General features: G+C 40.8%; 6 protein-coding genes and 1 long non-coding RNA gene across 15 annotated transcripts; 4 read left to right on the forward strand and 3 right to left on the reverse strand.

The window, feature by feature from the left end:
- The first annotated feature begins 25,760 nt into the window (after positions 1 to 25,760).
- On the forward strand, positions 25,761 to 42,426 carry LOC145429466 (uncharacterized). Its single transcript, XR_013909705.1, has 3 exons — positions 25,761 to 25,838; positions 40,086 to 40,281; positions 42,313 to 42,426. It is a non-coding gene; the product is annotated as an uncharacterized LOC145429466 (long non-coding RNA).
- Positions 38,441 to 51,581, reverse strand: dkk2 (dickkopf WNT signaling pathway inhibitor 2). Its single transcript, XM_026171223.2, has 4 exons — positions 50,558 to 51,581; positions 42,311 to 42,461; positions 41,631 to 41,768; positions 38,441 to 40,421 (listed from the first exon to the last, which is right to left on the reverse strand). The coding sequence occupies exons 1-4, from the start codon at positions 50,741 to 50,743 to the stop codon at positions 40,171 to 40,173; spliced, it is 726 nt and encodes a 241-aa protein (XP_026027008.1). The 5' UTR covers positions 50,744 to 51,581; the 3' UTR covers positions 38,441 to 40,170.
- Positions 51,582 to 84,032: 32,451 nt separating this feature from the next.
- On the reverse strand, positions 84,033 to 106,151 carry papss1 (3'-phosphoadenosine 5'-phosphosulfate synthase 1). Of its 2 annotated transcripts, none has more exons than XM_026171224.2 (12): positions 105,878 to 106,151; positions 101,713 to 101,827; positions 101,379 to 101,614; positions 101,040 to 101,178; positions 99,540 to 99,658; positions 98,980 to 99,093; positions 98,746 to 98,857; positions 96,715 to 96,920; positions 92,761 to 92,896; positions 92,081 to 92,349; positions 89,162 to 89,391; positions 84,033 to 85,032 (listed from the first exon to the last, which is right to left on the reverse strand). In XM_026171224.2, the coding sequence occupies exons 1-12, from the start codon at positions 105,935 to 105,937 to the stop codon at positions 84,894 to 84,896; spliced, it is 1,875 nt and encodes a 624-aa protein (XP_026027009.1). In that variant the 5' UTR covers positions 105,938 to 106,151; the 3' UTR covers positions 84,033 to 84,893. The 2 variants fall into 2 exon arrangements, with proteins under 2 accessions (XP_026027009.1, XP_080159094.1); XM_080302968.1 differs by lacking the exon at positions 105,878 to 106,151 and adding an exon at positions 101,912 to 102,052.
- A 451-nt stretch (positions 106,152 to 106,602) lies between these two features.
- On the forward strand, positions 106,603 to 118,313 carry sgms2a (sphingomyelin synthase 2a). 2 transcript variants are annotated; one of them, XM_026171225.2, is made up of 6 exons: positions 106,603 to 106,772; positions 112,574 to 113,077; positions 113,726 to 113,843; positions 115,569 to 115,722; positions 116,733 to 116,899; positions 117,589 to 118,313. In XM_026171225.2, the coding sequence occupies exons 2-6, from the start codon at positions 112,629 to 112,631 to the stop codon at positions 117,772 to 117,774; spliced, it is 1,074 nt and encodes a 357-aa protein (XP_026027010.1). In that variant the 5' UTR covers positions 106,603 to 106,772; positions 112,574 to 112,628; the 3' UTR covers positions 117,775 to 118,313. The 2 variants fall into 2 exon arrangements, with proteins under 2 accessions (XP_026027010.1, XP_026027011.1); XM_026171226.2 differs by having other exon boundaries at positions 106,629 to 106,768.
- Positions 118,314 to 119,449: 1,136 nt separating this feature from the next.
- cyp2u1 (cytochrome P450, family 2, subfamily U, polypeptide 1) lies at positions 119,450 to 123,371 on the forward strand. Its single transcript, XM_026171227.2, has 5 exons — positions 119,450 to 119,990; positions 120,679 to 121,329; positions 121,821 to 121,982; positions 122,137 to 122,304; positions 122,386 to 123,371. The coding sequence occupies exons 1-5, from the start codon at positions 119,594 to 119,596 to the stop codon at positions 122,583 to 122,585; spliced, it is 1,578 nt and encodes a 525-aa protein (XP_026027012.1). The 5' UTR covers positions 119,450 to 119,593; the 3' UTR covers positions 122,586 to 123,371.
- Positions 123,372 to 124,981: 1,610 nt separating this feature from the next.
- On the forward strand, positions 124,982 to 134,239 carry hadh (hydroxyacyl-CoA dehydrogenase). Of its 2 annotated transcripts, XM_026171229.2 has the most exons (8): positions 124,987 to 125,216; positions 125,968 to 126,096; positions 126,194 to 126,351; positions 127,831 to 127,957; positions 128,368 to 128,457; positions 133,558 to 133,630; positions 133,730 to 133,846; positions 133,947 to 134,239. In XM_026171229.2, the coding sequence occupies exons 1-8, from the start codon at positions 125,100 to 125,102 to the stop codon at positions 134,063 to 134,065; spliced, it is 930 nt and encodes a 309-aa protein (XP_026027014.1). In that variant the 5' UTR covers positions 124,987 to 125,099; the 3' UTR covers positions 134,066 to 134,239. The 2 variants fall into 2 exon arrangements, with proteins under 2 accessions (XP_026027013.1, XP_026027014.1); XM_026171228.1 differs by having other exon boundaries at positions 124,982 to 125,216; positions 133,558 to 133,846.
- Positions 134,240 to 146,294: 12,055 nt separating this feature from the next.
- Positions 146,295 to 189,199, reverse strand: lef1 (lymphoid enhancer-binding factor 1). Of its 6 annotated transcripts, none has more exons than XM_026171233.2 (11): positions 187,937 to 189,199; positions 185,913 to 185,979; positions 184,617 to 184,744; positions 164,845 to 164,977; positions 161,886 to 161,976; positions 160,649 to 160,768; positions 159,708 to 159,870; positions 158,743 to 158,850; positions 156,869 to 156,917; positions 156,235 to 156,276; positions 146,660 to 147,981 (listed from the first exon to the last, which is right to left on the reverse strand). In XM_026171233.2, exons 1-10 carry the CDS (start codon positions 188,126 to 188,128, stop codon positions 156,242 to 156,244), a joined length of 1,086 nt encoding a protein of 361 aa, XP_026027018.1. In that variant the 5' UTR covers positions 188,129 to 189,199; the 3' UTR covers positions 146,660 to 147,981; positions 156,235 to 156,241. The 6 variants fall into 6 exon arrangements, with proteins under 6 accessions (XP_026027017.1, XP_026027016.1, XP_026027015.1 ...); XM_026171235.2 differs by having other exon boundaries at positions 147,756 to 147,981; positions 156,869 to 156,908; XM_026171234.2 differs by having other exon boundaries at positions 147,756 to 147,981; positions 156,869 to 156,911.
- Positions 189,200 to 234,523: the final 45,324 nt, after the last annotated feature.

The following is a 234,523-nucleotide window of genomic DNA, read 5'->3' on the forward strand; positions in this document are numbered from 1 at the left end:
TCTTCCCAAAAGAAACAGAGCTCTGCATCAGAGCCTTTAATGTTACATCAACAGTAATTAAGGCCATCCACACTACAGAAACATCTGTCATGTTTTTAATGCAGGCCACCACAGTCTGAGTCCTATTCTCAAGCACTCCAGAAAGTATGTGCTCAATTTCAAGCACAATTTTCCGAGGTTTGTTTTGCTCTATGGTTAGTGAGTTGTGATGGAGTCAAGAATTAAAAACCAACAACAACTGGATACCAGTGGTTATTTTCTTTTTTTCATAACAATGAATCAAACAGAGACGGCATGATTCACACTGAACCTACGGCAAGATATTACATAGCTTAGCTCTAGCTAACAAACTTATTCTGTGGAGGGATGTTTGTAGTTCAGTTAGTTTATCTGCTGATTGTTAAGGGATAATTTTCATCTGTTGCCAGAGGCCAAAAAAGTCACCTGAACTTAAAATAAAATGACATTTAATTATAACAAGGAAAGCGACTGGGATCAACAGCAACTCAGCCATGAAGTGCACAGAGGTTGAGGACTTATCCGGAGTCAGTTGCTACAGACCTTCGAAATTCACGTGGCCGTCAGATTACCTCAAGAACAGTGGCCGAGCCGCTGCACCCAAGCCTTAAATCACCAAGCGCAATGGTGATGTAATGCTATAAAGCATGCTGCCACTGGACTCTCGACCAGTGGTCCTGGTGATCTTATCAGAAATGATGAATGCAGAAAAGTACCATCAGATTTTGGCCCACCATGCAATGTCACCCCGAAAATATCTGAGTAGCAGCGGCTTAATTTTTCAACATAACAATGATCCCACTGCCAATGCAGTAAAAGCATCCTGCATAGAAAAACACAGTGGAACACCGCCAGACATGGATTGTCCTCCACAGAGCACGCACCTCAACGTTAATGAAGCAGTGTGGGATCGTAATGACAGAGAACAGAACAAAAGGCAGCCAAGATCCAAAGAAAAGCTTTGAATGTCCTTTAAGAAGACTGGAGAATATACCCTATTTTCCTGGGAAATGAAATAAGCAGGATTCTTGCACAGGATTTTAGAGTGTAATCTGCCCAGCAGGTAAATCTGCAAATTTTACCACAGTATGAGTGGTACCTCACAGCATATAGACTTTAATGGCTGTTCCTCGATGCTTCACATTTTCTTTTTTGAGATCCAGAACATATATTTTTGTTGAAGCAAACATCTCAGCTATTAGACAGTGTGGCATGGCGGTCATATGCTTATAAATGGCTTTGCTTGTCATATTCAGAACCCTTGTATGGCTCAAGTAAAATAACTGTTTGGAAATCCTCAAGGAGAAAAACCTGTCATTTGGGTTTAGGTGACATAGACAGCTCTACAAAGTGACCCCTGCTAAAATGTACACTCACTTAAACCACAGTGTTCTATTTGGGTTTTGTGCAGCCGCAAGGAGTGTTGCAATCTGAAGGAAAACTCTCTCCGTGTTTGTTTTCAGGCACATGTTTGCACATTTCCTGACAAAATCTTCACCTTCTTCATGAAACAGTTTATTTATTCCAACAGATTATCGTGTGTCTCTCATATCTCATTATTAGAGTTTACCAGATTGTTCTGTGTTGAGTGCATTTGGTTAACCAAAGCCTGGATAAGCAGGAATAAGAGGGGAGCGCTGTGTAGTTATAACTGTTGATATCAGAAATAGTTGGCTCACCAACTGAAAATACTTTGTGATACCTTAGCAGTAGATGTTGATGTTTTATTCTTTATCTTCCAATGTCCTCAACCTGACCTGTGCAAAGAAAAAGAATTCTTCCTGCACCTTCAGAAATCACTGAATACACACAAATAACTTTTTGATGTGGTTATGTTAAACTCATTTATGTGAACAGACAGATAACAATAACTATTCGTGCCAATCTGATGTAATTTTTCTCTAAACTTTGTGGTTCTAAGCTTCACAAAGAGGTTCTCTACATCATAAGACAACAGGGCCATGAGGAAGATATTTCTCATTTCTGTGGCCAAGTATTTATTATTTCACCAAAGTGTCAAATTGTTACAGGTCTTTACAGAGGAATGCAAACCTTTTGGGATAAAAATCATGATTTGCTTTTGACGTGTGATTTGTATTTATATATGATTCAATCGAAAAGGCGCTGTGTGTTTCTTGATTACTTCAAGACCCTTTGGGTGTGTTTGGTGTTCTGTCAAGTTGATAAATGTGAGTGTGAGAGTGTGTGTGTATTTTAACAGCACTTTTTACGAGCCTTACTTGCAAAACTGATGTGTTCGCTGATGATCCAATTTATTGTTTGTGTGGCAAAACACTTTTTCCCATGCATTCTTGAACTGCTTGATCAACAGTTGCCTCGTGTCTACAGCATAGAGCAAGTCTATAACAGGAATCAACTTAGTAAGAAAAAAAATCACTATCGTACAGTAGCTGCTTACTGTAGCCTTGCTCGATCTTACCCGCATAATATATTTAGAACAAACTGCTTATGCTTATGTAACTGTCTAGACTCTAGATGATGGCACTGGGGCAACAGGCACAGTTTGCCATGAAGAAGGTGGCCAGGCCTTTAGAGAGGGAGGGACGCTGTAGTTACATCCCTGTCTACTCCAGTCTGCATGCTAGCTGCTTTCCAATGTGTAAGTAAATTGGAAAGCAATTTGTAAGCATGTAAACATAGAACAAAAAATAACCTGCTGGCTGAATGAGGCATGCTGTATAAAGTGCAGCATGCGTCATTCAGGCAGTAGAAAAGGGCTATTTAAGAATTAGTCCAGATTTCTGGCCCTGCTCGCCTACAGAGAAAACGAAAGTACAAGTACACCCTGACTGCTTCCACAGGAAATAACAGGCTAACTAGTGACCTGTTGTTGATAATTGTATGCACTCATCCAACTGATCATCAGCAAGTCTGAGCACCTCTATAAAAGCAGAGCTTTTGGCATTTTGCAGCTCTTGGACAATAATCCCACAATAATGAAACAATGTCCCCAAGGTCAGACAATGCAGTGCTCAGAAGAATAACCCAAGAGTTACTGCTCAGACTCTACATCCCTCCATTAGCATGCTGAATATTACATTTCATGACAGTACAATTATAAAAAGAGTGCGTTTCCAGGTGTTTCCTTCTTCTGACTGAAAAAGAACATGGCAGCACAGCTTAGGTTTGCAAAGATGCATGTGAAAGAAAACCACAAGACTTCTGGAACAATGTCCTTTGGAAAGACGAGATGAAACTAGACGTCTAGCCATTATTGTGCAGCATCACATTTGAAAAAAATCAACATATAATCACACAACACCTCATAGCAGGTGCTAAATATGGTGTTGGAGGGGTTGTTCTGAAACCAAGGGAGCTGAGTATAAAAAGTATTCTAGAGTCAAATGTCAGGCCTTATGTCTGTGTCACGGTCCTGGGTCTTATGACCCAGTGTTTTGAGTTTCAGTTCTTTTGATGTTCATAGTGTATGTTTAAGCTTATCAGGTTTCCTAAGTTTATTTGTTATCATGCCTAAGTGTTTCTAGTTCTTATTATTTCCCCCTCGTGTTCCAACTATGTTAAATCTCCCTTGCCCTTCGTGTGTTTCATGTCTGTTGTCTTATGTTGTTATGTCTGCCTCTCATGTTCCTGTTTCATTTTGGAGAGATCTCGTGTTTTTATATTATGGATTATGTTTTGAGTCCTTTGTGGTACTGTTTCGTGTTTCCCTAGATCTCAGTTATGGTTATCTTAGGTTTTGCTCTTTGGCTTCGTCATATGGCTTCCCTGTGTTCCATGTTATGTCCACTGTGATGGTTTTGTACCATATTTCAGGTTCCTATATTCTGTCTCCCCAGTTGCTGTTAAGTTTGCATGTTTAGAATTCAGTCAGTGTGTTTCCTGTTTTACTTTGAAGGTCCATGTCTCATGTGAGTGTTTCTAGTTTTGCTTCCCTTGCCTCGTCCTGCTTTATTACCCTCAGCTGTTCCTCCATGTGTTCCCACTTCCCCTAATCACCTCCTGTGTATTTAAGTCCTCTGTTTTCAGTGTGTGATTGTCAGGTCGTCTGTTGTCCACGCCATGTTTCCGATGCCATGCCATGCTTCCAATTTCCTTGTCTAGGTTTTTCTTATTGTTTGTTTAGATTCCCCAGTTTAGGTTTGTGTTAATTTTGCTTCAGTTTGCCTTGCCCTTTGTTTGTACCTTTTCTACCAGCCATATTAAACGGCTCGCCTTTGTTAACATTTAAAGTTCTGTTCCCTGTTCCTTGGAGTCTGCGTTTTGGGTCCTTTTCTCAATTCATACAGTCTGCCCTCGCCAGACTGTGACAGTCTGCTAGCTAAAGCTTGGCTCAAATTGGGTCATCCAGCAGGACAGTGGTCGTAAGCACAGCTGCATATCTTTAAAAGAAAAGAATCAAGGTGTTGCAATGATCCTATAATTGAAATGTGGAGGGACTTTAAAAGAGCTGCCCACAACACTGACATTGCATCTCACTAACCATTGTTGATGACATTAACAATGGCCATCAACATTTCCAAACAGCTGATTTATGTATTACCTCCAGAGGTTGTAAAAGTAAAAATTTTAAGTAAACTAATGTAAAAACTTGTAGATTTGGGTAAAAAGGAAAGTACAAGGGCAGTTATATTTTCTTGCTGATTTAACCTGTGCTTCTTTTATGCCTTTCTTTTTTTTGTTGTTAATGTTTTGTGGAAATTGTTTGAAACCAGGTTTATATGTGAAAGAAGTTCATGTATATCTATATCTTATATAGAAGTAGCAAGTGTGATCGGGGAGACACATGTGAAGCCAACGTTCAGTTCACAGTCATTACATTCTTCCCTCTGGGAGACCCATCATCAGAGTGACCCCTGACAACCCTGACTAAAGAAATGTTTCTCCAAACTGATTAAGGAAGTTTTGAGCGATCGTATTTTGCCTATATTTGGAAGAATTTTGCCGATGGAGCCTTTGCTCTATGACTGTCACACACTTAAGCCTCTGAATATTCATATCTTCTTTTCTTCTTCATCCTTCCGCACTACATCACAGTTTAAGTAGTATTTACATAATGGCAAGTAAAATGGGACCAGTCAGAATGTGGTTCAGATCAGGGATAAACAAAACCTACAAATTAAAATAATCAACAGCTTTTTCTTCTTCTTCTTTTTTCTCAATAATGACAATAGATAGGCAGAACTGTGTTTTGAGTGGAAAATACTTGTGAGTGTGCTGAGGGAAAGACAAACCTCCATGGACATATTTTGGCTGCAGTTGAAAGAGCAGCTTTTGCATGCTCCTCAGTGTGTGGTTTCATGCTTCACTAAGGTTCACAACGAACAAAATTATCCAAGCTTCTCTTTCAACTGGAGGAAATCTATTATCCATATGATGGGCCCCGCTGGACATTTTAAAGTACTGATTACGTATATGAAAACATGTCTGCATCTGACATGAGTGAAGGGATTTTTTGGTAGAGAGCCGGTGTTCCCAGACCATTTCGGTTGTCGTTTTTGCCCAAGCTCCTGCGCTCCTGTCTCTTCACTTGTCACACAAGTGCTGCGACTCTACTGTCATGAGACTTAAACTCATCAGTCAACACTAAAATCAATGCAGAAATTACAAAAGTAGCGCACAGTAATTCAAAACGTGGATCCAAAGATAACAGCTGGAGGCCGTAGCATCAGCTTGGCTAACGCTGTCTGACAAGTCCGACTAAAAGGAAGAAAGTGATACCAGTTATTCTGTGGACACATGCAACTGATGAACACAACGCAGAAAATTCAAATGGTTAAAAAAATATATCGGTTATTAAAAAAACATGAATGCAAATGAGACATAAGAAACGCTGCTGTGATTTAAGACTTCATTCTCTACCTTGGAAAAACCAGTTGGCAAAATACAATCTCTACTGAATGGTCCATTTAGTAGCTGTTTTGGACCACTGAGTCATATCAGATGATCTTCAGCAAGCTAATCTGCCTGTTTTCATAAAGTGTAGATGTTGTGATAAAGATAGCATGTAACAAAATAGTCAAATCTCTGAAGTCCGCAGAGTTTTCAACTGGAGCTTGCAGTCTTCATCTCATGTGTGGAGCTGTTATTACCAAATGGAAGCCCCACGTTTAGAGTAGATCAAGCTTTTAGTCAAAAGCCAGTAAATTAATCTTCAGGACTGCTGCTAATGGTCAAATAATAAAGGCCCATTCCTAAATAAACATGGCGACTGGAGAAAGATGAATCAAATGCAAGTAAACTGAGTATTTTATTTCTCATCAGTGTCATTTTACTTGATTAAAAGTACAAAAAGCATGAGCGTCAAAATGCATCAATTGGCAAAGGAACTAGAGTACAGTTATAAACCATAATCTCACCCTAACCTGCAAAGTAAAAGAAACTGAAGTTATGAGATAAAAGAAAAGGAGAGTTTTTAATATATTGGATAAATATCCATCTGTCCGTCCATTCTCTTGTGCTTTAGGGTTTAGGGTTGTGGTTGGACTGAGGCCTATCCTGCTGTCGCAGGACAAGACTTGTAATTATAAGACTCATAAACAATAAATTGTAATACTTCTAATACTTGGTTGTGATAAAAAGACGACAATAAAAGAGTGTATTCTGACGTCCAGACTTTGTCTGGTGGATCTGCGTCCATGTTAAATTGTTGCTCACATGTCTTCTCAGGATGTTTATTGTGGCTTCTTCTATGGCCTACATATAAGACTACATAATTACACCTCTGCAAAATGCACTGTTACACCTGTTCTTTACCTGCTGGCAGAGGTGGGACCAAGTCATTGTTTTGCAAGTCTCAAGTAAGTCTCAAGTCTTTATCCTCAAGTCTCAAGTCAAGTCTCAAGTAATGTCAGGCAAGTCAGAGTCGAGTCTCAAGTCACTGGTGTAAAAGTCCGAGTCAAGTCACAAGTCTGAAATTTTGAATTTCAAGTCCTTTCGAAAAAAAAGTATGTTGCAGTTATGCTAAATGTAAATATTAGACCATGTAATTTTTAAATCTGTGTTTTTCTCAACACATGACAAAATAATGAACTTAGAAAATATACACAAATTGTGAAATTGCACCTCTTTAAAATGCAGCTCAATTAAACCTAGCTCCAAGAATAATTTTCACCGACAGTTCTGAGATAAGCTGCATGTTATTCTTGGATGCGGTTGTAGGACCGGTGTTGTGCCAAAAAGTGATTGTCTGCCAAAAACTGATTTCCGGTATTTGCCAAAAAGCGATTGCTCATATTTAAAGTGCTATAAGTAACTTGCTGGGCTATAATATGTTAAACATATGTCAAATGCATCCCTTATGGATGACATAAAGTCATCTTGAGCCACAAACAACATTCGTGTAGCAAGATACAAGCCGCAATCAGTTTTTGGCAGCGACTTTTATATAACCTTTATTTATGCAGTAAAAAAAATCTCATTAACATTAAAAATGTATTTTGTAAGAGTAAGTTGCCCAACAGGACAGCAGAAATGGCAGCAAATATTACAATAGTTCTGTAAAAATATTTTAAGTGGGGATAAAGGACCGGATTGGTTATAATGTAAGTACACGTTGTAAAGATACTTAAAAAACAGATAATTTTTTAATTCTTTATGTAACCCCTTTGTATCCCCTGTTCACCGAAGTCTATTTACGAACATACGTAAAGATATTACACATAAAAAATACACAGAAACACTGGAAATCACTTTTTGGCAGACAATCACTTTTTGGCACAACACCGGCTTTAAAATCGCATGACAAAAATATCACACACATTAAAAAAACACTGCATCACCAACGTAGCCTGGACAACATTTGCTAGTTAGATGAAGTCAGCTATCTCATCTTAGCATATTTATATGCATATTTATAATTATACGGTTCTTGTGAGTGCATACACTCGTGAAGTTTAGTAACTTCCGGTCACTGCAACAAGCCCAGGTACAGTTTACCGACGGATGGGTACAGGACCTTGAAATGCACCGTGTAGAAAGTAAAGACCATCGTATGTATCATAAGTTTACCAGTCTCACAAATCGTCGTCATAAATACACAATCGTTAACCGTTTATTAATATAACCTTTGAGCTTAACGGTAATTAATTAGTAGTGGAAATAATTTCTGGTACCCATCACAGAAATGTAGCAGTGACAATAATACTGTATGCTGTAATCGTACTGGACAATTAGTGATACAAAACAACTGTTTTATTCTGTGAATAAAAGTATATGTTTTTGTCAATGTACCATAATAACAGAAGCGAAACGCAATATTGTGTCAGGACAATTCACTATTTATGCACAATAAATAAAGGAGCATAGCGCGACAATTTCTGTTCAGCGCCAGACTTGCTTGTAACCTATATCACCAATTATGTTATGAAAATGACGTATTAACTACTAAAAAACACTGACCTTTGTGTAAATGCTTGGAGCAGACTAACCTGTGAGCTGGAGTGTTCTGGGACGTTATATTTGATCTTTGAATGGCTGCAATCCAGTCGCATCTTTGTTACTTCGGAAACATGGCTCGAACAATTTCTCTTCAACGACGTAATCCGATAACAACCGATCTCTTTACCCGTCGGCTTCCCGTGGCTGTCATGCGACCGGCTATTGTAGTTAATAATACAACAGCTTCTTGACATTTTTGTGTTTCTTTGCTGTGTGACTGATTTCAATTGAAAGCCTGCGTGCGCTAGTACCGCTTGCCACGAGTTCCCAGAATCCTTTGCGGTTCTACCCGTGAATGACGTCACATTTTCAATCTCTATATAATATGCATGTTAAATTTTATATTTGGGGTAAAATATCAAGTCTTTTCAAGTAAACCGGTTCAAGTCCAATTCAAGTCCCAGGTCATTGGTGTAAAAGTCCAAGTCAAGTCACAAGTCTTAGAACATTTTTTCAAGTCAAGTCTAAAGTCATAAAATTAATGACTCGAGTCTGACTCGAGTCCAAGTCATGTGACTCGAGTCCACACCTCTGCCTGCTGCTACAATCCAATGACTCCTACATACAAGGTTGTGCTTGTGCTTAGACATCCGAAAACAAAGCGAAGACTTAAGGACATTATGTCATCGGACATATTAGTCACAGTATACAACAGTAACAAGAAAAATCACTGAACAAGTAAATGTATTGTACTTCCGAGACACCTTGAGAGTTGCTTTGCTGACCACAGGAGGGCAGAGCCCCACCACAAAAAATTGCCACCCTCACTGCACAAAGAATAGGCTTTGTGCGCTTCACTGAACAAATAAATGTGCCTGATTGAGCTGACCTTTTAGTATGGTAAATTGCCTTTTTTTTTTTTGCTCTGTTGACATTTAAGCCGATTTGAAGTGGTATAAGGAAAGTCCTGCTCATGTGGAATCATTCATTCCTGCTGCAAAGTGTAAGAGGATGTAGCGGAGGAGGAAGTATTATATGACTGTATAATTACCTTTCTGAACAAAATGCTTTGTTTGTGCTTATCTGATCCATTTGTGATACTGATCCATACAGGGCTGGTACATCTAGCCATCCATTTCTTATCAGTGAGCTAAGTGATGAAAGAATATTAGGAACAGAAATTTGAGTTTAAAAAAATCGAAGTAAATAAGGATGTGGTTAGCTTTGCTAATTACTGGACCTGATGCCAAAGAATGAAAAAGGAAAAGGCTGCTGAGACATGTGTTTTGAGTTGCAACCTTCATGGCTATTCCCTCACTTGTCTTAGGAGATGGCTGAGAAACAACCCAACTGAAAACATTTTGTTAGGGCTATATGTGTTAGCGCTGACCTGTAACATCACACACAGAAGAGCACTCGCGGCAGCAACATCAAAACCGAGCTCGAGGTTTTGATGCCGTCTCGATGACCTCATTCGTCTTTCAGCAGTCAGCTGGCCCGCAGAGACACTACGACATGCCAGAGGAGATAAGACAATTGACAGAAAGCGTCTCCAGTGAGACTCCAGCGGAGCTTCACCTCCTTTTCAAACAGCTTGGGCTTGTCTTCATTTTCCTTTACACTTACTGAGTCAGTCTGAGTGTGTCTTTAGACCTCTTGGAGGAGAGAGAGGAGGGGAGTTCCCAGGGGGGAACTTTTGAGGTGAGGACCATAATTAGAATCAAACAAGGACACCACTGTCCCCCTGCATCCACAAGTGAAACCCAAGATAACAAGGAGGGGAAATGTGAATGGGAGCTTTTTTGGACAAATTAAGACTTGAAGTTGAGACCCTTACCTGTTTTGGTTTATGGCTTCTTGCCTGTTAAAGGCTGATTTGTATGCCAGTGTTCCTGGGCTTGACGGCAGATGACAGTCAGAAGTGTAGGGTAAGCGTAATTTGATACCTGGCAAATCAGTGAACACAGTTGTTTGATTTACAGAGTGAGAGTTGGACAAGGGGCTCTTGTTTCGCTGTGGTTGTTGTGTTATAAAGTATTATTATTCAGAGGATGAGATCGGTTTACCTTTCTAAGCACTGTCAAGTCCAACTCACATGAAAGCAGATGGCACGTAGCTGCAGTCAATTACCATATGGACAAGTGATATTGCGATATTAATGAAAGGCACCATGTAATCCCACGTTGTCTTGAATAACATGCGGTACGCTGAGCAGAGCAGCTGTTTTAGGTATAAACAATGAAGACAGGCATTGGCGGTGCCCACAGTCCTTACTGCATTCGCCACATTGGATATAATGTTCTTGTTTCAATGCTTGTTGAGTTCGCTTATTTACCCGTAGCATTTTGGGGAAAACCCCTCATTTACTGACGAGAGAGGAAGTGCTGATGCGGGCTTTTGACATCCTGGTGCTGAATCACTAAATAGCCACATGTGCGCACAATCAAACTGCAAACTAAACTAAGAACAGGCTGAGCAGTTCCGCTGTAAATTTTTGACACTGGGAATATGACATCGATTCATAGTGCCAGGCAGAATTATCAGTTGAATAACCCATCTGGCTATTCAGCATCAGTGTTATTGATGCTATCATGCCGTTGATCTATTCAGATGTGGAGCAGGTGACTGCATTTTGCACATCATTGCCTCTAACTCTGTGTAGTGTAGGAGCCAAATATAAATAAACTTGGAATGCCAGAGAATTTGTGTCACTCCAGTAACACAACATCAGATGGTGGAAAAAGTAAGAGGTATGACTTCAGCGTCTCCTATTAGTCAAACCAAAGTCTGAACTCCAGAGCCCTCCAATCACACCTGAAGCATGGAGTTGACTCATCCCTTTATGTGTGTGTGTCTGTCTGAGCTGCCTCAGCAGCCAAGAGGTGCATGGTGGGCTTTGATGACATCCCTGAGTGGAAAATCAGCTATGACTGTGCCTGAATCGTGCTCAATTGAGAAGCAACACTCATTTTAAAAGAATTGCTGGCTGTTAAACAGTCATTTAATCCCTAATATGGATTTTAATGCACTGTAGCAGGATTACAGATGTTTTTCTTAATGCTACTCCAATGGATGGTCCAGACATATCTTAACAAGCATTTAGTTAAAATTATGTGCCTGTATTTGGGATAAAGAATACAAACTTTGGTTTTTCCTGTAATATCACTACAAGTCTTACTTTTTGGGGGGTATTTAGTGCGATGTTTTGACTGCTGTTCTTGCCAGGGTATCTCCTGCCTTCAGCCATGTCAACTGTAATAGGCTTCAAACCTCTTATTTAAGAATAAATGCTTAAGAAAACTGATAAATATATGAAATGTTTTGTGTAAATACTCATGGCTTCTTGATATAGTGCCACAATCATGGCAGCAGTCGCCTCAAGGCACTAAAGTAAAGTAGAGACACTACATTAATACAGAAAAAACCTCAGCAATCATATGACTGCCTTTACGAATGGCTGGGCACGAGGGGAGAAAGACAGGACAAAAGACACACATACCGTATATCTTGCATAATATATGGACAAATGTTGCACTGCACTGCATAATATCTGAATTCAGATGTTTTTACTCCCATTCCCACAGGTAAATAAAATGGGTAATTCTCAAGGTCTGACTTAATTTGAGCGTAGTGCTGTAATAGGACACCACTGCAACAGGTCAGCTCATGAAATTTCTTCCCTCTTAGATATTCCACAATTAGCTCTAAGTGGTATTATTGCAAAGTGGTACAGCAAACTACAGGAACTCAGACAAAAAGTAAAAGCCTACATAAATTATAGAGGAGGTCTCAGAGTGTTGAGGTGCACAGAATAAAAGTTGCAAACGGTCTGCTGATTCAGTAACTGCAGTTCCAAACCTCCTCTGCCATTAACATCAGCACAAAAAGGAGCCAGGAGCTTCAAGTCATAGTTTTCCATAGCCAAGGAACGTGTAGGTGTAACATGTAGCTGGCTAGTTATTTCTGTCCATTTAGGGTCTTCATAAGTTATCGTATGTTCTGGGCATTAAGCTCAGAGCACCATTGAGCCCAAGTTCATCTTTAAAAAGTTGATAGCACTGCTATAGACTTACTCTTTTTCTCCTCATAGAGAGGCCTGCCAAAGTGGCATACATAACTAGCACAGCACCTCAGCCACCTTCACAGCCCAAGTGCAATGATGTAATGTGAGTGTGTGATGTAATGATAAATCTTGAGGCCAGAGTACAACAGTGACCTTCAGTTTAAGACCTGTCGATCAATGATGCCTTATCATGCAGTAGTTGATTGAGAGATATGCTCGGTGTCACGTAGGAGTATAAAGCCTGTCTTTCCTCTGATCTTATCAAACGGAAGGCCTCAGATTATGTTACAGGAGTAAACAACAAAAAAGTCACAGAGATAAATGGAGCTCTATGCTGGCTGATTCCTCCATATAGTGATAAAGACATGAAAATCATTTCCCCCAGTAAACATGCTAGCAAGACCTTCTTCTTTCAGATGTAGATTAGTCATGCTTACAGAATAATTTCAGCATCAAATACACCACAAAGTTGTGGCTAATATGTCTGGAAGCTTTTTCTTTTGAACTTTTTAAAAAATAAATAAATCAGAATATCTACAGGAAGACTTTGAGTTCACTTTAAAGGAAATTACTCACATATAATCTGACTTTTTCTTGTGTGAACAAATGTTTGGGATTATGACACTTAAAAACTGAGCTGTCCAACGTGCTGAATTTCATGACAAAAGTATTACCAAAAAAATTAATCACTCTTTTTGGGTTTTCAGAATTTTCATCTTTTTAAAAATGTTATATTTAGTATATTCAAACATAGTACTATCTCTATATTATTCACCTGTGAGGGGATGTGTTTGTGTGCATAGACCAGCTGTTGGTTGTCTAAGAAGAAAAGATTGCATGGGAATTTAACCTTTTTTTTTTTCATAGTGGAACGCTGAAGGAAGAGTCACATCAAGCCCGTCCCATGGAGACGCTTAGATAAACACACAGCTAAAAGAGAGGGGGAGTCAGGTTTCACCATGAGGTACTCGTAAGAGAAAGGAGAAGCAAAAAGCATTGTGAAAGTATTGTAGTTGCTCTATTTTCCATCCCCCGTCATCCCCCCACCCCATTGCAGACCGGACATCTACAATTTTCAGAAACAAACACGAAGCAGCTCAAGCCTCGAAACAATGGCCTGGAGACCCGATATAATAATGTGAGTTGGTCGTAGGACTCACTTCTGACTTGAAGAGACAGTTAACTGAAGGGACTTATGGAAGGGACATATGGCCAAGTGTATCATTAGTATCAGTGAGCCACCTCCAACTACTGTCATTACTTACCATCACCCATTTCACCTCAGGCTGGCTAAATCAGTGTTTGAATCAACAAGGAGCCTTGCTTTGCAACACTTTAACATCTGGGCTCTGATTTATTATTATTATTATTTTTTATGATGACAGCCAAGTAACTGCCTCATAAAATAAAACAAAAAAACTTGTATTTTTTTCGAGAATCATCTCTAGTGTTGATAAATCATAAGTGGGAATCAAGAAGTCTAATGGTTTTGATTTGTCTCCACCTCACAGTTAATATGAAAGGCTTGTGAAAACATCAGGATCCAAAATAAAATTCCCCCCTCTGAATCACCAACTAATATTTGGAAACTACCAATAGCTGCAGTCAAATAATTTTGGTGGTCCTGACATGTATGCTTTCTCCTTTTGAACCTCAAAACCATCCAGGTTGTCATTAAAGATTTATTTCTTTCATATCATACACCAGAGATGTTTGGATAGCGACTGTAATATTTCTGGAAAGCAAATAAGAGTCCAAAAAGAATCTAAGCACTTAGTTCAAATGCAGATTTAAAGGGTGTAGTACCACAGTTTTAATGGAGATTTGGTTTAGTTTTGAGTGCAACTGCTGAGGGTCAGTACTTTAACATGCTAGTCTGATCTTCACTGAATTGACGAGCCTGATTTGCGACTGCAGATGGGAATTGTTTCAGTTAAGATGTGTTAATTTGATCTTAAATGGAGATTTGGACGTGGAAAGTGGAAAAATAAAGAATAAAAAGAGCAGCCAATGAAAAGAAAACAAACAAAAAGCTTTGATGACTGCCAACGGTGACAAATGAGTGTGATTTACCAGAGCAAGATTTCTCTTTCATTTTAAGACTAAAACAGCCAAGACAGTTGTTGTACACTGGAGTATTTTAACTTAAAACAAACAGAAATTCATTAAAAATGAAGGCTAATTATTAAACCTCATATGGCTTTTTTTCAAGGTGCTCTGAAAAGGATATCTGAACACATCTACAGTATAATCTTTCAATGCTCGAGTCAAGACTAATCGAGTCTGTCATTTATTCTGTTCCAAAGGAAAAGAAAGCAATCATCTGGCGTGGTTATGTGCAGGTACAGTTACTAGAGAAAAAAGAAAAGACCGAAGCTCATCAATAATATGCAGGGAACCATGTATTTGAAAAGCACTGAAAAACATCTTTCTCTCTTTCTTTTTTCCCCCTTTTTTTGCCCAAAGAAAATACAGAAGTACTCCATCATAAAAAGGTTCAGGTCTCATTACTCATTGTCAGTGGGTACTAATGTTAAATCTGTCGATCTCTTTAATGTAACATGTAAGGCAGATTCCTTTTTTTTTTTTTTTTTTGCCTGTCCCGTTTGGCTCTTTTGCCATCAGAATTATTGTCTAAAGGCGAAGAAAGATGCCCAACGGATTTACTTTACCAAATGGACCATCCCGGCCTTGCCGTAATGGTCTATTTGATTCACCTTTTATTGTTTATTTTATTTATTTTTTTTAATTGGTAGATACGGGACAGACTTGAATGAGGAAAAGAAAAGGGAGAAAGGAAGAGGGAAAGAAAAACAGCGGGGAAGAGGCACGGGGATAAAGGGCAAAAAAACAAAAACCAACTAAATAAGCAGACAAAAAAAACATATATCAATCACCTGGATCACCTGTTGAGAAAGAAAAAAGAAAACAAGCAGAAGAAAACGAGAGCAATAGAATAAACAACATCACGATGATCTATGGGAATATAACAGTAAATACTAAATATTAAACATTATTGTGCAGCATGTAAGATCGACAGCGCACAGTGTGCTTTGAGGTAGGAGCCAAAAAGGGTGTAGTTTGTGTGTGTGATCACCCGTGTGTACACCTGTGAGCTTGGACACGTTTGTTTTTTTAAAAGGTTCCTTCATGTAATGATCTGCTAGAGGGTGTGGGGGGGCCACAGCCCCGTCCACCAGGGCATGAAGCAGGTATGGAGGAGATCAAAACTCCAGACATCCAGAGGCCCCCAGAGCACAAGAGACCAAGGAAGACCAACAGAGGGGCAGCCGCGCCACTGTCCCAGAAAGAGCTGGCGAGAGCCCCAGATGAGGGCTCACTCAGCAGCCGCAGAGCAGAAGCCAGGGGGGGAGTTGCAGTGACGTGCCTGTGAGCTCCGCCGGCAGCCAGCTGCGTCAGAGTGACCGAGCCCCAGGCCGAGAGGCCGAGGGCACCCCACCCCCGAAGTGGCCCGAGTGATCCCCAGGCTCCAGGCCCCGATAAGCAGCCACCGAGGAGTGAGCCGGTGTGTACCTGGATGCCCATCCCCAGACACAAAGAACCACCAACACACCAATGTCTGAGGGCGTCCGCCACTGGCAGGGGAAGTGGTGGGGGGAGATCGGCCTCCATATCTTGGAGGGCCTGAGATGTCCCCAGAGAGGTGGCGACTGATACCCAACCTGACATATAGACACAGAAATACAGGCACACACAGATACAAACATCCATCCCCACCCTCATGCTCTCATATGCACTTACTCCACACTCAACCAACGTGGAGACAGACATAAAGAGACGCTGTACACACGATCACACTCCCCAAGCGTACTCTAAGAACCGGGTCCAAATGACTTGCAACTTGCTCTGGTCACCATGAATAATAAAAATGAAGGAATTTTATTTTATTTTCGGGGTGGGAGGATGGATTATTAAAAGATGGTCCAATATTGAGTGAGAATGCTATAACTGACTGGAAAACAGATGCAATGTAATCCCGATTCCCCACAAACTTGGGACACTGTGCAAAATATAAATAAAAAACACAATGCAATGATCTGCAAATCTCATAAACCCATATTTTATTCACAAAAGAAAATGGAAAGCATATCAGATGTTTGAACTGATACATTTTATTAATTTCCAGACTTTGTCATCTCATCTCATCATCTACAGTACATATTAAAATCAAAAGAATCTGGAGAAATCTCTGTATCCAAGAGACAAAGCCAAAAACGAATGCTGGAAATCTTTGGGACCTCAGGGCATTATAAACAGGGATGATTCTGTCATGTCAACACAGTTTTGCCAACACCAGTGTCTTCTTTGGGCCAACACTCAACTAAAATGGACTCTGGCAAAAGTGGAAAACTGTTCTGTGTTCATCACAACTTGAAATTATTTTGGGAAAACACAGACGCCGCATTCTCAGGAGTAAAGAGGAGGGAGGCCATCCAGCATGTTATCAGGTCTCAGTTTAAAAGCCTGAATCTCTGATGGTACCGGGGCGCATCAACCATCAGGTTGGTGGTTTTTACATTTGGAAAGACTCTATCAATGCTAAAAAAGACTATAGAGGTTTTAGAGCAATATTGGGTTCCATCCAGTCAAAGTCTTTTAAAGGTAAGGCCTTAAATATCTCAAAATGACAATGCTAAACCACATACTGCATCTATTATGACAGCATGGCTTTGTAGTAGAGGATAAACTACAGAGGGCCCAATTCTAATCTGGCCCACTGAACGGCTTTGGAAAGTATGCAGAAAGGCATAAATGTTTGACTTTTAAATGCATTCTCACAAACGGTACACCTTCTCCTACTGATAAAGAGGTCCCCCACATCTATTCACACTATGCTAATAACCTAACTGATAATCAGTTTAGCGTCTACAATACAAAAGTGTCAGGTTTTTCTTTACAATGTGTTCACTGTAAAATAAATAATAAAAATAGAACATTTTCTTAGAATTAAAAACGATCTCTAATATAATAATTACAGGACAGTCTGGGCTATGTAGAACCAGAATTGTACATATAATTTATTTCTTGTTCTTTGGGCTTAGTCCTTAATCCCAAAGAGACGTGTTGACAGATCCTACTATAGAATAACTTCGATGTACAGCTGAAATTGCACTTTGCATCTTCACACTGACAGAAACTATATTTTTACTTGTCCGGCCCACTTAAGACCAAAGTGGGTTGTATGTGTTTCCAAGTGTAAATGGAGCTCGACATCGCTGTTGTCTGTGTGATCAACTGGCCTGCTTGTAGTCCACACCATTTACCAAACGAAATAATTTAGTGCATCATTAAACAAAAAATACAACAAAGAAAATCCAGGACTGTTGAGCAGCTAGAATCCTGTATCGGACAAAAATGGGACAACATTGATCTCCAGAAAGTCCAGTAGCTGGTCTCTTCAGTTCCCAGATGTTTACATTTACATTTTATAAAACATCCCAAAGTTTTTGGCCATCCCAAGGTTAACCCTATATCTTTGTCACACTCAGTTTCCATCTTCAATCTGACACTGCAGACGCTCCATTTTACTCGACTGATTTCCATGAATCAAACATCGTTGCATGTTTTAACAGAAAGAAGATACCAATTTGAGTCAAAGCTACTTAGAGCTAAATTAACATCATTTTAAGTTAACACTGATGCATAGCCATACCAGCATACTGATTTTGTCGGGTTTTTAGGTGGATAGTCAAAAACACATCTGTTTTCCATTTGTCAGTCAATAATTATGCTGATGTATATCATCTGATGTGATGAAAACAAGCAAACACTGGCTATTAGATATATCTCTGTTGAGCTTGAGAATGCATACAGTATTGTTATTCCTACCCACATTGCTGATTGGCTAATTGGTCCTTCCACATGATTCACTAGACAGATGTTTAACATGTTTAACAATGTTAGCCCAATCAGACAACTTGGTGGAGTCGAAAGTTACAGAGGCCTGCAGCCAGACAAAGGGTTATCCCTACTTTGACATGGAGTTATCGTTCCATGGGGTTACACTGCAGCTGTTGTGTGTTGCCTAAAACCTTTTTTTTTGGTTACTGTTAATACTTTGATCCGAAAATAGGAAAAATAGAGCCAAGTATAAATACCCCAGTATAAATACTGGGATTTTCATCAATCATAGTGTACCACTGACTTTATTAGATATGTTACTTCATCCTGTAAAATATCTCGAGGGAAAGAAAGTTGTTAATTTGTTATGACAGGGTAGGATATAGTTTCTGATAAAAGATTAGTAAGCCTGCCAAAGAGTACATTTCTGCAGCAGGACAAATCCTTCTTAGTCGACTGTGCCGGGTAAACAGAACAGTGTTATTCCTGGTTCTGTACCACATGGTACCCCATAATACTTCTGAACAGGCCAGTTGTTATAGTGAAATACAAAAAGATGGGTTTCAGAAAAAGTGCATGAAAGCAGAACATCACATCATAAATGAAACCTAAACACTCTCAACATCCTTTGTCTGTGCAACTTCTCAACTATATCAGGCAACCAAGTGTGCTGAGGCCAGACAATGGATTTCTTCAGGGAGACGCACTTCAGAAAAATATAAATCACTGCAGACTGACACATGCCATTACCCTAGTTTTTGATATATGATGACATTTGGTTTCAACCCATGCTAGTAGAAAGCCAAAGAAGAAATACACAGCACAGTAGAGAGTATTGGAGCAGATAACAAATATTTCATGGTGCCTCTGGTACAGTTGTGTGTGGAATACCTGTTATGCCATTAATCTTGGTGCCACGTCACCTTTGATGGTTAATTTTTTTTTTCAAATTTACTGAAAAAAAGACATTGTGGAGCTGATAAATAAAAACCTAATGTTATGTAATGTTACCTAAAAATAGAACATTTTAGGTAAAGTTTTCCACAAGTGAGCTCGCCCACACAGGACCTCACTCCATATTAGTTATGGTAAATGAATCTGGGTGGCGGCAGTTAATCAAGGAGTGAGAGGGACTTCACCTCCAGTGTCTGTGAGAAAACCTCCCAGCGAGCTGTTGATAAATGACGGGTTGGCAGCCAGTTTTGCGGTTCGGTGTGCGCGTGTGTTTTTGTGCACGTGTTTGTGTGAATGAGAGAGAAGGGGAACAGGGCAGGCTGCTTCACGGTGCGCACATGGGCACTGCTGTAAAAGGAAATTAGAGGCCAATGTAAAGCTGTGGGCTCAGCCAGGGGTCCTGTGTCTCCATGTGTGTGTGTGTGTGTTGTCTATTCAAGTGGAGGAATGGGTGGGAAGCGGGAGCTGTCTTTTTAAATGGCTGGAGAGAGGAAGGATGTCTCCAGCCTGGACTCTGGCGTCCCTTTGTTGTTCGTGAAAACAAAACAAAAAGAGAGGAGGACAAGGGGAGAAAGGGAGGGAAGAAAAAAGAGCATGAGGGAACGGAAGAGAGAGGGAGGGATAGAGGGAGGGAGAGGGAAAGCAGAAAGTTAGAGCCAGTCACTGACAACAATGAAGTCTGCTCTGTGACAGAGACATGATGTCACATTAGTGGAGTCCCTGGTGTGGGGGTGGGTGATGAACGGGCTGGGTGGGGCCATACCTCTATCCTCCCTCTCCCCTGGTGTGTCTGTCCTTTTTTTTTTTTAGTGAATGAACCTTGGGAAGCATAATGGGCCAGGCTCACAGCTCCACTTCCGACACTCGTCATTTGAAACAGTGAGATTTCCAGGTCGTTCATTCATGCCCTGGTCCCTACTGAGCACTGCTTAGAGAGAGTGATGGAAGCCCGGTAAGGGATCGCCCTCATGGGAATGCCTGTGTGTTTGTGTGTATGTGTGTGTATGTGTGTGTGTGTGTATGTTGGGGGTAGCAGAAAAATTGCAGGTGGAAAGAAGTAGAGGAGCCATATGTTTTTTTTAAAACACACTCCAATATAAATGGTTGTGCATCACATTCACTTCACCCACGTCGGGTTCATGGCCTTGTCTGGCATTTGCACTTTTTCATGTGAACATGCAGCTTGCGTTTGGATCACACATGTGGTCCTTGTGACTGCATTCCCTGACACCGTGGTGGGTATGAACCTCAAATGATTGCCATATGCAACACTGGAATATTTTCTATGTTTAGTGAGTTTTCATTTATGATCACAGGCTTTAATTGCTTCTCTCATTAGTTATTTCACACAGCAGAAGAAATTATTTGTAAACTTACAAAACTGTTTTAGTCAGTATATGGACAAGTAATCCCTATGAGCCAAAAGCAAGACTGCTGCAGTTTTCTTTTTCCTGGTTTAAGTATAGAAGCTCCATCAACCTGCTGTTCAAACCTTCTGTTTGGGAGGAGCAGCCAGTCAGAAGAAAGTTGATTTAAAGTGAGCTTGACACTTTGTGTCAGAGTGGATGAACAGAGGAGCTGCATCAAGATCCAGGAAGGATAAATAAAGGTTATTTCACACTGTGAACTAAGCAGAGCATTGGAATAACATATGGTGCAGTGAAAAAAACAATGACCCTTAGCTTTGTCTAATATTAATCAGAGTAAATACAAAATATCGTTTTTAACTTCTAGTTTAATTTATTTAGAGAAAAAGCTGAACCTACCTGGCCCTCTGTAAAGGTAATTGCTTCTCATGTTAAATCATGAATTCACTGTCATTAGCCACATTGTTGAATTCAGTTTCTTTAGCCACACAAAAATATTATCTACTACTATACTACTACTATAAAAAGTACTGTCTGACCTGCTCAATCAACAAATGACCAATAAAGTGAAATAAGTTAAACTGTCTCAAAAAGCACATCATGACAGGATGCAAAGAAACAGCTGAGAGTCAGTGACATCTACCAGTCTGGAAAGGATTAAAAGACCGTTTCTAAGGCTTTGGGACTCCAGTGAACCATGTTATCAATTATCCACAAAACTTGGAACATTGGCGAGCCTTCCCAGGAATGGCCAGCTTACCAAAATTACTCCAATAGTGCATCAATGACTCATCCAGGAGGTCACAATAGAACCCAGAACTACATCTACAGGCCTCACTTGTCTCAGTTAAGGTCAGAGTTCATGATTCAACAGTAATAAAGAGACTGGGCAAGGCTGGCATCCATGGCGGGGCTGAATAACTCAAAAAAACAAAATCAAGGTTTTGGGGGGTGCATTCAAAGTCCGGACTTAAATCTGATTGAGATGCTTTGGAATGACCTTAAACAGGTCTTTCCTGCTCAAAAACGGGTCAAATACTTTTTCACATCATTGTAAGTCTACTTTAAACACGATACAGCTTCAAGTCACTCACAAATCACATGATTTCATGTTTTAAAAACCAGTTAAATAACCCTACTCATCCCCACTGGTCACATTAGGTGATTTTTTTTTCCTGCAACATTTACTTTCACATTAAATTTGAAATGTATAATTCACACATTAAGTATTTATTATTTCATTAAAGTTCCCCGTATTCATGTGAATGTTCTTACCCTTTTGGCCTTCCATTTCCTTCTCTCCAAACAACCACAGCTTGATGCTATTTTACAACAAACTTCTCAGCTCAGCCTGATTAGTGACACTGAAGAAAATTTTAATTAAATCCAAACACATCCACTGCTTGTGTAGAAACACCTGGGTGGCCCACCATGTAAAGGAAAAAAAATAGCTGGCAAGAGTATTGTTCTATTAATACATGATCAGGAACAAGTGAGGATTTGAATCTCCCTGTAGTACATGAAGAATTTGGGAAAGCCAGGAAGAAAGTGTGCAAAAGAACCCACTGGGAGCCAAACCACCCATTAAGCAACCTTCAGTAAATGCAGCGCAGTCTTGGCTGCTGTGGACAACCTTTTGTGAGCTAATCAGCATTCACATCTGCCCCATCCAATATGTGAAACAGAAATGACCCCAGGGAAGCTTACATTTCTGCTTTACAGCATAACCAAAAAAGTAATGTCAACAGTGTGCTCAATTAGATGTACACGACGTGAAGATGTTTACCAAAGGCCAGGGCATCTCATGGAGTAAATAAATAGCTTGTAAGTAGGGAGTCTGCATGTATCTCATTGTCTTGATTGGTTGCAGAGTCCGTTGGCTCCTGCCTGCTGCAGAGCTGTAGAATATAATCAGAACTGGTAGGGGTGGTAGTATTCCACTATGTTCAAAACTGAGTGTGGAGGGTGTGGGGATCAAAGATTGATAGTTATAGGCTTAGAATAACAGAAAGACAGATGGACAGAGAACCAGGAGTTTAAGGACAGAAGGACAGTTAAATAAAGAAAGGACCTGTGAATCCACCATGGGAAGGTCGCAGTAATTGTTGGAGTTTATTATCTAGCTAAAGGAAATTGTACCCTTTGCCACCCAGGAGCACTCAATAGTAACTATCAAGTTAAACTGCCAAAGTGAAACACTGTGACAAAGCATCTTTTTTAGAGATGAGGGATGACAGTGAGATGGGGATGGGGTGGGGGTTAAAGCTTGTCCCCTGGGAGTAGGAGGGGCAGTATCACCATTTGGAGCTGTTGAAAGGAGCACAATGATGCCTAGTATCAGATTTGCCTGTTTGACAAATGGATCTCCTGCTGTGATCGTGGCAAGTCCAAGAGCTCTTATCTGTTGACAACATCATAGGATGGAGATAAATATTAAGCATCTTATTAAATGCATTGCAAACATGTAAGCAAATATATTTTTTAAACAACATAATAAATGACACAAAAAATACTTTGTATCAGGTTTTATAATATTGCTGCCCAAGTCACTGGACTGAAAACACAAAAAAAAGGAACAATGAATCACTGAAACATAACAAAAGACACCTAACTCAAAGGATGAACCAGTGCTGTGTTTACATATAACAGAAAACTCAGCAAAGAACCAATTTTATATTCTATCTTTATTTTACAAGATGGTATATTTGTAATTTTTTAAATCATTAAAATACAGGAGAAATTATTTGATGGACAAAAAACTAATCATTTGGAAACCAACAATCATATGATAATAATAAATGGAGGAGATTAGGAGAGGTAAAACAGCGAGTGCCAACAGCCATCTGTAAAACATGGTGGAGGCTCTGTCATGATTTGGGGCTGAGTTGGAGATCTAGTCAAAACTGACAGAAAGTACTGTCAGATTTTGATTCACCATGCAACACATCTGGAAAACAACTGATTGGCAATAACTTCATTTTCCAGCATGACAATGATTCCAAACTCAGTGCCAGTGCAGTAAAAAAATCATACCTGGACAGAAAAACACACAATGAAACACTGGCAGTCATGGACTGATACCCCAGTGCCAGGACCTCAACATCACTGAATCACTCTGGGATCATCTCGAAAGAAAATGGAAAAAAAGGAAGCCAACATCCAAAGAAGTGCTTTGAATATCCTTCAAGAAGCCTGAACAACTATTCCTGAAGACTGCTTCAGTAATTGGGTGCAGTTATCTCCCATTTTTCAACCAAAATATAAAGAATCAAGGGATGACTTAAGATTTTGCACAACACCATCTACTAAAGCCAGAGAGTTCCACCTTAGTGGTTCGTGAAGTACTATTTTGGGTCGAGATCGGGATGTGTCTGCATCCACCTGTGTATCAAATTTGCCACATCCCAAATAATACAAAATTTTAATCCTTAATAAAAAAACTTTTATTTTCACAGGCTGTGCACAGCTGAAAGCAGAAATCTGAGATGGAAGCTGTTTTTCTTTTTTAAAACCATGGTTTGAGAAACTGCTGTTCTTTGGCACTTCTATGTTGGTTTTATCTTTTTACGCTCTAAAGGTTACAGCTTTGCTGTATAGTGGAGCTACCATATATACTGTCCACTCATCTGTGGCAATGTTGATTGAGCAACAAAGTAATGGCAGCCACATCTTAATGACTCCCCACTGCTGTTGATTCCAAAAGGACCTTGGTAAAATAAACTCCGGTAGTGTTTGTTTGCAGTCAGTGTTACATTCAGTGTCCAAAAGAGTGGAAACACAAAAACAGAGCGCTGTCACCACCTGCAAATTAATGACTCACAGCATTGACTGAAGCTGTCTTTTTGTGCATTTGGCAGATTTAGAAACGCTGCAAACATAAAGCTGGTTATTTGTGGGCTAAAAAGATGTATATAGTTTGTTTTTTTAAACAGCCTTGAAAATATAAGCGCATGAAGGGTTTTGTGAAAATTATAATTATGTAAAATAAAAGCAGCACAATGAAGTACACATTGTGTTTTTTTATGTTTAAGTTTAAGGAAGTGAAAAGAAACACACCCAGACACTAAGTGAGTGATTTAAGGAGGTGAGCATTGACAAATGACAAGTGTTTCTGCGCGTGACTACAAGATAACCCCTCACCACACACAGGCACGTATTTTCTTACCTAATAATTAACCAGTTTTGACACATCTGCCCACGAAGTCCGTATGGACCTCACCTTTTTACAAAAATCCAGCCTTTGAACTGAGAAACTGCTATCCTCGACTTACTCTCACCAATAAAACCACACACAAATCTTCAATCCAGGCCTTGTAAATCAGAGTGAGCGCTGATCAAAGCAGGCCTGTGAATCTTACATGACATATCCTGCATTCCTTGCTAAACACATTCACATGCTGCCCTCAAAAGCATAGCACTTGTTTGTTGAGCCTTTATTCATTTTGAGCGTTGTTTTTTTGTTTTGTTTTGTTTTTTCGGAGCTGGATTCATCTGACTACTCTCATGAGTTGCATCGCAAAACAGCACGAAGCTCGTTCGAGACATAAACAGGAAAACTGGTGACTCATCTGTGAGTTTAAGACCCAGTGTGCATGTGTGTGTGTTTTTATTTTTAACTACTGCTTACTGAGGCATCAAGTATAACAGACAAAGTTAACAGACAAGTAAACAAAGCTTTTTTCAATTCGTTTCAAGCGGTTGAGGCATTTCCTCATTGATAGCGTACAATAAATCACAGACCTGAGTTCCCTGATGGAGGTGTATGTGAGATTGCAAATGTCGGCTGAAGTAGGATGGGTTGGACTACTAACACTCTAATGTATAATAAGTGTGAAAATGAATCCACCTACATAACCCTGGCACAAGTTGTAGTCAAGTGCATTCAAAGTGACCGAGTATCTCTTGGTTAAGATGCAGACTACCTGCGATTTTACGCTACATGCTCAAAGGAGCAACAACGTGCAGACATGATTCTCCTCAAACTACCTGGAGTTGACGCGGGAAAGCAGCTTAATTCTGTTTGAAAATCCGAGATACACTACATGGGAAAAAGTACTGAGCACCTCTTAATCATTCAGTTCAGCTGTTCTCAGGCCTATGGCCACAGGTGTATAAAATCAAGCACTTATCCACGTGACATTTGTGACTGACTTAGTTTGAGCACGGTACTGTAATGGGATGAAACTTCTTCAGTCTTGGATATTTCACGAGCAGCTGTAAGTGGTATTATTGCAATGTGGGAGTATTTAGTAACTACAGCAACTTACACACAATGTGACAGACCATGCAAAACTACATAGCAAGGTCACTGAGTGCTGAGGCACATAGCATGTAAAATTGGCCAACGCTATGCTAATTAAATAAGTGCAGTGTGGACTTGTTTGTTATTTAGGAAGGATTCATCATTATTTAGTACTCTAGTTTCATTCTGCAAGTGTTTATAGACGTTTGTCATAGATATTAGATTTATTTTATTCTAGCTCCCCTATCTTTGTGCATCTTACTGTTAAGTGACTCAATTGCTAGTTAGTTCCTGTTTTATTTTGGTAGTCATTCGTCTCCTGTGTCTTGTTTCCAGTTTTACTTCCTTTGTTATTGTCTTAATTCGTTTCAGCTGTGCCTTGTTATCTGCCTTGTTGTCCCTGATTTCCTCCTGTGTCTATTTTAAGCCTCATTTTGGCTTAATTGCTTATGGAGTCATACTGTGTCCCCATCTGCCCTTCCATGTGCTTTCCCTGTGTTTCAGTTTGGATTTATGGGCTTAGTTATTTGTTGCTTTGGTTTCTTGCTGCATTTTATTAATGAAAGTTATTCTTTGTTCATTGAGTCTAACTCAGTAGTCTGCGTTTCGATCACTTTACAACCCAACATTAAGGTCAGCTAGAAATCTGTGTGCCGGAGCACTTGACATGGATTTCCATTGCAGCAGATGTATTGCGTAAGCGATCCAGTACTCACATAGGGTAATTCAGAACTAGAGATTTACTCTTGTTTCCACTTCCTCTTATGGCTTCATTTATGTTGCATACAACTAGTAACCCTCCAGTCTGTCTGCACAGCATACACTATACTGTCCACACTAAATAAAGAGAGGCTGCCTTCAGGAAATACACTGATATGCACTGATATATATTTTTTGAAAACCGATTAATCTTTCACTGTTACAATTTCAAACATTTATCTAATTTAAATGTGTAAATTTGTAGGCCACTAACATGTTTCAAGTGGTTTTCCATGTTCGTTATTTCCTGTCCCCAGAGTCTACACTACAATTTATTCAGTGCTCTTGTACAGGGTGGGCCATTTATATGGAAACATGGGAATGGTTGGTGATATTAAAGTCCTGTTTGTGGCACATTAGTATATGTGAGGGGGCAAACTCCTCAAGATGGGTGGTGACCGTGGTGGCCATTTAGAAGTCGGCCATCTTGGATACAACTTTTGTGTTTTCAATAGGAAGAGGGCCATGTGACACACACATCAAACTTATTGGTAATGTCACAAGCAAAACAATGGTGTGCTTGGTTTCAACGTAACTTTATTCTTTCATGGGTTATTTGCAAGTTTCTGACCACTTATAAAATGTGTTCAATGTGGTGCCCATTGTGTTGGATTGTCAATGCAACCCTCTTCTCCCACTCTTCACACACTGATAGCAACACCGCAGGAGAAATGCCAGCACAGACATCCAGTATCCGTAGTTTCAGGTGCTGCCCATCTCGTATCTTCACACCATAGACAATTGCCTTCAGATGACCCCAAAGATAAAAGTCTAAGGGGGTCAGATCGAGAGACCTTGGGGGCCATTCAACTGGCCCACGACGACCAATCCACTTTCCAGGAAACTGTTCATCTAGGAATACTCGGACCTGGCACCCATAATGTGGTGGTGCACATTCTTGCTGGAAAAACTCAGGGAACGTGCCAGCTTCAGTGCATAAAGAGGGAAACACATCATCATGTAGCAATTTCAAATATCCAGTGGCCTTGATGTTTCCATTGATGAAGAATGGACCCACTATCGTTGTACCCCATATACCACACCAAACCATCACTTTTGTTGTTCCAACAGTCTTGGAGGGATCCATCCAATGTGGGTTAGTGTCAGACCAATAGCGGTGGGGTTTTTTTTTGTTAACTTCACCATTCACGTTAAAGTTTGCCTCATCACTGAACAAAATCTTCTGCATGAACTGAGGGTCCTGTTTCAATTTTTGTTTTGCCCATTCTGCAAATTCTGTGCGCCGATCTGGGTCATCCTCGTTGAGATGCTGCAGTAGCTGGAGTTTGTAAGGGTGCCATTTGTGAGTAGCTAATATCCACCGAAGGGATGTTTGACTAATGCCACTCTCCAGTGACATGCGGCGAGTGCTACGCTGTGGGCTCTTGCTGAATGAAGCTAGGACAGCCACTGATGTTTCTTCATTAGTGACAGTTTTCTTGCGTCCACATTTTGGCAAATCCAACACTGAACCAGTTTCACGAAACTTAGCAAGCAGTTTGCTAACTGTAGCATGGGAGATGGGTGGACTCGCAGGGTGTCTTGCATTGAAATCTGCTGCAATGACCCGGTTACTGCATTCACCAGATATCAACACAATTTCGATCCGCTCCTCACATCTTAACCTCTTCAACATGTCAATGGCTGTGAACAAAGAGAAACTTGTAAATAACTCATGAAAGAATAAAGTTACGTTGAAACCAAGCACACCATTGTTTTGCTTGTGACATTACCAATAAGTTTGATGTGTCACATGGCCCTCTTCCTATTGAAAAAACAAAAAAACACAAAAGTTGTATCCAAGATGGCCGACTTCTAAATGGCCACCATGGTCACCACCCATCTTGAGGAGTTTGCCCCCTCACACATACTAATGTGCCACAAACAGGACTTTAATATCAACAACCATTCCCATTTTATTACGGTGTATCCATATAAATGGCCCACCCTGTAGACTTAAAATGCTGATGTGTCTTTACTACCATTTCACTGTTTGAAGAGTTCTGCAGTGATGGACAGGCAGAGAGAGAAACCTGTAATATTGCATAAAGCATACCAATATTTCTATTAAGATAACTACTTAGCTTTTAAAATGAAACTAGTATGTCACTGGTTATAGACACTGGTTGACAATAGACTTAATCAACTTAGAGTTTCTACTGATAATGCGTCTTCACTCACGCATACACACACACAGGTCTCACACTGGCCTACATCACACATGACTTTCTGCAAGTGTCAAGTCTCAGCTGGTTGCAATACTTAGGCCAGCATATGAGGTAAAGGCAGTGTAATAGCATGGGCATGTTACACTGAGGAATGCAAAAGAGTTGGATTGTGCTGTGCAGTACAGATGGAGGGTGACCTGAAACACAGTGCAACAGCAACTGTACTGAGAATGCCTTTCACTTACGGAAAGAACAAGACAAACATGTAACAGCTGAAAACAGCTGCAATGAAGGCCTGCAAAGATGAAACGGGATGAAACCCATTCTTTAATGCCCATGAGTTGGACACATCAAGCCATGCAAGGACCATGCAAAGAATGCTTGTACATTTTCTTTAACACTATATTATGAGATTCTATGTTTCAAACACTTAAAACCTCATTGTGTTTTACTTACAGTGGGAGCTTTTTGATGTTCTATGTTTCATGCAAAATTTAGTCACGTAACTATTTATACATATAACTATTTGTGGAAGCATTTCAATCAGCATATTAGAAAAATGAGCACCTTATCATTTTTTCACAGCCCATGACGAAAAACAAATTATATGCACACACACACACACACACACACACACACATAATATGGGCTGGGGTCGTTGCTAGATTTGTGTTAGCATGCAGTCTGCAAGATGCTTGCAAAGGACCAATGTTGCATTAGCAGTTGTCTCTGTCCTTGACGCACTTTGCCGTCACGCTCTTTTCATTTTGCACAATTTAAGTATCACCACTAGACAAATCCACCATTTTCCTCCTTCCATCACACAAATGGAAATCAGCTCGTTATATCTTTCAAATGATTATCTGATCCATTAGTTATTTTTGGTATCAGAGTATCAAAGGGGTTTTTTTTGACACTAGAAAAAAAACAAACATGTTCTAAGAGTTTTATTATTGAAAGGTACTGTAAGGATCTGATCTGGTGACATCACTAGATAAGAGGCTGATAAAAGAAATTATATATAAATATCATAGGTGTTTTAGACTTATGATGTTTATATATGTCAGCACTTGTTTTGAATGGTTCAGGATTACGTAAAACAGTAGATAGTATGTTAAATTATCTGTTGTTGTCTTTTTGAAAGAAATGCCAATTTAACACCATGTCTGACATGCAGTAAATCACCTCTCTAGTAAACATGACCTTAGTGTGATAAGAACGATGGCAGGTTTTTTGCTTGTTAGGTTAAAAAAAAAAAAATCTTTGTTGTGACATGAAATTGCAACCCAAAGGAGTCATGCACATGTTGGGCTTGAAAACAACAGCTGGCGAGCTAGTGCAGGTGGTCTAACGTTGTATCTAAATCAAGCTTTTTTTGTATTTGCTGAATCTGTCCATATATTTTTCAAGGTTCCAAATTAAAGAACTATGAATACTTATTTAATTTGACTATATTATACATGCTGTTTCCTAAAAGTAAAATCAATGTGTATACCAGCAACTAATTTCCTTGAGGATTCTCATAAATTTTAACACCATGAAGTCTGGCTGAGGCAAAGCTTGAGGAAGCCAAAACAGATGTTTTAAGATTTAAAAAGTGAGAAAAGAGCCATGACCCCAAAGTGTGTTGGAAATCAGCCTCAAACAGGTGTAAATGGGTTTATTATGATGATGAAAATGCTGTTAAGAGATGCATGGTATGTATTAGAAACAAATTCCTTTCATCTGTGCTAAGGTGCTGCCGAATATACAGCACAGAGCATCTACAGTTACACAACTAATGACCTGTAATGCAACTATTAGTGGATAAACAACATGAAAATACAGGTGAATACACATGAACGACAAGATACACATATACTGTACCATGGTAAATGCACATAAGGTTAAACACATTTTTAATGCATATAGATATCACCCACTGCTCATAATATCTGTAGGCTGTTATGCAGATGTGAAGCCTTGGAAAGCAGAAATACTTCAAGCACATGGTGTCTGATTCATAACTCGAGTATGAAGTAATTGGATCTAATATTTGAATGCTGTGCTTAATGTCCTGATGAAGAGTCCATCAGAAGACATTATTTTCCCTTGATTTGAACTATGATTTTGCTCCACTGTATGAAAATCTGAACCAGAAAGTATAAAAAAACAGGAATCAGTAAATACAAATGCTGAAGGTTTGGGACGTTAGCCAGCAATCCAACCTGTCAATGACTGGAGATGCCTCTTTTTTATCTTCTATAGCTGACTGTAATTTATTTTTATAGCATGAACTCACAGCATAACTCATCTTTAGTACTTTAATCCGACAATGTTATACTTGGGATTCTCTTCGCTTAAGTGTTTGGTGATCATAGAAAGGAAAAAAACAGAAACGTTTTATTGTAAGAAACCTCCAGAGGTAGGCTGGCAGAGAGCGGTCATCTGCAAAACAAAAGCAGAGAGAAGTAAAATGAGCAGCGATAAACCACAAACAGACAACAAGTAGACAACAAGTATTCCCGGATACACACAGGTGGCACATAAAAATGTAAAGACATATTAAAAGCTTTCAGCTTTGAAGTTGGGTAATAAAAATGTCAATGATGACAACAAAATTAAGTCAGATCAGGTTGAGATTTAGTCATAAAAGAGGTCTGGCAATTAGCGCTTTAATGTGAAAGTTTTCCAAACAACATGAGACAAATAACACAGCTTCAAAGATGTTAAATTGTCTGTGACCAAATTCCAAAATTATTTGGTAAGCGTGGAGATTTATGAGAAGACATGTCAAACACATGGACTCACGTACACAAACTATCAAAAGGGCCGTGGCGGCCAGCGGCCAAGAGTATATACGCACACATTGGTCTCGGATTAACTGACATTTAACCTGAAATGTCACAATTGTAAAGCAATGCTTATGTATTGTAGAGCTGAGAGTGTTTCTCCCATGTGTTTTCCTTATTATTATCTATCTGTCTATTTGTCATGATTTTGTAATGTCAGAATTATTTTGGAAACCTGATGCATAACTGACAATGAGATGTGGGAATATTCACACACTGAGAACGGAGCAGATTATAGTTCAGGTGGAAACATCTTGTATCATTTTGTTTTATTTATGTGTTTATTTTTTGCATTTTTTTTTAATTCTCCTGTTTTTTGTCAGACTGGTTTTTAAAAGAACAATTTTTCTCTTTAAAACATTTGAATGAAACATGTAAATCTAACAACGTTTTTTTAAATATGAAAGGAAAAAGCAGTGAGACTAAAGTGGTGACTGTATATCAAATCTGCCAGTAAATAACTTAAAAGGATATATTCTTTTAAATTCATAAAAGACAGAAAAGCTCCGAGAGAGAGGAGGGAAAGGTGTGCAGTAAAACACTTATAGGTATTTCAGTTCTTTTTAACATTGTTGGAAAGTTCTTGTCAGCGATTTTAAAATGCTGAGAATCTGAAGCACATACACAGGTTAATGTGAATATACTGTTGTGGATGAAAAGCAGCCATAATTTGACTTGTCTTGACACAGATTCTATTTACAACACGTTGTATAGTGCCTCCCTGGCTCATTGGGCTGCTGTTACATGCACTGTGGTATTTCCATTAAGGACCAATGCAACTGTTTAATAACAGCACAGATATAGAGAGCTGACAAAAAGCAGCGGTTGAACAGGCAGGGGGCCCAGAGTTGGCAGGGACATTTCATCTGTTTGAATAACCTATGATGTAAAAAATATTCTTTTCTTGGACCATACACTGTTGCACAAGAAAGTCATGGAAAATAATAAATGTGAACCTTGCTATTATGTCAAAATAGAAATTTTGCCAGTTCAAACGATCGCTTCAGTGGCCACAGACTGCAGATTTAAGAAGATAAGAACACAATAATCAGCCTCCAGGCTTAGATATTACAATACGTCTGATTTAGTGCTGGCTGTGTGCACACATGGCTGCATGTGTGCATTCGTAGCAGTCCTTAGTATCCACTCTCTTAAAAAAAATAGCAGGTCATGACCCAAAACACAGTGTGAGCTTTAAGGGAATCCAGTTATCCATGCTAGAAATAACTACAAAGTAACTATCCTAATTTGCTCAAGTACTGTGAGTGTCATATCACCAAAAAGTAAATGCATTTCATCGTAACTCAACATTTCATGACCTGTCATATTTATCTTGTGGCCTTTCTGGAGCAGTAGCAAATGTTAAGTTGGCAACCAGTGGACTAAACTAACCAACTGCATAAAGTAGTGAAAACTTACCCCACCACCACCTCCACCTACAACAGTAAATTATCTTCACACCACTACTGACATAAATAAAATGAATGTGAGTGATACATCCCAGAAGGACAACATTATTTCAGAAAAAGTAACGACTTTCCTACTTTAAGTGCACTAATGTAACACTTTCTGCTCAGATTATTGCGCTTTTACTCAACTAAAGGATCACAGTTTTTCTTCCACCACTGGAATACAGATGTGGCTATCTCATTAACGCAACCTGTACCACCACCGCTTTTGCATTCAGATGGAGTGTGTCTAAAATGTATTTTACTGCATATGCTGCCTACTATTCCCTGCATACTATTAAAGCTTTAATCAACTTCTAATTGCAGGATTTAAGTTAATTCCTTAACTTCTGGTCTCGTGCAGACTGGAATAAAAGAGAACTCACAATAAGACCCAGTGACACAAAGGGTTTTTTAGTGGTTCAACCTGGTTTTCTGGGAATTTTTCCCTTAGCTGACAACATATTTGTTTTCATGGTGAGGATATGCAAATGATAAAAGACCAAGACAGAGACAGAAGAGACAAATAAAAATCACTGGAGCATCGTCATTTTTTTTTCAGCTCCATGTAAGTGTGATGCAGAAGGCTGTGTGATCAAGTCATGAGGTCTGCTTGCTTGAGAAGACTTTATTTCTCTGCCACAGAGAATGATATGAGCCATACCAACCCAAATTACATTTGTGATTTACATGGTGCAAACACGGGCACAAAATCAAAGCCTTCCACTGAATCATTTAGCATATTTTTTCTAGCTGCCAACCTTATGGGTAGTCAAACCTGTCTGCGTAAACGCCTTCATTTGTAATTTTTGCTGACACACACTGGAAAGTGCAGACCCAGTGACAGTCACTCTCTCATTAGCAGGTTTTTGGAGACTCCAGAGCCTGTGGGTGGCCTGGAACTGGAGAAAAGAGCTTTCGTTTTGCATCTACCTCTTCTTTCCATGGAGATTTGAAGTCTCAAGTCACCCTGAATTTACCCTTTCCAGCGTCTGTAGAGATTTTCTTTGCTGTTTATATTTTCAAAAAATGTATCCAGTATTTCAGCAAACAGAAACCTTATCCAAACAAAGGCAAAGGTAGGGCTGAGTTATTACATTCCATCAAAAGCACATGTGGAAAAAAAGGGACTGGACACTCGCTATATTGAAAGCACAAACTTTGGAAAGGGCGATGCACAGGGTTGGTGCTGAATACGCTGCTGCTTTTTACTTTCAAGAAATGTGAGAAAATGAGTTGCGGTGTGTGTTACCATCTTAAATTGAAAAATGTAGTCAAATATCCATAAAAATGGGCACATATTATGGAAAGGTTTTTAGTTTTTTTAAGCTAAAGTTTAAATAATTTTTATTGTTATTATAAGAATAATACTGAAAGTTATAACAGCAGAAGAAGACAGCAAGAATACCTTTGAGATTCTACACTTTTTTTTTACTTCAAAAAAATATGCATAGTGAACATCTGGTTAACACATTTACATAACTGGTCACTCCCAAATGTTTCCACAGCTAATGACTGAGGGAAAAACTGTACATGACTGAATATTATTTATTAATTTTCAAAGAAGACTAATAAAGTTCAGCAGCTAATTTACAATTACGCACACGGACCAGATGTTTATGAATTTTTACTGAATAAATATGAGAAGAAGCGTTTATCTTGGATTGAGGACTGCATTTTAGTGTAAATGGATACTGACAGTAGTACTGGGAAATTTACTGCACAACACTTGTAAATCACAAATAATATTGTAGTTGATATATTGCAGCACAACTTTCATAGGGCCACGTGAACCTAACATCTGGTTCAAACTGTCTGTAACAACTTGAACAAAACCCTCCAACTAGTTTGCATGGGATTATTGTTAAGACAGTTTTCAACACCTCTGACATCAGGCTTTTTAACATTTTTGTAAGTCATTTTGAAAAATGAAAAAAGTCCCCTGGCTAGTAAGTAGAAGTGCATTTTAGACTTAATGAGGCATACGGAAAAGAACAATAGCTCCAAAATGATGCTGCTGCATTTGAAGTTTTGCAAAGTCTACATCTCCTGTTAGAGATGATGGAAAAAACATGTTGCTTGGGAACGGTCAAAAAGGATTGTACAATTATGTTCTCGAAATTGTGAGTATTGTTTCAAAGTAGCCTCTTAAAGAGCTTTCATCACATGTTGGCACTTTGAAGTGGTAAAAACAGTGATCGCATCTAGAAATGTCAGTATTATTTTCTATATCTCTTTTTAACCCTTGTGTACACAGAACATGCTATAAAGATGTTGGCTTGATGTAATCAAACATATGCTGCGCATTTTTACTGTATTTCTTTGAGCATATCAAAGACTTTTGTCTAGAGTTAACATCTGCAAAGCATCAGCCTATAATGGCTTTTAAGAAGTCTTATTTGTACTTCTGAAAAAAGCACAGTGGTGCTTGTACAGGACAGGTTTTACTCATAAAAGACAACTGTAGTCACTTTCATAGCACGTTCACAGAAAGTCTTCCTAACACGCTATCCCATCATGTCAGAAAGTAAGTACACCCTGTGATACAATAGTTTTTAGAACCACCTTTAACTTCAATAACTAGTTTATCAGTCTTTCAGTTTGTTATGGAGGAATTTTGACCAATTCTTCATTTTATAACATTGCTTCACTTCACTGAGGTTTGTGGGCATTTATTTATTCATTCATTTCACTCAGACTGTGGTTTTGACTTTGACCAGGTCATTGCAACACCTTGATTCTTTGTTTTTCAGCCATTCTGTTGTAGATTTGCTGCTGTGATTTGGATCACTATTGCACAGCCTTAATTCAACCAAGCTTTATATATCAAATGGCCTCACATTTGACTCTAGAAACCTTTTGAATACAGAAGAGCTCATGATCAAGACAATGACTGCAAGGTGCCCAGATCTTGTGGCTACAAAACAAGCCCAAATTATGACCTCTCCACCACAATGGTTGACAGTTGGTATAAGGTGTTTGTGCTGATATGCTTTGTTTTGCTTTCACCAAACATGGCGCTGTGCATTATGGTCAAACATCTCAACTTTGGTTTTGTTCGCCCACAGGATATTGTTCCAGAAGTCTTGTGGTTTGGTCAGAAGCAACTATTGCAAACTAAAGTTGTTCTGCTACATTACTTTTAGGGAGAAGAGAATTCTTGCCGGCAACCCATTCCAGATCTTTTTATTGTTTTTAACGGATGGATGTATAGATGGTATTGAATAGGTCTGACCTTTCAATTTATTTACATACAATTCAAGTGTATTTATATAGCACCAGATCACAAAGACAGTCATCTTAAATCCCTTTGTAAGGTTAAAAAAACAAAAACAAAAAACCCCTAAAATAATACAGAGAAACCCCCAACAATCAAAAGACCCGCTTTGAGCAAACACTGGGGGACAGTGGGAAGGAAAAACTTCCTTTTAACAGGATGCAACCTCTGGCAGAACCAAGGCTCAAGGAGAGGCAGCTGCCATCTGCTGTGACCTGTTGGGGGTGAAGGGAGGAAGACAGGACAAAGACATGCCGAGGAAGACAGCCAGAAATTAATAATAACTATTGATTAAACCAAGTGGTGTATAAAACATACAGAGTGAAAACAGGTAAAGGAAGAAGAAATACTCTGTGCATCATGGCAAACCCCCAGCAGCCTAGACCTAATGCAGTATAATTAGGGGACTGTTTAGTTAGGGGCCAATCCAGCTCCTAACTATATGCTTTCTCAAAAAGGAAAGTGTTAAGACTAATCTTGAAAATAGAGAGGGTGTCTGTCTCACAAATCCAAACTGTCAGTACGCAGCATTTAGGACAAAGTGATAATAGTCCAGCTTATAAGTAATAAATGTGTGAACCAGTTTTTCAGAGTTACTTTGAGACAGGATATTTCTCATTTTAGAGATGTTGTGCAAATGCAAGAAAGCAGTCCTACATATTCTTTTTAACTTGTATCCTGGTCAAGAAAGACTCCAAGATTCCCTACAGTGTTCGTGTGGGGAATCTGGTAATGCCATTTAAAGTAAGTATCTGGTTGGACATCACATTTCTAAGATTTTAGGGTCAAATACATCTTCAGTTTCATCTAAATTTTTAAGCCAGAAATTAGAGGTCATCCAGGTTTTTATGTCTTTAAGACATTCCTGCTGTTTAACTAATTGATGAGTGTCGTCTGGCTTCATTGATAGATGCGACTAGGTATGGTCTGCATAGCAGTAAAATGCTATGCTATGTTTTTGAAAGTTAATGCCCAAGGGAAGCATGTGTAATGTAAACAGATTTGGTCCTAGTATGGAACCCTGTGGAACTCCATAAGTACCTTAGTGTATGAAGACGACTCTCCATTTACATGAACAAACTGGAGTCTGTTAGATATCATTTAAACTACTGGAGCGCAGCACCTTTAATTCCTGGAGTATGCTCTAAGAATTAAAGCTACTTCTCATCAGCTGGGATTTCCTCTCCTAAGAAAGCCATGACATTGTATTTGCTGTTCTGAATGCTACAAGCTAGCAAAATGCCAAAACATATGAATTCATAGAGGTGTCCAAACTTGCTGATGATCAATTAATAAAGATCAATTAATAAAGTACATTTGATTATCAGCTGTCGTTATTTTTTGTTTCTTTGTTTTTAAGATGACTGCAAGTCCTGTGAAAACTTTCTTTTTCAGATAACTGTAAATAAACTTTTTTCATATTGAAAATATTTTTAAAGCCTTAAATATAGTCTTCTAATTCAATGAAAACGTTGTAAAGAAATATATCATCTTACTGTAAAGCTGTAACAGTTTAGCAAGAAATTTCTGCAACTGTGTTTTGGTTATGTTCTAGTTTTGCACCAATAAATAATTTTCCTTTTTTAATTTCCTAGATTAGTTTTTATTTTCGGTATATCTTGGTAGTCACTATTAAATTGATAAGACTTAAAACTTATTTTTTTTGTTTGCATTTGTAATAGGTTGGTTTCAAATTATATAAGAGGTGACGACATGCCAAAACTCACCCCATCCAAAGATTGCTATCAGTGTAACAAAGCAAACATTTCAAAGGTTTATGCATGAAGATATTTGAAAGACCATTTATTTAACACACATATAACTTTGCTTTTATTTATAACAAATAAAATAATGTCCACACCTTTAATATCTAAAGTAAGATTTTCAGGGGCAAAGCCTGAATAAATTTGAGGGTCATGTCAGGAAGTGCATTCAGCATCTTTGCCAGATCAAATATCCGTTGGCTGTCCCAACCCCTCAGGGAAAGGGTTTTTTTTTAGCTATCAAAATGCATTATACGGTGTTTAATTTCCTGTTGTCATTGTAAGAATTCAGCATAAGAAGCAACACGATAAGCAAAAACAAGGCCCGTGTACTAGGAATACAAAATACATTCTTTTATTAATTCATCTTTGTAAATACATGAAACAGATCAATGCAGTGAATTCACAGAAACATCATTTCGTTGGATGCAAATCTTGAAACCATTTACACACAATTTACACAACACATTTTGGATTTTGATGCTCCCTATTTTAGGAACCATCCTTTTGATGCATTCAGTTTGTGATATCAGTCCATGCTATCTAAGCCTTTACCCCTTATCTACACCCACAACTTTAATCGATTTCAGTCTATCCAACTGTGCTTGTTTCTTCTGACATTACTCTTCTCACCTAGATCATTTTGCTATAACTTTTAGGATTCCTTTGTTATTATATGTACATGATATACATTGGTTCTTAAATACATTTGCTTTGCTTCCAGTCTATTTACAATATTAGAGCTTATTGGTATTTTAATGGTTACAAAATATATGTACTTGATGCTCTAAAAAATGTCTTAAAGCGAAAGGAGGCAAATGTTATATTGATTTGTAGGTAATGAGTGGTTATTTAAAGCACTGACACCAGGGGAGAAAAAGCATTGCTTCACATCCATTACACCATAAAACTCAATATTTCATCAAAAGAAAGTATCCAGTCGTATTTTAAAAGCAGAAAACTAAAGAGGGCTGTGTGCCATCAACAAGCCATTCGTTTTAACTGCAGTTCTCTTTAAAAACATCAGATTTGTGGAGCATTTTGCTTTCTAAAGGGAAAAATTGCGATTCCAACATATCCCTGAATCCCGTTTGTATGATTTGAAAAGCAGAACCATTCCGGTATTGAAACCACCAAGTCTGCAGCAAAGGACTACCTCAGTGCAAACAGTTTTAACCCGCACAGTTGTATCACAATAGATTACAGCTGTATCCTACATCAAACAAGATTCCCACAATGAATACAATACTTTATCTCTCTTCTTGTGGCTAAAAATAGGGTGACAAGCGAATGCCCCGACGAAACTCATCATTCCAAAGCAAATGTTCTTTGGTGTAAGAGGCACACACACACATCAGGGAATGTATATTTGTTCTTTGGACATTGTTGCTGGTTATAAATGCTTTGCGTAGCAAAAGCTGGGTTCGATCTTAAAATAAGTACTAAAGTTGGCAAACAGACAGTATAACATGCCAAAATTCTGATCCTATGAGTGTCACATGCGACATTATTTAAAGCTAACTGACTTCAGAGTTTGGTAGAGCATGTACTATTCAGTAAAAATATGGCTTTTGTGTTAATAGTCCTTCGGCTTCGAATATCATAAGCTGGAGGTTTAAGGAAAGACTGCTATGACTGTTGCTGCTATCTACAAAAAGTCCACACCTATCACAGCATCAGCTGACAAACTCTGCGGTTCCCTGATATTCACAAGAATGTGTAAAATGTTGGTTTTTCTTTGGGGGGGGATAGCATCCTATAAGCTCACTAATCTCTCAAAACCGTGAGTGTGTTTGTGTGTGTTTGTGTGTGTGCGTGTGTGTGAGGGTGCGTGGTTGTTATGTGGGGTGCAGGGATGGACCACTCACAGAGAACACATTAAAGCATTCCCATTTGCCCTCCGTTTGCAGAATAGCGAGCCTGAAGCCGCATCTGTTCTGTCTCTTGTCAGTCTCTGTCTTTTCCTTCTTTTCAGTACCGCCACAACCCATCCTTAAAAAAAAAAATCCCCTCACACATGGAGACGGAGGCCTTTAAGCCGACAACAGCTGCCTTCTGCTTCAGATCTTCTGGCACATGTGGAGTCTGGACTTGGACGAAGAGGTGGCGTCTTTCCACACCTTGCAGGAGAGGCCCTTGGCACAGTCACAGCGCTGGAAGAGTTCCAAGCCGTGAGTGCCTTTCTTCCTCTGCTTGGTGCACACTTCTCCCTGCCTCAGCACCGGTTTGCAGATTTTTGTCCAGAAATGGCGGGCGCAGCAGTAGCCGTCCGAGCAATCGGAAGAACGCAAGCATGGGTCACCCTCGTGACCTAGAGGAAGAAAGCAATAAAAATATATGACCAGTGATAAACCGACAAACAATAAAATGCAAACTTTGCATTAAACTGGCATATTTGCACTTGGAAAAACATAAACCAAAAAAAAAGCATGTTCACATATTAATGTTTAATACTGTTTTTAAATTGCAGGTCAACAGCGAAAAGCAGCCATGTTTTGCTAATTAAACAAAAGATATCAACAGCTGACTGATTCTATATAATAATAATTTCCATATGTCTAAATATGCTTTTTTTTAAACGCTCTTTCATAGGCTGTCCTAATTTTTTCACATGACTCTGTATATATCTAACACACTTGCCTGACTGAATCTTTATAAATCAACAATCACTAGAATTGAAACACTTTTACTTGCAGGCCTGTGACACAGCTTACCAGAAGCCGCATTATCATCCAATCCAGTCATCCTGTTTCCCTGACAAACCCCACTTTGCTGACTAGTTATTCCATTATTCCATCAGTGTGATGGACTGCTAAGTCAGACTGTTTTCCACTGGTTTAACATCACTGAGTTTCTGGGTTGAGTTTATTCAAGTGGCAACCTGCACCAGCCTATTATAATGTAATAATGTGTAAGGAGAGCGGGTGAGTCAAGTACAAGTAAAACCAAATGGCCTCATTTATGGCAGATTTAAGTAGTGCTCTTATTTCCACGATCATTTTAGCATTGGAGCCTTGAGGGCGTATTTATAGTGTAGTAATTTAAGTGTCTTATTAAACAGATTACTATATTGATAGTCCATTACTTGGCTTAAATCAGGTGACATGACTGCTAAGAACAGGTCTCTGTGAGTTATTTGCCTTAATTATGCCAAAGTTGCATTTTGTGGATAAAACTGGTGTATCATGGAAGGTGTCCTATCAATGAGACTGTTTGTATGGATTTAAGTAAGTGCAGAAACAGCAAAGGCATTGTGTTTTTTCTTTCCTTCTGGGATCTCCACGCTTAGATTGAGACACAGACACATGGGCAGAGGGGAAATGAGGGGCATATTTTGGTGCACTGCAATACCCATGAGTACTTTAGGGGTTTCTTAAAGTTGACAAGAAAACAATTCAGCCAGACCAGGATAGGAAAGGGACAGAGCAAATCTAACATTAGAGGGAAAGTAATGATGATAAAAGATAATGTCTTGATATCACTCGGTTCATACTGGACATGCTTTGCTGTCAGATCTCACCTTTTAGAGAATGCTTGGCCTGTCCCTTTCCATTCTTCCCACCCTTCCAGCCGTGGTCTTTGGAGGAGAGCTTGATATGTTCATCTAATGGTGAGATGTGAGGCGAGATCACGCTCTCAGAGATGGGGACACAAATGACTGTAAAAACAGGAGAAACATATATAGTTAACGAAAACGCCAATGCTGCTTAGTTTTTCAGGAAAACATGGCACAGACTGTTAAAGCTGAGCACATTAGCCTCTGTGAAAGGTCTCTTAAATGGATGCTTTCAGTGCATAATGCAAAGAACTCCTATATGTGTTAGTGAGCTATGTTGATTTTAAACAAAGAGCAGTTTCAGCGCAGCCTCTGCACACATTCACGCTATTCACACTAAAACATGTGACCACTGATTCTTAACCTCTGGGCCTCAATTGAATACAGTTCAGCTATAGTTCAGGGTTCTGTCTGAAAGCATGTGTTCAACATTATTTAAATAGATTGGCTCTATAACTAAGACCCGCCTTTTCAAGAACATTTGAATAAAACCAGAAATCGAATTTTCACGATAGTGCCCTGCAGTCATAACGTAATTGAAACTGAAATGCGCTACAATCATGCACGTGTGTGTGTGTGTGTGTGTGTGTGTGTGTGTGTGTGTGTGTGTGTGTGTGTGTGTGTGTGTGTGTGTGTATTCGTACAGTTACTGCAGCGGTTGCCAGGGCAGCACATAGCATCTCGATGACAGCGCTTCTTCCTCCTGCGACAGGTGAGGCAACGAGAAGGAGCCTGTTGAGGGCTGTGGCAGTAGCTGCCCACGCTGCACTCCTTGTCATTGCTGCAAGGGTACACCTGGATAGAGAGAGAAGATGTTATGTCCAAATATCTGTCTACCCAGTTTATGAAAGAACCTGTTATGTTGCGTGACTTCCTGGCAGCAGAATTTTGAATGATTGCCGTGGACAGCCCGATCTAAAAACCATGCCTCACATAACTTCCATTGGTGAGGCGACGTGTTTAATTGAAATGCTCCCTGGTGCAGTTTGAGCTATGCTGATGCCAGTTCAGTTGCAGGTTAAATACCCACTTACTTCAGTTATGTTAAAAGCACATTAAAAGTGCTCGCAAGTTCTTAAAACACATTTTATGAAAAAATAAACAGAAAATGCTGCCTTTTGTTATTTGACTTTGATGTATTTGCCTAAGTGACATCAAGCAATATAAAGCACATGCACATATGGCTGCAGTGTAAACACAATTCCCTTAATTGCATCTGCAGGGTCGTTATTTTCTTCTTTAGAAAGGCGCACATCAGGCCAGAGTCAGAGAGTACCCATTGGGCATGCGGTTCCCTTGGCAACACTGATCCTGTCAGCATCCGAACTCATTTTATACCTCTTTTTACTGGGCCACTGGAACATCTTGAGATGGTAAACTAATCTGTTATCTCCACCCTTTATTTTTAATTTAACATGGCATATATTTTCTTGTAAAGATTTTGTGTCTCCCACATGTCATCACCCTCTGAATGTCTACAGAGTGCTGTGGTGCACATGGCATCACTGTTTAAAAGCGTTAAAGCTGATAGTTTTTTGCTCAAAGTATTGCGATACCTTTCCTATACCTTTCCAAAAGTCACGGCTGCAGCAAGCTAAAACAGTCAAGCCAAATGAATTTCACGTTACATCCAGGGGTCTTTGCAGAGACCCCTGATAACAAGAACACCTGATCCACCCCTGCAAAGGTGGTAGGTCTGTTCTTTCTAATCTGCAGCTGGGTCTTCAATTACTTTGCAAAATTATTGATTTAAGCTGTTCAACAAAGTTTCGTTTGGACCAAATACAGGACCTAGGAAAGAGCGAACTGAAGCCCAGGAGTTGTGTTTATTCGCTGTGTTACAGCTTCTTGCTAATGTACATGCCAGTGTCTGGTTGGTAGGTAAGCCTCTTGCATATTTTCCACCCTCTCATGAGCTAATCAGCAGCATTTCCCATTGCTAGTCACCTCAGAGTTGAGATTAGTTTAACATGTCACCCACCCACTTTGTGTCGCTTATTTCTCTGGTTCCTCCAGTTGTTAATTCAACTTTCTGAATAAAGAATTCTAGCTGGATTTTGATTGAAATACAGCAAATTCATATTTCTGAAAAGTAAGTTTAAAAACATGTGTTATTGTTTTGCAAGCCGAAGCTAAATTCCGCTCAATTTCTTTGTAATTACTGGGTGGCCCAAAAGACCCAAAACCTTAGCAAATTAACCCAAGAGTATCCAAGTAAATGGCTAGATACCAGTGGGGGTATGTGGTGAAACATATTGTTCAGTTTGTTGTTTGTAGATTGTTTGTTTTGGGTGAAATTACTACAGGCTGCGGTCCTTCTATACCAAGTTTAAGGGGAAAATATGCTGTAGGGATTAACTCGTCTATTACTGAATGTTTCTTTTTTTTTATTTTTCCGTGGGCAAACAATACAGCTATTAAAATGACCAAACCAAGGCAAACCACTTCAGTTTCTCTCAGTATTCCCTAACTGTTCACAGGCTTAATGGGGCTACATTTCGGTAGCCAATCACGCTCCTTTACAGTTCATTTGCCTTTGTTTTTGCTTTAGCATTTCTTGTTTTTACACCAAAAGCCTGAGAAATATTATGTAGCCAAGTACACAAGAGCTTTTACGTCTTTTCCCTAATGAAGGGACCACACAAAGAAGGCATAAAACTAACTATCCGTAGCAGTGAGAAGTGCAATTAAACCCAAGCTCAGTCTTCTGATAACAAGCGTGTACACCGACATGAGACTCTCTTTATTGGAACCACTGTCTTGATATAATTCCATACACATGCAAGTCCCATTGTCATTAGACTTGGAGCAGGAGCAAAGGAGTTTGGTGCAAATTGTAACACAAATCAAAGAACTTTGCTGACAAATGGAATAATGTCACGAATTTGAGCCGAACTCATCAACGCAGGGGGACATTTTAAACAGCTGCAGGAAAGGCTCACATCCACATCTGAGGGGACGCGCGCGCACACACACACACACACACACACACACACACACACACACACACACACACACACACACACACACACACGAAAAAGAAAGTTCAGGTCACTGTGTTTCTGCACATCATTCTTTTATTTCCAACCATTCGGTTTAATTTGGAGGATAAGCTAAGATATGAAGTGGACCACATATTTGCACAACAGAACACCTATTCACGCATAACACCAAAGCTAAGATCAAATGGAATCTACTATTAATCACGTTCGCTGAAGACTGACATAAGCACACGATGTTTTGGTGGCGCTCCGCTGCCAACACAACATCCACATTTCCCTGGCACTGCATTGACAGATTTGATTTATTTGGTTTACCACTGACAAACATGGAAGAGTCAACATGTGAGTGAACATAAAAGAGGTTTAAATCAGAGTAAAATCATTACAGCCGCAGTAAATATAACAAACTCCTTTTGGGGGTATGAAGGTCAGTACAGAGAGGTCTACCATCCCCAAAAGAGCGGGCGCCGTTCCAGACGTCGATGTACACCACATGTTTAAATCAGCTATCGACAATATCAATATTTCAGCACATTAAAAGTTGTTACTCATGTGCTTTAGCTTCAGAAAGTGAACAAGATTAGACTTGCTGGAGGTTTGCCATGCTGACTTTCTCAGACTGGAAACACATGGATGCAATGATGTAGCCGTAGAAAAATGAGCTGAAATATTCAGCTGAACGCTCATCTATCATTATGACAGATTCCCATAATGCAAATGATTAACATTGCTGATGAAAGCAACAAATCCTTGGTGCTTTATGGATTCCCAAAATTTCTTAATTACTACAAGGTTAAGAACTGCTGTCAGGATGTGGAGAGGTCATATTTGTGCGTAAGCAGGAGGAAACGCTGAAAATTTCACCTCATCGATTGTTAAGATACGAACCCGCCCTGTCAGCACTTCTGAAGCTCATTAATAAACACAGTATGGACTTTTCCCAGCTCCCAGTCTTTGTACTAAGCCGAACTAATAACCTCCTGGCTTCACCTCTCTATTTAACGCACATTAAGTCGGCATTGATTCCTCAAAACAAACAACCCCAAACTGTTCCTCCCAGGTTTTTACAAACTACTGCTGTTATAATGAGAAATAAACTTTCCCGCTCAACTGTGGAGTTCAGTTTCTCTGCTAGCTCCTCTTTTAAAGAAATACGGACATTGCCGTGGACTCTCAAGAAAAGAATTTGCTGGAAATGTGGACTGAACAGAAGTTCAAGTTTTCTTTTTCTCTCCTGACAAGAAAAAAATTCTGGTTATCTAAAGAAGACAAATGGATCCAGACGTGCAGCAGTACTTCATACTACCTGCATTCAAACCTATCTGTCTTTCTGAGCTAGCAGGTTTGCATCGATCACAGTACACGGGGCACTGTGGGAATGGGGCTCACCTCTTCCATCATGTCTCAAACTGCAAGACAATCCTTTGAAACCCAATGATACGAGGCCGGCCCCCTAAATCACAGCTGATAAACTTGCCTTATCTTGTCATGTTTTAAAACGCCTCTTTTGCAACATCTGAGGGACAGGGTTTCATTTTGGGATGCATCTTATTAATCTCAAATCGCTTTTTTTCCCCTGTTGCTCCCTTATTTTTCCTTAGACAGCCTAGCAACATAAAAGAAGAGCCTTGGATCCTGCATAGGAAGTGGGTTGAGCACTCTGTACTGTGCAGCCTCTCATGGTATGCTGGTGAGACGATAAAGGAAGAGACAGACGGAGGGCAATAAGGGAAGCCCCCGGCCCTGTCTCGTGTTGCTCTCGTGCTGGTAAAGCTCTACGGCTTTGAAGAGGAACCTTAAATGTGCGGGAGCAACAATCTCCAAGGGATTTACTGCAGGATATACAGGGCTTTGAACCCTCTCTGCCAGTCTTTGGATCCCCTATTTACCTCTCTACAGTCATTCCAAAGTGCTGATATAATTCAACGGAAGAGCCCGGTAATGCATAAAAAAAAATAACACCAAGAATGTCTCCTCTCCTCTATGTCTAGAACCTAGGCAGAACCAAGAACCAGTATGAACGCTGGAAAACAGCAGTGGAACAACATAACAGAAGGGTAATTTAAGCCCTTAGACTCCAGCTCTTTATGATCAACTGACAAAAAAGCAAAAAAAAACCCTCAAAGGTAATGTGAGAGAATAACAGACAAGAGGTTGGATGGGCCAACAAAATAATGGGCCAACATCAGCTGACAGGTTTGTTTGTTTTTTGTTTGTTTTTGTTTTTGTTTTTTTTAATAAAATTGCTACAATTGTTCCCCCAGACTTGTGTTTTTATTCTTGTGATCTGGATGATGAAGCTCAAACTTGCCAAAAACTGTATATTAGAAAAAAAGAAGTGAATTGAATTCTTCATCTACTTTGAACATTTTCTAAGATCAGATCAGATAGCACATGAGGGCATGGAGAAATGATGTATTTTATTGCTTCATTTGGAGCACTTGTAAACCTCACTGCTGAATGGAACGGTGATATTGACCTCCAATGCAAACACTAATAAAACATAAGGCAGAACTGCAGTCTGCTGCAAATGGCAAAGATCACCTTTATGAACCATGACATTAGTGAAGTCTCTCTTTTTCATGTAACTATTGACTATAACATCCCTCTGCCACCCAAATCATTTTTAGCATCTTTTACAGTTTTTAAACACACTAAGTTAAAGAAATTAGCGTTATTTCCTTCCACTTATTTTGCCTGGAACAAAAAAAAAAGTTGCAACAAAGCTAAAGCACTGTCTTAGGCATCCGCCCTCTTTGCTTTTTGTGCTCCTTCAGAGCTCCAGCTCATAACCTGAGGCAGTGAATGGTGTTAATGAGTGGCAGCGGCCTTAAAGAGTCAAACAAACGATGTCACTGAATAAACAAACTTCATTTGCCCTGAAAGCACAGACGGCCGCTATCAGATAACATAGGGAAGACTGCACACAAGTCACTCATACAAACCATGTCCTCAGACACAACTCGGCCTCTTTCATCACTCAAAACACATGTGTTTATAACCATATCCCTTTGAGCAGTAGGATCCAGAGTCTCTAAAAACTAGGCCTTCCTTAAGTTAAGTATACATTCCGAGTTGATCTTAGTCATTGCACCCATAGCAAGGCTCACAGTCACTGTACGCGAGCGGTGTCTTCAAAGGCTATCGGGGGAAAGCGAAAAAGTGCTCGATAGTAATCTGGGAGGTATGCTGCTTTAAAAGGTGTAATCTTGTGAAATAAGAGGTGCACAGGGTCTCTTCTCTCATTAACAAGTCGAGTTACAGTTAAGGTGGTCTCCACACAAGAACCCTAATGGTTCCGGCTCAAGGGCCTCATGGTACCCGAGGGACCCACATGCTGGAAAACCAGCAGAACTGAAGACTAAAACACACATAAGCAGTCACATCTTTTCTCTCTTTCTCAGCTCATTAGGATTCTTGAACAATCATTTTTGGCTCGGGGAGAAAGGCTACATTTTAATAGAGAGAGTCTCAGGAGATTGCTTGTTAAAAGTAAACCCTCTGGTGAATTCAATAAAGCAACTAGTTAAGGCCGACTGACCGGCTGCCGTTTTACAGGCACGTTATGCACGAATGCCGCCAGAGTGTTGGTTCCCTTGTGGGTTCAGAGGTTACAGTGGTGAGCGCTGCCTGCCCGTGCTATCCATTTCTGTTGGTTCCCTTCCAAGAAGCCCAGAGTGCCACCCACGAACACTGGCTGTCAAGGTCTTGGAGGTTTTGGCTTTGTCGGTTTTACTCCAGTCAGGCTGACGTGTAAGGGACGAGACAAAAGGAAAACACTCAGCTGTTTGCCCCGTCTGTACACGCAGGAATTCCTAACGCCTTTCCTGGTTTGTGCGTGATTAATGTCACCCTTATCATCAACCTTTGTCAGCAGCTACAGGAAATCAAAGCACATTACGTTATCAAATGCTTCCTTTAACCCAAAAGCTTTGACCAACATTTCTTATATCCATCATCTGATGGGTACAAAACTAAATTACACCCTGGTTTCCTGCTACAGCCACTCATTGTATTCCAGTAATCTTCTACAAAGTGATGTAAAACCAACGTTTGGGGAGATTCCTGGTAATTTTCAGAATAATTGTTAACCTTGAGTGAGTTTCAGATCCCCAAACAGCTGTATTAAACTATGTAAAAGTGAACTGAAGTACTAAAGAAAAACTGCATTTTAAAATAAAAATGGATACAGTGGTAAATTGTTCAGATTGTCTTTCACATAACTTTCACAAACACTAATTTGCTAACTATCCTCACCAGTTGTGGCAAACTCAGCAGTATTACAATGCATTCATAACACAACAGCGCCAAAGTCTCCTCCTAAAACTGACGCCAAAAGAAAACTTGAGCCGACACATGCCCTTTTCCCCAATCTTCACCCGAGTGCTAAACTGACATATGAAAGTAGAGAGGCACCTCAAAGATGGAAATATAGGGGATGCCAAAAGCCTCAATAATGGAGATTTTGTGTGTGTGTGTGTGTGTGTGTGTGTGAGTGTGTGTGTGTGTGTGTGTGTGTGTGTGTGTGTGTGTGTGTGTGTGTGTGTGTGTGTGTGTGTGTGTGTGTGTAATTGTGCAAGCTAAGGTACAGATATTGCAGATTTACCCCAAAAAACTTGCAAAAACTGCATCCTGTTGTTCTCTTCTAAATTAATTGTGCAGGACATTTTTACTGAAACACAAACAAGACTTTGATTTATTACACTATATAATACAGCTATTTACAGATAGCCACTGCATGATGAGAGGCAGAAGGACAGTGCAGCTCACTCACTATCGTCGAGCCACAAGTCTTCGCCAAGGCCGAGCTGCGGCTGTTTCTTTACCACTCTGGAAAACCTCATAAATGATATTAGCCATCCTGGTTTGGACCCACCACACCATGACATTATACTTTTGTAACAGTGTGGTGGTTTCTGCACACACATATTGTTTTCCCTCAGTCCAATCTTCCAAACCATTGCAAAGGCATGAAAGTAAGCAGGCGCTCAAAATTGTGGTCTGGCACTGCAGCTTTTCCATAATTCTTCTGTATCAGCTCGATGCCTCCTTTTTCAAAACTAAGCATTTCACTGATATGCAAGACGATCAAAAAAAGGCAAGGTGTACAGGCCAAATGCAAACGAAGCAGGTGAGACCACTGGGGGGAGGGGTGTCCTGGAGATGTGGCAGTGCCATCTACTGCTCGCACACTATCTGCTATGCTTATTTTATACATACACGCCTGCCTTCCAAGCTGATTTAAACATCCACCTCTCAGGAATTATTATTTGTTGGATTGTGAATTTTCCTGGCCAATCCACAGGTTTAGATGTTCACAGTTTTTTTTAATCTCATATTTGCTCTCACAAGCACTCTCTACAGAAATGCGGCACTTTGTTGAAACAGTGGGGATCGATACCCCTTTGAATGGGTATAAAGTGGTTGGTAAGAGTGGCCCCACAGAATCTCATAATCCCAGCAAGCGCCTGGACCGCTTTAATGACACGCGGATCCAGACAGAAAATTACCCCAAGTGTTAACTTTTTCTCACTTTTCTGACGGCATTAATGATTTACTGTGGAAGTGTGCTGCACCCGACTGTGGCGTCAGGTTTGAAAGGCAATTAGGATTTATGAGGGGTCCAATCCTCCCAATTTCCAATAACGATCCACACATGACGCAGCTTTCTGAAGGTGTATATTACTATTTTACCCTTTAATTGTGCAAAGGAAAATGTTTCCCACTCAGCAATCATAAATTGGAAAAGGGGAACTCGTGGAAGAAAAGTTTTTGCTATTACGATTGTTTTTGTTGCATTTCATAAACTGTCTTCTTAGTAATACAGGGCAAAAAGTGCTCTGACATCTCCGCTGATATTTTCTCAGACAGTGAAATAACTGAAGTTACCTGGATGTTGTGTTTCTTGGTGACTGTTGCAGATCGGTTGGTTGCCGGTGTCGGTATTTCTTCCAACTGACCGGGTTTGATGGAATTCGCCTTCGGGCGCGCCTCTGATACCTGGGATGTCCCAGTCCTGAGCGCAGTGACGAGAAACACTACAACACAATATCTATTCCAAGCAGAGACGACCATCCTCAAAAAATACTGAAATATATGGAAAAAGGAAAAAAATAATTTAGTAGAAAAGAAAAGAAAAATAAGTTTCTCAATGAGACGTGTGCGCCCTGGCAGTGTCCATGCGTCACGCTTGTCAGACTGCAGTACACACAGTGGTGATGATGATGATGATGCCAAGTTTCTGGTCCTGAAAAGGTCAAATAATTTAAAGGACTGCCATTGAAGATTCTTTTAAAAGCAACGACACAAACAAACACGGGGAGCCAGGTGCACGAGTAAAAAAAATTATTTTTTTTGTATGAACCTAAACTGTTAAAATGCCGATGCTCTGAGGGTCAGACAGAAACTTGACAAGAGGTCTCCACTGTGCCTCAGTCTGGCTGCGAGTGAGCGCTTAGTCCTGTAGCCGGCTGTTTTATGATCTCGGATACTTTCTTTTTATAGGATTCTAATGAGTTTGCTTCCTCCGCCCCTATTCACAACTGACAAAGAATGAAACTGATCTGTGCGCTGCGCTGCTGCTCTCGCATTGTCGTCTGGACACCGGCACCAGGAGCTCCGTTGGGAAAAAGCTATAAAATTATACACTGTGTATTTTAACTGAGCACTTAACCCTTTTTTACTGCGATCACGCAAAGGAAACGGGAAGGGAAAAAGTCACTTTGGCGAGTCCAAAAAAGAAGGAGAAAAAGGCTTTCTTTTGGAAGTGAGGTGGAACGCTTTACTTTAAAAAGAGAATTAATTTATCTGTCTGGGGGAAAAAATTGCACCTGTGCTTAAAATTTAAAAACTACCCCGCCTAATGTTAAAGAGAGAGAAAAAAAAGCAGTTTAGGGTTAACCAGCATTCCGGAATAACGTAGAATTTAAAAATAAAATCTGATAACTATTGTTTTCTCCCTGGGAAAGACATCCCTCATGATGCAAGGGATGACGACGGTGATAAGGTTACTGATGCAAGAATTATAGAGGCTCCTTTGTTGTTACGAGTCTTGCATGGGGATAAATTATATTCATGTTGGTTAGATAATGTATTTCTTGGTACAATGGCTTCTTTCAGTTTTAGGCAGGTAGAGCAGACGTGAATAATTCACTCAGGGAGTGATTCATTGTAGTGATTTCGGTGATGTATTGCTCTTATTGTGCGCACTTTACATGCATAAAATAATGTGATGTGCTTGGTCATGATCATTGATTATAGCGTTAAACATGATAACTTTCCGATGTGAACCACGTGCATGTAAATCAAACACAAAATTAAAAGAAGAAAAAAATAGCTGCCAGCAATCAAAATCATTTGCACACAATAGCTCACCTAATACTACTTTAGTCTTCACACAAGCTGGAAGCTTCTATTGAAGGCTGGAAGCCTGGCTGGGCAGGGATGAAACCAGAATACTGGTAAAGGCTTCTGACCTCAAAAGCGATCCATCACAGCCTCCAATTCAAAGTGTCAAGTTCTTTTGTCAGAGACAATGGGCGACCAACTGAACTGGGGAGTGGGAGGAAGTATTGGACTTGTCTGATGTAACTGTAGATGCGGAGGTGATACTATTTTAGCCTCTGTTGTCACCTGAGCGTGCACTGATTTACCAGACAGATGCTTTTACCAGAAACACATCTGAAAAGACCTCAATCCATTTTCAGACAAGTTTAATGTGAGAAACAAGGTTTGGATAATTAATTGGAGTAAGTCTGCATAACATAAACTTGCACTGAGTTAAATAGTTCTGTCACAGGGAAGTTTTTTTGTCCTTTGTGGGATAAATGGAAGATTATGTTCTTATGTTCAAATAACCATTGCAAGAAAGAAAGAAAGAAAGAACGGAAGGAAGGAAAAAAATACACAGAGCAAAAACTTTGATTTATTCCACAAACACTGGGTGGTGCCCAGCTGGACTTTGTCTGGCTTCGTTATTCCTGATGAAACAGCTGAAAAAGTCCCGAAAGAGACGGCAAAATGGGCTGACAGTGAATCAGAGGACCAGAGCAAAGAGAGATGGGTTTGGTTGGTCTGTGGCATTTCAGACACAGTCATCAGTTTAATACATGCAAACAGGAAAGAGAGGACACTTCAAATGATAGTCTACAGAAGCGTCAGAGGGGAGGAACACGACTTTTTGATGCACTAGTGCTGATAAGTGTGGAAACATCTGCAGAAACCACAGCAGATTAAACGTGACGGTATCCTGCTGGAGGGAAGGTGATGTGAAGACTGCGGGCAGCAAAGCTTCTGGTCCATGACGGTGTGAGCATATTGCATGTTAGTGGATGTCACTGATAAGTGTAAGAAAAAAAAGATATTAAAAAAATAATAATATTTGAGTTGGGATTCACAGAGGGGGGGAAAAGAGCAGGCTAAAGAACCTGGGCCAAAATCTGTGATTGCTGTCTTGGCTCTTTTAGTAGGAAATAGTTTCCCGTGGGATTATCTTATGTTCTGACACGCTATCATCACCCGAGCCTCCACACGGTAACCACATTTGGACTGTTATGTTGCTGTGTTAATACTTTAACAGAGGCAGATTCTCAAATGTTTAAGAATTTAAGCTGTCTGTAAAATCACAGCATAGAAAATATCACCTGTGAGTGACAACGGTGAAAGCAAAGCACAGCTGATTTGCACTTTGAACTTGAGGGAAGATTAAAAAGTGTATAGTGGAAATTAGAACCCATTCACACTAGACTGGATAAGGTCTTCCATCACTTTCAAACAACTTGGAGCTGGAGAAAAACTGATAAAAACTGTAAAATTATAGCCATGTTTACACTGGCTGAGGCAATCTGATTTTGCAGATGCCCCAGTTTCAATAGAATTCATGGCAACTAGACAGTGTAATAGCTGTGGCCAGTTAGGTAAACACACATTTTAGGTCTTAGATACTCCAGACTAGACTGATTAAGACTTAAGATTACCATTTGTTGTTGCTGGACGCACTGTTCACCGGCTTTTGTGATCAAAAAATTAATTTTCTTGAAAGTCAAGCATTTTCCAGTTGTGCCAGATGTGTGTCAGCAAACAGAAGGAAGCTGACTGCAGGGAAGCAAACGTGGATGCTAGCGTGTTTTGGCATCCATGAACTGACGTGACAAACTATTGTCATCTGTAAAATAAAATCTTTTTTTTTTTCATTATTATTTTACTTCATACAAGATTTCAGCTACTCAACATCCCTGGTCTCACTTGCGATATTTTGAGTTTGGTAATATACCAAAACTACTGTGGGAAGGCCAGTTGAGCAGCCACACGCATTTACAACTAAGTAATTCTGCAAAAATCTGTGCAGTATATGGTTTAGGATTGTCTTGGTGAAATCAGCAAGGACACAACATAGGTTTTCTTACTTCCTGAAGTATGTGTTGTAGCAATTACTGGCAATTGCAAGCATAATCAGAGCTAAACTGTTTTTAATTAACCCAAACTCCCAAACCTAACGTCTCTTGCGTGGCCATTTTTTGGTTTTATGCTTATTAGTTTTGTTGCTACGTCACTTTACCCGTGACACAAATGTTTAGATGGAGAAAACTGATGTTTCACATCTTTTAAATCAACTCAGTTTTTCCCTTGTCTTAGTTTTTCTTCACCAACATTAAAGTCAATGTAACCACCAAGTTAAAACCTAAAATGCGGCAATCAGTGTTTTCTTTTGTTGTTGTTTTTAACTATTTGCCATGTTTTTCTTGATATGCACTGGAGTTGTGCCAGATGCGATGAAGAGTGCATTATACTGAAATGACACAGGTTCAAAATCAAATAAATTGGCACAACTACACCCGAGCAGTACAGTAATCTGTAGCTACAACATTTTACGTCTTGTGTGAAGAACAATTTGGATTAACATTTTTGGATTACCATCAAAGCCGTTGTGGGTTTAAACTTTTGTGTAATTGAAGACAGTGTAAACCAGTTTCACTGTGCCTCACTGTGTCTGCTTCTTGTTAATAGATCACACAATCCATGAATGGTTTCACCTTCCCAGGCTTACCACCCACAACTATGCTTCATTACAACACATCAGTCAGTGTAGTGTAAGTCTGCCTTTGATTCGGGGTCACTCAGAAATTTGGGTGTTTATGTTCTGTCCGTAGTGCAGGGTTTCCCGTGGTGGAGAACCAGCAGCATATCTGTCATGCTTTGTCAGTGAGGTGGAGCTGAGTGAAAGACTGCCGCTGACTTTGATGTGGCTTATACAGAACATGCATATGGACTACACCCCACAATAGATGAACAATTTATCCAAGAGACTGTCTCTCCACTTTTTTTTTTACACATCCAGCAGATGTGAGCTGGCCTGATGACGTGGGTCATGCGGCAGATGGCTCAACATTAGAACAGCCGGCCAAAAGGAAGCAAGTCTGGATCCAGCAAATTAAATGTTTGGACGTCACACGAAAAAAAAAACAAAAAAACACATTGGCTTTGATTTCATTGAAGGTGACTGTTCTCATTTTTATCACCAGCTTCCTTCAGGACGACATTAATGATGGATTATCTCGACATCTCTTCTCATAAAGAGCTGTTACCAAACACCATTTTGCTCCACATATTCTATTGCTTAAGTTGTGTTTTTACAACAAAATTCCTAGAAATGATCCGGACAGTTTTTTTCACTACTGTTTCAACTCTTTCCAAGTAAAAAAACATTCTGCTTTTAATAAAAGATGAGCCCCGTGACTGATGCTGGAGTTATCCAGAAATTAAGACTTTGGGATCAAAGAGTTTTCAAACTTAAGTGCATTCAGAGACAAACAGAGATGTTTTGCAGAGATACGTCTCGCAGTTCATCAGCTCTTCGTACGCTCTATTTTTTCCATTACTACACCGAACACATAAAGACTGATCATTCCCTATTGATCATTCCCTATTGCAATTATTCTTAAATCTTCTCTTGAATGCACTACTTCAAAATGTTCATGCTTCACTCTCCACAATTGTCATCAATCCTTACCAATAAGGATGGCTTGAAGATTCATTTTTCTGAAGCAGAAGTCAACAAAATCCCATATTTATTTTCCATATCCAACCTAGAGTCGCTCTATAGGCCAGCAGTGAGGCCTGCCCGACGGTTTCAGAGTCACTGCCATTTTGTAGCATGCTCGTAGGTTTACTTTTACCTTTCTTTAGGATTAAGGTTAAAATGTTAATTTAAAACTAAGGTCCAGGTTGAAGGGATAGGTCTGTGCAGGCAGAAACACCAAGACCTTCCAGAGGAACACCAAAGCGTTCCCGAGGCAGCCGTGGACGTGATCTCTTCAGTGAGTATTGTGTCTGCGCTGGAGTTACCTCCCAGTAGGTCTGAGACAGCTCAAGAGACGAATTGTGACTGTGCAGAATTGCCTGCAGAGAATTTACATTATAATGTACCAACTATGCATGCTCCACAGGTGGCAGACCGCAGCAGAGTATAATCAAGGCATATGGCTAAAGCCTTGATTATACTCCGTTCCTGACACAGATATAGAGACCTGGAGACACCACAGCCGAGTACTCGTGCCTGTTATATTTTTTTTAAGTCCACTTGAAGTCCCCTGCCTGGGATCCATACGCAGTTGTTGCTGCGATGCTGCAGTTATGTCTGTTTGTGTTATTTGCTATTTGCTTACGGAGAGGCTACAGACAGGACAGGACACAGACAGTGTTCCAGTCAGTCCTCTAAAATCCAAACTGCATTTTGCTTAATGTGGATGGCACTGTGTGTCGGTCAATGCTTATTCAATGACAACTGGACCAGAACAGGGAAGGGAGTGACAGTAGAGTTCAGGGGGAATGGGAAAAGTGTAAAACAATGGTCACAATTTTCATCATTCTTAACACTCTCTTTCACTTCGCTCTTTTTATGTTATAAATGGAACAGCATCTCACAGCTGACTGACAGCCCAACAACAGCAAGAGTAGCCAAATGACCAGTTGTACCACATATTTTTGACACTGGCCCCATTTGGCAACAGACGATCTGTGCAGGTAGATAGAGGAGCACTCTCTAGCTGCCTATGGACAGCCAGCATGCTACCAGTGCTGTACCATATTGGTCAAATATAAAATCTCCTAGGACAACCCCCCTGAGGTCGCAAAGAACAGGCAGGCACATGGATGTCCACAAAGCCCTTGTGCTCAACCTCTAATGGTGAAATTTACTTCACTCGGACCCGAACAGACCCTAGTGGCCTCATGTAGGTGGCAAGTATAATCAAGGTCTAAGGCTGAGCCCAGACACTCTGGTCTTATTCGTGTGGTCAGTAAACTGACAGATAAAACAACAGTTTCAGCTCTTTCTTGACCACAACAGACCAGTGCAGCATTCACATATTTCATTAAGTCTTACTAATCTGTCACCTCACTCATTTGGATGTTTCAAAAGAGGAACAGAGAACCTTTATTTTATGTCAAATTAAAAACAGGGCGGCAGGTAGACTGTGTTTGTCTTTATTAAAAGCAGCAATTAGACACTAGTGTCAAAGTGATGTCATATTGTTTTCAGGCGCAGGCTTATAAATACAACAACTTTTAAAGAATACAGCAGCTAAAAAAAAAAACAGTAGTTACAAATCCAACAGTTTCCAAAAAAGCAGAGATGGAATCTTATTAGGTGCTTTGGCAACCTGTAAAAAAGCAAGAGGCCAGTTTTTACAGAACACTCTGTGGTTATGATGTGCTACATGTTAAAGTTAGACGGGGAACTTTTCTCCCCTCTCAAGAGTTTTTGGCCTGAAAAAGTTTAAGAGCTCCTGTTCCCAACATCATTTTCTCTGCTTTACTTTATTACCTCTGCTTCAGCGAGGGAGCAAATTTCATGACAAAACATTTCTAGTTCTGATCTCAGAAGTGAAGCTACCAAAAACTAAGTATTGTCTGAATTTAGAATCAACAAAACAAACAAAACTCCCCATCTTATTTCCCTGGCTTATGTATAGATTTGCCATACTTTCAGGGGTTTATGTAGTGGTTTTGATTTCTTAATCGCAATAATATGTTCAGTATTTCTTACTTTTTCTGGCAGGACCTGGATTACAAGTTGAAGCAACAGCAACATCTGCCCATCTCTGTCTCAGTTTTTGCCATTTTACTGTGACCAGGCATTGGGAAGCCAAATCATTAAACGCTAAAAAAAAAAGAAGCTATTTTGTAGACCTAATATAAAGAAACAATACATTAACCAATAATCTATAAATGTTTCCCTTACAAACATAACCCCAATGACACCAAAACTACTCAAACTGTTAAATTACATCAGCGGTACAATGAGAAGGTAATTATTTTGTCATTAGGGTAGTACAAATTCAGATCTCTGCCATATGTGCATGTCATTACCCAATGACTGAAAGCAATTTTAAAAACTTTAACCAGCATACAGAAGTGCAAGAAAGCTCTAGATGTTCATTCTTGTGACTATTGGAAAACTAAAGCCACAGCATAACTTCCTCTGACATGTAATGATTAATTGTTCCGACCCGAGGCTCTCATGTGGATCATTAGCAATATCACTTTAATCAAAAGTCCAACACTGCTTTCATAACTTCCTTCAACTGCACATTCCAGGAAGATGAACTGGAGGCTGCAGTAAGCAGTGTGCACAGCTCTGTTAAAAAGAGGACATGCTGCTTGGCAGATAATTGTTCCTATCCTCTCATTTCTCAGGAAGATGGATTAGGCCATTTCCGAAGAGTCTAGCTTTCAGCACATGAATGCACCCTGTTTCTGCTTTTAAACGACTGAGATTATTTAATCGATAACACTGACCCTTCCCTTGCAGAATGCTGACCACATGAAAGCACGCAGGGCTCCACTAATCAGGGACCTAAAAGGCCATTCCTGCCTCTAAATCAAACGATGCTTTCTTTGCCTCAGGCTGTGTGATGTGGCGACACACAGAGGCGCACTGTCACTGCTATTTGAAGTCGTCTTTAAAGATGCCCTCCTGAAGTTTCAGCGTAGACAGCTGATATGATAGAAAGGCAGCTTTGGCATTCTATGATCATTTCTCATGTGCAAATGAGCAAAGACATTAGAGTACAGGTACTACAACGAGACAATGGCATGCATACATACCAGGCTTTTGTTCTGCTGGCTTTAGTGCCACAGTTACCATAATAATACATGGAATGGGAGAGAATTTAAATATAGTTGTCTATGCTGAGGTTGACAAATTTGAAAAGAAAATTTCAGCCTGTGGTTCAGACGAGCATGAACCACGAATAACAGACTTCAGGTACGCATTCAGCAGAGCAGTGTGTACTGGGGCCAGAGTCTGGCAGCTTGTGGCCAACTCTCAGAATGAGATTTATGATGTGCTTGACCAATATAAGCTATAAATACCATGTTCTCATGATAAACTGTGATTTTACAAATATTTCATTGAATCAATATGGTAAACCAGAAAATTAGATAATACCATCTGTGGGATTTTAATAGCATACTTAGACCTCAGCAGTCCGTGGACAGCAGAGATAAATGAAAGTTTAATTATTGTTGCTGAGGTCCCCGCGAGGAGTGTTGATTAGTTCTGACAGTAATAGTGTTTTAATTGAAGCCAGCCTCAGCCACATGCATGTGAGCTTGGTAGTATACATGCTATGTCTGGCTCACGCGTGCTATCAGCAGTTTACCCTAAAGTGCTGCTTTAAATATGTCTGCAGTAATTACAGCTGCATTTACAATTTGTGGTCTGTAACTCGCAGACCTGTCTGTGTATGTCCAGTAACAGCGTTTTCAGGTTTTCTAGGTAGCTGTTTCAGCAAGTTTATTACACTATGCTGCAAAGGGTTTGCAGCAGACATGTGATTTTCAGCTGGTAAATCTTTGATATTTAAGAAATTACATACTTCTCTTTCTGCCATTTATGTATGTGTATATATGTTTAGGTATAAATAACAGAATACTTGCAACTAATACAGGAATTCATAGATATTGAGAAGTCGTGTCATCAATTGTCACTTACTTTAGAAAATAAAACAATAAAACTGATTTTAAAACTTGGCTAGGAATATTTTAGCCTCAACTCTAAGTGTTAAAACCAGGATTCAAAAAGCCCCGAGACAAATAAGTCTGTTAATGCTTGAATGTCTTTTTATTGACAAATGAAAAGGAACAAATTTTAATTTTACCCAGTCAGCCTCTCTGCCCATGCCTATCTCCCCATCCTCTTTGTCCTTTTTCTTCCTGTAAACAAGAAACTGATCTTAGCACACAGGCTTCAATGATGTCTCAATTCCAAAAATGCATCTGGAGCAAAGATGAGAGGAAGCTTCCTGGAGAAGCTATGATATGACTTGTGTATTTCTTGCATGTAGTTGCGCTTTTAGTTTTAACTATTCTGTGTGTTAATGTTTGTATTTTTGATATATTTCTTGTTGTGGTTGTATTCGTCAGTTGTCATAAGACAGCAATGAAATAAAAAAAATAATAATAAAAGTTACTACTAGTTTGCATGTTCTCTCCGTGTTTACTTGGGTTCTTCCCGGGTCCTCTGGCTTCCACCCACAGTCCAAAGACATGCAGTTAATGGGGATAGGTTAATTGATTAATCTAAATTGCCCATAGGTGTAAATGTGGGAGTCAATGTGAGAGCGAATGGTTGTCTGTGTCTCAATGTGTTAGCCCTGCGACAGACTGGCAACCTGTCCAGGGTCTACCCTGCCTCTCGCCCTATGACAGCTGGGATAGGCTCCAGCGCCCCTCACAACCCCGAAAAGGATAAGCGGAAGTGAATGGATGGATGGAGGTTACTACTTACTGAGTGAGAATGCAAAGGTTGGTGTGGGAGGGGTTGAGTGAACACAAAGACTGGTTGTGGTAGTCCACTTTAAATAAGGGACAGTCATTTCTGTTGTGAGATCCAGCAATTTTCTGTGTACCAGCTGTGATCTGCTGAGTTGTGCTGCTGTTTTTGAGATCTTTGCCAACTGAATTCAGCTACATATAAGCAGGTGCCATGTCAGCTGTACAGCTAATTTCCAACCTCTAAGCAATATAATGGTTTAATTCAGTGAGTGAATCGAATCAACATCATCACCTTGGGGCGGTCGTGGCTCAAGAGTTGGGAGGTCGCCTTGTAATTGGAAGGTTGCCGGTTCGAGCCCCAGCTTGGACAGTCTCGGTCGTTGTGTCCTTGGGCAAGACACTTCACCCGTTGCCTACTGGTGGTGGTCAGAGGGCCCGGTGGCGCCAGTGTCCGGCAGCCTCGCCTCTGTCAGTGCGCCCCAGGGTGGCTGTGGCTACAATGTAGCTTGCCATCACCAGTGTGTGAATGTGTGTGTGAATGGGTGGATGACTGGATATGTAAAGCGCTTTGGGGTCCTTAGGGACTAGTAAAGCGCTATATAAATACAGGCCATTTACCATTTACCTTAAATTTAGTTTGATCTCTGCTACACCTTGTGTAACCTAAAAATGACCATGAACACCACAGCTGCTCAGCACCAGTCGAACATAGTGCATTACTGCAAACTTCACAACAGTGATGCAAACTAAACACTGTAGATTGCATTAAACTGCCCAGTATTTTCATGCAACCATTAAATAACAAAAAAGGTCAAATTAAAAAAATATATATATATATAACTTCATCCATAGACCCAGAGATCCAATAGCTGTTCAGAAAACAATAAAATAAATGACACTACATGTAAACCTATAAATTTCCAGAAATACATGTCACTAATTAGTCCTTACCTTTATAAATGATCTCTTCTTCATCTTACATTTGGAGTGTTTTCTCTCCCCGTGAAATACAGCAGCTATAACTTTAGCTGGCAGACGCACTGTGAAACAAACTGCACAGTAACAGTTTGTGGGTTTGTTTGATATTTTTTGAGTTCTTGTAAATGTTGCATTTGAAACTACCAGACAGTTTAAAAATGTTATTTCCTTTATGTTCACTTATCTTCTGTAGCACTAGCTAAATGCTAACCATATCTCGACCGCAACTTATCGACACCTGCAGCAAATACTCACTTTAGATTACTGAGGGAAAAATCCCCCAGATGTGTTAAATCTGAAGCAATGAGACTGTTTTCCAAACGTGAGGAGTGAAAAATAAAATGTATATACAAAAATTTTGCGTAAATACAGTACTTTGTTACTTCCCTCCTCTGGAGATATTTCATTCTACAGCTGATGACTCAGCTCTTCTCTCCTAGTGCCTCCTTTGCTTGTATTTCAGGTTGAATGGACTAAGAGGAGAATGAGGATGCGCACATTGAGAAATGAAAAGGTTTTCAGCAAGGTGCTTACCTCTCTGAAACCATACCTCTCAACAGTCCACTACCAAATGCTTTCATATTTGACCACAAGCCATTATCATAGACTGTATGATAATGATGATAATCTATTGCTCATTCACTTTTATACCATCCATCTCCATCAGCTCGCTGCCAGAGTGTCAAGGCTGCTGAGAAGTATCTTTTCAGACCGTCTGCCTTGTAACTTCTAGAAGATGAACAATTTTTCTTGTTTTAAAAGAATAGGCATGTTTAGTTTGAGCCTTTACTATTACTGAACCACTGCTATAGCTAGTGTTGTTTTCTTATTTGCCAAAAATCAGACAACTAAACAGAACTAAACAAGGAAGAGAGCTGTTCACACTTGGGGATTTGGTAGGCCAACAGCATGAATACAACACTGAATGCTGCCTATGATCTCCAAAAATATATATGTTAATGAATACAAGTTTGACTTTTGCTTTTTTCTTTGTTTTTGTTTTTCTTTTGTTTGTTTGTTTTTTGCTAATTACCTGTTTTAAACATGTAGGTCTTATATGTTATATTCTGCAAGATCTCTGTTATGTTTTGTTTAATAAGAGTTTGTTAGGTAGTTAGCAGGTAGTAGTTAGGTAGCAGGTTTCAGATCTTTTGAACCTTGACTCATGTTATTGGTTACGTCTCTATAGAAATGTACCCAGCACCGCAACGCAATCAGTGTGTTTTATTTGGGGCTCTTGAAAATCTGACTTCCCTCTTGGGTTTAATCTGACTTCAGACCTGCCCATCCTAAAAGGTGCTTTTTTGTTGTTTGAACCAGACAGCTGTGGTGACATCACTTTTCTGTGGTCATTTGCTGTCATTGTTACAGAGTACGAATAGACTGAATGACTGCCACACAATGTTGTCTTGTCCCAAAAACTGTGATGCTGATGCAAAGAAAAGATATGGAAGTGGATTTCTTTGCACAGTCCGAGCATAGACTTCCACCACTGCAATTACCTCTGAGGTCTTTATTTGTGATCACTCAATCCATACCACGCTTGCTTTTATTAGTTTGTTATTTGTTTCAATTACTAAATCTCACTGAATATTTTAGTGCTCAGCCAGATTATCTTTGTTTATTCGCTCTTGTGTTGATTTAATACCATTACAAGTTCAAATATATTACAGGTTTTAGTTAGATACTCACACTGGTAGTTCTTTACTAGAAGAGCAGTAGCAGTTTATTATAATGCTTGTGGCTTACATTGCAATTTCCCACCATTTACCATGTAATTGTTTTGATGGTGTATTTTAGGCATTTTATTAGTTAATGATTACTTTTAGAGTTTTTAAAATAAATTAGATTCCACTTATGTATTTGTGTAACGTATCTTCACATGTTGTAGAGAGAAGGAAAAATTGCCCTTTTTTTTACATTGCATTTAAACAGTATTATTGGCTTTTTTTGTATTTTAGAGAGTCATATCCGCCTCCTTAGAAATTGTAATGCACATTACTCTCAGGTGTAGGTGTAGTGTGCTATTCTGTATTAACATATAACTAACATTACAATATAGTCCTGTGAGTCTAATGGTCAAACCCAGACCTTTAATGTAAAAAAAAAATAGACAAGGATTTTTTTCTCTTTAATTTTAGATTATTAATCATACACTGAAAATTTGGACAACTTGTTGAAATATAAAAATTTAAATCACTAAAAAACTAAATGCTAAAAGTAAATTTAGCAAGGGAAAACAAAACAAAATATTTAAAAAAAATCAGGCGTATAACTAAGCAACTTCATTGGTCATTTAATCAACATTTTTCATGTATTTATTTAGTCCTTTAGGCCAAGGCTAGCTCCCCCTGTAAACGTGACAATTGTAGACGTAACTTGTAAAACAATGTTTAACTGAATAATAATTAATTAACTATTTGGGATGTTATACTTTAAAAAATCAATAATAGTATTTTCTAATGCCAATGCAAGACAGATTAGGGTACTCTCTAACACAGCACACACACACCATGATAATATGTGATCAAAATGAAATATTCGGACTCCTAACAATACTTATCAGAGCTTTATATTATATGTATAAAGCACTGATTATGAGACACATAATATATATTATATATTATGTGTCTCATTTCATTTAAAACACCTTACTCACAAATCCACTTAAAGTACAACTAATTTCTCCTTTGCTTTAAGTTTGCTAGTTGTTGCGCCCTTGTTCTGTCGTACCTAAATTAAAATATCATCAGAAAGTATTGTTAAAATTACACTATATTCACTCCAGTTAAGAAGAATTTAAGAGGTAATAATTTGTAAGTTTGGCAATACACAGTGTTAAAATAAAAAGCATCTGCGTTGGTTTTGCTCATGAAAATAAAATTACTGCTTCTGTTTTTTAGGCTCTTGTGTAATAATTTAGTACACGGAAATAATCATAATCTTATTTTTGAATATGATCATTTGCACATTGATTTAGTTTTGGTTTTAGTTTTCAGAAGTCCATTTTGGACACCCACACACAGCCAAAGCTGCCAAATACAAATATGGTGTGATCAGTAGCCACAGTATTTGGGCACTGAGCGTTTTAAGCATTGTACTGAATGCAACAGATGAACCAACCAAAGTTAATTTGTGGTTCATCTGCGAATGCATTTTCATTTCTCAACAGCGAGGTCCGGCGTGGCGTGCCATGGTCCTTTAATTGATTGTTGACAGCGTAAATGAGAACAAATTCATTCCAGAGGATCCTTGAAGTGTGAGAATTTATCAAACTAAAGACACTCTTCCACATTCACTGAAACACGTTCACCACAATACCAAAAACATTTGTGACTCCTCTTTCCGGTTCAGTTATGAGTTACTCAGATTTGTTGGTCACAGCTGAAATATTTCTGGTTTGGACAAGTGAAGATATTCAGATTCAGATCAGTAAGATCCCAAATCTCTGGCCTTAATGCTGCAAAAAGATAACTCACTGCTGAGAAGCTGACTGTTTGTCGCAACTGAAAGACAGACATAGTTGAACACACACTTGATTAAGGCTGAAGCATCCTGCTTAATGACCCTGAGTGATGTATTAGGATGTTCCAAAATCATGCTGTTGTCACTGAAGGCTGCAGAAATGTGACCAGACGGTAAAGAACTTTGTAAATGGGGCAACAGTTAATCTTAAGGTCTTCATCCACTGGTGTGCAGGCTGTTCCTGAAAGATTCTTGGTAAAATCAAAACAGTGGTCACCATTTAGAGATGACAGTGTGTGAAAATGTCTGTCATTCATGACCACAGTCATGAGTGTTACCCACCCCAAAAGGGTACTAATGGTCAATTGATACCTCAAAGCATGTGAGCTTGTGGAGAATAAACAAGCTCCACATGCAAGGACTTTTCTTGGAAAGTAAAGACCTTCTTGTGAAACAACTGAGTCTCCGTGCAGCTATTTTGTGCACTTAAAAATTTCCATTATGTTTAAACCTTACTTAAGTTCAAGAGATTTCTTTCAATTCATTTTTTTTTAAATCTCATGCCATTTGTTATATACTTGTTTTAGCAATATCACAGTATTTTGAAATCTTATCAAGTAACTGTTTTAGGGGCAATGAAAGTGTCAAAACTATAAAGGAAAACAGACATCCTAATAAATCAAATCGAGACTGCAATTGTCAAACAAAAGGTTAAATGTTGAGAGAAGTAATAATAACAAAGTTCAGTGCTGTTCCCCTCTAAGTGTCAAAAAGTATTTTGGGAAAGCTAAAGGAAACTCAGCTTTTCTGTTTCCATTCTTGTAGTGTCAAAACAGCACAGGCGATACAGAAAGACAAATCTGTGGTGTCTGGATTAATGTGTCTGGTGAGTGTAGCTGCATATGTGCAGTGGTGTGAATTACGAGCCCCCTGAAAGACTATTATTTCGCTAAACACCCACCTCTCTTAATAAAATAATCCTACAGGAATTTTTCTCCAGCTGTGGGCCTCCCAAATTGTCACAACCTTTCATCCATCTAGCATCAGCAATATCCCGGAGGCAAAGGGCTGAATCCCTCTGTGCAACCTCTGGATGCTTTCTAAGCTACAGTGGTGTGTCCAATAAACACAAATCATAGAGTGTTTTTGATTATGGTTAGCTATATTGGTCCTGGGTGTTTTTACTGATTTGATGTGACCAGATGTGTTTAGGTGTTAACTTTGACCTGGTAAAATATTATGTTTTCCCTTTGTCCCACAAAAAAAAACTTAAAGCAAAACTGAAGTTAGTTATGTGATATGTTTTCATTGTATCTCCAAGAAAGTTAAACCAAAGCCTTCAGTGTTTGAAAGCAGTTATAAATCTAACAACTTTTGGGAGATTGATGTAATAATACAAAATGGACAATAATCATCCATCCACCCCGGGTCGCGGGGGCAGCAGCCTAAGCAAAGAGGCCCAGATCGCCCTCTCCCCAGCCACCTCCTCCAGCTTATCCGGGGGAATACCAAGGTGTTCCCAGGCCAACCGAGAGATATAATCTCTCCAGCGTGTCCTGGGTCTGCCCCCGGGCCTCCTCCCGGTGGGGCATGCCCGGAACACCGACTCCAGGAGGCGCCCAGGGGGCATCCTTGTCAGATGCCCGAACCACCTCAGCTGGCTCCTTTCGATGTGGAGCAGCAGCGGCTCTACTCTGAGCCCCTCCCGGATGGCCGAACTTCTCACCTTATCTCTAAGGGAGAGGCCAGCCACCCTTCGGAGGAAGCTCATTTCTGCTGCTTGTATCCGCAATCTCGTTCTTTCGGTCACTACCCACAGCTCGTGGCCATAGGTGAGGGTAGGGACGTAGATCGACCGGTAAATTGAGAGCTTCGCTTTTACACTCAGCTCCCTCTTCACCACGACGGACCGGTGCATCACTGCAGCCGCCGCACCAATCCATCAATCTCCGGCTCCCTTCTCCCATCACTCGCGAACAAGACCCGAGATACTTGAACTCCTCCACTTGAGGCAGGAACTCATCCCCGACCCGGAGTGGGCACTCCACCCTTTTCCGGCTGAGAACCATGGCCTCAGATTTGGAGGTGCTGATCCTCATTCCCGCTGCTTCACACTCGGCTGCAAACCGTTCCAGTGCAAGCTGGAGGCCATCACCCAATAATCAATTAAAGGAAAGTTCCTCCTTATAAATTAGTAAGCACATCAGTAAGAGATGGTGTGTCATAACCATGTGCAACCTGTCCCACTCACAATATCACAATTTAGAGATGTGAAATTTTATTTATAAGTTAACTAACCCCTCATTTTACTGTTAAATGTATCACATTAAATATTGTGATTTATCATTGTATATGTGTAATTGGGATACATTCTAAAAGAATTTAATATATTTCTTTGATTATTAAATATACTCCTATAGCTATATAGAGACAATGGCAATTACATTCTGATGAAATCGGCACAAATAACATATATATCTTATATATTACAGTATAAGAAGATATCTTCATATACAGTCACTGGCCATTTTATTAGTTACACCCTACTTAGACACCAGGGTGCTGGAAACATTCCTCATAGACTCTGGTCTGAGTTGACATGATAGCATCACTCAGTAGCTGTAGATGTATCAGCTGCACATCCATGATGCCCAACAAGTCTCAGTAGGTCGCGGCATTTAAATGATGATCAGTGGGTAATAAGGGGCCCAAAGTAAATATCACCAAAACCATTACACCACCAGAGCCATGCGTTAATGTTGTTTATGAGAAATTCTGACTTGACCACCTGAACGCTGCAGCAGAAATGAGGACTCATCAGGTCAGCAAATGTTTGTCCAGTCTTCTGTTGTCTAATTTTGGTGGGTGTGTGCCAAATATAGCCTCAGCTGGATTTGCATCAACAACCATGCTGCATTCCAAGTCACTTAAATCAGCTTTTTTCCTCATTCTGATGCTCAGTTTGAACTTCTGGAGGGCGTCTCGAACATACATACCTAAATGCTGCCATGTGATTGGCTGATAGTTGATTTGTGTTAACAAGAGTTTGAACAGGTGTATCTAATGAAGTGGTTAGTGAGTGTATGTGCTAGTGGATGATGATCAAATTATACTACTGCATAAGGTTATGCAATATTTCAACATATTGTCTCAAGAGTGAAAAAGGGCTGCACTTTTCATATACATACCAGGTAGTTTGCTTCCAGCAAGCCACTGGTTTCAAACAATGTGTCACTAACAAAAAGGCCTAATAAAAAAAAATTAAGCGCTGAGATAAAAGATGAAAAGAATTGTTGATACTGGCTTTGCTAATAAGATCCAGGTTCAAGCCGGAAAACTATGACAGCAATGAATCTGTGAGTCGATGTGTTTATCTCTGTGTCTCTGTACGTGTGTGGATTCAGTACGTGCCGTAATAGATGCCAGGTGTACGGCCACTCTCACGTAGCAGAGGAATACGCTGCAAAACGTGATAAACATTGACCGGTGACTCTGCAGTAATACAAGCTTGGTTAAAAATATATGCAGCTTCTGTGACTGCATGAGATGACACCACAACATAATGAATGATGTGAAGCATAGTCATGTGGGGCAAGCATATTTACATAGCAGATGTTAGACTTCATGGAGGTCTGCTACTTGAAAAGACCGTTGATTTACACTGACTGTCTCAAAAACATTAAAACAGGTCTACAGAGCACTGAATCAAACCAAATGAAATAGTTATGGTTGAGCTGGCAGTGAGCTCTGCATAGTCCAGTCAAAGAAAGTTCTCATTTTTAGAAAACATGTCATGGACACACTTTAGTCATTTGTGATATTTGGTCAAATTTCAGTTGGCCCTAATTGTGGCGAAGAACCACATTTGTCATGGTGGTTTTGACAACACTCGAATACTCGAGGGGTATTGGGAATTTCTGAGAGGCATGCTGACCCATTGCCTCTCCGGGGAGTTGTTAGATGCAGATGTGATGCATATTGGGCATGTTTTGTTTCTCAGTCACCGTGCACATGCTGTGGCTGGAATTCTGCCTCGAGAAAGTGAACAAAGTGTCTGTGGTCAGGCTCAAAGAGAAGATCCATTCCCCAGGAAACATCAGAGGAAGATGATGTCCCTTTCCTTGAATGTAAATGACACTCAAAACATTTCCCAGAATTTTGTTTTTGTAATATAAGACCTCTGGGCCATGTGAAACTGAAACACTTCACCTTCATTACATATTGATGACTGCGCTAAATTAACCCCGTCAGAAAAAATGTGTATGGACTCTGAGTGTAGACGAAATTCGAAGCTACTTTGAGACCATTATAATCTATGTTGCATTACTTTTAGCAGATGAGTGGAAGTGGGGGTTTTTTTAAAATAAGATTAAGCATAAAATATTTTCAGGAAAGCTGAACAAAGACGAAGCAGATTACAGGCCTGATATCTAAAACCAGGCCAGTAATTACCAGAGGAGATGATGTGTTTGTGCCGTGGTGGTAGTGCTACAGAGAGGTCAATAACAACATGGGGGACTTGATTTTCCTTTCTTTTTTTCTTTTTGAAGAAACATTTGTAATGTGTTTGGTTCAGAAGACTCACGCACAGCTCCCCTGCAAAAGTATTTTTGTAGTCACTCAGAGTAGCAACTAAACTATATTCAGATTACGCAATCACTTAAATAGTGTTCATACCTTTATCTTCTCTTCTACTATAATGAGTGTAGCATAGTAACACTTATAGGAAAATGCTGCTGTCAGGCCTCATCTTATCAGAGAGCACTTCGCACTCATACTGTTGGCTTACTTGTATTTCCAATGTATTGAAAAGTAGAATGGGAGGCAGACCCTTCAGCTTTCTCCCATTCTACCAGCTCCCAGTTTGGATTCAGGAGACAGGCAGCCTCCACTTTTAAGATTAGGCTTAAAACGTTCCCTTTTGATAAAGCATATAGTTAAGGCTGGATCAAGTGTGATACATCGATGTGTATTTAATCAAAAAGTTATTATCAATCTCTGGCTGTCTTCCACAGAGTGTCATTTTTCTTGTTTCCTTCCCCTAAAAGGGAGTTTTTCCTTCCCACTGTCTCCAAGTGCTTGCTCATATGGGGTTGTGCGATTAATGGGATTTTCTTTCTATTACTGTAGGGTCTTTATCTCACAATGTAAACCAATTTGAGACAGCTTTTGTGATTTGTCGCAATATAAATAAAATTGATCTGAACAAAAGTAAAGAAGCAATGTTTACAGCTGTTTTTGCTGAGATTTAAAGCAATGAAAGTGGGCCGCAAAGTTGCATTTAAAAATGTTCAGTCTTCATAGAAAATCCTGAAGTAAATTAAATTACTTCATGGGGATTTTCTTTTTTCCTCATGCAAGTGAACAGACATATTTCATCATCAGAATTCATCATTAACTTGTCAAATGTGGTCATAGAAGAAAAAGAAACCTCAACCTTTTGTTAAAGTCTCCACCCATTTTTTTTTTTACTTCATCAAAGAGCCAACATTTGCATGCTGCTGTTTTCCCCCAATGCTTTGTTGATTATTGTTGTGAAATTTGTTTGATTATAAGGATCTTCTTATGACAGCTGGGATAGATACATAGATAAATTCGTTATTGATCCCACAAGGGAATGTGTTCATATATTAAAAGTATAACAAAGATTGTATCTGTGTTCTGAGGATATTTTTAACGTAAAGCACATTTACACAACAGAAGTTGACCCAAAGTGCTTTAGAGACAGGCACATTTACATTCCAGGTCTCCAAAAAGTCGAGTTTCAAAATACATGAAAGGCTGAAAGGTGGGTTTCATTGTGGAAGGTAAAAATCAAAGTGATTCACTGGTCACTAAAATGTGTTCAGAATTTGCAAATTGATCTAATAAAACATGACACACTATTGTCCCCTATAAGTTAACGTACCCAGCCAATGGCTGAACCTCACAAACAAATAAAAAAATCAGCTGTGCAGCCACCAAAATGTGAAAATCAGTGCTTCCAAACACAATTTCAGAAACCAACTCCTGAAGTCATTGTGTCCATCTTGTATAAAGTGTGTACAGGGAGGCTCAAAATCTTTTTCAGACCTCAGACCATAAAACAATTTTCCTTTTAACTGATTACACTGTATTTTATTACACTTTTTAAAGTTTAGTGAGAATGACTCATTAAACATATCTGCACATTTCATGTTTAGTGCAAGTCATTACGCTGGAATAAAATATTTTAATAAAATTAATCGTTTAACCTTTTTAACAAGCTCTTTAAAGTGTTTATGAGCTTAATAATGTGAAGCTACGAGAAGCATCTGTGAAACAACCAACCCAGCTACAAGATGGTCCTACAATCACCTTTAAATCTCATAAAATAACAATTTATGTCGGTTTTACTTAATCCATACAAAAGTAGAGTAAATATGCAGAAAAATAAAATAGCATTGTGATTCTAAGAAAGCTTCTATACAGGATGAAGTCACTGTACGCCACAGTAACCTTCTTAATGTCCTCACTATCTGCCAGGCAACTTTATAATGTCATCAGGTCTCAATGAATTAGTCCACCCTCATTTCCTCTAAATACAATATCACAAGGTTTCACCTGTGTTTCTGAAATTATATCTGACTGAGCATGGCCATGGCAAAAACACCAAACTCAGCTTCTGAGGGGAAAAAAGTCACAAAATCTGTTATTTGTTTATACAGTGTGTGATGTTACCGTGCATATGTATCTATGGTACATGTACACCAGGTGATAGAGTGAACACCTACCGGAGGTCCTCATCCTAAGGCTAATGCAGGGTAATATTATAATTCTGAGGTTCAGCCTGTGATGCCGCAAAAGATTAAACTGAGCCTCAGGCACAAAACTGCAACCACAGAGAGTAGGATAAATGCTCTCTTTCTGTGGAAGCGTAAACCAAATTACAGGTTAACATATTAATGTAAGCTCAATAAATTTTATTTGGGATGTGATGCATTACAGCAGCATGTTTGTTTTTTAGTAACCATGGAGAATACTGGGGAAAATAGGAACAGATTTCTTTGGAGGGATTTTGGTTCAAGTCCAAAAAAGAACAGTTGAACACTTTTTTATTATTATTAAATTGAATTGATTTTTGTACAGCTGTATAGCTTTTTTATGGTGGTGAATTCTTTTATTTATTATTTCTTAAATGTATTTATTTTTGTATGTGTGTTGGTGATACTGGAAATGGACCCAAATTTGCTATACCAATCATCTCAAATGCTGTTTTCAAGTCTTTATCTCTTTAATTTACTTTGTCAACAAAATTAGATCCTATTGGCATTGATTTTTTTTGGAAAACTTCTGAAAAATCCAATTTATGCTATACTGGCTGGGGAACAAAATGCAGCATTAATTGGCTAGAATCTAGAAATTTCTCTTTGGACTTGGTAGAGAGCAAATCAGAGCCAAAATGAGCAGTGGGTTTATATTCATCAGTTTGGAGTTGTTCTGAACTTGTTGGTTGAATAAGCAAACAATTTCTGTCTGTGATGTCTGAGTGCTCATTTTACCTAAACATCTTCTGAAACTTATGAAACATCTTCCTACTTCCTAGTTTAATATCTGTTCCAGTGTGATGGTATCATCTGTAATTCTGAGTCTGATTAGTTTCCAAAACAAATATTTTATAACTAAAATACAGAAACAAAAAACAAGTTGAGTCAATTTGGGTGGTGGTAGAATTGAAGAATATGATCTCGTGATGTAGTTTCACTGATTTTCAGGATATTAAAAATCAAAGTTTTAAACAAAGGTCGACTCAGAGCTCGGTGTTTCAATGACAACAAGGCTTTCTTTTACTCGTGTGGTAACAGGCGAAGGCAAACTGATCTGTGTGAGCAATGTGAAAATCTGGCCATGGAAATGTCAGGAGTATTTATCTTGAACTGCAGTGTTTGCTTGCAGAAGACAGTGAGCAACCCATCTCGAGGTGCATCATTACACGCTGGCATCTGAACACACCACATCATAAAATAATGACCTCCCTCAGGATACACATCTGATACTGTTGGTGGGTGCATAGTTCCCTCCCTGTGTTCTGAGGATGTTTTCCAATAAGAAATCAACTCAAAAGTTGCACAATACACTGCAAGTTTGGGGCCTCATTCCTAAATCAGCTTTGTTTTGGGTCACAGTAAGCTCTTTAGAGGTGCTGGCAAAGACATACTCTGCCAGCACTCACCATGCTTTTGACATGTCAAGAACCAGTAAACTTTAGTAGCTACTCAAACAGTACAAAAAGTGGCTACATAGCCGTGACTGCATATTAAACATTTTATCTCACCTGAAACTTCATCCTATTCTTTTTATTCTCAATATATTACTGTATGGAGTGAGATCGCAATATAGGCTTTTCAAAAACACCAAAAAAAAAAAAAAAAAAAGATAAATAAACCTACATATTCATTGTATTAGACAAAGTAATCAAATACAGGCACTATTAGCATCACTATTTGATGAACACATTCCAGCGACTCCAAAGTGACACAGTGTGACGGTTGCCAGGAGAACGGTACTTGTCTGACCACATTGTGCCAAGTGTAAAGTTTAGTGGACGGGTGGATTATGGTGTGTGGGGTTGTTTTTCAGGAGTTGAGCTTCCCATGAAAGGATCTCTTGATGCTTTGGCATAACAATACATTCTTATACAGAAGCTTTTAGGACATTCTCATTAATATGGCGTCGGCTCACCCTTTCCAGCTATAACAGCTTCCATTCTTCTGGGAAAACCTTCTGCAAAATTTTGGACGGTCTCTGGGACTTTTCATCCAGTCATCAAGAAAACCATTTTTTAAGGTCAGACAGTGATATTGATGAAAGGGTCTGGCTCACAATCTCCTTTGCGGTTCATTTCAAAGGTGTTCAGTGTGGGTCAGATCGGTGCTGAAGTTCTTCTATGCTAGACTCATCCAACCGTCACTTTACGGATCTTGCTTTGTGTACTGGGGCAAAGTCCTGCTGGAACAGAAAAGGGCCTTCCCCATCCTGTTACTGTGACGTTAGACGCATAGAACAGTCCAAAGTGTCTTGGTAAGCTAAAGCATTGAGATTTACCTTCACTGAAAGGTGCCAAGGTCAACCCCAGAAGAACAACCCAACAGCATCATAACTTCCTTACCAAACTTTATGGATGGAGCAGTACAGTTAGGCAGGTAATGTTCCTCTGGCATTCAAGCCCAGACTCTTCCATCAGACTGCCAGAGAGAAAGGAATAATTCATCATTTCACAGAACTCATTTCCACCACTCTAACGTCCAGCTGGGGTTTTCTAAACCAAGCCATGAAAAGCTTGGGCTTGGTTATGTAAGGCTAGCATGCGGCTCCTTGGCCATGGAAACCCAGGCCATGAGGCTCCTGGTAACCAGATGCTATGCTGATGTTTATCCTGGAGAATTGTTGTGGTTACTAAATGCTAATAATACCACATACAGCTGATTGTGGAATATCTAGCAGGGGAGAAATTTCATTGTTTTATTTCCTTGTGTTACAGTGCCACGCTCAAATTCAGTAAGCTCTTTTGAGTGACGCATTCTTTAAACGTTTGTAAAGACAGACTGCATGCTGAGGTGCTTGATTTCATATGCATGTGGTAATGGCAGTGAAAGCACCTGAATTTATAGATTAAGAGATGTGGCCCAGTAGTTTTCTCCATTTACTGTAAACGGTGGTTGTGATTTCAAGAAGACAGGATTTAGCAGGTTTCTGTCTTTTATCAGTTTGTGTCACAAAATAAGTTTGCACTGAAAAATGCAATGATGTTAAACAAATTATTGCCATATCTAACAACTTCATCTTCAAAATCACTTAATTACTTTTACACAGATTTTGTATTTGACTTATACCAACATCTTTATGTTAATCTTGCTGTATTTGCAGCATTAAAGTATCCTTTTAATTCTTATCTTTGCAATGTAATGTATTTGGAAGTTTTGTGCTGATTGTAAACTTTTGTCCTGATCCTGATGTTTAGTATAACCGCTTCTTCTGTTAGCTGGTGCCAGTACTTATTTTTCCTGTTTGTTGTTGTTGTTCTGCTCCTTCTGCTGTGATGCTTCTCTGTTTGGGTTTTAAAAAAAATACGACATTCAGTTTCAGTGCCAGCTGCAAACTTCTTCAGTCTGGACAAAAGTTTACAGTATATGCACAGATTGTTTCAATTCCCTATTAAAACAAAGATATTCAAATGATCAAAAAAAAGTATTCAGTTTTTACAGGTTCGTCTTTTTGGTGGCACATACTGACATGTTTTTGATGATCAGTAAATTAAAAGTTTCGTGAAACCTCTTCTTTCCTTAAACAGCATGGCCAATCACCACTGGAAGGGTTAGAGCTCACATAATTAAAGGTTTTATGGTTATAAATGGAGAATTTCCGGAATTTCTGTCATCATATTTTTGGATAACCACAGTGAGGTTCTACTGTGGCCAGATGTTTAATTCACAGAGGTTCAAGATCTTCCAGGAAGTTACAGTGGCGTTTCACAGGAATCCTAATTACCAAATATTATCACGGTATGCACGCAGCGTTTGGAATTCAAACATGTTTGTTTCCTGTCAAAGGGAGGCTACGATGGACTTTTTGGCCTCAGCCTTGTGGCAAGTGGGGGGTTAATTCTACCCCCACCCCCCAGATAAAAATGAGTCACAGCTTGTTTTTAGTTTTGATTACTGCGATTTTCCAGAGTTTATCATGAACCATTTCCTGTAGTCAGGTATTGCTCATTTATTTGTGACTTGACCTTTGGAATAAAAGCTAAAGGAAGGTGAAAGGGAAGATATCTTTTTAGTTTCGGAACACCGATTCATTACCGCATCTGTACTTAAGTGATGGACTGCTAAGTGGCTGCATGCTGGTAGCTATGCAGCAAAGCCTGTTGTGGATGACAAGCATGAAGGCTGTACTTAATCAGGTCCATTTACTCTCTCCCACATACACTCGGCCCGTGTCAGTGCTTTTGTACACACTCTGGATTCTCCTGATCCAGCATTGTTTCCAGTGGGAAGGATAAGGCCTAGAGTAATTACTGCAATTTATGATCAAAGCTAGAACAACGTCCAAGAGAAACACAATGGTGGCATCGGGTAGTGGTGCGTGTGGTTATATGGAGCAACTTGAGATTTCCTGAATGAGCGGTGGCAAGGAGAGGGTGAACCCACATCACTGCACTTAAGAGCAAAAGCGTGTGGAAGTCAATCACTGGTACTTGTTATGTCTTTATGAGTCAACCTCATGAACTCAAAATGAACTGAGGCGCATGATGTGTGATTCCGAGAATAATAATAAGGGTCAGCAGCAGATGGGCCACACTGCAGAAACCTGCTAATTTGTAGCGTACGAGAATGGTAATTAGGAGTAGAATTTGTTTTCCTAACATCAAGAACTACAAATCTCATATCTCGTCATCACATAGTTTTTCCATTACTAGCTTGCAGTGTTTTACTTTTGGTGCTGTCTCACAGAATGGCCTAGAAATCACTGAGGAGTATTTTGTGAGGACTTTTAAAGGGAATTTTCTGCATGTAATAGGAAGCCAGAAATAAAGACATTGTGGTATAGTGATATGGGGGCACCTAGATGAACCCCCGAGAGTTAAAAAGTAAGTTGATGTGTCATTTTAGATACTGTTACAAGAATGTATAAGACGAAATAGAAGAAACTGTGTTAGCTTTGGCATTTTTTACAGATTCGGCTAAAGAAGTAGAAGGAATTTGTGCTTTTATGACACACTACAAGTAACAAAGGGTCTAAAGATACTAGCTTCAGTAGCTCTTTCCCATATCTTCATTGTATGGCTCCTCCCTGAACCGGGTTCTGCTGGAAGTTTCTTCCTGTTAAAAGGGAGTTTTTCCTTTCCACTGTTGCCACTGTTTAATAATAGCGGGCCATCTGATTATTGGGGTTTTCTTTCTATCATTGTAAGGTCTTTACCTTTCTTGTCGTTGTACATGTACACACATTGTACACGAACAAAACTGTGGATGCTCCACACAAACTCTGTGGGTACAATATAAAATTAGTAAAACAGCAGGAATAAATAACAATCATGAGAAATATATACAAGCATGAACGCTCTAGACAAACAGAAGGCATATGTACAAACAAGAGGAAGACACACATTAGAAGAACAGGTTGCAAAGTGCTTGGAAGTAGTGCAACGGAGGTGTCATTGGCATACTTGACAGTCACATTGGTTGGATGGATTGGATTGGTGTACAGTCATGCAGGCATGCAGCAGGGGGGCTGTGGGGATCTGGTGCTGAGTGAGATTGGGGGGCTTTATATTGTAAAGGTTGCTTTACAAATAAAACTATTGTTGTGATTTGGTGCTATATAAATAAAATTGAACTGAACTGAATTGAAGTGAATTAAACTATAAAACGCAGATATGGAAAACACAGAACAATTTAATCCGTCAATATTCTTCAAATGTTAACACATACTGAAAATGTATACACCCAGCATTCACCATGTTATTTTGTTGGCTTTCAGGTCAATATACTGGATATTATAAGACTTATGAGTCCTGTATCTTCTGTTTTTTCATACATTAACCTCTTCCAACATGTGCAATCCCAAACCGAGTGATTCTCTGCCGCAATCAATCCCAGCGCTCTGCAGAGCAGGCTCTTTATTGCCAACACCGCAGCGCTTCCATCTTATTGTACTTATTGCAGCATGTCAGTGGGAAAATGGTCTGTATACAGAAAAACCAGCCGACTGTCAAAAACTGTCCAGGTTCAATAAACCATTTACTTCCAAATAGGAATTGGCATGAATAAGTAAACAAAACGAACTCATGCTGAAGCAAGTGACAGGTTTAGTCATTTTAAAACATATCCAAAAACCAACTTAAAAACAGAGCGTTTCCCACTACCGATTCCAATCACGTCTGAGCCAATGTTTGTTAAAAATTTAAACACTTAACACTGAAAGACAGAAACCAGAGTAGTTGAGGTGACAGTCTGACACAGACAAGAGACAAACCTTAGAACTACATCACAGGCCACAAAATGAAATATCTGGATACAGAAATATAGAAATGGGATTCTTCAGTGTTAAGTGGTTTGGTTTTCCAAACAGCAGAATAACCATGTGTTCTAATGTGAACCAAGTCAAGTCCCATCCAGTTTTGCAAGAAAAGGTTTAATTAATTTAGTTAAATAGAATTATTTGTGGCTACTTTTATGTGTTTCAGATGTTGCAATAATAAAAATACTTTGGTCCTTACCAGATCTTAAAGTTGGGTAAGTACAACAGCAACACATGACATATTACAGCATGTAGTTATTTATTTACCAGAAACTGAGAAAAAATGCAGAAGAAGTGTGTGAAAAACTAAATAGACTCTTACTTCCTCCATAGTCTATAATCAAATGCAGTCAGTTGGTCATCAGCAAGTGTGAGCTCTTGTAAAAAGCAGAGGTTTTGGCAGTTTGCTGGTCTCGTGCATACAGGGATGCCTGTATGCTCGATGCAAAGGAGGAAAGACATCAGTGATGATCTTAGAGAAACAATCTGGGAAGTGTTATAAGACTATTTCCAAATAAATTCGAAGTCCATCACTCTGTGAGAAAGAATATTCACACCATGTGGAAAAAATTCAGAACCAATCTTCCCAGGAGTGAACGTCCCAGCAAATTCACCCCAAGGTCAGACTGTGCAATGCTCAGAGAAACTGCAAAAACCCAAGAGCTGCATCTCAGACTCTACAGACTTCAGTTTGCATGCTAAATGTTAAAGTTCATGACAGATCAATGACAAAACGACTGAGCAAGTATGGCTTGTTTGGAAGGGTTCTTCCCTCTATAAAGAACATGACAGCACAGTTTGCAAACCTGTATCTGAACAAGACACTACACAGGCAAGACCATAGTGGAGATTTTTGGTTTCTGGTGAAACCATAACATAGCATATCAGCACATAACAGCCTCGTGCCAGCTGTCAAGCACGGTGGTGGAGGGGTGATAATCTGGGCCTGTTTTGCAGCCACTTGTAACTGAGCTCCAATAAACAGCTCTGTATATAAATTATTCTAGACTAAAATGTTAGGCCATCTGTCCAACAGCTAAAGTTTGGTTGAAACTGGGTCATGCAACAGGACAATGACCCCAGGCACAGGAGCTAGCTAAACGAAAAATAATCAAGCTGCTAAAATGTCCCAGTTAAAGTCCAGACCTCAACCTGACTGAAATGGTGTGACATTAAGTCAGATGTGTATAAACAAATACCCACAAACCTCAATGAACTGAAGAAAAGCAGTACAGAGTGGGCCAAAATTCCTCGACAACCATGTGAGAGACTGATAAATTCTTACAGCACATTTCATTATTTGTTAAACAAATAATAAAATGGTGAAAATTGTTATGTGTTGTTTTACACCTGGTTAGATATCTATTACTTTAGAAGCTGTTAAACGTCAGGTGACTTTTATTTATTTAATACCTCAGAAATGATAGAGTGTACTATGTGTATTCACAGTGTTGGGGAGTAAATGGAATACATGTACTGGTGTCGTGCCAAACTAGGTATCCCCGACAGAATTTGTTTCCCCTGTGTCGGGAGCATGAACTGGCCTTTCAAAATCATGGACAAATGGTATCCCACATTTGTGATTTTTAGTTCATACACACTTCTTATAATGACTGACTATTCCAGAAATTTTGGAGATGTTAGCTCTTCATACAGTAAAGTTACAGTGGGATACAATTAATATCAAGCTGATCCTGCCACACTTTGTTCCCCCTGTCCAAAGACTTATTGCTCCTAAAATTTTGGAGGTTTTAGCTCAGTACAGTTCTGTACAGCTACAGAAGGATACAAATAATGATCAAAATGTCATTGGTTTATTTAAATAATCCCGTCCGATGTTGTGCCAAGGTGCCAACGCAGGGGAAACAAATTCTGTGGGGGACACATAATTTGGCACGACACCGGAACCCGATGTATTAGCCAGAGGTCCCTTTACTACGGTTCGGAGCCGCGGACCTGCTTTATATACACGCGGAACAGTTTTCTATACGAGATCGCTGCTCAAAGCAGCCTTACCTAATGTCCACCCTACTGTTACTCGTTTTATATTAAGATTTAAAAATGTAGTTGGTATTGGTATGGCGAGTAACCTTGAGTAATAGTAATAAATCACACAGCAATAGTACAGTCATGTAGCTGTAAAAAGCATGACAGTATATTAAGCAATCCAAAGTATTCAGACTACATTACTCTCATTGAGTAATGTAACGGAATATGTTACGAAATAAATTTTGGGGCATGTATTCTGTAATCTGTAGTGGAATACATTTTAAAAGTAACCTTCCCAACACTGTGTATTCATTATGGCATCCTTGAACAGTGGGGCCCATGGTACGTTCCCACCATACAGATTAAACAGGTCAGTAATCCCAAGTGGAGGAGGAAGGAGACCACCACTATAGTAATCCCCATTAATAGTTATATAACCTGCCGTGCAGTCTACGTTATTGCACATATAGCATAAAAAGACTAAGTGAACTGGACATAAACAATGATTTAAAGAATCTTTACCTTGATTTTCCTGATTAGACTCAATCAACTGTGGCTTTACTGTTCCTGTTCATTGATCAAATTTTAATCTACCCTACCGTATTCATACAGTGGCTTAATTTAATAAACAAAACCTTTCTAGGAGCATCATAGTCCAGAAACATATTGCTCCTAAATACGAGAACAATGCAGGATGCTAACCACATGTGAGAACTTCCTAAAAACCCACTTCGTAAAACAATATGTGAGACAGCTCACTCCACTGTCATCATCACCATCCAGATGGTCATAAAAAAAAAGTGATTTCTGCCGATGATGACGACCGACAGCACACAGTCAGAGCCATCACTAAGGAACACGACTCTTCTTGAGTTTTATAGTGCTGTATTGCTGTGTGACACTTTTCAAAGTAAAGCTTGTTTTTGTCAAAGCTGCCTTTGAATGAAACTCGAACCAGATGGATGTAAACTGGAGATGAATGCAGCTTGATTCTATATAAAAAAACAGAACCTTTTGGTGGTATAGGATGACATGGTAATGATATTACTGCATGTATGTATGCACAGGAGAAAGACTACACTGGTACTGTCTCTTAAGGCAGAACCAAGAATTTATATGGTGTCAGTGTTCAGTTTTTAGGCAGTTGTTGACGTATATCGAAAGTCTTAAAGACACAAAAAGTGATGAGAGTTTGTTTGTTGTGTTTTAACTGTGTAGGAAAAAGAGATTTGGAGGCTAACACTAACAGAAACTGAATGAATTAGTTTTCTTTAGTCATTTTTATTAGTTCCATCTGAAATACACTCACTTTATTAGATACACTTGTTCAGCTGCTTGTTAACGCAAATATCTCACCAGCCAGTCATGTGGCAGGAACTGGTTAATCTCAATCAGAAGAAGGTAATAAAAGGTGAAAGTGACTTTGAATGTGGTATGGTTGTTGGTGCCAGATGGACTGGTCGGAGGATTTCAGCACCTGTTGATCTATACTGCCATTTTCCCACAGTAACCATGTGGAGTGTTTCCAGAGAATGGTCTGAAAAAGAGAAAACATCCAGTGAGCGGCAGTTCTCCGCGAGACAATACCTTGCTATTGCCAGAGGTTAGAAGAGAATGCACAGACTGCTTCAAGCTGTTGCATCCAAGGTATGCAGAAGAGCATCTCTGAATGCTCTACACGTCAGACCTTGAAGCAGAACACCACACAAGGTATCACCCAGGAACATGGAGCTGATGCTACAATTCACACAAACCAAAAGATGACAATAGAAATATGTTTACTGGTCTGAAGAGATATTTTCCTGGGACACTTTGGGCCCCCTAGTACCAATTGAGCATCAACGCTATAGCCTGAGTGTTACTGCTGAGTGTGTCCAATCCTTCATCATTACAATGAACCCATCTTCTAATGGATGCTTCTACCAGGATAACACACCATGTCACAAAGCTCAAATCATCTCAAACTGCTTTCTTGAACATCATAAAGACTTCACTGTACTCTAATGGCCTCCACAGTCACCAGATCTTAATGCAGCAGAGCACCTTTGGGATGTGGTGAAACTGGAGATTCACATCATGAGAGAAACTATCAGGACATTTGCACTTACTGGTACTGATTCCCTCCAAAACAGTAGAAACAATTCAGTTGTCATCTTTGTCCCAGATCTTAGTTCTAAGCAATACATCAAACATGCAGCTAAGTCTGAATTTTAATCACTGGGAGAATATTGCCAGAGTACAACAGTTTCTCTCTTGAGCCAATGCAGAGACATTGTTACACATTTTTATTTCCTTAGGATTGATTCGACGCCAGCTACCCCAATAGTCAGCTGCATGGGTTCTGACCAAGGCCATAAAGAGAGCACATGTAATACCAGCTTTAGAGTCTCTGCACTGGTTTCCTGTCGGAATAGATTTTAAGATTCTTATACCGGTTTTTAAGGCTCTTAATGGTTTTAATCCTGACTATTTATCGGAACTGCTTTTTAATTATGAGCTTATTAGAACCCCCAGGTCCCAAAAGGCAGAACTAAAACTTACGGTGAGACAACTATCCATGATTGTGGCCCACGTCTGTGCACCTAAGGACAGCAGACTAAAGCCAAACCAAAGACCCACATCTTTGAAACAGCTTTTATTTTAAATGATTTCCCCCTTTTACTTCTGCTCACACCTTTTATCTTGGTTTGTTTTTTTATCCTTTATTCTGCTTTTATTGTGCTTTTTTGTTTTTTTAAAACACTGTTTAATTTATACATTGTGCTTCCATATTTCATGTATTTGTTTAACATTTTTCATTGGTGCTTTTTGGTCATTGATAGTGCTTCCTCATTTGAGTTTTTAATGTTTTGTATGTGTTGTTCTCAGTTTTTTCAGCAGTAATTTAAGAACATTTAGTGTTGTGAACCTTTATACATGTAAAATAGTTTTGGCATATTAAAAACTGCTGAAATGATACAACCATACATGATCACTACACTGCAAACATATTTCATATTTACACAGCAGTGAAAATGCTTACCTCGATTCAAAAGAATATATTAAAGTATGCTTTAGCACATTAAACATAAGTGTACATATTGCAAAATCTACACCTCCTTTGAAGATGACACTAAATGTGTGGTTTAAAAAAAAAAAAAAGTTGTACAATAGTCCTTCAAGTCATACGAACAGCAAGTCACTCTGGCAGTTTGCCATGTAGTAACACACCTTCAAAAGGGTGAAAAATTTCAAAGCAAGATCTGATTATGGTGCAAGCAAGGTGAAAATGGACCCAGAAGTAAAATACACTGAGCATGCTACAACTGAGATAACATCAAGAGGTTATAGATACACACAGTAACAGACACCTGCATCACCCAGAGAGCACTGATCCTCTCCAGACAGTTAAAAGGACAACAGAAATCATAAGGCAATCTCCTTAAGAGAGGGGGGAAAAAAATCATTTGATCATTTTCCGTGTGAAAAAATAGCTCTGCTTTTGAAGTTGCCCCAAAGTCCCAGCTTGATTACCATTTGAGATTAAACAAGATCTGGTGAAAGGTGGAAAAATTTGCTGCTGACAGGTCTCTTCATTACATCTTGGAGCTGGGTTAGATGAAATATCCAGGGTCTCTCTGACAGATCTACTCTTCCCGGGTCTGGACTTAACCCTGCAGGTTCCACTTTCACTGCATCTGGGAGCCAGCTGCAGATCATTGTATACAGCGTGGAAGTGTGTTTAAGTTTGATTGGGGTCACTAGAAGGTCTGTCTTATTCAATATACAGCTCAATATACATAATGACCAACTGGGGGGTGAACTGACGTTCCAGCAGACAATGCTCACTAAGGCGGAGAAATGTAAATCTCCAGAGTTCATTGTTCATTCAGATGACCGAGTCGATTGAAAGCAAGTGAACGCATTTAGCTGCCAAAATATAAACAGCCACCGTGAGATAACAGTTAATTTCTAGAATAAACCAAATTCCTAGCTGTCAATTAAAAAAAAAGAAAAAAAAGAAGAAGAAATCTTTGAGAATATTTTATGTATATAAATCTCTTTGGTGTGCCTTAAGACGTGTTCCTTAATGTATCTAACAACTTAAGTTTAGAGAAAGAAAAAGGTACACAAATTGTTCTTTTGGCTAAAAATGATTTATTGGACAAGGAAAGATTACAAATCTGATCCCATGGTAAAGCACAATAAAATATTAGCAATACATGACATGGGAGAAAAAAAGTAAATAGATCTCAAAGCAGCAAAGCTACAAACACAACACACAAAAAAGCAAAATTAAAATGGAGTGATACGTTTTTCTACAAGTTTAAGAAAGACTGCACTATACGGTAAAAAAAAAACAAACAAAAAAAACATAACCGCTGATCTGTTTTTCACAATTTTCTTGACATACTGGACCATTTCAATGTAAAAATACAACCAGTGATAGAAGAGGCAGGTGTCCAACTTCAATGTGAACATGTGAACTGACTTTGAGGACCAAGGCACTCAATTTTTACTTTAAACACTTGTGTACAGTAACATTTGAGCCACTACCACACCTGCGTGTATGCATACAGTAAAGAAGGAACAGCGTTAAGTCGACTCTAGTGAGTTGAGTAACATTTTAAATACTAGGACAAATTGTAACAACTTCTCCTGAATATTTGAGTACTGGTCAACAGTGACTCTTCATCATCATTTGGATGTTTAAAAACAACACTCTTAACCACTGATCAGAACTTACAGTTGTCATGTTAGTAAAGAATATCTTCTTAGTATACTGACCTGTGCTTCTACATTTCATAGTCAGAGGAGAGGTTTAGTTAAATAAAGCACATACAGCTAAAACACAGATAAGACTAAAACCATGACAGAAGCCAGAGTGAGTGAAGTTTGTGATAGAAATGAGTGAGTGGTCCCAAACCTCAGTAGAAACCACCACTGTGTTCCCATGTTTTTCGTCACGTTTTTCCTCCCCCCAGCTGAGACCTGACCTTTAGGCCTTCTCCAGTGACTTGTAGTACTCTTTCAACACGGCCCAGGCTTTGGGCGCCATGAAGCCGTCGGGAGGGTTCTCTCCCTCGCGAGCCATTTTACGCATGCGTGTGCCTGAGATGAAATCGTAATCTTGATGGCTGTAATTAAAAACAAAAAGACAGAGAGTGTGAGAGAGACACACACAAAAAGCAGGGGAGCTTTGAATAACAGATCTACTTCAATCAGTGAAAAGATGCCGATCAACGGCACGCCCAACAGAGCCAGCTGCTCTTTTACAATCAGTTGGATCAAGGAGCAGGCCAGTTAACATTTCTGCAAACCAAAAATGAAGCTTTTATGACACTCTCTTGTGACACATCCCACCCTGTGAAATTTGACATGATGATTGTTTGCATATGAGAATATATTTATGAATGACATTTCATATGCTGACCATTTCTCACAGCATGACATTCCTGCAAAATCACTCTGTGGCAGGAGAGATAATGTCACACGATCCGGCAAGCACCAGCATGCCATAGCAGTGGTGGCTGGAAAAGGAGGCCAGTGCAGCTGACTGTCAACATGTTGCGCTGTGATTTATGCGCCTGTGTTGTGCTGCTATCTGCCTCACGATAGCTGTTGCTGTAAACCATGACGAAGTGAGAGAATCTGCATTTCTTTAATCCTGGGTTTAAACTGGAAAAAGGCAGCTATGTTGGGGAAGCTTTGCAGAAAATACCAACATATAATCGCAGCTGCTTGATAACAGCAGTAACTGAGAAACGCTGGCTTTTATTTGGAGTCATATTTGTGTCCGCCTGGCCCATTGTGTTCATCGGCTAGACGATCTGATATTTGCAGTTAAGCCAGTTACAGTGAAAACAGTGGTTTTCTACAGTGAAAAAGCTCCATATGAGAGCAGAGAGAATGAATAAAAACAGCTGAAACCAGGAGGAACTGGTGGGACCTCTCTTGACTAGTGTATGGACAAACGCCGTGCGTTCGCAGGGGAAACATTTTGTATTTTATAATCAGATTTGATAGACCCTGTATTTGTGATCATGCAACATTCTTCAATGATTTGATTTTAATTGAAGCATCTTCTGAGTGAACTCACAGACCTCAAATGCATTTCCCACTGTTGCAGGGCAAACTGTGCTTACTGAGGTTCTAGAGCTAGATGCTACATGAACAGTATTAACAGTGTTTCCCCTGAGACCGCCTTGAAGGGAAGCACTGCATAAAACCTGCAAAAAGCCTAAATAAACAGGTATGTCAGTAAGCTGGATATATAAGGAAGTCTGGGTGTTAACCTAACTTGCATGTTTTGGACTTTTAGAGGAAAATGGAGTATCCTGAGAGAACCCACACAGAAAGATCCCAGTCGGCTGGCGGACTTAATTCAGAAACCCTTTTGTTGGTTTGTTCTTCCCATTCAAGAGCAAAAGGTTTAGTTTTTTTTAAAACAACACTGTCAAGAAAACGTTTTATGGTTTATATTATGATTTTGTTATTAGTTTAAAAAAAATTTTTTTATTTCGTTTTGACTTATCTTTTTAATTCAGTCAAGTTTCCAGAGTGCATTTTACTGTTGCAGTTCAGTTTTTATTGTTTAGAAAAAGTTTGGTTTTAGTGTTGTTTTCATTAGTTTCAGCACTAGTTTTAGTTTTTTTTTTTAAATAGTTATTGTTGCAGGTTATATGTCAGAGGCAAGATGTACATAAAAACGAACCGTTTTACCTCAATAATTTTATTGGAGTCTTCCAAGTTCACAAAATCATTTTTAATCTTTTTCAGTAGTCAAGTTTTTATTTTTATTTTAGTTAGCTAAAATGATTTTTTTTCTCTCCTAGTTTTAGTTTCAATTAACTACAATAACCATGATTTGTGGCACCTTAAAATGACAGTTATTAAACTTTTACGGTTTGCGGTTTAATGCAACCTTGACTGATTCTAATACAGATTTAAATTATTACAATTAAAGAAAAATAGTCTTTGGTCCTGGAATCCAGAGCCTGCTTAAGCATTCCCGTATTTCAGTCCAAAGACTGTTATGCATGTTAGGGTGACTCTAAATTGGCTGTAGGTATGAACACTGACAGACTGACAGCCAGTCCAGGGTGTAGCCCTTCTTTTGCCCGATCACAGTTGGGATAAGCTCGAATCCCCTCAGGACCCTGAATTGGACGAGCGGTTAAGAAAATGGATGGATAATATAAAATAAGCATCACCACTTTTGGGTAACACACAATACAATCAAACTGTCAGACTCACTGTCTGCACGAAGGAAATGCTTTCTAATATTGAGACTGAATTCTCCTCTCCAAACGTTTTTTTTAAGTATCTTTCACACGTTCTGAGATCCTCTCCTTTATATTTTTATGATTGATGGTTTCTCGCTGCACATTTGAGGTCACATGAAAAGTTCTGAACAGCGCTGTGTGAAGCAGTCAGCCAAAGACAGTCTTCATCTTAGACCAGTGCTAAGTGTAGCCCAGGCTATCCTCATTTATAAATTACTCTGAGGGATAATCAAGACTTTAAACATCTTGTTAGCAGACATTCACACTTATCTGAAGTGGGCTCACATTCAGAGAGGGTCAAAGTTGTGCTATTTAAAACGCTAAATTGTTATCACATGAAAGCGCACATCTTGAGGCTCTGAAACATTAAGAAACAGTGAAAGTAAGGTAAAAGAGCTCCAGGCAAATTCTTCAGAGAACAAGTTATACAGTGTCAAATTAGAAACAGCCTTCCGTGGTCTGAGCCATTGTGCTTCAGAGAAAGACTGAGGGGTGTTGTGATTAAAATGAGCGCCCATATTAAACCTAAAATGTGGCAAGGGCACCGTGCTTGAAAGAGTAGAAGATCATAAATCTAACTGAGTGACGACTGCAGATTTTAGAAGCTGAGTTGTGTTGAATGTCTGGCATTAGCATTAATATAAAAAATGGACAAAATATAAAATATGAGGTAATATTTTGAAAAAAATAAATAAAATAAAGCCCGTTTGCTCGAGGCTTCAGAGAACAGTCAGCAGTATGGTTGCTGGAGGTTCCTGACAGTCATCAGGTAAAAATGCACTGTGTAAACAAATACACAGTGCTACTCCAAAAACCTCCTTGTCCTTGCACTGCTCGCTAACAGTTTGCTGCAGTACCACATAGTTTGCATGGAAGATGCACACGTTTCTGCAAACACCCACCAGCTACTCACTGAGCAGAAAGTGCAATACAAACAGTTCCTTCAAAGTAAAAGTTCCACATTACAGAAAGTGCAATTTTTCTGCAGACAGCGTCAAAGTCTGCAGCAAACTTTGACACGCTATGATGCGTACGGAATTGTTTCCATACATGTTCATTTAACAATATGTGGCAAGTTATTTTTTTCCCTTTGGTTTTTTTCTGTTTAGGTTATAATATAAACTGTCAGATGCTTAAAATAATTCAAGCACAAATTCCATTTTAACACAAAACCTCACATTCTATTTATATAATCAGACAACAGAAATTTTCTGTCAAGTAAATGTTTCACATGCAGAGCACCAAGCCAGTGGTGTCACTTCAAAGCCAACGATTGCTTAACGAAATCTGCTGATAACATTTTAAAACAAACTATTTCAAGGAGGCAGCGTACTTCGATTCACAGAAGAACTAGATGTGCCTGATCGGCACTTCACTTTGGACTTTACATCATAAACATGCATCATGGAAAACAAAGGCAATCTTTTGATTAGTGCTGCAATATTTAGTTTTAACGCTGCTGGCTGAACACAACCCAAGTTGCACAACCTGATGGAACAGGCTGCATCAGACTGCAGGAAAGCCAAATAAATTGCATGATTGTTGTTAGTCACAACGTGCAGTGTCCATATACAGACTGTAATTAATGGCAGGTCTCTGTAATTTTGAGCAACATCAAAGCCCGTAGTGTTGCACAAAAGCTTTTAACTGTATACGAATGAAAAACAATTGCTGTTATTCTTGGCTCAGCTTTTTAGGGCACAGAGAGAAGAAGAAAGCAAGAAAGAAAAATGAGGATTTTTTTTTTCTGCATACAAGACAGACCTAATGAGTAATTAATTTAAGGAATATAATTTCTGTTTAGGCTGCTCACTCTAATTGACCTAAATGTGAAGTATTACTCTGGACAAAATCTACAAATGTAATTTAATGTGAGTGAGCGCTGCCTGTGAACCATCTCTGTAATAAATTGATTTAAAACAAAGGAAACAAAATGGAAACGTTTTTTCTTAAATGAAAAACCTTCAACAAAAGTACTCACTTTTTTGGATCATAAAAATCCATTGCCCTTTTGACCTTGTTGTAAGCAGCAACCTTAAATGGAACAATTTCGAGGGTGATGAGGCCCGGAGCCATGGTGAGCACCTTGGCTCCGTGAGTGGGCTCGTACAGGTCCTTTCCTGTGGCAGGGTGAGGCATGCCTGCAGGGTCACGACCAACAATGTAGAAATTGGCCCCGGCCACCATTCGTGCTCTGCAATGCCACTGAACCTGTGGACAGAGAGAACAAAGAAAATGCTATAGCTGTGAAACTAACACTGCTCCACTTGTGTGGGATTTATAAAGACACACAATATGTCTTTATGACAAGTGTGCAAGACTGTACTAAAACACAGCAATCTGGGTAATGAAAGCAGCAACAATGACACTGTTAATAGCTCAATCACACTAGAGTCAAAATAGCACGACAACCTTTCTGCAACTAGGAAAAACTGTTGGTTGCCAGGTGATTCTGGCAACCACAATCCTCCATCGCAAGGTGCGGGACGACTGGTTGGAGGACTGCAACATGTCTCCAAATGGTCTCAATCTGACAGAGACTGACTGCATTCACTCTCATGCAGGCTGATGAAGGTTTGCAAATATCTGCATTTATAAATGCAGACAGACTGCCAACACATTTCAATCCGAGTCAGTCTACACCAGGGGTCAGCAACCTTTAACACCCCAAGACCCGGTTTCCACGCAAAAGAAAACACTGGGAGCCGCAAATATCTTCATTTTAGATGTCAGAAAGTAACACTGTATATACTGTTTTTTACTTTTATGCTGTGTGTGAACAACTAAGGTGTGTTGCTTATGAAATCCTTGAAGTGCTACAGAGAAAGTTACATTTTATCTATGTAATTAACACATTTTGAACTCTTAATGAAATATAGCAAAAGGAAAGACACCCAGCTGAACTAAAATGATCCATGTAGCAAACAAAAACTGTTGTGAGCCGCCACCCTTATATCGCCTTTGGGCTTTTGGAGCCTTGACCTGACTTTTAAAAAAATAATTGGGAAAAAAAGGACTATGCTGCTAAAAGATGAAAAATAGATATTTGCAAAATTCTGCCTAAATATGTATTTTACCTGGTTAATGTGTGTGGCGTGGCCTGCAGCGCCGCTGCAGGGGAGGCGACGCACCTGAGCGGCACCTGAAATCAGGCCTTGCCGCCTTAATGTCTGTGCTCTCTATGCTGTTGTGTTGGTATGTGTCGGGCTGTGAGCTGAAAAGCTACAGCCGGCTGTATGTGTACAGCAACCGTGTGTGAAAAGTGGTCAATAAAGAGATGCTGAAAAGCGTGTTCATGGAAACATCGTCGGGTCTGCCGTGATATGTTTACAATGGGACTTCTGCTCCTGAACCTCTGCGCACAGCGTCTGCAAATCGGGGCTGTACAAGTCACTTTCACCTTTACGCAGGACTGTAAGCTGTCATCTGTGAGGCGTGAGCGGTGTTTGTCTTTAACATAGTTCACAGTGGAGAAGAGCTGCTGACATAATGTAGATCCGAAGATCCATAATTGGCCTACCTGGGGTTGAAAGTCTCGATAAATGCACGGTGTTTCGGCAGGTATGCTGGCTTCCACGAGTGTGACGCTTATTTCAACCAATGAAAAAAATAATAGAATGTGATTTTATTTTTATATTTCAATATCACAATAATCTTCCAATTTAGAACTACAAGTTAAAAAAGAACATAAATAAAATAAAATACACTTCAGCTAAATACTTCTAATTTATTTTCCCAAACCACACGGAGCCGCACTATAAGGACTAAAGGTTGCCGACCCCTGGTTTACACCAATAAGCACAACTCGACTCTCTTTGCTCTCGGGTGCTCAACTCAACTAGCTGCAGATTTTGATTATATTCTCATACAAAAGCAATGCTGCAGAGCACCATTTGGAGGAATTTCTAAATTATCATTTCAGAACTGTGAGGTTCTGGATTGACTCTGAACGTATCAAATGTCTGTGTATGTAGACAGCAACAATTGGTTGTTTTCACTGATTTATCATGCTTAATTGGTATATTATTATCACAAACAGATTGCATGTAATTGCCAACTTGACCCCATTCCCTAACTCACTGCACTGAAAGCAGACTGAGTGCAACACATTTTATTGCTGCCTTGATGCACCACAGTTACTTTGAAGGCAGCAACTGACTGCAAGTGATCACAAACCTGGTCCTTGTCTTCAAAGCAACCATTTCAAAGGTGATGGAACTGCACGTTTATTGCACACGGTCACATTAACTTTGGTTGTTGCTTTTCTCCTACGCTGTTGCTGTTTTTCATTATCAATAACATCAGAAACTGGACTTTTTGCCTTGAAAATTACTATTACTACTGCCATTAGGTTTCTACATGTTCTACATGATTTTTAGATAAGACTGAGGTAACAGCAAGCCTTTAATGGGCTAAAGAATACTTTGAAAATTGTATTAATGAAGAGGAGGTTCTACATCTCTGTGGAAAACCAAGTCAGAAAAACTATACTCAGGTTGCGACCGTGCATAGTTTTCAAAAATCTCCCTTTCAGAATTAGAAACTGATTAAATTCGCAGGCTGAGATCCACCATCCTGCAATCTGCTCTCAATAATTTGTAACATATCTTTCTGATTATCATAAATGAGTGATTAAAAGATTCTCAGCTACAATCAGTCACACACAGAGGTTTGTGTATGGCATGAAAACGTTAAACAGAGCGCCTCAAGACAACTGTAAATTTCCTTTCCTGCCATTTTTCACTCTCAGAAATTTGCAAAGAAATCATGCGACAGCCCACTTCCTTTTCTGCCTGTTGTTATTATTCAGAGCTGCAGCCACGCTTTTGTTCTCTATCACGTTTGAAGCGAACCTGATGCCTTGTTTGAAGAAACCTCAAACATTCTTGATAATCATTACCTCAGTTGGCCCTGCATACATCATGGGTGAGGGAAAAATGGCAACAATGGTAGATTCTGGATTCAGAACGCCCTCCTCCAGCACAGCAGCATGCTGCTTCATTCTCCAAGGCAGTGGCACGTCATCATCTTTGGTCCAACCTCCTAGTGGGTGGAGCAGCAGAACAGGCCGACGGTAGCCTCGCTCGATCAGACGCTTGTGGGTGTCCTGCATCAGGAGAGCATGCCCGTTGTGGACAGGGTTACGCAGCTGAAAGGCAAATACAGCATCTAGACAGAGAAAAAGGAGGAAACAAGTTTGTCAAACGGCAACCAAACACATCTGCAAAGCAAAAGCAAAGCAAACAAAAGAAAATCATCTACACACAGAAATCATCTAGCTGCTTCATGCACATGAACCACATACAGTCTGTGTATTATTGATGAAGTGTTGAATAACACTGTAGTCTTTTCTCTTGGGACCTTCCTACTGTGATGCTGTTATTTATTTACCAAATAAACAAACAAGTGAGTGGACTGAAGGCACCAGACTGCTTAAAGTTTTCCTCTTGTTTTAAAAGAGAAGGAAGGTAGCTGTTTATAAATACTGGGGCATTACCATCACTCTCCCTGGTTCAGAATGTCATCACTGGGTTAATTTAGCTCTGACAGAAAATAAACAAACAGATATTGTTCCAATACCTGCATTCATTTCTTTGAACTTCTGTTTGAGCTCAGTGGGTGTCAGTCGGTATTGGTCGAGACCGTCATTCCAACAGATCTTGTCCAGAACCTGCAGGTCACCACCGACCAGCCAGTCCCCGCTTTCCATCACCATCTGAAATAGGAGCCACAGTGATCGTGACGGTGAACGCAACACAAACATAAACCAGATTTAAGACACCGCTCTTTAAAAGTCTCACTCTGTTGGAACCACTCCAGGGTGAATTCAAATAAACCCCTCAGTTATTACCCAGTTGCAAAAGGACAAAATGAAATAAATCAAAGTCTTGGTGAGTTGTTAAACAGCCAACAAAACTCTGCTGTGCTTTCCCCTCAGCATTTGTTAATTTCAATAACAGACAAAATCAGATTGCATTCCGCAACGAAACCTGGGGATGAGCTCATGACCACAGCGCAGAGAAATTTTCCCCTCGTGAGATTCATCCAACAATGTCACCAAAGTGCTCAGGAAGGATCCAGGCAAAGGCTGCTATTGTTTCAGGCAATATCTTCCACCTGCTTCCTGTGGCACTTTTGAGACTGTAGCTAGAGTTACTGAAAGCACTGGCCTGCACATTGTTAATGTGATACAAAGTGACAAATTTCAGACCAAGCAGCAAACGCATCACAGCTCCAGCATTTAGACTGTGAACTGAAATAAGACCAAAAATAAAAATGAAAACAATAAGTGGACAAAAAAAAAACCTGTCTGTCATTATTTTGTTGACATGTAATTTATCATCTGAGTACGCTTTGATATCCATACTTTACAAACACACTGATTCCAGTTTGAGCTGGCAAGCTATATATAGAAATCTGAATCTTGTCAGCAGAGGAGTGTCTACGTGATGCGATCAATAACCACCTGCCCTCAAGTGCTCCAGCTTGTCTGCTGCTCACCCGATAAAAGTCACGACATACGCTTTACAGCACTGATAGCACTGAACAATAGGATAGGCAAATCACCACAGATTTTGCCAACATAAGTCAACAGAAAACAAAACGTCTACAAGGCTGTATGAAAGCAGGAGGTCTAAATCTGCGATGTTTACCCATTATAATTTCTCTATGACTTCATTTGTAAAAGGGGGCCCTAGCCAAATAAACCACACCATAGCTTCCAGTGCCGTGGATTTCATGTCTGAGTGACAGACAGGCAAACAGGAAGCGTGTGGATTAACAACATGTTCCGTGGAGCAGAAAAGAGCCTGGATCAGAACGTCGTAGTCATGAATGAAGGAGTGTGCTGACAGATTGGTTCTGGTGTTGGGAGTTAAACATTCACTCGTGTATACATACATACATTCTAATGAGTGAGAGCTTAATTAGAGCAGGCTGAACACATGATAAGTTAAAGTGGATAAAGAACGACGGTTCGGGAAACACAGAGCATGTGGCATGTGCCTAAATCCAGAAATGAGACATCAGGTGTTGACACTAAGGAGTCACGGCATCAATTCATGAAGCCTGCAGCTTCTAATACATCTTAAAACACATTACCATGCCAGACTCCATTATGAATAAAGTGAAAGAAGGAAATCTTTGAAAATTAAAAAAAAGAAAACTGCCAATAGTGGTGCGATATTAAGAGAGCTGTTAAGCCAGAGGTTAAAAGTAAGTCTGACCCAAGAGTGCAAAATCACTAGACACCACAAAGACTATTAATTTTGACTTAAACCTTTGCCAATAAGCAGACTGCACTAATCCACAAAACAGCCACTTTTAAAAGTTTACTAAGGTGAAATTAAAAACAAACTGTGTCACCAACACCAAAAATTTCTGCTGCTTTCCATTAACCCATTGACACTTTAAGCCAGATCATTTCAGGACATTAGCACACCAGAGCGTCTACCTGAGCCCCACAGCGCTTGATAAGAGACACATGGAAACAATTCCTCGATCTACTTGGAGATGGGCTGGGTGAGCAAAAAGGTGGAAGCTGGCAAATGAGCAGTACAATCTCAAACACATTTAGTTGAAGGCTGAGCAAGAGACTCTGGATCCAACTATAACACCTGCAATATGAGGGTGTACCAAAAAGATCAAGTGATTACACTGGGCGTCCTGACAGACTGAGAAAAACTCCACTCCTCCGCCTATTCAGTCTTTCCATAAGCAATGCGCAAAGGCCAGCTGGGATCTGTGTTCTATCAGTGCCGAATCCAGGGAGGCAGTTTGCTTTCACATGCAGCATGTTTATCACACAGTACTCTGAGACAGACAGTCTGGAGCTCTGCAGATGGTCTTCAGTAGTTTCGCCAAGGCTCAGCTTCTATACCATTTCTAACATACTAGCCCATATTGTAAATTCAATCTTCCCAGCAGGAGAGAATTCATTTAAAAAAAATGTTTAAAAAGCCTGAACAGCCAAGGAATGATCTTTGCATTTGTGCCTTTTTTTTTTTTTCATAAAACATGTACTAAATGTTATGTGTATGCATTTAATAGTTGAGTGGTTCATGGGGTGTGAAATAGTTCTGGATTGAATTATGAAAGTCTCTTCATCTCTAATATGAATAGTTACACACTAAAACTTACAGGATGGTTAGCCTACTGTAGAGCTCTCAGTCAGAATGCCTAGATTTTGCAGCCTATCATTCAATCCAGACGGACAGGCTAAAAAAAAAAAAAAAAAAGACTGCACGCTAATCTGAGCTCTGTTTTTGTTTGTTGATGGGATATTACTTTTGGCTGTGAGATAAGAAACTGTGGAAGTCAAGTGAACAGGGTGTGTATCCCACATTGTTCAGGCTACCCCTGCTGGAGAGCAAGTGCTAGCTGTCTATGGATATTTGGCTTATGTCTTCTTAAAACAAACTGAGGTCACCCTTGCTTTTTCTTGAAAGTGATGCCATCCCTTAGCTAAAGCACCTGGTAGTGACAACCCAAGCTTCATGGGGTAGCCTTTTTTCTTTTGACTGTGTGCAATATGAGGATACCTGCATGAATAGTACAGGTGCAGTCTATTGGCACAGGCCCTGGAAAATATCAACAGTTTTACAAATAGTGAATGCATTTACCGTGTGTATATTACACTATTTCACTTCCAAGGAAACAGTGTTGAGTGCCTGACGATGGAAGAAACTGAAGTTCCACAATAAATTTTGAGAACTGCTATAAACATCAAGAAGTAAATCGAATTAATCCTGGCTGCTATTGGAGGTGCGTTTCACCTGTCTCCACTGGCATTTATGAGACAGCCCCTGGACTTACTGACTGGGCTGTGCGATGCTGATGTGATACAAAGAGACAATTTTCTACAGACTAAGCAGCAAACACAGCAAAGCTCCCGTGCCGAGACAGAAAGAACCAAAACAGAAAGGCCACAAATGAAAAGCTGAAGATGACAAAGAGAAAACCATGTTGCTTATTTTGTTGATATGTAATTTATCATGTGAATATGCTTTGATATCCATACTTTGCAAACACCCTGATTTCAATTTGGTCTGGCAAACCATACATACAAATCTGAATGTTGTCAGCAGCACGGGTGTCTACGTGAGGCGATCAATAACCACTTGGCTCTGTTATAAGATGTTTTCGGGATCATGTTGTGATTTGTTTTCCACACTCTAATTACTCCAACCTGTCCACTGCTGACCCGATAAGAGTCACGAATGATGCTTAACAGCCTTATTCTCTGGAGAGATCAACAGCATAGGAATGTCTGTATTGATTTTCCTAACAAAAGTGAATGGAAAACATGATGTCAATGTGGATAAATCAAAGGAGGGGGCCAACATATACATACGTATCCACTCTGTTTAACCCTCTTAACTGCCCCATAATTTCACATGTGAACACAGAGTTAGCCAAATAAACAGCCACTACAACACCACAATTCAAATGAATTCTAGACATTGCCAATATCCCGCCCTGCTTCACTGAGCAAAAACTGGAAGGTTGAATGCACCACTCCTCACAGGCACTGACCTTGATGTAAGGGTGGTCCTTGCAGGTGGTTCCCCACTGCCGAGCACAGCGCTCTTCTTTTCGATGTTCGTAAAACTCGGGATTACGAAGGATGGCCACTCGCCTACCCTCGTAGACCAGGGCCATAGCTGTCGCGCCATCCAAACGCTCTTTATCTGAAGTTGACACTGGCAGCACGATAGGCACAGAGAGGTTGATCACGCCACCTATGGGGTGAAAAATGCTGATTCATGGAAAAAGAAAGAATCCACAATCTGAAATAGCCTGAAAACATTTCAGATCATTTTTCTCGTCAAGGAGTTCAAGTGTGTCCTGGTCAACTGAATTATTGATGAAGCTATCAGTGTTAATAGTTTCCCGAGGGAGTTTTTCAGTAATTACAGGTGTTGTAGAAACCTTGTAAATGACTGATTTTACTTTGGGTTTTTGATAAATTTGGAACAAAAATTCTAAAAATAGTTTTAAATTGCCAGAAATGTAAATTGTATCTGCTTTAAAAAATTTTGAAAAGTCCAAAGACACTAAGATTAGGCAACACACAAAAGGCAGGTTAAAATGCCCAGAGACTGGGAATGTGCAACAAAATATCCCGACCATTCTTGTAAAGTATAACGTTGTACGGCTTCAGGCTAAATGTGGAATATATGTTTCAACCACTGAATACAGTGAATCTTCAAGGCTGCAATTTAAGAAGCTGGAGAATAAATATCCTTACTCTACACTCTACACTGAGTGAGACCCTCTCTCACTCATGAGTTAATCCGCAGTCTTTTGCAGCATTTATTTCACCATGCACGTTGATGAAAATATTGAGACCAGCACGTTTTTCACAGATCAGCTAAAAAATATAAAATAAAAATATAAATTAAAAAAAAATGTGTAACTGTGACTGCTGCTAGCCCCAACTCTCCCTGGACCTTCCTTTGGTCCCCTCTGTCACAAAGTAGAGCTTACAGATGGTTCCAATAAAATGCACACACAAGCCTGCCAAATGTCCAAACGAGGGAGACACAAAATGAATATATTGGGGTTTCTGTTTTGTCAACTACTTGATTAGCAGAACTTTCAGTTCTATGCTTCCTGACCAGTTTTAGCATAAATTGTGTGTAATCAATCCTCCAACTGTCAAACCTCTGGAACATGGTGACAATGGGAAATGGCTGTGTGTAGTGTTGATCAATGCACAAGCTTTGTCCTCCACATTCCAGTCCTCAGGACTAACAGCAAAGTGACTCATAACTTCTAATCTATACACAAACTTATACAGCATGCTTAAAATATGTGTAAAATATGAATATTGTGAGCATGCATAAATACATTTACTATCCACTTCATTACATACGCCTTGCTAGTACTGTTTTGGATCCCCTTTGCCTTTAGAACTGCCCTAATTCTTCGTGGCACAGATTTAACAAGGTGATGGAAACATTCCTCAAAGATTTTGTTGACATGATAACATCACGCCGTTGCTGCAGATTTGTCGGCTGCACATCCATGATGCAAACTTCCTGTTCCACCTCATCCCAAAGATTTAGATTGAGATCTGGTGACTGCCGAGGACATTTGAGTAGTGATCTCACTGCCATGTTCAAGAAACCAGTTTGACTGGTCATAACAGGATGGTCAGCAACAACATTCAGGCTGTGGTGTTTGAATGATGCTCAGTTGTTACAAAGGGACCTAAAGTGTGCCAAGAAAACATCCCTCAGACCATTACAAACACCACCACCATTATGAACTGATGAGTAGACACTTTCATGTTGTTTATACAAAATTCTGAGCACATCTGCTTCAGGTTTCCACATTCAGAGATGCTCTTCTGCACACTTTGGTTGTAATGAGTAATTATTTAAATTACTGGTTCCCTCCTATCAGCTTCTGAGAGAACTGCCACTCACTGGATATTTTCTCTATTTCAGTTCAAACAGAAAGCAATTTTCTGTTTTAGGTAATTATTGTGTCAGCATTAAACTCCACCTAATGCCCAGCCGCATGTTTAATGAGTTTCCTGTGAATATATAATAATCTTACCATCCAATAGGCAGTCAAAATGAAGACATTGCAAAAACTCTCTCTCTCTCATGAAACCATTGAGAGGAGTGGCCCAGCCTTCAGCCAGCACCTGTACCCACTGCATGTCCACCTGAGGATTAAACAGTCACATACATAAGAGAAAAGGTAAATCTATCAGAGGATACTCGGATAACAAAACGATTATCATTTAGCTTTACTTATTAAAACGCTTTGTGATATTGAGATATTCACCTTCCCAATCTGTACAGCAGGAAGTGTCTCTGCATCAGCTTTGGCCAGATCCAGTTTGTTCTCTTGAACGTACAGCTCTTTCACTTCATACGAAGCATCGACAGGAACTATATCCTGCAAAGTTTAAAATCAGGATATCAAATTAATAGGTATAAAGAAATTATTCCAAAACATCACACATAATGAAGATGCTGGTAAAGGAATTTGTGCATGCATATATATATATATATATATATATATATATATATATATATATATATATATATATATATATATATATATATATATATATATATATATATATATATATATATATATATATATATATATATATATATATATATATATATATGAAACAAAGTGGAGATGCATTAGCATCAACATCCACACAAATGTGATACTTTCCTGCCATCTAGTGGCTCACAGAAAAACAACAGCACTGTAATGCATTAAGTCTGAACTTATAGGCTCCAGCTTAACCTGTGATGGTGGTGTAAAAGATGAGGGAGCTAATTGGCAGAAGAAAAATAGCATCAGCACCAGATATTTCCTCTCCTCACCCTCTCCTGAAGAAGGTCAACAAGCTGCTGTATGCACTCATTCACGTTGCAGGAGTCGGTCTTCAGCACCAGCTCTGGTGCCTCTGGCTTCTCATACTCCGAGTCAATGCCAGTAAAACCTGATTACCAAAAAGAAAAAAAAAAAAAAGCACAATCTGAGCTCTGTTTTGTTTTTAAATAAAATATATTTACACCTAAGCAGCAGGTTATTTTTTCCTATTTTTATATTTTTATATGTTTGAGATGAACACAATATGAAATACAGAGCTCCAATTTAAAATTCATACTATTAAACACATCTGTGTGATAGTTTAGTTGTCAAACAGATCGATTAACCTGATAAGCTGAATCAGATCGTTTCTTATTTCAGTACAAACAAAATGCAAAAGCAAGGAAATGAGGTAGATTGAACATATTTCACAAGCAGTAGTCAGACTGTTGAAATATGTTGCATGCTTGCTTGCCTCCTGACCTAAAGAATAGTTGAGAGCACATTTTGAGCCAACATTTTAGCTGTAAAAAGGTACATGCATGAAGTGTTTCACACCAACCATACACATAACATACAATCATACAGGCAGGTAAAAAATACAGAAATGTAATATATAAATTCAAAAATTTATATCACTCAGTTAACATAAACCTCGTGAGCTACAAAAACAAGATAAACGAGTGAGTGCAAAGCTCACGCTTGGTGCAGAACTTACTTTTAAAGGAACAGTATTGTATTTTCTAAACATGTATTCTTTGTTCATTTTAAATATACTTTAAGAATTTTGTGGCGCAGTAAAACTCTGTAAAGAGTAGCATGCTAGATGTTTACTGTAAACATGTAAGTGTAGATCATAGATAATAGGTAATGATTTGTAAATAACTGGACATTAATAAGTTGAGCTTATAATAAGATGTTATACTACATTATGATATTTTATATTTTATACATTTTGGAGGTCAACTTGAAAGAAAGCCTGGTGTAAAATGTAAAAGTGAGACCAGAGGCCAAATGTGACATGATATTTGGGTGCAAATTATAATGTTATAATTACAATTCCCATATATCATTCCCTACATGCCAGTCTGTTGTCAATACAAACAATGAGAGTAAGAAACATAGTTTTCATAAATAGCTCTTTATACTATTATCATTTTGACCTTGAAGGAGAGGTCAGAGGTCAAATGTGACATGATTATTTAAATCTTTATATGGTACTTTCTGTATGTCGACAATACCAGCCACACTTGTAAGTCACACAGTTTCTAAGTTATAAGTCTTTTTAAAATGTTTTCTACCAATTAATCATTAAGTGGACCTTAACTTGAATTCATTTGAATTTAATTGACCAAAATTTATTGGACTCTTGACATGACGCAGCTCTACATCTGTACAAAGTTTTTTCTGAATTCATCCAAAATATTTCAGTGCCCATGTTTGCAGACAGAAATACACATATGCAAACGCAACCAAAAAAAAAAACTTCCTTGGAAGTAATCATACTGTACCTGTTATCTCCCCTGCTCTTGCTCTCTTGTAAAGCCCCTTCACATCCCTCTGCTCACATACGTCCAGTGGGGCATCCACAAACACCTCAAAGAAAGGTAGCCCAGCAGCCTCATGGATCTTTCTGGCATTGAGGCGATCCTGATGGATGATAATAACATACAAAACTATGTATAAATAGGAAAGACAAAAAGTGAGAGCAAAACTTAGCTTGGTGTACTGATGATGGTGACAAATTAAGAGCCTAATTTACTGAAATACCACTGAGATCTAGGCACACTTCTCATTGTCATCATCTCTTTGTCTCATTCAGCTAACGCCTTCTTTGAGGAGCTACTCACCCTGCTGTAGGGAGAGATGAAACTGGCGATGCAGACGAGCCCTGCATCAGCAAAAAGCCGGGCCACTTCAGCAATACGTCTAATGTTCTCTTCACGGTCCTCTGGGCTGAACCCCAGGTTTTTGTTAAGCCCCTGACGGATGTTGTCCCCATCAAGTGTGTAGCAAGGGATACCATGACACACAAGGTACTCCTCCAGAGCCATGCTCACTGTGGTCTTCCCTGCACCAGACAAACCTTTACACAGAAGAAAAACAAAGGGTTAAACTAAGAAAACAATGACATCTTCATTAAGTCCAACTTAAAATCTCTACAAATAACATCTTTCAGCCTACCAGTCAGCCAAACAGTGCATCCTCTAAAGCCTCCTCTTGTGCCCACAACCTGCCCACGCTTGTTTCGGCTTACATGATGAGCTTGATAGGTGACATTAGTTGCCCGTTGCATTCCCTGAAATAATACAGATTTAATGTAAAGTCAGTGGAGTGAATACAAATTTTAAAGAAAAACTATTATTTGAATTATTTTCAACACCTTAGATTATGGGATAGGTTAATTGGAAAATCCAAATTGCCATTAGGTGTGAATGTGCGAATGAATGTGAGTGTGAATGGTTGTCTGTCCCTGTGTGTTGGCCCTGCGACAAACTGCCGACCTGTCCAGGGTGTACCCCGCCTCTCGCCCTATGACAGCTGGGATAGGCTCCAGCGCCCCCCGCGACCCTGAAAAGGATAAGCGGAAGCGAATGGATGGATGGATGGACCTTAGATTATGTCTTAGGCAACATCATTAGAAGACATAGCATAAATTTTCACTGCTATGCAGATGACACCCAGCTCGATCTGTCCATGAAGCCAGATAACACACACCAATTAGTTAAACTGCAGGAATGTCTTAAAGACATAAAGACCTGGATGGCCGCTAACTTTTTGCTTCTTAATTCAGATAAAACTGAGGTTATTGTACTCGGCCCTGAAAATCTTAAAAATATAGTGTCTAACCAGATTCTTACTCTGGATGGCATTACCTTGGCCTCCAGTAACGCTGTGAGGAACCTTGGAGTCATTTTTGACCAGGACATGTCCTTCAATGCACATATTAAACAAATATGTAAGACTGCTTTCTTCCATTTGCGCAACATCTCTAAAGTTAGAAATATCCTGTCTCGGAGCGACGCTGAAAAACTAGTTCATGCATTTATTAGGGCTGAACGATTATGGAAAATAATCTAATTGCGATTTTTTGCCCCAATATTGCGATTGCGATGCGATATGCGATTATTTTTTAAGGTCTTTGTCTTCTGTATTATTAAACAAAGACAAGCAATACATCATATAGTATGGCCAATACTATATTACATTAATTTTAAACTGTTCTTTCCTGGAAGACAGACCTCTGTTATGATGACATGAGGTGATGCATGAATTGATGACTGACATTTTTATTTAACTTCTTCAATCACAACAGTATATTTGAACATACACAATAGTTTATTTTTAGCTTACAAACATCTGAGCATAAAGTGCTGACAAGGAACCCTGGTGTAAACATTAAAATGAAAGTCAGTACAATGTGCAGATTGCAGAAATATACATAAAAAAAATCAGTGGCTTTACCACACTCAGTTTTTCGACATCTGTGAACTACTAGACAGTCATTCAATTAAAAAATAATATTAAATAAATAAAAAATACACACATCTTACTGATCTTTGCAGTCAGTAACATTACACATAAAGTGCAAACATAATAGCAATTGTATAAACACACACACACAAACACGCCTTTAAAATTTAAAGGCGTGAAATTGGACGGTCTAGCCTTCTGATTAGCTAATCAGAAGGCTAGTTCTGATTAGCGTCACCGCTGTCTCGGTGGAGTTTAATAAACTCGGCCGTCTGCTTCTTGCTATCTAAAATATAACCAGACACTGGCGTAAATTCTCGACTGTCTCATACTTCTGTTTAATAAGTTTTCTGTTTGACGTTTAGTCAGCTGTGTGAAAACCAAGGAGGAACCCACCCGGGGGATTAATAAAGTTTTATTTTATCTAATCTAATAACTTTAATCTCAGCCAAACCGATTTACTCACGAACAAACAAAACACTGAAAAAAGCCCAACAATAACATTTTTAGGTTGTCTAAGTGACTTATATATTACGTTTAACCCGAGCAGCGAAACTCCGCGGTGATCTGAAAATGATGTGCCGGGAGTTGTGCCGTTTTCGGCCGCATCAGTAACCCTCGAGCTCCCGGCTAGCTGTCGAGCTGGTGGGTAGCAGACGCCTCTGAAAACGTCGAAGCACTTTTGCAAATATGGGATATCTTGATAAACTGAGCAGATATTTGATGTTTACACAACTACTTTCTCGCCTGAAAATATTTTAAAAGTTTATTTTGTGACCCAGAAAGATTAGTATGAGTAATTTTAAAACTTAGTAGCGGCCGCCATTGCTGGAAACTGGAGTTTGGCTGGGCCGCGCTATGAATTCTGGGATATGGTAGTAATTTAGACAGCCTTCGGCGCGTCGCTGTGACGTAATCGGTCTACAAATGCGGCCTCAGGAGGATGCAGCCCATGAATTTGGACATGTCCAGAGTATAATCGCAGCCTTTGCGGTTAGAAAATTGCACTTGATCATGTCGCGATATTATCGCAAATGCGATATATCGTTCAGCCCTAGCATTTATTACTTCCAGGCTGGACTACTGTAATTCATTATTATCAGGATGTCCTAAAAACTCACTGAAAAGCCTTCAGCTAATCCAAAATGCTGCAGCAAGAGTCCTGACAGGGACTAGAAAGAGAGAGCAGATTTCTCCTGTTTTGGCTTCCCTTCATTGGCTTCCTGTTAAATCCAGAATTGAATTCAAAATCCTGCTCCTCACATACAAGGTCTTAAATAATCAAGCTTGTAGTACCATATCACCCTATTAGAGCACTTCGCTCTCGCTCTGCAGAACTACTTGTTGTTCCTAGAGTATTTAAAAGTAGAATGGGAGGCAGAGCCTTCAGTTTTCAGGCCCCTCTTGTGTGGAACCAGCTTCCAGTTTGGATTCGGGAGACAGACACTATCTCTACTTTCAAGATTAGGCTTAAAACTTTCCTTTTTGCTAAAGCATATAGTTAGGCCTTAGTTATGCTGCAATAGACGTAGGCTGCCGGGGATTCCCATGATGCATTGAGTTTTTCCTTTCCAGCCACCTTTCTCACTCACTATGTGTTAACAGACCTCTCTGCATTGAATCATATCTGTTATTAACCTCTGTCTCTCTTCCACAGCATGTCTTTTATCCTGTCTTCCTTCTCTCACCCCAACCGGTTGCAGCAGATGGCCGCCCCTCCCTGAGCCTGGTTCTGCTCATAGGGGGTCATATGATTGTTGGGTTTTTCTCTGTATCTATGAAGCGCCTTGAGGCGACTTTTGTTGTGATTTGGCGCTATATAAATAAAATTGAATTGAACTGCAGAGCAGGAGGTAAGGATGATTTACATTATTAATCAATGCAAAAACTTTCCTAATTTACTAAAAACGGTGTGGTCTCAGAATCTCATCTCTGCTTTTCGTGGATGATGTGGTTCTGTTGGCTTCATCGGGTGACTGTTCTTGTTTATCCATTATTATTGTTGCCACATGTTAAGCTGCAGCTACAGGATACACACTGCTAGTACCATGCTGTGACAGCGCTGCAACAGTGTGTGACATTCAAACCAGATAAACCTGCTTCATTTTGTCCACATTTCCTCTCAAAACTTCTTATTTCATCTTGAATACATCAGAAATTTTTAAAGATGAAATATTTATGCTGCAATTCATTTCCCGGGTTGTCAATCAATCCAGTCCTTTTCAGCCACTTCAAATATCTCTACACGACTGTGGCATTTTATACTTGTTGCAATTTCTGCTGCCCTTTTGGCTAGAAAGAAAGGTGTTAAGATTGTTCTTTCTGGCTCAAAATAACTTTATAGCATTGATGTTTGAGACATGTTTGACAGATTATAAATTATTTGCAGATTACAGATGACAGATTATTTAGGCAATTATTTAACAATTCAGAAGCTTTAATAGAAAATTTCGGGTTGTTGTGTTTTTTTGAAATTACATTGTGTGTTCAAATGTGGAAGACGGTGATGAATGACAATACTGTGCTGCAGCGTTATGTAGCAGAGAAATTACACAAAGAAGCACAGCACAGTCTGCCTGTACCACCAAGGTAATGTTATCACACCTGGAAATGCTGTAACTCAAATCAGTCAAAGCCCCTGCATTCATTACCGGGGGTGGTAGCAGCTGATTCGTGATTACTTTTATTACCCAAAGCTTTACTCGTAAGACTAGCTTTAGCTTGCAACTAACGTGTGACAAAAGTGTCGCTAACTAGCTTACTGAGCCTGTTAGGCAGTTAGCTCAGAAGAAGCAACTTGTTTGTGGATGTGGACGGATATAATGAAACGGTGCGTTGAATTAACACATCTTGGGAGAGAGGAAAAAAAACTCACCCAGCTTTCAGCAGTGTTGGTTAGCTTCTGTTTCTTGTTCGAGTTGCCGAGAGTCTCCATGCCTGGCAGCAGTCAGCAGCTAATTCAAACGGTACCTATTTAGAAAAACAACAAAAAAAAAAAGCAAATACAACACCTAACCCGGTTTATTTACTTGTAGAGGTATCTGTTCGTGGGTCAGGTGCGTCTAGCGGATGGAGGAGACCGGAGCTGAGCAGCCTATCTAGCGCAACAACCGGGAAGAGGTATTTTTCCAAGCTGCCACGTCACCATCGAAGAAGTGACGCGTTTCCTCCGTCTTTGGTTGGTTCCAGAAAAACTGACCTGGTGTCAGTTCTGCTTCGTCATCGTCTCCTTTCGCGCAATAGCTGACTCGGAGACGTAACTGATCCGCAACCTGCAAGTGTGAAAATACATTTAAAAAAAAAACAATGTAAAAATAAATAAATAAAAGTAAATAGATGTTTTCGAGGAGTCATTTCAAATATTTATGTTTAAAAAAATAAAATAAAATCTGTAGGTTATTATTACCAACCTGGTCATGTGTGTAATTATACAAATAACAGCGCTGGCAACTGGAAAAAAAGAGGGGTTTGTAATTAAAAAGGTAAACTTAATAAAAATAGAACAGCTATTTGCAGTTGCAATCAGCTACAGGGTGGTGCGTACGCTGATTATAGGACTGCTGGTGTGATTTGAAGGGGATGCTGGGCAGGAAGCTGCTTACTGAGGCTGAATCAGTGTGAGAAATACGCGCAGCATCAGGGAGGAGCGCTCCCTCAAAAGCGAGCGGCTCTGTGGCGTAATGTAACAGACCAGACCGAGAGGAGCGGCGAGCAGACAGCAACGGGGATTTAAGGAACTGCAACTCCGGGAAGAGGCCCGAGCAAGGCAGGTATGATGCTATGAACTGTGCAACATGTGAATCTAAATACAGAGAGATCGCATTCTCATCGTTAGCCTATATGCTGGCTTAGATGTGTTTAAAAGGCTACAGTAATTGTGATGTTAACAAGCTATGTGGTGTTGGAATAAATGAATATTGCTTTAGTGATGACATTTAACTTTTCCCCCTTTTCTTGTTTACAGCTTTAGAAATGTACTGTAGGTATGACTCCTAGTAAACGTACGTGGACTGTCTCTGATGTTGTATATAGTATAGGTTTCATTTATTTGCATATATTAATGCAAAAAGTTATTTTCCGTAGATCGTTTTGCATGAGCTGGAAGGCTCCGCTTTTATATGACGATGAAACATCAGGTGACATAGGCTGCAGTGAAAAAATCAAGTCCACACAATGCAAATTAGGCGGCCTATTTTTGAAGTATACAAAGTAGTTTTGGCCTCCTTGCACCCTTGGCCTTGCTTTAATTCTATTTTTAATAATTCACTTCTCTGTTCCAAGTTGCATTAGCTTTGACTTGAAACGACAAGGCTTAATTACAGGACGTGTAATGACCTGTTGCCCCACCCAGTAGCCTTGTGTTTTAACCTAGTGTTTCAAACTGTGTGTGGGGCCACTGTGCTACACCCCAAAAGTAAACTTCAAAAACCAGCTGTGCCGCACACATCACATGTGACAGACTGCCACCCTCTTATATATATATGGGAAGCTTGGGAGACACCCAGTCCCAAACCTGACATTACTGCCAGAATCCACCCCAAATGTGGTCAGGCAAGCCAGAAAAGTACTCTGAGGCTATTTTTACATGTGCTCTGTGGAATAGGATGTGTTATACCAGAAGTAAAACAACAATGGCTTGTTCTGTTAGTAAGAAATTAATACTTACGTGTCTCGGTGAGCAAACTGAGATGTTAAACTAGTGCTGTTTAGTAGTTGTGAGATCTATTACAGGACAGAAATGTTTCAAACATTTGCTCTGTGATTAACATTATTGGGATACCATGTTTACTAGGAGTCAGGGAGAGAGATACAGCATAGTATCACAATATTTATCTTATTGGATAAAGTAAATACTGTCAAAGCTTAGCTTTAAGGACGTTATTTGCAGTTGACAAAAGGTGATAAATCGCAATATAGGTTATTGCTATGCTCCGCATATTGCAAAATTTAAAAACAAATGGCAGTAATAAGATATCATGAGTGAAGTATTGTAAATATTAAATACTGTAGCGCCGGGTCTCTGATGATTCGCACATCTATCATCTATAGATAGATATGTACATGTTGTTAATAACTAATAGTTTACAATAACATCGTTTATTCTAAAGAAGCTTTCTTACATTTTTACAAACTTTCATTTTCCCTTCATTTTGATTGTATTTCTCTTACTTCCCAACAACAGTCATCTTAAAGTTTTTTGTACTATAAAGTAAAATCCCTACATTCCCCTGTGAGTAAGCAGTCAGCAATGGTGGGGAGGAAGAACTCCTTTTTAGCAGAAGCAAACTCAGAGAGGTGCAGCAATCTGCTGTGACAGGCTGAGGGGGAAGAGAGAAAAAAGAGGAGAAGAAATGTTCAGCACATCATTGGAAGTCCCCCAGCAGTCTTACCCTGTAAGAGCACAACTAAGGGATGGTTCAGGGTCACCTGATCCAGACTAAACTATAAACTTTGTCAAGACTTTTTAAAGGCTAGTTTAAGAAGTAGAGAGGGTGTCTATCTACCCTATCTGAACCCATTTGACATTTACTTTACTTATTCTCTCTTACTTGATGTTACACATTTCAGCAACAGAGAACTCAGTTATTTTTACTTTATTATTTTTAGTTAAATTAATTTAGCTAATAAGAGTTTATGTCACACATTTTGTTACTTCACACATTATGAATTTGTATATTGACCGTTGCAAAGCGAGTTTGTTTGGGGGCACAGGTACTTCTGAGGCTGAAGAAGCCCAGTTACCCATTAATGCATCAATACTTACAATCAGATAAATATTAATATTAATAATTAACAATTTGGGACCATTTATCTGGAACAGCAAAGACTTGAGATATGAGAGTGAGTAAATACTTAAAGAGTATTTAAACATTAATTCCGTTTGCTCATAATATTTATCTGGTTTTATCTAGGCATGATGTTGAAGGCAGTATTTCTTTTACTTCCAGTATTGAATTTTTACTCTGAGTCTGTAGTATTTCTACTCTTTTTAAAGAGCAATGAATTATTGCTATTCCAGCTACCAGTACTAACTTATATTAATATTAATTATTGTTGCAGTGTCATTATTGTTGTTTTTGTTTCCATTATACATCAGCAAATACCTTGGGAGTTTCATCAATAAGGGAAACTGGTATAAAAATAAAAACAAATAAAATATGTAGAGTTTGCTGTAGATACCCCCGTGTGAATGATTAGCTTTTTTTCCCATCATTGCAAGCCTATCTGGACATTTCTTTTTTATCATAGATTACTACTACACACAGATTATTACAAAATCTCAACTATATGAGATACTTCTTTAACACATTTTTGTGTTCATGTCCCGAAACAGTAAAGCTAAAACTCCAGAAATGCTTTACTTCTGAACACAGAGAAGCGTTTTAGTAACTTCATAACATAAAGTTAACTCCCTGGTCTCGTCCCTTCCTACAAGGCAGGGCCGCCGCTTTCCTTTATTGAAGGCTAGCTACATGATGCACAGACAGAAATGATTGGACAACAAGGCAAGCATATTATTATGACGGGCCCAAAATGGAGTTGAAAGCCTGGTTCCCCTGGAGTAAAATACAGCCTTTGAGACAACTGAGTGACTTGTCTTGAAATAGCTTGGGTGAGTACTGGCGGCCAAGTTATCCATCATGGCTTGTGACCATGTGGAATAGTTTTTTGATGCCAGGTTTCCATCACCACCCATCCCATGAGTGTTCTGGTGCTCTGGCCAGTGGGAAAATACTGTCCTTGGCACACTGGGGAGGGAAGGGGACAGGAAAACGGGTCCGCTGACACCCGTGTGCAGTGTATATAGTGCAATCGTCTAGGAAACAGAAAACCACATAAAAACATGTGTCACAGATAACAGCCCCCCTTTCATTCTTATAACAAACAAACAAACAAATAACAACAACAACAGCATTTAATATGTGTTTACATTGTTGTTTATTGACACCTGAGACTGCTTTAAACTAGAATGAATGAATAGTTCCTTAGGGTTTGTGCTCAACCACACTGCCTCTAAATGATACAGTGAATCACGTCTTGCATTATACCAAACCAAAAGATACATAAAGCCTTGTCACTAACATTACGATGGTCTTATAATGTTTGCGTTGTCGTGTTGACCTTGTCCAGAGTCTACATTTTCATTTCATTTCATTTCATTTTCATTTTTCATTTATTTATTTATTTCACACTTGGTACAACAGATCAAACAAACCAACCACACTTTCTATCAACAAAGCACTACAACCATGTGTGAAAAGGAGCAGGAAGAAGAAAATATTCTTATTAAACCCTGCCCCCTATCTACAATCCAACTTATATTACAAGTGGGCACCAAAAATCAGGGAACAAACTAATATTAACATTTCTCTCCGGTCCTAACCCAAAACAAACAACAAATTTACAATCAGAATATACCACTCCACATAGTAACAAGGAGAAAAATAAAATTAAATAAATAAAACAAAAAATTATAAAGTTGCAGGTTATTTTTAGTGCAGTGTTTAGTGAATATTACCAGACAGGCTAAAGGCTAAAGGTAGAGCTCACTTTACTTAGAAAATAAATGCAAGAAAGAGAGGACAAGGGAGGTAATGACTGATTGGGGGAAATTATAGTACTACTGTGGATAATTAACTTTACATGTAAAGTTCAATATAGTTTACCCATCCGCAGGAGCGATGATCGAGTGTCCTTGACCTCTCAGCAACTTTTAATCATCATTAGTTTGTGCAGTACAACCAGCCAAAGACAATGAAACTTATAACTTCCTTTCTGTACTTCACACATTACAATATCATGTGAAGTGTGACAGATCGTGAGCCAGATGAGTCAGTGTCTTTGACATTCTGGCTTCAATCAGACGGTGAATTCATACATCGCGTGTCGCTAATGTGACTTGGTTATTTAAAAGTGAAAAATGCCGTTAAATGATTAAAAACACATTTAATGTTAATCCAGGACGATGACCACAGACTAAACTCGGTAGTTTGCATAACTGTGATGGACTCTGGACTCTTGTATTTGTGGACGCTGCTATCTTAGGTCCTGGGTAGCAGCCGAAATATTGTGAGGGAGAAAGAGACGGAACTGAAAGAATTCCAAGCTGAAATATATGGGATCATTTTTTAAGAACCAAAGATGGTGGAAAAATGTGACTTCCAGAGGGTGAAAGTTTTTTCAAGACATGCTGTTTTATGTTCCAGTTAACCACTGAAATGACAGTAAATTTAGCTGTAAGTGAATAACTGTGTTTAAACTTTCAATTTGGATGCTTTGTTTTAATAGAGCTTACTTCTAGCAGCACTTTAATCCTTTGAATGTAAGAAAATGATGTTCTTTACTGGGACTTGCCAAATTCCACATTTATGCTAGCTTTACACCAGCTAAGGGCTGGAAAGCAGCTGTGATAGGTCAGGTAACATCTGCTTTTATAGAGCAGCATCCAGTTGGCTAAATCCACAAAGAGAAGTAAAGTTTAGAATCACCAGTAGCAGGTGAGCTGACCAAAGCCTGTCCATGAAGATCACAAATCTACTGGAGCTCATAATACAGATTTTTATGTGACTTATTTGTGCTGCACAGCAACACCAGAATTTAGGGTCCCCCCAACCTCCAACTGTTAAATCCCACTATAACCCTTTATTATAAACCATTAAAGCCTGTTAGACTTTGTGTTCTTCAGACCTCCATCAGTTACATAACACAGACTGAATCCTGTGTGGGTTAGTCAGAGGGCATTCTGCTCTAATGCTTTCTCTCCAGCAGTAATGTTTTCCTCAAAATTGATCCGAGGAAACTGATACTTTGGGTAGGCCTCCTGTATCCAGCCACGCTCTATTTCTATCCCATGTTTTATCCTACTGATAGGTTTCTAAGTAAACATAACATCATGTATGTATCCCAGATGACTTTTATTGTGATGCATTTCAGGGCTGATTGCAATAACCTCCACGTCCATTAAAGGAGCTGTTACCTTTTGGATGTCAAAGGATGAAAATGATCAGTGCTGTAGTGTACTCTCACAGTCATTAAGTGAAAATAGCCCAACAACAAACACTTCACTAACTCTTCTCCAGTTTTGCAAACAACAAGGTAATGTTTGACCATACACTGACTGGAATGACCATAGCAGTTGCTCGCTGAGAAAAAAAAAATCTACAGCAGTGTAATGGAAAGACTTTAGAAGTACTAAAAAAAAAAGGATGATTGAATGTCCAAACAGAAAACTGCCTGAGTGCTTCTGGTGAATGTCCAATAAATGGAAAGTATAACTCGCAGCATTAACTCATACAACCACATTTGGCTTTGTGTCACAAACTCCAAAATAGCTTTTCAAGATTAAAATGGACGTTTTATCCAGTGGAATCCAAGACTTTGTGTCAATAAAACATTCATGTCTTCATTGATTACTCCTAAAATAAGGAAGAGCAAAAATAAACGTAAACCCGAGTGTTTTCCAGCTCTCGTTACTTGTTTGTACTTTTCTGTCTTGTACAAATGACAGTTGCACACGCTTTCCGAACCTAACCGCTTGTCAGTGTAATCCTTTTGTTTTCTCTCATCACAGCTATAAAGCCTCAGCCCAGAGCCACATTGTCTGTGCATGGACAGTGCAGGCACCCATGGCATCACAGGAGCTCGTGGATGCGAGAGACTCAGCCGCTGATAATACGAACCCAGGAATGGAGGGTGCCGCGGTGCCCAACGGCGTTAAAACATGCCCCGTCCATGCAGCGGGTGGAGAGGATACAAAGAGGAGCTTTCGGAAAGGCATAGGCAGGCATAATGATTACGTGAAGATCTCCCTGCCGGAGTCCAAGGTCAATCGTCTGCCTATGGAGTGGTGGAAGACAATAATCGCTTTCTTTTATGCTGGTTTTAATTTGGTCCTGACAACAGTTGTAATCACAGTGGTCCACGAGAGGGTTCCACCCAAAGAAAGCAGCCCGCCCCTCCCTGATAAGTTCTTTGACTATGTTGACAGAGTCAAGTGGGCATTTACAGTAACAGAGATCAATGGGATGGTGCTGCTGACCATTTGGTTGATACAGCTGTTCTTCTTTAGATACAAGTAAGAACCAACAGCATTAACTGTATGTTGTTTTCTTTTATTTGTTTTCTCTTTTCAATTTGTTCACGATTGCTGTGTATACTGTCTGTGACAACCAACCCTTGAAACTTGTCAGTGATCTGCGCGTCTGCATGTGTGATGAACTCAGGAAGTTCATCAGATTACTGAGCCTTCTGATCAAATCAAAATCATTTTCCGGCCGTTTCAACACTGGAGTTTCCTCTTGTATGGCTGTTCATTTAGAAAGCAGTCTTTGTGATTTAAAACTGAGTACAGGCTAAGTACCAGGCTATAATCATTTTAATCCAGCTGAAAAATGATGAATTTACATCATGTAGTCTTCTACATGAAATTACTTGTGGGAACTAAGACATAATTAAATTGACAGTGCAAGTAAAATCACAAGTTTTACCGTCACGGCTTAACCTCAGTTCAATTGGCTGAACAGGAGCTATCATATTTGATGCGTTGATTGATCATACGGAGTTAAATTGCCTCCAGTCATTAGCATTTTGTATACTTTGATAGATTTTTCATTTTTTATCAAAGAAGTTTACCTTTTCACAATTAATACCAGTGACTGTAAAAACTGTATGTATCAGGCAGACGCCATCATTTATACCTCTGTGTCACACTCTCTTCTTGTAGGTCAATAGCATGTAGACGGTTCTTCTTCCTCATTGGCACCCTGTATTTGTACCGCTGTGTCACTATGTATATTACCACCTTGCCTGTACCTGGCATGCACATGAGCTGCGCTCCGAAGGTAAGAAGCATGCAAGCATCAGAGTGTTACTCGTCATTTCTCGCCTGTGCACTCTGATGCACTCTGGGACTAGTTGTCTTGCACAGCCACTCTGGAAAAGCAGCTATAAAAAAAAGAAGTCATTTTAGGTTTTTATTGCCTTGAGACATCAACAATACTGAGGTGCATTAGTGTCTGAACAAAAACATCTGCTCCTGGCAGTTGTTTTGGTTGGATACTGCAAAAAGGTTTGCAGGTTAGACAATTTAGTAGTTGTTCTTTTCCTAAGAATTGGGAATGTTGTGGATTGAGGGTCAAAGCTGTCAGCTGTCTTTAGGAAGGGAAACATCCTGCATAATTTGAGCAGCAGGTCTAACAGAAAAATCTAATTTACATTTACATTTATTTAGGTGTGGTTGTTGGTACTTCCTGGCTTGTGTAGCCACTAGGTAACAAAAGCTCAACACTGCGATTAGCATCGTGGAGCACTTCTGTTGTGTTTTGTACGTGTTTTGGAGTTTTTACGTGCTTCGGAGTTTTTACGTGTTTTGGAGTTTTTACGTGTTTTGGAGTTCGTACGTGTTTTGGAGTTTGTATGTGCTTTGTCTCTAGGGGCCACCGTAAATATACTTCTATTTATTCACTCCACATAAAATGTAAAAAATATATCACATAATATAAAAACCAACTTTTTACATTTCAACTTTTAACTATTTACATTTTCAGCTTTTTTTGGAGAATTTATCCAATATTTTATCTATCAGAAAATATACACTCATTGTTAACTTTGTTGGGTACACCTAGCTAGGATCAGGTTGGACCCTGTTTTGCCTTTAGAACGGGCTTAGCTCTTCGAGGCACATATTCAACTGGAAACATTTCTCACAATTTTTCATCCACATGGACTAGATAACCTCACACAGATGCTGCAGATTTGTGAATCTTGTGTCCCACCACATCCCAAAGGTACTCTGCTGGATTGAGATCTGGTGACTGTGGAGCATGGTTGAGTGTAGTGAACTCACTATCACGTTCAAGAGATCAGTTTAAACGCCAAATTCTGAACTAACTGTCTGAGAAATTTAGACTTACAGACCAGGCAAGATTTTTCCAATCTTCCGTAGTCTCAGTTTCCTCTTGTTACGAACAGGATGATCTACAGCACTACGAGAACAATGGTCTTTAGTGCAGTAGCCAATGAAGTTGTAGCGCATTCGGAGATGCTCATTTGCAGTCTTTGGTTGTAGAAGGCGGTTATTTAAGTTGCTATTAGCTAGAAGCAGTCTGATCATTCTTCTCTGACCCCTGGCATCAACAAGGCATTTTCAAAAAAAATCCTATAGATAGTTGTGTGGAAAAGTTCCAGTGGGTCAGAAATTTCTAAAATACTCAGACCATGCCATTTGGTCCTATCAACCATATCATTTAATCACCTTTCTTCCCTATTCTGATGCTCAGTTTGAACTTCAGCAGGTTATCTTAATCATGTATACATGTCTAAATGCACTGGGTTGCCTCTATTTGATTAAAAGATTATACATGGGTGTTAATGAGGAATTTAACATGTGTACCTAACATAGTGAATGGTGAACATATATTAATACTAATAATAACTCTCTTTTTCTAGGTTCTCAAATGTGAAGATTAGCTTATTTTTCCATTTCACATTTATTCTGTAGTGAAAATAATTCCTCTGTCTCAATATTACCTCTGATCCTGTGTTTATCTCTCTCGTTACATCATCAGCTTCACGGAGACTCCCATGCGAAAATTCAACGAGTCCTGCGGCTGATTTCAGGTGGAGGGCTTTCCATTACAAACTCCCATCTCCTGTGTGGAGACTTTCTTTACAGTGGGCACACTGTGATGCTCACGCTCACCTATTTGTTCATTAAGGAGTGTAAGTACTCAAAGTAATGCTTGTTTGCTTCCGTGTGTGGGAGAATTTATGGGATTTCTCTATGAATAATACATGAACTACATTGGACTCATTCAGTTTTTATGAAATAGAGCGCTTTCTTAGCAGGAGCTAACAGGCTACATATAACTGACAGTTGCTGATTTGTTGCTTGCTTTAGTGTTTTATTAAAAAGTTTGACCACAAAAACAATCAGTATATGTTTTATTTTAAAGCCGTGTATTTCTGGATATGTACTGTATTGGTAACTAAAGGTTGATAAAAATGTGTTTGGCCAAAAAAAAAAAGGGGGGGGGGGGGGGGGGGAGTCAAATGTTTCAAAATAGCATGTGTCTTAGTTTTTACTGTTACTAAGATTTTACTTATGGAAGCAAAATAAATAAAGTCAGAATTTTAGCAGGACAATGAAGAAGCTGTTCTGAGATTAAAGTCACAAGAAAAAACTGCAACCATACTTTTCAGCACTTTGCAAGAGCAGATCAACATCATTACATTCAAAGACATTAGTGAGGAGGTGCAACAGTATACTAGATGTAAACAGTGGTATCTTGGCATTTGTCCATTGCAATTTGCTTCCTAATGAACAAAAAGCTACCATGTCATCCATCTCAGTATATTATTCTGAATAGTAATCTCTCTTCAGGCTCTGGATGTGTATGATAATATGGTGATTCCGGTATAAAGGCCCGTTATTTCATTCTACTGTAAGCAAAATATGCAACATGCTGTATCTTTGTGGTGTGATGATGTTAATTCAGCCTTGCAAAATGAAGCAAAGATGTTCTTTGGTGGGAGGAAAACAAAAGCTTCTCCCAAGTTAATTGCTTTAAATTCACGGAATATGAGAGATCTTTTTAACCGAATACTATCCATCACCCTTGGCTCTCTAATGTTTTCCTACATTATCTTTGATAAGACTTCAGTAAATTGAAAAAACAACATTTTACAAATAAATACTGACAGCAATCTTGTCTTTCCTGCTTCCCCCGAAGACTCGCCGCGGTCCTTTTGGTGGTACCATCTCGTTTGCTGGCTCCTGAGTGCTGTGGGCGTGGTGTGCATCTTGGTGGCTCATGAGCACTACAGTGTGGATGTGGTCGTGGCATATTTTATCACCTCCCGTCTGTTCTGGTGGTACCACACCATGGCTAACTTACAGGTTTGATCAAAAGACACAGGACTCCTCAAGCATGGAGGACTGTTTTCCTAATGGCACTGGGTCCACTTTGTTGTGGGGGGCAGTGGGGAGCTATTAGTTATTACTGCTTTTGTTTATAGGAAATGATATATATTATTATATATGCTTACAATTCCTCAAGTATTTTTAAACTGTGCCAAAAGCATCTGGGTGTAATTCTATGTCATTGCACCATTACAATGATACATTACACCCTCTAATGGACAAATTTTAAGCACTGTTGATGGAATTGATTAATATGCTTGGCACACTGACCACAATTTATTGTTGTTGTTTGGCTCAAGCATTATGCTTTCTCCCTTCAGGTCCTTCATTATATATATATATATATATATATATATATATATATATATATATATATATATATATATATATATATATATATATATATATATAAATTTTAAACTGGAAATTTCCAGTTACTTTTCTCAAAATTTTGAGTTAATAACCTGAAATTTCGAGTTAAGAAGTCGAAATGTTGAGAAAATAACTCAACATTTCGAGAAAGTAACTTGAAATTTCGAGTTATGGATCCTTTTTTTTTGTGGCGGAAACGGGCTTCATAGACATCAGACAATCTTCTGTCACAGACATTTGGGTGACATAATGATGTTACTCTAATGTGAACTTTTTTTCGGTCTTCTCTTCAGACCCTGAAGTGCTCACCCAATAACTACCTCACCAACACCTGGTGGAACCCACTCTTTAACTTCTTGGAGAGGAACGTCCAGACCGCAGTGCCGTGTTCATACAGTTGGCCCATAGCCTGGCCTCCTTCCTGCCTGAAGAATCCCTGTAAGAAGTACTCCATGGTACAGAGCACACGAGAGGAGTAATATGACCCGGATATGGCAGCAGTGTTGCTCGATAATCCACCGAGGTGGTATTCATTCATCAAAGTCTTGCCTACTGGGCAGAAACATTGATACCAAATGTGTAGATACGAGTATGTCTAAGAAGATAATCATACCATCTCTGTTTGTTGTCACTGTGATTTATTTATAAGTTCAAGTCCTGTAAGTTGTTTTTTTTTTTTCCGTAAATGATAAAGTTGATTTTGCTCCTGGTCAATTTCTTTTGATAAATGGACAGTTTTTATGATGCCTACTTGCAGTTTTGTTGCAGTATTTCATTTGGTATATGTACATTTTGTCAGGGTTTCTCTCATTGTGATATTAATGTGCTCAAGTCACAAGGTGCCTTAGTTTGTTAAATGTCTATAGGTGTACCAAAGCTGCCATTATCAGTCTAGGTATATTTGGTTTTTTTTTTTCTCTATTATTATTAATTTTGTATTAATTTAAGTAGCATTGACTGTGTATCCCAGCTGTAGTCTTATCATTGTAACTTTGTATTAAAATGTACCCTTACCAAAGCATAAGAGTGTTGCTTTTATTTCACTGAACACTTCATCAGAGGAGATTGTTTAAAAACTCCAGGTTAACAGAAAATACTTCCTCTGGGCACATGGTAATTAAATCAAATCCACATTAAAAACAAAAACTCTTGTTTTTGCAAACATGAAAAATTTGAAATTCAACTTTCTGACTGATGAAAAATTAAAAAGAAATAAAAATTTTACTGTCAGACAAAGGCTGCTACGGAGCCCCGCAGGGGACATGGGAGAAAAAAAATTAGGGAGAAAAAAAAAAATTAAGACAGACTTTTTTTTAGCCGCATTCTTCGGAGGCCGCCAGCTCGAAGCCGACCGGGAGGTCGAGGCACGATGTGCCGGGAAAGCGGTGTTCCTCCCGGCTGTAGTAGGTCTCGACCTCCCGTTAGCTTCAAGCTAGTGGGTGTCAGATCTCCAAAAACATCGGAGCACTTTTGCAAATATGTGTTGTCTTGTAAACCGAGCAGGTATCTGACGTTTACACAACTACATTCACGCCTCAAAATATCTTAAAAGTGTATTTTGTGACCCAGAAAGAGTAATATTACAACTAAGTAGCTGCCGCCATTGTTGGAGTTTTGCGAGATCTCGCAAAAGTCCGTCTTAATTTTTTTTTTCTCCCTAATTTTTTTTTCTCCCATGTCCCCTGCGGGGCTCCGTAGGCTGCTAATACTTAAGTACATGTTGTGTTTTTATTTAAAAAAAATTTTTTTTAAATAAATTTGAATTACAAGAATTACTTTTTTTTACTTTTCATGATGAGGTAGTGTGTGTAGAATCTTGAGGTGGAAAATGAATTGAACTCACTATGGCATATGGCTGAAATATGAGACTATCTGGAGCTACTTTCTAGATGCCTTGCATATAAGTGTTGACAGCGCAGCTCTTTGTATACATTTGATTTACTTGCCAAAAAAGTGAAAAAGTATTTTTTTCTTTTTTTTTTCAAGTAAAATAAAATGAAAAATAAAGCCTCAAAATGGATAAAACCGAGAATTGTGCCACTGCCAAACCTGGAAGACAGAATTAATGGCTCTAAAGGCCAATGACCGCTGGCCGTCAATCAAAATAGGAGGAAGCACTGTCAGCCAATAGGAAGCCAGTAGCGGTACCACGTTGTTCTTGGCCTGCCACAACAACACAGGAAGAGCGTGAGCGTCTGTCTGTAAAACAAATAAATAGCAGCTTCGTGGTGTCCGAATGCTCAGTCCTGGACATGTATTATCAACTAACAGCTTTGAGTTAATTTGAACGCTGACGTCATGATTTCGCTCTCAGGCCTGAACGACTCCTTGCTGTTAAACGCAAACGTTGCGGCTTTAATAATAATCGCGTTGGCGCTGGTTGCTCTTTATCAAAAACAGCGGAATTTAAGATATAAAAACATTCCGCCAGGTCCGAAGCCATGGCCAGTGGTCGGAAACTTCGGCGGCTTTCTCGTACCCTCTGGTATCCTCAGGAAACGGATCATAAACCCCACTGACGGTCTGGCAGAATTGGCTAAAGTTTATGGTAACATATACAGCCTTTTTGTAGGGAGTCAACTTATCGTGGTGCTCAATGGCTATGAAGCGGTCAGGGATGCCCTCTCAAACCATCCGGAGGTGTTCTCCGACAGGCCAGACATCCCTACCGTCACTATCCTGACTAAACGCAAAGGTAAGCAAGTTCTTGTATTAAATTAAGCAACTGTTATTGTAGGTTATCGGTTGAATAAGGCTATAACCGTGTAATAATAACCCATAAAAAAATCTAGTAATCGGATAAGCGTTAGAATAGAGAGGTTTCACTGCCTTTGGTTAGTGTAATAAAAGTTTTTGTTTTTTGTTTGTTTTTCTTGACAGCTGGTACAGTGTTGGAAAGCCTCACTGTCACATTCATATGTGTATGTAAACTTCTGAGCACAACTGTAATGTCTCCCCCTCAGTGTTATTACATTATGCCTAACAAAAAGTAATTACACACTGTGAGATTGAGTGCTAGTTGCTTTATTCATAAAATTATAGAATATAGCTGATCAGTTGTCTTCAAATTGAAGTTTCTCTTTAACCTTTAGGATTCACTGGAAGTATATTGCATTTACTGCAAATCTACAATTAATATGCATGAATGCACATTTGAACTTGATAAGCCTGTAACTTAAACAGGCTCTATTTACCACATTAAATTCTCCAAGCGGGATTGAGGGTCAGTCTAAACAGTAGATTTGATAGTCTCCTCCATAACTTACGAGATGTAAGTTTTTAGGTATTCTACAATTTTAAGAGTCTAGTTAAGTAGCCAAAATAACAATGACATACACGCTGACATAAGCTGTCCTTTTTTTCCTGGTATAACTGAACTTCAGGGATCGTCTTTGCACCTTACGGGTCAGTATGGCGAAAGCAGCGCAAGTTCTGCCACACCACACTCCGCAGCTTTGGTCTGGGGAAGCTAAGTCTAGAGCCTTGCATTAAGGAAGGCCTTGCTACAATCAAAACAGAGCTGCTGCGGCTGAATGAGGAGTGTGGTGGCGCTGGTGTGGACCCGAGTCCACTAATTGGCAACGCTGTGTCAAACGTCATCTGCACACTGATCCTGGGTCAGCGCTTCCACCACGAGGATCGCGAGTTCCGCACCATGCTGGACCTGATGGCGCGAGGACTGGAGATCTGCATGAACAGCCCAGCAGTCCTCATCAACGTTTTCCCGCTGCTCTACTGGTTGCCTTTTGGAGTTTTCAGAGAGTTGCGTCAGGTGGAAAGAGACATCACCGTGTTTCTTAAGAGGATTATTACAAAGCACCGCGCAACACTAGATGCCGACAATCCAAGGGATCTCACAGACATGTACTTGATGGAGATGCTGGCCCAGCAAGATGCTAGAGAGGAGGACAGCAGCTTCACAGAGGATTATCTCTTTTATATCATAGGAGACCTCTTCATTGCTGGCACTGACACCACCACCAATTCGGTTTTGTGGACTCTGCTTTATATGGTCATATACCCTGATATCCAAGGTAAAAATGGCAGCAATCAGTAAAGTCCATCCTTTGCAAAGTGCATGTGTTTGTGAAATCAAATCATTTCATTTGGACTCCACAGCAGTTTTGGGAAAATCACATTTAGTGTCAGAAATACCACTTTAAGTGTGATTTCACTGATTTGAAACAAGTGGATTTTGATAAATGACAGTGGCAACATATGTAAGTATTGTGACTCAATTTTAGGTTGCCAAACAAACTTTTATGTGGGGGGAATTGGGAATCTTCTGCGGGAACCCACGTCTGGGACGCTTTTTGGTTTCAATACATGAACATGTCTGGCCTCCTTGTGTATTTAACCACTTCTCCAATTGTTGCACGTGCACATAGATTGGCACATGAAAATATGCATTTACTGCTGCATTTTACTTCAAGTTCAAGTTCTAATAAGACCGTTTTTTTTCCTGGTTTGATGTGATGTGGACTTCATCCTTAATCCTCCCTTTCTCCTGCTGTGTTGATTCAAGACAAGGTCCATGCAGAGATTGATGAAGTAGTGGGCAAAGATCGGGTGCCGTCTCTGACTGATAAGGGAAGTTTGCCTTTTACTGAAGCCACCATTATGGAAGTGCAGAGAATGACTGTGGCAGTTCCCCTGGCTATTCCTCACATGGCCTCACAAACAACAGGTAAACAGTAACTGTGACCCTTAATCTCCACATAACCTTCATACAGATCTGCACATAACTGTTCAAGCACCCTGGATCCACCCTAGCAGATGCCTGTTGCCAAATTTGTCTAATTCCCAAGCTCTAAACAAAGTGTTCTTCTTTTCTTTTTCAGAGTTTAGAGGCTACACTATTCCTAAAGGGACTGTCATTTTGCCCAACCTGTGGTCTGTCCATAGAGATCCCACTGTGTGGGATGATGCAGACAGTTTTAACCCAGAACGCTTCTTGGACAATGAGGGAAAGCTGCTCAGGAAAGAGTGCTTCATACCATTTGGGATTGGTATGCCTTCTTACTTATATGATCCATATGAGTGAAACATAAACACTGATCCATAAATTTGATTTCACTGTTGTGTCTCAGGTCGCAGGGTATGCATGGGTGAACAGCTGGCAAAGATGGAGCTGTTTCTGACGGTCACCAGCTTACTGCAGGCCTTCAAATTCAGGCTCCCAGAGGGAAAGCGTCCACCTCCCCTGCACGGACGGTTCGGACTGACACTAGCACCTTGCCCATTCACTGTGTGCGTGACTGCTCGCAACAGTGAAACTGACGTCCTGTAACAAGGAAACTCTGATGAAGGACTTCACAAAAAGTTGAAAATATTTTGATCTTATTCTCCTGGAGAGATCTAAATATATAGGAAGTTTATAGACACATTTTTTTATTAAAGAAGGGTGCTCCTGTTTGACTGAAATCCCAGATAATTTATTTTTTCATTACCATCTGGATTATGTGGATGATTTAAGCTGTTGCTGAGTGAACAGAAATTTGAAAAGTAATAACTGATATTGAGACTGCAGTACTAAGTGATGGCTTATCTCATGTAAAAAAAATATTTAAATAAGGTCAGTGTTGCGAGATGACTCTAATTTTAAAAGTCATAAGATAATAACTGTATTAATATTTATCCTTTTATTGCATGATTTGCTTTGCATCATAGAAATTAGCAAGCATAAAGCAATGTGCAAAAGTCTTGAGCCACCCCCCATTTCATTATATTTTGGTAGGGAAATGAATGCAAAGATTTAATTAGAGGTGTAAAAAGAAAGTACATGGAACAGCTGTTTATATGTAAAAATGTAATATGTACAATTCTAGCATCCTTGAAAGTCAATAATTGACAGGACCACATTTATTCTTCAACACAGTCTGAACTCTTAGGCAGCTTTCTTGTTATTTCTTTAAGTAGTCTTCACCAGTCTTCTCCAGGCTCCTTGAACGACATCCAGAGCTCTTCTTTGGATGTTTTTGCCTTTTGTTCCATTCTCTGTAAAGTTGTACATCTCTTTTGACAACCTCATATTGGTGATGGTTTGAACTAATTATTTCAAATTTGTTACCACTGATTTTCGGTCCAGTTCTTGTGTGATTTGGCATACGTGAGCCTATTTCCTTTGTTTCTATTTCATAAGAATGGCTTCTCGACAACCAGCTTTCCACTGACAACATTTCTGATGAAACTATGGCAAACAGTGGATGAAATATGATGTGCCGCATCCATCTCTCCTGTGTCAGGTCTTAGCTGCATTTGTTTCCTGTTTCTTAAAAACATGACTTTCAGATACTATTCATCAGATGTTTTTAGACCTGCTTCTTTATTTGTTTGTTTGTCCTCAGCGTGTTCATTTTCCTTATTTATTTATTTTTAAGAATACACTGCACGCCATGCTACGATATGTCAAGTTTTAAGCTAATGGCTCTTTGGGAATCACCTTAGTGATGGAAAATACTATTTCTAATGTCTGTCAAACTCTTTTACCTTTTCCATTTTTCATAGATTCAGCTAAAGAAATGGGAAAAAAATATGTATTGTTACTAACAGTGCCTAAACTTAGGAGAGAACCAATTTAAAATGTATTTTTAATAAGTCGTCTATTACATGTAGCTATAACACTGGTTCGTTGAATAAGTTAGATGCTGTTTTTTTTTTTTTTTTTATCATTTAATGATACATAGGTGAGTGTTAGGTGGCTTAACAAAAATAGAAAAACACACACACATTCCACTGAAAAAGGTCGGGTATAAGGACTGTTTGTACGACAACCACAAACTCTGGACTCAGGAAAACACAATGTGAGAGTTCATTACATATTAAATTGCTAGCTGGTGCCTTCTTCTTCGTTTGCATAAATTGAGAAATTTAACCCATAAACTGATAAACAACATGTAGAAATTAAGAATGAATGATATAGACCGAGATCGTTTCTAATGTAATCAAACCCAGAAGATGGCAGTAGTACAACTCCACGATTGCAAGCGGAACCGGCTGTGATCACGTGACCGCCAGCACTTCCGCTTGCCGCACATCTCTTTGGAAGGATGCGTTAACACAGTCGCCATATTAGTCAGGGACAATTGCTATTACTGATTAACACAATATAATTTTCAATATTTGTTTTCTGACATAGCTTTAATTAAAATACACAATTTATTTTTATGGCATAATGCAGCTTTAAACTGAGGCACGTTTCCACCAAGAAAACATCCCTATTTTTTTTTTTATCTTGAATTAATATAGTTGAAATTTAAGTCAAAAGTTTAAAATTTTACTAAATTTTCGATTTACAAAGTTCCTTGGAATTACAGGGTCTCTAGCTAGTTGAATAGGATACCTAATTCGAAATTTTGAGTCATTAACTCGCAATTTCCGAATTAAGTTGGGAAATAATTAACAAAAAAATAACAAATAGAAAAAAATAAATAAAAATGAATGGCGGACTGGCAGTTTTGGGTGAGTGCGTGTGTGTGTCACTTAACAGAAATGATCGTTACTTACTGTAAAGGGTTACTCACCCTAATAAATCTAATTGAAGACTAAAATGTGCTTAGATACTCTATAGACTTGTGAAATGTATTAACTGTTGCTTAGGTTTCGCATTTCTTTTTTTTATTTAAAAAAAAAAACAACAACCAGCAAACACACAAAAATTTGACATCAAACTTCTGAAATCCACAGTCTGACCCCGGAGCAAGATGGCGGCGGTGCAGACGGATCTCACTAGTCCAGCTAGGGGGCTCCTGTGCACTGATATTAGTGTGTCCTTCACTTTGGACCCGAGCGGACACCGGTCAACATGGCTTTCGCAGCTTCTCAGATCGTCAGAGGCTTCTCGTCTTCAGCTGTCCGAAATGTTGTTATTAAAAATGTAACGATCATCGGAGGTGGACAGATGGGTGCTGGGATTGCACAAGTGAGTAAGCGAAAAAGGAGCAGTCTGGCCCGTGTTTAGCTAAGCTGCTAGTTAATTTCAATGGGTTAAGGCCAATTTGGCTGTCTGCGTTATACGTACGTCATATTCGCATAGTGGCACTGAGCAGGTTGTCTAGCACTAGTTATTCAAAACTTGTTATTGTCCTCTTTTATCGCCACTTACGCTTACAGGACACTAGTGCATGCAGAGTAAACACACCGCTTTGAATTTCAGTTTGTTGAAAATATAAAAATCAAAGTGGACTTTGACTCTGTGCATTAGAGTTTTTTGCATTCTCTCATGTTTACTCTTAGCTGTGCTGTAAACACAACATCCTGCTTACGTGGAGTTATATAGCTTGAAATAAGGTACTGGGCTCAGAGCCACCTCTTGGCAAGATTGTTCATGAACTGTTTAGACAGATGCAACTTGGTGGAGAGCATGCAAAGACCCTGTTACGTTTTTGTTTGATCACTTTTCTTTTAGATTCTGTTTATGTAATTTGGTGATAGTTTTCCGGGATTTTTCATTTTTATGTTACACATCAAGGTCAGTAAAGTTACCATATAAAGGATCCTGGTGGCCGTTAAGTGAACTTTATATTTGGGTGTAGTTGGCAGGTGTTCAAGTATGTCTGCCTAGCCTAGTCAAACTAACCCACAAAGAGTTTGAATGTGTCGGATTCAACCAAAACCGATCCCCCACTGGTGGCTGCGTTTGGAACAATCTTGAAATATTTTCTTTCTTTAAGGTTGCCGCATCAACGGGCCACTCTGTGACACTGGTGGACACGTCTGACGACATCCTCAAAAAGTCCATCAAATTAATTGAAGGGAGCCTTAAACGAGTGGCGAAGAAGAAGTTTTCCGATAAGCCAGAAGTGAGAGGCTGTAAATTTACTGACAAAATGAGCAGCAATATCAGCCACACCATGAAATTTGAGCAGTTTCTTAAAAATGTTGTTTGGTTTGTTTCAGGCAGGTGAAGAGTTCATCAAGAAAATTGTGCAGAAGGTGTCGACCTCGACAGATGCTGAATCTGCCGTTCAGGGCTCGGATCTTGTGGTGGAGGCCATTGTTGAAAATCTAAAGATCAAGCAGGATCTTTTCAGTAGGCTCGACAAGTTGGCACCATCGTAAGCTCTCCTTCAGTTCTGTTTATTTGTGTAAAGTGTAAAGCTTTTAGCTCTTGGCTTAGATCACCTAACATACAATGATGTGCAAAAGTCTTGAGCCACCCCTCATTTCTTTATATGTTGCTTCCAAGGAGCCAGACTTTCCTGTCATTTATTGAACTCTCAGTCTGGTGTTCAACTAACCCTGTGAACCCACGATCAAGGAGACGTAGGGTTTTCAGATTCATACTATAAGGCCTTTGACCTCAAGATCGGAGAGGTCATGATTTGCATTTCAGCCAGTGGTGTTGGAGATATTGTCAAAATGAATTATGAATGCAGAAAAGTACCTGACTGGCACCAACTTCATTTTTCTGCATGGCAATGATCCCAAATACACTGCCGTGCTGTAAAAGCATACCTGGATAAAAAAAAATACACAGTGGAAGACTGTCGTGGATCGGCCTCATATTATTGTAGCAGTGTGGGATCATCTCAGCAGAGTACAGAACAAAAGGCAGCAAACCTCCAAAGATGAGTTTTGAGTTTCCTTCAAGAAGCCTGGAGAGCAATTCCTGAAGACTACTTAAAGAAATGACAAGTAGTGTATGCACGTATGAAGACTTTTGGTGGCACAAATGTACTTTCATGGCATTTATTTTTTAAATTAAATATATAGCCAGTTTGGATCTATTTTCAACTCCCAAAGGCAATTACGCAAGCAAACTTGATGACACCTCCCACCCAGATCCAGCAAAACAAATTGGACCAGACTGATTTAAGATTGTGTGACCAGACTTTTTCATGATTGTGTGCTCCCTGTCTTTTCTATGCTGACTTATCTCTCAGAGTTCAGCATCAGCTTGCACACTCTGCCTGAATGTGAACACCTTTTGGCACAGTCAGAAAGACTTGTAGGATAGTGATCATTAAAGTGTTCACCATTAGCTTACCATGGCCAGTAAGGGGGGAATTATTCAGATGTATGCTTTAGGAAAAGCAGCAGTACCACCTTATAAAGATACACCCCACTATAAATAAAATGTTGTAAATATTATTAGCAGGTTTTAAACAAAGTATAAAAATTAAAAGAGAAAAATATTCTCCATTAGTGTAAGAAGCAGGAGTAACTTCACAGACAGCTGATTGTTTATCCACACTGTGTAATCAGTCAGAAAATACTTGTCTCCCAGCTTGTCAGGGTCTACTTTTGTTAAGAGGACTTGGAAATGCTCAAAAAATGACAAACTGTAGACTCCAATGGCTTGTAGTCAAGCCAGTGTCCAGAGACAGTACCCAGCTGTAGCCACAAGATGGCAGTAGTTTACATAATGGACACCAACACGCAACACGCCCAGACGTTGCTTGCCTTTCTTGTAGTGACCATGTTACAGATCAAGTAAGTTAAGTAAGTTGATCATGGCCTTGTTAAAGGCAATAAAAGGCGTATTTCTGCTTTATCAACTGATGTCTGTGATATGTGTTGATTTCTTTCTTTAGGCACACCATCTTTGCCAGTAACACATCCTCGCTGTCTATCTGTGACATCGCCAGCTCCACCAACAGGCAAGACAGATTCGGTGGCCTTCACTTCTTCAACCCAGTTGCTATGATGAAGCTGGTAGAGGTAGGGTCTTAAGAAAAGAATCATTATTAGCACGCTCATTTTCTTTATTTAACAAGATACAACACAAATAAACATCTTTAAATACCAGGAAGTAATATAACACATTTATACATGTATATCATGTATAATTGGCTCATATAGCTGAATCCTGTTTGCAAGAACAATAAAAGAGTTACTAACAGGATCTGTCTTGAGTTTTTTGTGTATTGTACATCATAATGCACGTAGTGGCATGCAGGCACACATGTCTTTATAGGATTACTATAAGTAGCCTATCCTATAGTTACGATAGTATAGTGATCTTTGTTTAACTTTACTATAGTTATAGAATTACTATATCTTGGGCAAACCCTGTATTATTAGAATTGCACTATTACAACAAAAGCTGCTAAAGTCTCCATCTTCCACAGGTGATTGGAACTCCTGCAACAAGCCAAGACACTTTGGATTCCCTCCTGGACTTCAGCAAAGTGCTTGGAAAAACACCAGTGTCCTGCAAGGTGAGGAGTTTTTGCCTATAGCTTAAGCAATAAAGTTGCTCATTTTGTATCAGTGGCTCACGTTAAGGTCTGGGATGTGTTGTATTAGATGGTAAGAAAATGGCTTGCACATGCTCAGTGTATTGGATTGCTGTGGCCGTCTGTGTTAAATCTTGAAGTCTTGGTACCAGATACTGCAGGTCTGCTTCAAAGGTCGGTTCTGAGCTGCTGTGTTGACACAAGAAACATAACCTGTTTTCACTACACTGCACTAAACCTTACCGAATATTACCCACAGAACTATGAGGTTTGATCATAAAATTCTTCAACTCCACCCATTTAAAAAAAGACAGTCAGACTGTCAGCACTAGTGTAACTTCATGCAGCTGCTGACGGAGAACATTTGGCCCACACAACCTGAGCTGTGGTGTGTGCCACTGTGTTTTCGCCACTCCAGAAGCAAAGCGTCGCTCACCACCCTCGTTGAACCAAATCCAGCGTGCATAGCAGACACACAAGTGCAAGTGGTTACGATGAGGCCGACAGCAGCAGCTGGAAGTGGTGCAGAATTTATAGTTTCCCAAAATACTGTAAAGCAAAATGTGGTTAAAATTCAGTAAATAACAATAAGGGATTCAATCATGTCAAGCTATTTGCTAACATGCACACTGTAGTAATATGCATGCTTCATGAATCCAAGGCTGAATTTCACATGCACACTTATTTTGTGTGTATTTAAATGGACTTTTGTAGTGCTTGTCTACTCAAGAAAACACAAAGTTGTTTTTTTTTTTGTTACTACAAGTCTTATTCACCAAACACCAAGCATGTTCATTCATAGTTTCATCTATACCTAAGTGCTTTGTCCAACATTCACACACACTCACGCTTGGGGCATAAATAAAAAAAATAAAAGGATGCATTGAGCCAGGTATTGATCCACCGATTTGTAGAGGACCTGCTCTACTCCCTGAGCCGCAGGTCACAAAAGTCTTAATAGAGACTTTTAGTCTTCCTTTTTCTGCACACATTAGTTCAATTCAATTCAGTTTTATTTATATAGCGCCAAATCCAGTGTTGGGGAGTAACGGAATACGTGTACCGCCGTTACGTATTTAGAATACAAAATATGAGTAACTGTATTCCGTTACAGTTACCGTTTAAAAAGGTGGTATTCAGAATACAGTTACTTTGTTGAAATTAATGGATTACACTGCGGTACTTTCCTGTTTCATTTTGTCGCGGGTCAGGACTGTTTGGGTTTTGTTTGACAGCTACGTTCTTTCGTTCCAGGCGGCAGCGTTACGGTTGCCATGGTTACAGGGCGACGCTCTCCCTCTCTCTTTCTGCGACTGTGTGTTTCCTGGGTGAGAGAGCGCCTTTTCGTTGTTGTTGTTGTGCTAAGCTAACAGGCAGAATGCTACAAGCATAGCTCTAAAGAATGTAGCATCATGGGCAGTGTAGTCCGTGCTGCTGGGAGAATGGACTGCCAATCACGTTATGTGTCTGTGAGCGCGAGGAGGGAGAAAAAGGTACGAGTTGTCGTCGAGGAAAAACGGGAGCTGGAAGCATGTAAATATAATAATAACCACTGCAGCCAAGAAGAGTGCCTGACGAGCCCAGTTGTAAGTAAGCTATTAAGACTCGACTGTACACCGTGTTCGTGTTTTCCTCCGAAAACAATAAGTTCCGTTGGAGCAGTCTTTCAACGCCTCTCTCTGTCTCTGCTAGCAAAGTTGACCCACACAACAAAGTAAAGCTATTTTTCGGCTACGAGCCGACAGGGACCCCGCCGTATTAGTCAGAGGTCCCTTTACTACAGTTCGGAGTCGCGGACCTTCAGTAATAGTAATAAATCACACAGCAATAGTACATTCACGTTGTTGTAAAAAGCACGATAATATATTAAGTAATCCAAAGTATTCAGAATACGTTACTCTCATTGAGTAACGTAACGGAATACGTTACAGAATACATTTTGGGGCATGTATTCTGTATTCTGTAATGGAATACATTTTAAAAGTAACCTTCCCAACACTGGCCAAATCACAACAAGTCACCTCAAGGCGCTTTATATTGTACAGTAGATACAGAGAAAAGCCCAACAATCATATGACCCCCTATGAGCAAGCACTTTGGCGACAGTGGGAAGGAAAAACTCCCTTTTAACAGGAAGAAACCTCCAGCAGAACCAGGCTCAGGGAGGGGCGGGGCCATCTGCTGCGACCGGTTGAGGTGAGAGAAGGAAAACAGGATAAAGACATGCTGTGGAAGAGAGACAGAGGTTAATAACAGATATGATTCAATGCAGAGAGGTCTATTAACACATAGTGAGTGAGAAAGGTGGCTGGAAAGGAAAAACTCAATGCATCATGGGAATCCCCGGCAGCCTACGTCTATTGCAGCATAACTAAGGGAGGATTCAGGATCACCTGGTCCAGCCCTAACTATATGCTTTAGCAAAAAGGAAAGTTTTAAGCCTAATCTTGAAAGTAGAGATAGTGTCTGTCTCCCGAATCCAAACTGGAAGCTGGTTCCACACAAGAGGGGCCTGAAAACTGAAGGCTCTCCCTCCCATTCTACTTTTAAATACTCTAGGAACAACAAGTAGGCCTGCAGAGCGAGAGCGAAGTGCTCTAATAGGGTGATATGGTACTACAAGGTCATTAAGATAAGATGGGGCCTGATTATTTAAGACCTTGTATGTGAGGAGCAGGGTTTTGAATTCAATTCTGGATTTAACAGGAAGCCAATGAAGGGAAGCCAAAACAGGAGAAATATGCTCTCTCTTTCTGGTCCCTGTCAGCACTCTTGCTGCAGCATTTTGGATTAGCTGAAGGCTTTTCAGCGAGTTTTTAGGACATCCTGATAATAATGAATTACAGTAGTCCAGCCTGGAAGTAATAAATGCATGAACTAGTTTTTCAGCGTCGCTCTGAGACAGGATATTTCTAACTTTAGAGATTTGTTTGACAACTTCTCTTTCAAGGATTTTTGATATGAAAGGAAGGTTGGAGATTGGCCTATAATTAGCTAAGACTGCTGGGTCTAGAGATGCTTTTTGAGTAAAGGTTTAACTACAGCCAGCTTGAAGGCCTGTGGTACATAGCCGATCATTAGAGATAGGTTGATCATATTTAAGATCGAAGAATTAATTAATGGCAGGACTTCTTTGAGCAGTTTTGTAGGAATGGGGTCTAAAAGACAAGTTGATGGTTTGGAGGAAGTAATTATTGAAGTTAACTCAGAAAGATCAATTGGAGAAAAAGAGTCTAACTTAACATCAATGGTACTAAGAGTAGCTGTAGATAATATTACATCTGTGGGATGATTATGGTTAATTTTTTCTCTAATGATTAAAATTTTATTTGTGAAGCAGTTCATGAAGTCATTACTAGTTAACGTTAAAGGGATTGTTGGCTCAAAAGAGCTCTGACTTTTTGTCAGCCTGGCTACAGTGCTGAAGAGAAACCTGGGGTTGTTCTTATTTTCTTCAATCAGTGAGGAATAGTAAGATGTTCTGGCTTTGCGGAGGGCTTTCTTGTAAAGCAGCAAACTATTTCTCCAGGCTAAATGATGATCCTCTAAATTTGTAACACGCCATTTCCTCTCCAGATTACGAGTCATCTGCTTTAGGGTACGTGTTTGAGAATTATACCACGGAGTCAGGTACTTCTGATTTGAGGCCTTAGTTTTCACAGGAGCTACAGTATCCAGAGTCGTACGTAGTGAGGAGGTAAAATTATTAACAAGATAATAATTTGGTTGATGGGGTAGTATTCAGATAGCTGCTCTGCTCTATGGGTACTGAAGATGCTAACAGTGGGTGGATTATATTCTTAAACTTAGTTACAGCGCTTTCAGAAAGACATCTACTTTGATAAAGTCTACTCTCCCCTGCTATGTAATCAATTATTGTAAATGTAAATGTTATCAGGAAATGATCAGACAGGAGAGGGTTTTCAGGAAACACTGTTAAATGTTCAGTTTCTATGCCATCTAGAGTGTGATTAAAGTGGTGGGTGGGTTCTTTTACATTTTGAGAGAAGCCAATTGAGTCTAATAACAGATTAAATGCCATGTTGAGGCTGTCATTTTTAGCATCTACATGGATGTTAAAATCACCCACAATAATTATTTTATCTGAGCTCAGAACTAAATTAGATATAAAGTCTGAGAAATCAGAGAGAAACTCTGTGTAAGGCCCAGGTGGACGATAGATGATAACAAGTAAGACTGGTTTCTGAGTTTCACAGCTGGTGTGGACAATGTTAAGCACCAGGCTTTCAAATGAATTAAAAGTCTGTCTTGGTCTTTCGTTAATTAATAGGCTGGTGTGAAAAATTGCTGCCACACCGCCCCCTCGGCCTGTGCTTCAAGGTTTCTGGTAGTTAGAATGACTCGGGGCCTGGGGGTGTTGATTCATTTAAACTAACAGAATCATCCTGCTGCAACCAGGTTTCTGTAAGGCAGAGTAAATTGATTTGTTGATCAATTATTAAGTCATGTACTAACAGAGACTTGGAGGAGAGAGACCTAATATTTAATAATCCTCAATGTTTTACTCTTTGGTTCAGATGTGGATACTGTATTGTTCTTTCTTTGTAATTTTTTTATGTTTAAGTTGTTTGTTGCTGGTTTTTAGTTTGTTTTTTGTCTTTTTGGGAGCTGACACAGTCTCAATGGAGATGGGTTTTGGGGGGGGTAGCAGGAGGAGAGAAGCTGCAGAGAGGCGTGTAAGACTGCAACTCTGCTTCCTGGTCCCAACTCTGGATAGTCATATTTTGGGGGGTTTAATAAATTTGTCCATATTTCTAGAAATGAGAGCTGCTCCATCCAAAGTGGGATGGATGCCGTCTCTCCTAACAAGACCAGGTTTCCTCCAGAAGGTTTGCCAATTATCTATGAAGCCTACATCATTTCTGGGACACGACTCAGACAGCCAGCAATTTAAGGAGAACATGCGACTAAACATGTCACTGCTGGTCTGATTGAGGAGGGGACCAGAGAAAACTACATTGTTTTGGCAATGATTTAACAGAGTACACATGTGAACAACTCTGCTTTCTGTCTTTAGTGTGGAACTAAAACCTTAATCATGTTGAACCTCTCTTCATTCAGGATACCTCTGGATTCATTGTGAACCGTCTACTTGTTCCATGCATGATGGAGGCCATCCGGTTGTATGAGAGAGGTGTGTGTACCTGCTGTTTCTACAGCTCCTTCAAGCATCCTTCAAGCTTTTCACCGATTCCTCTAACTTTGTTGATATTCTGTTTTTCTAACCTCTCAGGCGATGCATCCAAAGAAGACATTGACATTGGTATGAAACTCGGCGCTGGTTATCCCATGGGGCCATTTGAACTTGCTGATTATGTAGGACTAGACATAGTAAAGGCTGTTATTGAAGGTGAGTAAAAATCCATAGACACTGTAGTTGTTTATGTGATTTTGATTTAAACATGTGACAGCCTGTGATGAGATGGGACCGTCTGTCTGTATGTCTTTAGCCTTCAAGACAAAGGATCCTAAGAACCCTCTCTTTGATTCGAGTGACCTGCTGAACAAGCTGGTTGCAGAGGGCAAACTTGGCATAAAGACAGGAGAGGGATTCTACAAGCACAAGTGATCTGCTGTGAATGTGTGCATTGATCACTGAAACTAGCTCAACAACTGATCAGACACTGGAATAGATAAGTGCCTTTGCCGTGTGCATTAAAGAGCAACTGTTTGCTAAGTCAGCCTGTCAGTTTCCTTTCAGTGTCCAGCGAATTTTAAAGCTGAATAAAGAGATTTTTAAATACTTGCTGTCTGTTGTTATTTTTAGAGTGAGAGATATCGATGACTTATTGGATGTGCAGGTATCATATTTATGAGCATCAGTTAAAAAAGGAAAACATTTTAATGGTAATAGAAGAATGATGATATTGTTAAGACAAAGACTAAAATGTAAGTGGTTGTGCCATAGAAGGCAGCCCTCAAACTAAACTTTTGAAGTTGCTATGATGGATACTTTCATACTGGACTTTCAAGTCAACTCAAGTGGCTTTATTGTCATTTCAGCCACGTGGAGTGGCTGAAATGACAGTGAAGCGAGACAGCGTTCCTCCAAGACCACGGTGTTACATATAACAGACAATCAGCACAGGACTACATAAAGTGCAAGTGTGCAAAAATTGCAAACTGCAAAAAAAAAGAAAAAAAAGAAAACCGTGCAACACAGTCGTGAGTCATCAAAGTGAACAGCAGTGGGCTGAGCACACAGCCCTGAGGGGCTCCAGTGCTCAGTGTGGTGGTGTTCCTGATGCTGTTACCGATCCCAGCTGACTCAGGTTTCTCCGTCAGAACTTTCATGATGTATCCAAAAGACAAAAGGTTTAAATAAAGCTTTGTTTGCTAAAAAGTTCATAATATCATTTTAAAAGTTGATAGCATAAAAGTGTTGTTTTCACACGGTCTTTGACACTATTACTAGTGATTGCTGTGTGCACAGAACAATGAAATAAATTATAGAATGATTATTATAATAATTACAGTAACACTGCTTTAATGTATTTTTTTTTTAGGTTTTGGGGTTTGTTTTAGTAACGGACATAAAGCCACTCAACCTTTGAGCAGAGTCTGACTCTGTCTGCCCTGACTGGTGCAGAATTCATATGAATTCATACTTTTGGATCCTCAATTCTCTTTTATGGACTGATTTACGTTTTTCACAGCAACTTTGGGAACAGAAACAGGTATCTGAGATGCTTTCAGACATTTGCTGTTATGACAGCGGCCAACTCTCATTAGAAATAAATGCTCATAATGTGCAACTTTGCTCTGCGCACACAAGAATTACAGTATGCACACTGATGAAAGAAAGACATAGGACTTTTTAATTCTACTTTTGATTTGGAAGTTGGATGAATAAAATATACTATTCACAGAGAGGACATTTTGTGTGAAAGAACTAAATTATTTTTGAATAATTTCATAAAACGGGCCTGAAAGACAGCTTCAGGCTGGAGAACTATTCCTGAATACTGCTCGAAGAATAGATGTGATCATACCAAGCAGTAAGTCAGCATTGGGTAAAACATAAAAAAAGATCCTGTGTTGCTCAAGACTTTTGTACACTACTGTATAGTGTATAGGCTATTCCTACAACAAAAAATATTCTGGGAGTGTGAGTCACTGATAAGTGGTGAGAAAGGTGTCAAGAAAAGAAGAAAGTTGTGAACACAGCACTTCAGTAGTAACTTTTTTCTTACAGCTAGTCCCAATCACTTGCGTTTTCTTCCTGTTGTGTTTTCACCACTAAACAGCTTTGAGTTGTACTATAGATTTATTTAATTATTTGATTTCACCAAATGCTTCATTGATCCCCAATCATGATCAGGATTTGTTTTTCAGACCACATTTCTTCGTCCAAGATAATGGTTCACTTGCAGGGTTTTTTGTTTCCAGGTAGGCTCTTTCTATTGTTGTTTACCCAGTAAGCAGCACTGGAAAATATGTACACAAGAATGAACTGGCAGTGTACAACTTATGTCTTTGCAGTTCCTGTTGCTTTCTTTTTTAAGAAAAGGGAAGCTATTTTTCCTCTTCTGTGTGTCCTCTGCATTCTACAGAATTTAATCTACATCATTTTTCAGTGCTTACTCTTGTGTTCTTATGCTTTGCCTAAAGTAAACACTCCACACGGTGCTTCAGTTGAGTTCTCCGCATGCTGTTTGCTCAAAATGCACAGCAATCTGCTTATATGGCGTTTGTATATCTGCACAGTGCCATCTGTCAACAAGGTTATGTAAAAACAACTAAGACAGATTTAATGTAAAGGAGCCATGAACTTATCATCAAGGTCACTTTTCTTCAAAGTTTTATGGTTAATGTTATATTAATATTTATGTTGATCACGTCTCCTTCCAAAAATAACAAGCAGCGATGGCTTTGAAATGATCTTGAACCGTTTTCTTTAAAGGTTGCCACATCAACGGGCTACTCTGTCACACTGGTTGACGTGGGTGACAGCATCCTCAAAAAGTCCATTAAAACAACTGAAGGCAGCCTCAAGAGTGGCGAGAAGAAGTTTAAGATAAGGCAGAGGTGCAGTTAACAGGCTACTGTTCACTGGTTTCACCAGACTTAAGCTACTGTGCAGAGGTCTGGGGCAACAACTATAAAACAACATTACATTCACTTTTTACTCTTCAAAAAAATAAAGCAGTTCAAATCATCCACAATGCAGGTTATAGGGAACATACAAACTCACTATTTTTGCAGTCTGAAATATTGAAAATTGCTGATCTAGTGAAATTCCAAACCCCACAAATTCTATTCAAAGCAAAAAAAAAAATTCAGAGTATGTTTTCTTTGAAAGAAGTAAGTTATAATTTAAGGGGTTTTTGTGACTTCAAAACAGGGAAGGTACGTGCTACAAGAAAAAGCTTTTGTGCTTCTGTTCATGGAGTGAAACTGTGGAACAGTCTGAATATGGAACTAAAGCAATGTCCAAACATGAAACAGCTCAAAAAGAGTTATAAAAATATGATCTTCTCGAACTATAAAGAAAGGGAATATTGAAATTGAGTGAATGTCTCTATTTAAAAAATTTCATGATGTGATATTATAGTATATAGTATATATTGTATTCAGATATCTGTTCACTATTTTTATTACAGATTATATCAGTAAGGAAGCTGACTAAATATTAACTGATAACTTATGGCAAAGGGGTGGGATTAAATAAGTGTGTACTTCTTCCCACTCCCTTTCAACATGTAAATGAACCAGAACAGTAGAAATATTGAAATGTATTGATTTTGTATAGTATTTCTTTTTTTTTTATCTCTTATTTTCTTTACCAAATGTACCTGTATATTGTTTACATGTTTGAAATAAATTAACAAAGAAACAAACAAGCAAACATGAACAACCAGATCATTAATCCTGTGAAATGTGTGCAATATCTGGATAACGTTGGGTTTGGTTTGTTTCGGGCAGGTGAAGAGTTCATCAAGAAATGTCGTTGCAGAAGGTGTCGAGCTCCACAGACGCTGCATCTGTGGTTCAGGGCTTGGATCTTGTGGTCGAGGCCGTTGCTGAAAACCTAAAGATCAAGCTTTAGATCTTTCATCATAAACTCTCTCTCGGTTCTTTTTGCTGTTGTAAGCTTCGGCTCTATTGAACACATAAGATATATGGACTGTTGCAAAGCTGCAGATGGGCCTGTTTTTGTTTGTTTAATTATCTATCTATCTATCTATCTATCTATCTATCTATCTATCTATCTATCTATCTATCTATCTATCTATCTATCTATCTATCTATCTATCTATCTATCTATCTATCTATCTACCTACCTACCTACCTACCTACCTACCTACCTACAGTGGGGCAAAAAAGTATTTAGTCAGCCACCGATTGTGCAAGTTCCCCCACTTAAAATGATGACAGAGGTCAGTAATTTGCACCAGAGGTACACTTCAACTGTGAGAGACAGAATGTGAAAAAAAAATCCATGAATCCACATGGTAGGATTTGTAAAGAATTTATTTGTAAATTAGGGTGGAAAATAAGTATTTGGTCACCTCAAACAAGGAAAATCTCTGGCTCTCACAGACCTGTAACGTCTTCTGTAAGAAGCTTTTCTGTCCCCCACTCGTTACCTGTATGAATGGCACCTGTTTGAACTCATCATCTGTATAAAAGACACCTGTCCACAGCCTCAAACAGTCAGACTCCAAACTCCGCCATGGCCAAGACCAAAGAGCTTTCGAAGGACACCAGGAAAAGTCTTGTAGACCTGCACCAGACTGGGAAGAGTGAATCTACAATAGGCAAGCAGCTTGGTGTGAAAAAATCAACTGTGGGAGCAATCATCAGAAAATGGAAGACATACAAGACCACTGATAATCTCCCTCGATCTGGGGCTCCACGCAAGATCTCATCCCGTGGGGTCAAAATGATCATGAGAACGGTGAGCAAAGATCCCAGAACCACACGGGGGGACCTGGTGAATGACCTGCAGAGAGCTGGGACCAAAGTAACAAAGGTCACCATCAGTAACACACTACAACGGCAGGGAATCAAATCCCGCAGTGCCAGACGTGTTCCGCTGCTGAAGCCAGTGCATGTCCAGGCCCGTCTGAAGTTTGCCAGAGAGCACATGGATGATACAGCAGAGGATTGGGAGAATGTCATGTGGTCAGATGAAACCAAAGTAGAACTTTTTGGTATAAACTCAACTCGTCGTGTTTGGAGGAAGAAGATTACTGAGTTGCATCCCAAGAACACCATACCTACTGTGAAGCATGGGGGTGGAAACATCATGCTATGGGGCTGTTTTTCTGCCAAGGGGACAGGACGACTGATCCGTGTTAAGGACAGAATGAATGGGGCCATGTATCGTGAGATTTTGAGCCAAAACCTCCTTCCATCAGTGAGAACTTTGAAGATGAAACGAGGCTGGGTCTTCCAACATGACTGATCCAAAACACACCGCCCGGGCAACAAAGGAGTGGCTCCGTAAGAAGCATTTGAAAGTCCTGGAGTGGCCTAGCCAGTCTCCAGACCTCAACCCCATAGAAAATCTGTGGCGGGAGTTGAAAGTCCGTGTTGCTCGGCGACAGCCCCAAAACATGGTAAATGGTAAATGGCCTGCATTTGTATAGCGCTTTTCTAGTCCATAGGACCCCAAAGCGCTTTACACTACATTCAGTCATCCACCCATTCACACACACATTCAAAACATCACTGCTCTCGAGAAGATCTGCATGGAGGAATGGGCCAAAATACCAGCTACTGTGTGTGCAAACCTGGTAAAGACCTATAGTAAACGTTTGACCTCTGTTATTGCCAACAAAGGTTATGTTACAAAGTATTGAGTTGTATTTTTGTTATTGACCAAATACTTATTTTCCACCCTGATTTACGAATAAATTCTTTACAAATCCTACTATGTGGATTCATGGTTTTTCTTATTTTTTTTTTCACATTCTGTCTCTCACAGTTGAAGTGTACCTCTGGTGCAAATTACTGACCTCTGTCATCATTTTAAGTGGGGGAGCTTGCACAATCGGTGGCTGACTAAATACTTTTTTGCCTGGATGGATGGATGGATGGAAAAAAAACACAATAACCCAAGAATCTCATTTTTTAGGTATACTCTTTCAGTTCTAGGAGGCAGGAATGTGTTGCATGCCATCCGTTGGAAAAAAAGTGCAACACAGACCGATGACTCTGTGTGTTAGACGAAGTGTTACCTACAATTTACTAGCTGGGCTTACATCCTCATTTTAAGTTTGACAGGGTTTCAGTAGGTAAAGGTAAATGCTTGGACAAGAATTGAGCTGCAGTTTGGGGAAGGCCTCGAAGGGGGCTGGCAGATCCCCCTGTACTAAATAGGAGTGAAGAAGTTAAAGTAGGGATGCACCGATACTGGTATCGGGTATCGGGGCCGATACTGTAAAATGTGTGTGTACTCATACTCGTAAAAGTTAACCGATACCATGAACCGATACTAACTTATTTCATTACGGTAATTAGAGGGTGGCTTGTCATTTCTGTTGCAGTTTTTTAGATTGGCCACTAGGGGAACATCCCGCGCTAAACAGGCACAGGGTTAGGCGAGTGAGACTGGTGGCTCCAGATAAAAAAGAGAAACTGGAGGCTGCTGTAGCAAGGCTAAACAAAATGTCAGCAGTGTGGACCGGAACAGCCAACTTTAACTCAGGTTTTGGAAAAGCGATGAAAAATGTCAAGAGAAAATCCACGGGCAGTTAAAATAACAGTCAAAGTCAAGTCAAAGTCAACTTTATTGTCAATTCTGCCACATGTACAGGACATACAGAGAATAGAAACTTCGTTACTCTCAATCCCTAGATAAAATAGAAAATGAACATTTAAATATAAGAGTGATTAAAAATGCAAGTAAAATATTTTAAAGTAAAAAAAATTAAATAATATAATACAATTTTACATATAACAAGAAAGCTATACAATATACAATATAAGGGTAAATGACATTGAGTGCAAACCAGGCAGAGTAGTGCAAATAGGCAAATAGTGCAAATGGAGATTTGGTAATGTACGGTATGAGATAGTGTAACACAAAGTCTTATGAGGTAGTGGCAGTCCAATGCTCCACAAAGTGACTGGTAACTGGTGCAGGCCAGTGAGTGAGTCAGAGAGTGTGTGTGTGTGAGTGTGTGTGACAGAGTTCAGTGAGACCGTGGAGGAGAGAGGGGAGAGGGGGCAGAATCGGGAGGGAGTTAAGCTTCCTGACAGCCTGATGGATGAAGCTGTCCTTCAGCCTGCTGGTCCTGGCCTGGAGACTCCGCAGTCTCCTCCCCGACGGCAGCAGCTTGAAGAAGCTTTGCATTGGGTGCGTGGGATCAGCCGCTATGCAAAGGGCTTTTTTAGTGAGACGGGTGCTGTAAATGTCCTGGAGGGAGGGGAGAGAGACACCAATGATCCTCTCTGCAGCTCTCACTATGCGTTGGAGGGTTCTGTGACAGGACGCATTGCAGGCTCCAAACCACACAGTGATGCAGCTCGACAGGATGCTCTCGATGGTGCCTCTGTAGAAAGTGTGCATGATGGGGGCTGGTGCTCCTGCTCTTCTTAGTTTGCGGAGAAAGAAGAGACGCTGCTGTGATTTCTTGGCCAGTGCTGTGGTGTTGTACGTCCAGGAGAGATCCTCTGTGATGTGCACACCCAAGAACTTGGTGCTGCTCACTCTCTCCACAGACACTCCGTCAATGGTCAGAGGAGCATGTTGGGTGTGCATTCTCCTGAAGTCCACAACAATCTCCTTCGTCTTCTCCACATTCAGAGAGAGATTGTTGTCAGCACACCACGTGGCCAGGCGTCTCACCTCACTTCTGTAGTCGGTCTCATCCCTGTTGCTAATGAGACCCACCACCATTGTGTCGTCCGCAAACTTGATGAAGAGGTTGGAGCTGTGTGATGGAGTGCAGTCATGGGTCAGCAGAGTGAAGAGGAGGGGGCTCAGCACACATCCCTGCGGGGCCCCCGTGTTTAAAATGATGGTGCTGGATGTGTTACTGCCGACCCGTACTGTTTGAGGTCTTCCGGTGAGGAAATCCAACAGCCAGTTGCACAGTGAGGTGTTGAGCCCCAGCTGGACCAGTTTTTGAGTGAGCTGTTGGGGGATTATAGTGTTGAATGCTGAACTGAAGTCTATGAACAGCATTCGAACATATGAGTCTTTTTTGTCCAGGTGTGTGAGTGCTGAGTGGAGTGCAGTGGAGATGGCATCATCGGTTGAGCGGTTGGGCCGATACGCAAACTGGAAGGGATCCAGGGAGGGGGGCAGGACAGTCTTGATGTGTTGCATGACTAGTCGTTCGAAGCACTTCATCAGGATGGGAGTAAGTGCAACAGGACGGTAGTCATTAAAGCAGGAGGGAGATGACTTTTTTGGAACCGGAATGATTGTGGTGGCTTTAAAACATGTGGGGACGACAGCCTGGATGAGTGATATGTTGAAGATGTCTGTGAAGACATCAGTGAGTTCCACTGCACAGAGGCTCTGACCCATTTTATCGCTCTGGATGACCAGCCAATGCCAGTCGTGGAAAATCAGGGAGATAATGGTGCCAAAACTTTCTGAAGAGGTAAAGACAAGCAGTGTGGTCATTTTTATTAAGATTTTATTTTTTATCGGCAGATAATAAAATAAAACCTGTCTTCCAATTCATTGCATTTGTGTGTGTGTGTGTGTGTGTGTGTGTGTGTGTGTGTGTGTGTGTGTGTGTGTGTGTGTGTGTGTGTGTGTGTGGTAGAAGTATCGGTTTTTGTACTCTCTATCGGCAAGTACTCAGATCCAAGTATCGTATCGGTTTGAAAAAATTGGTATCGTTGCATCCCTAAGTTAAAGAATTGAGAACAAGGAGGGACAGAGGGTGGGGCACGTAAATGAGAATGAACAGCTTGCAGAACTGAGGGAACCTATATAGATTACAACCGGAAGGAGCGTGCTTGGAGGCGTGGTCCCACTCCTGAAATTCCGATACATAATCTCCAATAGTTAAAAGACATGATCATAAAGTGTAACTTTGGACCGTTACTATTTTAGTTCTGGCTACTTGCAAGTGCACTTCTGTGATTCTTTTGTTTTTTCCCCACTGTCTTAAAAGTTTTACAGACCGCAATCATCAACTTGCATGGCCTTTATGTTGATGACATAAAAGGACACTCAAAAAAAGTTGCCTCATGGCTCTTTACACTGTAGGGTACGGACTCTAGAATATTAGAAAAAGAGCCCTAAGACTTAGAAAATCCCCTACGAGCTAGCACTAGGTCACGTCAAAGGAAGAAATCCATATCTAGTATAATTTAGTGCATGAGGGGGAAATGAAGAAGAGCTTAAGAGAGAAAAGACAAAAGTTAGAGATGTGTAGTAATGGTAATGAAGGCTCTCATTCTGTTTTTGGAAACTCCAGGAACCACAATGTAAGCCTGCAGTCTGAGAGTGAAGCACTCTATCTGGATAATTTGATACTGTGAGGTCTTTAAGGTGTGATAGGGTCGGATCATTGAAGATCTTCTCCATGACCTCAAAACACCTGGAAAATGCAGATATTTTGTAATTGGGGTTGAGGGTTTTGGTTTTCTGTTTTGGTTTTCTCCACTTCATTCAAGACACTTCATTCACAACTAGCGCTATATTGGAAAGTCTGTGTGATATTGGAAAGAATCCAGGCAAGAATATTAGTGCTGCAGATAACATCACAGGGAACTCACTTGCTTCACAGTAGCACAATTAATTCTTGTATCTTTCTTTTTTAAATTTAAACCCATTAACCATTTGATACCATTCTCCTCGCTGGTTACCCAGCTCACAGCTACGGCTCTCGAAAATCTTGTTGTTTATGTGGTTCAGGATTTAAAGGTTGTTTATGATTCAGAAGGTCGGTGATTCGATCGCCACCTCCTTAGTTTGTTGCAGAGTCCTTGGGAAAGATGCTGGGGAGTTGCTCTAAAAAGCAGCTTTCTGCCAGTGCAGGGGATCTGACAGATATTCCAGGATGGCGAAATGATTTGTGGGTTTGTAGTGCTGATCTCTTAAACTTAAGGCTAGGTTTGCGGCATAAGTTACCATGGAAATTTATCCCACTAACCACCTTCACAACCCTGAAAACCCAGTTAATCCTGAAGTTACCTTGCTAAGCACTTAATTCTCATTCATAGTACAGGCTTTAGGTGAAGGAGAAAGTGAAGGAGCAAATATTGTTAGTTTAGATTAAATCCACTGCAACATTATGCTATCCAATTTGTATCTGGATGTTTGTTTGCCTGTTTGTTTGTTGTTATTTTTTTACACTTGGAGAACATCACATATGCAAACAAACATATTAGATTTTTAAAAAATTAAAAAGGGATGGGGGGTATGGTTCTTCTAGTGAATTTAAATAATTCACTTGGTAAATAATTCACTCATCATTTAATTGCTTTGCTAAGAAATTTATTAGTGTTTTATAATACAGCAATTCCCATTCATACCTATAAATGTAAGTACAGTGGAACAGAGTGATAACTGTTTTCAAAGGAGAAATAAATGACAGTGTTTTTGCAAGAAATGGTTATCTACAGTGTATTTTAAAAGAATCGAGGCACAAATTATGCTATCAGAATACAAAGTAAATGTTGGTAAATTCGACCAAAACTTGTGGGCTATATTACTGCTCCACCACAACCCAAAGGTGCTCTACTGGATTGAGATCTGGTGACTTCATTGTCATGTTGAAGGAACTAGCTTGAGATGATCTGGCCTATCATCATGTTGGAAATGGCCATCCAAAGATGGCTATACTAACAGTGTCAGCAGCAACACTCAGGGAGACTCTAGAATCGAATAACTTTTCTTCTGTATTTTGATGCTCGGTATGAGCGACGGTAGGGCAACTTGACCGTGTCTACATGGTTAAACGCACTGAGTTGCTGCCATGTGATTGGCAGATTATAAATGTGCAGATCTGCGTTAATAAGCAGTTGAACAGGTGTACCTAACAAAGTGGCCAGTGACAGCTGCCAGACTACACTGGCTACATCTTACACAGTTAACTGTTTTTAGGCTTTTAGTGATTACGTGGGTTTGCTGTCATTCCCTTATTTTTATTATTCACAAATGTATTTTTATTGTATTCATGTATTCTGTTATTCACATCTTTTGTTTTAATCTTGTAGCTATGTTTTGAAAAGTACTGTACAAATAAAAGACTACTTTCACATAAAACTGTGGACGTTTTTATCCATTTTAAACTCAAATGAATTGTGAGCACAAAATGAATACTTTGCAGATGCTGTCATAATGCACTTGACACATTCTCAATCTTTTCCATGTCTTGTTAACCCAACACAAACACAAGGTGGTGCTGTTTCACTTGAAATGGTCCTTGATGAGACTGCAGGGTCACAATTCGGTTCTTTGGATTTAAGACATTTCAAATTAATCAAAGGGATCGATTTACTTTAAAAATGAATTTTATCACCATAAGAGTTTTAACTGAAGACTGTTAAATCCGATAACTGTGCAATTTTTACATCTGGAAACTTGTTACTCAACTGTAGTTTTTGTTCTTCTTTAAAGGCTCAGATACTCCAAGATTATATTTTCACAGCAGCACTGCTAGCACTACTACTTTAATATACAGTACTGTTCAAAAGTCTTGTGTCTCATTTCTTTATATTTAGCTTCCAAGAATCTTCTAGCTTGTTTGTTTGTTTTTTTTAAGTGCTCTTGAACAATAGTTCAGGCTTTCTGAAGGTCTTTCAAAGTTTTTCTTTGAACATTGGTTGCGTTTTCAGCCATTTTTGATCCAATCTTTGTACTTGGTCCAATCTTTGTTTGTTAATTGACTTAACACTGACTATTGAGTCATTCAACCATAAATGGCATCTTAAGTCAAGAGAGGTCCCTGTTATAGTTGGCAAATTACCAATTTAAAATACTATTTTTAGGGACTTAAAGCATCTTTTTGTGCTGTTATCAGCAGCTTGCTGGAAAAACACATAATTTGTTACCATTATTTTTAGTCAGATCTACACACAAAAAAAAAAAAAAAAGGACAAAGTTTGACAAACAAGAAATTGAATTTTTGCACTAACAAGGTGATTTCTTAGCCAGAGAGCTGTTAGCCAAAAACCTGGCATATCACAGCATGGTGTGCAGTGTGTCCTTCAAGGATTTGAGGAAGAACAGAAGAAGTGGCAGGCAGGCAGGCAGGCATGCAGGCATGCGTGCATGCCTGCAGGCAGGCAGGCATGCAGGCAGGCATGCATGCATACATACATACATACATACATAAATAAAAAACTAGAGCAGATGAACGTCTACTTCCTTAAGAAACAGTTACTGTTACTGTTCACTGAACCCTCTTTAGAAATGGTCTCAGTGGAAGAGCAGCTATTAGGGGAAATGGGAATAAAAGGCTGAGGTGTGCCACATTATAAGGTCAGGAAAAAGGAACAGTTCAGCCAGTACTGAAGTATAAAGATGGCCATGCCACATATGGACTTTCAAGCTTGTTAGAACTGTACAAACTCTGTTTAATTTATATACTACATTTCCATGTTTCTTTGCACAACTTTCAGTAAGTCTCTAGACCTCTTTCCCCATTTTCATATTACAATGCAAAGAAATTAAGGAGTTGTTCAAGACTTTTACACAGCACTGCAATTCTGCATAAATTTAGTCCCAATATTGTTGCTTGTCAGCTTCTTTAAGCCTTTTAATAAGTTTCCTCCAACGCAAAAGCAAAGCGATGTCATGTTTTATCCGTGTCACACCACCGAGTGTCACTGCTGCCTGCGAGTGCTAAAACTGCACGCTCCAATGACGACACACAGAATGTTACATCTGGCACATCTAGCTCTGGTCTTTCCACCACACAAGTGATCAAATGAGCCAATGGTGCCTTTTTATTGTTTTTCTTTAAAAAAACAAAACAAAAAAAAAACAAAACATGTTGAAACGGTTCAAATATGACCACTTGGGAAGCAAAGAAAAGAAATGCTATACCAAGATGACAGTGACCTAAAACATGAGACTTTAGAAAAAAAAGGAATTAATCAAGTAATACTAAAAATAGAGCATTAAAATCAAGATGTTACAGAGATGTTTGCATGGAATAAACAACATGGCTAAAGACCACACTATTAGCTATCAGAGAGAAAAGACAAAAAGGTCCATTGCAATAAAAGACAGACTGTCAAGTGCTGGGGTAAATATATATTTCTGCTTCATATGTCATGTTTTAGAACAATAAAATATAGGCCTCTGAGCTGTCACTCTCGCCTTTGTCCTAATGTTGCCTGCAAAAATACCAAGAAAATTGACATAATCCTGACAGTTTAAAAAGTACACATACTGAGCATTATTTTACATCTGAGCAAGACTCGAGGTCACTATTTGTTACAAATAGTTATCAAAAGAAGCCTTAAGTTTCAATTTTCTGCAAGACGCTTCAACAAGAAAAATGGCTTTCCTGTGTCCAAAGCTTATTTTCATATATACCACTATATATATAAAAAACAAAAAACAAAAACCATATTAAACAAAGGGGAAAAATAATCACAGAAATATACACCAAGAAACTGAACAAGGGTTCAGGATACAAATAAAAGGCATTCAAAAATTATATTCAGTCTAAAATGAAAAGCAAATCCAAAATGTTGATCCTTTTTTTGCACCAACTGGTCGTCAGCAACGAACTAGAAATCTTGAGGGCGTTTCTTGGACAAGATGAGATCCCTCCATCTTCCTTAGTGCAGTCTAGAAAGAGGTGTTTGGTCAGTCAGGGATGGAGGGGTGGGGGGTGGTGGCAAACCCCCAAAATGGTCTCTCAAAAAAAAAAAAAAAAAACCAACAACAACAACAACAACAAAAAAAACCCAGTGAGAGAAACACAAGGGGCGGGGAAGTAAATTACAGCCTAATGAACTACACAAAGGGGAAAAAGAGGTGGCAAAATAACTTAGAATAACTTAGTAGCAGGTGTTTTGACTGTTACGGGCAGTGCAGAGTGGGGGAGGGGGGCATTTGTGCACACATCACAATTGCTGCTATTTTTCAGTGCAGTGCCACAGATTTGCAGTAAAGCCAACATTGGAAAGGAAAACTGACGAAACAAAAATAAAAAATATATATATTAAAATGAAAATAACCACACAGATGTTAACTCGATGCTTTCAGAGTGAGACGGCACGGTTACGTGAGGGTGCTCCTACTATAATCATGATTGTCTCGGTCAGTTCGGTTCAGTGTCTCTACAGCAGGCGCCTTTAGGGAGGAAGTAGAGTCAAACAGTGATTCTGGTGACGGCGGTGGCATGTGATGGTGGCAAAGGAAAGCGGGTAGGGTTAGGCAGGGTATCGACGGGGGGGTTGTGGGGTGCTGTGGGGGTTTCTCTGAGAACTGGAGGCTTCGGTTTTGGAGATTTAAGGGTCTTCATGGGATCTAACAGGCCTCCATCTCTAGCAGAGGGCCTGAAGCTGCTGCCTTTGCTTTGCATGTGGAGAAACTGTTGCGTTTTCCTCCTAGAAGAAAAGGGAATAAAAGAAATGACTGCATCTGTACACGAAAAAAAAAACCCCAAAACTGCTGCATTGTGAACACCACATGCCAAAACATGAGTTATATTCACACTGTTCATCAAAAAGCAGACAAGACAAATAGAGATGACTCAGGGTGACTCCCATGTGTCTCACCATGCAAGCATGCTCCCCTTAGTTCAAGGGGGTGGGAACAAATTATCTGTCATCAGCACCTACATAATCAATCATTTGCTTTCAGTTCGTGGTGTCAAAGCTGGTTGAATGAAACTCTTTGCAGCAGTGTGGAGCCTCTGAGCTACAGAGGCCTTATAGGTCAGTGGCAGGATGTGGGCTGGTCTAGCTTTGATCTCATGTAACGTGGGGGTTGCCTTGACCCAGCTGGCAGTGCTGCGCTCTTCTTTGCTCATTCCTCCTCTCATGCTCCCTCTCTTTCTCTCTCTCTCTCTCTCTCACGCTGGGGTTGAGCGCCCAATTGTGTTTCTTCTGGTTGACATTTATGCTGCCATTGCAGGTGGGCGACGGGAAAACAAGAAAAAGGAAATTCTGGGTCTGTCTGAACACCCACGCTTCTGGTCTTGGGACAACATAAGAGCGCATTCATGGTTCTATAGGTGGTAGACAAGCGTATCCCACATTAGAAAAATGCCAGCAGGTACTATTATTTGATCCCACGCTTGCAGCATATTTGTAATAGCTTCAAAGTGGCATTTATAAGCAAGTGTAGCCTATGACTGACCCCGGTCTACTGTGCCACATCAATCTGTTTTTGACAATAGATGAGGAATCACAGGTTTATGCAGAATACAGTACTTAATACATTACAAGATATCTGTGACTGCAGAAGGATTAGTGTATTATATGGATCACTATTAACTTTTAATGTGTTGCTTCATCTAATTAGCTTCCACCACTGCAAGTCCTTTTGCTACAGTGTGTTTCTTCTACTTTACAGACAGTTAACAGACTCAGAAAGTAGTACCTCCAGTCGCTCAGCTTAAAGAGTGTACTGTGAAGCAAGATTACCAAGTTAGCCAGATACACTGAGCCTAAAGACAGAAGCGGCTCTCTTTAAACCTGGATAAATCACCAAGCTAACTTATGCTAAACACATTACCTGGTCATGAGCAGATCTGAAAATCAGTTGCATCATGTTATTACTGGTTCTTTTATTAACAGCATGTTTTAAGAGTGATGTAGATTCTCTGCTGAGAGAATGTGTTTCATTGTGCGTGCAATTTGTTTAGCCATAACTTACGTAGAAAACACCAAATGATGTCCCAGCTGTAAAGTTACTGGAATTTGCCCGCATAAATGTTAGTTAGTTTCAGATTTGGTTTTTAATTTGGTGCCAGCGCATAAAGTTGCAGAGCTCCAAAAACGAACAGCTGTGATAAAATACATTAACTCGAGTAAATTTGGTTATTTTGGTTGCTCTGTGTGCTATCATCATAATCATCTGATAACATCTCCAATCTGAGTAGGGGACACTCATAGGGATCATTTTTTGGGGGGGAAAAAAAAGCATTGCATGGCATGTGGAACGCCCCCTTTTTTATGTGAGCGAGTATAGAGCCCGAAGCAAAGAACTGGGCTTAACAAAGAAAGCTGATAACCACTGCCCTAAAGCCCATCACCTCTTACTGTGGATTTAGGCTTTGTCAAGCCAGCTAATGCAAAGAAAGCCTGACTGTGTTGAATTTTCTTTCAGTATACCCCTCTGTTAGGACAACCTATTAAGAGCACTTGTGTACTTTTAAAGACTATACATATTTAGTGCCCGTGTATTGCTAAAGCTGATATTAATCGACCGACCAGATGACAGTGAAGCTGATGACAGCTTGAATATTTATATTTGTGTCCAATCAAAGTTATAGCAGAACTTTATCACATAATAACAGTAGTCTTATCTTCTCAGTGTGAATAATCTTGAACATGGAACACATTTTCCCCAAAGTCACATCTTTAACTGGAGTGTTAGAGAAAAAGCTTTGCCAAAACATAATATCCCCCTCACATCTCCAGTGTGGTGTGTTATTTACTAGTACTAGTAAAAACCAGTCATGTACAATATTTATAATTTCAAAAGCGACAGGATGTACTTATCACCCCAGCTGTGTCCCTATGAGCTCGGGTAAACCTCCACAGGGTCTGCAGTCTTAAGAGGCACGTGAGAACTGTGTCTATCATGTAAACTATGTCGCACAACAGGCACCTGACTCACAGACGCACTATCCTGCACAGGAGACTGCCATAGTTCATGTAGCTATGTTGTTAATTACCCAAACCTGCGTGGTTCAGGCAGAGGTCGACACGAGGGTGTAAAAATGTTGCGCGACTCCACTTCACAAGACCTTCATGAAATCGGCCCCGGTTCCCTGACGAGGGAAAATTGTTTGTCAAGCTGCAAAAGTGTTCTTTTCCCCTCTCGTGATCCAAGCTTGGGCTAACATAACAAAGTTAGCTTCAGTTATTGACAAGCCAAGGAAAGTTATTTTAGACCCAAGCAGCATCAAATAGAATCAGTGATCAAAGTGGAGAGGCATAGACAGAGGTGGATGGATGTCTCCTGTGACTAAAAAGATGGATGTTTTGTGAAGACGGTAGAGAAACGAAAGAGAAACAGTATTAGTTTGCTTCTCCCTCGTGGCAAAGCCGAGAGTGAAGTCAGGCGAGTGCTACTGCTGTTCGCTACATCTTAACACTTAAAACTGTCTTAAGCACACACAAACACACAAACACGCGTCACCACGCTGACTGCTTCACCACATGTGGATAAAAGAGAACGGGACAGAGGCCACCTTTCCCAAAGAGAGCTGACCCGCGAGCGGCACAGGACAGAAACTGAAAGGAACACATGGCTCAGAGAAAAAGAGAGAGCTCCTGTTGCTTTTATTTACCTCCGCCGCCCTCCCTCTTTTCATCCTAGGATCTCAAAGCGGACCCGCACGCCCGGCCCTGCACCCAGTTTCCTGGGGAGCATTTTTCCTTCCCCCCACCGCAGACATGAAAAGCGCTGGCCTTCCTGCCTGGGGAAGAGTCCTGAGGGGTGGCGGGTGAGAAGTGTGTGTCTGCGTGTGTGTGAGTTTTTCAAAAAGAGCTAGTGCTAACAGCAGGGGTGTGTGCTTGCGTGGTGGTGGTTGGTTATAGGGGGCACCAGGCCAGTGTTTCACAAGGTCCAGCCGACACAAACACTTGGATTCAGGAGCAACTTGACCCCTCCTCTCTTCTCGCTTCCCTCCGTCTCCTCCTCCGCCTCCGTCCACATTAGTGCTCAGGAATGTTGGCCGGTCTTTTTTGCAGGAAATGAAACGCTCCTCTGTTCAGAGGGTGAGTGAAGGTTTAGTCTCCCCCCTTTCTCTCTCTCTCACTCTCCCCCAATTCCTTTGCCTCTATGTGAGGGAGGGAGGGAGGGAGGAAGGAGTGGGACGAGCCCTTGCCCGGCTTTTGAAGTGTGGGAGGTTAAGATAACTGGCACGGCCTCGCGCCTCAATCGCCGCTTTCACCTCTCAGGCCGAATCAAAGCACCCGCAGCTGGGACCCACACGCCTTATAGCCCCCTGACCTCCATCCCGTCACCCCACCCACCCCTATTCCCTTCAGCTCCCCTCAATCCCAGCACAAAAGCGCTGGGGTTTCTTTTCAGTACTATTAAGGAGGAAAACATTGCTGAATTGCTAAATTACTCTAAAAATAAGTCAAGTGGAGAGTGCAGACTCTACCATGAGAGGAAAGACCCTGTGGTTGGGAGATGTGTCCACTGATGCTACTGAGCAGGAATCACCTTTTTAGACTTTCCTTGTATTGCTCTCTGACAGGGCAAGAAACAAGTACAGTTGGATGATTTTAGGCTGTAAACAAGCCAGCAGTGCAGGCAGATTACCTAAGCTGCTTTGTTTCTCAGGCCCAGACTTGAGCCTGGTGTGCTGGAGTGTCTCGGCTATGACCTTGGCCTTGTATCGCACAACCAGCTTTGGTGGCAGCTTTTCAAAGAAGCCACAGCTCTATAAAAAGTGTTACAGTGATGCTCTTAACAGCAAAAAAAAATGTTGGAAGAAAGGGGAAAAACAGTAATAGACGGCCCATTAGAAGAAACACCTGGAAGAGATGGCAATGAAAGGAAATATTCATTAAAAAAAAAAGGGGGGGGGGGGGGGGGGTGAAAACATTGGTTTGTATTGGTTCCACAAGCATTATCAGAAACGAACAGTTTAAAAAGAAATATGAGAAGCGAAAAACGTGCCTGTATAAAATATTGGAGCGTGAGGAAGGGTGGGGTCTGGCTGTGGTCAAATGGGGGAATAGGAAGAGGGGGAGTCACCCAAAAGCCCAAACCTCAGGCATGTGTGGGTGAGACTAGGGGGGAGCACAGGAGGGTGTGGGGAGGAGTGGTGAGGTGTTGCCCACATCTGAGGAGGCATTGCTGGGGGTGAAGTCTGGCCGTGTGCCCCCGCACAGCTCAGTCTGAGCCACTGCAAACCGGGGGATGTCAGGGAGGAGGGTGGTGGTGCGGCACATTCAAAGGGCCTGCACAATGACTGTTCCCTCTGCTGTGGTCTCGCTTCAAAGGGCCTCCACCGCCACTTATATTCAGCATCAGGACAGAGGAGTGGAGCAGGAAGAGGTGGAGTAGGGCGAAACGAGGCAGCGAAAACGAGTGGAAGAAGAGCTGGGATAGTCGTTTAGCCTCCTTTAATAATAAACACGACTTCCTTTTGACGCTCCGTCCTTTGCCTGCCTGCGCCGTGTTACCTGGGGCGCTTTCATTCTGATAACTCACAGATAAGCATCTCACAAGGGGAGGGTTTTATGGAGGTCACATACTTTTTGCCTCTTCCGAGAGGCTGCAATGCCTCGAGGAGCCCCCGGAGGGGGGATGATGGAGGGGGGGTGGAGGAGAGGAAGAGAGGAAGTAGAGAAGTCATCACAAAAAAGCCATGAGACTGGACCCTCATGCTGTTACCGCAGCTGGCCAAACCACGACACAATAGGCCCGTGACTCAATCAAAACAAATTCCAGGCCCCAGTCTAAACAACAGGAGAACTACAGCTTCATTTATTCCCATGTGGAGCCTTCTACTCCGTCCCCTATCCCACCCCACCCGACCCCCCCAAGAGAAAAGAAAAAGGTGTGAAATAAGGCTGCCAAGCCAGGATAAGACAACTATGTCAGTGTGAAAGATTTTTTACTTCTGAGCGAAAACCACACACTCAACTGAGGCTTCACATGCTAAGTGCTGAGAGAGTAGTTTTACTTCACAGTGTATGCTTTGTGGAGGGGGGGACATTTCCGATTCCATTTCCTACCTAAAGTAACATTAGCTGGGGCGTCACTCTGATTTAAAATCTCTCCTCCACCTCCTACCCATAACTATCCCCCCACCATTTTTTTTTTTTTTTTGGTACAGTTTTAAAAACATCCTCTGATCTCCCGCGTGCTGCTCAGAGCGAGACCCACAGTCAGTTTCGCAATCCGGATTCCTTCCCCAATTATCCCAGGTCACTAATAAGGCTGGGTGTGGAGGCACTGGGCTGTGCCGCAGTAGCCTAGAGGCTCGCTGCCAAATTGAAATGACTCTGGAAATGGAGGCAGACGCTGAATCTTGCCTAATTGCAGCCTGAGTGTGTGGCTGGCTGCTCAGATTTTGTGCAATGTGTTGAGAGTGATGAGGGTCTGAGAGAGGGAGAAGATGAGAGGCAACAAATAAAGACAGAGGGGAGGGGGGGCAGAAAATGAGGAACGGAGACTGAAGGATGAGTGGCGGTTGACTGAGATTGGGTAAACTCCGAACTCTGGAGAATGGGGTCTGCTGGGGGATTTTCTTCTGGGCCTTTTCTAGCCCTCGCTCTCCCCTAACGCGCTCGCTCCCTCCTCGCTCATCAAAGTCTTTTGACAGCTGACTTCTGGCTGCAGACATCAGAGGGAGCAGAGCTGGGGCACGACCGAGACAGACAAGAGGAGATGAGCGAGAGTGGCCACCAAAGCTTCTGCTTGAACAACACTTTCTTTTATGCTTCTGGAGCAGGGCGTGTGGTTCCAAATGACCTTTGATACACTCTGCAGATGTTCATAATGCATATCCAGGACCACCTGATTTACAAAATAAAAATATACCACCTCGTGCCTAGTTTGTGGCAACTCCCAAACAAACAAAATCTGTGAACTTGTATGCAGCTTCACGGCAACTCTGGGGGCCCTTGTTAGCCTTGTTAGATTAAAAAGCCACCTTTGTTAGGAGTGTCTCCCCCATGTGAAAAAAATGTGCAGTGGCTGAAACGGGAGAAAGCCTTGGGGGCATGTAGGGGTCTCAGCCAGATAACTATCTCAAAGGCTGTGAATCAGAGGGCTTAGTCAGACAAAAGGCTAACAGCACGAGAGGAAGCAAGATGGACAGAACCAAAATAAAGAGGTGCAGAAACAGCGAAGGGGAGTTTAAAAAAAGTGCAAAAAGAGTAATTTCCACTTAGTGTAAAGAAAGGGGTGTGAGGGAAGGAGCGGCGAGAGAGACAGGCAGAAACTCTAATTTCACAATGTCAGACTAATGACTTCTCTAAGAGCCGCTGTACTGTGGTGAGAGCCAGCTGTGTGGTGGACCCACTGTTTGACATGCTAAAGATAACAAAGGGAACCGACATCACGCCATAAAATGCTGCTCTGAGGCTCAACTCCTGGCTTGCCAGGCCTTTAAAAAAGGGCATTTAATATGAAAATGCATAAAGTCAGTGCAGCACGTCACCAGAATATTCTTCATCACAACCGTCCAAATGTTGAACCTCCGTACAATAGAGGTGTTCACAACAGAGTCCCCAAAATTAACTCGTTATCAGATTTCTTTGCAGATTCTGCATAACGGGGGAGAGACAGATGGGTTAGAGGCGCGGACAGATGAAAAGGAATAGACAAACGAGTTCATTTAAAGATGCTTTTTGGCGTCTACAGCAAGCTAACCTCAATCCAGCTCTTTGGGATCTGCATAAATTGAGGGCTTGGGGAGTTGTGGCAGTATCCTTGGTATTATGCATATTAGTTTAAGGCTGTCACTGAGAATCAGCAAGGGTGTCCATCCCGCTGCGGCTAGGCACTGCTAATTATTGGATCAGAGATAAAGTGCTTTTTAGCGCTTGCGCTCTCTGTTCCTTGAAAACTGGCTGTGGTCACCAAAAAAGGAAAGAGACAGAGAAAAAAAAGAAAAGCCCAATTTTGGGTTCGCAGAGCCACTGGGTCAGGAATCGATCAAGTGGAAAACCTTTGTGTGGTTAGGGGTGATTTTGACGTAAGACCAGATTTGTCACATCTGCCCGGCTTTTTCTGCTGCCAAAAGGAAGCGGAATAACAGGATGCTACCAGACTCTCAGGGAGGGAGAGAAGCGACTCAAGGAGAGTCAGGAAGATCGAGAGGGGGGAATAGAGTTGCCTTTACCACATACTGGGACTAGTAATCCTCCTCTTAAGAAAAAGAAAAAAAGAAGAAAAAAGGACAGGTGACAATTCAGTGAGGCCTTTCTTGACATTTGGTGTGGATCGATATCTCTCTACGTATTGATAACGTGTTGAAAAGGCAAGGGAGCGAGAGACTACATTGTGCCTTTGTTATGAGAGCATTATAGACACCCTGAAAGCCCAGATACCATGAAATCTTATTAAAGGTATAGCATCTCATTAAGTTCCTGCCAGACAAGCTGCTGGATCCTGCCCTGCTTCACAAAGACGCAGAGAAAGACAACACATGTAGCCCATATGGGGCTGAGCTGATATCCTAGCCTCCACCAGAGCAAAAAAAAAAAAAGTTTCAGATGTATTATTTATGCCATGTTTAGAAAACACTGAGTTCATGAGCTGCATGATTTATTAAGCAATATTTTTAGTTTATTTGGACACTTTTACCCCCGAATAGCATACGAGTTCTCATCCAACCAGCTCACAAAGACACTGAACTGACCAGTACATGCATACGCTTGCATGCAGAAAATTTAATGTATATTGTGTTGAGGCCATTGAGCAAACCACACACACGCACACACAAACCACAATCCCTCTTCAGGCCTTAACACAGCTGACACAATGACTATGGCAAGGTTAGGGTGGACCTTTTTAGGATTAGTCTGTGAGCACATACTCTCTCAAAGTCAGTGTTTAGCAGTTTTTTTTAAAGAACAAAATGAAGGATAAAGAAAAAGCTTGACATATATCAAACTGGACCAGACAGGGAGGGCATAGAGGTGGGGGGGTTGTCTTACCATATTCTCAGATGTACGCCGTTTTCATTCTCTGGCCTGTACCTGCAGAAAATTGCATCTTTAAAAAAAAAAAAAAAAAGGGTATCCGGACGGCAAAAGATCATAACCGTCCATCTGGCCTATACAGTTGTACAGACCAAAAGGAAGTACTGACATTTTACTTAAGAAGTAATTCTCAGTGGATTACAGTTGCAGTGCTAAGGAAGAGGCTCAGAAGCGCAGCTAAACAAGGTCAGCAGAAAGACACACTGTAGAGCAGCAGGCAAACAAATAATGCAAAGCCCAGAAATCCGTAAGCAGTCGTATAGAATGGACAGACTAATCCCAAAGTAGGTGTAATATGAGAAGACAGGGATAGAGACATATAAATGAAGGGGTGTACACAAGTCAAGTTTGAGGCTAGACTGAGCATAGTGAGTGGGTTAGTTTGGTTAGTCTGATTCTACTAGCTGTCAGTCAATGAGAGGTTAGTGGTTTGTTTCACAGGGCGAACATTACTGCAAATGCGACAATTTGCTGTAAAACACGACCCCACAGAAAGATGGTGGAAGTGATTCCCAACTGCACAATGAAACCAACAAACAACGGCGTTTCCCAAATGAGCGAGGAGGCAGGAGTTGGAAGCGTCTCTTACCTGTGGCCGATTCCTGCATCTTTTCCCTCTTCCGCTTCTTCTTCTTTCCCTAAAAAATATACAGAGGAACGCATAAAGTGTGGCTCCAGCACTCACGCTCACTAGACCACTCTTGATATCCTGCTGCTGACTGCCATGTTCACTCATCCCCTGCTGGGCATCCAACCAGCATCAACCCAGACTCTGGACTCCACCACAAACTGCGACACTGAGGGACGGGCCGATGGAGAGCCGGATCTCGTATCAAGTGTGCTCTACCTCCTCTCGACCGCTTTTCCATAGTCTTCAGGCCTGTTGAAGTGTGGCCATTCCCAGCCGAGTGAAAGTTCTGCTGTTTTGACAGCTCTGTGTCTAGCTTTGAAGTCCCCCCCCCCCCCCCCCCTGTATTTTTTAAATGACAAACATTAACATGAAGTGCAATTAAAAACGCTCACTGCAATTAGGCTGTGAAGAGTAGCACTCGTTTTTCCAGTGAGGTGGTGGGAGTGCGTAAGGATTTTTTAGCTTATGCTAAATCCCCAGGGGGGAGACTATAGGTATAGATAGCAGTGTAGAGTCGTTTTAGTCAAATATGAGCAGCACTTTGGTTTCCTGCTGCAAAGTCTGCTAATCCACTTATTCATGAGCTAATCTGCCTTCTACTGCCGCGGCAGACAGGGAAGAAGAGAAGCTGAGTGAGTGTGGGTGAGAGAAAGGGTGGGGAGAGATAGGAGGGGGTGCACGGCAAAACTATGAATGATACGCGATTTTTCCACGCCAGTGTGTTGCCTATTTTGGGTGTTTCCAGGCACGATGCTCTGTCTGTAATACTGTGATTGTGGGAGCGGTCACAGAATAACTAATTCCAGAAGGATACACCATCTACTTTGCACTACCCATTATCGTTACCTTCGTCGTGTGCCACATAGAAAGCCATTCCTCTAACCCCCTTCTAAACATCGAAACTACTGAGAAAACAGGAAATTCAACAGGATCCGGCCCAAATGTCACCAATGCAGTGATGATGCGCATCTTTAACTCTGCTGTGCTTCACTGGGAGCAGAGCTATGAACAATCCCCCGCCCCACACACACACACACCCCACCTCAGCGAGGCATTTTGGCAGTGGAGCCATGGAGGCAGAAGGAGGAGGGATGCTGTCGGTGTCCGAGGGGAGGCAGATAAACACCACAAAGCACTTTGGTGGTGGAGTGAATGTGAGTGCTGGAGCCACACTTTTAAATAAAGGCTGGTGCTCTCTCTCTCTCCCAAACACACACACTCACAAAGATTCATACACATCACACGTCACTCAATAACACATTTAGACTCTCATCCAGCAGCACGTAAGTACACATAAATGCTGTAACAATAAACACAGGCTTCATCCTAAAAATCCAGCTGAACCGCCCAGATTCACAAACAAAAAAACAAAACAAACAAAAAAACGGGCAGCTGGGGGAGCAGAGGTTGCTACTGCTGAACGCCGCATGTATAATCCAGCCTCCTCGACTCAGTCTAACAGTTGCTTTCTACATCCGAAGCCGATATGGAACATCAAAGAGCGCCGTAACCATTACCAGGCAATTTTCACTCACAATGGCAATAATAGTGTCCGTGGTACTGCAATCCATTTTAGTGTGGATGGCACTATAACAGTGAATCACAGTGTTATGAATTACACATTAGGCTGAAACAAAGGGTCTACAAATGGACCCCATTAGCATGGAGGAGGACTGGTGCAAATTAGTGTGTTGGTGTGTGTGTGTGTCATTCCTGTGTGGCATTTTAAGAGCAAGTCATGCAACGCTGACATAAAGAAACATGAATCAACACAAACACATTCGCACATGCACGCACACGCACCTCTGTCAGTCTGTTCTGTTGATACTCACATAGTTGTCTCGAGCGGACCAGCCTGGGTAGAGCTGCATGTGGAGCTGCCGTTCCTTGCGGGCTAACTCGTAATACTTAGCTTGCTCTTCTCGAGATAAAGCATGCCACTGTTTCAGTACAAAGGAGATTAAGGGGGAGGAAAAAAAATAGCATACAGTCAATTACTGGCATGCACTTGCATGTTCTCTGCGTAGAGGCGTGCACTGGTGTTTTGGTATAGAAGGGGGAAAAAACTTTTCAACTTCCACATGTGTATAAAAGGAAAAAAAAGCGGGGGGGATGAAAGACACAAAGAAGAAGGGGGGGGGGGGGGGACATGATGAAGAGATTAACATGCGCAAGAGTGAGAGAAAGAGAGAAAAAAGTAGGGGAGAGGGGGGTGGAGACAAGAAGGGGGGGGGGGGGGGGGACTTTGATTTCTTATGAAAACACTGCTTCCAATTTAGCAGTGCTTTTTATTCAAACTATGTCAGCAAGCAATTACCCTACGCAGGCCACAAACTAGGCTTTGCTGTGGCTGGCTGCCTCAACCGCCAGGCCTATTCGTTAAGGCTTTTAACATGGCTCTGTGGTTCCATTCTTTTCCCAATCCTCAAAAGGAACAAATTTTGTCATTTCCAACCGTGCCATTATACAGGCATATTTTATTAAAGCCAATCTGATTAAATGTCAGTTAGACAGGCAGCCCATGTCTGTGCTGTTGAAAGACAGAGAGAGGTGGGTGTGGGGCTTTAGGGGGAAAGTGGAAGTAATTGGCTTGAGTATCATCAGGGCAATAATCACAACCAGTTTATAAAGACTGCTAATAAAGGGGAGAAATCATTGCACTTTTTCAGCTAATCGAGCAGCCTCCTCAGAGAACATGACATAAACTATGATCTCACCGCGATTCAGCAAAGATAAACTCGGGGGAAAAAAAGAAAGAAAGCTAGAGATCGGCGTATAGGTATACTGCGCGACCCACCCTTCGTCCCAGGATCTGATTGATGGCGGCGCTCTCCTTCAGCGTGCACTCGGCAACCACGTTCGCACGCATCTCTTTCATGTAGAGCATGAAGGCGTTTAGCGGCTTTTTGATGTGCGGTCTTTTGGGCTCCTGCTCCTTTCTCTGTTCGTGCTGCGGCTTCCTGTAGAGAAACGGAATACGACAACAAAGTGGAGGAGGTGAGAAAGAGAAAACACTAAAAAAGTTAGAAAATAAGCAAAATAAATTCAAGTCCAAAGCAACGGGAGAAGGAAATTATGTTGCCGCCGTGGCGACAAAAGCAGCCAGGGTCTGGCTGCACTCAACCAATGGCGAGGCAGCGTGAGAGGGGCTGCCACGCCATGGGCCCCGGCCTCTTTAATCATGTGCAGTTGTATAGTTGCAGCCCTTCATGCAGAGAGATTACTTCACCAGTAATGGCAACCAAACTTTCTTGTCCGCAGCACACTGGTGAATACTTAAAACCAAATGCTCTCGCGCTAAAAGAAAACACTGCTCGACTTACTTTCTAACAACCTTTTTGATACCAGTACAGTCTTGGTAGGAGGATGTCCATGAATAATGGAAATATCAGTGATAACCACTTCAGGGCTCTTACAGCACTTCCCACTGCACACGCTGGGGATGTGAATTCTTAGCACTAATCTAGGACCTGTATCTGTTGTCAGCTAAGAGTGTTGTGATCCCAGAGGCCAAATGAAGCATAGGCCTGTTATCAGCAGAGCGTGGGCCCTCGCCATTTATCTGCTCACATCAAGAGAAAGAGAACAAGGCATTGGGAGAGGGTTTGCTGAGCATCGCCCTCCTGTAGCGAGTGGAGGAGAACACAAATACCTGGAAGTTTGTTGTGTCAAAAAATGCTGATAGAGGAGTGACAGCACAAGCTTTAAGGTAATATTTTTTGTGTTTGCAGGACTCACATGTGCATGATGTCACCGTCATGAGGCGGCTCCTGTTTGACCTGTGGGTTGACAATGGCCGGGTGAGGGATTCCTGTGGCGTGAGGACCTGGGGGACCTGGCACCATGTGGTGCGGGAACCTGCAATAACAGGACATTTTGATTATTAAAGACTAAGAAGAGGATCAGAGGAGTGGAAAATATCTTCCAAATGGCATTAAAGTGAGAAAAAAAGACTGGGAACTGTTTTATATGACTTTAGAAATTGTCACACATGCCATACGCATGACTGCATATGGCGTGTGTGACAATTGCATGACTATAGCCAATGATTGGTTACGCCTCAAGAACAAGCGTCTCTTTCACCGTGTTTTTACGCTTGTCACATTTCAGAATTTGTGGTTAGATCTCACTTTTTAACTTTTCTATCAATAGTTTATAATATTGTTAGATTTTAACAACATGGTTATAGCTTCTCTTTAATGAATGAATAAAAAAATTAAAGTGAAGTGTCAAACAACATGGTTCTAAAGTGCAAATGCACCACTCCCTCAGTCTAACAGCCTTGTTGCTAGGTATAGACTCTGCCTAGGAAACCAAAAATCAGTGGGTGTAGAAAAACAGGGATTTGTTTTTAAATAAAACAGCCGCCTGTCCTTAGCCTAACTCCTTAAATCAAAAGTGAGTTAGTCAGATTTACAAGGGCATGAGGAGGAAAGGTGGTGGAGACTTCTGGTCATGTGTGATCAAGTGTCCTGCTCGTGGACGTTACATCTGTCTTCACTCAGTGTTTGCCCTAAAGCCAGCAGAGTAAGAGATAGTGAGGAAAGTGAGAGAGATATGTTTGGGGGATAGGGAAAAAAAGCACAGGAAGTAACAAGGATGCAGTGGAACAGGACTAAAGAAAAGCACTTGAAGTAAGTCTCAGAAAGAAAGAGAGAGAGAGAAGCGCTTCCAGAAAGCTTTGATAATGGTTAAGCAGCCATATGGCTATGCAGGGGCACGAATGCGGTGATGTATTTGACATGTGCTGGGCACACAGTCGAGTGGTGTGGCTGTGGCCACAGCAGCGCAGCACAAACCACCGGAGGCGGACCTCCCAGAGGAAGCTGCTGTTCCAGGCCAGTACTTCTCTATTCAGTACACAAAGCCGGTACAGTGTCACTGTCCATAAGATGTAAAAACGCTGCATAGTTTCTGGTCCCTTTTTGCATGAATCAGTCGTGCAGGCTTTTGCTTTAATCTGCCTGTGACTCACCATCCCAGCTGTGATGTGAGCTGCCCCACTCCTCCAGGAGACAAGGAGTAGAAGTTGGGCATGTCTGGTCCGGGGTGATGCCTGGGCATTCCTGGTCAAAGAAAAGAAGAAAAAAAAAGCAACACACAACTATTAGATAGGCAGAATGCAGATAAGGAGGAAACAGCGCAAGCAGCAGGTTAGCAAAAAAAAAAAAAAAAAAAAAAAAATCCCTTACAGACATATTTTAGCGATTATTCAAGAAGTGTGTGTGTGTGTGTGTGTGTGTGTGTGTGTGTGTGTGTGTGTGTGTGTGTGTGTGTGTGTGTGTGTGTGTGTGTAAAGTTGGGATTATCATCGGGTTTGCATATTCCTCAGTCATACATTCTGGTTAAAGTCATGAACTGCCAGTTTCGGAACAGGGCACACACCGGGGCATCAGCATGGCTTCTTGACCTCACATTATCAACCCGTGAAAGGGGCGGATAATATTTTCCCCGCTTAAGCTCGACTCCTTCCAGTGTGTTTCAGCATCTTTAAGCTGGATAATTGAGGCTTCATCTTTATGACAGAGGCTGTGGCTCTCCCTGTAGACACAGGATTGACACAGACTAGCTGTCTGTGGATCTCCAGGACTAAGCTCCTCTATCTCCAGCTCGCCTGCTCTTGTTGGGCTTCAAGGTCAAGGGGTATCTTTCTGTGAGAAGACTTAGTGAGAAATGGGCTGCGGGGCGACGAACGTTTAACATCTGTAAGGTCTCATGGTTTTTTGTCTTAACACACATTTTTCCCCCCTTCTTATTTCACAGTTGTGCAAGTAACAATAAAAGTCGGAAGATATCAGCAAATACTGTTTATACACAGGCAACTGGAATGTGCCTACATGTGTGCTCACGCAGACACACACACAAAGAAAAGAGGGCAAATGCCTCCAGATTAACACCATTTTCTAATCCCTGCTGGAGCCAGCCTTTTCTCCCTGCCTCTATCTTTTCTCTTCCTCCTTCTCTCTCTCTCCAGGCTGGGGTCTGAAGGGGGCCTCCCTCCTCAGAGAGGCTGGCCGAGTGGGAGGCTTATATCTCCAAAGCCAGTGTAGCAACGCTGGATTCATAGCACGGATAGCGCTACTCCCCTGCCTACTAATCCACCACCTAACACTCCTTTAGGGCTCTCCTGAGGGCAGAAGAGAAGCAGGCGATGGCTGAAGCAGCAGGGGAAGAAGAGAGCGCCCCGGCGTGTTAACCTTGTCACTCACACCCCTAAGGTGCCTAATTACTCACTCCCCCCTTTTCAGTTCCCGTTGACATCCCGACAAAGCTTCACGCTCCCGTTTCCACTCTGAACATGTGACACCGATGTGACTGTCACCATAAAAAACAAACAAACAAACAAACAAAAAAGAGGATTAAAAAAAGTATTCACTAATCAAATTCATGCTATATGTCTTTACCCCCCCACCCCACCCCAGACAAACCTCCCACTACCCTCCCCTCCGCTCGACCTTCCATCCCTCATTGCAGGCCTTGTGCATATTAGGGCTCATAATGAGAAAATCCATGATTGTTTTTCATAATTAACGAGCAGATCAAAGTCTGAGCCCACTAAGGAGTGCAGAGCGGCAAATGGTCGATATGTGTGAGAGAGAGAGGAAGAGACAGAGAGAGAGAGGAAGAAAAAAAGAGAATAAGAGAGATTTCGTTTTAAGCATTTTGGCTTAGCTCTTCTGATATCCACACACATGAATATGCCTAGGGAAATCATTTGCTGCTAATTCTGCAACCAGATCGCTTGGACATGGATTTCTGTTGGGCTGCGGGTGCAAAAAGATCAAATAGCACGAAAAAAAAAAAAGAAGGAGAAGAAGGACCTCCAGGGCTCCTTTCAGCTCTTGATTGTCAGAGACCCAACGTGAACAGTGAAACGGGTGTGAAGCGTTTTTCCTCAGACTGTACAACGTGACAACACAACTGTTAAATCTTCCGTGCCTTCGTTATTTCCTTCTGCTACCTGTTTATCCTCTCCTGCCTCGACAAAACATGTCAGACGTGTGATTTTTCTGACATATGTGGAGCACTGTTTCGTTAAATGTCCCCGCTCCCTTCATCTCTGCTACTCTGTGTACTCCTGTGCTCATTTCCACATTGTTATTTATAGCTGGTCCCTCAGAACCTCCGAGCCTCAACATCATCATCGTCATCATCATCATCGCCCACATCTTGTCTGATCCCTCCTCCTCTTTTTTTTTCCAACTGCCAGCCGCAGGAGAAGAAAGCAGAGAAAAGAGACAAGGTGTGGGACAAAACTGCGGATGGGCCACGTCTTTTTTTGTTTCCTTTCTTCCTTGCGTTAGCGAGAAGCTGCCAAAGTCTCCAGCTGTGCAGGGCTGAGGAGCTCGCTCCCAAACGGCTCAGGAGCTCCTCCGCAGCTGTCAGAGCTGCAGCTTGATGTTATAACTGAGAGGCAAAGAGTGCAGAGGGAGAGGGCAGCAGAGCTCAGCGTGCCATCCCACAGGCTGCTTCAAATGAGCTCACACTTTGAGATGATAGGAAGGATGACTGTACTGCGACACTTTTTCCCCCTCTCTCTCCTGATTCCCGTCTATCCAGACATTTATGCAAAAAAAACCTAAATGCAGTCAGGGTTCATCGATGCCTCCATATCAAGCTGCCATGTAAGCGAATACGGTGCAAAAATCCATTTCAATGTCACATTTTATTGCATTAAGAAGTACTGGTGACCTATAATGTGTCTGTGACGACTTTCTTTATTGTATCCTTCTACAGTTTTCACTCTTTCAGTCAGTAAAAACTTGCTGACAACAAAGTGTTCAGTGCCACAGCAAACCCCGTTTTTTGTGTTCCCTTTTACATAGATATATATAAAGAAACGACCCCTTTTAGTTCCACACAGTGTGATAAAAGGATTTCAAATGTGGGATAAGAACAGCAAATACTGCTGTGGCATTTCTTTAGTGTCTTACCTTGTTTGTTGTTGGCATCCTGGGGGTGATGGCCAGAATGGGACACTGGAGCGAAGTGTTCGTCACTGTACGTGATCAGGGGGGTGAGCGGGTGGACTGCATGAGACGGCTGCACCACGGGGACTTTGTTGGACTGTGGAGAAAAATGCAAGAAGATTTACTTTTTTATTTTTTAAATGCTGTGAAAAGCTGATGCCTTTTGTGTTATTCCATCTGAAAAAGGGGCCCTGATCCCTCACACATGATTCATAGAGTACAGGTGGTCTTGCTCTGCAGCAGCACAATGCCTTCTTGACTTTCATTGTATGGTCAAGAAGTTACTATACATATATATTTTTAAAAAACATTTCTTGAATTTCTTCTCTCTTTACTAGGCTGGGCACAGCAGTTCAAAACTTTGTTTAGCCTAGGTCAGCAGGTTTGAAAATCCCCACATCCCCCGAAGGAGGGAAAAAAAAGAAGAAGAAACAAGTCAAAAGAGGTGCGCGAGCATGTCTGAGACAGAAAAGGGGAGAAAGATGCAAACAGAGGTGGAGCGAATAGAAGCGGGCAAGCGATAGAGCAAAGGGAAGGGAGAGAAAAGAGAGACTTGCAGGGTAGAGTCAGAGCAGAGGTCTTAGGCGGGAGATCAAAGGCAGTCATTAGCTGGTGAATAAGGGGAGTTCATTACAGACCAAGAGCCGGGGGAAGAAGAGATGAGGGATGGAGGAGGAGGAGAAAGGTGGGTGGGGTGGGGGTTCTGGCTATGGGGAGAGAGCGTGAGTGAGACAGATGTCTGCAGCGGTACTTAATGCAGGGGTAATCACGTCAACAGTGGCCTGGCCACAGACCCCTCATCCCAGGCTGACTCAGAGAGACGTAGAGCGAGAGAAAGAGAGAGAGCTTCCTCTGGAAAACTAAAATAGATCGAACCAGGCCCGAAAAACCCCCAACCCCCAGCCAACAGTGCTTACATGCTTCAGCTGCACTGAACACATGGTAATGCTTAGCCATGCTAAATCTACTATTTACAGTCTGAGCCCAGAGCTGAGCTGAAGTCAAAATATCACCTCCACAGGATATATGGCTAATCGGGAGAGACGGCGGTGCACCGATGGGTGAGACGCCACTTACATCGGGCGGCTGCCAATGAGCTCTCCCGAGTTTTTAGGAAACTCTAATCGATTTTATTCCCAGAAACAGTCACATGATTAGCAGCGTTGTTAAAGATACCCATCTAAATTTAGGATAAGAATCAAATTATGACAGGATGATAATAATAAATGGACTGTTCTTTATTAGCCCTCGCTTTGTTGTCTATGACATGTGTGCCAAGGTGACATTCCTGCAGTGCTAAGTGGTGACTGGTGCCCCGCCTCACCCACTTACGCACACACAGAAAAACTCCTCGGACACAGGGGTGGCTGGAATGTCTGAGTTTTTCTGAACCTCTCGCAGACTGGCACCAGCTTCAACTTAAGAACCCCCTCCGTCCTCCCCCCATCTCACCACCTTCTGGGAATGTCCTCAAAGAGCAGTACGTGTGGTATGTGTGTGCACGTGTCCAGCTGCATGAACCATCATTCTCATCAGGGTCCCAAATCATGCCGGGAATCTCATCTCCTCAGGCCAATTCAGTTCCCGGTTTGGAGACGGGGTGTTACGGCACCATAAAGCACAGGTTGCACTGCACATGTGGTAAAGTTTGTTCTCACACAAGAGAAGCCCTGCCTGAAAACTAAGCCAAGGATGTAGAGGTGTAATTTTCTCACACCAGCCCAGGTGTGTTGCATTCCCTGGTCAACAAAGAGCCAAAGGTTAGTGTCCAGCCTCATCTTTAAGAAGGTTAGGCTTATTAGCAAGGCTGCTAAGCCTAAAAAGAGGGGACTAACTAGGCCTACAGTGGCTGAGACATGCCTCCACCAGGGGCTAAATGACAGCATTCTCACACATATTATTTTACGCCTCTCCACTCCCATTTGTTACGGTGTGGAATGAGATAAGAACCTGGAATGCTATCGTTAAAACCTGCTATGCTCCCCAATATTGAAAGAAAAGCCAGCTGGAAACAAAAAAAAAGTTCTCATGTTTGTGTGTACACATAGAACTACAATAAAAACAAACAAACATTTAAAACAATATTTTAAAGCAGGGCGACTAACTTCTTAGCACCTAAGAAAGCTTGAGTTTTACTGCCACAGTGGAGAAGCCCTCTTTTGTGCTCTTCCCAGTTACAGCTGTCAAATCCCATTTTTCTCAACTTCTTAATAAACTGCTTCCATTGTGGGGAAGAAAAAAAGATCCACCAGGGAAAAACCTGCAGGCCTTTGTGACCAATAGCAAATTTATGCCCGTTTAGGGTGGACACTTACGCAAATTGCATGGCCTAACTGTAGTTTACTTTAGAAAAGGAAAGGAAATAAATTGTCCGTCAGGCTTCCAACAGCTTCATTATACTCTAGATATACATAAAATTTGATTGTGCAAACCGTATCAGGGTCAAGCCAAATCCTGGTTTAGATGGTTTTTTATTTGATTACATGCAAAGAGGTATTGCTGGGGCAACATTTTACCACCATAAATTAAAAAAGAAAAAAGAAAAAACAACATTAAAAACTGACACCAGTAACAATTTACTGAAAAAAGGAGCTGGAGACACCCAACTCCTGACAACAGCCATGAGGGTCATGCCATGTCCTAATCTGATTCCTTCTCATACCCTACATACCCAGCCCTACTGGCTGCAGCAGTAGCGACACTGTTGCAATGGGGGCATCCATATTGGAGGTCCCTTTTATTGTACAGGAGAAATAATAGGCTTAAGATCTTTCTATTCATATTTTTCAGGCAGAGTGAAAGAAGAGAGGCGGCGAGGATTGAAAAGAAAAACGTTCCATTTGGAATTTCATATCCAGGCTTGGCCGGCCCTTTAAAAAAAAAAAAAAAAAACCCTTCAGATGTGGTTTTAAGAGAAATTCATTGTGCGGAACTGGAGCTGGCAGGAAGCCCTCCATGGAGGAGACACTCCAGTGTGTTTCAGCAAGGGGAGCCATCTGAAATTGGGGGTGGGGAAGAAAAAATGGGACGTTTCACTTTTGTTTTGTTTTTGTTGGGGTTGTTTTTTTTGTCCCCAACCCTCCTGCCTTGATTTTTCTGACGACACGCCGACGTCTGTGATCTTGTATTCTGTCATATTCCACCAACATCGTGTCACGGTCGGTAAAACAAGAATTTGCACATTTATACATGTGTCTACGTGGTGTACGGAACAGCCATCCCTGCAATATTGCCTTTTTAAAGCATCTCTCTCCCCTCACAGCACAGCTTTTGTACTCCACTCAATTATACCACTTCTGCAGAGTGGAGTGGAAAAAAGGGAAAGCGGGAATTTTATAATAATCACTTCCCACTTCTGTAATTTATATGCAATGAGGACTCTCTGCGCCTGCAGCTACAATCAAGTGTGTAGAAACCGTGTGAGGTGTTTCACAAACAGCTGGGGAGATGTCAGCTCAAACGGCGGCTATGGATTCTCATGCTGCTAAGTCTATTCGCTGAGAAGCCCTCCTCACCACAAAACCCAACCTCACCTCGCAGGATTTTCTGCACTCTGGAGGGAAAGGGTTTACAGGTGAGGGCCGAGGATGTGAATGAAACAAAGAGAGAAAAATGCAACATGGACTGGCCTGTAATTATAAGACCCATCAACAAAGATTTGCAGGAAAATCTTCACTTAAAAAGTTTTTAAAAGAAGAACATATGATTCTCAGCATAAGTGAATCACAGGTCCTCCACACCCTCCTTTGACTGTTTAAGTACATCTTTAGCTACTGTTTCCATTGATAATGGGCTCAAAGAAGAAGACGAGATTACAGACACAAAGGCTCTGTAAATGTCAGTAGTTGGGAGTATGAAGCGAGGGTGTGTCCACTACTGAAATCCTACAGAGTCGCCCTCATAACCAGGTGTTCACTCTCAGGTGTGTTTGTGCGCAAGCTGTGCAACCTTTACCCAACAAAAGTGAGCAAACATTCTCCTGTAGTAGCTTTACAGCATGGGAATGAAAAGGCACTGTACCTCCCCCTTGTACCAAAAAAAGGAAAGAAAAAAAAAAATCAGCAGAGACCAACCTGAGGAAGCTTAAGTAAATAACCAATTACCATTCGCAGAGCAGGTTGAACCCCACCAGCTTTGAGAGGAGCGCTAAATATGGGATGTTTTATTGGCAGGATGGCCCCTTGGCCAAGGGGCTTAATGTAACGAAACCCAATTAATGGAGAAGAAAGCCGGGCCGGCGGCAAGTGAAGGAGCGCCACGTGCCGAGGGTAATGAGACGAACAAGCGAAGCTAACCACAGGGACAGCAGCAGAGGAGGCTACGAATAATAAGAAAAGCATACCCCAGAGAGAAGTATACATCTGCGATGCCCTCCCAAATGTCTCCTTGCCCTCTCCTCATTATTCCAATCAAAAAATTCAGGTATTCTCTCTTAGCGCTATTGAGGGTTCCTGTAGTTGAAGACATGCAGTGAGACTGAAGGCAGTAGCCAGTTACTAAAAATAAAGAGGAGGTATATAAAGAGCAACCCAAACTTGCAGCTGAGTGGAGTTTAGTGCAAAAATAGCCACGCTCCATATGTTCAATTTCATGGCTTTAGTGGCCAAGCTTCAGCGTAAATTATCAGGCAAGGAAACTTGTCATGCTGCCCTCTAAATACCGACACTGCACCCACAGACATGACAGCTATAGCTGATGTCAAACACTTTAAGTAACCCCACCTACACACACACACACACACACACACACACACACACACACGCGCACACACACGCGCGCCCGTGCGCACACATGCACCAACGACGTGCGTTAAAATATTTCAAGCTACATGAAGGTTGTGTTAACCACACATTTAATAACTTAAATACACAAACGCTGCACGTGAACACAAAAGAGCTGTTAACAGCCAAGTGTCTCTTTCCTCACCGCGTCAGAATAGGACGAGATGGATTACCCATCATCCCTCAGCTGGCATGAAGAGCGTGCGCTCCGAGCAAACCAATCGCGGCTGGCTCTCGCGCTGACATTCTCAACGAGCAAAGATGATAATTTGTGTGAAATGTGCCTGCCTTACATGAAAAGACTTTATCCGCTTTTTAAAGTGTTCAACTCTTAATTTCTATATGTCGCGGTGCCATTTAAAAAACAAAAACAAAAAAAACCAAAACAGAGTGGAAAAGGAACAGAACATTAGAAACGATCCAGGTGCCATTTTCCTCCTTACACGTTAAGCCACAAAAGGTAGAAGGAGGGAAGTGATGTGACAACAGGGAATCTGTTTTTAAAGAGCTCTGGCTCTAAAAAGGTGCACACAGGAGGTGAAGAGGGTTTGAATAGGGCCATGTAATCTATTCCATGTTGTGAAACTATGTTTTACTAAATAAGTGTTACGGTACCTGTAGTCCAAATTCCTTCCTGTAACTGAAGCAAAATCAGGGTTTTGTTTTATAGGGTTTTAACAGATAAATAAAGAATGAGACTCTTTGTATTGCATTTTTTCTCTGAACAACAACAAGCAATGTGCTAAAACCTTTTCAGACATGACATATGTAACATCAATCATGTTCTTCACAGGTTCATTCAGACGTGACTGCGATGCAAGATATTCCAGAATAGGTATCAAGCCTTGGGTAAGTACATCACGCAGCTTGTAGTCGATGAGGTCAGAGCTGTATTGCTACAACAATGGCAGGCAAATGACGAAAGCGTTCTCTTATTTATGCTGTGTAGAGCAATCTTTTATTTAAAGAAGCTCACAAAGGCACAAAGCCACTACCCACTACTGTGACTTCTGTCATATTTAAAGCGATACATCAGGTGTGTGTAGATCTGATCTGGTCAGATTGCTGTGGTGAAAGAAGAATAAAAAAAGCACACTGAGACATGTCATGCTTGAGATGAGAGGTAAAGATGGCAACTCTGTTTAAGACTATCAGCCCGAATTCCCACAGGGAACAAATTTGAACTATGAAGGCCTCAGTTACACCTCTACCTCTTGGAACCCATTTAATGCAACAAGATAGCATTGGGTGTACTCGATAAAGTATAACGTCCATATTCGCTTGATTACCAACTGGTATGTGTTTTTAACAAATATTGGACAACAATGGAAAAATGAAGCGCAGAGGAACAGCTTATATAGACCATTGTTAGTAGCAGGCATCGACTGTCCAGGGACCACAATCAGCCAATGTGATATATGTCTGATTACGAACTGGCTCTCACCATGTATGCAGAACACACACACAGTGGTATCGGCACAGCTCACTCACAGGCACGTGCCATGCGCAGTCACATGTCGTAAGCGAGTGGATATGGTCATTTGAGAGTTTTTCAGTGTGAGTGAAAAGGACCGTGAAAACGTATGTAACAGCAAACTTAAACATTTAACTCACCCTCACTCATTTAAGATTGACATTTTCAAGAAGCTAACAGAGGGAAAGCGGCTAAAGCTAAAGCTATCCAGAGCTCAGAGCCTCGGTATGAGCAACAGATCAAAGCAAATAAAGGAGAAAAAAAACTGCAGACAGTAAAAAGTAAAAAAAAGAAAAGAAAAAAAGAAACGAAAACAAATGTAACAACAAACCTAAACACTAAACTCACACAGAATATCAACTCAAAGGGTTGATATCCTGTTCAGACTTATTTGGTGATCCTGGAAAACAATTTCAGTAACATTTCTTTTGTTATACAAATCTCTTGCACCTGCTTTTATTTAAGGTAAAATATGATAGGTAAAGGTGAGCATACAGCAACACATTTTCTTTATCTGTAACTCCTTCCTGCAACATAGCACCTTATTTTTAGTTGTTTAAATGAGAAAAGATCCTGCAATTTACTGCAGCTTTGAGTAAAGTTTAATCATTTATTTGACTATAAAGAAGAAAAGTAGATTTTTGTTTGGCTATGCTGTTAATTATAGTTCTTAGAGAGAAAGCTGGTACGCAAGGCGTCACTTAAAAAATAAAAAATAAATATGTATTTGCTGAGAAATTGGAATCAATGCATCTCTAGATAGTAGTAGCAGGCTGTAGATTTTTGAACACATTTACTGATGCAGAGGAAAAACTATATATAAGTCACCACACTCATCCTATAGATAATTTAAGTAGTCATTTGAATTTTTACATAAGATGCTCCTGTGTCAAGCCAAAGCTCTCAGTGTGTTCATATGATGCACTGTGTGGAAGCTGAGCAGAGATCGGCTTCTCCATTCTTCTGTGCCTCTGTGTGTGTGGTGGTGGTGCGGTGTGGTGGTGGTGGGGGGTTGGGCTGCTGCTCTGGCAGAGCCCTGGGCGAACTGCAGGATGTTCACCTTGCGGCGGGGCACAGGGCTCATTATCACAGCGGGACCTGGTCACATCAAAGGACTAAGGAAAGGGCAAACATTCTGCTGAAGTGCCACTGTCAGCAGGCCTGCAAGCGCACTTGCAAACACATACACAAAAAGACAGCCCGCACACACACTCGAGCACACACTAGGCATCTATCCCCTCACAAAGAACATGGCAGCTTTTCTAAAACCATCACTTGCTTCGAAACTCTAGAGATGCGCTACCTTAAAATCCAATCAGCTAGTATAGCAATGGATTTGTGTAATGAATGTGGAGAAAAAAAAGTGTTGATGATGCATCTACCTGATCAGCTGTGCACTTAAAAACCACACATGGTGAACGAAGATCTTGGAGCCCTGTGTTTGAATACAACAAAAATGTTTGGAGTCCTCCCCCCACACCCCTCTGAATCAATCAGCATCCCTCCCTCTGCAACTATTTATAGAAACCCCACTGCTGCATTAACACACTGCATGATTTATCATTAGAAACAGGCTCTGGTCTGCTGAGTAGCTACATTCATGCCAGGCAATGCGTTGGTGCCAACATCCACATTCAACAACAACACTCGAAGGCCCCAAGACATGTACACAAATAAAATCGCAGCACAAGCTAACTCTGTGCGGCTAGTGGGCTAAAACCTTAGCCTCCGTACAATACGACAGTAGGCGAGAAAGGGAGGAGAGAAAACGAGGTGCAGAATGGGAGGAAAAGTGCTGATGAGTTGCCTTATGCAGGAGGCTTCATAGATCCGTTGAACAAGAGCGGATTTGCCTGCTACACCTAGATAGTGTTTCCCCCCCTCAGCTTTCGCCCAGGTATTCTGGGCATGAATGGCTGTCAGTTTGGATTTGGGAGCTCAGCGTTGAGGGGGGAAAATAGAGTCTGGTGGGGGTCTTTGTGTGTATCTACTTGTGGAGACGGGCGCGAGAGACAGTGCTCTTCTCGCTAAGCCCCAGCTAGCAGAGAAGAGCACAGGAAGGAGCGGCGATGCAGGATTTCACATTGCAGACAGGAGGAGGTTAACATTAGCCTTGCGAACTAGCCAAAGAGAGATGGGCGAAGTCAGGCGGTGGCCGGGCGTAGAGGCGCTGCTGTGTTTTTGCTGGGAAGGTTTTCAGTGGCACACACACCAGGAAAAATGTGGATGGGGAGGCGATTTGAATGTGAGCTGCTTCTGCCTGAGCTGAACAGAGTACTGACCTAGTTTTCCTTCTGTATTTCACTCAGACTGATGCACACCCACCCACATGGTGCGTAAGAAAAGAAAGAATAAAAATATTGATGGCTTAGTGAGTAACACTGATGACTTAATGGAACAAAGAAGAAAATTAACAGGAAAAAAGAGGTATGGATTCAGTTTCTAGTAAGAGGGTTCAGTGAGGTTATGTAATCTTTAAAGAGCAGACCACAAGAAACCCTTTTTGCCTCGGGTGCCACGACACCTGTGATCAGGCATCGATTTGAACTTCTGACCCCGCCACCACATCATCATCACTACCTTTTTCACCTTAGTGCACCTTTGCTCTTGAAGACGTGCGCGATCCAACTATTTCCCATCCTGTTTTTCATTATGTCACAACCTGTGCGATCTTGTGGAACAGGGTATAAGGGGTTCGTGCCGCAGAGCTAGGGGGAGCATTCACGGCTGTGGATCCCATTGCAAACCTTTCCTCTCATTCGCATTATGGGCCGTGCAACAATACCAGCAGCCCACTGTTTGGGTGTGATTCCACGTTTTAAGGGATTAACTGGTAAAGACTACCAAAAACTGCCTTTCAGGGTGGAATTAGTCATTAATCAAAACCACACATTTTAGGGTTTTTTTTCCTCCAAGCTGGGTGCACACGCCCCTGCTAAGATCTGAATGGCAAGCACAAAGCTATTCAAATCTGATCCCCTCCGAACAAATGGCTTTTCTCCATCCCCACAGAAGCCGGGAACACTTAAAGAACCTCTCCAAGGATCTGAACGGTCACAAGAAAACTCCACCCCATCAATTAGCTTTGTGGCAGGGTTTAGTGGGCTTTAATACAAACAAAACAATGACCATGTACAACATGGCAATGGACAACGTCTGCTTATCCCTTGATATGCCTAAAGAAATGGTAATAGGGAATTTCTGAGGCACAAAAGGGACTTCTTAGGCTCAGGGCATATGGTTACAGCGACATAGAGCATGCTCGTGCACCTGATGCCTCAAATCTGGATGATTAGTCATATAATGAGCACAACAAGGTTGTAATTCAGCTCTTAGCTGGATTTATTAATACTGGGCTTCTCACATGCTTAATATAATCTCATTTGTCTCATTAGAATGAGCTGCAACTTTGTTTTTATTTGATCAACAAACTATAAAAGATGAATAACTAGCAAGAGTGACTTCATGTTTTCATTTACTTAACAGACAACTTTTGCACTGTAATGGGTTTAAAGAAGAGTCTTTTTATTTGTTTTAGACTGACAAATAAATAAATGAAACTAACCAAAGTGTAGCAAGTGCTAAAAGGTTTCAAACACAGGTAAAAGTGAATTGATGCAATTTAAATAAGCTGTTCTCACTCATCGTTAACAAACAAAGCAATGCAAGGACAAATTTGGATAACTGCTGTTAAACTAACTCAAATAAAAGTCAAATGCCACTTTTCCACTGCACTGTTGCCTCTGCGTGGAAGTGCCACGGCTTACGAAAGGAGTGGAAATGCAGAATTGACGTGCGGGGGTGGGGTGTGCTCTTGTACCCCCACCGAACCCCCCATCCCCATCTTTCATCTTGAGACAGGGGTACAGTGGGGGTGGATTGATTTGATGTTTTGATGCATTGTTTGATGACGGGCAGCTCAAAGTGGAGGATGCCTCTGTGATGTCTGTCCATTGGAGGACATGAAAAGCGTCACCTGGCCCCTGAGCTGAGGGTTATGGCTGATAGTGGATTTAAGGGCTCCCGCCGAGCTGGACGGTGGCTCCGTTCTTGCCACATAATCCACTCAGCGTGACCTTTTATATTTTTAGAGTCAGTACCACTTCCCCGTCAGCCGGCCTGGTTGAAACGATCGCAGCCATTAGGGTCCTGAACAACTACATTGTGTAACTGTACGTGTAATTTATTTAATGCGCGCATCCCATGAGGAAAATAAGAGCTTTCCATCACTGCCGAGCTGCCGATGATCAAAAGAAATACGGAGCACAAGGCGAGCTCATCAGATGAACAAACACATTCTTGCTAGATATCTTTGTGGGTTTCATCATCCTGCATCAAGTGACTGCTGGGGAAAAAAACAAAGCCTTGTTCTCATCCCTGTGACATCAGCGCTTACAGACAGAGTGCAAAGGAGGATTCAAAGCAAGGGCGATCATATATTTCCAATTAACCGCCCCCACCTCCAAAAAAAGTGAATCTGCAATTTTTCCTTCTGCCCTCCACCCAGCATCTAATTAATGGTTTCTAAAACCTCACAGGTTATTAAGGGAAATAGGAACATCTTAATGCAGGTTAGGCAGTACTAGTCGCAAGGTTGGAACTCGGAGCCCGCCCTAGATTTGACTAAACTAGGAGCAAGCATAATTGGTAGAAATCTCCTCGCTGAGCCAAATGAAAAAGCAGAAAGGCGTAAATTGTTACACCGCTGTGTGTTAAGACACTGAAACTGTTGCAGAGATCAGACGAATTGCAGCAGCAGGAAAAGAACAGCATTCATTGCTTCGCTGTTTTCCTCTGTGACTTGGGGCCACTGAGTTTTTCTCCAGCCATAGTAAATTGGGCGCCTGGGGCAGGAGCCTTGGCCGAGCTTGCATTTCGGCAGAGCTCACTGTGGAGGGCATGAGGGATAGAGATATGGCACTGAAGCGGGGGGTGGTGTAGGGCGGGGGAGGACTCCAAAGCATAGCAGAGGTGACATCACGCACATGTTTTAACACAAAAAGGGACCTGGCTCGTTAGCGCACTAACTAGCGAGCTCCATGGCAATCAGCGCTCCTCATTCTCTCCGTTCCCCTGTGTCCACGTCGTCATAAATACGGCTACATCTGCAAGTGTAATCACTCCATTGTGCTCTGATTTTCTGCTCTGCTGGGCAGCAGCATGGCAGCCTGATTTTCAGCACCCACCCCCCCTACTCGGTCCCCTCCTCTCTCCCCTCAAGTGCCCTCGCCTGTTCCTGGCTACTCCTTTGCCGGTGAGGCCGGTGTGTCTCACAGATTACAGAGCTCTGGTCGCTCAGGTAACAAGAGTCACTAATCTGGCTGGGGTTGAATTACACATAATTGCCTCGGCACCGTGATTGATTTCAGCCCTGGAAAGGAAAAGACGACCCCCCCCCCCTACCCCCCCGCATCCCCCATCCCCAGCCAAACACCCCCCACCTCCACCACCTCCCTGCCTGCCTGCCTGCCTCTCTCCAGTGCTCACGAGCGGCAGCCAAGACTCTCCATCTAGTAGGAGGCAGGAGGCTTTGAAGAGATCAAAGCCAAGGCCGGGAGCAGTTGCGCGCCCTGGGAATACGGGAGAGAGGCTTTCTGCTCCTCAGCCCTATTTTCTAGCGTCATGTTGGATTGCAGCTGTATTGCATTTCGCCAGTTTTCTTAATGCTCTTGGTTTTGACTTTGACATCAGTGATCCCCCCTCGGTTTCTTCAAAAACAAGGGGGGAGGAGAGAGGGAAAGAAAAAAATAAGAACCTGAACAAGAGACGGGGGGGGGGGGGGGGGGGGGGGGGGGGCAAAGAGGAAAGAAAGGGGGGTAAAGAGATCTACAGACTGATTTTTATTTTCACAACTCCATAATTGGCTAGTTCAAAGGAGATGGGGGGAGACTGTAGCATTTGTTTTCAATTCCACTGCCGATATGAAAGGAGCGACAAACTTTTATGGGTTTCCCAAAAATTAAAGACAGGCTCTTTTTTTCCCCCCTCCTCTGTTTCACAGTCAAAGAGCAGGGTGTTTTTTATGACCAAGACCACACAAAATGAACTGATAGCAAAGCCCTCCTCTTTGTCCTCCCACAGAAAACTCAATAGTTCACGTGTGTGTGTGTGTGTGTGTGTGTGTGTGTGTGTGTGTGTGTGTGTGTGTGTGTGTCGTCTGACAGCACTTTAGTGTGCGTCAGAAACAGTTAAGACGAAATGAAAGTGGTTTGATGTCTAGCTCGGAAAACACAAAAGGAGGCACGAAGAAAAAGAGCGCAAGCTATATCCATCTATTCATTTAATAGCTCGGCTAATAAAGCCTGGTGGCAAGAAGGCACCCTTTGTACTGTAACTATGTCGGCCCTATACCAACCTCCTACACTGGGGACCATTAATATTTCAGCGCTGTCAGATACACATTGCATGTGTGAGCCTCTTTAGCACTCACACCCACAGCAGAAAGAAATAATGAGCTTCTGAAAAATATGAAACAGCAAAAAAAAAAAAAAAAGGGAGGGGAGAGGAGGGCGAGAGCACGCCCGGGACTGACCAACTTCATACAACAGAGCAGCTATTGATCATAGCTCTGTTTCTTAGCTGGACAAAGTAAGGGCTGTTTGAGCTTCTCTGAAGTCTGGACGCAGCCGGCAGGATTTGTAGCCATGTTTCACTCCTGTGATCCTATTGTTCCCCTTCCTGCAGTTTACTAGTTGGAACACTGTTCGCCTACACCAACTAGACCCTACAAGCTGTCGGGATGAAGTCAATAAAGCTATTCATGTGTGTGTTTTTTAACTCATTTTTTATGGCTATATCAGGCAACAGTGAGGTACTGTGATCAGTTTTTTTAAAGGAACTTCTGCCAAGCTTCAATCAGTGCTTTAAAGACTCAACTTGTGCCGTAGGGTTTTATAAATCGCACTTTTTATGTAACAAACAAGCAGCTCTAAAGTTGGTTTTGGTGACTGATTCGAAAATGTTATTTCATTTCGAGCTCATTCAGGCCGACACTGAGTTCCAAAAACCGTTCCAAGAGACTTCTCCCACTAACCCCTTTTAACTATGCAGTCATAACCAAAAGTGACAACAGTTGCAAAACAACTTGACGAGAAAAAGAAGAAAGAAAGAAAAAACCTCTTGCACACATGCACACACACTGCCCTCTAGTCTACATTTCTGATCCACCCTTACAGGAAATCCACACCCAGACCATTCAAACAGAACTGGGCATGAGGGACAACCTTGGCGAGGCCCTCCATTGACCCCAGGAGATCAGAGGCAGACTGCTAGTGAAGAGTGAAGCCCTCTGAGCAGGTGCTGAGGGCTTGAGCTGCAGTCTGGCTAAGGAAGCCTGGCTGGTTGGCTCCAGGCGGGACTGCCTGATTGGTTAAGCTTCATCCGATTCAGCGGGACGAACGGGAGCGAAGAAAGTGTCATCTTCTATGAGTGCTTTGCTTTGAGCAAGAACACGTGCCCAAAATAAACATAAACAGGGTGTGTCAAGAGCGTGCCTGCATGTGACGCTCACGACCTTGACGCTCCCAGATTGCCTCTCTTGACACAGACGCCTTTTCAGGGTTCTGAAGAGTTAACAATTTCACCTTTGTCATTGGTGGGCTTTTTCCAAATAGAAACAGAACGAAGTCACATGTTTGCTATTATATCTACTGATCGCTCAGCCCACTCTTTTTTTTTCTTCAAATTAAACAGATGCAGTGCTGATCTTTTCTAGACATTAACAAACGGGGGTTAATGTGAGAAGGCAAATGCCCAGCACAGCCACATGGGTCATTGTACGCTTTCGTAACCCGTCAGCTCCCCAGCACTAAATCTGTGTGATGTGTGTGATTGTGCGATTGATTGTGCCAGTGTGAGAGTAGTGCAGGTAAACACTGTGTAGTGGTGATCCTGTACCCTGCCTCCTGCGTGCTAGTCAGGCAGCATAAAACATGTTTATTTTGATTGTCAAGTCCTTAAAAAAAAGCAACCCACAGCTTTATTTGAGAATTTAAACAAACAGAAACAGGAGACTTAACAAATCAACCAGCAGGCTGCTGCGTTACCAAGAAATATAAATCATCCAGAAACTTCAACCTTGATTGTCTTCTTTTTGGTTTTCATCTTGAAAAAAAGAAGGCCATATCTCTTGGTACAACAGACGATTGCGCTGCTGCGCTTCATTTAACATGATGAAAACATAGATAAGGTGATTGCAACCACATGGCATCATTAGCGCCGTGCATATGGAACGAATGTGTCAACCACCATCGCCATATGAGCTGAGAACAGGAAGAAACCTTGGCAATTAAATGGCACAGTTTATAAAAACACTATGACACTACGGAGAAAAAAAAAGCGCTTTTTCTGTGTGAGGTCCCTGCTGTGGTTCTTGATGTGTTCACACATATTTCACTGCGTGATGGATCTGCACAGCAGATGACATCAATGTCAGCGTGGGTCTGATGCATGCGCTGCCAGATTGGTGCTAAAAAGAAATCTGTCTTCTGACAGTTGTTGTGTTTTCTATACTTTCACACTAAATATGCAACCATGCACAGCATCACACTAAAGCCAGTGTACTGAAAATTAGATGAGCTGACAGTGAGATAATCATATGGAGGTCAGCTGCTTAAAAGGCAAAAATGCAACATTGAGCTCTAGTAAATTTCACAAAGCATGACCAGTCTGTTGTGAGACTTAAAGAAAACTACTCAAGGTGCCATAAGCTGCCAACTAGAACATTATTTGTGGACATGGAAGGCTGCTGGTAAATGTAGTGTTCTCTTTAACAGGGATCTTCCACGGTAGTGCTGAGGGCATGAGCTTAGGACACACATGGCACTGAGGGATACCAGAGCGGTCCTACCAAATCCCGTTAGGTAAGCCTGGGTTAGTGATTCCACGCTGCGAGACACTGGCTAGCAGATCCGTCACGTTCCCACTACATCAAAGGAAAGTGCAGCGCTGCACTCCCTTCGCCCCCTCTTTCTCGCCACGAGGATCTTGCAGTTGAGGGTCCAAAGGGAAAAAGGAGTGAACGGCAATAGAGAGGGAGATCTCTAAACCCCCCCCCTTAACCGCAGCAACAAAACCCAGTGATTCTATCCAGTTCTCTCTTCAAACTGATGCCCAAGACTCACGAGACTGCTCTCACAGTTGGAGATCGCAAACACATCTTGAAACTAAAAGGTGGAAAAACCTGGTACTCTACGTCTGCACTATCAACATGTTAAAACTAAGAGCATGCAGCAGCATTTTTATCTTGTCAAGCACGCATTAATACGTTTATTAAAAAGGGAATATGGCAGAATGCCGTGGGCTCACTGGTTCTAGGGATTTGTTTAAACTTAAAAAAGAAAAAAAGAAAAAGAAAAGAGCGTGTAGAACAGGATTTTTTGCAAATGGGAGGGTGTTTATGTGACAACAGCAGCATGCTTTGAGAAATTTTGGGTCATTTAAAAATATGCGCTGCCCATCACATGCACTGCGATCTTTTTTTAGAAGCTGTCGTTTCTAAATCTCAGCTTTGGTTTGTGAGACTAAAGAAGAACAGATTCAATGATAAGCAAGCGCCGAGTGCGTCGTCTTTCACACATCAAACCTGGCGCGATGACATCCGTGCTGCTTTGAAGATCAGACTTTATATTATGATCATTCTGACCAAAACTGCAAAAAAAAAAAATCTTATTTGTCAAGGTACAGATGCAGACACTGAGCAAATGAAGGTCCTTACTGCTCTTGACAGTCCTTCTAGTTTCTACACAGCAAAGGTTTAAAATAGCACAAATACAAATTATTCCAGGCAGAAAAACACTTTTCGCCTTATCAGATGATTCTGTAAGTGCTCAGGAAGACTGTTCACGGGAGGAAAAAAAAAGAATCCTGATGTGGGCAACAGCAAATAAAAATGTGTGTGAGCTTCTGTCTCCTTAAGTCAAGGCTTCTCAGAGTGGAGACATTGGGTAACTAGTGAGTTGGTTATCCCTAGGCAAAAGGATACAAAAAAATATTGTGCTACAAGTTAAACAGTTGTACTGTAAATTAAAAAAATAAATACATTCAGATCAGGGGTATAAAACAAGCATACTGTGTGATTTACTCCCATCCACATCATCCTTGGGTCAGCAGAAACTGATAAGATTGTATCCTCTAGACTTGCGACATGTCACAAGTCAAGCGTTAGAATGATGAGCGTCTTTAAAAAAGACCTCACATGCAGTATATTCCTTTAAAACATGTCCACTTGTTCATATCAAAGAGTGCACTGAGCTTAAAAAGTCAATAAAAAGCTGTAAATCAGCCAAATTTGTCGACAAAAAAGCTTGCCACCACCCCACTAACCTGGTTTTCTGTATGCCTATAATCACAGCCAAGGTAATGAGCAACAGTCCAATATGGACAAATGTGATAATCGCTTTAAAATACACACTTCAAATTAGACAGCAGTTCCCACTAGCATTTACCAGAAACTCCAGTTTCTGTTGCTTTATGATCACCAAGGTGTAGATTACAGTCCTTACACTTTTACGCATTGAACTGTAAACTGTAAATCTTCAAAAGCTGCAAGTTCACTTAACAAATAAATGACTCCTTAAGTTGGCTAGCTTTGTTTTAAACCCACACGTATGAGGAACTGGCATCATCACACATCAAATTCTAAGCTCTTGTGCAGGAGTCAGCTTATCAAGCTGGAAGTCCTAAAATCTGCTGACAATCAGCAACTCCCAACAGCTCCGTCGTGACTGGACGGCATGTGCAGGAATGTCATGGTCAATGGAAATCAATCTAAACTACTGGGATTGGGGGCGGTGATGGGGCTGGGGATGGAAGAGAATGAAAGAGAGAATGTGCCTTTGATCTCAGTGAAAACCGATCCCAGGCCTGCAGATACTGTGGCTGCGGTGGCCAGCAGCAGAGGCAGCAAGCTGACATCAGTGAGAAAGCCAGAGGACTCATGTTCCGTGAGCCCTCCACCAAGCCTTGGCTCTTTTTATTGGATAAGTGAGAGAAACGTATATAAAATGACTACCGTTTTATTGAAGACAGGGAAGGAGGAAAATTGAAAAAAAAAAAGCAGCCATGGTAAATGAAATGAAAGCGTGGCTTTAGAAGTTTTGGCAGCAAGTATACTGCCTAACTGCCTGGCCTAATTCATCTGCAGTGAAGGGTAATTTCCTCTCACACAGTCAGCTGGTCTCCATACAGACTTCTATGAGTTTTTCTTTTAACTTTGTGCTATACAATAAAATAATAGCTAAAATCTACCAGAAAACAAGCCAAAAAATAGAATTTGGAAGGTAACATACCCCGCTTGTGCACTATGCTGCTTGTAAACTGAAAAAAATCCCCCCAATCCACAATGTCATATACTTTCACCTTCTGCAACTTTGGCAGGGAGGAAGCATTGCAATTTTAACATCATTCTATGATAGAGTTGCGTGTGAATGAAGATCCTTTACACACAGCATGTGGCATCTGCCCCCGACAATCACATCTGCTTCCAAAAACTGATTCTTACAACAACACAGAGCTCACATTTCACAACTTTACCCTGATGAAACCGACTCGCACGCACTGCAAAAGCACAACAACCGAGCGATTCCCGTATAGAGACGCCACACCGTAGACAAGACTGAAGCTGGCTGCAGAGACGTGAGCAGAGCAGGGCCAGACCGGACAGCTGCTCGTGCGCCCTGTGTTTTATGTCTGTCTTGAGGAGAAATTTGCAAACGGGACAGACACAGGAAGCCGCCAGTCAGAGACCTGCAGCTGGCCTGAAATTAATACCGTCACAGGGGCGATATCTGCAACACACGCCACCCCTAACATGGTACTATAGCCCCAGAGACATGATGTTGGCTCCCTCAGTTCTGCTGGGCTAATTAAAGGGTTTACTTGAGTCATGTAGGCATGCATCACTTCAGATTTTAACAAGATGAGAAATAGTGTACATCTCACAGAGACCGTTCACAAAGTATGGCTGGCGTTTGGTTTTCAGTGGTCACGTATAGCTGTCAAGAGGGCGGATATCAGCACAACACAACGGCGAGACAAATATCAAACATCACAAACACTGAAAGAGAATATTTTCGTGGTGTTATCCTGATGATGAAATAAGGTTTATGCCTCTAACGAGAAAGCCGAGAAATCTGATTTTTTTTCCTTAAATCCTCTTAATCGACTCTTGGAAGTATTCTGTGCTGAGCTGAATTTTTTAGCAGGAATTATTTTCTCGCAACTAAATGGTTTGAATTTTATTTTAAAGCCACCAATTAGATCACTCTGTAAAATGATTTACCTGCTGATATCCAACTCTGAGTCAATTTTACCCAAAAGCTTAAAGATGGAAATCTCTGTAATAAATCTTTCAATGCTCCATGAGAGACACCACAAAAAACGTCCCACATTGGCAAAGGACCTTTTATTTAGAGCAGCAAATATCTTTTTAGTTGTCTTGATACATCTCCTAAATTTAACACACACGCACACACACACACAAGCGCACACACACACACACAAACACCAAATGCAAGCTATTGGTGTTGAAAGCGAAAACTCAAAAACCACAGATTTCACTTAATCGACAATATGAAGTTCTCAATTTGCAGTGGTTAAAAACAGAAACCAGCAGTCACAGCTACAAAAACATCAATGAGGTTATTTTTAGCTGATACATCATAAAAGGTAAATACTAAAAAAAAAAAAAGGTCCTGAAAACTCTAATCTTGTTGTAAGGTGACACTTTTGGTTAAGTCTTGCACTCCTCTACAAGCGTCTGATACATACATTTGATTTATTTCTGGGATCACTGTGAAAATGTCATGAGTAAAAAAAATAAAAAAACAGCTACAACAACAACAAAATACCATCCTGTCCTGCTGCCTGTTGGCAACCCTTTGACAGTCTGCGGGTAGGTAAAGCAATAGCTCCTTCAGTCTGACCACACTCTTTGTTACATTAGCAGGATACGTGACATTACTGTAACTTAATTTAGGATCAGTTTTGCTTTTTAGTTTCTCTTGTCAGGAGAAATTTTGTCCTGAGCCTGGACTAAATCTGAGCAGGTGTAAAGTTGGCAGTTAAATCTCTGCTGGTGTTTTAAAGTTACCCATCATGTTTGTTTTTACCTTCCTTCCCACTAGCACTAATTAATTAAACAGAAGTTCCAAACTATTACTAACATCTACTATCATTTAACAGTATTAAAAAAACTAAATTAAAAAAAAAGCTTTAACCCATCCAAAAAAACGAATTTCTCTCTAAAAATGCACTGCTTTTGTATTCATTTCATCACTCAGGACTGTCAATTATTTACTTTTCTCATAACTAAATAATTTTTTATATTCTTACGATGTAAAATTTGAAAATTCCTCTTTGTCTCACAGGCAAATGATATGCTGACTAACACACGTCAAGCTTAAGTTTGCATTTCACATCATGAAATAACACAAGTTAAACTGCAATAAAAACTGGAAGAAAAAAAAAGAGCTGGTACTGACCGTTCTGGGCATGGGCGGCGAGAGGGAGCCATTGTTCATGTAGGAATCAGTGTTCATGTTGCTCATCATGATGTAACCTGGGTAGCCCGGGTACGGATGGCCTTTACTGTACATGTCTTGATGCTTTCCTAATAAAAACATTTTTTAAAAAACAAAAAACAAACAAAGTAAACGCGTGTTGGTCGCTGTGTTTTTGCACAGAGAGCACAAACACCAGTAAAAGATTAATTAGCCAGAGATTCAATAGCTTTAATTACAGTCATATCTTCGAAATGGCTGATTTTAATCAACAAACTCGATAAGCAGCAACAACAAAGCCGAGCACAAAGTTGGCTTGGCTGTTTTGATGTAGTAATGATATCGCTGTCGATTGATTTAACCCCTGCCCTATTTTGCCACGGCCTTTTGTTTGTGCCTTTTCTTTCCGCCTCACAGAGGCGGGTCATATTATGCAGCGGAACAATGGAGCCCCTCTGTGCCAATTAGCACCAATTAGAAGAACATACAGACTGTGTCAAAACAGGAGACGCCCCAACTGTTCCTCTATGCCTTTGACCTGAGAGGGGGGGGGAGCTTTGCACAAGAGGCTTCAATACAGCATCACTCGCCACTCGAATGTGCGCGGCGTAATAAGGCCTGGAGGGGCTGGTATACAATGTGACGGCAACATAGATCTTGTTGTGAAGAAAGCCAGTGTTTGATTTGAAGGGGATCCCATTCAGGAGTGAAAGGGGAACAAAGAGGAGGCATACTCCTCTTCAAAGCCCTAATAATGACCTGCAGCAGCGGGGTCAGACTACAATAGCCAGAGAGCAACAAGCCCCAAGAGGACGCAACATGTTGCATGCGACAATGCAACCGGAGAGCTGAGGGATACGACAGGAATATTTGAGGAAACACGACACGAAACAGCCAGACAAAAGTTTTGCTTTTGGGTTGTGCTCAACTGCTGCCATAAGTGCATATTTTTGCTCCTTCTTCTTTTATGTCCATTTGTGCAGGTACCCTCATCTACCAGGGAGGTAACAGGTAGCTGTGTTTATGAAAGTACAGCATGCCCTGACTAGACTTAGGATGAGCAGGAACAGGGGCTCTGATAAGAGAAGTACCAATAGTTTCATCACTTCTGCGTGGTGAAAACGAGGGGCCACTACTTCCACCTTATCTTCTAAAGCAAAAGCAAACCACATTTAAAAAGGAAAAAGGAAAAAAAAAGGACTTTTATTGCAAATAAATGTAGTGCTGATTGTCCTATAACACATGCTGATTTAACAAGCTCCAGATTGTGTCTCTTACCATCTTCCGGATGGTCTCTGTGTTTTTCATGATATGAATCTTGCGGTATTTGGGACTGTCTAGCTGCCTGTAAAAAAAGAAAGAAATAAAATTAAAAGACAGAGAGAGGGAGGGAGAGGGAGGGGGGGAGGGGGGGGGGAAGAGAGGAAGAATCAATTAGAAAGGCATTCAAACACAGTTACACACATGCTGATGTGGTCAGACAGCCACAAACATTGCTGGGACAAACATCGTCCCTTTGCCTGTCACCAAAGGAGAGAAAGCTTATAGACACACACACACACTATCTATAGAAGAGTGATGGAGCAGCCTGCATCAAAGCTTCAGAAGAACCACTTAATTAAGCTTCATGTCTTTAAGGAGCTTACAAATTAGCTTGTTTTCAGTACCATAGGTCCACTCTCATTTTCATCTTCCAGTCTGAGCCTCCTTCTCAATTCAAATAGTGTGTTTGTGTCATAAATGAAATAGCTGTGTGCAAAGGGAAATAAAATCGCTCCATAAAAAAAGAAAAGAAAAGGGAAACAGTACCGACTATTTTCTGCTTATGAAAAAAAAAGAAAAAAATCCTCTGCACTTTGAACACCCATTTCCTTTCTCTTTTCGAATCCGAATTGGGAAGGGGACCTCTTTTTTAGAGTTCAGACCCCTCAGGATGGCTTCAAGCTGAGCGAGGGAACTTCACTGGATTCCTAATTAACATTCAGCCTCTGTCTCGTGTGTCCCTAGGACATTCGGCAGGGAATGCGTACAGTTTCGTTCAGGATGTAGCCATGTAGAATTTTTTTTTTTTAAATCAGAAAAGAAAGAAAGAAAATGGATTAACACCACGGTTAATAGCAAAACAGCCAACTTAAATGATGGGGATGCTGCAGCCTGCATCCTAAGGCTTGATGGATGCAGGGGAAAAGAAGAAATCACTGATGGTTCACGCTCTGTCACTTCTCCCCTGCTTAGAAAAAAAAATGCCATCTTGCAAGTGCGATATATAAAGCACGACTGCAATAATTTTTCATCATTAAAAATTAATCTAGAAGAATTTTTCCACTGAGATTTTCAATCCATTTAACATTCACCACAAATTCAGCACATCCACACATGCAACGATTTCTTCTCATGCACCCATCTGGCCTCTCAGCATCCTTTCAGTTTAATCAAATGGAACAAAGCAAATGCAGAAAAATGTTTATTATACAACCCCCCTCCAATTCCAACCTTAAAAACTGAAAAGAATAATTTATAGGCACAGTTTTAAAAGGGGCAATAAAATTAATAAGCAGAATGAGCCGGAGTGTGTGAAGATCACATCTTGAAAACGAAATAAAAGACTGCATCCTTTCATCCAGGCAGAATTTTAAAAATTGTGAATATTAAGGAAATTCACAATATTGCTGGCAAACAGGTTTTAAGCCATGTGTGCTAAATGGATTCATGTGCTGGTGTTTAAGCTGCTGTGGGTGTACCACTGCCAGCACAGCCACCGAGCCCTGCTTGTCACAGGCAGCTTCGCAAGGCCCTAGTTCTCACATCTCATACAATATCTTTTGCATTTAGCTCAATCTGCAATTTCATTCATTTAAAGAAAAACATAACAGTAACAGAACATTACAATTTAGGCCTGCATTTGTTACAGTTAATAGACTGCTGAGTGTTTGCCTGTGACATCTTTGTTTTTTTCTAGTTTAAGGAATCAGAGCCATATCAGTGGCACAGCTCAAGTTACATTTTCAATTAAAAGGAAAATAAAATGGAAATTGTGAATTAATAATGATAATAAACAATAAAGCTCTAATAATGATTTGTCTATAAAACTAAGCAAAGGGAGAGGAGGCGTTTTTGCTCACAAGACATTCAGGTAAACTAAAGCTGAGTAAAAAACTAGATTATTAATTAGAGGGGATCAACTTTTGTTTTAAAGGCTCCTGCGGGCTTTTTAGTTGTATTTTTATTAACCTTCCCTCTATGCTGGGGAGCTCTCAGAGGATGCCCACCACCACATCAGTGAACCCACAGCAGTTACTCACGTCGTGGCTGTTGGGGCTGCTTTCCGACTCGTTGACCAGAGATGACTTGATGTCTGCCAGGTCCCCTTCCTCTTCCGAGTGGCTCAGCTCGGCGAAGATCTGCTCCTTCTGCGGGTCCCCCTCGTCTTTGAACGGGATCATTTCATCTGTGGCGCAAAGCTCCGGGTCTCCGCCGCCTGATAACTGGGGCATTTTTTCACAAAGTGTTTCGCTTCCCCGAGAAAACCGAAGACAACAACGCGTGCCACCACTGCCCCGAAACTACACAGAAATAGAGAGGGGGAAAGATGAAAAAGGAAAAATAAAAAAAACTCCCACCGAAACGGAGTGGGGACCGTTGCCTTCCCCCCCTCCACCTCCTCCCCTGTGTCACACCGGAGAGTCACCCGGAGAGGAAGCGGCGTGCGAGCACACTGCCGGTGTGTTTTTACTGAAGCAACAGGAGGCGCGAGGCTGCTGCCGGCGTCCTTTTGTTGTTGTTTTTTCACTTCTTTTCTGTTCTTTTTCCGTCGCGAGAGTTTAACTAAGCTTGAAACTCACACACTAAAAAAAAGTGAGATGCAAAGCGGTCGGAATGAGAAGTCCTGTGCACGCCTCAATGTCATGAGGAAAACATAAAAAGGGGGAACAAACCACGAGTTAAAATCTCATCACCATCTTTTTTTCTCCCCTCTCGCTTTCTTTCTTTTTTTCTGTTTGAAGTCAGCACGCGACGACCGCCGCGTTCCCGTAAAAACGACTCAACGTGAAAAAGTACATTTAGAAAAGTGAGAGAAGATATTTCCTCGGTGGTCCCGGAGACGAAGCTGCGAGCGTCCTTCAGTGTGCGTGCGGAGAGGTTGGAGGGAGGGGGGAAGTAAGACGAGGAAAAGGGAAAAGAAATTAAGTGATGGATGTGTAAATGGAAGAAAACGCAGTTGTTGTTGGGGTTTTTTAAAACAAGCAAATACTTGGGCGACAAGCAACGCAGCGAGACGCCGTGATGCTTAAAAATACATCCTCGAAGCTGCTCGTCGGAGGAGGGATAAAAGCAAAAAGAAGAAGAAAATCACAGAAAACAATCAAAAAAAGAAGGCAAGAGTGGAAAAACGCGTGGACCCGACTTCCCACTGCTCCCGCACCGCTTCCACAGCGTAATGTAACCAGTGTGTGTATGTGTGTGTTGGTAATGTAGCCGTGCTCCCTCCTCCTCCTCCTTTTTCTCTCTCTTCAGTCACTGGGAGGAAAGAGAGATGAAAGGGAAGCCGAGGCTCTGATTGACACCGCACCGATTGACACTCCTCCTGAGAGAGAGATTTATACACAGCTCACAACAAATGGGCAGACAGGAGGGGAGGAAAAGGAGAATGAGCGGAGAGGCTGGAACTTGCTGTGGATGTGATGGGTTAAAATAATGAGGAGACATAAAAAATGATAATTGAAATACAGAGGGAAAAATATTGGACAAGCTTAAGCCCGTTTTGTTGGTGCTGCGTGTGATTTAATCAATCTGCAAGAAGTGGCAATGGCCTGTTTTGGAAACAGAAACAAAAAAAATGATAAGCTGAAGGAAGTTTAGAAGAAGAAAAACACACAACGTATTCTCCAAGTGTTGGAAAAAATATTACACACACATACACACACGTATGTATGTATCAGGTGTATGTCTATACGGGGACATAGGCCTGTTATTTATTCAGCTTCCTTTAAACTACCTTGCGGTATATCGTGGGCATATTTGTGGCTACATGGTGCTTTCCATGTTTTCTACTTACATCAAACAAATAAGAACGTATTCAGGTGTCTTCGCTCCCCAAAATGGACAGATTAAAAGAAAATGTGATATTGTACTCACAGGTTACCTGCCTATATTTAAAGTCCCTTTTTCATATTAATTCATTATTAGCACATGAGCAATGAAATTAACAAAAATATAGAAAACAGTTTAAAGGCCAGCCATTGGTCTGTTTGCTACTTTTACCACTGAAAAAACCCGTGAATATCAAGCCGCAGACGAGCGGATAAATATTTATAAGAAAAAAAAGAGTACTTTAATGCCGATGTATTTAATGAGAAAATACAGTTGTTGCTTTGTTGTTTTAAGAAAAAAGAAAGTAAACAAAACAGGCAGTGGAAGTGGCTGAGTTTCTGCATCTGTCTGAGCACTAAGAGATTGCGTGAGAATCAAAGTTGGGATGGGGAGGCAGATCTTTATAAAGCGCGGAGGTGGGGTTAGCGGGGCGGAGCCGCGGCTGCCTTTGATCTTGCGGCGGCTGGCTCTTTCATCCCCGACTCCCCCCCACACCGCGCTTCCACCGCCACCTCCCTCCCTCTCTCCCTTCCTCCCTCTTCCACCCCTCCCCTCCTCCCCCTCCTGCACTCCCTCGCCTTTGTATGACTAAATTTGGTCTGAGTGTGGAGTCGGGCCAACATTTCCACGTGTGCGTTCATCCCAGCTGAGAGAGAGAGAGAGCGAGGGGGTTCTCTTCCGGGTAAGGAGACAGCGAGGAAAAAAAAAAAGATCAAAGGCTTTTGGGTTTTGGAAGCCGAGTGTGGATTCAAAAGAGCCGAGACTGGCTGCATTCCAGAGTATAGCGGAAAGCGCGCTGCTGCTGCTGTCGCCGCACGCGCGCCGCGCGTACGCACACACATTCACGCACAAGTCGGCTACGCACGACCGCAGCAGACGCACACTAACACGCGCACAAAAACACAGCAGTGAAAAAGAGAGTTAATTAGAAAGATTTCACACAGGCAGACAAGAACAAGCAAAGCTTTCATTTAAAAGACCCTTTAACAGTATTTTTTCTTGTTTCCAGCCAAAAACTGTGATAGCCTACAAGGTAGGGAAAAAAAAGAAATCTTCTCCTCTCGGTAGGAACTGTCGGTTCTACTTCATTACATTGTTAATTTAATTATCCGGCACTATTTTTTTTCCTGGCGCGATCTCAAATGATGCTACAGCACCACCACCACCCTAAAGCCATGCTAACAGAAGCAACCTAACCGTTTTTACACTTGTATAAATATATTTTTCTTTTTTTCTCTCCTGCATGTGTTCTGCATTTACCTTGGATATGGTTTTAAATGATAAAATTGGTAGAAAGGGAACAATCTGGGAAGAGGAGGGGGCGACTTTTGGTTGCATTAAGGCCTATTAAGATACTAAAAAAGAGAGTACAGGCCTGCAGGGCCTCTGAAGTGGAAAGATCCCACAGTGCTAAAAAAAAAAAAAAAAAGGAAACAGATTAAATATAACTCACAAGCATAAATGACTCATGTTTATTCTTTGGTTTTTGGTTTATTGGCATTCAAATACGTGGTAAAATGCAACATATAAACCTTAATCCTAATGCTCTGTTTTCAGCATCAGTGAGACACAGTAGGCCCCAGTTTAACGGTCTAAAAACACACTCAACAGATTCATACTTTATGTTTCCCATTTGATTACAATTATATACAAACATGATTTAAACTGATTGCAGTGTGGATTTAATGCACACTTTGGTGCCAGTGCCAGATGAAAGACTGGCAGGGAGACAGTTCTTCACAGCAAAACTCTTCCCAAAGAATAAATGAATTTTTGTATATTAATATGTGATTATACCCTATGCAATGTATAAAATGCATAAAACAAACAATTATATAAAACCATAACAATGCTTTATTTTTTTTTAAATCAAAAGGTGGCTTGCAAAGGGTAATTTTGACCTTCTTAAACTAAATATGCAAATAAACAGAGACAATCAGCAATAGATCAAAGATTTTTACAGAGATAATTTCTTAACTTTTATTTCTAAAATGATTTTTGCATATACAGCACAGCATCTGTGGAACCCTTATCAGCAAGCAGATAAATCAGCAACAAAGCAGTCCAGACCAAGAAGATATTTACTATGATTGAAGATAAATTAACACTAATAAGAAAAACTAATAATATCTGCACAATTGAATCACAAAAATAAAACAGATTTTTCCATCATGACAGATTGAAAATTTTTTTCAATAAAATTATGAAACATAGTGGATCAGTGACAGAAGTAGTTATGGAAACATAAAAACATTTATCAGTAAAACAATTGAATGCCAACTATCAAATACCTGTGTATACTTTTATGTTATATTGTTATTGCAAATGTTTCATATTTCATAATGCTACATATTAGCTTGGTTTGGCCTCAGCTGAATTGTGTTTCCAGCTGGGTTTGGGTTTTTATTGTTTATTGTAATTTAATATTCTGGTCTTGGAAAGAAAGCTAGTTTGTGAGAACCATGAGTGAGGGAGAGATCCATTATTAAATACCCACTGTTACATGATGAGAGACCACTACAGGAAGTCCATCTTCCTGATTAGCAACCCTGAGAGGTGAGGTTATTTGTTCACTAGGTGACACACACACACACACACACACACACACACACACACACACACACACACACACACACACACACACACACACACACACACACACACACACACACACATAACATACAGCTTTTGTTTGCTGTGTAATAATTCTAGTTTGGGACTTGATGACAAGGCAACCAGCGACAGCCTCTCTAATGAACTGCTGTCAGAACCACCTAACACACCTTCCCTTGACATGAAACTGCATTATATATTCCAGCTTGGCTCTATGCATCACGGCCCTCGTTGTTAAAACAAGCAGGACAGTTGAAGTGGGAAGAAAAGAGAGAGAGAGAAGGAAGAAGGGGAGGAAAAAACAGAGCTACATTAGCATTTCTCTCCTAATGAGTTCATAAGAGTGACCCCTCTGGATCTCACATGAAAAGGAAGATTTCCTGCTGCGTTGTGACCTGAATTCAGTTGTCTCTCACTTTAGATACTCCATTTTGCATGTTATATAAAAGGAGAAATATATCTATATACACGGCATAATTCATCACCAGCGGATTCTGATTTCTTTTCTCCCTCCTTTAAGACTGGTAGTCTATCTCAAGGAAGAAATAAATATTTTAATGGTCTGCACATTGTGGTAAGACCCAAAGTGTTGATGAATTTAATAATGCATATTTAGCTTATTTTGTTTTATATGATGTTTTTCCTCCTCTTGTAAAGTTGGGACAGGATCTCGGTTTCGCATACAGTATGAATTGTGTCAAACAAAATGCTCTTTGTTGGAACAACATTCAGTCAAGGTCCTCTTTAGATCTATTATTGTCTCATCTTTTATCTGTTCTATTTTCATTGCGATGCATAACACTTCAAACAAAAATTACCCTAATTATCTCTTGTTCCCACACTGTGCTGTGTATGTGTGCTGCGTCTGTGTGTGTGAAATCAGCCTAGTCGGTGTTATCATTTGTCCTTATCAGTTACTTAAATGACTTGCCGGGTGATTTCAATGCTGAAATCATTACTCTGCCTTCTATTCCACCTGCTAGTCATACATAACAACTTCCTTCATGTAAAAAAAAATTACAGCCCTTACACTCGCAGCCACCTTCAAGAAAACGACAGGAAACAAACATTAAATTATGATGAAAAGGCTTGCAATTAAAGCCGAGAAAAGACACCATTTATCAAACGTGCAAATCAAACCTGGGGGAGGTCCGGGTTGAGTGATTATTGGTTCAGCCCTTTGATTGGTGGAAGATGAGTCAACTTCTTGAAGGGAAGGAAAGTGTCTTGGGGGTAAGGTGAAGGAAGCGAGAGGCAGGCCTGTGATCTGTTGATTTATGGCAATGTTGTCAGAAGTTTGTCTCAGACAAACTGTCATTAAAATGAAATTATCTCCTTGATGGAAAGGAAGGGGAATTTGTCAGGTTATGTAGATGTATTTAGTTTTGAAGCTTCAATTTTAGAACTGTGGCTGTTGCCGTCTTAGTTGTTTGTTTTGAGGTTTTTTGTTTGTTTTGTTTGATCGGGGGGCCAGCAGGGTGTTAGGTTTATTTCTATTGCCACAAAAAGATTTACGGTTGTGTTTTTTTTTCCTTTTTTCTGTGAGAAAAAGCATATTTGAGCATATTTGGATATGTGTTATTAGCTATATACTGTGTGGATTCATTGCAAAGACACAAGTACTGGCTACATTTTACTTTAAAAAAATAAAAGTGAAATTGTAGACTTGCTAAAACACAAAATTCTTAGGTAGGGTTTCAATGAATGAAATAACTGAGGTGAAGCCGAGCAGAGAGCTTGTCATGAGTAGGGAAGCTCACACACTTCCGGGGAAGTCTCAAGTGGCAATTTGAGGAACTGCCGGCTTCTTATTTTTAGCCCTGAAAGATGCGGCTTAAAGTGTCCAAAATGTTCGCATGCTAACATTTGTTACTCTAAGTGCTATAGCCGAAACATAACACTGACGTGATAAAGGCTAAAAATGATACAATGCATTATTTCTGCCTTTACTGCCTCTTACTAATTACCAATGCACAGACTTTCCTATTGTCTTACTGGCAGAGATAAAAACTGATTCACACCAACTGGCATGTGACTCCACCCTCCCATACTTACCAGTCAGTGATGCTGACAGAAGCACTGAGCACAACTTCTCAGAGAAAGGAACAGTTTAGGGATCACCTTTCCTCTGGGACTTGACTCACATTCTCCGAGCTTCAAAAAAGCAGAGAGCTTGCGTGCCGCCATGAATCACTGGACAACACTGAACAAACACGCACATGCACAGACAGAATCTCTATTTTGTCTCTGGCAGTCCTCACTGACGCAGCACACGGCATGTGCACATAATGCAGCGAGACTCAAAGGTGCTACCTCACTGCAGCCAAGAGAGTAATCCTCTGGGGCATATAACATAACAGGCAGTCTTTCTTCTCTCTGTGTGCACATGCAGCCCTGTTGCGCTATCGCACCCGAGGGCTAATTTACAGGTTAACATTTGGCTGACCCATGTGTCTTGAAGAAAACCGTTGGGTGAGGGTTTTTACCTGCACACTTCACCCAGCTGGGAATGCCACCTTCTCTCCAATGAACTCTGTTTTCAGGAATCTTTAGAAATCTGCTTAGCTTGCCTGTTGGCACCCGCAGCTTTTGTTTAACTTGGTATGTGCAGAATGAATCAGATATGCCACTATACGATTTTGGATCTTTTTATAAGAAAATCAGCTTTTTTTCTAAGTGAAGGTTTCCTTCAGTTACACTCTGTGAAAGGGAAAGGTCTAGACTGCTGTAATTGATCAGGTTGTAGAGGCATGAGAAAATCCCCCCTTTTTTTCTGCATGTCCAGAGGTTGGTCGAGCATCACCACCAGCTGTCCTGCACTATGTGCTGCTGTGTTGTGCTGCATTCTTTGTGTCCAAAGGGGAAGTGGTCCACTCCTCAGCACACACAGATACTCCCTTCACCCCGCCGTGTGTTATTGGAGAAAGCAATGAGCATTGCTTCAAGGCCTGCTGTGTCTGGGTCAAGGGTCAGAGCTGACCTGCTAAGAGGTCACAGGGCCCCTATCCAGTCTGTAATCAAGCACGCAGCACACCTCGCTGACCCCACGCCTCGGTGTGTGTCCATCGCCCAGCCTCAGAGCATCTCGGCTGCCTGAGATCAAACAGAGCAGCAGTACCTCTGGCCCTGTGTTATCAGCCTGGGTGTCTCATCACATCAACACGCAGGGCTAAACAGTAAACACTGTCTCTCTGGTTTGCCTCACTGTGTGTGTGTGTGTTTGTGTGTGTGTCCAAGCTGGTGTACATGTTAGTATAGAAGCTCGACCACATGTGATGGTTATCTAAAGCAGCAGGTTTGGTTAAGCTTAAGATTTTTTTTTTTTAACTAATTCTGGCTTACATTTTAAACTTAAAAAAAAAAGATTTGGATCTTTCTCATTTCATTCAAATACTCAGAGAAACCTAAACGTGTTAAAACAAAAACAGCAGTAAAAGCATGCAATGATTGATTTTTGCCACTTGGGGCACTAGAACAAACTTTACAAGCTAGAGGCAAAAGGGTTTCCCTTATCAAGTAAATACAGGGCCAGTATTGCAGATACAAATACAGATATCAATACTTATGTGGGGGGGGGGGGAGCAGTGTGTCATGCCTTATTAGATGACTCATCATTAATTTGCCAAAACTATCAATATTTGGATTGGTTCAACCACCTCTACTATACATTTCTCTTCTAGCCATTGACATGTTTTGTGAGTATTCCTACTTGTCAGCTCAGCTTAGTAGCAAAAAAAGCTTAAAAACAGCCTAAAAGTTGCATTAGAGTGAAATGCTCTACCAACAGGGTAAAGGTCATACATCTAAGTGTATAAATCTTTAAACCAAAATAAAGCTTTTCGAGGGTTAAAGGTGGATGTCATGGAACGGCTGTGTGCAGGCAGGAATGGTGACCCAAAATGCAGACTCACGGAAACAAAACGTGAAGTCAAAAGTGTAACAAAACTAGGACTACAAAATAAGCTTACACAGACAGCCCACACAGCAAGACGAGGGTAGATCACAACACAGACACAGAGAAACACAGGACTTAAATACACAGAGGGAACAATCAGGGAATGGGTTACAGGAGGGAAACACAGCTGGGGCAAATCAGGCCTAACGAGACAAAGGAAGCAAAACCAGACGCATTTACATGAGACACGGACTTTCAAAGTAAAACAGGAAACATAACACAGACTGAACTTACAGACACAGACTCACAGACAGACACTACAACAGAGGGAACAGAGACGTGGGACCAGGGCAGACACTGACCGGACACGGGGATATAGCAGACAGGGGAGACAGCAACAAAGGATTACAGACAGAAAACAGAAAGCACAAATCTGACAAAGAAACCAAAAGACTAGAAATGATAAATAAAGGCAAAAATCAAAAAATCAAATCAGGCACCCCAACAGTGGACCGGCAAGAGTGTGGGGTCCCAGCAAACACTTTGGTGTTGTATAATTATCAGCTAACTGTTTTGTTTTTTTCTCACTATTTTCAGTGTCTAGTTGTGGTTGACAAATAGATAAAATGGAAGTTGAAATGAGAGATTGCTGACTGCTCTTGAGTGTTAGTTGATGATCTTTTTAGATTTTGTAGAAAGAGCAGATTTTTTTCATTTTATCGATTAAAATAAAGTGAAATAAACAAAACATTCCTAATTGAGAGAAGAACATAAAAAAACAAACTCCACAACTCAAGCTCCTAATATGCAACCCACTGTATGTATTCTGTTGATGGCTTTAGCTATATAGTTTAAATTTTATTTAGTTGTCTTGTAAATTAAATGTGCTATATAAACAAACCTGTCTTGCCCGAATGTCTCATCTTCTGCTCTGGGTCCCATTTCTCATAATAAGAAAACTGGCTACAGTTATTCCGTGTGTATACATCAGAGTTTGCATTTTTTTTTTTTTGCCATCGCTTGCTTTGAGATAACAAAACTGTTTCAACCATATTTTCTTGGTTTTGACCTTATTACTTTTTCCCACTGATGAGTCAAATCCAAATGTCAGTTCAACCTACTAATTCTGCAAGCTAAAGCATTTTGACTGTACAGAATTATACTGCCGGCGAACATATGATTAACATTAAGAGCTTACAAGACATAAAGTTCAAAAACACTCCTCAGTTGTCACAAAACCTGTGTTTTTGTTAGCATTTCAGACTTTAGCTGAATATTGTGAGGCCAACCATTATCATTACCAGCTTTCATGAATTTTAGAGTCCATGTCTGTCCTAGACCTGAAAAGATAAATCACATGTAATCGGCTCAAAAAAGCCTAAAATAATTAATTTGATTACGTGTACATTTTGGCTACATCAGTACGATGTAAAACATAACATTTTATAGAATCTGGTCAAATGAAATTAACTTGACTGCCATTCAGATTATATGAAGTATATTTTCATTAATCATTATCTTTTTCAATATTTCAGTTGCATTTTATTCAAAATCATTGATTCATGTTTATGAAGGCCAAGAATCTTGTTCTTTTGAGTACATGAGCAAATCCCTTCACCGTATCCTCAGCTAGTTAATAATATTTCTGGCCGCCCTTGGTAACATTCACCAGCGTTTCAGTCCTTTTTTTCCCTTTGGTGCTCACTGATCTGACCATAAACTGAAGCAGTGAGCTCAGAAGAAACTACAAAGCATGTATGAGTTGTGCAGTAACAGTCATCGGGTTGTGTACACATAGTTTAAGCCATTCGGTCTTGTAGTTTTTCTTGTTTGAAGGGTAAATAAAGGAAGCGTGTCACATATAGGCTATGTTTAACCTGTGTGTTATGTGTAACTTGCAGTGTACAGTGCAAGAGTTAAACAAGCATGTGGATTCACGAGCATTAGTTTACCTGTGAGGGGGGGTTTTGTCCATCATTATGGCTTTGACAGGAGACATCTCATAGCGTTATGAGATGATGTCAATCTCCTTATATTAAATCATTTTTAACACATCTTTTTTAAAGGTTCTTTATCATATAAATTCAAAACACTTTAAACTTTGGATTGTTTATGGATGCTCCAAGTAGCACATTTATGACTTATCTGGGTTGACTTCAGTTTCAGTTTACATCATCTGTGGGCAAAGGTTAGGCATTTCAGCAATCAGATGAAAGATCACAATGAGTGTAAGGGCCCACAGCTGAAGGGGGCCTGTGGAAACAAGCTATGCAAGCAATAGTTAACCAGATTGGTAGCTGATTTCCTGTGTGCAGTAGACTACACCATCAGGATATTAACTGTTAAAACCACCGGGGTGTGATACCTAGTCGTGCTGATTGATTTCTCCTTGTCTCACAAAGGAACAGTCCATAATTCCCAGGAGTTGTTACTAGAGAGGAAAACATTTCCAGACGCAGGCACATGCTGCCAATTTGACAGGTTTAGCTGGGCACCTTGGCTCTGCTCCTTTGTTGTGTTTAGAAAGCATTAGGTGAGTGAGTATGGGTTTTTTTTTCTTTCTTTTTATAAATAGGCTGTTAGACTCTTTCAGAGTGGGGAAATAACTCGTTTTCTTTTCTTTGTTTAAGGACTTCCCCCCCACACATTTCCCAACACGAAGAAATTATTGCAAATGAGTCATTTCTTCTTGGCAGGCCTCAGGCTAGGAGGGGAAAAAAAGAATAGCTGTAATCTTGAGAAGACAAATGTGATTTACTTAGCCTGTCACCACTTTTAATTACCTTTGATAAAAAGCGGTGATTATAGATTTTGGAATCTAAAAAGTACATTTTTGGAAATTGTATTGTCTTCTACGAGGCACAGAAGCTATTTTCTTCACTTGCATGTAGAAAAGTTCTGTGTGGAAATTGCACACGCGTCGGAAAAGATTTTGGAAAATGTGCATTGAGGTTTATGTTTATGTCCATGCATGACTTCATGTGTTGGTAAATGAGTGTGTTATTGTTCTTGCCAGTCTGTGAGGGAAGATCAAAGGCAGGCCTTGTCTCTCAGTAACTGGCCTTCGTTTGTGCACTGACTCTAAACTGAAAATGTCATATTTTCCCCTCCCTGGTTCTCTGAGCCACAACATGTGGTTGCAGGTAATATTTCTGAAGTTCAATACATCCATATGCGCTTATCCTCAGATGAAGCATCTACTATTAATCTGCAGCTTGTTTTGTCTTGTTGCTAATTTTATTGCGGCTTAAATATGAGGCCAAGAGAGCGTTTGAACTCTTGGCCTCAGTCTCACCCAAATTGTGGCCCAATTTGAGCCAAGTTTGAAACAGTAAAAATCCCAAAGGATGTATAGTAAAGTGGCTGTGCCAGACTCCTTCTTGCCCTGCCATCTGCTTCATAAAGTCTAGTCACGAAAAGGCCTTTGAGAGTAAGATTTAGTGCCACCACACCTTAAAGACATTTCACAAAGTAAAGCTTAGCCAAAATGTTCTGTAAACATTTGAAAGATGTTTCCAGATTTCCTTGCATGTAATTAAAATGTATCAGGAAGGTATTTATTTCAGCAGCTCTGGCTGATTTTTTTTTTCCAGTGTTTCCACCACTGCTAATGCCATTTGCCTTCTTCTGATTCCCGGCTTTGACTTGAAATGATTCTCATAAACAAGATTGTCTCTTGTGCATTTCTGTTTTCGTCTTCATCCAGTTCCACCCCCTGCCTAAATGTTTGAAAACACCGGCCCCGCTAGGGTCACCGTTTCAGATACGAAGACAAAGAGGATGAAGCATGTGAGCGAGAAAGCCCACATAATGATTTAGGAGAGATAATCCTCTGACGACGACACTCCCAATGTGTGAAAGAAATCCCTCCCATTTCACATAAAACATGTGAATGTATTTCCTCTCTCTAGACTGCCACTAGTCCAGGTTCAGACTTAAAAGGCATTCCCAACCCCTGAATTGAGCCCTTGGGCCCAATTTTTATATTGTTCCTTGCTTTATTCCAACACATTGAAAGGCAATTCTCATGTTATGAGAATTCCCCAGTTTAAAGATAAAATAATTGATATGGAAAAATCCAATTCCTCCCACTCCTACCTACAAGGAATTTTAGCCAACATAAGATGATATGATTAATTATGAAATGCTCTCATTTTTATCAGTAATGGCAAAAAAAAGTCACTTCGTGTACAGTGCCGTGAAAAAATGTTTTCCCTCTTCTTGATTTCTTTTTTCTTCTCTACTCTTTTAGACTTTGACTAGGCCACTCGAAAAGCTTCTTTTTTTGTTTGGGGGTTTTTTCTGAGCCATTCGGACTTGCTGGTGTGTTTCAGATCATGGTCCTGCTGCACAACTCAAGTTCTGTTGAGCTTCAGGGCATGATTTTGTGGTAGTGAACAGAATTCATGGTTCTATCAATTACAGTAAGTCGTCACTGTCCCGAAGCAGCAAAGCAGCCCAAGACCCTCACACTGCCACCACCATGTTAGATGCTGGTATGATGTTCCTTTTCTGAAACCCAGATGTACGGGACACAAACCTTACAAAACGCTTAAAGTTTGTCTCATCAGTCCACAGAGGATTTCCCCCAAAAATTAGTCTTTGTAACCTTTTACAGACTGACAGATATCAATGAGTTTGTTTCTCAGCTGTTTCTTTGGATTGCAGCCTGATGTGTTGCTCTTTGAGATCTTTTAACCTGCTTCACTTTTGCAGACAGGTTCCATTTAAATAATTACTTCAGCAGATCTGGCAGTAATCAGGCCTGAGTGTGGCTAATGAAAATGTACTCTGCTTTCTGAAAAATGCGGTTATTCACAGTTAACTAATTTCACTTATTTCGGTTGAATTAACAAGAGCCAGGTAGGTTCATTTAAAACTTTGTCTAAGAGTAAAATTTGTTTGATGATCTGAAACATGCAAGCGTGACAAATATGCAAAAAGCTAAGAAATCAGGAAGCAGGCAAATACTTTTCCTGTGTGTGCTGTCCAGGTTTGTGTAGAAACATATGTATTTTTATCCTGCCTCAGTCACATCTCCTTGAAACCAAAATGGTGCTTGTCCTGGTATTTAATGGGATACAACAGTTGATTATTTACTTTCTAGTCAAGAGTTAGATGGAAAAAATCAATAGAACTCTGAAGACTTTCCATTAGATGCAAAGCAGAGCCTCTCCAAAAGTAGCACAGCACGTAGCCCGAATAAAAAGGCATTTTGTGGGTGTGTTTGGTTGGGGTTTTTTTACACTGCTTTTTATATGCGTTAAACAAAGGAGATATAATGTAGTAAATATTTAGGTTTAGATACTACATGCAACATCCTGATATTTAGACATAGCCAGCCGACCTTAAGCGAAGGCAGACATCTCAAACATGGACCAATTGAGGGTTCAAGCCAGTCGGTTCAAAAACTGCAAAGAAGAATGGTGTCTTTTTTAAAAAACTTTTTTACTGTCCAGGAATCACTTTATAAAAGTGATTGTCTGAACCTCTAATCCCATACTGACAGATACATTACTCATGGCCTACCTTACCAACTTGAAGCAGGATCTTTAAAATAAGCAGCTGCGCCATCGTGTTTCCAAGATTTCAAACCTATCTTGAGATCGCTGACCTGAGTGTTGTTGTTGACCCTTTGAGCCTCATCTCAATCAGAATCAGAATCAGAATCAGAATACTTTATTGATCCCTGGGGGAAATTATTTTTTGTTACAGTGCTCCATTTTAAACCAACATTAAGACAAGACAGACAATACGCTAACTAAGAATAGTACAATATATACATATATATACATACATACATACATACAAAAGCTCAGTGTGGACCTACATGACCAAACACCTAAGAGAAGTGAAACATTTTAATGAGTCCCTGAAAGAGAGAAAGCGAAAGGCTTTCATGCAACCAGCCAAACTGCATGAATGGAGACATTATTAGTTTTAGTCTGCAGCCAACACTATGTATAACTGGACAGTGCTGGCAACCCAGCATGAGTGTTGGAGCAGTGAATATGTGTTTTAGGCACCCTGAGTACTGCTTGGCTTCGGTGAATTAGCAAATCTGGCCAGATGCTCAGCGTGATCTGTCATAGGGGATCGGGCTGGATCACAGTGGGTGAAAACGAAATGAATCTCGCTCCAGTACAACATCGCACAAGTGTTTCTTCTCAATGATTCAAGAAATGCTTAAATAAGAAGAACAAACCAAAGGAAACTATGTGTATTGCGGTTGTTTTATGATGTGAGAATGATGGGTGGGGAATCCTTTGTTCTTTCAAAATGTAATGATTTTTCTGAAAAAAAAAAATTCTGCCGTCATCAAGACCAGTAGTGAAATTCTCCTGGAAAGTCCAATTAAAATATACAGTTTTGATGTATAATTAAAATTGCTTAATATATAATATAACCTTAAAATTAAGCATTATAATTTTATGAGGCCCAAGTTTAATCCTCTAGCATTCAAAATCAAGATTTCTTTTTTAAAAGGAATGAAACACAAAGCCTTTGAATGTTTTTGATTTTGCGTGTTCATACTACGTGATCTGCTGTGATGATTTACATCATGCCGTAAACATTAAGACTGAAAAGAGATCAGATGTTTATAGGTACATCTGGTAAGAATAAACCATTTAGAAACAAAAGGGATTTATTCAGAATATAAGCAATTATGAAAAGACAAGGGAAAAAAACAAAGGCCCTCTACCTACACTTACTATTTAGAGGAGATGACACTGCTTTAGCATACATTACACATGCTTATTATCTTCCCTAATCACGCTTTTTGTGCGCCTTATTGCGGTGTTGCTTAAGACGGAGAGAGCAGGGGGCTCTTTTGTGTCAGAGCTAATGATGTCCCTTTGTGATAAGGCTGGGTGTGAGGGTTGAGGACACTGGTATAGACTCCGAAGAGTTGTTGTATGAGTCTTAGTGTGACTGGCAGCTGCAGTAATCCGCCCTTTGTGTCTTCAGCAGGGCCCCACTGAGCTCCCCTGACAGGGACCGATGTAGCCAGCTCCACCAGACAGCCCAGATGGGCTGAGTGACACAGGAGGAAAAGGAGAAGGAGGGTGGGGTGCTGAAAGCATCGAGATAGCGAGGCAGAGAGAATAAGAAAGTCCAAAAAAAGGAGAGGGAAGGAAAGGAGAGAAAGGACAAAATTAGGGTCAAAGAAAATCTAAAGCAGAGGGAGTCAGTTCCTGAGAGCTTTGTGACAGCTCTCTTCCTGCTAGGACAGGATAGGCTCAGTGGCTTTGGATCAGGGCTTGGTTTGTTTGCCCAAAATGTGTTTTTTGTTCCTTTATGGTCACCCTGAAGCATGCCAATGTAATCCTTCTGATTGGTGGAGGCATTCTGGGTAAGCACAATTAAAATCCACTGTCGCACACTATTAGAGCAATGTGCACACTCTCGGCCTCTCTTACTGTCACAGACAAGTGTTTATTTACACTCAGTGGCCTGTCATAACGTCTGACAGGGCCAAAAGTTTTTCTGTAGCTACTTGTGGTTTGTATTTGTCTCATCTCATTAGTATCAGTGATGTGCCGCGTGGGTTTCCTCGATGACTGCATGACTAAATGAAGAACTGCATAGTAAGCTCCGGTAATACTTTTCACGTCTGCCGTGACCACATCCTGTCTCACAGCGTCATAAGAGATCACTGATTGAGTTTTGCTTCGCTCTTGGCATAATGGAGTGGGGTTTAAAGTTCTGAGAGTACCATCAAAATCTGCCATGATTTCACGCAAACCTGGAAATATTCACAAAGTCTGAGTATTTAAAAACAGAAACATGTAAAATGAAGAAGCAACATTTAAGTATCTCCTTAGGGAAAAATGTTACATTCAAACAAAAGGTCAGATCTTCTTGTTCAAGTCAAACAACTTGCAGCCATTGTTCTTCTGTTGTAACTCTGGCTATGCCTCAAGTTTCCAGCAGACCATTGCAGATCTATATCAGTGTGAAACATGGTGGTGGGAATATTACTTATATTATTATATTATAACTATAACTCTACCAAACTGACTGTTTCCTCACCAACATGATGTACTTCATAGATATGGCATGCCTCTGATTTGCATCTTGGTGGAGAAGAATTCATACTGCGACTTTACACAAATCTACCTGAAGACTGAGGCTACGTCCACACTAGCCCAGATAAATTTGAAAACGTTCACACTAGCGTTTTCAGTCGTTTTCACAGAGTTGTGCATCCACACTGAAACAGCCAAAAACGCTTACGTTCCAGTACCGCACATGCGTGAAACGCAAGAAGATTCGACCTGCCTCATTTCTGCCTGCCGTTTATTTACCTTCCGGCTCTCTGAAAACAAAATGTCGAGGAAAAGCACCGAGTTTTTTAAATGGACTAACAATGAGGTGCAGTTGTTGCAAAGTACAAAGTTGCAAAAGTGAGTGAGAATTAAAGAATTTGAAGAAAAGCTATCTGGAGCGTGTACAAACTGATATTAATCTTTAATAGGGCTGTCAAAATTGAGCGCAACCAAACCAATTTCTCTATAATGCCCTCCGCTATCTTGGTTTGATTGGTCACATGACTGCATCACATGACTAAAGTGTGTCATCGTTTTCGAAAAGTCTCCGGGTTCGCTGTCCAAACCGCGAATGTATCCGTTTTGGAGAGTGTTTTCAAAACGTTGCATTTTCCTTGACCGAAAACGCCGTCTCAGGCTACGTCCACACGTACACGGGTATTTTTGAAAACGAAGATTTTCCGTTTTCGTTTATAAAAAAATCCCGTCCACACATAAAAGCCAAAAACGAAGGAAAACGCTGCTAGGAACATGCCAAAGCAACAGGTGGCGCTATATACCTAACCGTGCAGAAATGTTGGCCAATCAGAAGTCTAGAAACCTGGGTGGGAAAGCGTAAACAAAGATGGCACATAGAAGCAGAACTGAGTCGTATGTGTGGAGGGATGGTAACTGTGTGTATATATGTAAGCATTTAAACACTGCAGAGAGTAAAATTAACAGTATTTTGTCTAAGTCCGCCATTGTAGAAATTCATTTCACCGAAACAATAACGTGGCGCACAGTGTGACGTCAAAAAATGCGCACACCTTTGACACTGGCAAAGTGAAATAGGTTAAAACATCTCAAAAAACAGCACATCGTGGCAACACCATTTCTAAGGCTTTGGGACTCCAGCGAATCACGAGGAGACCACTACCCACAAATGGAGGAAACTTTGAACAGTGGTGAACCTTCTCAGAAGCGGCCGGCCTACCAAATTTACTCCAACAGTGAGTACATTGACAATGCATCCAAGAGGTCACAAAAACCCCCAGAACAACATGTAAAGAACTGCAGGCCTCACTTCAGTTAAGGTCAGCCAACGAGAATGAGAATTAACAAAGACGGCCCTGATGGGAGAGTTCCAAGAAGAAGAAAAAATCGTCTGACTAAAAAGAACAAAAAGGCTTACTACAGTTACCAAGGCTTGTGATTAATTTGGTCACTTGCAGATTTTTATCTGAATGGGTGCCAATTTGTCTGCCATCACTTGCCAACTACTTCCACGTGTTGTGAAACTTGGAAAAAGTGCAACGCACATAGGAAAGGGCGACTGTTTACCTTCAAGGTAAAAGTGGTGCCTTTTTGAAATGTGTTGGTTGCAGTCGTAGGGCACCACTTTTTCTTTGAAGGTGAACAGTCTCCATTTCTAATAAAGAAAGTGTGGAAATTGGCCAGTTTGGAAACTGGCAGAAAGTGATTGCACACAAGTCAGCGTCTTCTATGCAAACTATACAAACTATAGGTGCGTGTGGCTACCTGCTAGTGGCCAAAGCAGTCACAGGGAAGTTTTTGGTGCAACACCATCTTTACCTTTGATTTCACCCCAGTGACAGCCAGCAACCACTTTCTAAATGGTTGGTAACATATTTTTCAAGCAACCCATGGTTACCAAGGAGGTTACTGACCAATCTCTAGACAAGTGTGACTGATGGGAAAGAAGCAAAAGCATTTGCAGTATAGGGATGTTCCATAAACCAAGTGAGTAATGCTGTGTTCTCAAAGTGTATTAATTATTTTAAAAGCTCATATATTTAGTTGTTTGTTACCACTGTGACAGCTACCATTGCGGGCGATCGTGGCTCAACAGTTGGCAGTTCGTCTTGTAATCAGAAGGTTGCCGGTTTGAGCCCCGGCTCCGACAGTCTCGGTCCTTGTGTCCTTGGGCAAGACACTTCACCCGTTGCTTACTGGTGGTGGTCAGAGGGCCCGGTGGCGCCAGTGTCCGGCACCTCTGTCAGTGCGCCCCAGGGCAGCTGTGGCTACAATGTAGCTTGCCATTACCAGTGTGTGAATGAATGGGTGAATGACTGAATGTAGTGCACAGCACTTTGGGGTCCTTAGGGACTGAATAAACCGCTATACAAATACAGGCCATTTACCATATTGGTAACACAGTCTAGTTTCACCGTGTAGTATCAGTCACTTGTACTTTATATGTGCACTTGAATCAAATAGGAGTTGCTTGCAGCATCTGTCTGTTAAAATTTCCCATGAGGCTGTTTTCTAAGTGGTGTAAATATGCTGGTCAGTTAGCAACAAAGTAAAAACCAAGCCCAAATAAAGCTCCCGGTGGAAACACAATTTCCTAAAGGCTTAAGCGTCAACCCAAACCCAAAGTCCTGCACCGTGATATTATCTGCTCTTACTGCAACCAAGATGACAGGTCTTTGATTTTAGCGTGAATGAGCTCTTCACTTGAGACATCAAACAGAACATAAAGCAATGGGGATTTGAGAGTGATAGAAACCCCATTGATCTTCCGCTTTCTTCTTAATTTATATTTAACCATTGGCTTGGCACCAAAAAAGATTGTGTTTATGGCCTCCTAAAATCCATCATTAATTTCTTAGTACTAAACCCAGGCCAAACAATGTCATAAATAATGTTAATCGCACATGAAACTGCATGATTTCACCGTCAACATTTCTTCAAACAGCACTGTATTTACCCCTGCTCCCGCAACAAGCTGTTGAGCCTTAAAGTCTTGCAAGTACACTGCATGTAGGAGAAGTAAGTGTCTGCATTGAATTGCATGAGCTTAAAATGGGAACTTGCTCAGATGCGTTTGGAAACTAATTGGTAGACAGAAAAACAGCAAACAGCTCTGGTGCAGGGAGCCGGGTCAAAGTAAATTCACACAACACAAACTCTGTTAAATAATATAGACTGCATATTCAGACGAGATGGTGTGTGTATGTGTGTGTGTGTGCGCGCGCACAATGGTAGTGGTAAATGAATTCATTAATTAAACAGTCTAGTCAAACAGAATTTTTCCTCAGACAGGAGGAAGAACGTGACTTTGAACTAAGTAAAGCCTCAAAAACTGTTGGCAGTATTTGGCTTTTTTTTCTCTCTGACTAAAAAAGGGTAGAACATGATTTGTTTATTTTAAAAATATATTATAATTTTCTTTAATTGAATATGCAAAGTGGCTAATAACATAGAACACAACAACAAACTTTGTTGCTCACTTTTTTAGGAGCTGGACAACTTTGAAGTACATTTCATTTTTATGAACTTGATAATATGCCCTCTCTCCCCCTGAAGTCTGGAGATCGAGCCCTCGTGGTTTCACCTGGATAAAAGTTTGTGATCACGGGTGATTGAGCCGACACGATGTCACTCTTCTCATGCTAAACTCATTTATTCTCTCACTTCTTTATATCTGTTTTGAAGCATTTCACTTTGTCAAAGCTTTTGAGGGTGTTTTGGATTTATTTATAGATTTTTTTAAAAGAAATCCTATGTATTTGATGTATTTTATGATGCTGTCTTTACCTTCTCTGAAAACCACATCCTTTGGCCTTTCTTTCATGCTGCCTGTATTTTAGTTTGAACCCTATCTCGGGTGCCGACAAATGACAATTCGACATACTAACCTATTGTTTGCAGCATGAAGCAAAGAGAGGCTTATAGCTATGCTTTAGTTCTTTCTGTCTTTTAAAAATGATTTAAATACAATTATTTCTATCCCGTTTTTATGGCCTTTTAACCAAACCATTAAAAACAGCTCCAAACACTTTAAATGTGGTCAGATGGCAAGCTAGTTTATTATGAGGATGCTTCCACTTTTAGACTCTTGCCCTTGCACTCTAATGTATTTTGTGCATGTGTGCGTGTGTGTGTGTGTGTGTGTGTGTGTGTGTGTGTGTGTGTGTGTGTGTGTGTGTGTGTGTGTGTGTGTGTGTGTGTGTGTGTGTGCCTCTGTGCCTGTGCGAGATGTCAGATGTGTTAAATGAAGGGCAGCGAGTGAACCAAATCTGATGCGCCTGCTCTATAGATTTCCCAGTTTGGGAGCGGATTAGAAGTTGGAGAGCTGCACATCCACCCTTCTATCTCTGTCTAATTGGCATGTCATAATTGTAAGTCCACAAAGCCCTGTGATGTCTGGACATCGAATGTGTAAAACCAGGTGTCTTTACATCCCACTCTCTCCCAGTGATGAAATGTGCTGTTTGAGGCCTGCAATTTTAGTAGCTCTGGAAACCGAAAAACCTCAGATCAGGGTTACAATTCAACATAATCGATGACTATCATCACCCAGTAGCTCACTTTTTCCTTTTCCTTGAACTACAAGTGCTATGTACATGCAAAAAGATCTGAAGAAAAACCAACTGCAGGACTACAAACAAGCAGCAGAAGTGCAAAAAAAGTGGTATATGACTATAAAGGGTGCAACAAAACTTTCCAGGGAGTTTATGCTAGTTTCACATAAGTCATATTTTAGCTTGGTCTCAAGTGTAGCTTCATGAACATGATGAAATGGCCTTTTAAAGTACTCTCAGAGGACCCAACACTTCAAGGGCTTCTTAGAACCCGCACCACTGCCTTGTATCACCCCGGGAGAGGGAGAGAAAAGAGGGCCAAAGAGAAATAGAAAGAGAGCGCAAGAGACAGCGAGCAAGGAGGGAGAATACTCTAAAACCGAAATGCAAAAGAGTCAGAGGGGCTGAGATGAGCAGAGAAACGCTCACAGAGAAAAAGAAACTCGAAATGAAAGAGCACACAGCCCAAAAAACTTTTACTCTGAGCTGATCCTCAGATCAGATGAGATAAGAGCACAGTAAGTTCACTCTCTGCTTGCAGCTGAGTTCAGGCATTTCTTTTTCCAACTAACTGAATGTAGGACTAAAAGGAGGACCAGAGGAAGAAGAAGGCAAGAGCACTATGAGCGTGCCCACTAGCTTTTAGTCAGGAAGCCTAATGAGTTCCTGTGGGATGTGGCTGCCTGTCAATCATCCTCATTCTTCTCCCAACACTTTGCCGTGTTGTGTCCTGCACATGCAGAACCAAGGGGCATGAAATAATTAAAGATGGCCAGCCAGCCGCAGTGTGACTCGGTTGTCTGGCAGGGGAAGGAAGTCACAGCGAGACTCGCTCGGGCGTGGGGAGGACATTTGAATTAGTTGGATTAAAGGTTCGGAAAACACTGTACCCACTTTCACGACGATGACTCTAAAATGTGACAATGAGGTAATAGTGTTTCAGCATATTGCATAATGTCGCCGTGATCCCTCACTTATTGTGAAGGTGATGAAAGAAAAAAGTGGTGAGCAATGGATTCGGCGAATGATGAAAGGGAGCCCCCGCTGATAGGGCAGCTGTGAGCCTTTTTTTAAAGACAGGATTGAAGAAAATGAGAAGGAAAGGAGGCAGAAATGGATAGTGATTTTTTTTTTCCTAAAATAGGCCGTGAATCAAATTTTATGTCCTTAATGAAATATTTATCACTCTTCATCTATACAGTAAGCAAACATGTGCAGGGAGGGGTTGATTGCAGACCATGTAGTCAATTAACATTTCTGTACCATCTACATCTGGGTTTAACCTCCTTCTTCTTTTGGCTATAAATGGAAATAAAGAAACGCATAAATAGGAGAAGAGGGTACTGTGGGAGTGGGGAGCCAAAACAAAATGAGCCGTCCCTGAAACAAAACAAGAGGAGGATTTAGTATCATCTGCATGTGAATAGATCCTGCCTAACATAGGGAGCAGCAGTAAGGGCTTTATGTAATTGCAGATGAACAATGTCACAGAACCGGCAGATTGGGGGAGGGACAGCAGAGAGGGTTGCGTGATGTGAAACATCTTTATATTGGAAGCAGAGATGCAGCTGTATGACTCTGCAAATCTAAATTCAACTGTAATACCTTTAATATGGTCAAGGTGAAAGAAAACTGTGTGTATGGGCTGTAATAGAAATGTTTGCAAGACTTAATTCATATTTTAATTTTTTTTTTTGTCCATGCCCTCCAAATTAAAAGCCAGCAGTACAGCAAATTTTGTCCACATCTTACCAAAACTGTTAAAAATCAGTTTTCAAAATTAAAGCAAATATATGATCTTAAAAATCTGTCTGCTTTTGGAAAGTTAGAGCCTCTGTGTCCAAGCTTCTACTTTGCTTTCTCTGGCTCTCATCTTTTAACATGCTTCAGTCCCGTGTCATCGGAATTCATCTAAAAAAAAAAAAAACCTGATTCCACAACACCGTTATTTTAACACTTTATAAAAGATGAATCTTTGTCTCGAATACAACAATTTTTATATTTAGATGAATCTTACAATAAAGTTTCAATTCAAATTCAGTCCAGACCCTGTTATAACATATTAACTGTTAACTTCATGTCACGGATGGTGCTTGCATGTGCACTTGCAGGTGTTGACGGACTTCACTGGCTGACTCTCAAAGAGGACTTTCATTGGGTTGTGATTTAGCAGATGCTGATGCTCTCCACAAGAGTTAGTGATAGTTACAAAGAAGATATTAACCCTCAATGATACAGTTCAAGAGACCAGTTAGCAGCCCTCTGGCAACCTCCAGTTGCTAGAGGAAAAAATATGTATTCTTGGAACAGGTGGTGAGTCAGTGCTGGTTGTGTGATGGGTGGATGGGTGAAATTTGTTGCAAAGAGGTTGCTGTACCGAAAAATTCCCTTGTGAGTGCTTGGTCATTACAGATTACCTCTGTCGCTCATTGGTTGGATGGAGGCTGCCAACTTGTCTGCAAACACTGGCCAACTACTCATCCAGTGGTAATGAAATGTGAAAACGTGCAATGCAAACCGAAATGGAGAACGTTTGCCTTCAAAGTAAAAGTCGCGCTTCACTGCTGTAACCAACACATGTCAAAAGGGACAACCTTTACTCTGTAGGGGAAAGTTCTCTGTTTCAAGTTTGTGTCATTCATTTTATAGTTTCATTACAGCTCGGCGAGTGTTTTCAGAAACTCCGTATCAGACATACAAAACATGGGCAGCTGTGTTAAAGGCGCAGCGACCAAGGAAACTGCAGGACAGTTCAACATTTTCTCCTTCTTTGCAGCCAGTTACACCTTGGAATTGCCAGCAGCCTCCAGCAACCATTGAGAAACAGATATTTTTCCAGAGTAACCTGTGGTTGTTAGAGTGCTCATTGATCAGTCTTTTGGCCTCTGTCTTGGAGCTTTAGCTATTGATCTCACAGCAACTGCCATCTACCACTAGCAACCACTGCCAACGATCAAGAAACACAGATTTCTCCCAGGTGTTGCTGGGGGTTGCCAGCTGGTTTCTAGGAATGCAACTGGGACCATAGTCTTCTCAGAGATTACAAGGTAAACATTAGAAGATTAATTTTATAAAGCAATTCACTACATATATGTTATTGTGAATATAGCATCCTATCCTAAAAACTCCCTGAAAAGCCTTCAGTACTGAAAGGGACATATTTTTCTGGACTCTCTTCATTGGCTCCTTGTTAAATCCATAACTGAATTTAAAATCTTTCTCCTCACATACAAGGTATTGAATAATCAGGCCCCATCTTAAGTTATAGACCTCATAGTGCTGTATCACCCCAATAGAGCACTTCATTCTCAGACTTCAGGCTTACTTGTGATTCCCAGGGTAACTAAAAGTAGAATGGGAGCCAGAGTCTTCAGCTTTCAGGGCCCTCTTCTGTGGAACCAGCTCCCAGTTCGGGTTTGTGAGACATTCCCCCTCTCTACTTTTAAGATTAGGCTTAAAACTTTCTTTTTGATAAATAATATAGTTAGGGCTGGATCATGTGACCCTGAATACTCCCGTAGTTATGCTGCAATAGGCCCAGGCTGCTGAGGGCCTCCCATGGTGCACGTTTCCTTTTCACTTAATTCTTTTTACCCGCTGCAGCACCCTGCATTAAATCATTAGTTATTATTAATCTTTGTCTCTCTTCCACAAAGAGAGTCTGTCCTGTCTTCCTCACCCTAACTTGTCGCCGCAGATGGCTCCTCCTCCCTGAGCCTGCTTGTGCCGGAGCTTTCTTTCTGTTAAAGAGAGTTTATCCTTCCCACTGTCACTAAGTGCTTGCTTATAGAGGGTTGTCTGATTGTTGAGGTTTACAGTATTATTTTAGGGTCTGTACCTTACAATATAAAGTGCCTTGAGGCAAATGTTGTTGTGATTTGGCTATATATAAATAAAACTGAATATGTGAGTAAGGCATATGTATGTGCATTATAAAATATATATTTTTAACAGCAGTGTGAGAATATTGGGGCACCCTGAACACGTGGGAGCAATAACGGAGTTTGTAAAGGGAACAGTCAGAAACAAGCAGAGATGCTTTGTTAGTTTAAGTTAGTCTTTTGGTGCGCCACCAATCCACCCCAAACTCCTCCCTCTGTGAACTTAGTATCTCTACAACAGCATCATTCTGTTTCCTCCTTTACTTCAGAAGAATTCCTATACCCACTCGAGGGCCTTCTGAAGCAATGTGAATGTAAGCAAATTCTGAGACATTTCCTGAAAAACACGCTCTCATTTTACTGGTCCAAGGTGACATTTTCTTATTTTGTCCAAACAACAGCACAAAACAGTCACACAGGAGGGAGAATTTGAGCAACCCTTACAATCAAAGAGCAGGAATTAGTAGATGTTTGATATGTTTGCTTTACAAATAACTAAACAAGATATTTGTCCGATTGATTTTCTATCAGCGGCATAATTACTGCAGCCCAAAGTATAAACACACATAACTTTAGTCATGCTGTTTGCCTTGTAGCTTATTGTGATTAATCCACAAGCCTAGGCTTTGTGAACAGCCAGTGAGCCACCAAGGTTAATGGATGGCATTTTTTTTATTATTATTAATTTATTCCCCTTGCTAAAATTCCCAGCTGTTTGCTAACCTGCAGTTCATACCTCTTCAGGAGCCTTCACACAGAGTAAAAACACACACAATCCAAGGTTAATTGTTTGTCCATCTCTTGATAAAAACACTGTATTGTATCCTCTTTGGTTTGTGTAAAAAGCTGGCAGGGAAAGGAAGAGCTGTTTGTGCCAGGGGTGATAGGATGGGCACCGGCTCAGGGGACGGAGTGTGAGGGTGTAGAGTGCAGCCAAGGTTGACCTACGAGGCGGGGCAGGAGAATTGGCCCGGGATCTGAGGCTGTGGTGTGAGGACACTGGGGAGCCACTCTATCTGTGGGCATCGAGCCAGCTGTGATCTACTGCATTTCCCTGCCTGACAGGCCAGTGACTCTGCCGAGAGGAGAGAATATGAAGCTAACAACAACAAGTTAACAACGAGGAAAGAGGCAAAGAACAAGAGTTAGAATTTTTAAAAACCTTTTTCTGCCTTTAAAACTGAAATTTTCTGTTACTTCTATGTATCACACTTTTTCTAAATAATAATGATTCTTTAAAATGAAGAATTAAATCACTGGAATATTTTTAACCTCACTCCTTAAACATTTTAAAATCAAAATGAGCAGATTTTGGTGCTTGCAGGTTGATTGAATTGCCATATTGTACAAATATAATAGTTCACCCTCTTATAAGGTTCAGGGCAATTGATTTCTATAACCTGCTTGAAAGTAACCAGACAAACAGGTTGAAATATTGTGGAGTGAGTAGGTGGTCCGTACTTTGCCTTTGCAGGGTTTAAATCAGACTCTTTGACCATGACCTGAGGCCTAAAGACCGACTACCCAGTTTTTCCACCAACCTCTCCAAATGTTGTATGCCTTGCAAATCAGGATCAAGATAACTGCCACAGCTAGACCTTTTGTGCAGCAAATCTGCAGCAAATGTCTGTGGTTGTCCCTTCGTTCTTAAGCCACAGCTTTTTCCCTTTGTTTTCCAGTTGGTTTGTGGCGTTTTTCCTCTCCTGAATCAAAGGCATGGAGATAGTTGGGTGTTTGCGGCGTGATTTCAGCCTAAATAACTTTTCTTCATATCGCAAAAAAGAAAATGCTTTCAGTTGTTTGTTAACTAGCCTTATGCTTTTTGTGATACTGAAAGATTTGGGCTCTATTACGTGGCATGAGGGCATAACTTGTATAAAAACTGAGAATTTGGTTTTAAAAAAATCTAAAAAAAAAAAAAAGTTTTTCTTTTCTTTTTTCTATTTTGTCCACACAAGATGAAAGAAAACTGTTTCTACGTGTTAATATTTCATCCTTTGGTCGTCATTTTTAGCTGCATGACTATAGTGATCACAGTCATCATTCTTATATCCTTTTTTCCTTTTTTTTCTATTACGAAATCAAACTGCTACTGTAAACTCTCCATCCTTATAGAGAGAGCAGCATGATGAGTTAATGCAGCATGTTGTGTCCAGGCTCCTTGAGGCCGGGACATAACAGTATCGTCTACACTTTGTCTCTGTCACCCAAAGGAGTAGCTCTTAAATGCACTCCCAGTTACTGCAGCTCACATTATCAGTTCTGCTCAACCACCATCTGCCTTCTATTTTTCCCCTCCTTTTCTCCACTTTTCTCTCACTTTCCAATTTCCCCTCTCGGCTCTTTTGCCTTCTCTTCTCCCGTCATTTCCCCCCCCCCCCGTTTCTCTATTTCTCTTCCCTTTCTCCTCGGCCTCTGCTGTCCCCAGGGGGTATGAGACAGGCTGGGAGATTCGCTGTATGTGCCGCTGTCATGGCCTGAGCTCCCTAGTTGAGGAGCCTTTGATGGTGTTGGGGATTATTCATCCTGCTCGTTGGGCCGTATTCGACTGTCACACAGCAGCAGCAGCAGTAGCACATGCATGTACAGACATACATATAAAAATAACTGCAGCAATACTTCCTACTCAGGAATATTTACTTTTTCCATTGGTGCACTTTGATGTTGGCACTGCTGTTGTTAGTCATATATTTATAAAGTTATGATGTTGACTCTGAGCTCATGAAGTCAGTGCAGGCATCATTTACTTGGCGTTAAAGGTTAAACGATGGAAGCAAATGATTTATTTGTTTAAATTTCCTTTTTTTAAAGTAAAAAAACCAAACATTGTAAAAAATCTGGCAAATGCAAAATTAATTAACTGAAGCGGCACACTCTCATTTTAAAAGCAGTCCTAAACTGCACATGCTGCACAACATCGTACATGTTCGTTATTTGCAAACCAGCATCTTATCACTTTGTAAAATTCAGTCACAGAGAGCGAGCTGCCAACTGCAAATGGGAGTCAAACTGACCCTCAGGTGAGCTGGAAATTATGCAGAAATCTCAGGCTAATGAGTACAATTATGATCGTGGGATGAAAAACAAGGTGACATACTCTTTTAAAAAACAAATAACCTGTATCCATCTGCACTAGGTTGAATATTAAACGATACTTCTACCTTAAATCTAGACATGAGTATTAACAAAGTGTCTACATCCCAGTAGGTCTGCATATACTGTGAATGCGCTATGCTTTTAAGGTGCGGGTGGGAGGTGCTCCTTCAATGTGAGGAAAAAGAGAATAGTGACATTTTGCAGGATTAAAACTATTTATATTTAATGATGCGAAGCAACTGATGCACCACTGTGTGTGGTTAGGACTGTTGCCTCAGAGCAAGAAGGTTGTGGGTTCAAATCTACCCTGTGTGTGGAGTTCGGATGTTTTCCCTGTGCTTAGGTGGGTTCTTTGCGGGTATGGCTATCTGTTAGCTGGAGAACCTAAATTGGCCTTGTGAAGAGTGAATGGTCATCTGTCTCTGTTAGCCCTGCAACAGTATAGTGACCTGTCAAAGGTGTAAGCTTCCTTGCACCCTATGACGCCTCCAGCCCCTCAGATGGATATTCTGACATCTTTTGGACACAAATTAATCGAATAGATCCTATTACTTGCACTACATTGCCAAATGAAGAATCACACATGTCGCATTCATGTTTGCACAAATCTCGTGAAAATAAAAAAAAGTAAAGTTGCATTCAAATCCTGCGGGTTCTTGTCTAAACAGAATCTGCATCAGTACCTGCTGATTAAACCTGTTGCTTTTCTTTAGAATGATCATCTGTCAAGATGCTGCTCGTGTGAGGACTTTACAAAGAAAACAACAGGTGTGGTTGTTTTGACACACTTGGCTACGCTGCTTTGAGAAATGAATAGATCCTGATCACAAACTTTGCCGCACGCTGCCTTCAGTTGTTTGTCGGTGAGGGGAACCAAGCTAAGATTAACTTAATGTGCTGCCGCTCACGAAAAGGAGGGAGTTCAAATGTCAAGCGTGTGTCTGTGATTTGCTTTCTCTAATCCTTCCTTGAAATGTTTCGGGTGGTGCCTGCTCCTGTCTTGATGGTCACGTTACCTCTGAGTGTTGGTCAGAGGTTAATTTGCGCTGTGTGAACAGGTATGTACTGGTTTGAAGATGTGACTGTAACCAGAGCAAAATTCTCACCTCAACCAAACTCATGTGTGCCAATCTGAGTCTTTCTTTCTTTCTTTCTTTCTTTCTTTCTGGGTCCCTAGAGGAATTTGAGAGCATCTCCTTAATGATCCTGAATGGTGCTGCAGTGGCAGTATGTGGGCTGCTTGTGTGTGTAGGCGAAGGGAGATGGAGCAGCAGAGCTCCACAGCACCTCATTAGGCCCAGGACTCTCAAGCTGGAGCCACATTAAAGAGAAGCCATGCCTTTTAACATGTGCCGGCTGGTCTCCTCAGCTTGAGCAGCCCCCATCACATTTCAAATGCATCCATACATATACAAAATGTAATGGGAAGAGGGGCTCATTTAGTGCAGTTTGGGGAAATGGTGAGCTATCATTGCTGTTGTGACTTTTGTATTGCTGTGAGCTATTCATTAACACCATCACCAACACTGGTGGAAGGTTTCAGTCATCCTTGTTTTCAGTTTTACACAGTACTGTGCAAGTCTTGAGCCACCCCTCATTTCTTTATATTTTGCTAGGAAAATTGAAAGTATTTGCAGAGATTTACTGAAACATGTAACATAAATGGCACTTCGTTAAAAAAGTTTCTACATTTCCTCAGGAATCATTCTCCAGGCTTCTTAAAGGTTTTTAAAGCTCTTCTTTGGACTTTGGTTGCCTTTTAACCTGTTCTCTGTCACGCCCTGTTGATGTCCAGGATCCGGAGAGGCTTGTCAATGTTCCACTGTGTGTGTTTTTTATTCAGGTATGCTTTTACTACACTGGCATTGTGTTTGGGCTCATTGTCGTGCTAAAAAAATGAGGTTTTTGCCAGACAGATGCTTTCTAGATGGTACTGCATGGTCGATTAACTCTGGTGGTTGTTTTCTGTGTTCATAATTCCATCTGTTTTTACAAGATTTCCAACACCGCTGGCTAAAATGCTGCTCGAAACCATAACAGAGCCTCTGCCGTGTTTTACAGATGGGTGTAGACACTCACAGATGTTTGGATTTATCACTCCATAAGACCTACTGTCACTGATATTCAGTCCAGTTCTTATGTAACGTGGCGTACCTCAGCCTTGCCTGTTTTCCTTCTAAAGAATCATTTTCTGACATCCATCCTTGCACTGAGGCTATTTCTGATGAGGCTTGAACTGCCAGATGATCACGTCCAGTGTCAGGTCTTTGCTGTAGTTCTTTCTATTTCTTAAAGACGTGACATTGGGATACTGTTTGGAGCAGATACGTTTTTAGGCCTGCCACTTCATGTGTGGTCCTCCACTTGTCCTATTTCCTCACTTTTTTAAAGGATGCACTGTACACCATGCACATGTCAGCTAACAGATCTTTGGGAACCACCTTATTTTCGCAAACTTATTATTTTATGCCTGTCAAACTGTGTTTTCTTTGGCTTTTTCTTGTCAATTAAACTAAAGAAATCAGAACAAAAATGAGTGAAAATGAGTGAAAACTCTGGAAATGTCCAATGAAAAATGTTGAAGGACCTGGAGAACTATTGATCAAGACCACTTAAAAATTACAAGTCAGGCTCAATGAAAGCAAAATATAAAGTGAAGAGAAAACAAAAGCTCTTCTCTTTTTTCTGATTTACTGATATCTCGAGGAGCGGGTGTCTTCAATGATCTGTGACTGTGATCAAAGATATTCAGTGTCTGATGAGCTCAGAATAATCATTTTATTTCAAAATGTATTAAAACAAGAAGAAAAAGAAGAAGAAGTGTCACCAGGAAAACAATGATGGCAGCGATGGATCATCCTCAGATCTTGATTTTCAGCACAGACGCTCCCTTCACCAGCCAGCCAGGCAGGGATCACAAAAATCCACTAAAGCCCTCCACCTTTTCCCACACTTGACAGAAGCAGGGGAAGGTCCTTCTCTCTCTGTGAAGTTGGACTTTTGGAGGCTTCACCGGGTCAGCCTCTTTGTTATCGCTGTCATATTGATGAAGCACTCAGCTCGCAATTGGTTTCGCAGCCCGCCCATATTTTAAGTGGAAAACCCAGCTAAGAGGAGAGAGATTAAGTTGCTCTTAACTGCACAGAAAGAGTAAAAAGACTGTTTGCTAAGGATTGGTTTCCAAATTGCTGTGGGATTTTTTTTTCCGCAATGCATGTGTTTGTTATCTGTGTTTACGATTCAGGCTGGCTTTGCTGTAAACAAGCAACCATGAAAGACAGCGAGAGAGACGCTTGGATGATATGATAAAATGCACATCTCTTTTAAGTGGTGGAATCAATATCCCGTATAATCACAAGCATGAGGGCATTAGAGAGCGATGTTCATCTCTGGTCGGTGAGGACGTACAGTGTGTCATGTTAATGCAGTTTAATTCAATTAGCACTCGCAGGGCGTGCCACAGAATCCCACGGGGAAATTTTGGTGATGGTGTGAAAAGTGAGTAGAGAGGAAGGATCACCAGTTTGAACATGATGACACGATGGTGAGCGTTCGGTGCCATAACAAAGCAACAAACTGAAAACTTTTAATTAAGAGTAAAACAAGGCTGGAGCGAAGAGTGAGAGCAGGCCTGAAAAATGCTTCTTCTTCTTCTTCTTTTTCTTTAGATGGGAGTAATAATTAATATCAGACTTGCAGCGTGTATGTGTTTTTCTCTGGCTGTCAAACAAACGGCTCATTTTAAAGTTGAAGCTCAAGCAAATTTTGAAAAAAAAAGAAAAAAAAAGCAGCTATTGTCGCCAGCCGACACGTTACAAAAATAAAAGCGTGCCACAAAGGAGCGCCCAAAGGTTCTCCCTCTCGAGCGAGTCCCCCCGTCACGAGTGACACAGGCAGTTATTTTCCTATTTTTACTGTATTTCATTTAAATTTCCACTCTGTGTCTTGGAAATGAATATTTGATCTTTTCCCCCTGAACCTGTCACTGATGGGCCTTTGAAGCTGGGAGACACTGCATTGTGTTTGTGACACTGCGGGATATACAGGAGAAAAAGATCAAACTCCTCTGCACAGAGAGAACATGAAAAGGTAAACACTGTGTCCTGGTGGTTTACCTGTTTAGAGACCCTCTTTGTTTCAAATGTTCTGACCACAAATGTTTGGGGGCAACAGTCTTGTTCAGTGTTTGCTTTTCTGGAAATGACTGTCTGCTTTAATGTTTTTTTTTCTTTTTTTTCTTCTTGTTTGGATTGTGTTTGTTCTGCGATTGCTGCTGCAGTTTGCAGAAAAAAAACTTTCCCTGTGTATTCTGTTCACTTTCTTAAGCTTAAGTTTTTCGTGCTTTTAAGGGCACGCGCATGCATGTTTGTGCTTGCATGTGTGTCTGTGTGGTGGCAGTAGCAGTAGCACTGGAGGTCTGTTGCAGGAGCAACTTTTGGAATTCCCCCTTACCTGAGATCAAATAGAAATAAAGATATATGGGCTCTCGCTGCTTTCCAATTAATACTTAACCTGAGATGAAACGTGTCAACAGCAGAGATGGGAACCAGCCAGAGGTTGAAAGAAAGTGTCAAAGACAGAGGAGGGGGGGAGGGGGGGGGGTCTGGAATTAGCTGCGTTGGAAATCTTTGGATAGGCTCTCACGCCCATCGGGAACCAATGTAACAAAGTGCGGAGGAAATACAGAAGGTGTGCAGGAAAATTCTGGATTCTATGCTCCTAATTATAGGCCTATGTGGGGAAAAAAGAGAGAGGGAAAACATGATAAGCACGGTCTCATAGAAAAAGTGGAAATTGAGCAGCCTAGTTAGTCATAATTGGCTAATTTTGTTTGTAAGGTCATGATAGCACTTAAAGCCTCTCTGGATCCCTTCCCGCAGAAATGCAACATGCAACACAGGCAGCCCTTTTGTGTGCCAGCGAGCACTGATGTGCTTTCTGTTTCCATGCCAACTCACTTTCATCTTTCATCTTTCTTACCAGCTCATCCTACGCTTCAGATGAATTAGGTTTGTTACAAATTCTTTTGAAGTGCACAGACACACACGCACGTGCAGGCACGCACACACACACACAACACCCCCTATACCACCCCACTTCAGCGAAACAAAACAAAAACACTGAGGAGCTACAAATGTAAGCCAGTAATCTTGCTCGTTTCGGCTCCTTGGCTAACCAATGGCACCACGGACAGGATATTTCCACTTCATTTCAATTTGGAATACGTCCCTTGCTCCTTCTACCTCTTGGCTTCCATTTTCTGCTGTTGTGAGCTGCTCTGTGCCACACAATTCATTTCCATTATGGAGACAGTCGCTGAGAGGGTTGCATTGTGGGTTAGTAATGATCTTCAATTACACTGATGCCAGTACCTAAGGGGTAAAAAGGAAGGTGGGGGTCTCTTAAGGATCAAAGGTTTGGACCTGAAGAGGACTTCTGTGTCCTTGCAGATGCATTTTCTCAAAATGCTCCGGTGAATTCTGCCTGCGGTCACAGAAAGGCAATTTCCAGGCCCTGGGCTGTATGTGTGTGTGTGTGTGTGTCAGGAAAAGAGGCGATGGAAAATCTGGTATCAGCTGGAGCCCCGGCCTTTGAGATATCAATGAGAAAATCATCAACTTTCCTTTCTTCTGCTCCTTGATTTTTAACCCTAATCTTGACCTCAGGTTCATTATTATCAAAGCCGCGTTCATTATTTTTTTATCTGCACAACGGATGTACTGACTGCACGAAAAGTGAAAGTAGGCGAGCAAGCAAGATGAAGCACTTTACACAGAGGATCACAAAGATTAAAGAGATGAATCAATAAATAACACAATTTATACACAAACTGACAAACAGATATATACTTGTCTGACTTTAAAGTCCACAGAATCAGGAAACATCAGGTGAGCAGGAAAAGTACTTTACCTCAAAAGCACCAATGCCGTTACGACAAAAGTACAGTGACAAAGTTCAACGGAGCATTTTAATGCCTTTCAATTTGTTGTTTTAATCTTATAGGTCATATTTTTATTCGGCAACACTTTACACATCCTAAAATTGCAAGATTGTAATGCTTCTATAATAATTAGAAGTCTTTTAAAAAGGAACAGTGAATTTGATGGTTTTTTATCAACAGATATTAACCCATGCTTTATCCGAAGGCTTGTTTTTACACTTGTTAAAGTGCATATTTGCTCTGTATGCTACCTATCCAGCACCAAAGACAAAGCGGGAACTGAACCGAGTTAGATAGTGCTTTGCTCAGTATATTGTAGCGCTAAAGTTACTGCAAATATTAGATATTTATTAGATTGCCAGAAACACAACTTCAAATAAATATTAATGTTGCCCCACTAGATCTATAAAGCCGAACAACTTGCTTGCAGTTTTCCTGCAACTAACTTCAATCAATGGCAATGTTTTGTTCACATGTTTTGTCACCATAGTCAAGCAGACACATTAAATACTGTGTTAACATTAAAAACAATACTTCTCAAGTCACTTTATGATTATTGAAGACCCCATTTGGAGTAATTAGAGGGTACTTGTTGCTGTAGATTTACAGCACCATACCAGCAAATTCAGATACAACTGATCAAAAGTTCCTTTGAAACAGAGAAGTCATGGATAACAACTACATCAGCAATTAGAAGCCACATAACCAGGAACTTTATTTTGTGGTAATACACACAGGAAATGTCTCACGGTCCACTTTCCCACAATCATCGTTTTAATGTCAGTCTTTACTGTACACATCGATGTAATTTCTGACTACGACCATTTACACAGGACCAGAGCGGATATCCTATTTATCCTATTTATTGGATATTTCTTGAATCAAAACTAATTCTAAAAACAATCCTCGATATACCGTTTATGATACTGCGCAAAATTCTCACACCGTCCTTCTTTTCTTTGTATTTTGTGAGGAAAATGAAAAATACACGGAACCATTTATTAAAACACCTGCAAGCACAAGTGGAAATATAGTATATAAGACAAAAACAAGATGGTGCAAATTTAACAAGACTGCCTTCATTCGTCAATGCAGCCTGAACTCTCTTAATCAAGCTTTCTATTTCTTTAAGTAGTCTTCAGGAATATTTCTCCAGGCTTCTTGAAGGACATTCAAAGCTTTTCTTTGGGTGCTTCTGCCTTTTGTTCCATTTTCTGTCCAGGTGATCCCACACTGGTTCAGTAATGTTGAGGTTTGGGCTCTGGGGAGGCCGATCCATGACTGACAGTGTTCCTTCTTATGTTTTTCTATGCAGGTATAATTCTACTGCCTCTGCAGTGTGTTTGAGATCATTGTCATTCTAAAAAAAAAAATGAAGCTTTTACTAATCAGAGGCTTTCCAGATGGTATTACATGCAGTCTTGACAACATCCCTAATACTACAGCTCCAAACCATGACAGAGCCTCACTCCCTGTTGTCCATATCGTCTCACCACCTTCATACATACTGAGGACAGCCTGAACCAAAAATGTAAAACTTTTCCAAATGATTCTTCTCTCTGTAGCTGGGTTTTCAAGCCTGCCCCTTCACCTTTTGTCCTGCACTTCAGCAGCAACCTCAGATTTTTTAAGCACTCAGTTTACAGTTCTTTAGGAATCACCTGAGCCGTGCAAAAATACTCTTTTATATCTGTCAAAATGTGTTATCTTTGGCATGTTTTTTCTAGATTCAGCTAAAGAAACTGGAACAAAGCATATGTTTTTGCAAATGTCTAAGAATTTAAAAATTTGTCCTGTCTTCTTCCCCTCATTGCCAACTGGTTCTGAGGTTTCTTCCTATTAAAAGGGAGTTTTTCCTCCTATGGAGTCATCTGATCGCTGGGATTTTCTCTCTATTATCGTAGGCTCTTTACCTTGTAATATACAGCATGGTGAGTTGACTTTTGCTTTGATTTGGTGCTATATAAATAAAATGGAACATTGATTTTGTTCTCATGAAACTATCTATAGACACAACACTGGTTTGCCCTTTGAGTGACATATTTTCTTATGCTTAATGAATCATAAATCAGTATGAAGTGGTTTAGCAACAAAAAAATATTCCCCCAAAAATGCTCAGGTACAAGGTCTGGACCAGTGTCTAAGGAAAAGGAAAAAAATCTGAACGCCTATTTTCCAAGACCACTTTTTAAAATGACATGTCTGGTTTCTTGGAACCAAAATACAAAGACATTAGGGACAACTCAGGATTTTTGCATAGTAATATGTATAGTAAGCCCTTTCACCCTTTTTTCTCACATACTGAGCTTTTCCCCTTGCCTTCTCCCAACCTCAGCATCATGCTTCACACAGTTCATTTGAAGTTTTTTGACTCCAGAAAAGACGAAGAAATAAGGATTTTAAGACTGTTCAGATTTCTGTTCCTCACAGAGCAAAGAAGGTTCAAGCTTTGAGTTTTTCAGATCATTGCTAGGGCTAATTTCTTAATGAGCACAACGTGGGGAAATAAAGCAACTGAAGGAGAACGGATCAACAAACATTTCTACACTAAGAAAAAAACCCTCCGTCATTAACTTCATCAATCTGAAAGCAAACACTGCCATAACAGTGTGAATCCTGGTTGGGCTTATCGGCCTGAAATGCTTTTATGTGATTTCACTCTACCCATAATTCTCTGCATTTTAGCCTCTAATTATTTTTTGATTTAGAGCATACAGCCAACAAACGGACATGAGGGTAAAGCATAAACGCGACAAAGGATAGATTAAAAAAACAAAAGCAAAAAGTCACAATGAAGCCACTGCCAAAGTACATCAAAACACACACAAAGAAGATGCGTGTAAACCAGAAAAATGCATGTAGACCCGGACCGACATCGTCTCATTTAACGCTCAATTATGCGTGGCAGTTTGTGACAAAAATTAGAGACACTAAAATTCCTTGGTCAGCCTTTCAAAACTGGGATGCTGTGGTAATTTACTTGATTGGAATACAATTTTGAGGTTCAATTAATTCCAAGCTGATTTGGAATACATTACGGGAAGACTGATTTATTTAGGTTAAGCTTCCATTGGTGCCTGGCGGAAGAGCAAGGAAGCTTTAACAGAATGATATTTCATAGTACACAAGTGAAAAATATTCAAGCCCCCTTGAAAAGGCGTTAAAGGAGCATGAAAGGAGCCAAGGGTGATACTACACCCCTACAACATTTGGTTAATTGGAGATTGGTCACGGGCTGTAATATTTGACTGTAATCTGAAAGGCCTGTGAAAGCAGGAGTGTGCAGTAAAAGAGAGAGAGAGCAAAAGAGAGAGAGAGAGAGAGATCAGCACAAGCTGTAAGAAGCAGCCAGTGATAAGATTAAACCCATTCACATCGTATAATGGAAAATGAGCAGCCCTGGCTCCTTTTTATCAGCCTCATTTCTTACGTCGTCTCTCCTCTGGGTTGTTTTCATGTAAATAACTAAATAAGAGAGTCGACAACACATGTGCAACAATACCCGTCCCCTTGCATAACACGCAGTAACACACGTTCACTATGGTTGGGACTACCAGGAGGAATCAGAGGTGGAGAAATAGCACATGAATATCAGCCCTGGCCTTATTTTCGCCCTGTTCCTCCGCGTAACCAAACTGACTCATTATGAACTTCAAAGACACAGATAGGAGTTTTAATTAAGAGAAATGCTAGGGAGCAGTGGAGATAAGTAACACCCCCACCCGCCCGCCCCCTACCCCCGATTCCCCCTTGCTCCCCATCCTTCCCTCCCCTTTCCCCCCACCTCTCCATGCAACCCACATCCCCACCTCTCAGCGCTCAGACATCATCATTAGGACGGTACAGAGGCTGCCGGTGCGCAGCAGCCAGCCATCATCCCACCGCATGAAACCAAAAGCGCCGTGTGGCTTCTGTGTGGTAATCCTCACATCACAGGTCCTTTGTACTAATGTGGAGTGACACTGTGCATGTTTCAGTGTGCGCATGCAAACATAAACACGGGATTATCTGGCACAAGCAGAAGCAGCAGCACCGGTGCTTTCACTGGAGTCAGTTGTGCTGTAAGTAGAACAGAACCAAAAGGTTTGGAAAAGTATGAAAGTGTGCACGTTCTATCTTTCTATTTTTTGTTGTTTTTTTGCCTTTTTCAGATTATATAACACTGGGAAGGTTATAGATCATCTGTAAAGCCTTTAACCGCAGAGAAATGCTGAGATCAGATCACATCTGTTATTCAATATTAGTATCACAGGCTGGTCAACGTCCAACTGGATCACAGAGCTAAAACTACTGGCCTGTCACACATGAAGAAGTAATTGGAATTTCCCACTTCCAGCTTTTTAAATGTAAATATTTTATTGCGTATTGTCCCCAAAACCCTGTTTCTTTTCTTCAGAGTGTCACAGGGAGTCTGGAACCTTCACGCTGAACAGGTCACAGAGTCTGTCAAAGGTCTAACACAGTCCCAACAACCACACAAGCACTAGGAGAACGTACGACCATGCTATGCTATGAAGCGATGGTCATAACCACCAGGCCTTCCTTCATGGACCATCCATCCATCCATTCTCTGCCGCTTATCCTTTTCAGGGTCGCGGGGGGACACCCAGCTCTCTCAGGGCGAGAGGCAGGGTACACCCTGGACAGATCGCCAGTCTGTCTCAGGGCTAACACACAGACACACACAACCATTCACACCTACATTCACACCTATGGGCAATTTAGAGTTTCCAGTTAACCTATCCCCACTAACTGCATCTCTTTGGACTGTGTGAAGAAGCAAGAGTACCTGGAGAGAACCCACGCAAACATGGGGAGAACACGCAAACTCCACACAGAAACCCTGCCTGATGGTGGACCTGAACTCAGGACCTTCTTGCTGTGAGGCAACAGTGCTAACCACAAACAATTAATAAAAAAGATTAGCAGGTTAGAAGATTGCACGAATTACAATAATAATTACAATAGCCATCAATAATAATCACACAATACTCAGCCAAAAGTACAGCCTGTATGCAAAACAGCAGTATTTATTTTAGAGACTTTCAATGTTAATGATTTTTACAAAGTGATTAAGTGGCTTTGGACCAAACTAATTTAATATAATGATTTTGTTATAAAAGCTCCTGGTGCTGTTTCATCCTCTGGGAGCAGAAATCCAATGCAGAACTGCAGTTCCTTGAATGGCCACTTGAGGCTGGCTCAAATAGTGAGTCAATCCCCATAGTGAACGTTAACACAACCTGGCACAAAAAAGAAGAGAAAAGATCAACACTCTTGGTCTCTAAAGCTGTTTTTAAAAAAATAAAATTATTTCAGATTTATATATTGATCATACTGTGGTTTAAAGTTTACATTACTCACTGGTGGGAATAGCTAGACTTCACTTCTTTTTTTAATTGGACCTCTCAAACATGTGCGACATCTCAGTGACTCAAATGAGCTGAGGTTAAGCCAAGCGTACAGCTTCACGTTTCACCATCCACTCATCCCTGCTAGCAGCCAAACCCCTAAAAATGCACGACCTTAAAGCATACAACTGTACAACTGTACAGTGATTAGCATTCAGCTACAGATACCAAGGTTTTTTCTGACAAGTTGGCCATTTTAACATGGCAGTCTTTGGAGATTTTGGTGTCACTTCTTCAAACTGTAGTTTGTTTATATTCATTTTTTCAGCAAGACTTGTTTTGTGGATTCTGTCCCTTCACAGGTTCATTTTAAAAAAGTCAGTGAGTCACTTGACAGATTAGTTGAGCGAGAACATAGTGAACCAGGTAACCATCCATGCAATTATCACTTTTTTTCCCTGTTTATCCAATTCACTGTTGCAGAGAGGCTGGAGCCTTTCCCAGCTTTCATAGGGTGAAAGGTGGGGTACAGCCTGGACAGAACGCCAGTCTATCTCAGGGCCAACAGCGAGACAGACATTCATTCACACTTACATCAACCATGAGGTCTGTACTTTAGGTTCTGTTGTGAGACATTTGTTGTTCAAACTTTCTGGCCATTCTTCTTAAGCTAAACGTTAAGGCGCCATCACAATCTGGAGGGGCTCATCAAAGCCCTTTCAAAACCCAGTGGATAATGTCAAGATGCATTGTCATCAAAGTAAAACTGAGGCAGTCTGACTGAGATAACCCTCAAAAAAACAACAACAAAAAACAGTAATCGCATTTTATAAAGTGACAGACTTTCCAACTTTTCAACAATGGATAGATGTGTATTTGCACTTTACGAGCAAAACTTTTTCCTGACCAACTAGGTCTGCTAAAACACAGCAGTCAGTAGGGAGGGAAATTAAAGTGCCATGACATTACTTGAAGTGTGTTATTACACTTAATTTGCAGATATTTAAAACTAATCACATCGCACTATCTACTATCTGCCCAGACAGGTGAGTGCTGCAATTGCTTATGTCTCTCCCAGGTGTATCCCCTCCTTGCTTGAGTAGACAGGGTGAGCTCTCAAGCCTCCCCCCCTCCCCAGGCCCGCTCTGTGGGGGAGATCAGTAGCAGCAGAGAGAAATCTGCTTCCCCGGGGGAAGGCCTGATGTTGGAGAGATTAATTGCAGACTACGGAGCTGCAGCATGCTGGGAGCACACATTGCTCGGAGGCTCAAATATATTCATCTCCATACACACAAACACAGACACACACACACACACACACACACACACACAAGCCCAGTCTCCCTGTCCTCCTCGCAGGCAGCATCCATCAGCATGTTGAATCCCAGATGAACATCAACCCTGCCCTCCTCCACCACCACCCCCGAGAGGCGCTGCTCCTTTGTCTCCAGGTAGCTCTGCTTGGCATTCGGCCCACTGCCTCCCGCTTTCATGTGGCCAAGGGAATTATCCTCCCTTTTGTGTGTGTTGGTGTGTATGGTTTGCACTAGAGTGTGACGCCTTCACAGGTACTAGCTTTCATATCTGTTTTCTGTTCTGGCAACAGGCCAGCAAGCCACCTGTGAGGTTGTTTTCCCAGAGGCCCCTAAGCAAGGCAGCGCCGTGGCTGAGTCTGCAGCCAGCCAACGATTACGAGAAGAGCAGTCAGAGGAGGGACACAACCCTTAGACTCTAGTTAGTGGTAAAGGGTTAGGAAGTGGTTTGCCATGTGTGTGCACTATGTGCATGTGCAAGTACAGTAAATCACAGAGATTTTTTTTATGTGTGCCCCTGAATCAAAACAAGTTTCCCCGTCTGCTCGTGCACAGCCGTGCGTTCGTGCTTCCCTCATGTTTAGTTTTATTTGTACAAGGAGAAAAACTGAAGGTACAAACCCGCAGTGTGCTGCGCTGCTTATTTTGGGGAAACATAACAACTGGTATTTCCCACTCTTCAAAGAAAGCTGTATAATACTTGCTTCTGCTGTCTACTGAGTGTGCTTTGCGGAGATCCCCACCGTGAATCCAGCTTAAATGCTTTTCCATCCCGCAAACTCCTCGCTGAGTACTGCGGCTGAACAAACCTTGAAGATGGCTCTAGAGTCTCAGTTAACTTTTCACAACAGAGATCACCGATGGCTTTGTTGTGCAGTAGGATATGTGTGCTCATGCTTGTGTGTGTGTGTCAATAGTCTCTGATCAGGTGCATTTACTAACTAACTAACTGACTGACTGACTGACTGACTGACTGACTGACTGACTGTCTGTCTGTCTGTACACCATCTGCACCTGTTGGCCTGAAGAACTGATTCTGTGCTGTGTGTCTGCGCACATTTACAGCCTCTCCTTAATGGGCCAGTCCCGAAGCAGTGCAGGTATGTTTACGCTACAGCAGAATGAGCCTGCAGGATACACAGCAGGTGGCCTCCGTCTAGCAACTACAGCTGCATCCCACTTGTTGATACTAGGCCAGGGGTATTCCTCCGCTCTCACTCTAGACTCTCAAACTCCACAACCCTCCAAAGTGCGTGTGTCTACAGGAATAAATGCTGCCCCTAATGTGATGTGCAAAACTTAGATAAACAAAGACTAAATCTGTGCGTAGCTGAGATACAGCTGCATATCGTTTTTTTGTTTTTGTTTTTATGTTAAATATATAAACTTATTAGTACAGTAATTAGCCCTGTGTGCGTCCTGTACAATTATATAACACCATGTTACTTTAATATTATCCTCCAAAAGGCACAAAACACCAATACAGTTGTTTTTTTGTACCAGACAGCTTTCCTTGAAAAAGTTGGGGATTTTAACATGGCATGCCTTACTAGTACTGGATTGGACTCCCATTTTTACCTTCAGGACTGCTTAAATTCCTCGTGACATAGGTAGAAGAAGGTGGTGGAAACATTCCTCACAGGTTTTGGTGGTATGATAGTCTCACACAGTTGTTACAGACTTGCTGGCTGCACGTACATATTGAACCTCCCATTCCACCACATTCCAAAGTAGAGTTCTGGTGACTTTGGAAGCCTTTTGAGTACAGTGAAGTCATCGTCATGTTCCAGAAACCAGTTTGAGTGATCTGAAGTGTGTGGCACGGCGTGTTATCCTTTTGGAAGCAGCCATCAGGAGAGATCATGAAGGGATGGACATAGTCTACATTCATACTCCAGTAGGCTGTGGTGTTTAAATGATGTTAATATTGGTACTAAGATCCCCAAAGGGCGCAAAAATAATATCCCCCACACCATTACACCACCAATAGCAGCCTCAGATGTTGATGTGAGGCTGAATGGATCCATGCTTCCATGTTATTTATGCCAAATTCTGACTCTATCATCTAAACGTTGGAGCAAATATCAAAACTCATCACAACATTTTTCCTGTTTTGGTAAGTCCATGTAAATTATAGCCACAATTTCTTGTCCTCAGCTGACAGGAGTGGCACACGTCATCAGAGTCCATCTGCTCCAAGGTTCCATGTGTGGTACATTCAGAGATACTCTTCTGCTTGCCTTGTTTGAAACAAATGGTTATTTGAGTAATTCTTGCCTTCATACCAGTTTGGAACAGTCTGGTCTTTCTCCTCTGACCTCGGGCATCAACAAGACATTTTCTGCAAGAAAACCACCGCTCAATAGATATTTTCTCTTATTCAGACCATTCTCTATAAACACTAGAGATGGTTGTGTGGGAAAATCCTAGAAAAGCCTGTCTGGCATCAACAACCATGCCACATTAAAGAAATCACCTTTCTTCTCCATTCTGATGCTCAGTTTGAACTTCGGCAGGTCATCCTGACCGTGTCTATATTCCTAACAAAAACAAACAGATTTGAAAGCATCAGTCTGGGTGTTTACATTATTTCCGATTCTGAACCGCTCCAGCGATACACACGCAAACTTATGTAATAATCCACAACATCTACACACATCTTTCACATCTGTCTGAACAAAGCAGAGTGGACTGCTTTTTTTAAATGAATATAGAAGACAAAATGAACAGGATCATAACCATCTGAGACGATTAAGATAAATTAAGCAAAACAATACTAAACGGATCAACACAGCACCTACTTCACAATATTTTATAATAGTTTGATTTAAAGAGGGGGGGAAATAATCAATTTTTAGATTCTGTAACCTCACATAGGATACGAAAAACTGGATACTTCATCACCTCAGTGCCTAAAGTCAATATTTCTTCCAAAATAGAAATCCATTCTCCCACCTACCCCTCCACCCCAAGCTCCCTTTGATGTGTGGGTGTCTGGGTCTTACATCAGACATCAGGGTCAAAGCCTGAAAAGGCAAGTCAATTTGCAGACAGACATCAGAAGGAGAGGCTTCTCCTGCACAGGTAGGGCCAAGAGAGCCAGAGCAGCAGCAGCAGCGCCGCAGCCTCCTCATCTGTCAAATTTGAATGGAACAGACAGCTTGGATAGCTCGGCTAAAACAGGTTCATTGTTGGGTTCGTTACACACATCGATTTTGCGAGCTAGAGTGCAAACAGTTCAGCGCACAGTCAGGAAGCAGTGGGCTGACTAAGGTGGTGTGTCCAGCAGCAGCCATAAAGGTTCACATGTCGGTACATCAAAGCACCTGGAGAGCGTGCTCCGACAGCCTGTAAACTGCTTCACGGTATTAGAAATTTGCCCGTGCACCTTTATCTTCACGGCTCTTAAAAAACATGGAGCTCATTCAGAGAGACGTGAGAAGGATGACAGGAAACGAGAGCTCACTCCACCAACAGCGGTTGGTCCAGAGTGACCGATTTCGAACTTGATGTACCGTATTACACAAATAAAGCAAATCTTGTTTACATGCCGGCGGGTGTATTGGAATTTGAGTTTGACCAAAGTTAAGATTGAACTTTTCTGTTTTGATCTGCATGAGGAGTATTCAAACCACTGTAAGCGGGGGGAAAAGAGAAGAAGAAAAAACACATATTTTACTTTGAATCGCAGTGAAGTCAGATGTAATATATGTCTTTGCATGAGGAGTTGTCAGACATCAAATAAATGTAGCAACTGGTAAAAAAAAAGACTTTGTTTTCAAATCAGCTTCAGTAGAGCGTTTTAATGTGAACCCCACAGGAGAGGTGGCTGCTTCGGAGAATGAATTGCTCCGACTGTCAAAGAATATTTAATTTCTTGACCAAAATGTGAAATGTGCACGCGCGGAAATCTCTGAGATGTTTGGCGAGATCAGATTTCTGTGCACAAGGAAAGCCAATTACACAGCACCAGTTAAACAGACCACATTTCTTATGGCTGCGTTCTTTCCAAACTCTGATTTGTCAACACACCCAAACTAACACTTGACAGACTGCCTGCATACATGTCTCATGTTTTTCTTCGTCGTGCCCAAGAAGCATTGATTTTATCGATCACAGCAAACTTCTTTCTTTTCTTTTTTTATGGCATTTTTTCCTCTGTGTAACCCAGATTACGCTATATTACAGGACAGAGCGATGCATCTACTTCCACTACTACTCTCCCTGCAACATTAAGGTCTGGCAGATTCCCATCAAATGCAAACACGGATGAAAGACGGAGGTGAAACACCTCGAACACAGATCCTGTATTTGCCATTACATGCAGCAGAGTTCATTAAGCTGAGTATGTGAGGAGAGATAAAGGCTCCTGCGTTGGGGGATTTCCCCAAGCTCGCATACTGTCTGAACATGACTTCCAGGGTCTTTGAATGCTGTACAAATGCATGGCTGAGGGCGTACTCTCATCAGGCCTTAGATCCCAGATCCTGTCGTCTTTCCACACACAGATGGAAGTTAGTTCTCTTTTCTGTCTAGCTTTTTTTTTACTAGCATGCTAGTTAAATAGTACATACAGAGATTGAAATATGCCTTTGATAGGGATGAAAAATTGATTTATGGCCATACTTTTATCACCGCTCACTCATAGCCGACTGCCCCGAGCACTCTATCCTGTGGAGAGGTTTTTGGGGAGGAAACCACCTGCTTTGATTTATAACCCCCATGGATTGAAAGTTGTAGTCTGGAGTGAAGTGTGTGAAATCCCTGACATCTCTTCTAGGTTCAGTCACACTGCTGGACTCTGAGCAGTGCAGACCTGATGGTCTAAATTAGAGGTTATACTTGAGTATGGACTTGAATATGGAAAAATAATCTACAGCAGAGACACCTGGCAAGAGTTAAATGCAATATGCATGATCGACAGTAACATGGGGAAGATTGGGACCAGTGACATGCAACCAATACCCACAACCTGCATGACAAATTACCTTAAAGTCTACCGAATCACTGCTTTCATGTTTACGCCTGACTGTCGTTGCACTTTCCCCCACCCTGTTCACAAATATAATATGGCAGCATAAATACAATGGCTCCATGCTTTATGCTTTATTAAGTCAACAGTTTGTAACAGAGAGCTGCACACTTCCTCCAGTTAAGCGCGCTGGCAATATCCCGACTGGCACTTCCGATACTCTGAGATCTGCATTGGAAATGCAGCTCGTCTCCTAGGGCCAGAGGCCCTCCTCCATTGTTTCACGGCTATCTTGACACCCACTCACCAGTATGGAGGCATGCCGCAATGAACCCTGGGATCTGTGATCCTGCCACCGATAGGCACAGCAGTGCCACAGATTCCATTAAGCTCCAAATTAAAGCAGGCACATCAAAGGGCCTGTGAGGAGGCAGCATGGAGATGTGACAGGGAGAGGGGGAACAAAAATGAGTGAGGGGAGAAAAAAGAAAAAAAAGAAGAAGAAGAAGAAGAAGAAGCCTCATTTACGCAATCCCCGAACGTGACAGAGCCTAATCCAAATCAATATCTGTGAGTGGTGGAGTGTTGTTACAATGCTAGTGTGGAACATATTAGCGGAAGATGAAAGCATCGAAGTGGTTAGCTAGATAAAATTATGTCTTTTATATCATGAGAAATAATTGGAAAAATCTGGGAGAGCTGGCATACTTTTTTTTTCTTGCTAACATGCAAATGTTCTTATATGGGGAAGTAGAAGTAGTATCTTTCTTTGTCCCGGGAGTCATTTAACCTGACTGACAGCTATAAGAAGACTGTTTTCCCACTGCGTCCATCAAAATAAATCAACAGCATGTCAAACAGCATCAGTGGAAATCACTTGACTTGGAGACACACCCACGCTGTTTTTGACGGCTGGCAGAAACATTTATGCAACATTTCAAAGCTTTGTTGAGGACCTATAATGTAAATGTGACAGCTTTACTGTACATGTTTCCCATATCAGAAGCCTTTTCTTATTTTTATTCCCAGTCTATATCTGAGAGGCTTTATCTGTGTCCTCATGCAGATGGCAGCATAAGGAAGACCACTGGGATCACACTGTCTCTACAGATAATCTCTATTTATTTTTCTGTCCAGGGTGGAAAATTTGCTACAA

The sequence above is a fragment of the Astatotilapia calliptera genome, chromosome 6 (genome assembly GCF_964374335.1).
Source record: "Astatotilapia calliptera chromosome 6, fAstCal68.1, whole genome shotgun sequence".
Lineage (NCBI taxonomy): Eukaryota > Metazoa > Chordata > Actinopteri > Cichliformes > Cichlidae > Astatotilapia > Astatotilapia calliptera.

What these genes read in the sequence shown, in the direction of transcription:
- sgms2a (XM_026171225.2), top strand. Translation starts at nt 112,629, where the DNA reads ATGGCATCACAGGAGCTCGTGGATGCGAGAGACTCAGCCGCTGATAAT. An exon ending in CTATTTGTTCATTAAGGAGT is followed by an intron (nt 115,723 to 116,732) that starts GTAAGTACTCAA and finishes CTTCCCCCGAAG; the next exon opens with ACTCGCCGCGGTCCTTTTGG. An exon ending in ACACCATGGCTAACTTACAG is followed by an intron (nt 116,900 to 117,588) that starts GTTTGATCAAAA and finishes TCTTCTCTTCAG; the next exon opens with ACCCTGAAGTGCTCACCCAA.
- papss1 (XM_026171224.2), bottom strand. Translation starts at nt 105,937, where the DNA reads ATGGAGACTCTCGGCAACTCGAACAAGAAACAGAAGCTAACCAACACT. An exon ending in TTGACCTTCTTCAGGAGAGG is followed by an intron (nt 99,094 to 99,539) that starts GTGAGGAGAGGA and finishes TAAACTTTGCAG; the next exon opens with GATATAGTTCCTGTCGATGC. An exon ending in TGTATGCAGGGCCAACTGAG is followed by an intron (nt 89,392 to 92,080) that starts GTAATGATTATC and finishes CTCTGTCCACAG; the next exon opens with GTTCAGTGGCATTGCAGAGC.
- cyp2u1 (XM_026171227.2), top strand. Translation starts at nt 119,594, where the DNA reads ATGATTTCGCTCTCAGGCCTGAACGACTCCTTGCTGTTAAACGCAAAC. An exon ending in TATCCTGACTAAACGCAAAG is followed by an intron (nt 119,991 to 120,678) that starts GTAAGCAAGTTC and finishes ACTGAACTTCAG; the next exon opens with GGATCGTCTTTGCACCTTAC. An exon ending in CATATACCCTGATATCCAAG is followed by an intron (nt 121,330 to 121,820) that starts GTAAAAATGGCA and finishes TGTTGATTCAAG; the next exon opens with ACAAGGTCCATGCAGAGATT.
- lef1 (XM_026171230.2), bottom strand. Translation starts at nt 188,128, where the DNA reads ATGCCCCAGTTATCAGGCGGCGGAGACCCGGAGCTTTGCGCCACAGAT. An exon ending in GGATGCCAACAACAAACAAG is followed by an intron (nt 161,977 to 164,844) that starts GTAAGACACTAA and finishes TTCTTTGACCAG; the next exon opens with GAATGCCCAGGCATCACCCC. An exon ending in CTCACATCACAGCTGGGATG is followed by an intron (nt 160,769 to 161,885) that starts GTGAGTCACAGG and finishes CTGTTATTGCAG; the next exon opens with GTTCCCGCACCACATGGTGC.
- dkk2 (XM_026171223.2), bottom strand. Translation starts at nt 50,743, where the DNA reads ATGGTCGTCTCTGCTTGGAATAGATATTGTGTTGTAGTGTTTCTCGTC. An exon ending in CCAAGAAACACAACATCCAG is followed by an intron (nt 42,462 to 50,557) that starts GTAACTTCAGTT and finishes CTCTCTATCCAG; the next exon opens with GTGTACCCTTGCAGCAATGA. An exon ending in TGGCAACCGCTGCAGTAACT is followed by an intron (nt 41,769 to 42,310) that starts GTACGAATACAC and finishes CTGTTTTTACAG; the next exon opens with TCATTTGTGTCCCCATCTCT.
- hadh (XM_026171228.1), top strand. Translation starts at nt 125,100, where the DNA reads ATGGCTTTCGCAGCTTCTCAGATCGTCAGAGGCTTCTCGTCTTCAGCT. An exon ending in AGTTTTCCGATAAGCCAGAA is followed by an intron (nt 126,097 to 126,193) that starts GTGAGAGGCTGT and finishes GGTTTGTTTCAG; the next exon opens with GCAGGTGAAGAGTTCATCAA. An exon ending in AGTAAAGGCTGTTATTGAAG is followed by an intron (nt 133,847 to 133,946) that starts GTGAGTAAAAAT and finishes GTATGTCTTTAG; the next exon opens with CCTTCAAGACAAAGGATCCT.